At 38.6% G+C, this 288358-nt stretch overlaps 9 protein-coding genes across 17 annotated transcripts; 5 read left to right on the plus strand and 4 right to left on the minus strand.

Moving 5' to 3' along the window:
• Nucleotides 1–2767: 2767 nt before the first annotated feature.
• On the plus strand, nucleotides 2768–39121 carry plekhh3 (pleckstrin homology, MyTH4 and FERM domain containing H3). Its single transcript, XM_079625721.1, has 13 exons — nucleotides 2768–3266; nucleotides 12804–12859; nucleotides 21271–21359; nucleotides 22552–22734; nucleotides 26126–26283; nucleotides 27518–27641; nucleotides 29365–29671; nucleotides 30550–30757; nucleotides 31421–31557; nucleotides 32768–32888; nucleotides 33340–33771; nucleotides 34370–34561; nucleotides 36354–39121. The coding sequence occupies exons 1-13, from the start codon at nucleotides 3132–3134 to the stop codon at nucleotides 36489–36491; spliced, it is 2280 nt and encodes a 759-aa protein (XP_079481847.1). The 5' UTR covers nucleotides 2768–3131; the 3' UTR covers nucleotides 36492–39121.
• A 590-nt stretch (nucleotides 39122–39711) lies between these two features.
• On the minus strand, nucleotides 39712–61457 carry tubg1 (tubulin, gamma 1). Its single transcript, XM_079625733.1, has 11 exons — nucleotides 61024–61457; nucleotides 60260–60372; nucleotides 57209–57376; nucleotides 49675–49743; nucleotides 48042–48121; nucleotides 46476–46602; nucleotides 43918–44004; nucleotides 42025–42174; nucleotides 41368–41520; nucleotides 41130–41291; nucleotides 39712–40994 (listed from the first exon to the last, which is right to left on the minus strand). Exons 1-11 carry the CDS (start codon nucleotides 61070–61072, stop codon nucleotides 40797–40799), a joined length of 1356 nt encoding a protein of 451 aa, XP_079481859.1. The 5' UTR covers nucleotides 61073–61457; the 3' UTR covers nucleotides 39712–40796.
• Nucleotides 61458–61950: 493 nt separating this feature from the next.
• On the plus strand, nucleotides 61951–73397 carry retreg3 (reticulophagy regulator family member 3). 2 transcript variants are annotated; one of them, XM_079635588.1, is made up of 9 exons: nucleotides 61951–62707; nucleotides 65017–65123; nucleotides 65603–65633; nucleotides 65734–65860; nucleotides 67845–67929; nucleotides 68033–68170; nucleotides 68872–68951; nucleotides 69110–69242; nucleotides 70100–73397. In XM_079635588.1, the coding sequence occupies exons 1-9, from the start codon at nucleotides 62445–62447 to the stop codon at nucleotides 70663–70665; spliced, it is 1530 nt and encodes a 509-aa protein (XP_079491714.1). In that variant the 5' UTR covers nucleotides 61951–62444; the 3' UTR covers nucleotides 70666–73397. The 2 variants fall into 2 exon arrangements, with proteins under 2 accessions (XP_079491714.1, XP_079491715.1); XM_079635589.1 differs by having other exon boundaries at nucleotides 62009–62707; nucleotides 69134–69242.
• A 589-nt stretch (nucleotides 73398–73986) lies between these two features.
• On the plus strand, nucleotides 73987–77840 carry psmc3ip (PSMC3 interacting protein). The gene is made up of 8 exons (XM_079611433.1): nucleotides 73987–74166; nucleotides 74339–74439; nucleotides 74676–74765; nucleotides 74867–74978; nucleotides 75076–75221; nucleotides 77051–77104; nucleotides 77435–77494; nucleotides 77704–77840. The coding sequence occupies exons 1-8, from the start codon at nucleotides 74145–74147 to the stop codon at nucleotides 77758–77760; spliced, it is 642 nt and encodes a 213-aa protein (XP_079467559.1). The 5' UTR covers nucleotides 73987–74144; the 3' UTR covers nucleotides 77761–77840.
• Nucleotides 77841–77925: 85 nt separating this feature from the next.
• On the minus strand, nucleotides 77926–88704 carry mlx (MAX dimerization protein MLX). 2 transcript variants are annotated; one of them, XM_079611410.1, is made up of 8 exons: nucleotides 88563–88704; nucleotides 87703–87742; nucleotides 87383–87472; nucleotides 86814–86923; nucleotides 84422–84524; nucleotides 83937–84036; nucleotides 82642–82843; nucleotides 77926–79344 (listed from the first exon to the last, which is right to left on the minus strand). In XM_079611410.1, exons 1-8 carry the CDS (start codon nucleotides 88602–88604, stop codon nucleotides 79288–79290), a joined length of 744 nt encoding a protein of 247 aa, XP_079467536.1. In that variant the 5' UTR covers nucleotides 88605–88704; the 3' UTR covers nucleotides 77926–79287. The 2 variants fall into 2 exon arrangements, with proteins under 2 accessions (XP_079467536.1, XP_079467537.1); XM_079611411.1 differs by having other exon boundaries at nucleotides 87703–87739; nucleotides 88563–88682.
• A 1150-nt stretch (nucleotides 88705–89854) lies between these two features.
• Nucleotides 89855–107968, plus strand: fmnl1a (formin-like 1a). Of its 4 annotated transcripts, none has more exons than XM_079611371.1 (26): nucleotides 89855–90748; nucleotides 93757–93840; nucleotides 95720–95806; nucleotides 95951–96024; nucleotides 96919–97002; nucleotides 97193–97336; nucleotides 97450–97561; nucleotides 97662–97738; nucleotides 97820–97913; nucleotides 98913–98987; nucleotides 99091–99201; nucleotides 99347–99496; nucleotides 99626–99724; nucleotides 99873–100143; nucleotides 100256–100510; nucleotides 100608–100732; nucleotides 101016–101218; nucleotides 101295–101529; nucleotides 101622–101690; nucleotides 101771–101851; nucleotides 102111–102240; nucleotides 102372–102535; nucleotides 102632–102733; nucleotides 102948–103049; nucleotides 104567–104672; nucleotides 104899–107968. In XM_079611371.1, the coding sequence occupies exons 1-26, from the start codon at nucleotides 90584–90586 to the stop codon at nucleotides 104961–104963; spliced, it is 3264 nt and encodes a 1087-aa protein (XP_079467497.1). In that variant the 5' UTR covers nucleotides 89855–90583; the 3' UTR covers nucleotides 104964–107968. The 4 variants fall into 4 exon arrangements, with proteins under 4 accessions (XP_079467497.1, XP_079467496.1, XP_079467498.1 ...); XM_079611370.1 differs by having other exon boundaries at nucleotides 89910–90748; nucleotides 99344–99496; XM_079611372.1 differs by having other exon boundaries at nucleotides 89910–90748; nucleotides 99344–99496; nucleotides 100256–100504.
• A 1340-nt stretch (nucleotides 107969–109308) lies between these two features.
• srcin1a (SRC kinase signaling inhibitor 1a) lies at nucleotides 109309–169359 on the minus strand. Of its 3 annotated transcripts, none has more exons than XM_079611344.1 (18): nucleotides 169048–169351; nucleotides 158717–158743; nucleotides 148242–148437; nucleotides 145098–145390; nucleotides 139948–140759; nucleotides 138451–138543; nucleotides 136427–136467; nucleotides 133949–134109; nucleotides 122928–123103; nucleotides 122042–122172; nucleotides 121780–121927; nucleotides 121355–121664; nucleotides 120215–120628; nucleotides 119298–119453; nucleotides 116244–116303; nucleotides 115367–116128; nucleotides 114021–114134; nucleotides 109309–110719 (listed from the first exon to the last, which is right to left on the minus strand). In XM_079611344.1, the coding sequence occupies exons 1-18, from the start codon at nucleotides 169339–169341 to the stop codon at nucleotides 110717–110719; spliced, it is 4191 nt and encodes a 1396-aa protein (XP_079467470.1). In that variant the 5' UTR covers nucleotides 169342–169351; the 3' UTR covers nucleotides 109309–110716. The 3 variants fall into 3 exon arrangements, with proteins under 3 accessions (XP_079467470.1, XP_079467472.1, XP_079467471.1); XM_079611345.1 differs by having other exon boundaries at nucleotides 109392–110353; nucleotides 169048–169359; XM_079611346.1 differs by lacking the exons at nucleotides 115367–116128; nucleotides 116244–116303.
• Nucleotides 169360–240644: 71285 nt separating this feature from the next.
• Nucleotides 240645–259529, minus strand: arf2a (ARF GTPase 2a). Of its 2 annotated transcripts, none has more exons than XM_079627659.1 (5): nucleotides 259272–259529; nucleotides 248457–248614; nucleotides 244584–244694; nucleotides 243076–243200; nucleotides 240645–241350 (listed from the first exon to the last, which is right to left on the minus strand). In XM_079627659.1, the coding sequence occupies exons 2-5, from the start codon at nucleotides 248602–248604 to the stop codon at nucleotides 241189–241191; spliced, it is 546 nt and encodes a 181-aa protein (XP_079483785.1). In that variant the 5' UTR covers nucleotides 248605–248614; nucleotides 259272–259529; the 3' UTR covers nucleotides 240645–241188. The 2 variants fall into 2 exon arrangements, with proteins under 2 accessions (XP_079483785.1, XP_079483786.1); XM_079627660.1 differs by having other exon boundaries at nucleotides 259229–259351.
• Nucleotides 259530–261660: 2131 nt separating this feature from the next.
• On the plus strand, nucleotides 261661–269903 carry wnt9b (wingless-type MMTV integration site family, member 9B). The gene is made up of 4 exons (XM_079629799.1): nucleotides 261661–261814; nucleotides 262918–263171; nucleotides 264597–264862; nucleotides 266626–269903. Exons 1-4 carry the CDS (start codon nucleotides 261729–261731, stop codon nucleotides 267094–267096), a joined length of 1077 nt encoding a protein of 358 aa, XP_079485925.1. The 5' UTR covers nucleotides 261661–261728; the 3' UTR covers nucleotides 267097–269903.
• The last annotated feature ends 18455 nt before the right edge of the window (nucleotides 269904–288358 follow it).

A 288358-nucleotide genomic window follows, 5' to 3' on the forward strand; every position in this document is an offset into this window, starting at 1 on the left:
AAGGAAGATGAGAAGAGAGTAAAGAAATTATAAGCCGTGAGGAAAATGATACGGTGATCTGTTAGAGAGAGAGAGAAAGGACAGGGGAGAGACTGAAAGAGAGAGATGCCAAGAAGGGGGTTTTCACTGAACAGCTCGCTCTACCCCTGCGCGAGTGTGTGCGTGTGCGTGTGTGTTTGGTAAAGCCACAGGCAGACTTAAAGACAAACACCAGGGCCAGCTTGTGGAATGATGAATGTGTGGAGAGAGTCAGCAGAGAGCAGAGCAAACGAGAGGAAATGAAGGCATAGAGAGAGAGAGAGAGAGAGAGAGAGCGAAGGGAGCACAGAGGGGCCCTGAAAAATATCATGTGTCATCGGCGTGCTTGTGCTCGAGCAAAAGTTTGTTTGGTGTGCTTTTTGAAAGCCTGATTTATGGGTGTAGATGAGTGAGTGAGTGAGTGAGCCGGGTTCTGTGCGAGACTTCAGGAAAGAAAGATTAAGGTGGAAAGACGGACAATGTGTGTGATGGAAAAATGAAGCTTTAAGACACAATTGGTAAAAAATGATGAGCACATTGAGGAAATGATCAAATTTCAAAAAGTTTGCCAACTGGATTTTTATGGATAAATTAAGCAATGTTTCAATGTTAATACACTTAGACAACTATGCAAGCCATTCACACTCTACCGTTTTAAAGTTTAGGGTCAGGGATTTTTATGGATATAAATTAATTTCATTCAGCAAAGTTATATTGATCTAAAGTGAAGATAATTTGTCACAAAAAAAATCTATTTCAAATAAATGCTGTTCTTTTGCATTTTTTAAATTTATTTAAAGGATAATGTAAAATATTAATTAGCACAACTGTTTTCAACACTGATAATAATAATAAATGTTTCTTGAGCTGCAAATCAGCATATTAGAAAGATTTCTGGAGGATCATGTGACACTGAAGACCGGAGTATGCTGAAAATTCAACTTTGCATCACAGGAATAAACTACATTTAGAAAATAAACAGATATTTTGAACAAATAAATGCAGCCTTAGTGAGCAGAAGAGACCCCGAATATTTTAAATAGGTTGATTTCCTCAAAAGTTTTTTGAGCATTTCCAATTAGGGTTGCACCGATATGAACATAACCGATACATATTTATATTTGAAAGCCGATAACCGATATATTAGCCGATAAATCTAAATCCAAATTTTTATATAATTTTGAGAGTCTGATTACAAAAACAAACGTCTCACCATTCAAGCACACAATTATAATGTTCTCATTACAATTTTATGTATGACAGCCTTAAGACTGCACTTGAGATTCCAATCATATTCAACCAATTCAAAGGCATCATGGCGAACAGTGCACATCTCAAGCATCTCAGCTGAAGGAAATAATCCATTATTTATCGGCTTTAATATATCAGCCAAATTTTCTTACCGGGCCGATAACGATAAGATGAAAAATGGACATATATCGGCCGATCCTGATATCTGATATCGTGCATCCCTAATTCCCAATAAACACACCAACAATGGTACAACCATTATGAATTTAGGGCAGGACTATCTATTTGTTTGACAAATGGCTGACTGGGAGACCACCTTAAAGTGTGTATGTCAGGTTAAATTTGTTACAGTAATAATTTTAATGATAATTACATTTTCACTTAGACATCTAAATCTTATTTAATATATCTAAAAAAAAAAATTAACCTGACATACACACTTTAAATCAGCTAAGACCAGCAAATCAGTGTTTAGCAGGGTAAGGAACCATTTTATGAACCAAAACATAACTCATGGTCACTTTTATTTATAATATTTCAGCTATTTGAATTCAGTTTTAAGATTGATTAATTTGAGTAATGCTATTTGACCAGTTATTTCCTGGAAGGTGGGTAGACAATAAAACTAAATGAAAATGAGTGTTGTTTGTTTGCTGGCCACATAGAATAATTTACTTTGCAAGCCTATAAAAATGTAATTAATGACAGGAAAAATGTAGAAAACAGACAATAAAGGGGAAGGGGGCAAATCAGACCTTTTGGAAGTCTCACAAAAAAAAAAGTATTTCTGGTGCTCTTACCCTCTCCCTTCTTTCTCTGCCTGTCTCCCTCTCTTCAGAGCCTCTCGTGACAGGAGTTTCCTGGAATAAAGGAGTCCATCTGCTTTTCATTCAGGCACATAATGTGTTTCAGGAGGCTACATTACCCCCCCCCCCCCCCCCCCCACCAACACACACACACACGCGCACACACACACACGCACACACACACACACACACACACACACACAAACACAGAGTGCTCATTCACCCCTTTACCCAGAACTTCACACTTACTTGTTAATGCAGCAGTCTCCACGTCCCACTGCCAGCACTATCCAAATAACAGAAGCTGAATTTCACTTTGCCAGTAGATAACCCTAATATAGATAACCCTTCTGTTATTAGGCCTACACCATAGTTTGGACAAGAACAGATTGGGGTAAAACCTAGAAAAAAAACCTTTTTTAATAATTAATTGGTAAACCGAGCACAGAGTGAAGCTATAGTAAAAAGGTACCATTTCCTTGTGTAGTGTCTAAATTTGAGGGTAGATTTGACATGCGTTGCTTTACAATGAGAGTTAAATATTTCTGATCCCATCATTTCTACTTTGAAATGCTTCCATTTCCTGAAATGCCAGCGAGCCAGACAGGGGGCGGGGCGTTTTCTGGGCGTGTGGAGGATAGGCCAATCATCTTGCGAATGCGAACGCATGGGGTGACTCGCCCCGCCCCCTCACTCAAGCTGCTGAACTGAAAGATTGCAGTCTGCATGCTCATGTCCCGCGGAATCAGAGACGCGATAGAACATAGAAGCCGATAAGACGCGCAGTTTATCTACTCTCCTTTTGAAAGTACCCCCTGAGATCAAAGTCTTTTATCAGCCTTTTTCTGAAGTTGGACACGTATTTGGATATATCCCGTTTGATATAACGCGACATTTCTGAGTTGTCCCAGCCGAAATAAAGGAGTTTATTCTCTTGTATCAGCCCGTTTCATGTGACTAGACGTCCTCCATCTGTCCCATCTGCACGACAGCACAGGGACGGTGGACATCACTGGACATTTACGGATAGAGACTGGACGACACGCCGTGATTTGAATGCCTTTGCAGGGACTTTGGTGGCTTGTGTGCTGCAGACAAGGCTTCAGTTTGCTGGCTCGGGATCATGGAGAGAAAGAGGAGGAAGAGTCTTTCGAGTTACGCAATCAGGACGAACACACACACACGGGACGGGTATGTAGACAAAACTAAGCTGTGTCACAAAACATAGTAAGCTGACTACCTATACAGCAATTTTAGCCATCACAGTATGCCATCGTGGTATATTGTTACTTATTGTTCCTTTTCAAATGGTCTAGTAGCCAATTTAATACTATTCCACTAGTCATTACCTCAAAAGTAACTATTTATTTTTTTCAAAATAAATTGAGAAAGTTATTGCTGTTTTTCGCCATTGAATTCTGTGGATGATTCCTAAATTCACAACTTTCAACTAGTAGGCTAGTCTACTTTTTATTTGGTACTAGGCCTACTTTGTTAGGTATAGAACTCTAACAACAGTTACTAGTATTTAGTTATTCTTTACTAGTAGACTACTTATTTACTAGACACTTGTAGCTTACCTATTCCTGAGACCCTAGTATCTGTCCTAAATGTCATTAGTTAAATTTCTTGTCTCACTAGTCACAATTTCTTTTATTTTACGTTGATATGTAATGATTAAGTATTAGGGTCTTTTTTAATAAGTAGCCTATAGTAAAACTAATGACTAGTAGTATAATAAATAAGTGCTTATGTAAAGAATAAGTGCCAATGGTTAATGGAATGGCTACTAGTCACTATTTGTATAAGTACTAACTAAGAATAAGTACTAACATGTAATGAATAGTTACTACTGAAATTGGAAAGGATGTTAGAATAAAAGTACTTTTAACATTTAAATGATTATTATCATGATTTATTGCCATAAACAGGCATTCTCAAACATTCTATTGGCCTATGGGTATGATGCTGGAAAGATCATTGCTTTTTTTATATTGATTCATATATGTGAGAATTATTTATTATATAGACAAAATGTTTAAATATTTTTGAAGCAGTACTGACAGGACAAGTGTATTGATTTCTCAGTTTTAAGTGGTGGAAATGGAGTGTGATGAAAAAAACACCTATTCTTGCTAAACAAATTTTACTGGTCATATTTTGAGATTTAAAATGAAGCGCTCAAGCTTTACTTGCTAGATACCAATGCTTCCCATATATAATTTGTGTGACTTTCATTCATATGTTCACTATGTGGTTTTGAGGGCTTTTTAATCCTTGCACCCCGATTACAGTGAGAAAATTAATGACACGCATTATAGTTGATCTTTTGCCTGTAAGACAACTGTACTTCCGATGTATTATTTTCACTGTTTTCACACACAAGAGCTTATTGTTGAGGTGTTTCATGATTGGCCCATAAAAAGGTACAAATCATTGTGAAGAACAGAGATGAAGGGTTCCTGTGAAATGTAATGAACAGTGAAGGGCATTCAGCTGAGCCAGCACTCATCTATTTTATGCCTCTGTGCAACTGAACACATCCGCATGATCAAATATTTAATAATGGCTCCTCTGTCAGTAAAATCTCTGGTATTGATCCACGCTTGTGTACACTAAAGGAGTTTTTCAACAGCCAAGGAGTCTTTTTTTACACTCACACAAAGGCTGTTTTGAGCTGTTAAAGCAGAAATATTTCCTGTAAACCCTATGCACTTCTTGGGATGGATAATTGCCTACAACCGAAAGTATTCCACACTGAATTATGACCCAACACCCACATGTAATGCTGACTTACCTCAAGTGTACTGTCTACAGTTAATATCAGTCCTCCGCTAGGCTAGTATGAAGAGATCTCTTGACATGTCTGGACATACACAGACTTTATGAGACTAACATTTCTAATCATCAGGCCCATATTGTGAAACCATGTTACACACAATACAGTGGGCCAATCAATTAGAAACAGCCTAAGGGACCTTTTGCACCAATCTCTTATGGACTGACCTCTTATCTCTGCCTACTCCCTTTATCCCCACTCCATCCATCCTCTATGGACTAATCACCCTAAAATCAATAATCTCCATATTTCCTTGGTGAAGTCTTATGCCATTAACCCATTTATGGCTCTGTGAAACATTTCTGCGTGTGTGTGCATGTGTCAGGGTAATGGGGGTAGAATATAGGAGGTTAGGTCAGTGCATCCACCCTTTTCCCCAGGGTCATCATGCACCTATTTTTTTTCTTTCTAAGGAGGCACCAATGGCAGTCCTTGGTGTCTATAGAAAAGGCATGGCCAAAGGGGGGAAAAAAAGAGAAAAGGCATGGCCAAAGGAAACAAAAAACATTTTAAAGTGTGATGGGATAAAAGATAAGGACCAAATTTAGACATCTGATTGGGTGATTTCTGGATTTTTTGACTCAACTCATTTTGAATTTGATTGCATGATTAAATTTGATGAATTTAATCCATTGAACACAGCCAGACACCGGTGTGTGATGTAAAACATTAGATAATGTTACATAGTCAACTGAGTGGCTGCCACATCTTTGGGTATCACAGCTTTAAAGACTTGATAATCAGCTCTAACTGTTTGAATGGCTATTGTAATACGAGAGACCATTTGCTGAGTCATTGTTTAAGGGCACACATAGCCTGAACTTTTATCATGATTTATCAACCTTTTCTTGCTGTTGCACCACCACAATTCACTCTTGCTATTTTCATTGTTGCCACAGTGCCATTATTGATTATTGCTAAAAGATATTGATATCTAGAGTGCATCTGCAAGGCCTGGCTTCCTCTTCATGCCAGGCAGGATCAATAGACTGAGCAACAACCTTCAGTTGTCCTTCCTAGGAGAAACTGGTATGGTTGCTGCTCAGGTCTTGGTGGATGACATCTATTTTTCTGATGTTTATAATTAGCACTGCCCTTTGGGGGTTTGGACTTACAAAACTGATTCTTTAAGGACTTTGTAACATGTTGGAAAATCAAGCTAAACTAGCTGTGTTTTGTCACATGGTAGCTGGTTTATAACTGGACTAATCTGATTACTAAACTTGTTCAAGCTAGACATTCACTGCTTGACCAGCCACCCATGTGCCACCAAAAAAACAGGTTGACCATCTTAAACTGGTGCGAGTCCAAAATGGCCTACCAGCCCATGATCAGTTTGGACCAGCTAACGACATGCTTTTATGTTGTTGGGCAAATTTCCGTGTGAGAAATCCGGTAATTTCAATAAGAATCCACACAAACGGGAATTTCCCCATGCAGATTTCGCAGAGAGTTCAAGTTGGTCATGCGAATTCACCACGTTGACCAACAGAACACTACTTGGTTTGAAAGTGACCTCTGTATAAGCTGTGTTTCATACATCGCTATGCTACTGACAATACACAACGGATCTTTATGCCCACTAAATTTCACTAATGTGACCACAACTTTAGATTTGCTAGCTACCTTATTCCAAAACATAGCTAACGGCTAACTGGATGTTGCAGGCTAAATCAGCTTAGCATAATTTATATAAGTTTAATAGTTTCCCATTTTGGATTTTTTTTTTTTTTTGCTCTCTTTGATGAAATATTAGCAATATTCCCCCCCTAGTCAGACTTAAAACCAGGTACTTAAGGAAGTTGGGCTTTCACTGTCAACTATTATTGCCAAAGAGGAAATGCATGCTTGGAAGATGTGGATGGTACGGAGAGGACTGGTTTGGCTGAAGTCTAGGAAAGCCCGCTCCGGAAACATCCATTGACGTGTTTACACAAAGACCTCCTCCATTGCACCCAACCCTCTGTAGGCCACACACTCAAGCAGGTGGTCAGACCCCACAGACGTGTGTGTTTGGATACTTCCTCTCTGCAGTGACTGTTAACGGTCCTTTTTTTTGTGCCACAGGAGACCGCAGCTGAATGTATCATCTCGACAGATCCACCTTTAACTCAAATGTACTTCTGTACTATATTTATGCTGAAACAAACCCTACATTTCATCCTACAGTATGTAAAGTTAATACTTTGGCTCATAACTTATAATGCTAAATTAAAGGGTAATAGTTGAACCAAACATTACAACAAAAACATCAAATGACTTTATTTCTTCTGTGGAAGATAATAGAACATATTTTGAGAAATGTTGCAACTGTTTTTTTTTTTTTGTCCATACAATGAAAGTCAATGGGGTGCAAGAAACAGTTGAAACATTCTTCAAAATATATTTCTTCCACAGAAGAAAGCAGGGTTGGGATGACATTAAGGTGACAAACTTTCTCTTTAAGGCCATTATTGGTTATTGGCTATTAAGGCCATTGGTGGTGGTTGAGGAGATTCCCCCCTTCTATATAAAGCGCTTTGAGTGTCCAGAAAAGCGCTATATAAATGTGATGAATTATTATTATTATTATTATTATTATTATTATAGTTTGTTGGAGGTGTAGTGCTGGTTCAGGGATCTGCTCCTCCATGTGTGAGACTCTGACGTCAGCAGCCGTCCCCTAATCAAGCTGGCCAAACAGACAGCGGGCGAACTGAAAGAGCGCCTCTGTTTGTCCTGCATGCTCTGCGCTTCCCCCTCTTTCCTATTTTAGAGTGACGCACTACCCTCGCTTCACTCTTCTGTGTTTCTCTTAGGAGACGCAAAACTTTCTTTCTTTTTGTTTTTGACATTCACGCTGTGCCTTGAAGATGTTATGACACAAGGACACCCGCCCACTGCAGCTGTTGTGGTGAGGAGCAGGGCATCCTGGGAAAGAAACACAAACTGGCAGGAGTTTCTGGCACAGACCTGGTGCTGTTAATGTACAACTGTAGAATCGTATTTGGTATTTCCCCCACACCCTCTACAACGAGCCAAAATCTTGCGTTATGCAGGTTAAAATTGAGGTTTAATGTTTTGTTGTTGTTTTTGTTGGAGAGATATGCGCAAAATAAACTGATTTTCCATAATGCTACATTTGTTTTCCCCTTATGTTTTCACTTTTTATTCTTAAAGTTTGCCAGCAACACATAGTAACTTAGATAAATTGTATAAACGAGAGAGAGAGAGACCCTTAAAGTCCATATAGAGTAGAACCAAAAAAAATAAAAATAACCCACACAGGCGAACATCTGCTCCAGAGGCCCATGGTTGGCAGAGCAGTGGCATTTCCGCCCTCTTACTCAACCCTGTCTCGTGGGACACAGGAACGGAAGTGAGCCACGGAATAAACCCATCCCGGCATCTCCTGCCCCGGATGATTCATCCCGGTCCTCATCCCAGAATGCTCTTGCCAGAGGTCCCGCTCACACGCCATACCTTTCTCAGCCTTCCTAACTTCGTCCTGAAGTCAATGGTTTTTTGAATGGGTTATTTGTTAAATACCTGAAATAGAGTCTGTGGTTTTGAACACAATATATTTTCACGTTTTATTCTATGGCATAAAATACATCCGTAACACACCCTAGTGATTTTTAAAAATGCTTTTTCTTGTCTTGAAAAAGGCGGTTGCTAACAAGTGGCTAAATGGACTACAGAGGTTATCTGGGACATTAACTGTCATCACCGAACAGGAAACCTAATCTACTCACTAGTCCACTTTTTACAATCTCATTGTGTTTATAATTGCGCTCTTTCAAACTTGCAGGGAAAATGTTTTTTAATTAAAGACTGAAAAAGCTTAGTGATTGTGACGCTGAAGTAATTGGACCATGGTCTTTTTATAGCCTATTTATAGCAATTTACATCTGGTGATTATATTTAGGCTTCAAAATTCATCATTTGTGAAGATTGAACCAAATGGTCACAGAGCTTTTTCTGCAATAACCCAAAAGCCAATGGAAACATTCTATTAGGTTTTTGTCGTGTGAACCAGGGAGCCAGTTTGGCCAACAAAATGATTTCATAACTCTATTGTGTGAAAAAGAACTAACCTTGAGCATTGTAAACTTTTAAAATATGTATTGGGAAGTGGCTTGCTGTGGATGGTATGCTACCAAAAAAGAATTAAGATGTGTCCTTTTCTTAAATTCACCTGAATTTGAATTCTGGTCTGTCTGTGCTTTTGTGCCTAAAGCACTACGGGTTAAAAGAAGCATGCACCATTCAGAGGAAGAGAGAGTGTGTGTGTGTGAGAGAGAAAGAGAGGTTTATCTTGCATGCTGAGCCTGTCCAACATTTATGGTGCCTCTCCACCCTGATTAAACATTAAGCAAGTCTCATTATACACACCCCTTTTTGTCTGTGACACACTTCTACCTTCTTTCTCACCTCCATCCTCCTGCTCTTTATTTCCACTCTTTCTCTGGCAGAGACCTCAGCCGTCCATCTTACTAGGCCATCATTGTGAATGCAAGTGTGTACTAAACTTAGTACAAACTTTTAGTTGTAAATTGTGGCATGCTAATTGTGACGCATCTTGCCGCTGACCTGGATGGCGTTTCATAGATTTAGCTCCAAACTTGTCAGAATGTGATAATATTTCAATGTTTTTCTTGCAGCAGTGATTGTTACATTCAGATAGTTTTCAGTGATAGATTGTTTTGCATATGCACACACACATATATATATATAAGATCGGTGATGGTTTGGCTGTTTAGCCTCATGACCCTCAGGAGCCCCCGGTCCGGCACGGAACGTTCCTCCGAGGCTGTGCCAAAGCCCAGAAACATGATACCACAATGCGGCACAGACTTAGACACACACACACACACACACACACACACACACACACACACACACACACACACACACACACACACACACACACACACACACAGACAGAGGTGCGTGTCTGTGAAAAAGGTCAAGGTGGGGGGAGCTACAGTTACAGCTGATGTGGAGTGTCAGACTGAGTCAGTTTACAGCTAGGATTGATTTTGATAAACCTCACCAGGTCACTGGACCAAAGGGCAGAATCAGAGCCAAAGCATACCAGCCGTTAATGGGAACCCGCAGCTGAGCGTGGCACCGCAGTCCGGGGCTGCCAGTGGGTGGGTGGTTGACAGGGGTCAGATGGTCATCTCAGTGGGTAGAAATACATGGTTGTATAAATGAGTCTCCTTGTAATTTTCCTGGAAATCAACTTTAACTAGAATCCGCTCATAAACAGTATTTATTGCAAATTGCGGGCTGCTCGCTGTCTGTATGGCGAAACACTACAGCACTATTCACAAGAAAATTGTTGGCAAAATGGTAAGAGCAAACTAATCCTTCAGGACACTTTTGTACGTTTATTTGTAGCCATCACCTCCCAGAAGGTATCGAAGGCTTTGCTCTGTGTGTGTTTTAGTTTAATAGTGTTGACAGAGGCAACATAGTTCAAAGTAAGAAATGTTTCTCTCTATATATTTTTCTATTCGTCCCCTCCTCTCGTATGCCATTAAAGGAATAGTTCACCCAGAAATGTAAATTCTGTCATTTATTTATTCATCCTTACTTCGCTCCAAACCTGTATAACATTTTTTTCATCTGTGGAACAAAATATGTTTAGAAAAAAGATTTTTGTCAATACAATGAAAGTCAGTGGAAAGTCAGTCTTTCTTTAAAATATATTCTCTGTGTTCCGCAGAAGAAAGAAAGTCATACAGTTTTGGAACAACATGAAAGTGACTAAATAATGACAGATTTTTAATTTTAGGGTGAACTCTCCATTTTTTCAGATTTACATGCTTGTCAATTAGCACAGAGATGAAACTACAGCTGACATCAGATCCGTTTGCAGGGAAGGACAGTGTGTATTTACTGACCGCTGGGTGTGAAGGCTCTGAGGGCTGGCTGCGGGACAGAGTTGGTCCAGAGGGGCTGGGTGGAGCTGGGTTGGTATTTCATGTAGACGGATTGAGCACAAAAGCACTCTGTGTCTTTGTCAGTTCTGAGAACGGCCCTCGTTTTAAATGTTATGATCTGTGTGTGTGTGTGTGTGTGTGTGTGTGTGTGTGTGTGTGTGTGTGTGTGTGAATCCACTCCCAATCACTACAGAAAATGTGCTGTTTCTAAGTGCACTTGTTCAAAGAGGTATGCGTGTGTGTGCGCTCATGACCTAGTGACTAAATAACTGAAGAATGTTAGCCAAATCGGAAAAGCTCAAACGCAAAAAGGTTTGTAAAGAAACTAACAATGTTACATTTTACCGGAATGAATGAATGAACATCTGCACATCATTCATTAATTTTACCGGAATATCCAGTTATAAACTTTTGTTGAAGAGGTCAAAAGTAAATAAAAAAATTAAACCTGCTTATATGATTTGTTCACAATAAGATCAATAACATACATTTAGAAAATAGTTAAAGGGAATTTTAATTTCATCCATTATGCAAACCGCTTATCCTCTGTATGGTCTCGGGTTTTCATTTCATGGCGACTTTGCCTTATATATAAAAGTTTAATGTCAGGGTTCAGGAATTGGTTAGAAAAAAGTAACTAGATTTTAACTCTACATTTTAAAGAGTTCTGGGCAATTTTAGCACATTGCAATACAGTTGCTAGAGTGTGTTTGTAGCAAAATTGTGTGCAGTTGCAGTTCTGGGTGTGTTTTTTCCTCATAGGATGTTTCGTATTCAGTTGTTAGGGTGTTATGAGTGTGTTTTTAGTGCATTGTTGTGCAGTCACTAGAGTGTTTTGGGTAGTTTCGGTATGTGTCTTTGCAGTTGCTATAGGGTGCTCCGACTCTTCTGATGGCAATTTTACCAGGTGAAAGTTGTAAATCCACTTGGAATGGAAATGGCATACGTCTCCTCGAAAAGCTGCATAATTTGACATATAGTATCATATGCTAGTGTATAAGGGTTTGTTCAAATACCTAACCTTAAGCGTGAGTAGTGATGCTTCCCTTGTCTAACATAATTTAAGAACAATAGTGGTCAATGGGAAGTCCAAATTTAGACTGCTAGGTGATTGTGTGTGTATGTGTGGTAGTTTCAGAACATTACACTACAGTATATCATGTAGCAAAGAGGAAGTGTGGTCAGTTTTGCTGTGCACCACTCAGCTTTATATCCGCAGAGCCCGTGAGGTTTTCTCCAACCAAGGGAGACTTTGAGTCCAGGAAATGACCTTATGACTCACAGCACTAGACTAGCATTTATACAGTTGTTTGACAATTACCAAACAAATTGCATGACTAAATATATCATTAATTCATAATTCAATTTCAGACTGACGAAACCCCATACAGTCAACTGACTGCCAATATGACCAATTGATACATTTTCTTTTGGTTGGCTGCGTTGAGCCACATCAAAGGGTTTCCAGGTCATTCAGGTTGACCTTTCCTGGACCCCTGCTGCAGTCCAGAGCTCTTTTCTGGTTCCGTCTTCCCCTCTTTAATATGAGCTTTGAGATTGAGAAGGGGAAGCCAGACCTGAGGAATGCACAAAAGAATCCGGACGTCCCGTCTAACCCTAGCCCACCACGCTGTCAATCATCTGCGCAGACGTCAACAGAGTTTGAGTCCACTGCTCTTTTTAGCACATTGTGAATGGTTTGTGCAACCAGTTTGGACAACAATGAATGTTTTGGTATAATACTACACACTTTTGGTACCATGGCAACCCAAAACTGAAGTATCAAATCAAACCTTATGATGTTTTTTTTTAGCATATCGAAACAGAGGAAGTGAAAGAGACTGAATGTTCTCTACGTACTGCACATTCTTCGAGAATATGTAGCAGAGTTTACTGGAAAGGAAGTGTGAGATCAATACCTGCCAGATGCCCATGTTTTCTGTCCTTTCTCCTTTACAGGGGCAACTAGAGGTCACTCTGTCTCAGCCCACTCGCACAGCCAACGGCACACCCTGGTGAGTTCAGACATTAAGGATGTTTAATAGGAGTGTGTGTGTGTGCGTGAGTGTTTGTGTGTGTGCGTGTGCGGCTGTCTTACATCTCCTTCACGAACCTGGACTGAGAGAGATGTGAATACAAATACAGCACATACCCTTACAAAAACCTGTGACAGTGGAATCAGATTATAATACCATGGTATTTGGATATAAAAGTGTATAGAATATCTCTTATGCTCACCATGGCTGCATTTATTTGATCTTAAATAAAGCAAGACAGTATATTGTGAAATATTATTAGTTTCAAATAAATAGTTTTTGAATTTATTTTAAAGTGTAATTTATTCCTGTGATGTCAAAGCTGAATTTTCAGCATCATTCCTCCAGTCTTCAGTGTCACATGATCATTCAGAAATCCTTCTAATATGATGATTTGCTGCTCAAGAAACATTTCTTAATATTATCTGTTTTTTTTTTTTGTGTTTTTTTTTTATGAAGAGAAGGTTGAAAAGAAAAGCATTTTTAAAATATACACAGCAGGTTATACAGCTACTTGTAAGATAATGGTATGTGGACCAGCCTGACTGTGTCATAGATTTTGGGTGTGTCTCAGCGCAAAGAATCAAACACAGAAAATGCTTTACTGTGTATTTAATCACTACAAATGAGCAGTTATTTATTGTATCATCGTATGTGTGTGTGTGTGTGTGTGTGTGTGTGTGTGGATTTGCGTGTGTGTGTGTGTGTGTGTGTGTGTGTGTGTGTGGATTTGCATGAAACCTTCAGCCAGACGGTGACTCAGTCGTCTTTTTTTTTTTTTTTTTTTTCTCGCGTGTAGAGGTCGCTCAGTCTCATCACAGATTAGACACATACGTCCTGTCATGAGTGCTTTCTGTCTCGCTCAGCTGGCTGGATGTGGAATGTCTTGGATGTCTTGGCAGTATTCTTGAGAAAACCGTATTATTTTTAGCAGAGATCAGAAAGACTCACTCCATCATACTGTCCTCAATCATCATATCTGAAAGAATGTATTGCCTTTGTATCTGTCTCTTGGTTTATTTCCTTTTTTAAAACTCAACAAAAGAACATTTTGTTCATGTTTGGCTGTAGGTTTCAGGTCTTTCTCCTCTTGGCCAGCTGTTCTGTACTGTCAGTCCATTTAAGGGGTCAACCTGACAGGTCACAGCTTGGTGCTAATGTGTTTCCCACGCTTCTAAAGCTGAGGGCCTGGACTTTCATGGTTTCTGAAATCTGAGTTTTTTGTTGTTGCTTTTGACTAAAATTGATATATTTTTTTTTTTGCTTGTTGTTGTGTACACACACACACACACACACACACACACACACACACACACACACACACACACACACACACACACGTACTGTATATAAATGTGGTCAAATGTGTGTGCAAGCCTTCCAGCAAGGGCATAGCTTACTTAGTTACTAAATAAGCAGCACTGCATTTTAATTGGATTAAAATCAATCATCTATTGACCACAGTTCAACACGCCACATAAATGCACTATAGAGAATAGTGTGTTATAGAGATTAAACAACACTAAACAAACTTGAATCAAATAAAACTGTAAACAAGGAGAGAAGAACCTACGGAGTTCTTTGTGTCAGCAATGACAGTGGGGAGATAGCAGTTATAACGGTGACAAACCAATGTTTTATTTAAACTCAGTGTGTACGTGTGAGTATAATGGGTAATTATGATAAAACTTAATATTAGCTTTTATCATTATTGTGTTAACCATTGATTAATCAAGCTATTGATGTCTGTTACTGTAAGTCATTTGGAGTGGCAGTAAAAGTTTTACCACACACACACACACACACACTCTCAAAAAAATCCCCTTGATTCAGTGGACGTTTATGGAGGGGAGCATAAAATATGTTTCACTTCTTTTCTACCTTTCCTCCATCCCTCCATTTCTTTTATCAGTTTCCTGTCAGTGTGGGCCACACAGATGGTTTAGGTTAGTACGCCTATAGGCCACAGAGAGCTTCAGAGAGGGAGGGATACACACACAGTGCTACGTTGCCTTCATATTAACCGTTTTGCCTGGCAGTATTACCAACCCCAGAGTTTCCAGTTCCATGACGCTATTCCACTGAAAACTTACAAAACATTTGAGTTCAAGTCTTAAACCATAAGATAGGTTCATACGGCCCCCTTCACGCATAAAAATAAAAACACGTTATCTTTGAACACATCTTTTTTATTTTTAGATTATTCACAATTTTTTATTTATTTTTATTATGATCAGACAGTTGAAGCAGAGGTCATATAGGAGAGGGAAACAGGATTGTGAAAAAAAACTCTGATTGTCTGAAGCACAAAGCATGTTTCTGACATAAAATTATATAAAAAAAAAATTAAATCAGCATTAATGATTTATTTTTAGTCTTTAGACAGTACAGTTTGGGGTTGGTAATATTTTTTTAAAGTCTCTTCTGCCCACAAGGCTGCATTTATTTGATAAAAAAAATACAGTAAAAACAGTAATATTGTGAAATATTATTACACATTAAAGGTTGTATCAGCGATTTCAGGCCCAAAAATAAATGATCACATTCATCTAATCTTTCCTAACGATCGGCTAGCTGCCCGCCCCATAAGCAAGCCGTCAAAAAAACGCGTCTCTGTAGGCAGCCTAGGCTCTGAGATCTACACACAAAAACAATTGGTTTCACCAACCACTCAAAACCAAAATTAATAGTGTTCAACCAATCACCGACAGAGGCTGGGTGTTGTGAGGGCTGAGTGCACGAGCGCAAAACCTCACTGTACGTTCACACCGCCGCCGGCGAGAGCGGCAAAATTCGCTCTCGCCGCCCTGCCATCGACGGCGTGAGATTCGGGGACTCTCTGGCGCTCTGACGTAGATTTTAGAATGCGTGATTTTTTTTTAAACTTTATTTTAAGGAGCCGCAAAGCAAATAAGAACTGAACATAAATCAGTATCATATTTTGTGCATACTGGCCACATGTAGGGTATAAGTTAACCTATTAAAATATTTTAAATGTGAAAGTAACAAAACACCAACAATTTCAGACACCTTTTTCCATGCGTCGTTCTTTTTATTAATGTCCCTGTATGTAAACAGGGACACGTCGTACAATAACGGGAAACCCGCAACAGAAATAATTAACTTTTCCTCCATTTTGCTTAGGAACTAATGTGGTCGGAACCAAAGTTTACAGGATTGTGTTCTCTGGTATCCTCTCAGGCGGAGGACTTCTACATTCCGATTGGTTGCCGCTGGTTGCCGCCGAACCGCGTCATATTTTATTACTATAAAGTTGACAAATTTCAACTCTTCTCGCCGTCCAAGACGCGCCGCGCTGGTGTGAACGTAGTTACAACACCCACTCAACTACTCAACTTGCCCCCAGGTCATTTGAGTTCAAGATGTGCAGGCACAGAGAGTAGTTTTTTGGGGGTGAATTTGCTGTCACTTCCGTAAAGAAGCACTACAGTATTCACTTATTTTCCTTTCTCCCCTCATTAAATCAGTCATTTGACATCTTTTAGCAAAAAACAGCTAGATTCTTAACAGTACTTTTCCCTTCCAAATAATCCTTCCTGTTCTCTCTCGCTCTCTCTCAATTTCTTTAACCCATCTTATAATGAGTTGAATTGAAGTCTATGACTCTATCCCTTATCCATGTGTCAGTAAAGTCAACACCCCACTTGATTGATAGTTCGGTTTGATATTTTGTCTAGGCCCCTTTATCTTATATTTCCATTTATTTGAATTTCTCTCTTGCTGTTTCTCCCTCAAGTCTTCCATGCCTAGATTTGGAGAAAGGCCTAGATTTGCCTTGATTTCATTTTCCTCTCCTCCTTCTATTATTCCTGCCGTTTAATCCTGTGTGACAAATTGTTTCCTGCTCTGCTCTCCCTCTTACAGGAAGTCGACTCGTAGGCCCCTCTTGGGGGCCACTGTTGTGGACTCTGGGAAAAGAGTGGGCCGCGGTGGGTTTGGTTTGGGATGGGTTTGATTGGACAGCTGTGGAGACCCCCCCCCCCCCCCCCCCCACACACACACACCCCTACAGATCCTCTACATCAGGCCAAACCTGCGTTCCAGCTGTGACTATTCAATAAACCTCTACTTTACAGTTTCCAGACTTAAACTTCAAACACCTCCAACATCTAACACATACTCACTCACACAATCACAGCACAAATCTGCCAATGAATTTCAGTCTCCCATAGGAAAGAAAATGACAAATGAGACCTTTAAATGTCCACGTTAATTCTTCTTCACAGCAACAAGATTACATAGAGAGCAAATGGGAAAGAGAGAATTGTTTTGCCCCCTCCAAATAATAGATCTCAGGAATAGCTATATTTTGGTGGCATTCACTGGAATAGCCTCTGTGGCTCTTATGTTAAATGTAATAAATTAGTTACGATTTACATTAAAAGTTTTATCTGTGATCATTGGTAAATGCCTTACGTTAAGGAGCTGTACGGGCCAATTATTTTGATAGGAAAATTTAAGACGTGTATTTGAGACAAAGTCACAGAAGTATTTCCATCGTACGTGAACACGTCTTCTTACCAAATAAAAAATGGATCCACCTCAAGTGAGCATATCCTTTTTCCCCCTGTGCATTATGTATTTTATTCACATCACATCTTCATAATTTCAAAATAAATTTCAATTCTTTCCATACTGAATTATCTAAACTATGCTATTCACGTTCATTTTATAGTTCCATGAAATTACATTTTTATTTCTCCAAATGAATTTAAGGAGAAACATCTGGGGTAAAGTTAATATGAAACTCCATTAGTCTCTTGAGCTATCAAAGGTCAGTGTCTAAACAATAAAATATGAATTTAGGCAAACATATCCACACAACCTGTAAACATACAGATACATCATGATACATATTAATCGTTTTAAAATGATCATGTCGTAATTTAAAAACATATTTTCTTCAGTCAGAATGGCAGCGGCTCATTCAGAGGAAATATTACTTTCTTCTTCCTCATTCAGCTGAAAGGATGGCCGAGTCAGAGCAAATAGGTTTGGCCTAGTGCCATGCTGATGTCACTGTTTGATCCATTATATAGGATAAGAGTGGCGCACAGTCACACCACGCCAAACCCTGTGCTTTTATCAGTGCCTTCGCGTGTAGGTGTGGCATTTCAAGTTCAGACACACAGTTACTGCACAGACACGTGTGTGTGTGTGTGTGTGTGCGCGCACTTCTGCTATATAGCTATACTTCGAGAGGTTTGAATGAGACGTGACCCGCCTCGAGTCGATCGGGAGCTGGTATTGTTAGGTAATCAACAACATAATTGTGTTGTGTGTCATCTGGCTCCGAGGGTCCAAGGTGCTCAGATTGATCTAGAGTGGCTCATTCACTCAAAAGGGCATCACTGTTTAGACAGCCAAAGCCCAACTGTAACCTTTACTTCCTGCCTTTCTTGCTTTCTTTACTCGCTAACTATATTTTCCTTGAGAAAAGGGCAGATAGGTTAACATGATTCAAATAATCATGCCTGCACTTTAAACAAAAAAGGTTCTTCAGCCACTTAGAAACCATTCTGTTATCAAGAGCCATTCTTCACTATAGAGGTGTCCGTCCATCCAAACGTCCATCCATCCATTCGTCCATCCATCCATTCGTCCATCCATCCATCCGTCAGTCCGTCCATCCGTCAGTCCATCCGTCCGTCCGTCCATCCGTCAGTCCATCCATCCGTCAGTCCATCCATCCGTCAGTCCGTCCATCCGTCAGTCCATCCGTCAGTCCATCCGTCAGTCCATCCGTCAGTCCATCCGTCAGTCCATCCGTCAGTCCATCCATCCGTCAGTCCGTCCATCCGTCAGTCCATCCGTCAGTCCGTCCATCCGTCAGTCCATCCGTCCGTCCATCCATTCGTCAGTTCGTCCACCCGTACGTCCATCCGTCAGTCCATCCATCCGTCAGTCCGTCCATCCGTCAGTCCATCCGTCCGTCCGTCCATCCGTCAGTCCATCCATCCGTCAGTCCATCCGTCAGTCCGTCCATCCGTCAGTCCATCCGTCCGTCCATCCATTCGTCAGTTCGTCCATCCGTCAGTCCATCCGTCAGTCCATCCATCCATCCATTCGTCCGTCCTGAAATCACTTTATTTTCTACAGTTTATGGAGCCATGGCTCTGTCTGTGCATATTGTGAGTCAGCTGTTGCAGTCACGCTACTGTGCAGCGTGTGCATGCTTTTGGAAACAGGCCTTAGATTATGAGTTCCTATTTTGTAGTGCACGCTGTATGTTAAGTATTACGGTCTCCTGTACTGTCATGTCCTGTACAGAGCTAAGAGATAATCCGATGAGTCAGTGTTTCATATCTCTCTATAACTTTTAAGTGAAATGCGGCATGCGCCGACTCCAATCTGGATATGTCATCGCCTGCTCCGGTTTTTCAGTTTAGCACCAAAATATCTGTCTTTTTAGGTCACCATCACAGACTTCTCTGAACCCCATATTTATAAAAACTTTTTTAGTTTTACTGATAGTCTAGACAGATAGTAAAACAGATCTAGCCCCCGAGACATGAGTCATAAAGCTCATTTCCACTTTTACACCTCATATCCATACGATATCTTACTGCCCTCTAAAGTCTCTATATAGCAGAGCATGTTTATCTGTATCTGTGTGCTGGTCTCATGCCAGAGCTCGGCTCATTTTATCTGTTTATGTGTGTATTAATGCTGTCTAGATTAGGATGAGGGTTATTCTCATGCCTGAGGGACAGAATGTTTTTTGTTAAAACTGGATTGTTGATCTTGATTCTGCTCTGATCCATAAACCGGTTCTGGCAGGTTCTGACCGGCTGATTCCAGCACTCACAGCTCCTGCGAATGGAGGCTTCCTCTTTTTGTGCCTCTCTCTCTCTCTCTCGTTCTCTCTCTCGTTCTCTCTTTCGGATGGATGTCTGTAAACTCTTGACTCTGTCTGAGCTTTAACTTAAATTAGAGAGTGATGCAAATCCACAGGGATCTACCACTGCATCTCCATTACACACATACACTTGTAAACAGACCTGTAAATAAATGTACAGAACATCGACATGATTCAAGATATTCAAAGATCACAAAAATACTCTGATGCACAGCTATCGTCTGTTATCTGTCATATCATGATATTATCTGTCATATCAAACTATTTCATCAGCTTCTTGGTATCGGCGTATTGATATAATCAATATTTTGATTCCATTATGTTATTAAAGAAGACAGAATGACAGATTTTAACTTTTTGGTGATGTATGCATAAAGTATGATTGTGTGTGAGATCGATCAGATCATTTGCTCTCCCATCAGATCCTATATGTGCACCGGTCCACCCGATCATATGATCTCTGGTTACAGACCATGTTTTTCCAGGGCATGAGCAAGAGGAAATGAGTTTTCAGGACTCTCAATTTCATTGACTTAACAAATGGCTAATTTGGGTGAGAAACTAGCAAGTCCAAATAATTAGTGTCAATTGAAGCTCTCTCCTCAGATAACAGGATGTTCAGGAATGTCTCGTTTGATTAACCGACTCACTGCCACATTCAATTCCTCCAATACAGCCGTGTGTGTGTGTGTGTGTGTGTGTGTGTGTGTGTGTTTTAGTCTGTCTGAGTGCCAGTTATCAGAGTGATTATCTATCCGTCACCGCCACTGTCTGCTTCAAGGTGCTTTTGCTCCCAGCATTCCTCAAATCATCTATCAGTTGTTAGCTACTGACGTCCTCTGACTAATCTTTTACCTGCTCATTACAAGTTGTTATTCTGCACGTTATTCTGTAGTGGCCTTGTGGCCTTGATTTTTATCCAAATTTCTATCCTTTAACCACTACACATGATACTGAATCAATTCATGGTACCACATCCAAAAAAAAAAAAATTCCAAAAACAGTGTCCATGGCCCAGTGATGAGGAATGTCCCACTAAGGTCCTTTATAGTATAGCATATTTATTGGAACCACCGCCAATAATATTTTTTTGTCCTAAGCCCTGTGAATTTTACAACTATTTTCTTGCCCCTAGACCTCTCTTGTTCTCCTCGTCTCTTCCTAGTTCTCTTAGCGTGCGAGTGTCCTTGGCGTCTCTTAGTCACGTTTATTTTCAGTCTTTTCCCTGGCTGCCAGACCGATAAAGCTCTGCTTGCCTGGCCATGGTGGTGGAGGGTGGAGGGATGTGCGTGTGTGAGTGTTGTGTTTGTGAGATGTGAAATGTCTGCATATGCGAAGTGGTTTCATTCTATGTTGGGGTCTGTTTTAGCAGCAGAATTATGATGTTGACCCCAACTTCCCTCAAGGGATGGTGTGCATATATATGTGTGTGTGTGTGTGTTTTGGGGGCCAGGGGAGGGGTTACAGTAGGCACATTGCTGACGTCTATGTTGTGTTCCATGTTGTTCAGTCTGTCAGTAGTTCCTGAGGAGAAGAGAAGTCTCATCATGCAGAAGGGGAAGATGACGATGGACGAAGACCCAGAGGTGCTTGTAAAGGGTGAGACAGAAATTCTGCTAATTAATAATTCTCTTGCACCATAGTTGTCATTATGGCTCTTCTAAGACCAAATTTATTTTTGCATGCATTGGTGCATTTGTGGGTATTATATCAACATCCATTATTAACAACAATTATGGAATCAGATTGATCTGAAGCGTGAAGATTGCAATTTCGAAGATAATCTAATATTTGAAGATAACGTGAAGAGCAATTTCTAAGGTTGTACATCCCAAATTATGTTTTTGTCATCTTTAGCTCACTTTTGTGTACAGTTTTGTCCCCAATCTATAGGTAAGTCCACACACGCATGCATCAGTTATAGCTTGCAGTATTATCAGTGACACAGATTGGCAGACACACTATGGCACACCAATTTAGACAGTTAGACATTGTTAACCAACACCTAAGTTGCTGTTAGGTGTGTGTGTGTGTGTGTGTGTGTGTGTGTGTGTGTGTGTGTGTGTGTGTGTGTTATTCAGAGTTGTCTGTGATCTCAGAGTGTGTAAATGTGAGCACTGTGCAGTATTTGCTGCACTAGAGTGGTAATAATACTCAATCACATGTAATGAGTAATAATAAGCAGGGCAGAGTAATATTAGTGTAGAGGGGTCCAAATACTCCGCCAGCCTGTCTCATGGTGGCCCGTGGAGCTGCTAAATAAGACAGTCTTCCCCCAGTCTGTCTGGCTGACACACACACACACACACACACGCACACGTACACACACACATGGGAAAGGTAGCAGGTGCAGTACATCTGCAAGCACCAGCGGAAAAAGGCAACATGGTCCGGGTGTCATGAGGGTTTCCCCCCACCTCCCAAAAAGCAGTTTTTCCCATGAAATGTGTCTTGATTATTGGCTCTGATACACATTTGTGCATAGCTGACAAACTTGGTTTGAAGGTCTGGAGGGAGATTTTATCCCCAGTGTGACCTTAACACAACCCTCTATTAAGATGGGTGAGCGATGGTTTGGTACGCTGCTCTGGATGTGGACGGGCTGGTTTGTGCTGTTTTTCCATGACTGACTCTGCATGAGCGCTGTGATGCTCTGGATCTCAAGAAATAATATTTCAAATTAAACTATTTTATTTCTGTCAGGTTTTGAAATGGAGCCTTCATATTCTCGGATTGATCTGTTGCAATATTTATTATGTATAATATGGGTATTTTTCTCTTTCTTTTTCAGGCTGGCTCCTGCGAGAGGTGCAGGGAGGCTGGCTCCGGCAGAGGAGGTTCTGGTTCGTGTTAACAACCGACTCTCTCGATTACTACAGCGGCTCGGGCAGAGATGCTCGCAGACTCGGCACGCTTGTTCTCACGTCCCTCTGCTCAGTGCTGTGGCCCGATAAACACACCTACAAACAGACAGGTAACGCACCTGCAAATAACCTGGGACAGTCACAGTCACCATTATCTTTCACTCTCTAAAAATGAGTGGCACAATAACTTGTCACTGGAACAGTGCCCTTGAAGGGACAACTGTGTGCCTTTCCCTAAATGATTCATAGTCGTACCTTAAGGGTACAAAATACTTTTCTAAGGTACAAAGGCACTTTTAAAGGGTTTCCCCAAAAATGAAAATCATCCCTTAATTTATTCACCCTCAGGCCATCCTAGGTGTATATGACTTTGTTCTTTCAGCCAAACACAATTGGAGTTATATTAAAAAAATCCTGTCTCTTCCAAGCTTTATAATGAGAGTGAATGTTACCTTAGATTTTGAAGCCCAAAAAAGCACATCCATCCATCATAAAAGTAATCCATATTCAGGCTGGTTAATAGGGGGGTTAATAAAGGTTAATAAATAATATAAGAAAAATATCCATATTTATAACTTCATAAACTATAATCACTGGCTTATCGTAACGGCAGAAGAATGACCTCTGACCCGACTCATGGCGCATTGACGAACGCGGAAGCACGGAGGAAAGAGCAGAACAAAACACGGATGACGAATTTGAAGTCTAAAAAAAAAATATTTAAAGAGAAATGTCAGAGGATTTCAATATAAGAGAAGAGGAGCTTGAATTTTTTGCACAGCCCAATTTGTTTAAACCGCGAAAGGCGTCTACTCTCACCTACTGTAAGCTAACGCTATACTCCTACATCCTACGTCAAGGATAGGCAACTCCGGTACTAGATAGATACAGGCAGGTGAGTTGTTATCAGGGCTGAAGCTAAACTCTGCAGGACAGTGGCCCTCCAGGACCGGAGTTGCCTATCCCTGTCCTACGTCATACATCGCGTCAGGGATTACTCTTCAGCCGGAACTAGACTCGCATACGGCCATTACGAGAAGTCAGTGATTGTAGTTTATAAAGTTATAAATATGGATTTTTTTTCATACACACCGCTTAAAACACACCGCTTGGCTCCAGAAGGCCTTTATTAACACACTGAAGCCAGAGATTACTTTTATGATGGATGGATGTGCTTTTCTGGTCTTCAAAATCCGATGTACCATTCACTCCCATAATAAAGCTGGGAAGAACCAGGATAGTTTTTAATATAACTTTGATTGTGTTTGGCTAGAAGAAGAAAGTCATATACACATAGGATGGCTTGAGAGTGAGTTTTTGGATGAACTACCCCTTTAAGTGTTTAAGTACAAAGTGTTCTGCCCTAGTGATAAGTGATTAGTGATAAGCATAATCTCCTCCTGAATTTTTGGAAAAATATTTTTGGGTGAACTCTTTTGCATTTTCTGGTTTATAAATGGATTTTTTTTTAAACTTTATTTATGCATAATTTTTACCTTTTGAGTATGTCTTTAAAAGAAGGTTAAAAACAACCAATCAGGGCAGTTCTTTCTGTTTGCACTGAAAGAGTGTAAAATTTGAAATACATTCCCTGTATTCACACCTTCTGAAATTCTGTCATCATTTGGAACAGCATTTATCATGTTATTCGAAACCCAAAAGACCTTTGTTCATCTTCAAAACACAAATACAAATATTATAAGTGAAACCTGAAACGTTTCTGTCCCTCCATTCAGAGTCAAGGTAACAGAATCATAGAAGATCCAAAAGGTCATAAAGGCGTAGTAAAACTAATCTATATGAATTGAGCAGTTTCATTCGCTTTCAATCTTGTAAAGAGTTATGATCGCTTTATATGATAACATTTGTGTTTTATTTACATCTAAGCAATCATGACACGCATACATAGAGCATATTACATATAGTAAACATGGAAGCTCATTGGTTGTGTGAGAACCAATGAGGGTTTTTTAAGTATGTTACGCACATAAGAGTTTCCATAGTTATCATATGTGATGTGCTCTATGTATGCATGTTCATATGTGAATTAAAGCATGTTCATATGTAAACAAAGCCTAAAATGATGACAGAATTGGAATTTTTGGGTAATCTCTCCGTTTAATCCCTTTAAGGTTGTCCTTGTGATTTACTGTACGATATTCAACATTTTTCAATCTCTCCTCATCCATGTTTGACATTGCAGAGATATATTTGCAAAATCGCTTGCCACTTTTTTTTGTATCACGGTTAGTAAATGGTGTGAACTTGCCTTGTAAAGTCCAGTGGAAGATAAACAGTATTTCACTCACTATTTTAGGATTTGCGCTCACGATGACATGCATTTTTTCAGAGAGAGCAGATCTTTTGGTCAGATCACAGGCACAGCGCAGCCGTGAGACTGCTGATCTCTTTTCGACATTGGCGTGAAATCTTTCTTGTGGGAAGACTTTGATCACAGAAATGAAATGCAGGATTGTTTGAGAGCAAAAGCGAAATGAAGGCAGACAAATGGCATGCATTGTTGTCTGGGGAGTTGGTAGGCAATGACCAGACAGACTCAAAGACTTAGTCATACTGTACAGTGTGTGAGTGTGTGTGTTTGTGCATATTCACATGGCTCATGTTCAGCTGGATTTCTGAATATCACACACACACACACACACACGCAAACTTTCAACCAGCACAGTCCACAAAACTCTAAACTTTTCCCAGATTAACTTTAGGGACTTTCCTAGATAAAAGTGTGTGTATACTGTATGTCTGAAAGTGTGTGTACAAGGGCAGCAGTTGGTCAAGAGTCATTCATTATCCAGCACAGCGGACACTATGGAAACGGTTTCTTCTTTTAACAAACAATAATATCATGTCTAATGGCTCATCCATAGAGTAAAACAGATATTTTAATGAACAAGTTAATGAGGTACAATTTCGTGGCCAAGAAATAAGAGTTGTTTACAGTGGACACCGAATATTTTGGCCTGCAAATCTTATAAACACAGTGGTCCCGAAAAAACCTTGAAATATCAAGGAATTTACCCAAAATGAATAACAGGAAAATTTCCACTGTGTGAATACACATTGTTCTGCTCTAAAATGTTTAATTGGCTAGATATTTTGTAGAGCGAAATCTTGCCTAGTCTAGAGAGATTGGTGGGCTTTATGGAGATTGTAAAGAATTGGTGTGTCTTAATAAGCCAAAGCTTCATTCTTTTAACAACAAGGGAGAAATGATATATTAGTAAGATCCTCATAAAAGTTCCAGATCCGGCTTTAGGAACATCTGAACACATTTACTGCAGGCCAGGCACGTGAAATATGAGGTTGTCAGAATACTGAAGCTCTAGTACATTTGTCTTTAATCCAAAATCCCTTTTTTTTTCTTTATTTTTTTTATGTACATACTCTCTTTATTTGTTAGGAGATGCTATTTTTGTATTGCACAGCTTTGGTGAATTTTCTTTTTGAAGAGCAGCAGTAAAATATTTGAAATGTGTGTGACAGGTTACTGGAGTCTGACAGTGTATGGCCGCAAGCATTGCTACAGACTATTCACAAAGCACTACAATGAGGCGGTGCACTGGGCGTGTGCCGTGCAGAAAGTCATCGACAGCAAAGCGCCGGTGGAGACGCCAACACAGCTCCTCATACGAGACATTGAGGTAAGAGAATACACCTACTGTACATGAAGCGATTCTAAATGTCAGCTTGGTGTATATATATATATATACGGTAAATAAACTAATAAAAAGTCATATTTTTTTTTCACTGAATGTATACACATAAAAATGGCAGCTTAGCTCCTAAACAGTCCATTGTCAGGATGGCACACATACACAGACACTGTGTGTAAACCGTCCAAACCCCACCCACTGTCATCTCTCTGCCCCAGTTTATTATTATTAGTTTGTTGGCTAGTGATTTTACACTTATAGATTTGCTGCTCGGTATCTTGTGTCCATGGAAATAGTTTTGAAGGCAGCGTGTAGCTCTTCAGAATAACCCTGTTGTTATGATGTAATGCCGGCACTCTCGGAGATATCTGTATTAATAGGATGTTAGTTGCTAGCCCACAGAACTCCCTGGAATCCCATTGAGGTCGAACTTAGACAGACAGGCAGACAGACAGGCGTGAAAACCGCAATGGTTGAAATGTTAAGTGGCCAGACCTCCAAAATGATCTTGCTGATTGCTATATTACTCTTAAAGATAAGTTATGAATGGATATTAAATATTGAAGCAATAAGACACTGGAGGTTGTGCTATATTCTCAATATTTATGACTAAAAGACACTATATTCTTGCCTTTATTTATTTTTAATTTTTTTAATGGTTACCATGTATTAGAAAATGTAGTTTTGATGAAGATATAGTTCCTGACATGGATACTATAAACTTAAGTTAACTATACTATTTATACTATTATTTTATGATACTATTTACGTATACTATTTATTTGACCTCTCACAAACTCAAACGCAAAGTACATAGTGGTAATGGCAGGATATCTTGTCATGTTTAACTGCTCTTGGGTTGGTTTATCAGGTCTGTTATAAGCAAACATCCCACAACCAACATAAACAGGCCTTATTCACCCTTGAAATGTACACAGAAGCTTTCATTATACACACATACACAGAGCAGACCTTGACCAGGGTCTGTAAGCTGAAATTCATTTCCCTTTCCTTCATTTCTCTCATCCGTTTCCCCAAACACAGCATTTATGTTTGATGCATCATTTCATCATTTCATGATCGACCCCATAACAAAGAGATCATCTGTTTATGGGGACATAATGGTACACAGAAGATATATCTGTCTTGAGTTTATTTATTTCAAGGTGTTTAATTGTCCTTGCATTACTGTATGTGTGTTTATGTGCAATGTTTTGTATAGGAGAATAAATTCAATCCAGAGGTTGTGGAGCACATCTATCAGCATAATCCCATCCTGAGGTACACGCAGAGCCCCCTCTACGCCCCACTGCTGCCTTTCCCCTACGGCAGTCTCCAGTACACACGTGAGTCAAACGCACACACACTTACATTGCCTATGTCACATATACACACCTCTGCTCACCCCTGGTCCTGGAAGAACATTTCAATCAGATAAGACACTCTTTCTACAACTCTAGCGTTTGGGTGTAACTAATATATTTACATGTCAAGCATAAGCAAAGCAAACTCAGCATCTGATTTTAAGCACTTTGAAGCTCTCAGCCTTCTTTAGTGATGAGCCTTAGTCTTTAGTCTTGCTTCTGTTTTGGTCTCTTTATTTAACTCTGTCTTCCTATTTCTTTCAATTCATCATAAATTAAAAATGGACAATTCTTGTTTTTTTATGGAAAAACATAAACGTCCTCTTCCCCTCGCAACGGCATCTCCAGCACCTGTCAATCACATAAGATTGCAGCGATTAGCAAACAACAAAGATCTACTGAATGAATGTCAAACCCTTAGTCTCTGTAAACAGTGCAGGTCACAGTCAGATTCTTTTTTTAACCAATCAGAACGCCTTTGAGGTGATTTCTGCCAGCCAATCATTTTGCACATTCAGAGCAGCAGTCTATATATGTTAAGCCAGATGCTGAAAACTTCTAGAAAACTTCTAGATAAACTTCATGAGTTTGGAGGATACAAAATGTGTCAAGAACAGCTTACAAAGCCAAACGTCCTTAAAGTTGGAATTAAACTGACATTGTGATTGTCTTTCTCTATTGTGACACTGATGAGCCAAAACATTATGACCAGTCACAGATGAAGCGAATATCATTGATCATCTCCTAACAGGACCACATATTAAAGTCCACATGATATCAAAATTGACCATATTTACTTAGTTTGCGTAAATTGATCGTTTTGTGGTGAACAATTCATCCATGCAAGTCAATCAACACAAATTTTTTCGTAATCTTTAATCAAAATCTGAAAATGCCCCTCCCCTCTGCATTGGAGGACCTTCCCTGATGACGTAGGTTTGACGGTTTTGGTGTCTGCTTAACATCCGTAACCACGCCCCTCCAACTGACAGTAGACAGGCTGAATTAAACACCTACTTTTCTAGATCCAATCAGGTGTTAGTTGGAAAAAAAGACACGCCCACTATTTTTCCTCATTTAGTATTCCGTTTCTCTCGGAAATACGTCACAACACTGAGATAAAGTCGGTTGCAAATTCCGGTTCACGCGGACTTTAAGGTCTGGGTAGATTAGATAATAACCAACAATTCATTTTCATAGTCAACGTGTTGGATGCAGGAGAAATAGGCAATAATAAAGATCTGAGCAACTTTGAAAAGGGCCAAATTGTTATGGCAAGGTGACTGGGTCAGAGTTTAGGTTTATTTATTGAAGGATAGCTTCTTGAGATGCAACATCTCATTTTCAAGAGGGTCCTATACACACAAATACAGAATACATATATTCTGCTGCTCTGAATGTGCAAAATGATTGGCTGGCAGAAATCACCTCAAAGGCGTTCTGATTGGTTAAAAAAAAGAATCTGACTGTGACCTGCACTGTTTACAGAGACTAAGGTTTGACACTCCAGGACAGTTATTGCAGTTTTGAGGTAGTTCTGCCTTACATAACATTTTTACTTAGAACTTTTTTAAATAAATTGATCACATCTGATTTTAAATCTATTGACATTTTTGAAAGTTGACACACCAAACATTTTACGGAAAACCGTAGAGAGTCCTTAAAAAGCGGGTTTATATTGTCCTACTTTTGTCTCTCTTCTTAGATATGGCTGGTAAAGGCTACACATCCGTCCGCGAGGAGGCGGTGCGGCTGTTTAACTGCCTCCAGCAGTTAGAGTCGGCCCGCGAGCCCATTCCTCTCATACAGGGAATCCTCCAGACCTGCCTCGACCTCCGGCCGCTCCGAGATGAACTCTACTGCCAGCTCATCAAACAGACCAGCGTCACCAAATCATGTGTGCAGACGCAGCCAAACCCGCAGCTCAGATACTGGCAGCTGCTCACCTGCATGAGCTGCACCTTCCTGCCCAGCTGCAGCATTCTCAAATACCTGCGCTTTCACCTGAAGAGGTCAGTTACACACCAATAATACAGATCTCTCAGGCAGCAGGGCTATTCTGAATAGTTACATCATGAATATATACACTCCTCTGGATGTGTATGCTCACACACCCACCACAAAGTTGTGAATACATAAAAGATCATTCAAGTTTTATAAGTAAATACAATTTAATTTTTTTTACTTTAAAATTTCACTTTTAATTCAATGTGTTTCTTGCCGTTTCTTTGTAATTGTGAAATTTTCTGGCAATTTCTAAATGAAAATTCCTTCTACACCAATTTTTTTTCCCAATGCACCTGGATCTCAACATACACATATAAACATTCCCTAGAAGGCCTTGAGTATAAAGACGCACAACTGCAGTTATATATGGGCTGCCTGAGGTTGACTGGATTTGAAAGTTCACTTCCTGTTCACTTATTCTTTTCCTATCCTTGAGGGGTTGGGAAACGGCACAATGCTTTCTGCATCCCATGGCTAATTGACTCTTAAAGTACTGCCAGGCCAGAGGATAGACAGGGGAGAAGGGCAGAAAATAAGAGAATGGCTAAATAAACGAGTGTGCCTTGAGGAAATGGTGCGTTGACCACAGGGCTTTGATTACAGAGGCGGCTGGTGTAATGGAGACGGAGGAGACTCTGTTCTCCTGAGGCCTCCGGACGCTTCCCGCATGTGTTTACTTAACACAATTAGGGCCTACGCCATGCATGTGATTACCAAGTGGCTGACATTTCATATCGCAAATAGACAAACTAAACAGAGAGGCCACACAACTTCCCCCTGATTTTTTTTGGAGGGAAATTCTGTGGTTTGTATGTGAAATTCTGTAAATGGTCCCTATAAAATTTTAAATCTCTTTCTTTTATTATCTTCCCCCATGTATCAGGGTTCAAAGTTTGAGTGCAGACTCAGAGGTGGAGAGCTACGCGTCCTTTATAGCCCAGGCTCTCGAGAAGACGCGCGGCCGTGAGTGTGTGCCCTCTTGGGAGGAGATCCAGGGGCTGATGGGAAGGCAGGAGATACTGTGTACTGTGCACTACCCTGGACCGGGCTGCTGCCAGATACCGATCACTTCGCACACTACGGCTAATGAGGTATTGCATCAAACGGTTCCTCTACAGCTGGGCTTGGGAACCTTGTGCCGCTCCTGTGTCACTATTGGCACACAAAGAAGTAATCATTAGCGCACAAACATAAGAACGAGACGCATTCATTTACCGGTAGTAGCATTTTTTTTTTTTGTAATTTTGAATTCTCTTTTAGCAGTTATCCTTCCACAAAAATGTATTGATTTATTCATTAATAGAAATAAATACATTTTTTGTTGCGTATATTTATTTAAGGAAATATTCGAGAATCTTTCTTCAATTGTTTTTTATGGTCTTAAATTGTTTTTGTCAAAAGTGTTACCACCCTGCTCCATACCAGGCATCTATACTACCACAAGTAGAAGTGATGTGCTTACTGTACACACATTATTGCATTTTCAAATAGAAACAAAGCTTTTTGAACTCTTTGACTCTGTGTTATTTTAACATGGATTTTTCTTTCCTTCTCGCCAGTGTTATTAAAATAATGAAATACTAATAAAAAAATGTTTTTACTAATTGAAATAATATATATATATATATATATATATATATATATATATATATATATATATATATATATATATATATATATATATATATATATGACCAGAACTTAAATAAAACATTTAATTAAAAACTAAAATAACTCTCATTTTCTTTGTCCAGGTTGTGAGGAAGATGGCGGAACGCCTCGGACTGCAGGACAGCCGAAACACATTTGCTCTTTTTGAGCAGAACACATGCTGGGAGAAAGCTATCGGAGGCAGCACCATAATAGCTGATGTCATCACCAGATTTGAAAAGTAACTCAGTCTAAATTTCTTCAATCAGTTGTGTTATGTGGAATACAACAAATAGCTGAATGTACCAAACCTAAAGTACCACGTCAATACCATAATTTGTTGGACATTGTACCAGGGCATTACTATTTTACTATTATATGTTTTTTTAAACATGTACCATGGTAATACTAGGTTTTTTTTAAAGTTCTGTGTAAAGACCATGTTACATGAATATGGTAATCATTCAATACCATAATATACATCAAGGTACCATGATATTACCATCCACGATTGCGCCACAGTACAGTACAGTGCAGGTCTGTTTTTTCTTTATCTTTGATTTACTCACTTTCCCAAAACTTTATCACACTTTACCCCCCCCCCCCCCCCCCCCCCCCCACACACACACACACACACACTGTGAGAATAGACAATCAGCTCTTTATTAGTATTCAGTAAGCCAGTAGGGATCTCAAGGTGAGACTGATGTCATTGCGTTAACTGATGTGTAAAGCAAACTGAAGGAGAGATAAGCTCAGCCAGCCAGAATTCAAGGCATCCGCTTTATTCTGGGAAGTGTGTTTGTATTTGTCTGTGTGTTTTTGCACGTCTCCGTGCCAACTCTTCCCAGAAGTGGGTTCATGGACACACGCCTAGGCTTTCTCTTATACTCATACATGTGTGCAGACACAAACACAAACCCGCACGTGCAAAACTGCACATGCAGCAGAAAAAGCTGAGTGAATCAGGGTGTCATGTGATTGAGAATGATGACTTCACTCTGTTACGGTGATTTTTAGTTGTGTGTTCAGGGAGCATTGGCGGATTTCATTTTCCTAAGACTTGTGGACTTGTGTAAACAGTTGAAACAGTTTTAGGGTGCTTGAGAAGGGTGACAGTGACAGTTCACCCAAAAAATTTACTCATTTACTCACTCCATATTTTGAAGAATGTCAGTATCCAAACAGTTGATTGAACCCACTGACTTGCATAGTATGGAAAAAAATACTACAGAAGTCAATGGGGCCCATCAACTGTTTGGTCATTTTTCTTAGTATTGTTAAATTAAGCCATTCTGTGTGATGCACGTTGGACCCCTATAGTGTGGTGTGCATTTTTGTAGCGTACAGAGTTGTATCTATAGTGCAAAGTGTATTTGCTTTATGCTTCACATGTATATCTGATCCTTGTGCATGTTCCATTAACAAATCTCTGTCTTTCTGTCTTACAGTTTGTCAGCTAAAGATCCAGACTCTGACTGCCAGTGCCGACTCTCCTTCAAACTCTATTGTCTGTTGGACACCGATAACATCAGTACCGACAGCATTGAGTACCTCTTCTTCTATGAGCAGGTAAAACAACACGAGACAGGCAGGGACGAGCAGAAATGAGATAGTCGAATAGATTATTAAGTAAAACTATAGGCCAAAAGAGAAATTACTTTCTGTGGAATGTGTTTTATAAAGACCTAATATGGATGCCTTCCTCAGAACATTTATATTACAAGCCATTAATTCCTGCAACACGACTGCTGCCAACCTAGTTTGGATCTGTCTGCAAACGTCCATTTAAGACATTTTATATGTGCATGAAACAGCAGAGAGCGGCTTGGGGGCATAGAAAGAAAGAGGGATTTTCCAGTTCTTCCTCTCTGTTTGTTTAATGTGGACTAGTTTCACACTTGTGTGGACAGATGTGTGCATATCGTCTTTATCAGTCGGTTTTGAAAAGCAAACATGCAAACACAACACACTAGTGAACTTTCCCATCTTGACTTCCTCCCTCCCTCTCTCTCTGTATCAGTGTCATGAGATGGTAGTGCGTGGGCAGCTGCCAGCCTGTGAGGATGACCTTCTTTCTCTGGCGGCACTGAGACTGCAGTGTCTGCTGGGAGATTTCAGCGCCCTCTCTCCGTACCCGCCGTTGGAGCAGCTCTTTCCAGCTGAAGTGGTGGAGGCCCGGGCCCTGCTGGCCCCCGTCGATCCCCCTGGCTGCCCTTCCTTCCCCGGGGGTCTGCTGGCCGGGACATTGTGGGGGCACAAGCGGCGTCAGGAACAGGACCAAAGACTGCGAGCCAGGCTGAGAGAGGAGGGAGCCGTGGTGATGTCGACCATCTTAGAGCACTGGAAAGCCCTGGTGGGATACAGTCGCAGAGACAGCATGGCCGCCTATCTCACCATCGCCCGGCAGTGGTCAGGGTTTGGCTGCACGCTCTATGAAGTGGACTTCTACATTGTGAGTGAATGATTGTTACTGGTGAAAAGTTTGGTATCATTAACTCTTTCCCCACCAACGTAAAGAAAAAAAAAAGTTCTCAGCCACCGTCAGCATTTTTGATCATTTTCACAAAATTTGCATGGCCCCAGAATATTTTGTTGTATGAATATCTGAATAAAAGTAAGAACAGACCCTCTTCTTAAAAAAAAACATGTTTTATTCTAGTTTAATACATTATTTTTTATCAACACTTAAATGTGGGTATAAGTTACATTAAAAAAATTCAACATTTTTAGCAAAAGCTGAGAAAGTGTTTGTCAAAGACTGGATTGGATTCAGAAAGATGATCAAAACATACGGAAATTTCTGTCAATGTCGGGGAAAGAGTAAAAAATACAATAAAAACAGTAATATTGTAAAATTCCACAAAAATATTTAGCTGCACATCGGTTTTCAACACTGATAATAATCAGAAATGTTTCTTGAGCACCAAATCAGCATGATAGAATGATTTCTGAAGGATCATGTGACATTTCGACTGGTAGTGTACTGTGTACCACTGAATAGTTTTTCCAGAGAATCACAGCTGTGCCTAACATCCTTGTGTTTCTTGTAGAGCTCGACAGGAAGCTTCTCTCAGAAGTTGTGGCTGGGTGTGGCGGCTTCCTGCGTCTCTCTGTATCGTCAGGGTGAAGCTGAAGCGCTGGAGTCTCTACCGATAGGTCAGATCTGCTCCTATGGCGTCTCTGATAGCAACACATTCAGGATCACTGCCGGAGATCGAGACCTGCTCTTTGAGACCACAAAGGTAAGCGGGCTCTCTAACTGGTATCGCAATGTTTGTGCTATGGACATGAAATATTCTTCAAACCATGCAACTTGTTGAAAATACATTTTTTTGAAGTGGCTGGCGTTTCAATATTAGTCTGTTAAGCAATTAAAACACAACATAACTATGAGCCAGGAATTATGAGCCATACAAGCCAGATCGTCCTGCCATAGATTTACTCTAGCAATAATGTGCAGATGCAACTTGGCCTTCATGTTATCACCATGCATGATACTGTTAGACCAAAATACAAGATATTACAGGGAAGGCATATAGCCCTAGTCGAGGCAAGAGTGTTAACATGAATTGTGATGCTTTTAGACCTAAAATACATTGACGTTGATGTCAAAGGGTTTTTATCATGTATACTTTCCAGTACTCACACAATACAGGTCAGACCAGCTGTGGCTTTCAGTGCGCACACATGTGGAAACACTGAGACAACCAGTTTATTTTCCCCTGATATCAGCTGCAGGCTCACACCCATCCCGTGCCCTCAGTCCTATACGTTTTAACCTGAAGAGTCTCTTGAGTTTTCATGCCAACCTACATCTGCCTGCCTCCTGAGTGATGCATGAATGTCTCTGCTAGCTCACACATACACTATTAATAACTACTCTAGTCATCAACCGTCGCCCAGAGTTGTTCTGAACCCGAATAACTCTTATAGAAATCAATGTGACAAATTATTATATTAAATATGACCAATTAAAAGTGAGGACATCTGTCAGTTGCTGTTTGATTTCATTGATATAGCACTTTTCACTATATTTACCAAAAATATTACCCTTATAAACTTTTTTAAAATAATTTTATATATGTTAAATAATTTTTTAAGATTGATATTTATTTTGTTAGATTTTATTTTTATTTTGTTTTATTTAATGTAGCAATTATGTTTAAATCAGTATTTATGTTTATTTAATATTTATATGTAATTATGCAAAATGAGTAAAGAATTTAGTCTATGATTGGTTGCCTCTTGCTAAAAAAAAAATAGCTAAAACATTCGACCGCATTGTTTCACACTACATACAATACCGAATTTAATTAGAAATGTATACTTTTATTCATCAATGATGCATTGTGGTTTCCACAAAACATATTAAGCAGCACAACTGATTTCAACACTGACAATAATCAGAAGTGTTTCTTGAGCAGCAAATCATCATATAAGAATGATTTATGAAGGATCACGTGACACTGAAGACTGGAGTAATGATGCATCACAGGAATAAATATATTTTAAAATATATTAAAACAGAAAACGGCTATCTTAAAGTGCAATAATATGTGCGTTTTTAAAAACTAATAAATAGTAAAATAAATGCAGCTTTGTGAGCATAAGAAACTTTTTTCAAAATAGTCATACTAACCTAAAAACCATGTTAACCCAGGGTTAAGTTTAGTGAATAATGCCTTCTAGAGCATAACAGAGTCATTGTACTAGTGTAAAGTGCTGACAAAAATGTCTGTAACAAATTTTACAGTGGAAATTTACTAAAGTCATCTCTCTCTGTCTCTCTCTCTCTCTCTCTGTCTCTCTCTATCTCTGTCTCTCTCTATCTCTGTCTGTCTGTCTCTCTCTCTCTCTCTCTCTCTCTCTCTCTCTCTCTCTCTCTCTCTCTCTCTCTCTCTCTATCTCTGTCTCTCTCTCTCTCTCTCTCTCTCTCTGTCTCTCTCTCTCTCTCTATCTCTGTCTGTCTCTCTCTCTCTCTCTCTCTCTCTCTCTCTCTCTCTCTCTCTCTCTCTCTCTCTCTCTCTCTCTCAGCTGACTGAGATCATGCAGCTGATGAATGCTTACTTCAGTGCCACCCGTCGCCAGCTAGGCAAAGATGACTGCATCTCCATAGAAACAAACCCTAAGCTCCACCCCTCCCTACTTGAGCTCCCCTCTCACCCGGTGTGAAGAGAGAACGATTTGCTTGCTTGCGCACACACACGCACACACACTGACACTGACTCTGACTGATGTACACGTGCATATGCAGTCCTGGCTGATTGCTTCCCTGTGAGGAGCTTTGCAATGAGGCCGAACTCCGATGAGACTGAAAGGAACAGATGCTATGGAAATGGAAGAGGAGTGGAAAGTGTCCAGGGAGCCACAAACAGGAGAGCAGGTTCAGGAACTCACTTGCTACGCCACCAGCCAAATCCAGAAAGGACACGGGGCCCTCAACGGCCCCTGCCACCTGGAGCCCGCCAAATATTACAGAGAGGAAAATAGTGTGACTTTAGAGATCAACAGTGCAAAAAAATCATTTTCTTAAGAATTTTGGTCTTGCTTTTTAGTATTTAAATGTTTAAACATCCTTAAAACAACATGGATATACTTTTACTTAATTTGACAAATTAAATCAATTTAGTTTTACTTTTTTCAGGAATTTACATAAAATTAAGTTCCATTTCTTATCTTGTTTTAGGGATGTTCATTTATTTTTTTAATTGGAAAACAAGACAAAACTTATTTTAATTTTTTGTATTTTTTTTGCAGCAATGTCTTTGTATTGCACTACAAGAAGACTACACAACCATGCTGCTGTTGCACTCACACATACGCAGTTGCTGCGCTTTATACGTTCCTTTCGAGACTCCTGCCTGGCTCGCTGTTAAACTCATTCATCAAACCGTACATGACCTTGAAATGAAAGCAGGTGGAAGTCACTTTCACACCGACCTTTATAACTGTCCATTACCGAACTGACGGTGGTGCATGTGTGCGTGAGAGACAGATTCTAATATTTTAAGCTGTAGAAACCAAAGGATCCTTAGCTCACCTGAATGATGCAAGTGTATATGTGAAAAGCTTTGAGCCCGACCTGGTGCTGCTTGACTGTGCTGTTAGCTTACGGTAACTCTGCACTGTTTGTCCTGTAGCCACAACAGCCTCAGATCTTTAGATCCGGTTAAGGTTAAGATCCCTAACCCCACTGCATCCTCGTACCTGTGAGGGTAAAGTACATTTTGACATTAAAAAAAGACAATTTTGGTTCAAACCAAGCTTCCCAGACCTCTCGAACACTGAAGATAGACAAAAAATCAACACTATTGATATGCTAAATTATCATCGCATATCCTAAAGAAATTACATTGCCATTAAAAGGGAGAGTTCATCCAAAAATGACAATATTGTCATCATTTACTCATGCGCATGTCGTTCCAAAGCTGTATGACGCTCTTTTATCTGGCTGAACACAAAAGAAGATATTATAATTCATTATTTTAGTTTTTTTCATTTAATGGAAGTGAACGGGTTCCCAACCGACATTGTTTGGACCCCATTGACCTTCATTGTATGGACACAAAAAACACTGAGACATTTTTCAGAATGTCTTCTCTGTGTTTCACAGAAGAAAGAAAGTCATACAGGTTTGAAATGACACAAAAGTCAGTAAATGATAACATAATTGACATTTTTGGGTCAACTATCTTCTTAAGCCTAACCTGTAGCGCCTGTCTGTTGTGCTATGTTATGAAGCCTTATGTCGGCTTTATGACGGCTCGTTGTCTCCTTTAATGTGTGTTAGTTTCTACTAGTTTTATTTATGACTGTCTGTTGAATACATTGTGTGAAAGTGAGTTTTTTATTGTCCTTTTTACTTTTGTTTTATATATCTTTTATAAAGACCTGTATTTGTATTTTAGTGCTTGCATTGAAATTATTACAAAAGAGCTGATGACGTCATAGGTAAATTATGATGTCATAATGTTTATTTACTTTTTTGGTTATTTGTTGTTAATTTTTTTCCCCCGTCACGTGAGGTCTACGAATGACAAATAACTTGTAATAATAATGAGTTTATTTTGTAGATCTAAGGATTTTTGAGATTTTGACATAACCAAAAAATGAAGAGTCCTTCGCCCTTTTAAAGTCACATGGACCAAATTTCTTGGGGTTGGGGTCTTTTTTTCCCTTCGAATGACTGCCAAACTATCACTGTAGCAATAAAACCTGCCCAGTTGTCCTGAGCATGAGCCCATTTTCAGTATGAGGCTTCAGGTTGCCTTTGGAGGAGCCACTAGTGCCTTTCAAACAGTCTGTACAATCTTTAATTCACTCGTACTCCATAATCAGGCTCAGTGTTTCTGTATTCAGTATTTTGGTTCTGCACTATCTTTGCTCTACAGCAGTGTGTCTGCCTGAATAGAAAATTTGAAAGAAAAAAAAAAGGTTGCCAGCTACTTGAAGTTCAAAGGTGGAGGGCAATCACGTCTTCAATGTTGTTTATATTGTTTAAAGAAGTTTATTTTGCCCAAACCATGTTCCTCCTACAGCCCCTGTGACGGCAGTAGTGGTTGGTTGTCACATATGCGTGTCTTCTTTTCATGTCACTCCTTAGCTGCAGGCAGCTCTGACCCAATGTCATACATGTAACAAAACTCGACAAACTCTGATGCTTTGGTCTGTATGCTGCATGGTACCTTTATTATGTTACACGTGTAATAGTCAATTGCACTATTTTTTGTACAGCTAACTTAAATGTGCAATAATGCAAAATGATGAATACTGTATGTAATAAAAAGCAGCACCATTACATCACTTGTCTGTTATAATATTGGTGGGAATACAAAAAACATACACCAGGTTCCAGCCAAACATAAAGGGATAGTTCACCTAAAATTTTTAATTCTTATTATAATTTACTCAAATAGTTCCAAACCTGAAAGAATATCTTTCTTATGCTAAACACAAAATATATTTAGAAGAATGTCAGAAACCAAACTGTTATTGGGGTCCATTGACTTCCATCGTTTTTTCTCTCTCCAAACTATGGAAGTCCATGGGGCCCATCAACTGGTTGATGACATTCTTCAAAATAACCTTTTGTGTTCAGCAGAAGAAAGAAATTCATACAGGTTTGGAACAACTTGTGAGTAAACTGACAATTTTCAGTTTTGGGTGAACTATCGCTTTAAGGAGCAAGATTGGATTCAGTATGTCCTTGATTCAGTTTATTAGTATCCATCAGCTGGTTGGTAAAGAGATGAAGACCAGTGATCAGAGGTAATAGCTTCCATTTCTGAGCCATTTCATGTGTGTTAAGGCCAAATGACCCATGCCATCTGTTGTGAGTGAATCTGACCTGATTGGAAATGGTCTGTGAGAGTAATCAATACCAATGGAAATGTTCTTGTACAAAAACATTTATTCAAACTTCAAGTAAATCCATCAAGTCTGACAGCAAACTATATACACAGTATAATATTAATAAAAAGAACATGTGGTAACTGAGGAAAAGAAAGCACTGAGAAAATAATCTGGCATTTCATGTGAGTTTCATGTGAAGATTTTATCACTTCCCAATACAATACAAAAAATAAAGAGACCAGAGCAGAAGATGAAGTTATTCAAAAAAAGAAATGTGATATTTGTTGGGATTTTGGTGTATGATTGAATCTGCCAGACTTTGAGGTAACATCACTGATTTAACTGACTAGAAAAAGAACCCGATGAGGGTTCACTGATTGGATGGGATTGAGGTACAGCACAACACTTGACTTACTGATCATCTCTCAAAACTCTGAGATAATCACCTAGAGTAATCCATGACAATAAGACTGAGGAAAATTGATTCAATCACACAATCATAGTCTATCCCCTGAAAGCAAGCGCCTTTTGTCTAAAAGCATGCATGCGTGAACGTGAGGGAGTTAGATGGTGTGTTCATAAGCTGCTTCTAGTCTGATCTTTTCTAAGAGGCTTAATCTTTCACACTCCCTCCTACGGTTACATTCATCTGAGACCACCCAGTCTTATCGGTGTAGACGTCCAACATGTGTGTGGTCAGGGAAGTTTGTGTGCAGGCCACCTTGACATAGATTGATGTAGATTGTGTGCAGAAGAGTGCCGAGTGCAATACAAAAATAGATTAAGACGGAGCCATAAATTCTCTGATCAAAGACAGGAAATTGGGGAGAAAGAAAACCTACAGCTCAGGATAGAGGCACCAAATTATGAAGAACTTTTGATAGGCTTCTAAACATGAGAAATCGCATGTATTAACATAAATGAGTGTCTCTTACCATAGCAGTAATGTGGAAATAGGCTCTGGAGGAACAGTAAGACGAGCCATGAAAGATTTATTGACACGAGTCTTAAGAAGTGCATTCACTTCTGAAATTCTGTTATTTGCTCCTGGAGCCATTGCGTATTTTATAGGATGAGTTTAGAGGCTTTCTTTCTCTGCTCTTTAGGGAGTGGGCGGAGGGGTTTTCACTGCTCTTGTGTGCCCCAGGAGATGTAGTCGGGACGCGTGGCGGCGCTGTACTCATCCACAAGCTGTTGAACCACCTCGCGAGAGTTATCCAGCTCGTCAAAGTTGTCCTTGAATATGTCCTCCTTCCTGAACTGCTCGAGGAAGGCCTCCCTCTTCCTCAGCTTATCATACTGACGACATGTTCGCTCAAACAACTAGGAGTGAGGGAGAGGAGAACATAGATTAAAATAGTACTGATCCCAAACTTGTAAACGGTAGTGTACATCCAATACAGATTCATCCTGATAAACCATTTTTTGAGCAGTACATAAATGAAGTTCAGGGCTTACTGAAGAGATGCTGGTGTGATTAGCCATCATAAGTCCACTGACACGGTGAGCTGAGGGCAGGTAGGGAGATCTGCGGGACAGTGCCACCTGAATACTAGCTGGACCCCATGGGATGAAATTAGCTAACTTCCTCTCCCTGATTCTCTGCAGACTCTTATGGACCTGCAAGGACACATACACATGAGGGCATGCACACCTAAGGCTCAGAATGTGCTGTGTTTATCTAGCAAGCTCACACCTGTGTGGGGTCCACCTCTCCCTGGATGATGTTGAGAATGGCAATGTAGCAATGAGTGGTCTGCCGGTCTCGGCCTGTGGACACCATGACATTCTTAGGCTGCAGGAGTCTCCTCATCACATCAAGAACTGTAGTCTTCCTCACACTTGCCACCTAAAAAGAAGAGACAAAAATTACAGTATGATTTAAAGAGCATTCATTTTGAAAAAAAAAATATTAAAACCAAGACAGTGGACACAAAGTAAAAAGAATTCAATATTTCATCCTTTATTAATAATTAAAAGGACAGATGGACAAACATAAAGAACAACAGATATAGATGGATAAACAACCGATACAGACAGACAGACAGACAGACAGACATAGATAGATGTATAAAATGACAGACAGACAGATTAGATACATAGTTCCATGTAATTAAAAATGGCTTAGCAACATGCTGACATAAGACTATTGGAACAGAGAGCTGCCAATGAAGAGAGTTTCAAATCAGTCACTTATGAGGCTCCATTTTGGTTTGATGTTGCCTAAGGAGGTAGTTGCATATATAAACTGCAGACAGAAGCTTACAGTACTAGACTTTAGAACAGAGCTACAAAGCTTATTTGCATTTCTGCAAAGGATCTTTATGCATAGTCTCATGTTTGAACAACTTACGGACTGATCGGTGGTCAGTGGCGTGTATCCAGTCATGAGAAAGTGGAGGCGGGGAGTGGGGATGAGTGACGCAATGAGACCAATCAGATCGTTGTTCATATATCCAGGGTAACGGAGGGTTGTTGTGCTTGCTGACATTATGGTGGACACCTGTTAGAGAAGAGGAACACTTGTCTTTTGACAGTCTAGGTGGATGGGTGACAACAAGAATGTGAAAAAAAATCAGTCAAGTTGTCTTAATTATTTGGGCGTGCTAATGGTACATCTGAAACCTGTTGTGTATGTAAACGCAGCCGGTGTTTAAGAACACAATAGCCTGGGCTGGTGAAACAGGTTTTCTTATAGCACCCTTCACATAAATCTATGCACTGTACTGTGAAAGTTGAAGTTCACCATATGACACATTTCTATTAGAGGCGATAAAGACAGTGATGGATGAGTCGACAAAGTGAACTATTCACCATGGAGCAGGGTGCTGTAAAAATGGGCGTGTAAGAGCAAAGCATAGATGAGGTCTGAACGCGATGTCACTGGTTATTTATTACCTCATTAAAATGTGACATGACAGCATGTCATCTGCTGAGTACCGGTACAACTTCCAGGACAGAAAACTCCCCATGTTGCTTCCTTCTGAAACTGTGCCATTTCAAATGTTGTGGTTTAGCTTATTCACTTTCTTGACAGCTGCGAATATTTTTTTTCATTTGTCTCGTTACCTAATAAACCCTTGGCGGCTTCACAGTTAGGTTGGTTTTCTGAGGTTTCTGTTGTCTGAAATTTGAAAATGCATGTCTTATTGTAGGAGAGCTGCCAGCGCCCAACTGTGATTAATATATGAGGAGTGACTCTACTGTCCCAAATTGAACCACACCAGGCCAGTCCCTCTCTGCTGCAGGGAAGGGCTTTAAAATGAAAAGGACACTAATATTTAATTGACAGAATGGCATCATGTTGGGGACGGTTTCAAAATGTTTAGGATCAATGTCAGTGAGTGAGTTCATCAATGATGCTTAAAGGGGTCATATGATGCTTTTTAAAGAAGGGCTTTGCCGTTTCAGGAATTTCTTCTCTGTATTCTCGCTTTTTGCTCGCAGGTTTCTCTATAGAGCTCCACCTACAGCTTCGGAATAGATATTTGACAACAGTCGAAAAACTCGTTGGCGACTCTCAGGTACCAGAGGCTAGTATATCAACGACATCAAAGCAGACGGGACATTCTTTAAAACCGCGTCTTCATTCGGGTTCGAACAGCGTGAGGGAGCGCAATAATGACAGAATTTTAGCAGATTTTTTTTACCGTAAAGCAATTCGTTACATCGCGAGACCTGATTTCACGCGATACTTCCTGAAGCCCAAAAGTTGCAAGGGTGTTTTTTTTCCGCTCACAGGCGATAGGAGGGGTGCGAGACCCGAAAAAAGTAATATAACCATTCCAATGACACCGAAGCTGTTCAGTTAAGGTAAAAAACCTGCATAGTTCACCTTTAATGTTTTCCTTTTCCCTTAGTGTGTAACGCATCTGTTTGTGCATGTATACGATCTAGAAAGTTACAAAGCTCATCCAATCTGGGAAGATACAAGTTATCCTCTAGTTTTCCCCTAACGTTATATTCTAAGAGGGTTTGACAAAGAACAGAGGAGGAGGATAATAGCGTTGTCATGAAATTATTTAATATGTATTTGTTTTAAATAATAAAATATTGTTAAATGCTCGAAATGAATAATGGAAAGTGGCATGTTTAAAACATTCACGTCTTCTCAGGTCCATGCGATAAAGATCCATAATCGGCTACTTCAGAAGGCAAAACTGTTCAGAGATTTACTGTACAAGTTTATCAGTGGTTGTGTCCTCCTAAAAGAGAGATCAGATGCAGGATGCCTTTTAAAACTCACCAGTTGGTTGATCTGAGAGAACGAGGGGTTCTGAATGTGAAGCCGGTCTGTGGCGATTCTGTTCAAAGCCGTGTTGTCCAGCACTACCTGAAAGAGACATGGGGAGAGATTGAAATGGAAAGAGATTTTTAACTATGTCAGGCCTGTGTGTTAGAGGTGTTCTCGGCTCCATAACGTTGGTATGGAATTATTTAGTATGTATTCGTTTTAAACAATATTGTTAAACGCTAAAAACAAATAATGGAAACTGAGTTGGCATTTGTTAAAAATTTAGATCTTCTTGGGTACATTTTTTTATTTTAAATTACCCAAGACCCGAGACTCAAGTGGAGGCGGGAGGACCTACTATTGTGCTATTACTGGAGTTGAATCGCAAACAGGATGCAAAATTGTAATTCAAACTCAACACTTAACTGGAAGAGCATGACATTAACAACAGTGTATTGCCAGAAAACACAGAAACAAACATAAGGTATACCTTAAAAACACTGCAAGTCTCTTTAAATTAAGGAAGTGAAATCAAAATGAAAGAAATTCATATAACTGCTGTAAGAGTTTGATCTAGAATTGCCATCACTTGCAGTCAGTGTAGAACAATGTCAATGTTATTTATTTATATATATATATATATATACACACACCGGTAATTCATATTTTTATGTAAAGTCATCTGAAAACAATGTGGTGAATATGTTATGCTGTATGATCAAAACCCGTAAGACTTTTGTTGATCTTCAGAAAACAAATGATAATATTTTTATCAAATTTGAGAGCTTTCTCCATTGACAAATACACAACTACCACTTTCAAGCCCCAGAAAGGTACAACTGAAGACATCAAAAAAGTAATCCATGTGACAGTTTTGTTTGCGCAATTGTTTTTATTTTTTATTTCACCACTTTATGTACAAAATATGAATCTCTTAATCTTTAAGAATCTCTGGTTCTTAAAATAAAAATTGTCCCTAGTTTGTTTTCTATTTACACAATATCAGTACTTACAAAATATTTTTTGTACAGAAAGGATCTGAATGTTTTAGTGAAATGGACTTCCAAAAAAAGGAACAGAAATCTCCCCAGGTGAGTAAAAATGTCTTAAATTGCATTTTAAAGGTGACCAAAAGTCTTATGGGTTTGGCGGTGAATAAATGACATTTTTGTCATCAAAATGATTTCATTTTGGGGTGAACTATCCTTTTAATTAAAAGTGAAGCTGGCATTATTAGCGTATCAGACTGAGTTAAGTCTATCTAGGAGTTAAAGGGATAGTTCACTTTAAAATTAAAATTCTGTCATCATTTACTCACCCTCAAGTTGTTTCAAACCTGTATTAATTTATTTCTTCTGCTGAACACAAAGAAAGATATTTTGAAGAATGTCAGTAACCAAACAGTAGTCTGTACCCATTGACTTCCATAGTATTTTTTTTCCTACTATGGAAGTCAATGGGTTTAAGGCCTTTAAGGCCATTGCACATTGAGTCCGAAATTCGCATCCGAAATTTTCGCACGTTAAAAAATAAATACGACCTCACGTTATGTCAATCACGCTTGCACACTGCCTCCAAAACTTTCGTCCGTCATAAAAAAAAATCGAAACGGGTTCGATTTTCTGCGTTTTTCGCATCCGTAACAAGCAGTTTGAATGGTGTTTGAATGGTGCTTTGACAATTCAGAGCCACCGAATCACGAATACGAAAATTTCGGACTCAGTGTGCAATGGCCTTTAAGTCTAGATCTGTATTCTCATCAAAGAAAGTCATCTACTTCTATTAACCTTCTCATCTTTTGTGCTGACTCTCTGATCTGACATTATTATATAAGCCAGAGAAGAGAATGAAGCTAGCAAACAGCTGCAAGAAATACAATATGCATAAAACAGATCTTACCCTTTACTAATGACATTTGCTCCACTAAAGCTCATCTATTCTGAACCGCAGCCCTTACACATGAATATTTGCTGGTGATATGAATAATGATGTATTTTGCTGGGCTGATAAAACCTATCAATTCCTATAAAACTCAAATAAGGATATACGTAATCTATTATTGGCCCCTCAGAGAGTCAACAGGATTGTCGAATAAATATCTGCTTAACCATGTGCTGATGGTTGTCAGTCAGAAACCAGCAATTGTTGACATCTATAAACATCCACGTGTACAGATATGACAGCACTCTGCGTGGTTTATGGAATGAACTCAAAAGCTTGGTCCATGTTAATAAGGAGGAAATGGAAGGAGAGATGTGGATAATCACATAAGACTATTCTCCTTCTCTCCACCTGCTGGTGTTTGGGGAATGAAAGCAGGAGAGAAAGAAAGAAGGTCTGTTTGGGGAGGTGGATTGTGTAACTGAGGAAATGTGCAGTTAGAGTAGCAGACTGTATATGAGAAGGGCTCTGTTTCAAATAGAAACACATTAATTTAAGATCTACAAACTAGGAGTGAGTGTGTGTGTGTGTGTGTGTGTGTGTGTGTAACACCTTTTCCCGAATTCTAGGCCAGCTGAAAAGGTTAGCAGCCAGTGTAAGTGTGTGTGTGTGCGTGTTTATTCACTCACCACACAATCTGCATTCTGGGTCAGTCTCTTTAGTGTCAGAAGAGAATTATACGGCTGTACGACAACATCACTCATCTCATCCTGGTTAGGAAAGACGGAGTAGGTCTGAACTAGTTTTTTAGGATACCTAAAAAAAATAAAAAAACAGAAAATGGCTGAAAGTTTGAGGCACAAGAACACGTGCCCTTGAGGTTGCACACGCAATGGTATTAAACCAAGCGGCAACCTCCCTGTCTCTCTCTTGAAACCAACACAGAAATTAATTAAACAGCAATTCATCGACTGGCCGCTTGAGGCTGGCTGCAGAAGTGAGTCAAATCTGTATCTCCCCCATGTTAAAATGCCCAACTTTATACAACATAAAAAAACATGTTTACAGCCTGGTTCTCTATGTGGCTTTGGTCTATACAGCTAATTTTGCCCTTCATAACAACTGTGAGGGGGGTGAATTTTTTTATTACCCGTCCGTTTAGTTGATTAATATTTAAAGTTCTGCATAATTAAGGGTGTGTCCACTTTTAAGTGACAGGTGGATTACCGCTGATTCAGTTGTTTTCCTCTGTGAACACGCACTACTGGATGTCTGACAATTTCGTTGCTTTTTGGAGTTTTCAGATTTAAAAACGTCTATAGATATAAAGGCTACACTCGTTCTGCGGTGCCGTTGCTCTGGAACAGATTATAACATGTTATGTACCGTCAGATGAAATCCTGCAGGTGTCGGTGCTTTCTCCGTCCTTGCACATCCTTGAATGAGCGCGGATTTCTAGCGCATTTACTTGAACTTCATAGGTAATATATCTATCAGTTTGACCCATTTGAGATGCGGCCAAAATCAGAATTTAAAATGGACTGAATAATAAAGCTCTCTACGAACTTGACGAGCGATGCTGCGCTGACGGACCGTAGACTGTAATAAAAGAGTGACTGACATGTATGCACATAAATCACGGTCACACACACTCTCAGAGTAATATTGTAAGTTACTGCATAATACATTTTCAACTAGAATAGCTGTACAGAATCACTTTTAATTGGGATTCTGATTTTAATAATCAACTGTCACTTTAGCGCGAGGCCCTGTGGAGTCACAGCCTTGGTACTGTCAGTAGCATATAGCATTAGCTCCCAAGCCAACTCCAAAAACCGTCGTGCTAGGTGGGCAGCTCAGCTCCGCCTCTTTGCCCATATTCTGTTATCCGGGAGTGACGAGCGGTGACGCGAGGCCAAGATGGCGATGGCCGGCTCCGCCCACTTTAGGCTTCAAAAATGCTCTTCAGAAACCTACGGGTGACGTCACTTACACTACGTCCATATTTTTTTACAGTCAATGTATTAAACGCATCCCTAAAGAGAGGTAATTACACCCGGTGATGCCTGCTGCCTGCATCTCCCTCTAATTACACTGACTGCCACCCAAACGCTTCAGGACTGCAAGTCTAGACGAACAATGCGAAGGGTGTGGATTTACACTTCAGGACAGGGAGTGTAGCCTGCAAAAATCAGTCAGGGCAGCGGGATACTAAGTCCTCTTGAGACCTATATCAATGAATTGTGTTTTCTCACCTGTCGTTCAGTCGTTCCAGTAGGTAAGATCCCAGACCAGATCCTGTTCCCCCGGCAATAGAGTGGCAAAGCACAAACCCCTAAAAAATAAATAAAAAGAACAAAAACAGAATGCTAAGAATGTACACAAAATGCATGTATATGACTAAGGAGCTTTAGGTGCCATCTAAACTCAGAAAGAATAGTTAGTGCTGCCCACTATCTAGTGTCAGTTTATCAAGCAGGAATATTTACCGTACAAGAACTTTTGTACCATACTAGAATTAGAACCATACTAGGGGCATTTTAGCCTTTACGAGGACATTTTCTTTTACACCATATTAAAACACATAATTTACAGTACTGGTCAAAAGTTCGGGCCAGTAATTTTTTTTTAAATGAAGTACTGCAAAAAAATAAATGAAGCATTAAATTGATAAATGGTGAAAGTAAAGACATTTTCTAATGTTACAAAACATTTCAATAAATGCTGATCATTTGACTTTTTTATTCATTAAATAACCCTAAAAAAGCAGCATGGTTACCACCAAAATAACTTTTTTTTTTACATTGATAATAACAAGAAATGTTTCTTGAGCAGCAAATCATCGTATTTGATTGATTTCTGAAGGATTATGTGACACTTAAGACTGGAGTAATGATGCTGAAAATTTAGCTTTGACATCTATGGAATAAATGATAGAAAAAATACGTTTTTAAACTATTTTAAATTGCAATAGTATTACACACTATTACTGTTTTTAAATTATTGCATTTAAAAAGATGAACACGGTGAGCGTCTTTAAAGAAAAAAAGAAAGAATAACAAACTTTTGAACAGTAGTAAGTCAAATAATTTAACAGAACTTTAAATTAATTTAAATTAGTTAAGCTATAGTGCACACACGTGCATGCAACTAACTGACTTTTTACATCATTCTCCAAACCACTCCCTAACCTCCACTTACATTCAAGTTACACACACGAACACCAGTAATTGTGGGTAATAAAGTGAACGACACAGATTACGCAGGGAGGCCCGAGTCTGTTGTTTTAATGGGAGGAACATCTGTACCTTGTATATTAAGAGTACAAAATAAGGCATAACAATAGCACTTTTGTTTAACCCTCTATGACTTTCACATATTATATATATATATATATATATATATATATATATATATATATATATATATATATATATATACACACACACATGTAGATTTATTTATACATAGTTCTATGTAATACAGCAATCTAAACGAGAGTAGACAGCGCACTGTAAAAAGGGGTAGAGGAGAGAAAAAAAAGGTATGAAAAAAAATGAAAGTACGTCAAATGGTACGTCACTATACCATCTGGAGATCATCAGAAAGCGTTTTACTTCGTTTAAAAATATAATCTGTTTAAAAGCCCAAATATTCCCAAAGTCAGAGAAAACAGTATTAATGAATGACAGAATAAAAGGGTAAAAACAAACCCATTCATCCTAATACATAATTACTTTCAACATTTACTTTAAGCTACTTTTTCAGCATTTATTTCTACACTAACTGCATTTGAAATTGTAAGTTAAATCACTCAATCACCAAAAAACAAACAAAAAACCCCCTCCAGAATCAGATAGTGAAGTGTACAGTAAATGAGAGTCATACCTCAAGACTGTCACTGCCATCTGCCTCTCTGTCAATGATGTCAAAGATGTCCTCGTGGATTTTTTCTCCCTGAAATGAACAAATATGTTGAAAACATTTTAATTATAAGACAAAACCTAAAAAGTTGTCAAGCATGACAGTTTTACTGTTATAGTTTGTCCAGTATTTAAGGGTAGTTGGTATAATTTTGCCAAACAGTGACAGCTGTGCAATAATGTTCTTCTTCTTCTTCAAAAAAGGTATAATTATTGTACAGTTATACTGTATATGCAGTTTTTATGACCTCATTGTCTGTTTGATTTGAGACATAAGTGTTCATTGAATCGATTGTAAAATCGATTTTCCATGTCTAAAGACGTTTCCCTTTTCAATGCCAAAGATAGGCAAATCCACGGACAACTAACAGGCATTTGGACGAACGTAAAGAGGGTGCTTGAGACGCACAAGCCAGCAATATTTCTGATGATTTATTGTTGTGAATTGTGTAATCAATTTTCGAACGTAAAGTGACAGCCCTAGCCAGTATTAGTATCCGTTTAAAAATGTAATGGTCACACTATGTCAAGGGTGTCCAAACTCGGTCCTGGAAGTATTAGCTGCTTCAGGCGTGTTTATTTGGGGTTGGAGCTTAACTTTGCAGGACAGTGGCCCTCCAGGAGCAGGACTGGACACCCTTACACAATGTGAACAGCAAATAAAGTGGTTAAACGGTGAAAAATAAATGATAACCATTTATAGAACCTAAAATACATAACATAAGGTTAATCTAAAATCTTGATAAAGAAAAAAACATTAGGCCACCCTAAAAAATATTCTTGTTTGCCGGCACCATAATACATTTCTACATTGACATTTCTAATCGTAAACACAGCCATGTTGAAGCATGCAGTAATGTTTTTCACTGATGTTATGGCAGTCCACTCTGCTTGTTCAAGAATGTTGCACTCCTGTTTGTCATTGTGCATGAAACTTCACACCAATAAATCATCAGAAATATTACTGACTTAAGCGCCCTCTTTACGTTCGTCCTAATGCCTGTTAGTTTTCCATGGATGTGCCTATGTTTGCCGTTGAAAATGGAAACGTCTTTAGACATGGAAAATCGATTTTACAATCGATTCAATGAACACTCAAAAATCAAACAGGATTTTTTCACAAAAGTGACAGAACTAGAAAGCAACGTAACCGGTCTCTGATTTGTAGGTTGCATTGACACCTAACAGTGGATGCAAGTAAAACAGTATAACCAGTAACACCATTGAAATTAACTATATATTTTCATAATATATTTTCATAATTATGATATATATATTTTTTAGGGCAGTCAAAAGATTAATCGTGATTAATCACATCCAAAATAAAAGTTTGTGTTTACATAATATATGTGTGTATACTGTGTGTGTAGAATTATTATGTATAAATACACACACATTCATGTATATATTTAAGGAATAATTGCATTTATATACTGTATATACATTTATATAATTTATATTATAAATATTTTATATATAAATATAACCAATTTTTCTTAAATATATACATGATTGTGTGTGTTTTTATATATATAAATAATTATACATTTACATTTACATTTATTCATTTAGCTGACGCTTTTATCCAAAGCGACTTACAATTGCTATATATCAGAGGTCGCACGCCTCTGGAGCAAGTAGGGGTTAAGTGTCTTGCTCAGGGACACATTGGTGTCTCACAGTGGATTCGAACCCGGGTCTCTCACACCAAAGGCATGTGTCTTATCCATTGCGCCATCACCACCCCATATTATACACAGAACACACACATATATTATGTAAACACAATCTTTTGACAGCCCAAATTTTTTTGTTTACTTTTCTGACAGTACAGCATATTTAAAGCTATACATTTTAAGACAAGAATGTTGTGCTTTGTTACATATAAAGATCGGCTTTTTAATGATGTGGTCTTTTTTTTTTTTTTTTCAAATGAACGCAGCTGGAATTAATGCAATAAACATGTTTTTTGACAAAGATTTCAAATGGTTTGTGGTCTATATGACCTGCATCAGAATGAGGTTTGCAATGGTGCGCCCGAAGGCACGGGTTGAAGACCCAGTCAGTGACGTCATGATAGGCAAATAGGGCTGTCACTTTTGTGAAAAAATCCTTTTCGAGACATAAGTGTTCATTGAATCGATTGTAAAATCGATTTTCCATGTCTAAAGACGTTTCCATTTTCAACGCCAAATATATGCCAATCCACGGACAACTAACAGGCATTAGGACGAACGTAAAGAGGGCGCTTGAGACGCACAATATTTCTGATGATTTATTGGCATGAAAATTTCGTGTACAATTACAAACAGGAATGTAACATTCTCGAAAAGCAGAGTGGACTGCCATAACATCAATGAAAAACATTACTGCAGGCTTTAACATGGCTGTTTTCACGATTAGAAATGTCAAACAAATTTCACCTACGTAGCCTGTAGCCCGAGTCTGTACGCTATCTGTAGCCTATGCTTGAAATTTTCTAAATACTGGCGACACCTTATGCAGAAGTAGGCTATAATTTGCTGTTATGCGTGTTTATCAGAACCTGCAGTTGCTGTGTGATGCGCGTTCGCTGCGGGCGTATCGTGACGAGCTGGACGCGCTCTGAGAGAAAGCGCCTTTCAGACAGGGCACGGCATTCGCGGCGCTATGAGACCCATTCATTTCAATGGCTTGCGAGACATTCTGTTTTGTGCAAGCAGCTCTTTTGTTTTTACCTTCAAAACACACCAACAATTGGTCAGATCTATGCCATTGGACTGTGCGGTTCAATGGCTGAGCCATTCAATAGGCTACAGATAGCGCGAGACGTTTTGTTGCTGGGTCGACCAAGCGGTGCGCATGCCGCGGTCAAAGTTCAATCGCGCAAATCACGTTTTTATCTGAAGCGCAACGCTGAACCCAGCGGCCAGCGCCGTGGTGCATTCTGCGTCCTGAAAGCCGTTAAAATCGATTCCCTATTTTCATTTTCGAAACTTGTGTTGGTTGGTCCGATCGATTGTGCAATCGATTTTCGAACAAAAAGTGACAGCCCTATAGGCAAATTTGTTTAAATTCATACCTACGTAACAGGGGTGGGCGATATGGCAAAAATATCATATTACGATTTTTTTTTAGGAAAATCACGATTCACGATTTTATCATGATTCCTTTTCATGTTGGTTTTACTATTTTTCAAGTGACTGAGCATTACAGCCAAACAAATGTCCCTATTTTAAAAACAAAGCCTTGGTTAACAAAATATTAAATAAAAAATAATGGCAGACATTTAGGCCAAAGTGGCGAAGATAAAAAATCTTTGTCATTATTTTCTTTGTTATTAAAAATTAAGAACAAAGACACACATACACAACTTAATATACAAATTAAATAAACAGTGCTTTGTTATTTCAGCAACAGGTGTATTTAACATCATTGGAGCAAAGTAATTAAATGAACAAATATGAAAATAAAACACAACATAGACTTCACTGTATAAATTGTACATTGATTCTTATTAAATCTACTATTAAAGTTCTCAGTCAAGGGCAGTGAGTGATTTGCTCTTTGTATTTTGTCGTTTTATTAACAGGGATAGTTCTCCCAAAAATTTAAATTCTCTCAAGCCATTTCAAACCCTAATAAGTCTCCCTCTTCTGTTGAAAATAAAAGTTATTTGGAGGAATGTGGGTAACCAAACAGTTGATATACCCCAGAGACTTCCATAATAGTTTTTTCCTACTATAGTCAATGGGGACCAGCAACCGCCCGGTTAGCCACACTCCTCAAAATATCTTCTTTTGTTCAGCACAAGAAAGAAATTAATACAGGTATGGAACAACATTAGAGTGAGTGAGTAAATAATGACAGAATTTGTATTTTTGGGTAACTGTCTCTTTAAGGACAAGCGGCTGCATGTTTACTATTAGGGCTACTGTCACTTTAAGATCTGCACGCATGGAGTCTACACGCATTTGACAAGCAGATGTTTTTTCTTAATTTTTTCTACTGTTCAGGCATGAAAACAGGTCAGGGGTAAAAAAGGTGAGAAGGATGCGGCATATATACCCCCCCCCCCCCCCCCCCCCCCAAAAAAAAAAAGAACAACAAAAAACAACTTGTAATCTGCATTGGCATTGTAGTAGGCTACCAGTGTTTCTCACAGGATTTTTGGATCACTGTGATGAGTGGTCCTCTGCCACTCTAGGGGGGTTCGGGGGCATGCTCCCCCGTAAGAAAATGTTGTGCTTTTTAATGTGAAATTCATCAATCTGGTGCAAATTAAACAAAGAAAATTTCAAAACTCTTTTAGTTACAGTGTCTGTCTACATTACTACTACAATAATAGTTATAATATTAATCCCATGATAGTAATAGCCATATAGCCTATTGTAAAACAAATGCACTGAAAAATAAAGGAAACTTTCATAATTAGTTTTGTACTAATTTCTATACTTGAAAGAGTATATTTCTATACTTCATATTAAAGATGTGATTGGGCTAGCCCAGTGTCAATCAAGAAAAGAACCAATGGGCCGCTGATCTACGTATTTCATCGGGTCTCAGAGAAAAAAAAACTTTTTACTACTACTATTTATCCCAAAAATGCCCCAAACCAGTCGTCTGTATGATAATCTGAAACAAGCACTGGTGAGCCGTTGTCCTGCTTCACTTCACAGATGCTGAGTGAAAGGAGAATTATAGAATGAAAGGATATTCATTTATATGACACTTTATTAATCAGGAGAACAGCTTGTTCAGCGCGTCATACGTCGTCCTTTCAGTTTCGGTTTTCAATCGATCAAGTTTTTTCACGTTCTCTCGATAAACCACCCCTTTCAATCCGATCGAAATAATTTGTAATAGAGCTGACACTTTGAGTTTTTAACAGGTTATGTTAAAGCCCTACTTGTTATGTTTTTATAAAATATCTATAGTGAATGCATTATCATATCACCGTATTATTTACCGCCATGCAACTGCGAGCCACGAATTAAAGCTTGGCGAGCCGCATGAGGCTCGCGAGCCGCGCAATGAATACTTGTTCCTGCTCGCTCAGCGCTCACGGCGCCCGCGCCCACTCGCGATATTATCTCGCCCACTTCTATGTCAAAATAAAAAATAATGACATTGGCAACATCGCTGTCTGTATCTGACAGGACAGTTAACATTGTAAGCTAACTTACCTCAGGCTTGCTTTCCGACGTGCGGTTCTTTGTTCGGCAGTGTGTCCAGTTCTCAGACTCGCGGTGTAAAAGACTTTGAAAACATTTCTGCCCTAACGTTACTCTGACTCGTATTGGCTGTCATGTTTCGGCATTCGGAATGATGATTGTTTTTTAAAGCTTATAGTTTTGTAAAGTTTATGGTAACTTTATAGGGGATAAATGCTGGCCTCGACATCGAACACCCCCCCCTCCTCCTCTCTAAAATATTTTCTCATCGGATCTGCACAAATCACGTAGGTGACCCTTTTAGGTTTTAAAACGGCGAATTTCGCCGAAAGGTGAGGAGTTTTCATGCCTGACTGTTCTTTCACTTTTCTACATTATATTTCACTTTAGACATAACTAACTTTGTTTATGTAAACCTTGTGTGTATTTGACAGTTTTAGCGCAATAAGACTTGAAAGATAACTTAGTCCAGGGGTTTTCAACCTGTGGGGCCCGCCCCCCTAAGGGGGGCGCCAACACCTGTTAAGGGGGCGCGAGAAACTGTGAATTCAGAGGCAGAATTCAGAGTGAAACGTGAATGTAAGATAGCAAATCTTTAGTCATCCACTAGAGGGGGCAATCTGATTAGTCCCGCAGCTAAGTCCTCTGCGCCGTGAAGCGGTTTTATATTGTATATAATTTCAATTATTGGCAAATTGGCGCCCCTGCTTGCTGAGAAGGTGCCGTCTGCCGTGCACAGAAGATGTTAAGGCCAAGGGGGTCTCCAACGCGTTGCTCGCGAGCCACCAGCTGATTGGGGGTAGCTCGCAAATAAAGCTTGCTTTATATTCACGTCTTTTGCGCGCTCGAGTTCGGGAAGCGCGCTCACTATTGAATAATAGCTTTACATTTTACCCTATTCTTCTCCCAGTTCACCAGCCACTTACTTTAATGTATTTCGGGAGAAGTGGATGAATTGACGTTGTAAATCCATCCGATTCTCTCAAACTAACATGGCGCTGCCCATCGCGCATACAGCTCAGCTCAACTAACGCGATCGTTATAAAGGTGTTTAAACAACCAAACACATCCACATGCACATATTTGACAATCGGAATATCAGTGTTGCATGCTATATCTAACACATTTGTGAATATTTTTAATCAAAAAGGAAAAATGACATAAGAGCAGATCATCATTCATTCAGCGCTGTGTTGTGGTTGTGCTGTGTCACGTGACAAGCAATGACGCGTCACCATGGAAACGATAAAGTGACAGGTTCTGAATAACGGTCACCTTGAAAAACTCACGCTGGGGGGTCAGTTAGAATATTTTAAACTTATGTGTGAAAGGGTTAACAGTTTTGAGTTAAAGAGTTACTGACGAGTGGAAAGAGTTAACGACGAGTGGAAAGAGTTACTTACGAGTGGAAAGAGTTACTGACGAGTGGAAAGAGTTAACGACGAGTGGAAAGAGTTAACGTTACTGATGAGTGGAAAGAGTTTTATTGTGAGTTTTTGTATTCTACCTAAATTGCATATTGTACTTGCACTCTCATCTACCTACTGTTGTTTTGTCTACTGTCTTAATGTAAATTGCCTTTATCGTTGATTGTTTATTGAAAAGCGTCCTTGAGCCCGAAAGGCACTATATAAATAAAAAAGTATTATTATTATGCTGTAGCAAGGCTACGATGAATGCGCTGTTGGCGCAACTTTTTTTGTTGATTTGAGTTTTGTAAATAAAATGTGCGAATCCCAGTCACGCAGAGCCTGTCTTCCTTCTAAACACTGAACCTATTCAAAACTTGTATAGCAATGATGTTCGTTAGCACGCACTTTGGGAGGGGGGAGGGGGGGAGGGGCGCGAATGAAATTAGTCAAACTTGGGGGACGCATATCCTAAAAGGTTGAAAACCCCTGACTTAGTCCACAGTAACCAGGCGCTGTTTTAGTGCATGTGTGCGTCGGGTGTATTGCGCTCAGAAAAGCGCTCGTTAGAACAGCGCATCAGCAGCGAATGACATGTTTAACCAGCAAGGCTTTAAAGCACATGCAAATAATTAATTTTTATGAACTACAGTGTCCCGTTCCTCTGCATTTCATGTGAATATACATCGCGTTGTACAGTATGTTGATACGGAGGCGCCAGAACTGCAAACTGATAGAATGCACGATCCTACGATATTTCTTCAAAAGCAGATCGTGGAGACATTTTAATCGTCCACGATCAAAAATCGTGATATCGCACACCCCTACAACGTAATTACCATGACCAAAATTTTACTTTTTTTTTTTTTTTTTTGCTTTTACTGCAAACCAAAATATTTTTAAGGATGGCCTTATCTGATGTCTAACATGACCGTACCTGAGAGAAGCCACTGGCCCAGTTGTTACCAGCTCCACCGCCATGCTCCGACAGGTAGATGTTCTCCGGGTTGTACAGGTTGGCGTAGGGGGAGTTCAGGATGGTGTGGATGACACGAGGCTCCAGGTCCAACAGCACAGCACGAGGAATGTAGTGCTCATCATCCGCCTGAAGGGGATGAAACAATAGAAAAAAAAGGATCAATGGAAATTGCATTTTCCATAAGTGCTTCTCAATACTCATTACAAGGAAAAGACGATGCACAATTTACGAAATGAGAAGCCACTCAGTTTAGGCCTGCAAAATAACTTCACAATGTGTGATATCAGTAGTAAACTGACTACTGCTGCTTTATATGAGTGGGCGACCAACATGGCCGATATTTGACATCTTTTTATTATCAGCATCAACCAATAATTTATCTAGCTGATAAATGTCATAAGAGGAACTTTTATTTTGACCTCGCTGAGAAAGTGAGCTAATTATTCATAGGAACGGTGAACTCTTTCTTATTGGAACACTTTATTAAATGGTTAAGTGATTTGATGGCATAAAGTGTGGTTGTTACCATAGAGGTTTTACATTACAAATAAGGCTAAAGAAATATCTTTTAAACAGATTTTACCCAGATAAACATTATTTACAAAAATATTAACATAGATATAAATTTAAACTGTTTGTTTATTTGGGCATTGTACTTGTTGTGTTATTGTGGTGCAAGGCACAGAAATGAATTAATCAAAATATTCAGTGTTCAAGACCTGTCTCTCTCTTACAGGAAAATTTTCTCTTTGGTTTCACGGATTATCCTGAAGATGATGAAAAATCCTTTTGCTTAATTAATTAATACTTTTTAACAAATTTGATAAATATAATTACATAAATATAATTTTACTAATCAGAAATCTGTGCCATTTATTTCAAATTAGTTGTTCATCAGATGGTGAAAAGGCCTCCACATAATGACTGCAAAGAAACAATGTTGACTTATGAAAACGTTGGAACATGGCTCCATCTGGTGGTAAATTATGTGAACTCCTCACTAACAATGTTGAAGGGATATTTCGCCCAAAAATTTAAATTCTGTCATCGTTTACATACTCATCCTCAAGTTGTTCCAAACCTGTATGAGTTTCTTACTTCTGCTGAACACAAAAGAAGATATGTTGAAGATTGTCGGTAACCAAACAGTTGCTGGGCCCCATTGACTTCCACAGTGTGGGGGAAAAAATACTATAGAAGTCATTGGGGCACATCAACTGTCTGGTTACTGACAATCTTCAAAATATCTTATTTTGTGTTCAGCAGAAGAAAAAGAAAAAAATTCATACAGGTTAGGAAAACCTTGAGGGGGAGTAAATAATAACAGAATTTTCCTTTTTGGATGAAATATCCCTTCAAGTTATTAAAGGAGTGGTAAAATGCCATTTTCACAAGATGTAAAATAAATCTCTCTGATGTCCCCAGAGTGTGTGTGTGAAGTTTTAGCACAAAATACCCCACAGATATTTTTATATAGCATGTTAAAGTTGTCACATTTTGAGGGTTTGCAAAAACGCACCGTTTTGTGCCTGGCCCTTTAAATTCAAATGAGCTGCTGCAGAGGGGCGGGGTTTCAAAAGCTTGTGTGTGTTAGCAGCTGCGATTACCTCACGCAGACACACTAAAATGACAGAGACTGTTCTGCCTTTAAAGTTAAAACGGAGTCAGACAAAGATGGAGAGACTCAAGAAGAAGTGACAACATGTAGAATGCAACAGGACGTCTCTGAATGGTTAGTTGATGAATGTATGTTGCTGATGTGGAGTTCACTATCTTCAATTAGGATATTCTGTCATGGTAATCTATAAATCGCTCGTATAGGAACTGTTGTGAGATGCACACAGAGTGACTTTCTAATATTGCATGTGAAAAGATGGATGCTAAAGTTTGAGCTGACTCACAAATGTACTCAACAACTTTTCCTCTTCTAACATGGACTGTGTTCCCGGGGGCGGGGTTTATGTATATTTTAGACTTGCTGATGTCACTAAACCCCGGGGGAATGTCGTGTAGTCCAAACCAGCCGTTTGTTGTAGTCCTTTTCTTTAAAAGCAAATATCTTCCTTTGCTTTGAACTTTGAGCGTTGTAACTTTGCAGATGTTGTTTATGCTCAAACAGCAACATTTCACACTAACTAAAGTTAGAAAAGTGAAATCATACTTTACCACCCCTTTAAGATACATATGTGACCCTGGACCACAAAAACAGTCATATGGGTTAATTTTTTTTAAATTGTGATTTATACACCATCTGAAAGCTGAATAAATAAGCTTTCCATTGGTGTATGGTTTGTATATGACAACATTTGACCGAGATACAACTACGGTATTTGAAAATCTGGAATCTGAGGGTGCAAAAAAAAAAATCTAAACATTGAGAAAATCGCCTTTAAAATTGTCCATCTATGTTCGCGATGGTGCTGCATTCACTCACAAAAGGAAATGTTTTATATATTTACGGTAGGAAATTTACAAAATATCTTCATGGAACATGATTTTTGGCATAAAAGAAAAATCGATAATTGTGACCCATACAATATATTGTTGGCTTGGCCACAAATATACCTGTGCGACTTGTGACTGGTTTTATGATCCAGGGTCACATATATTTTATTATTTTTATATTATTTTAGTCATTACTTAGCACATTATTTTAATACTATTTTATTGTTATTTATTATTAAATAAATATATGTATATTTGTTTTTTATTGTGTTATTGTTTTTTATTATTTTTGTGTATAATGCTTCTGCAATGTAAAACACAATCATGCCAATAATATAAAATTCGTCCACACTGGCCATAATGGCCCAGCCAGAAGCCAATGTTAAGGTCACATCAGCATGTTGGGTTGATGCCATGATGTTACTGAAAGTGTCTAAATAGCAACTCAATGATTTATATATAATGATAAATAAAATGTAGACTTTAAAGTAGCATTCTTGATGTGGTTGTGGCTGATGATTGGCACGCTCTGATACATCATCAGCCTGTATTTGTGTAACTTACCTGATAGAAAAAGACATCTTTCCGGTCAGTGCCCTCAGTGGCGAACTCCTCTACGATGCCCTCTGGGCTGATGCCATGCTCAGCACAAAGCTGCTTCCAAAACTCAAAACCAACTGCACAGAGAGACAATAAAGACACGATTCAATTCAGTCCATTAATGCAGGATGCTTCTTGTAAAACAGGATGCAAACTTTATCATATGCCATTGTATATTGCTGATTGAATATTAATAATGTAATGGCTATTGTATCACAACTTTGTTAGAAGTTACAGCAAAACTTGCAAAAAGCAATGATCATTTGCTGACCAAGTCTGACTCCTATGATTGCATGAACCCCATCTTTCTCAGCGTAAAATGATAAACACAATGTAAATATCTCCAGCTAAACCTATCAAACGTGACGGTAAATAATACAAAGCAACGTTTAGAATTATGTGCATACGAAAACACAGTAGCTGTCCAGGTTAGTTAACGTTACACTAAAATGTAATGTTATCTCCAACTGACAGCATTAAATATGTATCATTATTGATAAGCAAACAAAAACAAAGAGAAGTCATTAATTTAAGAGTTCTCGGTTTCTTGCAACAAAAAAAAGGGATATATCCTATAACGCCCCTGGTCATATTAAATGTATTTATTAATTATGTCATTTTAAAGATGCCCAGACTGATAGCTAACGTTAGCTAGCTAACGTAACTGTTTATGTAGAGAAGATGGCAATCTTGTTAGCAAACAGAACGTAATAAAGCGAATGTCTCACTCTGATTCCCGCACTGCCCGAGCTGCAGGGTGATGATTTCTCGAGGCATGCTATCCTGTTATTTCAGCTGTTTAATCACTAAAGGAGAGAGATGTGGTGCTGTCAGTCAATCACAAGCCCTGTGTGCGTGTTCCCGCTCCAACAGCAACGGCCTAACGGGGCAGCAGTGCGCATGCGCAGACTCCGGCCACGCTAGTGACGCTACACTTTCACAGTCTGTGAAGGTGAAGGCTCTAAACGTGAACGGATCGATATTTGTTCAAATGTACCAAAATAACTCTTTACCGAAAAGAGCGAAAAATAGACATGCGTTATAGACAGAAAACAGAAAGAACAGACGTAGAGAGCATAACTAACGTAACGCATGACGTGGTACGCGTTTACATTAAACAACATCAAGGCTGCGCGTCAGTTGCGCAAACAGATGGAAATGTGGCTATCCCCTATCCAGGGCAGGTTTAAATTTTACTTTCCCTATTGCCTAGAAACAAATATTAACAAAGTAGAACTACTTTATTTATTTCCCTAATTTACTAGCAAAATGATTGTGCACTAAAAGGTTTTACTTTTTGATGCCAATGACTCCCAAATATTACTTTATTTTATAATATTATTTCGCTTTCTATTATTTATTTATTTATTAAAACACACACACACACACACACACACACACACACACACACACACACACACACAGGTGTGAATGAAACCTTTTCTCTAATATAAGATGAATAAACATTCTAAAAAAAAAATAATTATCCAATATATGGTGGGTTTTATTTTTTATTACTGTTTCATACTTTATATGACCACAAACTTTGCCTATAAGTTATACACTATGACAATAATTCAAATGACAACTGATTTATTAGTAGAAGTTGCGTCATCAAACTGCCCTTATGACCGCCTTTTTATAGCATAATAAAAACATTGGAGCTGGGACATTTGGAAAGTAATTTATTATGAATGATCTGTGAAGGCAGTTGAAGAGAGATTTCGCTGATGCTAGGTGTTGTTTGTTGTTCACCAGCTCTGACTGTAATAATCCTGATGCCATTGGCCAGATCAAGCCCGTCCTCCATAGCTCTCTCTCTCTGTTGCTCCCGCGACAAAAACAACGACTGGACATGACAGTTGCACGGTGACAACATTAAAGAAGACCGGTGCGGACACATACAAGTATTAATATAGCAAATTGGACCCACTAATGGGGTTTATTTCACGTTTGTTCTGTATGAACGGCGGCAGCCTCATGAAAACACGAGGTCTGCCTACACTAGCTCAGTCCTGAGCGGCTTCAGGCTAAGCTAGCTCGCGATCTCCAAATCATTGCTAAAGCTCGGGTTTTATTTCTTAGCATTGAGTTAAAGTAGATTTTGTTGACCAGTGTTCTTGCCGTCACGTGTTTAAAACACGCGAGTATGGCTCATACGGGTGGAGCAGCGGAAGACACGACTGAAGGCAGCGGTTGCTCGATGAGGCTGCGCTCCGCCAGCAGCAGCGTCGGCCCGAGGAGCGGCTCGTGCTCCGGCGAGAGGCTCGAGCAGCTCCGCGCGGTGAAATCAACGCTGCTTGAGCGGCTGGGACCGCACGAGCGCCTGCTCACCTATCTGCAGTCTGTATTGTTGTGGGAGAGACCCTTTCACGGCGTCCTATTGTACACGGTCGCCAACGTCATGTTCTGGTGAGTGGATGAGCTTTATCTCCATGGATTTACCTCTACTCGGGCTCTGTTTACAACCCGGTGCTTTCAGTTGAAACGTTTACATTATTCATGAACATTTTGATGATCTTGTATAAGCCTTTCTCGTTTTTATCTGGATGCATACGTGTCTTGCTTGTTCCAGACGTTTTCCCCTTTATTTAAGTTAAGTAACAGATGGTCAGAGTCAGACTGGGTGTCATTCTCTCTGGATGCCTATATTTAGACAGTGGTGCTACAATGCTGTGTGTGCAACACTTTGTAAATTTTGTGAATTACTGAGTTGTGATTCACAGAACCTTGTATTGGGTACCAAGTTTGACTGCTTTTACTAATGCATGTTGAGCAGAGAGAGATATGTTTGCACTGTTTTTTATTTTTTTTTATTTTTTTAAGTAGTACTGTGTCCTATATATGTTGCCTGTTGAATAGCTTGTCTTCCACCTCCCACTTTCAGTTATCATTACAGGTAGTAGATAACTACATAGCACCATGACAGAGATGCTGCATATATATATATATATATATATATATATATATATATATATATATATATATATATATATATATACAGCCTACATATAGCACTATGTTCGCAAACCGATTGTTTGGGCCTGGTCTTACAGTGGTGTGATCTTGTTGGTCACCGGGATTTTGCCAAGTAAGACGTTCCTGGATCCACAACCACATGTTTTGTTGAAATTGGTCTTAACACTACCCCTAAACTTAACTATACCCTAACATCAGAAGGAAAGGATAAGTGAATAACCCTAATATAGAAGCATCTAACCCTGGTTGTAATCCTAAACTTATCATAAACCGTAAACTTGCCCATCAAATCTGATTGGTTGATTGTAATGTTGTTCCACTGGGATCAGCAAAGATGTTGATTAGGAACATGTTGTACTTCGTGAAAGCACTATTCATGCCTTAAGTCTTTTCATAGGCCAGCCTAACATAGGAAGCCATGTGCTGTGTGTACACACTATGACATCTGTGCTTCTAAAATCAATATCAATTCAAAATGGACCCTATTTACTTTCTTAATACATATCCTGGTCTTATGATGATTCATCTGTGATTCATCTGTGCATTTTATTACAGGAAAAAGTTTGTCTTTGTATTGTAATCTTTAATCAAAATGTAATAACATGCTTTTCCTCACAAATTACTACTACCCTTTTCTGCTGATAATAATAATAATGTTAATCAATAGCTTAAGCTATTTAAGTATTTGTTATGCAAACTTGCATTCAGTCTCCATTCTGACAGTGATCTCCGGTTTTCACAGATCCAGATCAATCTTTGATGGACAAAGTCCTGATTATATTTCCTTTTTTTGGAAATATGTGATAGTAAAGAAGTAAAATTGTGGCTGTGAACGAGATTTCGTGTTGACTAAATGCTATAAAGCACGCCCAATAAATCTGAAAAGCTTTAGTTGAAATACTTCAGGAAAGAAAGCTGTGCAGGCAGGCAAGACACAATTGTTATAGGTTGGATGTCCCTCCTCTCTTTTTCTTCACTGTTCAGGCATGCAGTCTTCATTCACTTAGTCCAGTCACCCTCTACATCAGAGGAATATTCCCCCCGCCCTGATCTTATTATCTCCTTTTATTTGCCTCAGTGAGCAGCAGAGGAACGCTGCTTGTGGCATTTCTGTGCCTGTAGAGGCATTTATTTATCTTGGAGAATGGATACTACTGAATGCACTGACTGATTATTATCTGGGGATAAATGGTGTACTCATTAGTTTGTGTAACATTCGTTTTTCTTTCATTCACTAAATGATCAAACCTTATTTCTCTTTTAATATTAGGCTTTGCCGCCTTGGTTAGATCGTGCCATTTAAAAATCATATTCCACCCAGAGTCCAGTCCATTCAGAAATAAAGTTTCACCACCATCTCAGAACATTTTCAACTGCTCTTGGTTGTAATGCTTTTGACAGGTCTTGTTTGATATAGTCATCAAACGGCATTAGCTGTCTTATTTCACATTCACACCGAGAGATCAGTAGAGTTGAGCCTGGTCTCATCTTTTGGTCAAGTAATGTTGCACATACATAGCTGTAATTATCACATCACAACTGCTCATGCAGCACATGCCGTCTCTGAGATTTACACAGGAAAGACACTGGGGCCGGAAACACCTGTGGAACAAAGGTTTCCTCATACATTCAGTATGATAAATGCATGACAGATGTCATCACAAGGTTTTGGTCAGAGAGTCCACAACAGAGGTAATGTTTCAGAATAAAGTGTACTTTTTTGTGATTGTTTTCTTTCCTAGGTTTTTTGCTCTGAGCTCTTTGAGGTCGCTCTTTCTGCTGGCATCAGGTCTGGCCCTGGGAGTGTGTGTCGACACATGGAGGAATAAGATCTGGCCTAAGATCAGAGGTAAAATTGACCAGTCTCTTGCTTGTGTACAACTATTACCCATAAGACTTTGTAGTCTCATATTTCTTCCATCTGTCTATCTTAATATTAATACTGGCTGTAATTAAAACCTCTCTATTCCCTGTGCTGTGACCCACTCAAGTTTCATTTTCTCTCTTCCCATTCGCTCAGCTCCTAGAGAGTTATGAAACTAGTGACATTTCCTAGCAGTGCATTTCCAGGAGGTGCACAGTATCGACCTGAATCAATATTTTGCATGCAGCCAAAGCCAGTGGCTTATTAGCATTTGATCTACACTCTGGGACAACTTTAATAGAACCAAATCCTAAATTACAAGTCAATGTTATTCTCTGAGAACTTGCTAATACACTCATATTTTTAAAGGAAGTGTAAATGTAATTAAGAAAATGTTTAAAAACCAATAACCGAGTCTTCTAACACTCACAAATGTGTCTGAAATTGTTTTTGATCTCTTGCAGTTAAAAGACAAGATGAGAGTGAGAATGAAAGGTAATGTCTGGTGTATTTGTTTACTCTGAGGTTTTTCTGGTGTTTGATACAAAATTGTTTAATTGTTCATTCTCTTTGCTCTTTTCTGATTGGCTCACAGCTGGGGTCTGGTGCAACCTGGGACTTTGAGTGTGCCTGAATTATGCCACCACCTGGCTGAGATTTGGGTTACAGGGTCTTCCTGTGCAACATATATTGTGCAGTTCAAACGGCAAAATCCAGGGAAGGTGAGATTACTCCCAAACTAGCCACACTGTTAAGTAGGGGTGTAATGATAGAGTAGGGATGGGCGATATGGCCTAAAATCCATATTGCGATATACATTGCAGCCTCTTGCGATAACGATATATATCACGATATATAAATGATAATAAAACCATTTCAGAACAGGTTACACAGACCCTAAGAAAAGCCAAACAACTGCTAAATGTTTTTTTTTTAAAGAAAGAAAGAAACAGTGTATGTAGTTTTGAGAACATTTATTGTGCAAAGCTGTAATTATACAACATAATGTTGCAGATAAATAAAATTCAAGTACACTAGACTTTAAGTAGCCCTAATGTTTATATTATGGTTAGAAGCTTATGAAACCCCAAATTCAAAATTAGAATATTGTGAAAAGGTTTTCATAAAGCTGTAAGCCATAATCATCAAAATTATAAAAAATAAAGGCTTGTAATATCTCACTTTGCATGTAAGGAGTCTATATAATATATTCGTTTCACCTTTTACTTTTGCATAATATTCAAATTTTTCGAGTTTCTCCTGTTATACGTCAACTAAAGAAAATGCTTCAAGTATAAAAGTTTATTTACAGTAGTGCCATGCCATAGACAGTAAAAAGTGCAGAACAGTGCAGAAGGCACTCGAAATCAAATGTAGTTTTAGTTTGGCTATTTTTTTAAAGGATACAAAAGATGCAAAGAGCAGAAAAACTGATGTCTTCTCAGTTGAAAAGAAACACAACAACGAATCTTAAAATTTTGTTTACACCACTATTTTGTGAATACGCGCTGGTATTCAGTGACATGTTTCGTTTTGAGGTGGTAGAACAGATTAGTCGTGTGTTACCGAACTGTTGCCCCACACACTCTGTATAGTTTGCTGCAGCTCGTCGGAAGGCTTAAATCCGAACCAAGTCCAAATAATGGATGTTGCACGGTTCACCAGCTCCTCTGTTTCGCGTTCAGCCATGTTTACTCAAGATGACGACGAATATGATGCGTTTCAGCCGGTTGCAGCTCGTGGCTCTAAATTTCGTGGGTAGATTGCATCATCAACATGCATTATTAAAATCTCTATCGTAGGCCAATTTTGTATCGTTTATATCGCATATCGTTTATATCGCCCATTACTACGATAGAGTCACGATTCGATACTAAAATCACAATACAATATTATTGCAAAAATCCAAGACATATGCTAAAAGGTTAACAAAAAATGCACTGTTGATTAAAATGCTAAATTAGGTACGACATTGGGGGTGGAAATTATTAGGTTTGGATTTAGTGCAGGTAACCCAATGCACAGGACAACGGTGACACCAGATTAAAAATATTCAGGATTCTGAAGCTGAAACTACAGAACTATTTTAGACGAATATGCTTGCACTCTGTCACTGGCTAGATATAAGAATAATGTAGGCCACTTTTTACTGGTTACATAAGACATTTGGCATTATCAGGACACCCACATATTCCCCCATTGAATTATTTTACATAATATTCAACATTATATATAGTAGTTTAATGTAGTACTAACACTAAAAGTTTTCTCTCACACAGAAATTACAATATACTATACACAATACAGATTGTCACTATCCACAATATATATTGATGTATGTTTGTATTGCGATATGTTGTGACACGAAATATTGTTACACCCCTACTGTTAAGATCAACTGTTAAAATGGTTTAGTCATATTATCAAGTCTATAGTCTTGTGTAGCCAGACATAGGACGTCTGGTCCAGTTTGCAGCTTACTCTGGACAAGAACTGCCCGCTTAGACAGGAAGAGACTTTCTGAGCATGTAAACATGTAAAGTGACCAACCACAATGTATTTTGTTTTTACATGCCAGATAAGGCCAATAATTATTATTACTGTATATGACTTGTATATTATTATATTGTTAATTTATAATAAATTGTTAATACAAAGGCTTTTGTTTTAATTCTAAATGTTTATCAAATCCTAAAACTCTTGCAGTTTTGTATGCTGTTTTGTGGCCTGTTCACCTTAGTGGCCATGGTGGGGCGCTACATCCCTGGACTGGTGCTCTCATATGTGGCTTGTGAGTAGAAATCATTCAGGGCAGGGGTTACTTATCTTCTCCAGTGCCATAACAACTGCAAAATATTAACTTAAATATATTATATTTTCTCTGTCTCTCTCAGTGCTGGGTGTGTTGCTGTGCCCTCTGGCATTGTATTATCGGCTATGGCAGCGTGGATGTGTGAAGCTGGAGCCAGCTCTGCAGTGGCTGGACTTCAGCGCCAAAGGATACATGATGTTAAAGCCTATGGAAAACCCGTGTAAGTACATGGCAGATCTAACTAGGTGCGGACTGATGGTCATGCTGAGAACAGTTCTTGCCTTTTTAGAGTTGTATTTTAAGGACTGGATTGTTCTTGTGTCATAGGGCCTGTTTACACTTAATGCGCTTCTACTGATTGGATAGCTGTCAGTTTTGTTAAAACTCTTCCATTTACACATGGCCACATAAATGTGTCTCCGCAAAAAGGATATAAATCCTATCTTCAATTCCCGCACTATATGCAAATTCAAGTTCAAGTCAACAAAAGCAACCGATGTGAGCTGCAATTTATTTACAGCTTATTTCAAGGACAAAGACTGCAACAGGAGTCTAATTTAGTCTCACTGTCTTTAATGAAGATGGTTTCATTTGCGGCAGTTTGCACGTCGGCTTGCTGAAGACATCTTGCATTTCATATTTGGCTACCGGGAGTGAGTAGCCTATATGCCCTCTCACACATTTAGTTTTTAACATTTTGGGAGTACGATCTGATAGATATCCGGTCAGAGAAAAAGCATGAAGTGACCAGGCGTAAACATGCCATTCCAAAATTTTGCCATTTTGCCAAATTTGCATGAAATCAAATTTTTCTACAAATCAATGCAAAAAACGTTACTTTTTTTGTTGACATGAAGTGATCCGTCTTTAACAGCATATTACAGCTTTCAGAAGTTTTGATAAACCCTTCTGTGCTTGCAGTTCTTCGTAAGGCCATCAGGAGGGGGAACTCATATGATGCTAGTGACAGCGAAGAGGAACTGGCTGCGTTCTGCCCAACGGTGAGGCCAGATACAGGGGTTATTTATTACATGGGGATTTAAAGCAGCTGCATGGTCATGAGGTTAGAATATCTATAGAGGTCCGTGATAATAAAAAGCAAGTTTTTTTAATGTTTTTTTAATAAGCTCACACTTCTCTAAATATTCCACACCTGTAGTTTGACGATGCATTGGTTGCTAAGGAACTGGCACTGACTGACTCTGAGCACTCGGATGCAGAGATGTCGTACATGGATAACGGCACCTTTAACCTCTCCAGGGGTCAAACGCCCCTCACAGAGGGCTCGGAGGGTAAGACACTTTGAGCTCTTCTACTCTTTAACTCTCTTCTCATTCTTTCTATATGGATCAATGACATATAAGAGTGTCTAGAATAAAGAAAGTTCTAAGAAATCTTCTCTTTGTATTCATAATGGGTTTGAAAAACCTTTTACCATTTTATAGAAAAGTTTTAGTTTAATGATTCTCGTGGTGCAACCATCAAGTAAAAATAACACATGTGAGTTTACACATCTAATCATAATCATTATTTTTGAAGTGTAAATATATTTGTACAATTAATTTTTCTAGATCTTTAATTTAATATTAAAGTTATTGTATGTATAAATTCCATTTGTAATATAATACTGTTTTTTTAAATAAATCTATTACTTTTATTGAGCAAGGACACATTAAATTAATCAAAAGTGACAGTAAAGACATTTTAAAATGAAAAAACATTTAATATCACATATATATATTAAGCAGCACAACTGTTTTCAATATAAGAAATGTTTCTTGAGCAGCAAATCTTCATATTAGAATGATTTCTGACGGATCATGTGACAGAGTAATGATGACGGGAGTAATGATGCTGAAAATTCATTTTTGCATCACAGGAATAAATTACATTTTAAAATATCTTCAAATAGAAAACAGTTATTTTGAATTGTAATAATATTTCACAATATTACTGTTTTACTGTATTTTTTGATAAATGTAATGTCTCCTTGATGAGCAGAAGATACTTCTTTCAGAAACATTTAAATCTCTTACCAGCACCAAACTTTTAAATGGTAGTGTATATTTTTGAGTTAATTAGTAAATGTGGATAAAAATTAGTGTCACGTCATTGACACATGTATAATCTTTATTTATTCACTGAATAGATTTAGACAGGCACAGTGATCCAGAGGAATCATTTGCCTGTGGGCTTCCAGACTTTCCCTCCATCAACCCAGATGCCACCCTGATGGATGACGATGATGATGCCAGCTTCGGGCTGCCCAGTCTCAACTCAGCCGCGTTCTCCGGCCCTCGCGGCTCTACTACCTCCGCCCTGCTGGATCTGGACACCCAGATGGACTCTGATCAGGAAGACCTCGACCCCGAGATCTCCCTAGGCTCCCTAAATACTACCTCTGACCTCGCTAGTAACCTGGCAGGGGTCATCGCCAGCAACATGATCCAGGCAGCCATCGCAGGAGCCATGCAGCCCCGGCCACCACAACGTCCTCGAAGAGAGAGCGTCCCACGTCCAGGAGCACCTCCGAGGGGATTCAGGAAGCAGTCGAGCTCGGAGCTGGACACAGACCTGGACTTTGATGGAGAGGACTTTGAGATGTTGGATCAGTCCGAGCTGAACCAGTTGGATCCTTTGGGAGGTGGGCAGGGAGGTCAGAACAGAAACCAGGGGTCGAGTTTCCTGTCCAACTTGCTGGGGAAGCCACAGTGAGCCCATCTTACAGATGCTACCTCCGTCTGTCTGCTCCTCATGTCCTTGCACCTTGATCCAAGTAGAAGTGGTTTGCAGTGTTGGTTTGAATGTCTACTGAGATGCTTTCAATTTTTCTGAGCGAGTGAGACACAGAGAGAGAGAGAGTGTTTGTTTGTTTGTTTTGCACTGTTAATGTAATATTAGATTCTCTTGCCAGGTTTCCTCCACTGGCTGCAGTCGAAGTCACTGTGAAGTAATCTAGTCTGAATCTTCTCCTTTTATGCTCCGTGAGCTTCCTTCCTTGTCTTCTCATTTATGTGAGTGTGTGTGAGACTTGTGTGTAAAAGACTCAGATTTACTTGGTAGGCTAAGCAATAGGACAACAATCAGAAACATTTAAAATGATCCGAAATTTCTTTAAGTTCTTATAAACCAGCAAACTGCATACAAGTCTTCGATCTTTCACATTTTTCATACAGACTGTATTGTTGTTGTCTTCAATAACACATGGGACCAAATCAGACATTCCACCATCAATGCGGAGTCAAGACGATTAATGTATACAAAATAGTAAGTTGCCTGTAAGAAAGATTGTGAAAACTACAGTCAAGACGTCGTTGAGCAGAGGAGTCTAAAGAAGTAGCAGTGACATCTTATCTCATGATGTTATTATAGGTCATAGTTCACCCAAAAATTAACTTTCATTTACTCATACTCATGTTGTTCCAACCCTGTATGACTTTAGAATTTTTTTTTTTTTTCACAGAAAAAAGTAAGTCATACAGGTTTGAAATGACATGAGAAAAAGCAAATGATGACTGTTAATTTTTGGGTGGACTATACCTTTAAGAGTCTGAGACATGAGTAATAAACAGCAGTCAGGTCATCTCACTTTGCCATGCATTTGCTCCTGAGGTTTTTTTCCATCCTTCATTTATTTATATTTTTATGTTTATACATACTAACCGCACATTATTTTCATCAATGAAAATGCACATTTCTTAAAGCAGGAATAGCATGAACAAAAAAAAAAATTATATAGTCATTCATTGCCTGGTAATTTTAACCTTGACATGCTTTTAAAAATGTAGTAGTTAAGACATTTTTCTATGTCATTTGGCTCACCACAGTGACATTTACATGTAAGTTCATGTGGGCTGGATTTTCTTTCTGCATTTCTTGAAAAACAAGGAATAGGGTTAATAAATGACAGTAACTATTTCCTAATGAAATAAAAAAAAGAAGAAGAAAAAAACAACAACTAACAGCCCAGCAATGCTGTCCATGGATAGTACGGCAGTGCATTGATTTTGTTTGTAATGACTCTACCTCAAACAATACATAGGGCTGTAACTGCCACCTGTTCGTACACAGCCTCCTCTCTTCACAAACACCTTTAACCGTTCTGACTTTATACAGGAACTTTTATACAGGTAGCAGCAGGACAACTGTAGATCTCCTCTGAACCCTCGTCCGGTCTGGTCTGATATGAGATTAACATTCAGTACATTACTGAAGCACAAAAGGATTTGAGAAACCAGCTTTCTTACTTCCTTTCGTGTGTTATGATGGAGCTGGTGGAAGAAAATGAGTTGAATTTGCTGTTTATTTTTTTAGTAGATGCTGACCCTTTTCCCAAGTTCAGTTTCTGTTTTTGACCCAATGCTAAAAAAGACTTGTCATTGCTGGCTTTGATCATTGAGTACACTGGAAAGTAGGAAACACACTGGGAAACTGCTGTACCAATAAAAAGGCATAAAGTTACCAGGGGTCAGTGAAGTGTTTTCTATTTTCCAAGCGTACCATTTTTTTTTCTTCTCGTTTTAATTTAAAGTAGTGGAGCGTTGAAATATAATATATCTTTCTCACGGTCTGTCACTTTCTGCTATTTCCAGTTTGTTTATTACATTTCAAACAAGTCTTAATCCAGCCAACTTGAGTTGAAGAGTTAGAAGTTAGAACTGTTTATAGGAATGTTTCATCTTTTGCAACTTTTCTTTTTTTCTGTCTTGGTTTTGCTTGGTTGTGAGCCCTAAGATTTTGAATTGCTGATATGGTTTGATTGCTGTGTTAAAAAGGTTTGATTCTAAAAAAAGTTTTTGTTGAAGTAATTCATGTGTAATTTGTGGGATACTTATTTTTTGAAAATGGATGAAGTAAAATGCATATTCCCCCCCTTTTAACTTTTAAGTTTATTTATCATTATAATGAATGATTTACTATTTATATGGACACACTTTTCTGTTGATGTTTTTTATTTTTGGATTGAAAACATTGATTTGATAAATTCTCCATATTTATTTTGAAAAAGCATCAAAATAAAAAATATTTTGTAAGTGTGTCACGTGTCAGTGTGACCACCATTTACTGGGAACAATCTCGGGACATTTTACCGTCTGTTCACCTCTTTGTGGTCAATTTAAACAAACATCACCAGCAATTCAAATGGGACAATGAAGTGGTGGTTTAAACATAGAAACAAAATTATGCCAGTGTCATCTATTGATGTTGTATTGATGTTAGTGATTTAAAAATAAATCCGTTAGCAGTCTGCCATGTTGAGGAAAATGTAAAATACAGAATCACTCATCTTTTCTTTCTTTGTGTGAGCGTTTTTACAGGAGTCTTTCTGTAGCTGGACTCTGCAATGTCAGTGACTTTTATTTCTGTACAGTAGTATTTCCCTCTTCAATTCTCTGTAATTGATTTTGATAACTTTTGATGTGCAGGACAATAAACGAATGAATATATTATAAGTATTTTTTTTTAGTTATTGATGACTTTAACAGATATTTTGTGACCTACTGAGCTAATCAAAATGATGATTATGACTATATGATTATAGTCTATAATTTGTCCTGGTATAATAATGAGGACTATTATTATTATAATAGAAAAACACATTTTGATAATATTTATATATATATATATATATATATATATATATATATATATATATATTTCATTATACAATATTACAGGACAATATACAACCAATCTGTAGTGAAAGGCAATACAATTCAAATAAAGTATGAAAGCCCTGCCTTTACAGCAACAATTCTTTTTTTTACAAATTATAATCAAATAACTTACATTTGTTACAACTTTTTAATGTCATTCTGACCAAATGTTTTGTTGTCACAATAATTTTTAAATATAAACAGCAGACTTAATTTGAAAAACTTGCATTAATAGATCCAATGTTTTACCAATATGGTAATATTAATAGCATTCTTATAGCCTGATTATCAAATCAATGTTTTAAATGTTTTCTTCAAGGGAGTAGGACACATGGTAGACAGCATATAAAAGGTAGGACATAGGGATGCTCACTGCTCACTCCCACAATTTGTTTTACTGGATAACTGGCGTCTTCGAGATGACGTACGTGTCGTCATCATCGGTAGACCCACAATTCAACTCGGCGCGCGAAAGCTGACTGAAGTAAACAACATAAGAGTGCAGCAGATCGTCGACAGATCTAGACTGAATAAACAATGAGCAAAAAAGACAGTTCAGGTATGCGATGGTTTTTTTCTAACTTACACGAGTGAACGTGTTATGTCTTTATTTGGTTGTAATGTTATGTTATTAATGATATAGCACTAACGTTACGCAGCTAGAAAAAAATCATCTAACTTCTAACTTAATAACGTTACATTCGGTTTGAATCTCTCTCTGACACACACAGGTGTCGCACAGATCCTCGCTTACATCAATGAGAAAAACAGACCCTATAGTGCTCAGGATGTTTTTACCAACCTACAGAAGCAGTGTGGTCTGGGTAAAACGGTAAAAAAAAAAAAAAAAAAAAAAAGCAACATTTCGGAATAAACACTTTTGTCCGGTTTTGTTTTGATGACATCTATCCAGCAGTTAAGAGTCTGTGATATCTCAAGAGCTCTTAGTGGTAACGTTATTCATTCACTGTATGCGTTAAATGTGGTCATTTGTGCTGTTGTTTGATTGTGTGTACTGTATGATCACTATTGGTCACTATTTTTTTGACTGCACTTAACGTTACACAGGCTGTGGTCAAAGCAATGGATCAGCTTGCCCAGGAGGGAAAGATTAAAGAGAAAGTCTATGGAAAGCAGAAGATCTACTTTGCAGATCAGGTCGGTGTGATTCCGCATATAAAATAATTGGATGGAGTTTTATAAGAGAACCAGTGTTTGTGAATCAATCAGCCTGACAGATGTCCCTTCTGTCCCTTCAGTCTCAGTTTGCAGATGTGAGTGATGCTGAACTTAAGAAGATGGACAGTCGTATTGCGGAGATCAGCACTGAAGTACAGACCATCTCACAGAGCTGCAGGCAGCTTGATACAGGTGTGCACTTAAATTGTGCTGCTGGGAAAAGATGAATGGTTTGAACTTGTGCACAGACTGCCAGTGTTTGATAAAAAGTTCCTATTTTTGCCCATAGAGCTGAAGGAGCTGAACGGCTCATTAACCACAGCAGAGATGAAGGCACAGATCCAGGAGCTGCAGGCAGAGTGTTCTGGGTACAGCGAGAGGCTGGATAAAATCAAGTCAGCTACAAACCATGTGACCCCTAAGGAGAGGGAGAAGGTTCGAAATCACAGTGTTCTTTAATATCTGCTGATCTTTTGGCCTTGGCTTGTCAAATGCACGATGCAGGATCTAGTCTGGCATAGGGCTGCACGATTAATCACAATTAACATGAAATCACGCTTAAACAGATTTGGTTTATTGCGATTATGAAATCATAAAGGCTGCGATTAGCAACACACGCCAGACATCTTTCCAAACATGAGAAGCATTTATGAACCTTTTGTCCAACAAAAGACAACATTTAAAAAATCACTCAAAGCTTTTCAATCTTCTGTTTATTCACCTACAGCAATAGTATGATGCCCATAGGGATTTCCTGGAATGACGTGTTTGTTTGTTTGTTTTTTTGCAAATGAAAGGATACATGCGTTAACAGTGAGAAGAGAAAAAAACATTTCATAATAAAACAAGGGGGGTATATGGACATCGAAAGAGATTAAATTGCTACACAAATCAATACAATATTAAATTTTGTCAATATAAAAAATGAAAGGTTCTTCACAACAGACTCTGGGATATTATTTGTTGTAGAAACCTTTGAGTGTAAAGGTTTTGGCATATTCTTAAATGAATAAAGAAGGGACTTTATATCTGAGGAGAATATTCTAAAATCAGGATTACATTGAATGGTTCTGGCTTTATGAAGATTGCCCAGAGGACAAAGTAATAGTACCGTATAATCAAGATTAACATTGTTAAAAATTATAGATTCTGTCATTTGTACCAATTTGTTACAACAGCACAAAACTAACAAGGTAGCTTTTGACCTGAAAGATTTAGAGAATGGGCACTGATAATATAAATGTAGGATAGATTCTTCTTCAATATTGCAAAAGGCACATAAAGAAGAAACATTCTCAGAAAACCTGCTCAAAAATAAATGACAAGGGTAAGATCTATGAACAATTTTGAAATGGAGTTCTTTAATTTTATTAGGGCTTTTTATTAGGGTTAAAAAGTTGATGAGGAAATGTCCAGAAGTTCTTCAAATCAGGGGTCGGATAACAGACACTTCATTTAGATTGTGCTTTAGGGAGGGTTCTTGGAGTTGAAGAAAGGGCATTTCTAATAAAGAAGTTGTTGCATTTTTTTTTTTATCTAATACATTAACACCATTGATTGCAAGTGTAGGAATATAGTTGTTTAAACAGTCAGATCTTAAATGCGCTTTAATCAAGGTTCTTAAACTGACAGTGAAAACTTTGTCACCTTATTAAAATCTCTTACTGAAATCGCAGCGCCTTTCAGGGACATACAATCAGAAAAAGAAAGAAGGTCCCCCTGAGCACTGAACAAATCAGAAACAAAAAATATTTTGATCCACCCGAATGATGTGTGTTGTCTACTTCTCTGGCGGGCCTATTTGGAGTGTCTGCGTGAGAGCGCCCTCTGGCGTTCAGATGGAGCAGCATTTAGCAAAGTCAGTTTCGACATCTTTAAGCAGTTACATGTCATTACCGTAGTGACATTTGAATTGGCTGATTCTACAACAATATTCAATACATGACAGAAAACTAAGTGTTAACATTTGGCAGCCTTATATATGATTAATGACCTCAAAATGTAGTGCCGAATCAGTGCAAATAACTGTTCCATCCACCGACCTGAATCTCTCCCACACTGGCCCCAAGCCAACCTTATTATTGAGGATTGCCCATTAAATCGTTTTTTGCAAGTAATTCAAAAAGACCAAACTACAGCCTTCTAGCATCTCTGGAATATGTTTGATTCATTAGTTGAAGTTTATGAAGATAAAGTTTCTGTCTTGAGGCAGTCAACAATATATTATGCTTATGTTGCTGACAAATGTATTTCTTGGCCCCCAGGTTTCCAAGGAGAGAGAGACTTATGTGAAAGAGTGGAGGAAGAGAAAGAGAATGGTAATGATCCATAAACGCATCTATTTACAATTTCAAATTCTGCCCAAGAGACAAAATGGTAGCTAATTTTTAATGATACCACTGTGAGGCGTGCCTGTATTAAAGTGCATTCATTTCAAACTTATTTTTATCAACACCATTGTTCATTAATGTACAATGGAAACTGCACACTGGTCTCAACTGAACTGTCCTAGCAAACAATACCAGATAGGGCTATATAACCTCCTACACTATACAGACATTTAGCTTGAAAGGCTCTTGTACCCTGGAATGAAACTCCAAGCACACCTTTCGAGTAATTTTTTTTGTCTTTGTCTCTTTACCTACCAGGTTTCTGATATGGTTGGAGCTATTTTGGAGGGGTATCCAAAAAGCAAGAAACAGTTTCTGGTGAGTCATTCACTTTGAGTATTGTTTTATTGGCAAATGAGAAATATTGGACCTCTCTCAGCATTAAACTCACAGCTTTGTTGTTAATAAAGAGAGAGATGATGCTGAAGAGACGCAGGTACACATCTCTCTCTCAATAATTCATTTTTATTGTTATTGTTGCCTACCTGAGTCTTCCCTTTTCATCTTGTGTATGTGTTTGCAATCAGGAGGAGGCTGGGATTGAAACAGATGAGGACCATAAAGTGACAATGCCCAACATCTGATGGAGGACTCGCTGTTTAAATTCAGATGCCGTTGCTGGGACATCAGACTTTTGGAAAGGTTGGAAAGTAACGCAGCGAATTCTGTTACACCAAGATAACTGTTTGGTTAAAAACCAATTCTATTTATTAAAGTTATGTTGAAAAAGAAAGAACAAAAGCTGTACATAAGTTTGAATATTGTTTATTTCTCAATTAAAAGTATACTGATACAAAAATATTTCAACCAGATTCTCTCGCTGGAGTCAGAAATGCAGAAGCACAGAGTCTAGTTTAGCATGACGTAGCCTCGTTTCTGTGAGCTAGCATTTCGCTTCACTGTATGGCTTAACTTGTAAAGACATTCCTTATTCCAGCACAGGTCAAACAGTTGATTTGTACAATCATCTGTTATTTAAAAAAAGATCTCGATACATAAAAATAATCCGTGTCCTGAGTAGACTTCGATTAACTTTTATCATGCCTAAATTAACATTCAATAAAACACAAACAGAATTGGGCGGTCACACCATGTGAAGTTTATCACACATGGAAGCGACTGTGTCTTCAATGATAGCTTATGCAGCACAAAATATACTGATCACAAGAGCTCAAACCATTAACATAAATGTAGAATAAAACACTGGACATTATTGCGCTACACACAGCTGAATAAAAATGTACATAAAATTATGAGGTTTATCTTCCATTATTTGTGTTTTGACACTGCAATCTTTGGTCACAGCATCCCTAAAGACAGTGGCTTAAAAGATGAACAAAGATGGCTCAGCCTTGCCTAACTTTAAATATATTAAAGCATGCAGGACAGCTGTTTTAGGATGTAAAAAACAACTGACAGTGATGCAACAGAGTGTAACTAGACCTCTCAGCTCCCCTTTCTAGCACTAAGCTATTCGCAGTGGTGAAAATGTAGTTGTGCTTTGGAAAACGACTTAAACATGAGGTAAAGATAACTGAATGCAACACACCAAGCATAATCATTCAAAGACAGCTGCATGGTTTACAATGCAGCAAACTGAGACATATTTCACACCTCGGTCCTTGGGGTGTGATGTCGCCGGACAGCTGGGTGTTCCTCATATTTGTGGTTGTTAGGATACTAACTTATCTCAGCATCACGACTGCAGACTTGTGAAAATATGAATACTGATGAAACTGTTTTTGTTTTAGATGAAACAAATGCATATAATTCAACTTTAGGACTGAGGTGTGTTTGACAACAACTAAACAGAAATTGCATGGTAGGTGAATAAAGGTGTATGAGGAAACAGAACATGCACTATGCAATAAAAACATGTTTTCCCCTCTTATTAGAGGAAAACCTCTTACTCTTATTAAATGATTGCATTTCCACACTTATTGATTGGAATCACTGCTATAAACACTTCACAAAATCAGTCAATACTTGAGCAAGCGCTACTTCATCTCCTCAGAGTTCTTGAACGCACCCCAGTCCAGTAGTGTGTGTGAGAAAGAGAGACTGTATTCTTGAATGAGAGGTTAGCCTGAGGGACAGACAAATTGCCAACTTCAGTACAGCTGACTATTCACCTGCTGCAGCACAGTCACCACATACTCTCTCAGCGTCTGTCAACGATACAGAAAAACATGGTCAGTCAGGAAGTTTTCAATGTTTATCTAAGCCTGAGCCAAAAAAACAAAGCTATCTGTTAAAAATAAAAATAAATAGCAGGTGTAAATGTCCTTTAAGACAGTGGTTCTTCAATTGGGGGGCCTCAGCAAACCTCTATGGCAGGGGTGGGGAACGTCGGTCCTGGAGAGCCACATCCCTGCAGAGTTTAGTTCCAACCCTAATCAAAAACACCTGAACCAGCTAATCAATGTCTTTAGGATCATTAAGGCCCCGTTTACACGATGGGAAAACGCAGATATTTCTCTGCGTTTTGGCCTGTCATTTACACGAAAACGCAGTTTTTATCCCAGAAAACGATTATTTCTAAAAACTCCGGCCAAAGTGGAGATTAATGAAAACGCCGGTTATATGTTGTCGTGTCAACTGGGAGAAACGGGGTTTTAGGTTCTCTCTTGTTGATTCTGAGGATTCTGATAGGCTTGCATGGCTTTATCCTTCTCCCTACACTGCCGCCCATAGGTTTGGCATAGTTATGATGGCGCTCGACGGCGTATTTATGCGGGTTGTGTGCACGATGTTATTATTGAAAACGGAGGGGGGGAAATATTTGTTTCTCGAAATACCCGGCTATGTGTAAATGTGGGCTAAGGCTACAATCAGGTGAGTTTTTTTCAGGGTTGGAGATAAACTCTGCAGGGCTGTGGCTCTCCAGGACCGACGTTCCGCACCTCTGCTCTATGGGAACCTCAAGATGACTGATTTAAAATGAGACCGAGCTAAAACAACACCAAAACATGGTATTTCTCATTTAATTTACCCACTCAAACAACGTTTTTTTCTTCATCAAGGTTCCCACTGTCTTGGAAAACCTGGATATATGAGGAAGCCTAATTTTAAAAAGTCATGTAATATAATACAATTATATATCATTATATATCAATAAAATGTATTATGTAATAACACTCATACCATGGTCAATTGCCATCATTGACAACATACATCTGTTATTGGTGTTAGCAGTGCAATATTTGACCGGAAGGGTAAAATTGATGGTTATTTTCATCAGTTACGACTCTTTAGATCTAGCATTCTTCCCACTTTGAATCAGACTTGGAGATAAATAGTGTGTAAGATTACATTTACTTGGGTGAATTATAGCATTTATTTGAATGAATTATTGAGAGAGAGATGTGTACCTGCGTCTCTTCAGCATCATCTCTCTCTTTATTAACAACAAAGCTGTGAGTTTAATTATTCAAAATAGCGAAGTTACCCACTTGTTGCTGCGATGCCGGCTAAACATTGTGATGTCTGTCTATCGGCACAACCCTAATGGTATATTTTTTAAAATATTTCTTCTGTCATGACCGCGATGGTGCTGTCGGTTTACCTTGTTGTTGCATCTTCAAAAGTGCAAAATAAAATGTGACACTGAATTTGAAACAGCACATTGTAATTTCTGCATCTTATCAAAGTATTTAATACAGTGGAAATTAGTAGAAATGTGAATATTTGGTTAGCATGTTGATTTACGGTGTGTGCCTCTACATTTGTGCCCCTAAAATTTTCAGTTGGGGGCCACTGTGCTCCTAGTGAAAAAAGTTAGTCTGGAGCCCTGTGCTGAGAGTATAATGTAGCAATTCAATAACAAAGCTTTTTTAATCAGGCCCGGATTGGCTAATCGGGAGCACCGGGATAATTCCCGGTGGGCCGGTCTGTTTTATTGGCCAGAAGGGCCGGTGTTGTCATGGCACTGGGTTGAATGCTTTCCCTATATAGGCTCCAGTCACAGTGCAGCCCCACTATTTTATTATTATTTTCTCGCAGCCCCACAAAAAATAAAGTCAGTTGTTAGAGATAAAAATAAGAGATACAAAACATGGATAATAGGCGCAAAGGCGGTGCTGAAAAGGCCAGAATAATAAATCTCTAGAAACTCAAGCGGCCAAATAGCCTACGAGTCAGAGCCGTACCCACCATTGAGGTCTCCGATTTTCTGAGTGCATAACGTTGTGAAATAATTGCCTAATATTAACTCTAATTTGGTGCTGCAATGATTCGCATATCGCGACGATAACCAACCTCATCATCTGAGCTGCTTCAGCACTCAAACACCGCTCGTCGGCAATGGCAAAATGTTTGAGATGACCGATCAAAGCAAGCGGGATTTATGTTCACAGAAGCGCGAGCCGCAGCCGCGCGAATCCCAACGCGACGCTTCACGAGATAAGATGCAAGTGGCTAAACTAAACAGCTGTTTTACGATAGAAGTTTTAAACAACCGACATAAATAATCAGTTTGCAAAGACTGTGTCAATCAAAGCTCAGCTTTGGGAAGGGGAGATTTACAGGTAAAGATAGAGACTGAGAGAAGAAGAACGAGAGAAGGAGATGAGAGAGGAGAGCAGGTAGAGGAAGAGCCTATTGCATACTGTGCCCAGAATGAGAATAACTTTATTACAATGGATTCCTATTTAACACCGATATACGTAGCCTATGTTCTTTGACAATGCCAGTGGAAAAATAATATGCCCCTGAACCCCCTAGCCAGATCACTTTTGGGACCTTTGTATTTATAAAACCCTGTGTACGGCTATTGCACTGAATAGAAAAATTATATTTTTGAAAAATACAATGAATTACAAGGCTGTACAGAACAGTGCTATTGCAGACTTATAAACTGAGGGTTTAACTACATTATTTTATTATAGTCAGTCGGAAACTAAAGTGGGCCGGTCTAAGGCATGAAACTCCAGGGCTGAAAATGAGTCCCACTCCGGCCCTGTTTTTAATACTAAAAGTCACGGGGCAGTGTTGACAAGTTTATGTGTGTGTGCAGCGTGAACTGTGGGTGCAGCGTGAACTCTGTGTGCGAGTGACGCATGTGTGTGCGCTTCAATGAAAACAGCACATGAATACAGAATAGTGATTCAACTGACTTGAAACTACATGTGCATTAAACGGTCTTATTGCACACCTTCCAGCCAGTCAGAATCGAGTATTCAGACAGATCATGGTATATATTATATTTTATGAATATACTTATACTATTATAAACTTATACAAAAAATTTTTTTATACCAAGCTCTAAAATATTTGATCAAGTATTTTTATTATTATTTTAAAAATATCAGTAAATCAAATCACTGGAAAAGTCATGGGGCCTTTGAATATTGTTGTGGACAACGGCGAAAATGTCGAGAGCGGCCCCTGCTCTAAGACACATTCAAGACAAAATGGTGTTGTGCATGTCATAATTCAGTTGTGAATAGGCCTTAAATGTGTACTACCTGTGGCTTGCAGTGTTCCTCGATCCAGCTGAAAACGCAGGCAGAGAGATCCTGAAAGTTGCTGACTGACACTGCAGCATTGAAGGACTGGAATAGAGAATCCATGATGCTCTGAAACACACTGAACTTCAACTGATCTGAAACCTGCTCGCTGCCCTGCTGAGGGTTATTCTGATGGGCCTTCACAATGTGCTCATAGTTCCTGAAACAAACACCACAGAGTGTCGATTAGGCCACATTTTACATGGTTCAAGTGACCCAATTCAGATTTTTTCCCCCCTCCCATTAGGCATAGATCAGATATGACCCACGAATGTGTAAGCAGGAAAAAAGCACATGGATTCCGACAGAGATTCTCAGATCGGTTTCAGGCCTCATTCATATGTGGAAATAAACCTGATCAGATATTCCCGTCAATGCAAGTTATATGTCATTGAAAAAGCGTTGGTGGCGAATGACGTCAACTCTGGTGGACACCAACCGCAATCACATGACTCTTTTCAATGGTGCAATGGAGGACGAAGGCTCAACCCAGTGGAGTCATGCTGAAGTTTGTCTTTTGAGCCTTTGGAGCAACTTTTAAAGATGGTGCAGAAAGCAAAAGCTTGCATTATCATTTCGTCTTCATCCATTCCAAATCACGCCATTTTAATTTCCTTTTCAACCTAAGCTTTTCTGGCCCAAGTGTGTAGTGTAAATGCAGATATCAGAAATGAGTCACTTTTAAAAGATTTAAGTTACAAAAAAACTATAGTTTTGTCAACAAATTGGAATTGGCCATCAAGACCTGCAGTATAATTGCAGCGTTAGTGTTCACATTAGTTTGTTTTGTTGTTCATTAAGTTTTTAATGCCATGTCAGTATCAGGGCTGTTTGCATAGGAACCACAATGTCAATATCACAACAATCCATACAATTTTAATTTCATTATTATATAAAACATTTCAACTTGACAATTTAGAAATTCTAAAATACATTCGAGTGATACATTCTGAAATAATCCATGTTTTCTAGCAGTTTCATAAAAATTACAATCCAACAGAATATGTTTAACAGTCAACGCTTAACAGTCAACTCAAGAGACATAAAGGCGGAAGTTCCACATTAGCATGTGAAGACTTCTCCCTCTCTCAAGGTCTTAAAGGGTGTTATCTTTCTTGGCAGAAGAGTGACAGTGTCAGATAAAGCCCTATGTCACCCATTAACAGCCCTGCAGGAGAATAGGTGGAACTATATTTGTCAACTTAAGCAGCTAAATATGTTTCCGGCCCCCCTCTGAATAAACAACCACTCACGTTTTCATAATTTTCAGCGCCATCACCTCCTTCCTAAGTGTGGAAACATCCTCTTCCTGCTTCTTCTTTTCTTTGTGGAGAAACTGAATGTAGTCGATTGCTGTAAAGACACACAGACACACACATTTGTTTTGCTATACTTGGACTCTCCATAGGCGTAATGGTTTTTATACTGTACAAAACTGTATATTCTATCCCCTTACACTGCCCCATCCCTAAACCTACCCATCACAGGAAACATTCTGCATTTTTACATTTTTAATAAAACATTGTTTTTTAAGCTGTTTGAATTATGAGGACTCATGAAATGTCCTCATAAACCACGTTTAAGTTGTAATACCAGTGTAATACGCATGTCATTATACACATTGGTGTCCTCATAAATCACATAAACAAGAACACACACACAGTTGCTGAGCTTTTCCATTCCGGACTACAAGACATGTTACAAGGAAATATTCATAAGCAACAATGAAGGTCCTCACTCTTCTGCAGAACTGTAGCTTTGCTGATCTTCTGTGTGGCCATGGTGAAGTCAGACTGCTGCTGGCACGTAGGCACTATAGACTGCAGGTCATCATAGCCTTTCTGTGGGATAGAGACACTTAGAGTGATGAGCTGAACGTGTGAAGCATGGCACTGAGTACTTTTACACATGGGGAGCTCATGATGCACTGTTTTTAGTGGCTCGGTTCACAGTATCTCTGCATCTGCTCTAAGTTTGGGTCGCTTATAACGGGTATGTGAGAAAACAACATGTGCCTACCACCTTCCCAAATTTGCATCGAGAAGCACTTGTGAACTGGCTGTTGAAAACAAAATAGAAGGGCTCCCTGTGGTTTTTCATCAATATATATTATCTTGGCGATTTAATGTTAGAAAATTAAGAAACGAAGACCATAAAAATTTGTATTGTAATTTTAATTGTTTTCTTAAATACAAATTACAAAAGTAATACTTCTTATTTTATATTGGTGTTATGATTAATTATTATTCTTATTATTAACAAAGCCCACAAAATGTTGTTTGCATTCGCAATTTTCATCAGTAATATTGCGATGTGATATTTTCTCCACTGAGAGCTGAGAATAAATTCATTATTTAGTCAATGCAAAGACAGACATCATTGCAGTTACATCATGTCTTGTGCCATGTTTTAAGACATGTCAAGTTAAACATAGCGTACTTCAATTTTTAAAAACACATCTCAATGCACTGATCCTTTTCATTGCATCAGGCTTGCTTTCTCCCATTTTTTAAACACAACGTGTCCCATGTTTGCCCTCTCATAAACAGATTTATGAGCACCGTTGCTGCCCTGAACTGAGAGTCACCGTGTACAGCTGCTGTGAGGCAAGCAAATCGAAACAAGACCACTATCGCAATGTTAAAAATTATATGTTTTGAAGTAGGGCTGAACGATTAATTGCATTTGCGATAATATCGCGATATGATGAAACGCGATTTTGTAATCGCAAAAGCTGCGATTACTCTCTGGTCACGTGACACGCGATAGTAAAGCAATCTGCACTGCAGATGAAGCATCAACTTGTTACGCTACGCATATAGGCCTGGCATAGGCTACAGGAAAGAACAGTTTGTTTAATTTATGTGATTGTGTTATAGATTCTCTTCAACGATTCTGTATGGATTCAGATAATTTCAGAATCGAGTCTGAGCTTAGTTTTAAACACAGATGCGTGATGACGCTGCGTGTGCTTTAAAAACAACCGTGCTTGCTTCTAATTCCTCTGTCACACACACATTCGAACCTTCCGAAAAATAGTCTTTCATACAGTTCGGAAAAGTTGAAGCAAATTGGACATTCGCGGGCTTCATTGCACTAGACTAGATCATATGGCACTATATGCGCTGTGAAATACGCGCGCTTTGCTTGATGTTACTCTAGTAGTGCACGGCCTCGCCCGCCGGTATTTTCCCTTACAAATGCTCTATAAAGGCATCATATGTCTTTTGGAATGCAGTTGGCTTATATATTAAAAATAAAAACCATCGACAGAAGCTGCTTTCAATTTCAAATACTCACGCCCGCTTTGTGAAGGGACTCTGTCTACGTGGTTAAATATAGCCTATACTTGCATCTCAAAATGCGTTTACGACGCGAAATTAATGTAAACAGTCAGTTATGTCTCAAGTTATTAAACAGACAGGACAAACCACATCTTATATTTCAAAAGAGATCTGTGCATTAGTGTGAAGCAGCTTATCGTATCTAAACTGAGAAAGAAAAATCACTTAATCACAGCTCTTGAATGGAAAACATTCAGACTACTCTTAAATACTGAAAGCACTCTTTGTTTATTGCTTGTAATGATTTCCCCCCTCTTTGTTATTGATAACTTTTATGTTTTTGAAGCTATTCGTTTATATAGCCTATTTAAAATTATTAACTGTATTAATTTAGTTTTTTTATGTGTAATTATTTTTAAAAGTAGCCTACTTGTAATTACATATGTAATTAAATAAATATTTAAAGTTTTATTAATAAGATTAATTAATAAATCAAAAAAGTTGATCGGCTCATGAGGTGCCTAAAGATTCCCATCCATATTTTACAATGATTTATTGCTTGTGTTTGTTGAATAATATAATAGATAAAGAGCTTAAAAAATAATCGCATATTAAATCGCAATCGCAATATTGGTCAAAATAATCGCAATTAGATTATTTTCCAAAATCGTTCAGCCCTATTTTGAAGTTATTGTGCTTTTATGATTGATCATTGCCGTCACTTCCAAGTACTTGGGTTCCCGTGGCATCCGTAATATAAAATCAGAAAAGATTGTGCTTATGTCAGCTACTATGTTCCATGTCTTGTCTGTTAGCCTGAAAACAATCTGCTCTTCTCAGTCTTACCTTGATGGCATCCCTGCGTTTCTGCTCTGCCTGTGTGTGTGCCTGTCTCCTCCGGTCTTTATACGACTCCTTATAGGGCGTCTCATGTCTGTTGTCACTGTCTTCGTCATCTAGACCAAAGGGAAGACCAACCAAATGTTAGCAACTAGTGGTCTATAGTAGTGGATAACTAGTGGATTTATTGTCTGTCTTTAAAGTATTTTTTCGTATTATGACGTACATCCAAGTGTAGCAGATTATTGAAAAAGAAAAAATATAGAACGGAGACTTGGCTGATTGGATTTTGAGATGTCGGCGTTGAATAAAAAAAGAGGCAAAAAAAATGCTTGAATGATTAGAGAAGTCCTGGAGATACAGTTATAACATTTATTAAAAATTACAAGGTCAAAAACAAGAATGAAATGTATAGATGAATCGTTCACAATAACGATTGACATGCATTTATAAAATAGATGAATTTTGATTTCTTATCAACCGTAACAGTGGAAAACCATCCAGAAAAGGGGAGCAATTTTAGAGCAAAGGGTATTTATCAATGTTAAAAATGGCCACATTTGTAGTCTCATCACCTGTGTTTGGTACTGAAGAGGCACTTGTGGATCCAATGCTGTTGGCTCTTGACACCAAACTTCCTTTGCAAGCATTTTCAGCAAAGAAACCTAAAGATATGGAAATTTAAATATGTGTAAATGTATAACCTAGTCTTACTCTTTGGTTACTTACTTACTACAATATTTGACTGACAACTCAAACCAAGTAGTTTCAGTTTGTCAAATCCGCCTTTGAGGTACTAAGTTTTTAAAACTGTCTTCATCTAACCTATTCTGAAGTCTCACCTTCATCTTAAAAAAACACAATGTAGTCTGTAACTGTGTAGTTGAGTACTCACTGTGATCGAAGCCGTTGTCGCTGAAGGTGCCATCTGTCTGCTGAGACATGGTGACAGAAAGACAAACAGAAGATCAGTCAAAGCCAGCCAGACTAAACATTCAGAGACAAGCCAACTAATGATCACAATTGCAAACAGAGTCTGACCTGTCCTACCTTGCCTTTTACTAGGACACATCTAACTCCCCACTGTGAGGTGTCCCAAATAAACCCATTTGAAAGGTAATATTTAATCTACATGCATAATGTCTCTCCAAACTCACAGATTGAGCAATCATTGTCATATTGTCAAGCTGTCATTACAGCTTGTGAAAAAGAGGGCATATTTTATTCGTTGCTTATGGATATGCGGCAGGAACTCAAGAGAATAAATATTGTGAGGAACAAAAGAGAACTGAATCGAACCGTGTCCCTCTGTAGAGTCGATTCGATGCTCAAAAATGATCTTTCTAATGTATGCGTTTTGAAACAGTCAGAATAACAGTCAATTGATCCAACAAGCAAGTTTAGTTAGCTTAGCGGATTCAACTCTTAAACGTCTGTTAACTTACACAGTTTCCACTCGATTATTTACAACATACATTATTATTTTAAGCACAGAACCGTTTTGGCCGCGTTTTAGCAGTGATTTGTTGTCTAAATCACCGCTAAATATACTACATTTAAAGATCACGGACATGTGGGAAGCTGTAATTCTTCTTTTGACTTGCTGAACTTTAAGGCTAGCAAGCTGAGCTAGAAAGTGAAACCAACCGTAGCAGACCTACACAGATGAACAGAAACACGGGTTACGAAGTCGATTTAGAAGGAAACGGCTGTTAAAAATCAACAGTCGGTCTTTATCTGAATAGCTTTTCTTACTTTTAGCCAGGGATCCTCCGGCGACGCGCTGTTTTCCGTCATTTTGGAATAAACAATGACGGGATATCACGAACTGTGCCCCCTAGTGGCCATTACCTGATCCTCATTCGAGACTCATCCTTCACTCTGTCCATCTCTCTTTAAACACTTTTCCTTGGGACTTTTGATAAACTTGATAAATTAATAATTATTTTCGTTAAAGTAACCATTAACTTATCTATTCGTTAATTGTTTTTTTTTATATCGCATTTTTTATGTAGCCATAACTTACATTAATCCATCTCCTAAACGAGTACGTTAAAGATGAACACAAGTGTGTTTAATCATTCCACACGGTGGTGCTATAAGATCTGAGTGTTAAAAAAATATATAGGCAATATGACATGATAACGGGATGGATTGATGCATGGATCGTGGGCTAAATCCGAAATTGCCCCCTATAGGGCGTTATTTGCACTTATTCGATCCCACAATGCACCGCAATAACGAGTGTACAGTAGCAACCCAGAGCCGTTAAATTCGGCTGTCCGAATTCGTTCACTCCTTTTCATTTAACTTACTGGTAGGCTACTCCTTCAAGTGAACAGTATTAGTGGACTAACGAATTGTGAATGAGGGCTTGGGGGCGATTTCGCATTATTCAGCCATGGTTTTCTTTGTACTGTTTTGTCTGTTTTTAACATTAGTTGTCATGGTTTCTGATAAGTCCTCACCTGTTCCCTGTTTTTGTTAATGCTCATTCCTTGTGTATTTAAGCCCTCAGATTTCCTCAGTACATTTTCTTATGTTAATGTTGTGGGAGTTTGTGTAGTGTTCTCGCTCGCTAATAAATATTGAGTTTATTCGTTCCTTCTGTCGTGCATCATCTTTCTTGTATTATTGTAAAGCTGGAAGCTTACACTGCTTTTTGGAAACAAAAATCAGAACAAAAGGCAGTTGAATTATTAGTAACAAATAATTCACTGTTGTGCAAACGAGGCCGTAAAAGCCTTTCTCATATGAGGTTACTCACGGGTGTGCGGGAGTGGCAGGGTTAAAGCCTTTCTCCCAGATCAACATTTACCTTTCCTTCTTATACCCTGAGCAAAGCATTGTTAAACATGAGTGGAACTCCAACACTGAAACCGACCAACTGGAAACCAAAAGATGAGGCGGTGATAAGAGGGGGAGAAGAACATTAACACATTCCCCTCAATGTGATGCGTTTCAGGACATCTTATTTTTCAAATACAAACAGAATCTAAACTGACACACCCATGCAGTTTCTCTCTCTCTCTCTCTCTCTCTCTCTCAGTGCGAGGTGTTCAGGAAGCGTGATGCTTCTGCTTTTTTCTGTGGTTTCCTCCTGCTCTCAGACTGCTTCTTTCTCATTTATGTAACACGGCAGTGTGCTCGGACAGGTGCCTTCGTTTAAATTTACCAACATCTGTATTTCCTTTTGAAAGAAACTTCTGTTGGCTTGATCAGAGGGAGTGGAGTTGTGAGAAAGATGCTCCAACATCTGAAGCACTCAAACGAGAGGCAGACTCGTGGAGAAAAGGCCTGTTACACCGGTAATCAACACACTCAGCCGTACTGAGAGGCTAAAGGAGCTGAGCTTTTAAAGGACTGGATTGTCTTTATTGTGAAAGTATTAGCAGAGGCCTTTCTTGTTCCTTTTTTTTCCGACTAAGCAAGACTGAGAATATCACTGAGTGTTTTTAGCAATTTTCTGATTGAGAGTTTGATTTTTTTGTGTGGATTTTCGTCTTTTTCGAAAGCTTCTTCACAATCACTTGCACCATCCTGGAATCAGTTTTTGTTTAAAAGATGTCCGTATTTTTGGACATGTCCTAAAGGAGTCTGTGTGCTTCCACCTACACTGGATCTAACTGACTAGAAAACTTTAAACACTTCAGTGGATTTTGACCCGTGGATTGCAGAGAGATTCGTCTGGGTTCCTCCAGAGTTCGGCCTTTTGGAATTGTCAGTGGTTGATCCAGAAGCAGTTCAGTATCCTGGAATTTCTAAGGAAAGTTGTGATGGGTAACGCAGCTGGCGGGTTGGAGCAGATGGAGGGGCAGGAGGCCAAAGGCTCAACAGGAGGGTCAAACCCTATACCCTCCCCGCCTAAAAAGAAATGTGCCCCTCCTAAACTACCCATGCCCCCCGAAGAAGAGCTAGAAGAACGGTTCAGTGTGGTTTTGGTGAGCTCTTTCATACACAGACATGTAAACATTATATAGCAACACAACTAAAGCAGATTATCTTGACACTTCCTGTCAACCACTATGTTAGGACGTTAACATTGGTTTGTCAGTATTAAATTATCTGTCTTTTTTTTTTTTTGTGTGTGCTACAGCTACTATTATGTTTCCAAAATGCAGTGTGTTCTTGTTGTGTAGACAATGGGCACAACAGACAATCAAAAAGATCATTAGATATAATATGAGCATTTCAAAGCAAATGCAATCTTCGGTTACACTTTAAGGTGTCTTTGTTAATAATTAACTTATAGGATTAGTTGCATGTAATTATGCACAATTTACAGTAACTAGTGCAGTGCCCGTGCAAAATCAGTTTTTGTGTGTGTTTTTAATAATTGTTAGTTTGGTGTGTTTGAGTGCTCATTGTTACAGTTACACAGCAAAAGTTCAGTGACATTTTTATTTGTGCATGGTTGAAAGCAAATACTGACACTGACATATTGACATAAAATAAATATGGAGAATTGAACTACATGGTTGCATAACAATTTATAATGGTGATATTAGGTGGCATGTATTTGGGTATCTGTGTACAGGTAGCAGGAGTTTAGATTAGATTTACATTAGTTTCAACTTTGTTGTCATTGTGCAGATTACAATTATAGAGACAAAGGCAGTTAGCGCCTAACCAGAAGTGCAAAAATAGGCTACTATTACACAGCAGCTAATAACGTTAAGTGTACCAGAATAAAATATAAAATTCAGAATTAAACAGCGTAGCTGATTTACAGATTCAGTTAACATCCACAAATGAATAAGATCGACGATTCAGGGAGCAGGCTACACAGTGAACTCCGAAAGAAACAAAAACCGCTACGCTTGAGCAATCAGTTTGTGAATAGGCTACTACAAATGATGGCTGTGAATAAAATATAATATTCAGAAGTAAACAGTGTAGCTGACTAAATGTTTAGCTGACAGAGTGTTTATGTCAGAATGTTTTTTAAACCACAAACCCTCTTATGTCAGAATGTTTATTTTTAAACCACAACTTCAATGTGTGCTTCTTTTACCGATATACTTAACGATATCTTTTGCATTTCTAATCCAAACAACGTCAAATTTGGCACCGCACTTGCTCGTGCCCATAGCAAGATACCTGTCAAGTTTGAAATCCGTCGGACTAACGGTTCGAGAGATATGCAAATAACAGACACACAGACAGACAGACAGACACACAGACGTTCCTGTAATTAATATAGATAGCTTATAGTAATTGCATTTAACATGTGTAACAAGGACACTAAAATAAAGTGTTGCCAAATCTTCCACCTGAATTGCACAATTAAGTCACATTTGGAAAAACACTTTTTACTTAATGCAATCCAATTAGTCACATTAGTTCCACGTGGGATTTTGGTACAGGAACTGCCAGTGGTGGGATGACAAATTAGGCAACTTCTTAAGAGAAGTCATAAGACAAAAAGAGGCCCTATATTCTTGGTGATGACTGACCTTTGATTTGACTTTCATTTCAGTTTAAGACACCAGTGTCAGTTGGCTATCCTCTTAGAAATGTCATCGCGTTTGTTGGGCATGGGCAATTGATTGTATCAATTAATTGATGCTGAATGGAAGCTCAGTTATCTTCCATGTGGTCCCACTCACTTCAATTACAAAAAATTAAGCCTGTTTCCATCTCAGAGTAAATAATTGTGACTTTTCATAAATGCAACTATGTCCCAACTGTGACTTTATATCTCACAGTATGACTTTATTTCTTGTATTGAACAACTTAATCTCAAAGTTTCTCTGAGCTAGATATGGGCTATCAAATGACCATTTGATCCTTCTGAAAAGACACAATCCATGGACACGCTCACACTAAACCTGGTATGGGGAGAGCGAGGGACATCCTACAGTTTTGTCCTGGACCTTTTAAATTCAAGCGACAGCTTTTGTTAGAATATGACGTAATATGTAAAACCATTGCATGCCAATGGATATCACATTTTGCAGTCATTTCCTCATCACAGAACTTTATATTTGGTGCATAATTATCAACTTAATCTAGTCTCCACTTTATTCACTCTCTTGTGAAGTACCAGTAGACCACAGTCAGTCCCCCACCCTACCCCACCCTTCTCTCTCTGTTCCTCCATCAACCGCTCAATGCTTTTCACTCTTTGTGCACACGACTTTAAAAAAAGTAACCCTACTCAGAGCGGAAACGTCTTACTGCTTTAAGAGGAAACACCCAAGAACACAGTGTTTATACATTGACCACCCTTTCTTTTTTGACAAACCACACCCTCTTTAATTTAGTTGACAGATGCAATTTTCAGGTGCAAAAAAATCGGGTGTAAAACCTGTAAAATAAAACGTAGGACTAATGATGGATGTTTCTTGCTGATAATGTGTTTAAGTGCAAGACATGAAGCAACCGTGCCATCTTTTCAGGAAGTCACATTGCGTCAGACTGAAGACTGACAGCATATGATCTTAAAGAGAAAAACTTAAACTTAAGGGTGATAACATGATAATTCGCTAAAATATATATTTTTATTATTATTATTTACTTACCGTCATGTTGTTCCAAACCTGTTTGACATGCATTTATCTCTTCTGTGAAACAACACAGAAGACTATTGACTTACATTGAGACATTTTTCAAATTTCCACAAAAGTCATACAGGTTTGAAATAAAATGAGGGTAAATAGTAACCTAAATGATGACAGGATTTAAATTTTTGGTTGAACTGTCCCTTTAATATCGGAAGTAGGCTAAAGAAGGAACAATAATTGCATCATAACACATTTTGTAATGTAGACGGTCACATTTCCTTCTCATGCATCAGATATAAACACCGATCATCATTGTTACATATGACGTAAATGGCAATTCAGATGGTCTTCGAAACTGTGTAATGAGCTAATCAGCTGCAATGTACTTGTTAATATTTGACCTGATGTTCAGGCTGCTGTGAACCTCTCATTTCTTTTCTCAGAGCTCCATGAATCTGCCTCCTGATAAGATGAAGCTTCTGAGTCAGTATGACAATGAAAAGAAATGGGAGCTGGTTTGTGATCAGGTGAGATACTACTATTGTCATCTGTCGATCAACGTTGTTTTTCATTTTATTTTTAATGACAGAAAAGTTGAACTGAGAGTATGCCTACATCTTGATCGTTTCTCTCATTTACTTCTCATTTACGGAGTGAGATTATTCATTCTGAAATACGTAATGAATGACTCATACTGAAATACGTAAGTCACTTTATTTTTGAGCAGTTTTTCTCTTTGCATTTCTATAGTACCTCATGTCTGCAGTGTAGATGTGACCTTTGAGAGGAAGTTGTCTGGTAGACTATATTGAGATACATACCAGAAGCCTATATGAGAGCTGTACTCTGTAATACAAATATCAAGTTATATGACTATTATAGTGCTAACTAGGGCCCCAGTGCTAACTAGGGATCATTTAAACAATTTTTAATTGTTGTTGTTGTAATTTTTATTTTTTATTTTTGGGGGTATATTGCATGATATTTAGCTATGACCAGTTTATATAAGCGCCTGGAATGCAATGAGTAAAACAGCATTTAAAGGAATAAATCACCCACAAATGAAAATTCTGTCATCATTTACTCACCCTCAAGTTGATTCAAACCTGTGTGAATTTCTTCCTTAAGTTAAACACAAAAGAAGATATTTTGATGAATATGGGTAAACAGGCCCAGGGCCCCATTGACTTTCATAGTATGGAAAAAAATGGAAGTCGATGGGGTCCACCAAATGTTTGGTTACCGACATTCTTCAAAATATCTTCTTTTGTGTTCAATATAAGAAAGAAACTAATACAATTTTGGAACAAGTTGAAGGTGAGTAAATGATTACAGAATTTTCATTTTTGGGTGAACTGTCCCTTTAATTTATCACTCTAATCATATCAGAGAAAATGTTACAGACCCAGACAGTGTATTTATATATATATATATATATATATATATATATATATATATATAAATATATATATATATATTTATTTATATATATATATATATTAGTTTAACCTTTCAATGACAGTAAAACATGATGCCAGTGTGTGGTTAAAGCAGATGATGTAAAGGGTTGATTGTGAGGCTGATCAAGAGAATTAGAGGGGGAAATATGAGCAGCGGTGGTGAAACCATGTCTACGCACTTCCTGTGTTAATATTTGTGTCTCTATGACAACTGTGGGATGCAAGCTTTAGCTATGTGTGCAGAGAGTTGTTATGGCAGCGTGTGCACACAGCTAAATGTATTTCTTACCGTGGGCATAATGTAGGCTATATTTCAACTTCAGGTAAAAAAACAAATGAATACATCTGTCATACTTATACAGTATCTTAGATGGATATACACTACTGTTCAAGTGGGGTCACTAAGAAGTTAATACTTTTATTTAGCAAGAATGCATTAATCAAAAGTGACAGTAAAGACATTTATAATCTTACAAAAGATTTCCAACTCAAATAAATGCTGTTTGATTATGATTATATGCTTTTGAACTTTCATTTTATCTAAGAATCCTTAAAAAATGGATCATGTTTTTCACAAAAATGTAAGCAGCACAACTGTTTTCAACAGTTCATCATATTTGACTGATTTCTGAAGGATCATGTGACACTGAAGACTGGCTTAATGATGCTGAAAATTCGGTTTTTACATCACAGGAATACATTCAAATATTACTGTTTTATTTGATCAAATAAACAGAGCCTTGATGAGCAGAAGAGACTTCTTTCGAGGACATTAAAAAATATCTTACAGACCGCAAAATTTTCAATAGTCGTGTATATAACTGGAATAAATAAAAACGTGCTATTATTGGATGGTACTAAAGAGCATTTAAATATCTTCTAGTCCCCATCAACATGGCTGGAAATTTGTCCATTCATAGTTTGTCTTTCTCCCAATGTCTATTAGGAGCGTTTTCAGGTGAAAAACCCTCCCTCAGCTTACCTGACTAAAATCAAGAGCTTCTACCAGGACCAAGGTGGAGTGGCGCGCCGGGTCAGTACTGTTCTTTCCCTCAGCACCTCCGTACACTGTCATTTCTCTTTTACCCCATGTCAGTGCTGACACCCACCTGTCAAAAAGTCCAGATGAAAACTCGTGAATGATTGTGTGTGTCTCTCTGTGATTCCTTCTCCACAGTTTAAGAAGCGTGTGCAGGAGTCAACTCAAGTCCTGAGAGAGCTGGAGATCTCTCTCAGAACCAATCACATTGGGTTAGTGGCAGCTTTGTTTTCTGCGCAGTGATAGACTTCACTGCTACTCCTGAATAAAAAATGAAAGATAATTTTGAACCTGAATAATAGAATACTTCCATAGCGACATTTTGAGATAGGGCTTCGTGATAATGGTTCAATTATGAATCATGGTTATTTTGCTTTTAGGTTAATTTTGCCTTATTTGGTAAAACCTTAAAGGGATAGTTCACCCAAAAATGGAAAGTCTGTCATCATTTACTCATCCTCAAGTTGTTCCAAACCTGTATGAGTTTCTTTCTTCTGTTGAACTAAGAAGAAGATATTTTGAAGAATGTCGGTAACCAGACAGTTGACGTAGGGATTGTTTTTCATAGCATTGAAAAAAAAAAAAACTGCCATCAACTGTTCGATGACCGACATTCTTCAAAATATCTTCTTTGGTGTTTAGCAAAAGAAAGAATCTCATACAGGTTTAGAACAACTTGAGGGTGAGTAAATGACGACAGCATTTTCTTTTTTTTGGTGAACTGGAGCCTTTTAAGAATTACAATGATTCTAAATTATGTTAATGTTTTTCGGTCACACTTTAGATTAGGGTCCAATTCTCACTATTAACTACGTCTTTTGTCTCAGTAAACTTATAATTATTGCTTATTAATAGTTAGTGAGTAGTTGTTAAGATTAGGTATTGGGTTGGATTAAGGGATGAAGAATATGGTCATGCAGAAAAAGGCATTAATATGTGCTTTATAAGTTAAAATAAATAGCCAATATCCTAGTAATATACATGCTAATAAGCAACTTAATAGTGAGAATTAAACCCTATACTAAAGTGTTGCCTGTTTTTCTATTAAAAACAAAAAAGACTTTGTATTAGCACTTTTTTCATGATATTCCTTTTATCCTTTATAGGTGGGCTCAGGAATTTCTGAATGAGGAAAACCAAGGCTTAGATGTCCTGGTGGACTTCTTGGCATATGCTCAAAGTGATGCACCGTATGTTTCTTCTGTATTACATTTCCCATGAACACCATTATTGTCATCTAATGAGTTTGCAGTAATTGTCTAAGAAGATTTTATAACTAAATCTTAGATTTTGAATTATGTTATTGACTCGCCACATTAATCGCATAGTCTCTCCGCAACAAAAAAATGACCTCAGATCCTGTGCTGGCGTGTTTCTCAGGTTTGAGGTGGAATCTCTGGAAAATGGCAGCTCTGTATTAGACAACAGGAGGTTGTCAGAAAGATCAGTGGAGGATCTGGCCAAAAATGTCAGCCATTCTCCCACACATGGGATGACCAGAGCAGCACGTGCACTCACTGTCCGGTGAGTACGAACACAACCTAAATTACACGGATTACATGTTTAGATGTTCTTCTCATGCAGATAAGTGTATTTGTTCATGTGCTCATCTTTTGTTCATTTTTTTTCCACGTCAGAATAACTTCTTTGGCCCATAGCAGAAAAACTATGCGAAATGCCCGATTGGCCAGTCAAAGAGACGATGTTCACCTCTGTATTATGTGTCTGCGTGCGATCATGAATTATCAGGTACGTAGAAGTGAGGAGCACATAAACACAAGACACAGCTACTCGGAAGATCATTTTAGAAGAACCTAACGTGACTCGTCTGTTTTTTCTTTTTTAACAGTCTGGGTTCAATTTAGTGATGACGCACCCCAGATGTGTCAATGAAATCACACTTAGTCTCAACAACAAAAACCCCAGGTAAGGGTGTCTTTATATGGTATATGGTTTTTGTGTGTTTGCTGTCTGAGTTGGCAATAAACTTCAATACACTGTCCATAGGACTAAAGCTCTTGTGCTAGAGCTGTTGGCGGCAGTGTGTCTGGTTAGAGGAGGACATGACATCATTATCTCAGCCTTTGACAACTTTAAAGAAGTAAGATGACTAGCCTTTCACACTTTTACATACACAATTTTTTATAGTGGGATTTTGCAATTGTTCAAGATACATTTCACATCAAAATCATAACTCTAATCTTTTACTTCGACTTAATGTATTTATGTAATATGCTATAAACTATCATTCAAAAGTTCGGTTCGGACTATAAGATTTTGTAATGTTCACAAAGGCTGCATTTATTTGATCAGAAATACAGTGAACATTGTAATATTGTAAAATATTATTACAATTCAAAATAACTGATTCTATTCAAATATATTTTAGAAATGTACTTTATTCCTGTGATGCAAAGCTGAATTTTCAGCATCATTACTCCAGTCTTCCGGGTCACATGATCCTTCAGAAATCTTTATCATATGTTTATTTACTGCTCAATAAGCATTTATTTTTATTGTCAATGTTTAAAAAAAAGTTATGATGCTTGATATTTTGTGAAAACTGTGACCCATTCTTTAATAAAGAGAAAATTCAAAAGAACAGCATTTATTTGACAGAAATATTTTGTAACATTATAAGGCCTGGTTTAAAGCCAGAATTAAGCCTTATAGTTCAATTAGGACATTTTAGTGTTTTTTATACACATGCCAGTAAAAAAACATTACTGCTGTGCATCTTGAGACAAAACAATGGCACTGACATATTTTAAGATATCTCAGTGCAATTTTTTTTTAGTTAAAACAATGGCATTTTAGTCTGGGACTAACTTAAACCTTGTCTGTGAAACAGGGGGTAAATGTAAATGTACTGTCACTTGATCATTTTAAACAAACCTTGCTGAATAAAAGTTTAAATTGATTTAAAAAAGAAAATTTTTACTGACCCCAAATTTTTGCAGTTACATAAATATCACAAATTATGCTATCAATACTACACAAATGCCTCCCACACACAAACAAGTCTATACATTTTGTAGCATAGGATAATGTGGGTCTCTTGTTATGCACTTACCTCTATGTGTGGCCCACCTTCTCACAGGTGAGTGGAGAGAAGAACCGCTTTGAGAAGCTCATGGAGTACTTCATGAATGACGACAGCAACATAGACTTCATGGTAAAGCTTTGTTGTGAATCACTTTCATTTTCAGTTAAGATGACAACAATTGATGATATACGAATGATTTTGTACTATATCTATTTGATCTTTTTCTTCACAGGTGGCTTGCATGCAGTTCATAAACATTGTGGTCCACTCAGTGGAGAACATGAACTTCCGTGTGCATCTTCAATATGAGTTCACCCAGCTGGGTCTTGACCAGTACTTAGAGGTCAGTCTAGTGTTACATACATCTTACACATACTTAGCACAGTATTTTAGATGTTTTCTATGCAGTGTGTATTTATGAAGCTGTGCATGATCAGTTTGACGTAACACACAACTGTTTGTTTGTTTGTATGTTTGTGTGTCAGCAGTCCCTAAAGGAAATGGAAAGTGAGAAGTTGCAGGTTCAGATTCAGGCGTACTTGGATAATGTGTTTGATGTTGGAGCTCTTCTGGAGGATGCTGAGAGTAAAGGGGACATAATGGAGCATGTAACAGATCTGCAGGAGACCAATACACAGGTTAAATATACACTATAGTATCCACACAAACACATTTTCACATAATCAACTACCGCATGGCACACATGCCTCATAATGTAGGTAGGCTGAACTTTTACTCAAAAGTGTGTGTATATTCTTGTGCTGTAGCTGAATGCCAGATTGCAGGAATATGAGAATGGAGCTCTGGAAAAAGTAGAACTGGAGAAACAACTAATGCAGGCCACTAAAGAATCAGCACTGTTGAAGGTATTAAACTGCATTTCTCTATGCTTTACAGTGTATATATTTAGCATGCCAAGTGTAGTACATACATGTAATGTACTTAGAAATATAAAAATTGGGAAACAGTCACCGACTCACTCTAAATCTTTACCTGTGTGTGTGTGTGTAACAGGAGAGCTTGCGAGAGTCCTGTACCCAGGTGAGCACTTTGCAGCAGAGAGAACGAGAACGAGAGATTCAGAGAGAGAGAGAGCGAGAGCAGGAGCGTCTGTCGCAGCCCTCACAAGGTCAGAGAGCTTCTGTGAGTGAGAAGGAGTCCAAACTGGAGGTGAAGCTGAGGGAACTGCAGGAGAAAGGCTTAGTCCGACTGGACCGCACAGCCTCTGGAAGCCTGGATATTGAAGTCACTCCAGTCACCATAGAGAAGATTGTCACTCAAACAGGTTGGAGCACTTCTGCAAAAGTTATCCTAGTGGTTGGCATCTAGTGAACTGAAAATGTTTACTTTTAGCTGGCTACATTGATGATAACATAACATCTGTTTAATGTTCACAGTGACTGTGTCAGATCCTGCTTCTCAAGCCACGCCCCCTCCAGCTGGAGCACCACCTCCACCTCCTCCCCTACCTGGCACTGCAGCGCCTCCTCCTCCACCACCACCACCTCCTCCTCCTGGAAGTGGAGGTATTCCACCTCCCCCTCCTCCTCCCCCTCCGGGCGGAGGTCCCCCACCTCCCCCGCCCCCACCTGGCTTTGGGCCGCCACCCCCTCCAGGAGCTCCTCCTGCCCCTGGGGCTGAGACAGGTGAAGGTACAACACTTTTTACAATTACAGAAATAAGCATACAGATAGGCAGCTTGAGCTGGGTGGCCGTATACATATCCATCTTTTCAATTGTTTTACACAGGACCCAAGGCACGCAAACCAATTCAAACAAAGTTCAGGATGCCTCTGTTGAACTGGCAGGCTTTGAAGCCCAATCAAGTGACGGGAACGGTGTTTAACGAGCTAAATGACGAGCAAGTGTTAGGGGTAACAGCAAAGAAATCCTGCACACAAAAATGAACACTGTCATATTTTATTCACCCTCATGTCATTCCTATATCACTTTCTTCAGCTGGACAAACAATGATTTTTTTAAAGAACTGTTTTTGTTCATGCAATGAAAGTCAATTAGATACAAAATGGCACCGGACCACATTCACTTTCATTGTTTGATAAAATATTATTTCAAAATATATTTGCCCAGATGAAAGAATGTCATACAAGTTTTTGAACGACTATCAATTAATCTGTTACACTTTCGCTTTCTAAGGAGATAAATATGGATCTGTTTGCGGAGCAGTTTAAGACCAAGGCTCAAGGTCCTGCACCAGATCTTTCTAAGCTCAAGGTTAAGGTGGCTGAGAAGGCCCCCAGTAAGGTGTCCCTGCTGGAGCCTAACAAATCCAAGAACCTTGCCATCACCCTCCGCAAGGGAGGCATGAGCCCCAATGACATCTGCACAGCCATTGAAAGGTATGTATTAGCTCAGGTTTTGCACCAAAAAAGCTGGACTAGCATGGAAACTCAATTCTCTCTGTCTTTCTCTCAGATATGATCAACAATCTCTGAGTCTAGACTTTCTGGAGCTTCTGGAACGTTTCATCCCATCGGAGTATGAGATGAAGTTACTCCAGAACTACGAGAAGGAAGGGCGGCCACTAGAGGACCTGAGCGTTGAGGACCGTTTCATCAGCAGCTTTGGTAAAATCCCACGCCTTACTCAGCGAATCAATACCCTCACCTTCATGGGCAACTTCCCTGAGAGCATGAAACGTCTGCAGCCGGTCAGTTCGCATCACAATTTGGCTATTGTACCTGATGTAATGCATTAAACAAATTAGACAAAATCATCCTTTTGTCCCACCTGTTTCTGTAGCAATTGGATGCCATCATTGCGGCTTCGGTGTCCCTCAAGTCTTCATCAAAGCTAAAAAAGATTTTAGAGGTGAGTAGACCCAATTTGTGCTCAGATGATTTAATGAGGCGCTCCTTCAGTGCGACTAACTTGTCAATCTCCTGCTTCAGATCATCCTGGCCTTTGGGAACTACATGAACAGCAGTAAAAGAGGAGCAGCGTGTGGGTTCCGTCTGCAGAGCCTTGACCTGGTGAGTGAGCTTGTAGATTGTAATTTCAAGGGTCATGTTTCTGTAAAGGCCTAGGTGAGAGTTTTGGGAAGCTCTTTTTGTGTAAGTTATGATTGATGGCTAAACTTGCACATAGAGACCTTTGATGTAGAGGCATCTGAAGCAGAAACAAAGAGACTAATGGATTCTAAAGAAAACTTAATCTATCGCTGCATCTGTCTTTGGTGGCGACAGTAAAACTCACAGTGTCCTCACTGTCTCACTCTCTTGTGTCTTTCAGCTGTTAGATACTAAGTCAACAGACCGCACACAGACTTTGTTACACTTCATAGCGAATATGGTGCATGAGAAATACCCTGAGCTCGCCTCCTTCCACAGTGAACTCCGCTTTGTAGACAAGGCTGCACTGGGTAAGACATACAGTATTAATGGTACAACATAGTTACATCGCATGATACACTTTACATACAAAATGTACAATCACTGCGTATCAATAATTAATGTAGTGTCTCTTTTCTCTTTAAACTTTGCTCTCTCTTAGTGTCTTTGGATAGTGTGCTACAGGATGTGAGATCTCTGGAGAGAGGGATGGAAGGGACCAAGAAGGAGTTCCTAGTGCAGGATGACATCCCAGCGCTGAAAGAGTTTGTCAAGGCCAACAGTGACATATTAGACTCACTTGTTAAAGATGGCAAGACAGCACAGGTGAGACCACAGGATCATGCATGCACACATGCACATGAACACAAACTATTTGATAAACTAATTCTTGCTGACTTTTTTTTCTTTTCTGCCGACAAGGAGGCATACATGTCTGTAGTGGAGTACTACGGAGAGAACCCAAAGACGACGCAGCCTTCCATGTTCTTCCCACTCTTTGTCAGGTTCATCAAAGCTTATAAGGTGAGATACAGTAACATTTACCCACAGCTTTTGAACAAGTTCATGTCAAAACATACCCTTATTTAAAGCCGTTTACATGCTTAGAGGAATTCTTTGAAGTACGTAAAGGAATAAAAAGTTAAACAAACATGTTAAATGAGCTGAGATCTATACAAAGATCTGCAGCATTTGATTATTCATTACCATGATGGTGTATTATTTTTTCACACAACAGAAAGCAGAACATGACAATGAACAGAAGAAAAAACAGGAGATTGCCGCAGAAGAACAGGCAGCAGCCCCTTCCCCAAAGAAAACAGATGGCACACCTCAAAAGGTTTATTTACAAAAGACATATATATATTTCAACCCCCATTTCAAATCAGGTTTATTGGCAAAATGTACAGACTTTCAGCTGTTTGCAATAAACAAATCAACAAAAGTAATTGAAATAGCTCAACACAACAAATGTTTCAAGTGGTTCCCAAATGTTTCAAGTCTCAAAATTATTCAACTCCTTAATGGCAAGCATCTTTAGTACTTACTAGAACACCCCTTTGCTGTTATGACCTGCTGCAAACGAGATGTATAACCAGACACCAGTTTCTGGCAGCGTTTCTGAGGAATCTTAGCCTTGGCCTCCAGTTCAGTAATATTCTTGGGGTTTGCGTGCTGCAACCGCCTTCTTCAAATCCCACCAGAGATTTTCTATGGGGTTCAAGTCAGGTGACTGTGATGGCCACTGTAGGATCTTCCAGGACTTCTTCTGCAACCAAGCCTTGGTGGAATTTGAGGTATGCTTGGGATCATTGTCCTGTTGGAAGCTCCAATGACGCCCAAGCTTCAGCTTCCTCACTGGCGACGAGATGTTTTCTTATAGGACTTCCATGATTTACTTCAATGAATCCATCTTGCCTTTCACACGCTGAAGGTTTCCAGTGCCAGAGGCTGCAAAGCATCCCCAGAGCATCACCGAGCACCACCATGCTGAACTGTAGACAGTGCTCTTTTCAGCGTATGCTTCATTCTTCTTCCTCCAGACATACCGCTGATCCATAGGGCCAAAATGTTACAGTTTTGTTTCAACGCTCCACAGAACACAATCTCAAAACATCTGTGGCGTATTTAGATGATTTTGAGCCCTTTTCAAGTGGTGTACGTCTTAGTTCTGTCATGGAAACCGCATGCGTTTAGTACACATCTTACTGTGCAAGCTGAGACCTGTTGCCTGTTTCCACCAAGTCTTGCTTCAGGCCTTTTGTAGTCACTCGAGGGTTTTTCTGAACCTGCCTTCTGAGGAATCTGGTTGCAGCCGTTGATAGCTTCCTTTTTCTGCCCCGTCCAGGTAGTGTAACCAGTGTTCCTTTAACTTTGAACTTGCGAACTAAGCTTCCAACGGTGTCTCTAGGAACATTTAGTGCCTTCACTATATTTTTGTATCCTCTTCCTTGTTTGTAAAGGGCGACGATATCTTCTCTTAACTTTTTGAACCATTCTTTTGACTTTCTTTGCCATATTTCTAGAATGTAGTCAAACGTGAAACTCAACAAACCTAGCCAGTTCAGGTGTTTCATGGGTTTTATCTCAAGCACACTTGGTGTGACTAATGAAGCCCTTGAACACCTGTTTTGCAGATTTGTGCTGTTTTGAGGGACTCTATTTAGGGGTGTTGAATAATTTTGAGACTGTGGAAATCATTAAAAGTAGGATGAAAAATGTATCATCCGATTTTTTGAGACACTGCCTCACACACTATATATAAACTATAGCATTTGATATTATTTAAATAAAGCAATGACTATGACTGCACAACTGAAGTTATTCCCCTGAAAAACTTTCTCCTACTCTGATCAGGGTCCCATGATGCCCAAAATGCCTCAGATGGACCTGATTGCTGAGCTAAAGAAAAGACAGGTGAAGCCCCAAGTAACAGACGGGGCCATTGAGGGCATTATCACAGGTAAAAATGTGTTACAAACTTAGAGCAAAAGTTGTGTGTTACAAACCACAAGCACTTTCCTTAAGATATACTTTTTTTATGGTGTAACTGTAAACTGTCAAGGGCGATTTGCCACCTACTTCAACTATTCTATATTGTAGGTCAGGTAGATTGAATAACTAATATATAATGTGTAATAACCTGAATGGTAAGACTATATTTCCCCCCCATGTTTCTGTGTTATTAGATTTACGAAATTCACCCTACAGAAGAGGTGATGGTCGGAGAGCAGCTCCACGGCAAGACAACTGAGGGTTACCTTAATATACTTCTCTCCTTCCCGCTGGACACTTCTGTACATAAAAACCTGGTCTTATTCTTATCTGTGCAGTTAGAAAATAACTCTGGCAAACACATACATACAAACATACATTGGTAGAAAATGCAGACAAACACACTAACAAACACATTACATGCTCTTAAAATGAGAATCTGTTAAAAGCCATCATAATATAATTGTACATAAGGCGTAAAAAGAATTTTGTACCATCACCTTTTTTTGTGAATGTGTGCAATTACTTGAGCTTAAATTTTCATTATTTTGGTAATGAAATTGTGCTCAAAGATGACAACAATACTTTTATACAGCCTATGTATGAAATACATTTTTTTTAAAACAATTCTTAAATAAAGTCAAAGGTTAAAAAATTGTACAGTAGTTAAACATGTTTTATATATATTGTGTGCTCTTAAAGAAAAAAAAGACTCAAGTGTAAATGTTGTCGTAGAAGAGAGCTGAACTTTATTAGACACACAACCACAGCAAGTATGTACAAAAGGTCTCAGCTCTCAACATTTTCTCACAGGAAAAAATAAAATAAAGTCACGTTTCTCACAAAGTTATCATGGCATCCACACTGACAAATTAATTTCATTTTCTTCTGTATCTATAGGTGTTTATATATCTTTGTATATAGAGCGATTCTCAGTTGATACATTACTCTAGTCTATATGGGAGGGTCACAGCGTGGGTAAAGGGCTCGCACCATTACTGGAGCGTTGATGGTTAGAGCTGAGTTTAAGTCATTGACCTCAGTCATTCAGTAAAACACACTCAGAGCTTGCCAATCAAGTCTGGTTACCACATCACCACAGGTTACAGTAAGACTGGACATGCCTGAGCCACAAAGATTTCAGACATATATATAATTTTTTCCTACTTCGACTCTACAGCTGTGAACCTCATATCAGTGCACTTGATCTCACTATTCTCTCCGTTGACTCTTTAAAAAAAAAAACATGTAGATAACTTTGTTTTTTAAAATCATCTGCACCGTGCGATTGCTTTTAGTATGTACATGCATTGCTATAATTATTGTTTTTAGTATTTTTAAACTTTTAATATATAGCTTATAACTCCATCTTTTAAATAAAACTTTTTTTTTCTGGACATAATTTTGTAGGACTCTAATAATTACGATTTTATTTACATGTTATAGTCTTATTATCTTTCTTTTTTTCTTTTACTGTTTTGTAGTATTTTAGTAATATGTCAGAATTTAGTAACATCCACACATCCATGTAGAAAAATCTCACTTAAGGGACTAAAGAGCTCAGGTAAAATATTCTACATAAAGTCGTTCCATCATAGAGCATTTAACAAAGAATGTGCTTTCTCCAAATTACTCTTGTGTTATTTTTAGCCAAGTAAACCAGACATACATACTATAACTAGCAGAAGCATCCAGCTCCTAATTCCTGCTGTCTTTCCAAAGGGGGAAAACTCCAACCTCCAAGTCAAACTTTGCAGATTGTGTCAGAAACACTTAAGCACTGAAGTTTCACTGACCAAGGCATTTGAACATTGACTTAAATTAAAATGCTGTTTGTCAGTAGTGTCTCACTGAGGAACTACACTATAAGCAATGGAGTTGCAGACTTCCTCCCTTCCACTAGAGGGCAAACGAGTGCTATGCCATTTCATTTACATGTGCCATTATTTCCAATTTGTTAATTTCCCCCAAAGCAACAAATTAACGGTTAGAAAACAACATTCTCTGGTCATAATACAGATTCATAGGTATCAGCAATAAACCAGATTCCACCCAATTACATTACTTCAATTCTTTTGACTGGCGGCTGGATTATTATTATTTGTTTTCAGATTCACCCAACACTTAAAACAACTCATAAAATTATAATTAACAAAACTATAAACCTGTGTTTAAAATGCAGCTATACATTGTACATGAACTGGGCTGTACAGAGTAATATTTTCAACTCAATATACAAAACACTTCTCTTGTGAATAAATCATTTTCTAGTGTGCTATATATTTCCTCAGGATTACAAAAACAAAAATATGTACAAATAAATCTCAGTTAATATAAAACCAATGAACAAAAAATATACAAACGCAAATCTTGCATCATACATTTTTACTAACCGTGTTGAGTGAAAAATAAATGACTAACTTTTAAGATGTACATTTAATGTGTGAGCTGAGGTCTTCCAATGTTTTGAGAGAGAAAGATCCTATTTAAAAAAAGGGGAGATTTCACCACCTTCCTACATGTGTTCATCACAGTCTCTGAGGGGGTCAAGAAAGTCTTTTCTTAGCTCACATACTACGAGGAAGTACTGTAGATTCTTAGCCTCTCCATTCAAGCATGAAACTCACTTCTCGTTTCTGAGAAATCGTAGCCACAAGGGTAACATTTTGATCGTTTGAGTGTGCTCACTGCAGCATGAATCGCTAAATTCATCTCATTTGCTATTTTGTACTATAGTAGTTTGGTCTGGGTCTTTAAATAGGCCCTTAGCAGAAGAGCTGTGAATATGTTACTTACTGGGAACTTTCCAGACAGAACTTAGAAAATCTAGAGTCTGAAAGATCTGGAGCAAAAATCAAGAAAAGTTTAAATCTTTTTGGACAAGTGTGATTTAAAGAGTTAGCAAACCACTGAGCCACCTGGTTGTTCAACTTGTTATGTGACTAGCAAATCCAGACATGAATTACAAATATAGCATTGCTTTTCTCTTTCATTCACAGACGTTAAATTCAAACAACACTGTGGTCAAGCCATGCCTTTAATGAAGATGTTTCCATGCATGTAACAGCCTGCGCTTGACCTTTTTGCCTCTCACAGCACCTCCCATGTGAATCATTGTGAACTTCGGACATGAATTACTGGCCAATTTGGCTGCGAGACACGGAGTAACACCACTAATCTCTCTCTCTCTGGCCATTTACTCTTTAACTAAGCCATTATTTTAAACCCTGCACCACGAGCTATCAATTTCACACATTCATTTTGTCAGAAAGCTGGAAAAATCTCCCATTTTCCTCTATTCAAACTCCTTCTATTCCGCTCTCACTCACCTTTTCACATTTAAATTCTCTGAGCTCATGAGGAAACCGGCAGGTTGTGGCACTGACAAATTCACAACATAGGAATACCCTCACGAGAAGGAAAAAAAGCTTTAACATTGTGTGTGTCTGTCATAAGAACTGGAATAATAAAAAAAGATGAGTGGGCATAACAAGAGCCTTAATGAAAAAACAACAACAACAACCACTCAGAATGCAACATAACCAGATACATAACGTATGTGAATTTTTTGTTTCCCCATAGCTAATCATAAACTGCCACACAATTGGCTTTCTTAAAATGATCTTTGTCTGTGTCTGTGGTTTTGATAGAAAAGTAATCAAGGGTTGGAAAAAGGATTTCTCTGTTGGAATGCTCTAGCGCACAGAAGTCTTCCACTCGATGGTTCACTTCCACTGGCATACAAGACATACATGGCATATAGTCTTCTTGCTTGTGCAACCCCTACACGGTGAACCTAACCATCTGTTTGTTCATTTTATATTGGAGTTAAATTTCGCAATCTGGGAGGCCAAAAGGTTAAGACAGCTTGTGCCGAACGTTTGATGATTGTCAGATCATTGTACTTTAGCCTCTAAAACCTGTTGTGCTTCTTTAATGACAACTAGGGTTGTATCCTAAATATATCCTTACATAGGGAAACTGTGACTGTTAAGAACGTGAAAAAACAGCACCAAAACCATCCCATAATATACTATAGAAAGTAAGCAGGCTTCCAGTTTCCAATAATTCCGCTTTTGCCATGACAACTTGTTAAAGCAAACATGTAGAATTGCTGTATGAAGACCTATTTGAGAATACAATTTGACTCTTAGGCAGTGCATGTGCATTAAAAGGATATTTTACACAAAAATGAAAATTCTGTCATTTACTCACCTCGATGTTTTTCCAAACCTGTATGACTTTCTTCTGTGGAACACAAAAGAAGATATTTTGAAGACTGTTTTTTGACCACGCAATGAAAGTCAATGGGGTCCAAAACAACACCCATTGATTTCCACTGTACGGACAAAAAAATTAAAATTAAAATTCGGAAAGTATGTTTGGAACAATGTAAGAGTAAATCATGACAGAATGTTCATTATTGGGTGAGCTATCCCTTTAAGGATCATATATAAGTGTATAATCAGCTAAATGTTAATCATAGCACCAATTTCAGTTATTTTCCTTTAGCAGTACGACTGATAGCCAAAATCTACAATTAGAACGAGTGACGTTGCCTTCACATTAAGTTTTTGCTGTATTTTTTTAACATTCCTTTTGTTGATATAGATATGAGCAATAAAACGTCTCAACAAACACCAACTACTACAGTACTCACTTTCGATTATTGCAACTCTACTTGGTTTTACATAGTCTTACAGTCTTGATTTTACACTTGATGGACATCAACGGAACTCAGCTAGATCTCCAACATGTGAGATTTGGCAAATGAATAAGGTTTTGGGTAAAGAGTCCTTCCCCAGGCCTCCCGTGGGTGGTGTGATGCTGGCTGCGCGGTGGAGCTGGAAACAGGCTGGTGGTGAGTGTCCAAGCCCATCTGTTGGTACTCTACAGGGGAACTGGCAGAAATGCATGGTAGGTAGGGTTTACAGTTCGGATCTGCTCACAAACTGAAGAAAAGGGAACCCACGAGGCAGAACGATAATCTGTCTCAGTGCACCACATCTCTGTTATCCACAAGTTGTCTTGGTAAGAATAGCCAAGGAACAGGGAGTCAGAAACAAAAGCTACAGAATCTAAGCCCTACAAAACTTTATTTTAGGTCAGTTGCATTTCATTTCATCTACTTGTGCTGTCTGCATCCTATATATGAAACAATTCCAGCACCGTCCTTCCTTATTCCATGTAATCCCGAGTCACCGTCTTGGATTCAGTCTTGTTCCGTTCCTTGTCAAACTCCAGGCTGTGGATGGCGGAGGGTTTTAGGGTCAGTGAGGACAGACTCAGAGAGGTGAGAGCAGAGGGTGATGAGGGCGAGGAAGAAGATGTGGGTGAGGTCGGAGAGGAAGGGGAGCGGCCATTGGAGATAGGAAGAGGAAGGCTTGAGGAGTCGAAGTTCTTCTCTCTCAGTAACCGATGGTGTCTGAAGGTGGACGAGAGGAGGAGGGCCTCGGCTGAGAGGCTGGACGCGGAAAGACCAGCCAGAAGTGCTTTGGCCTGGTTGGAGGAGGCAGTCAAGGAGGACAGCGCCACCTCCTGAGGGTACTTCCGTAATCTGGAAGGCAGGTGGCCAGAGAAGCTAGCGGCTCTGGTGCTTGTGAGGAGCGACTCTGTTGCTCTGGCTCTGCTGATGTTCAGACTTAGAGCCTGAGGGAACGGATGGTGAAGGCAAAGTGAGGGGATAAAGGACAAAAGAGTGGGTAGAGAAGAAACAGAGCGTAAAAACTAAGAATAAAGACATTTTGCGAGATGTTTAAGGTTTGGTTTAGCTGTAATTCATTAATCTCTCCCACAAGACAGTTTCTCTAAGGAATGAATGAGGCTCTGGAGAATATTGACAACTGCATGATGGTTTAGGCCATTTAAACCTATATATGATCGAATAGGAGGAACTGGGTAAAGGATTGTAGGCTTCAGTCAGGAGATGCTGATGAAGAAGTGGTGGTGGAGACGGCAGAGGAGGAGGAGGACAAGCCTTGGTCAGGTCAGGTTGGTTTGGGTCGCTTCTGCTCACTGGGTCGAGGGGTTGGACGTGAATGGTTGCCATGAGGGCCGACGAAACGATGGCAGGTGACACGCAGGCAGGTAGCGGTGACAGAGGACAATGCAGGAAGAAGGGGAGGATGGGAGGAAGACAAACACAGGACAACGTTATTCAGGTTAGGATCATTCATGCATGATGCTAGCCTGGTACACAATTCTACGTGTGGATTTCATCACATAAGGGCGAATCCACATACATTTAAAACACAATGCACTATGCTAGAAGAAACTGACCATTCACAAAATCTTGGTGGGTTTATTGAACATGAGCGTTTACACATCTCTATTTCCATCAGTCACTCACAAACCCTCTTTCGCTTCCTGTGTGACAGGAATCTGAAAGTGTTCGGCTGAGATCTGCTCAAACTCTAAGCAGTTGTGAAGGAGATGGATGGACAGGACGGATAAAAGGAGTGAAGAGGAGAGTGATGGGGGTGAAGAGAGAGCCCAGAGAGCCTGGGTCTTTCCACATGAAGTGCCAATTATTCCACCCTGATAGAGCAGAAAAAGACTCTCCATCTCTTTCTCGCCTGTATCTCTCTTCCCCTTTAACCTTCTCCCTCTCTTTCATATCTCTCACTCTTTTCCTTTTCACCCAGCCTTCTCAAAAAGTCCCCGGGGGAACACAACTATGGTTGGGGATTAAAATTTGCAATCTGAATACAAAATTGAGATATAGATTAAAAAAACATATATGTGTAACATAAGGATTTTTTTTCACTACATTTGAGAAAATTCCTTTTATTTTGCTGTAATGTATTACAGTTTCTACAAAAATATTAAGCAGCCCAACTGTTTTCACTATTGACAATAATAAGATGAAGGATCATATGATACTGAAGAGTATAATGGCTGCTAAAAATATTAAATATATTAAAAAAGAAAACAGTGATGTTGTTATACATTGTACACAATATTACTGTTTTACAATATTTACTGTCTATGTATTACAGAACAATAATACTATAGTGCTGATCAACTAAATGCAGACTTTTTTGAAAAATCTTACTGAGCCAAAACTTTTAGTGTACATTTAATTTTCACTTAGTTCACAATTCACAATTAGTCTAATAAAGACAAGGTCAGAAACAGCAAGTGAATTAGACCAATAAAGACTGTATGAAGTATTTGTGGAGCAATCGTGTGTTGATTCACTTTTCATCTATGTGAGCAGCCAGGGACAGCAATCGTTTGAAAGATAAAGTCTTTTCAGAGAAGGCTAAAGTAGAAAACTGAATTAAATGTGGATCAAAAAGGCGCAGCATGCAGAAAAAAAGGAATAAATGAAATGAGTCTGGGTGAAAAGATGCGACAATGTAGATAAATGTTTGTATCCATTTGCAGCTAGGAAAGTTAAGACAAAAAGGAGATATGCGCAGTCCACTTCAAAGGGAATAATTAGCTGTTACCCTGACAAGTCTAAACCCTGATCATATCCAGCTTAGCAGGAGTGCCTATAACAGCAAATATGTTCTCCTGTAATTATAGTAGCACTGAACCCTCTGATCTCACTCGTTCTCTTGCCAATATCTGTTTCTCTCTTCCTTCCCCATAAAAGATTAGATTCTTTTCTAATATTCATGGCCTGTTGAACAGGGGCCAGATTTATTAAACTGAGTAAGGAGATTTACAGCGCACCAGCATATCTATCTTCTCCTTACCTACAGCACACAGGCCCTCAGCTGTCTGTGTATGTGTGTGTCTTTTTCTCCCTCTAATCCATCTTTCAAACCTCCCCTGTTTTCTCCACCTGTCTCATTTACTTGGCTTATGTTGTAGAGCTCACATTTCCCAATTCTCTGGCTTCATGCTTCCATTCTCCCCGTTCTCCTGAGACCCACCTGTCTCTGGTTTCTTTGTTCTGTTAGGGGGTTTTAAGTGCACTTTAGAGTCCCAAATGTTCTGTGATTGACGCACCAATTCAGCTTTTTCAAAGCGCCACTCCCGTCACTGCTACAAAAGTTCCCTCCCAGCCTCACTTCACTTGTGACTGGCACACATGTACACACACACCTCTCCTAAAAGCTCTCAGCAGTAGTCTGAGATGGACTGTTACTGAAATACCCTCAGACAGACTAACAGCATTAAGTCTAAGAAGAATTAAGTTAAGACAAAACTAGGACTAAGACTTAAAACAAGACTTAAACTTAAAGTTCAATATTTTAACTTAGATAACTAGGCCTAAATAGATAGAATGATAGAATGTTAGGGTGCTTTCACATCTGTAGTTCGGTTCATTTGGTCCGGACCAAGGGCGAAAAATTATACTTTGTATAATCTGGTTCCTTTTCACACCACACTGATTGATCTGGTCTGAATCAGTTGATGAAATGAACCAAAATGCAGTCACGTGACGACATCCACATCACTCGTTGGCCAGATGTGTCTTGAACGTATTTCCATAACTGCACTTCGATTGGTCAGAATTAACGTGCGGGAAAATTCCAAACGAACTCCCAGAAGTAAATCTGGCAGATTGTAGAGACGACTGCGTAGGCTGATTGTATCCCTGGTCATAGTTTATTATATAGTTTGTCTACACCACTTTAGCCAAACAATAACATTTGAGAATGAAACGAGGGTACGGCTTGAAAATAATGTTTTAATGCACTGCACTGCAGGCGGCGAAGTCGCATCACAAGTCACTTCAGGAGGAGGCGTGCATTAATGTTGCTAAACAGTGACATAATGCACAGCTGACTACGGCAGCTGGTTTAGTCCATAAACGCGCAGTTCTTTGGCAGTTGGGTCTGTTCGAGGTCGGATCACGTTCTAACCACAAAAGAACCGCTCCAGAGTTCGTTTGAAAGCATACCGAGACCACTTCTCCGAGGAGGTCTCGGTACGCTTGTTTGGTCCGCTTTTGGTGCGCACCCGAGGGCGTTTGCTGCATACACACCTTCCCAAACGAACCGCACCAAGGGGGACAACGAACTCTAGTGTGATTCAACTGAAACTATATGAGGCAGGTGTGAAAGCACCCTAAGACTGCAGAATGATAGATAGAGTGTTAGATAGATAGACTGTATAGAATAATAGAACATTAGAGGGAACAATAGAATGTTAGATAGAACAACACAGACAAACAGATATGAAAGACGGATGGATGGAACCATAGATGCAACCATATAATAATAGACAGAACCATAGAACAATAGACAGAACCACAGAACAATAGATAGAATGACAAAATGATATAGAATGATACAATGATAGAACAGTAGACACAATTATAGAAAGAACTATAGACAGATAAACGGATAGATCATACCTGTTGTTGACCCTGGTTCTTAAGGAAATCATCTCTCTGTTTGCTTGTTTTGACCTTTTCTGATCCGCTTTGCTGCAGATGCTTGAGACGAGACAGCGCTCTAGCACCACCAGTCTGAGATGGACAAGAGAGAAGAACAGATGTTCTGTGCACTATATTTGGTAATAATTTCCATCAAATTTCCAACAGTGTTTTTGCAATCACTGGCAGTCAGAGGAAGTGCAGGAGGAGAACAGTGCAAGAGGGTGATGTGTTTTTAATAGAACACATGCAAGTATCTCAGCGCAGTCCTCTCTGTCTTTCATATGCACACATACACATATTATTACCTGTGATTTCTTGTATTAAATTCAGAAATGATCAATCCTATTGCTTCTGCACAAAGTTGACAAAAGCTCTCTATAATCACTAATGACTACTTTCTCTAGTCCTTCCTTGCACTTCATATATTACATACACAAGATCATACACTAGACCAGAGTCACAACCCGCCAACAATCCTTTTAAAGCTTCGAGGAGGTCCATTAGCTTTGTGTTTTATGCAAATGAGCGCATCACTGAACGAGGGGCTCTGTAAGAGGATCTAATGCCTGCAATCATGTGGACCTACGGTTGCCAGGCTCCATCTGTCCTACGAAAGCAGAGTGCATCGACCTAGAGCTAGGGGCTCGAACACCATGGTTAGGAGGGATGATGCAATGCTGGCTTGTGTACAAATGCGTGGGCTGAGAGCAACGCAGTGGAAAACACAAGTGACATCGTCCAAATCCTTTCCTTCTGTCACTCACAGAGATCAGCTGTGTTCTCAGCGGAGCTGAGTAATACACATGACGTCTGGTGGATTGCTGCTTCGTATCACGCTCACTCAAAGTTGGTTTACCCTGACAACTACTTTCCGAAGACAAATGTGAGAGAAGACAATAGCACATAAATTCTGTAACAATATCACTTGAGTAGTTTCGAAGAGCTACCCTGGACTTCATCTTTTTATTTTAAGAGAAAACCACATAAAAATGTCAGAAAAAAAAATACCAGAGGAAAATAAGACAAGGGGGAAGTAATCAAATTGCAAACTCATTTTAAGGGGAAAAAAGAATAGGCTAATGAAGAAGAGGAGGAAACAAGAGAATTTATTGTGTGAAAGATACAATACGTTTTTCTACAGAGGCTGGAGGCAAACAATTTATCAAAGCATTTGCAAAAACAGCACAAACTGATCTAGTCGAGCAACCCAGCAGAAGATACCAAAACCTTTCCACCAGAGAGGAAGAAAGATAGCTGAGAAAATTGAAAAAAATGAAAGAAAGACCCCAGGGATAAAGGAGATACTTAAGGCTAGGTTGAACCTTGGCTGTGGATGAACTGATGCAGGATGGTTTAGGTGGGACAATGGGTCTGTTTGTTTCTCCTCCGTCTCTATGGTTTTGTTCTGTATGTCGAGTGCTGCCAGATCTCTGCGTAGAGGAACTCTGCGTCTGGGCAGACGTGGGCAAGATGTCTCCTGTGTGAGGATCAGTGCTGAACTCCATCAGGCTGAGCTCCAGCTCACGGATGGTTTCCTCCAGACTGTCCAGTCGACGGTACGTGCTGTGGCAGATGTCTTCCTTTTCCACTCCAACGCCTTGAGTGCGGATCAAACCGACTTGAGATGTCTCTACGGGCCCATTTTGCTGCAAGACAGACAATGTAGTGTCCGACTTTCTCTTTCGCTCGTCTTTCGTCCCTGTCGCCGCCTCGAGAGACTCCTGAACCCGTGGCTCCCTCCTCAGGGGCTGTTTAATTGCTCTCTCCCTTGTTAAAGGCGGGCACGACTTGGTCACATCCTGGACAGGACTCTGGAGTTCCCTCTGGGCAGCATCCAAGTCTTGTATCCGAGGGACTTTTTGGCTGGTTGTCAAGTCTTGTTTCCACAGCGACAGACGGGGAGTCCTCACAATGTGGCTGAAGTAGCTTACTCTGATGTCGTTTCCAGTGTTATTGTCTTTTATTGTCTGAGCACTGTCAGACGGTCTGGTCTGTGCTGAGTCCTCAGAAGGAGACGTGGGGAGGGAGTTACATTCAGTCAAGACTATCTGGGGAACTGGACTGGAGGTCATCTCATGCTGCATCTGAAATATAGCAGGTGTTATTTGTGTAATTAACCCTAAAACGTGATTCATAAAAGTTTGAGATTGTAAGGTTAATGTAAATGTGTTAATGTTAAAGGTTAATGTAACCTCTTACCAGAGGTTTCTCTGTAAAATCACTGGAGTTTTCATGTAAACCGGACTGAGATGCAATCAGCTGCTGGTACATATATAGCATAGCACACATAGAGATGATATAAAAAATACATAAATATGCAAACACATTAGGGAATAGTTCACTCAGAAATAAAAACGGTGTCATCATTTACTTGCGTTCATGACGGTCAAAATCAGTGGCACACATTCTGAAGACTGTTCTAGTCACCATGTCTTCAAGCTTCGAAAAATGTAAAAGAACCATAAAGTAGTCCAAAAATAGTCCATTTGACATGCTATAGTCTTGTTTTGTGAGGAAATTACTAAAATCTACACTGTTATTCACTGATAATCTTTCCCTTCATTGAGCTGTTAACCATTGTGATTGTATCATTGAGTCAGGGAGTTGAGAGCGTGATTTGTGAACAAATCATTCAGGCTAGTTTTGCGAATCGGATTAGCTGATTTATTGGCATATCTAACTCAGCTATATTTACTTAAATGGTGGTTTGTTCACCACACAAATAATTATAACTTTTAGTATTAAAAGTATAATGGATTTAGAAGACTTGAAATATAGTGCTTGAGTCTTTGGACTACTTTTATGATATACAGTATTTGATGCTTTTGCATAGCCTACTTTTTTTACTTTTTATTTTTTACTTTCAGTCCCCAATCATTTTAGCTGTATAGAAAAGAGCATAGTAAAACAAAATGTCTTCTTTTTTTCCTCAGAAGTCATACGGGTCTAGAACGCCATGAGAGTGAGTTAATGACAAAACATTCATTTTTAGATGAACTATCCCTTTAAATATCACAGAGTTTTGCCTCTGTGCTCACAAACAAATTTAAAAACAGCAAAATTCAGAAATCTGGGTGAATGCCACCACAACAAAATATCAAACAACCTTTAGCTTCAGTGGAGGAAATTGGCCATTTCAACACACAAAGAAGACATGCACTGGCAAGGCCACACGCACACTTTATAGGTGGTGAATGTTAAATTGTGATTGTGCTCACTGTGATGTGGGAATATCTTTCTGGTTTGTTTGTGTGTGTGTGAGTGTGTGCCTGAGAGCATCTCTCTATATTTGAGCATGACTAACATATCAGAGGGTAAACTATAGATGCATGTGTGAGTGTGCATGAGTGTACAACAGCAGTCCACAATAGCTTGCAGTAGTGGCTGTTACCTGTCCAGCCGAGGGCAGATGGGGCAACAGCTGTAAACTAGAGGGAGGAGGGTGTTTCCTGGGAGAGGGCAGGGGGGGAATCAGATATCGCTCAAAGAGCTGAGCGTTCAGGGAGATTGAAGAGAATGAATGAAAAAATATGGGATGCACAATATCAGTTCAAACAGGATTCCTCATGAAAAGCTCTAGAGACTTTCAATAATTGAAAGTCAATCATTAAGGACATACACATTTACATACAGGGTTGTAAGTCCCATAATTCAATATCCCTTTAAATGGGTGGAACATGTCCTACCATCAGAAATTACACACTGTACCTTGTAGCTAAACTATTTATTCATCAACGCTTACTGTAGAGTATGGGTGAGTATTGTGTTATTGAGTTATGGGTTTGTTTTGAGACGCAGCTTGCGAGGCTCATTAGGTTTGAGACGGAGGTCGGCATGGTGTCACTGCAGCAGTGCTCAGATCTCCACAGGTCTCCACAGGGTTTCCAACAGAGACATGCAGTGGGGATGGAGGACAAGAGACATCTGCTCGCTTAACCTGTCATCCACTCAACCAAGATAACAAAATCTGTCTACTTGGTGTTAATGAGCCTTGCCGTTTGTGTGTCAGTGTTTGTTTGTGTTTCTGCCCTGAAGCAGGTCAAGGAAGCTTAAAATCAACACCAACACAGCTCAAGTGGTGTCAGTCAGGAGAAATGCACTGCAGTGAACTCCAGGCAAAATGATAATATGTAAATAGAGACGGCTGGAGAGAAAGTTTAATTGTGCATCAATTAAAAAGAATATATTAAAAGATTTGCATGTTCTGAAGCAGAATTGGGCAAAAGTTGGAATTTGAATTGGTATATAGGATGCTAAATTGGAATGATAGTTTTGGAATTGCAGTTCGAAGAAATTTAGCACAGTCCTTTAAAAGTTTTGTGATGAATAACTGCATCATTACATATGAGTAATTTCTCTTAAGTTCAATACCGTCAAAACTTTGAAAAATATTTAAAAAACAAATGTATTTATTTAAAATTTTCCATACAGTTGAGTTTATTATATAAATACTTTTGCCGTTCAAAAGTTTGGGGTCTGTAAGATTTTTGTTTGTTTGTTTTGAAAGACTACTTCAATAGAGTCAGCCGGAGTGACTTCGGTTACGCCCAATGAGTGGCAAAAAGACTATAAATTTTAGCCGTACACAATATTAATAATTATTTATGAAAATTATATATATATAAATAATATTAAAACTATTAGAGCAGGTGTATACATTTCTTTTTATTTCATTCCATTTCTATTCAACTTCCATAAATTCTAATTCAAATTACAACTCTGCATCCTTCAAATTCTGAAATAGAATTGATACGTAGAAGGGATTCAACTGGAGTGGTGCATAATCTTGCTCTGAAGCTACTAATTAATCTAGAAATTAAGTATATGGGTAAGTGATGCGGCATATTTTAGGTGTCATGGTTTTTGGTTCTATGTACAGTTAAATTAGACACAAGCGGTATCCCACAATACACTCACTAGTGCTTAACTAACAGCACTTTACATCAGTACAGCACAACAAGACATTGTCAAACCACTCATTTGAGCTTAATAGGTCATGAGCCAAAGAGCACAGACAGAAATTCAGATCTCCTGCCTGCTAATGTGTGCTTAATGAATGAGCAAACCATCCAAACGGTAGAACCCACCTATGTGTGTATGAGTGTGTGTGTGAACGTAATTGCATTGCTCTGTGGGTGTAGAGCAGACACATCTGGTGCTTGTGGCATAAGGACATTAATCACCAACATTAACACTTCAGCCGTTAGGGCACAGACGGTCTGATGTGATTCCTCAGGTAAAACATGTGCTCACCTCCAGCTCAGCTGCTAACTTGTCATCGTCGCCCTCTTCTCGCTCTCCACCAGCGATGGTCGGAGGGGTGGAGGCCGATCGGGGGGCTTCAGATATACTCCTCCGCAGCTTAACATGTGGCTTCAGAGACTCGCTCTCCTCTGATTCGGACTTCTGCTTACATACACAAATATGAAAAGGACAAATCTGAAAATACAATATGCACTTTAAAATGTAAAACACAATTTTTTCTTTTGAAATAAGTTTGAGAAGACATACTTTGTATATACATAAACAGTGACCCCAAACATTATTTTATATGGACTATAAGTCTCAATAAAAAACATCCGAACAAAAAAATATTGAACTTAATAACTAATCAATTACATTTTAAACAATTAATAAATTAATTGATCAATATTGTGAAATATAAATATTTATGGATTTATGTATAAATGAATGCATGTATGAATCTTGTTAAACTAAATTACGTCTGTTTTGACTAACATTATGAAATAATAACAAAACGCCTGCAAATGTCCATAATATGTCCCAATGTAATGTAATGATTAAATCTTAATTAATAGTAAACACAAGGGAAATTAACACACAGAACCAACTAAATCTTTCTCAATCTTTTTCAAATTCACCTGCTACCATCAGGTGATTTATCACCATAGGAACAGCTAGGGTGATAAAGAAAATATCAACCATAACTAACACACCCGCAAACACAGGTGGCTTTTATGAGATGCCTGACATTTTTGAGACCCTGCACTCAAATAAAAGTGATTTAGTGTGCTCCCCTGATTCCTCTCTGTGTGTTTCTCTTTCAGGAATAGCTCGCATATAAATGTTTGAGCAAGTTTGCATGCATAAATGCACACATGCAACATAATCTGTGTGTGTGTCATGCATTTCTGTATGTTGCCAGTCACCTTCATACTCTTTCCAGGAATGATCATCTCTCCGCTGCGTGTAGTAAGCCCAGGTGAGGAGGGGAAACTCCGGCGGGGAGGTGGAGGAGGGGGGGATTTTGAGGGCTTCTCTGTACGATACCTTGCCACTGTCAGTTCATCCGAGCCTCTTCTGGATCCGCCATCTTTACTGGAGAGTTTATGCTGAGGTTTATTAGGCCTGTGTTCAGGTGTGGCATTGGTGCTAGATGGACTCTGGCTCTGGTTTGGGTTTTGATTCTGGTTCTGAGCAGGTTTGATCTGCTTGGCGGCAAAGTCCAAGTCAGGAATGGCCTTCATGAGCTCAGCCTGAGTCTCCTCCAATAGTCGATTAATGTCTTGAGCACTGTACTGCGTTAGACTGGCCCTCTTCTCTTCCCAATCCCGCTCTGCTGCCTAAGGAGACACACAGATTACATTTTACGAGATCATTAGTGTTTTTTAAATGGCTAGTAAACAAGCTTCACCGTTAAAGCCTTTAAAGCCTAAACACCAAGAGTGAATTTTCAGCTCTAAAAACATTCAAAAGATTTTAAAGGAAAACTATATACACTACTGTTCTAAAGTTTGGGGATTGTTTTAATGTTTTTGAAAGGAGTCTCTTATATTCACATCAAGGCTGCATTTATTTAATCAAAAATACAGTAAAAACAGTATTAGGGTGAAATATTATTACAATTAAAAATAACTGATTCTATTCAAATATATTATAAAATGTAAATTAGTTCTGTGATGTCAAAGATGAATTTTCAGCATCATTACTCCTAATACATAATACTCAATAAAAGTATTAATTTCTTTTAAAAGAAAAAAAAAATCGTTTGAATTGTAGTGTATCTCTATGAACCCCATTACTAAACGCAAGTTCTGTCACTTTTGCACAATGAGAATTTTAAATCATAAATTAAATCGTTGTCATTCTTTTCAGCGTGCCGCTGTGCCAAAGGTTCATTTTTACTTTTCTGAAAACTTTATTCAGAGTGATAAAAATTTGACATTGGAATAAATTACATGTTAAAAGTATACCTTCAATCAAATCAGACTCGGACTTTACATACTGTATTAAAACAACATTACTGAATTAAAAAAGGTATTGATATTCCCATAAATCGAATTCCTCACCAGTCTCACTTCCATAGACGAGGCCTTTTCAGACCCGCCTCGCCCCCCCAGCTCCTCCAGGCCCCGGCCCTTCAATGAGCCCACCACCCCATGAGAATCTTTCTCCCGCTGAGCATGAGACGGGTTAGAGTGGGCGTGGCATTGACCCGAGTGAGGGCTCCAGTTAGCCAGGCTGGTCTCATTGAGGTTTAGCGGTGGGCTGGTTGGAATGTCAAAGTCTGAGTTCTTCCTGTAATCGTCCCCTCCTCCGAGTTTAGGAGAGGGGCTGGAATACTCATCCTGGGCTTTCCATACCCCCTCATTCACCTGCCTGATTAAACCATATTACAGCACTCAAAATGATGAAGAGCAAATTGAGACAGAGTCAGACCATGTGGCTAGACTAGGAATGATTCAATCATTGCAGTCAGTAAGTGATTGTCTACCTCCTCAGTGTGGTGAGAGTTTCTGTGATAGATTTGCAGCGTTTAAGTAGGGCGTCCAGTCTGTGTGGCTCCTCTTTCAGGAATTTCACGGCTTCCACTTCCACTCGTAACACCACCCGCATTTTACTCTGGAGCCCTGGGAACTGATCTGAACGAGAGAGACGAAGAGAAAAACAGTGAACGAGCATCGCCGACTCTCTTCTGTAACTAAACAGAGCTGAGGTTCAAGTGTCTGGATGTGAAGGACAGAAATGAGTCTCACTCTTCAGCTCCGTAAGAGTCTCTCCCAGTTTCCGCAGGAGCGAGCTTTTCTCCTCCAGCTCCTGCACTGTCACATGTCGGTGACTGACAGACATCTCCTTTTGTATTTCCTCCACTGACTTTTCCAGATCACTGTCAACACAAACATCCTCTCATTAGTTTTATGACATATTGATCGTTTCAGAAAAAGCATAAACCCGCATGGTTTGTTAAATGCCACTAAATGAATGACTTATTACTGGAAGTTATTATAAAGGATCTCCGTTTTATTACACAGAAGGGAGTCTTGCACTTTTTGATGTTTATGACATTTAAAAAATTCAAAAATGTAGAACGAGATGAGTGAAAATCCCAAGCCCGCTACAGCGTCGGCACACATTTGAATAAGTGTCAGTGCAGCAGTGTGTATTAGCACTAAACGACAGAGACACAGTCGGAGTGTTTACACTCAAAATCCAATTTAACCACGTCAAATAAATCCACCCCCCACAAAACGGTTTGTTACAAACAGCGTCCCGTTAATAATTGAATCACATCAACTGGCAGTTAGCTATACTTAATAACCGCTATCAATTAAAAGCAACACGACTGATCTGGCAGTGAGTTGAAGAGGCGGATTTAGTCACCCCGCTGCTTTTAATTGGAACAAAATAAATCAATGAAATGCTGTCCGTTGTTGTGGGTCTGCAGGTCTTTAACTGAGACTGTTTATACCTCAATGTTATGCATCTTTTCACTTTCAGGTATGAGTTGATTAGAACCTGTGCAATAAAAATAACTGGGACATTTTTTTTTTTTTTTGCCCATTATGCAGCAATGGCACTATGCTAGCACCCCAGAACGGCATTATCAGCACATTATGAGCACACAAAGTGTGTGGGACGCACTGCAGTTGCTGTATGATGAGTTCTTCCTCGTTCAGGTACTTGAGTCTCTCCTCTTCCACTAGGAGGCGCTGTCTCTGGAGAGGGTCTTCCTGTTTCCTCAGCGCGTCAGACAGACGCAGACTCAGCTCTGTCTCTGTCCTCTTCAGCATACTGCGTATGGAGTCCTGGTTCTGCAACTACACGCAAACACAGACATTTTAAGAATGACCGACAGCATCATAACATTTGCTTAAAGGGATAGTTCATCCAAAAATGACAAGATGCAAACAAACACAGTTTTTGTCCATACAGTTGAAGTCAAAGAGGGGCTGAACAACTTTGAAGCCCACTTTCATTCTACAGACAAAAAACTGTGGAAACATTCTTAAGAATATCTTCTTTTGTGTTCCAGAGAAAATAGAGGTCATCAAATATTTTGGAGACTATCACTTTAAAGCTGTGGATTCCAACCAGGGGGCCTCGGCAAATTTTATAATGGGGCTGCAGGATGACTTTAAAATAAAAAAATGTAATTAATCAAAATTGAAATGCTTAAAAACAAACCTGTCATAATTCTGCCCTCTTTGTCATTATCTGTGTGCTTGTGTTGTCTCTCACCTATACCCCGACCCCTTGTTCTCCTCATTAGTCATTATTATTTAATCTGTGTCACCTGCTGTCATTATCTGTTTCTCCCTATTTAATCCCCTTGTGTTTGCTGTCCTGTGCCGGTTCATTTTCATCCATTGTGTCTTGTATCATCCTGTGAGTAGGCTAAGTCTTGCCTTGTTGTGCATGCTCTGTGAAGATTTATCTTGTGTTTGCTGTCTGTTAGATGTCTAGTGATAGTCTAGTTTTGTTACTCTTATATTTTCCCCAGTCTATGTTTTGCCCCCTCGTGGGTTTTGTTTTCCCTTTTTTTTCTGTCTGTAAATAAACTGTCTAGCATCCTGTCTGCGCTTGGGTTCATCCTCAAAATCAAAACAAAATCAATAACTATACATCTATTTATTCTAATAACTAAAAATGAATAACTATTATTTTACTGAAGAAGATACAGTTATTGAAACTTCTGTAATCACAAAATGAATCATAGTTAATTCATTAAAGGACAATTTCGGTATTTTACACTTAAAGCTCTGTTTTCAGATCGTTTCTGATGAAATAGAACGGTTAAGATTGAAATTTGGACAGATGCTGCTGTCCCGAGAATTTTCGTTTTCTTTCGCTTTCCCCCCCACCTCCACAATGGCTGCATAGGTGCACTGGAACAATCCTTCCTAAAACGCATTAAACTTTCGTTTACAAAGACGTGAAACTCACCGAGTGGTCAGGGGTGTTCACTGATATGCTCACACAAACAACGCTGCAAAAGATGCTTTCCAACAGGTGTTTTACCATTAGTTGTAAAACTGTGGACCTATTTTTCCAAACGCCTCACACCCGTAAATTCTTCCGTTGAGAGCTTGAATAATAAAGCGAAAGAAAGCGAAAATTCTCGGGACAGCAGCATCTGTCCAAATTTCAATCTTAACCGTTCTATTTCATCAGAAACGATCTGAAAACAGGGCTTTAAGTGTAAAATACCGAACTTGTCCTTTAAATACATCAATATTCTTGGTTTCTGATAATAAAGTTTGAAAAGAAGCAGCTTTGTCATAATTACAGCAGGAATAGTGTAAATATTTAGCTTATGTGTGGATTGGACAGTGGAGGCTTTCAAGTCAAAATAGTTTGAGAACCACTGCTTTAAAGTGTGTTTTTTTTACAATGCAAGACATGTTCCTGGATTAACTTCCTATGTTGTTCCAGGAGAAACATTCGTTTCAAACCAATCTCGTCCCGCCTAGGGTAAGTACAGTATAAGGCTATTGATGGTTCTTTAGTATTACAGTCTTCAGATGTTTCAGGTGTATCAGTGTGAGAGCTTTCATTGGTGGCTAAGCTGCTTGGGAGTTCAGCATTTAACAGAAGGTCAGCTGTCACAATCTTTCACAACACAGCCATCAGATGACTCCTATATGAGCACACACGTAACATTGACCTGTCTTTGACCATATGCAGCAGTCACATTGAATGTGAAGGTATATCATCATAGAATTGACCTTGCAAGAGCGTGTGTTTGTGTGTATATGCAGTAAAGTCTGTACGCACAGCATGCCCTTGATAGTGTTAATGATGGATATTATTCGTTTAAGGTCTCTTGAATGCCGTTTTTTTGTAAATGCGCATCCATTTTCCTTGAGTTTATTTTCTAGTATTTTAGTGTATGTTGAAGTAGTGGTAGTTGGAATGCCAGACGTCACCATAATTTTGTGATTCGTAAGCATTCTGCACACAGTGTTTGTTTGCCCTGAGAGGAAAACCGGCTGGACTTTGTCACTTGCATAGTGTCGATAATGAGAAAAGTGTGTGAAACTGTGTTTTTGTACACTGTGCGCGCGTGTGTGTGTGTGTGTGTGCGATCCGATTTTAGTGCCATTTGGTGGTAGTTCCTCCTCGAGCTGAATTATTTATGAGTCTCATGCATTATTCAACATATCCATGTCTCCTAGGTAACGAGATGAGGGCAGGGGCCGTGTCTCGAGCTCTGGCATTCAGGCAGGTAATTGTCTAACTCAGCAATCTGCTGTTGTCATGACACCAGTGGCGCTTGGCTCTCGACACCAAAGCAATTGACACCAATCTCGCCATCCCCACGTGGCGCACTCCCGCACTGTCACAACATCTCCTCTACTCTTCCATCCATTTGCCTCTTTGTCTTCCATCTCACATCCACCCTAAAATTGGGGTAGATTATTATACATTCCTGAACTGCAAAAAATTATCTTAATGAGTTTATTCAGTCTTTTTGACTTATTTTCCCATATAAAAATCTAATAGCAAGTAGCATTACATAAGATATTAAGGCTTTTCATAGATTGTATCTTTAATGCAAGTTACACTATAAACTTCTTTATACTTAAAACAAGTGAAAAATCTGCCAGTGCAGTAAGACTTTTTATACACTGTAAAAAAAGTTGCTGCCATTAAAAAATGTATTTTAACTGAAAAAAAAAAAAAAAAAAAAAAAGTGCAGTTTTTGCAGTGTAGGATTGTTTCTTTTGCAAATGCAGATTCTGAATGGCTACATGGCCTGACGGATTTGAAATTACAAAGACCTATTTTTTTTTCTGCATTCCATGAACTGAAATCATGCAATCAAAAACGTTTAGAAATACAGTAGGGTCCAAAAGTCTAACACCACAAATAAGAATCTCAGGGTTGAAAATTCCATATAAACCTGGAAATAAATTATTTTAGGCTTTTGGAAAAAATTAACATGGAAACAATAAGGAATATTTAAGATTCTGCACTCTTTCTATATCACTAATCGAATAAGCAAATTAGGGGCATTAATAGGGGATTATCACGCTTCTGGTGTTCTGACGGAACACCATACCCATCAGAATGGGATACTTTCGGTTAATGCGCATGCGCAGCAGTGGAATTAGTGGAATTGCGCATGCGTTAAATTTAAACCATCATTTCAGCATACCAGATTACAAGCGGTAAGTGTTGGTGTATTATATCGCATATTATATACACATTACCTAATTACATTTGTATTAAACCAGGGGCCATCAAAAATGGCATACCCCTTTATAAACTGTATTTTTTATTAATATACCCCTTTATAAACTGTATTTGTATTAAACCAGGAGCCATCAAAACAGCATACCCCTTTATAAACTGTATTTTTTATTAATATACCCCTTTATAAACTGTATTTGTATTAAACCAGGAGCCATCAAAACAGCATACCCCTTTATAAACTGTATTTTTTATTAATATACCCCTTTATAAACTGTATTTGTATTAAACCAGGAGCCATCAAAACAGCATACCCCTTTATAAACTGTATTTTTATTAATATACCCCTTAATAAACTGTATTTTTATTAAACCAGGGGCCATCAAAACAGCATAGCCTACCCCTTTATAAACTGTATTTTTTATTAATATACCCCTTTATAAACTGTATTTGTATTAAACCAGGAGCCATCAAAACAGCATACCCCTTTATAAACTGTAATTTTATTAATATACCCCTTTATAAACTGTATTTTTATTAAACCAGGGGCCATCAAAGAAGCATACCCTTCACAAACACTGGTATGCAGTTTTGACAAAGTAGGCTAAATTGACAGACCCCGCTATAAAACTGAACTTCCGGTATGCTATTCTGACAAAGTATGCTACATCGACAGAACACCGGTTTAATGGGCGGGATTTTTCAACTTTGTGCATGTCCACTTCCGGCGCAGTTAAACAATGGCTGAAACGAAGGCTAGATGTCACTGCTCTGTTCCACTTTGTCAATCAAACAAACAACGCCAACCTCATTCAAGTTTCCATGGATTTCCGACTGAACTGAGTCTAAGGAAGAAGTGGATTAAAGCTCTCGAAAAAGAAACCGTATCCCTTGTCCACTTTGGAGCGGGCTGTGATGGAGTGTTGTTCAGTTATGTACGTCAGAAAAAGCTATTTTGGGTAAATTTACCAGGGATGCAGTCAGGGTGCTATTTGTGAAAAAAACAGAGGGGGGGATTTTTTGAAACATTTTTATTCAAACAAATAAATCATGAGAACATGAACTTCATCACTGTGCAGGAATTGTAAAATATTTTTCCTTATAGCCTAAACTCATGAAGTAACGTTAGGCTACGTTAGCCTAATGCAATATTTTTCTCTAATTTCTCTAATTTATTTTACACAAATAAAAGTAGTTGCGAATAATGTATTATTATTTTCTGTATGACCAGAAATGATAGAGTAGCCTATTTTAAATTGTTTCACTGTTGATAGGAAAATGCGCCCGCGCGTCCGTGCCATGCAGTGCGCGCTCACACTCCGCTCCACAAACTCTTGGATATGCGTCAAAATCTTGTGTTTATTTGTGATAATCTTAGCCCTGTATTATTATGGTCTAACCCGCGCGGCTACTGACAGTAATGCAGCGCAATATGAAAGACTTCGTCTTAGGTTTAACAACCTATGAAAATAATAATGAACAATATGAAACTAAAACGACATAGCCTAAGCTTAATTTAAAATGGCTTAGGAATATACTATTTAGAGGTGGATAAACATAATTTAGAGGTGGATAAACGCTATTTCAGAATTTTGGGAGGTGCGCAAACGGCGTTTACGTGCGTTTAGCCTCCACTACTATGGAGCTTATATTATGACAAAATGATTTGAATTTGAATTGTGTAAATCTGAATTATTTGCAAGTGTAATCTAACACAATTGAATTTTAGGTGGTAGTTTAAATAGTTCTGAATTTGAATTTTTTTAAACGAATATTGAACATTTGAAATTTAACAAATTGAAATGTTTTTATGGCTGAATTTTATAGACATGTATTTTCAAACAGTAATATTCAGTTTAAAAAAATTCAGATTCAAGTTTTCAAGATGAAGAAATTCAGAACTTCAAATTCAGTTTTCTAAAATTCAATGTCAAAAATTCAAGTTCAAAAATTCAGATCTGACAGAAAGTAGGTCACAGGTCATCCACAGGGAAGAGTAGATGATCTCAGAAAAGTCGAACAGAGCATTTTGGCCAATTGGGGACTGCGGAAGTTTTCCAGCGCGAACGTGGTGGTGGTTCAAGAGGTTGCCACTCTCTGATCTTGTCATGAATCGCCCGGAGGTCTATTACATGTACGACGCAGTCTAGACCGGACGCGAACGGTGCGACGCGACCCGTGAAATCCCCAACAGCACACGGATTCCCCATCCTATTTCTGACCTAGTCCCAGCTCTTTGCAACAGTCGCTTCAAGCTGTGTTGCGTCGCGCCGCTCGCGTCCTGTCTGTGTAACTGAGGTCTAGTAGACAAGCTGGCGTTCTAATCAATTTTACACAAAATGTAGGCTACTTTAAAACAAACACCAGAGACCGCTTAGACAAATGTCCCATGTGCTGAGAACGCTAACCTAACATATAAACACAAAATCATTCATGTTTAAGAATCACTTATTACCTCCGGGCGATTCATGACAAGAGTGGACATTAAAACGCTTACGTGAAAACCGCTTAACGTGGCTCACTGTACGAAGACAGTGATATTAAAGGACCAAACTCAGTACAAATCATATTAATAAACCATACTTTGTATAAAAAATCAGATGAGCCCAGAATACCTACGCAACGCGTTTAATTGTGCGTTAAGCATTTCCTTACCATAGAAAACCGTTATAAGAAAACGCTTAACGTGGCTCACTGTACGAAGATAGTATTCTGGGCTCATCTGATTTTTTATACAAAGTATATGGTTTATTAATATGATTTGTACTGAGTTTGGTCCTTTAATATCACTATCTTCGTACATTGAGCCACGTTAAGCGGTTTTCACGTAAGCGTTTTAATGTCCACTCTTGTCATGAATCGCCCGGAGGTAACGTTAAGATTCTTAAACATGAATGATTTTGTGTTTATATGTTAGGTTAGCGTTCTCAGCACGTGGGACATTTGTCTAAGCGGTCTCTGGTGTTTGTTTTAAAGTAGCCTACATTTTGTGTAAAATTGATTAGAACGCCAGCTTGTCTACTAGACCTCAGTTACACAGACAGGACGCGAGCGGCGCGACGCAACACAGCTTGAAGCGACTGTTGCAAAGAGCTGGGACTAGGTCAGAAATAGGATGGGGAATCCGTGTGCTGTTGGGGATTTCACGGGTCGCGTCGCACCGTTCGCGTCCGGTCTAGACTGCGTCGTACATGTAATAGACCTCCGGGCGATTCATGACAAGAGTCAGAGAGTGGCAACCTCTTGAACCACCACCACGTTCGCGCTGGAAAACTTCCGCAGTCCCCAATTGGCCAAAATGCTCTGTTCGACTTTTCTGAGATCATCTACTCTTCCCTGTGGATGACCTGTGACCTACTTTCTGTCAGATCTGAATTTTTGAACTTGAATTTTTGACATTGAATTTTAGAAAACTGAATTTGAAGTTCTGAATTTCTTCATCTTGAAAACTTGAATCTGAATTTTTTTAAACTGAATATTACTGTTTGAAAATACATGTCTATAAAATTCAGCCATAAAAACATTTCAATTTGTTAAATTTCAAATGTTCAATATTCGTTTGAAAAAATTCAAATTCAGAACTATTTAAACTACCACCTAAAATTCAATTTTGTTAGATTACACTTGCAAATAATTCAGATTTACACAATTCAAATTCAAATCATTTTGTCATAATATAAGCTCCATACACTACATCCCTGCCACCGGGGATAAAAATAATTAAACAGAGGCAGGGATACATTTAATTGACCAGAAAGGGGTAAATCCCACGGTAAATCGCACCCTGGATGCAGTATAAATAAACTTAAGGTCGTCCATCATGGGTACGCCAGAGTGATGAGTGATTCACCGGAAGTGGCAGTGCACAAATATCACTGAATGCGGAAGTACTACGTATCAGCGTGATAATCCCCTATCATGTGAACTCTGTTGTACAAAGCCAAAGCCTCTGTTGTGCTCCAGACAGTCTCAGTAGAACCTTGTTTTCCAGTTTTTCTACTCTGTTTATTTAGAGAGTTCACGGGTGAGATGCAGGTGTTCACTCATGAATCACACCGGTTGCTATCATTCCACAGTCAGTTTTCATTAAAGCACTGCTGACTGAATAGCTGACTTGATTTGAGGCCCGCTCTCTCTCTCTCTCTCTCTCCATCTTTGCATCCCTGCTGGCCCATATCATTTCATCATTGAGTATGATTTTAAGAGTTATTGCCTGCGCCGCTATAGGAGTGAATCACACACAGCAGCAGCCGGGAAATTAATGACTAGTTGAACACATGCTCGCTTAGACATAAACACAGACACACACACTTATACAGTAGTGTAATAAATACAGGGTTCCCACACGTTTTTGATCAATGAACTTCTATGACTTGAAGATTTTTACAATCATGGTTCTAAAATATGCATGTGTATACCCTAATGCAGAGAGAGAGAGAGAGAGAGAGAGAGAGGCTTATAAATATTTAATGATCCAACATTGCTGTGTGTGAGTGGAACCCTGATTCTTAAAAATGTAACCAGTAATCATAAGTTACTGGAAAAGCCATGCAGCTTCACTGGTGTGAGAGCCCTGTTTAGGGACACTGTGCTCACAAAGAGAAATATCTAGCTGAGACAATTTTATAGCTGAGAATTACTAGCAAATTATTTTTCGGCAGTACAAATTTCCATGACTTTTTGAGGCCTTGAAATACTTAAAAGTTCCTTCACAATTTCAGGTGTTGCATGACTGTGGGAACTCTGTAAATACAGAAAGGAAAGAGTATGACAGGCACACAACCCAATAGGATCTGTCAGACTGTTAGTGTGCCGTCGCTTTCAGTCCTCCCTAAAGCTCCCTGCGCATCCTCCCTTTCTCTCCTTCACACATTTACTAACACAAACATTTCCCTTAATCATACTCCTGTTCAACATGTCACCACGGTAATCTGACAGCTGTCTGTACAAGGAATTTCAACAGTTTACAACAGTATACATATATATAGCATATTTCGTCCCAGTCGGACATCAGATTCTATATTCATCCTTCTCGTCTGAGACGACTGCTGTCTTGGGCTAGTTGATCTATATCTGAAAAATCTGACATTTTGACAGATACATTTCTAACTGATATATGAATGTTCTTATGTTTGCAAAGGCCTTCCCTGTTCCCCATGCAAGTTTCTCTCAATTTCTGGCCTGCACCTGGAACCCAACCTGTATACACACTGGTATAAAACACTAGCATATAATACAAAGAAAGTAATTAAAAGTGGTAATTTACAGATGGTAAAATGGGGTTTTAATAAAATCTGTCTGTCTATGCAGTAGAAATGCTGACAAAAGTTCAATTAGAGCTATAGGAGCTATATGACTAGAAAACATTTGCCAAAAAAACAACAACATGTGTTGATCTGATTGTCCATGGGCAGGAATACAACAATGCAGAAGTCTGATCTGTGGATTTAACAAAAGCCATAGCTGTCAAAAGTCCACTGGATGATGCAAAATAACTGGCTTTTTTTATTATTATTATTTTGCTGACAAGTAACACAAAAAAGTACACATTGTTCATTTAAATACAGGTGAAACTCGAAAGTATCGTGCAAAAGTTCATTTATTTCAGTAATTCCACTTAAAAGTTGAAACTAATATTATATGGTCTCATTACATGCAAAGTGAGATATTTCAAGCCTTTATTTGTTATAATTATGCTGATTATGGCTTACAGCTATGAAAACCTTTTCACCATATTCTAATTTTTAATTTGGGGTTTTCATAAGCTGTAAGCCATAATCATCAAAAGTATAACAAAGGCTTGAAATATATTACTTTGCATGTAATGAGTCTATATAATATATTAGTTTCACCTTTTAAGTTGAATTACTGAAATAAATGTAATATATTGAAAAACTGAAAAAAAAAATTTTAGTTCGAGTTTCACCTGTATACTGGAGACATTGTAAAAATGCAAAGCTGTTTAATAAATCAGCAAACTTAATCTTTTAGTCATCTTGTGTTATTTTGGATCCAATATTTTCAATGTGATCTCAGACTTTTAGACCCTACTGAATCTTTTGCAAATTTGTATTAAAAACATCAGAAACACAATTAAAAATGCTCAAAAACATCTAAAAAGGTTTGATTTTATCATCCAGTCCTTTGGTTTTGAATGTAGAAGTGCGCAGTGCACACCAACTTTCCATACTGAACTCTAAACATGACCGAGATCAATGAATTTCGTCCTCCATACCACACACACACACACTGAGCTCCAACAGGACATAAAGCAACAAATCTGCCGTAAAAACCAGGTGAGGCCATTCAGCACCGTCCTCTTTGTTTTTGGCGCTGTGTGTAAATAAATTACACCGTGAGATATCGTGAAGACTACAAATCAGTGCTGCTGTTCCTGCTGTCTGTACCTTCTGTACCATCTTCTGCATCACCTCCTTAAATCGCCCTCCGTGTCAGCAGGCAAACATCGACATGGTTTGCAGTGTGACGTGCAGGCTAGTACAATCCTTCATACCACAGCATTGCTCAGTTCTTGATTCTGATTGATTACCACACATTTCAAGGTGCTGATTAATATGGCTACCGAGTATTTCCAGATTTGCTGACCACATTACAGATAACTTCGAAGAACGTTTTAGGGATGGAAACCAATGTCTAGAGATAAGCACATGTACAAGTGATTTCCGTGGAATAATTGACTCTGAACTGCTTGAGTGTTGAAATTGTAATGCACACCCGAGGTGTAACAGGCAATTGGATTTGCATCATGCCACTATACGACCTCAGGTATGCATTAAGTTTTCAATATTTCAGCGGTACATCATCAATGACTCCAATTTTGAGAGGTCTTGTGATAATAAAGGTCAATGGCTGCCTTCCAACTGTGATTGAGCAGTTCAAAAATACAACTATCATAATTTATAGCTATCAAAATAAAGTGATTTGGGGCAGGATTTTGTGCAATGTGTGACCATTTGCATTGATTCTGTGAGCGTTGTGGTCAATAGACAGGAGTGAAATTACAAAGTTTTGAGCATCAGGAAATGTTTGTGTCCTCAACACTGAGCTGAATAATGACACTATTGTCTTCTGTAGAGCTGCTTAAAGCTGAATTAAATTTGTTTCATACTTTATGAACTATGCAACATTAACACTGTTATTTTTCTTGTTTATTACTGTGATATAAATAAATGTGACTTGACTTGTTTTGACTCCCTGCAAGCTAAATGCCACAATAAGCCATACAACGACAGCCAATCAGCAGACCTTTGAGGTTTGATGAAATGTTTTAATATCCAGCTATGCGGAGCAGGATTTGGACGGTCGCCCGCAGTGAAGACAAAAACTCAGATTAACATGAAAGAGATGTAATTTATCGCATGCCGCTTTATCTGGTCATGCCTGTGTTTAGTGCACGACATTGCCTGCTGTGTGTAGAGATGCATGTGTGTTTGCGTGTGAAGTGTTACCTGCATTTTACGGAGCTGTGAAAGCTGTTTGCGCAGATCGGTGGCGTTCTGTTGTAAGTCGTGCAGGTGAAGCTGCATCTGTAGCCTGGAGACGGTGGAGGCCTGAGAGCCCCCAGATGAAGGCGGAGGCATCAGTGCCAGCGGGCCAGATGGAGTCAGTGCTAATAAGCACAACACAGGACAAAAAGATACATAAATCAACACTGTGAGCTCGAAAGACACACTCAATTAAATATGAATTAGTTCGCACTTACCCATCTACACCTTCTAAACCAGCATTGTTTAGTCCTGCTTCTGGAGTTCGACCTTCCAACAGAGTTTCTGCTGCGTTCATGTTGCAATGAATGTGTTTAAAAGTTGAGCGTACATGAATGCAACCATAAAGTCATATTTAATAGATTTTAGTAAATAATGCCCTCAAGTGCACCTGGGAAGCTCCTACAGCCAAGTTAGACAATTGCTATTGCGATGTGACACATTCAAGGTAAAAAAAAAAAAGAAACATGGAAGATAGAACAACAGCAAAAAGCTTTTTTTTTCTGATGAATCAGTGGATAATCATGTAAATATTTCTTTTTTACTTTTACACAACTTGTATGATGTAAGCAGGAATCTAACAAACAAATAATTAATATGCAAAAAGCAAACAGTTAAAAGTGATAAGATTTTAGTTTTTGGAAGAACTACATTTATTTGATCAAAATACAATAAATGTTATCTATTTTTTTATCACATGATCCTTCAAAATTTATTCTAATATGATGATTTGCTGCTCAAGAAACATTTATTATTATTATCAATGGTGAAAACAGTTGTGCTGATTCATATTTTTGTGGAAACTGTGATATTTCTCACTTTAAGGTCACAAAAGCCCAGACATTTCAAGTTGAGGGCAGGTCAATTAAATAATTACAGCAGATATTTATTATTCATAGTAAGCTTTGGAATGTTGATGGTGCAATATAGTTGACATACTCTGCGTACAAAAGTTGAATAATTATGAAGCTTGCCAGAAAAAACTGGTTTACAAGGAGACCAATGTTCATTTCCCATCATTCTCCATGAAAGCATGGAATGATAAAATACAAAGATAAATACACAATTACACACCTAATGTGCATCCTTTGCTCTTTATTTTCTTTCATTATCTCTAAAAAAGCTTTCTGTCTAAGTTGGTAAGTGAAAATAAAGAGAAAGAAATAAAATTGCCCAGCGAGTTTATTTGACCAAAATCACTTCATGTCATAATTACGATTTCCGAACTTGTAAGGAGGAGCTTCCCAGGAGAAATGAACACATCATTATTTCCAGCCCTGTTCTAACACAGCTGGCTTTAATTTCAATCAAGTGAACCCCATGACCTTGACTACTGTAGCTGGATTGTGTGCGTTTGATTAGGATTGAAGCTAAACTCTGCGGGACGGAAGATCTCCAGAAACCGGATTTAGCGCTTTTGCTCTACACCCATCCTTCCTTGTGTTTTCAGACAGAAATACACTAACCCGCACACACACAAAGCATGTCGTCACCTCCAGGGTCCACTGAGGAACATGCTGTTAGTGAGGAATACCAGCACTCTCCAGTCAGTCGTTTTTTAACAAAAGGGCACATGTACTGATTCCCTAAGATTAAGGCAATCTTTCATTGTGTGAATGTGTCAAGTTTAGGAGTGAAAACAGACTGAGGGAGAGAAATATCTAGTGCAGGCAGGCCGTAGAGGATAGATACAGTAAAAAGCTACAGTGGGAACAGGCATTAAATAAGCAGAAGGATCACATTTTCGTAAAAACAGACACACACACTACATACACCGGGAAAGACACGCCAATGCACATTAAACATGAGAGAGCAGAGACAAGGCTACCTTTCTTCTTCAGCCGGCCAGCTGTAACATACAGTAGAAGCTGTCAGCTTGTTCCAGTTAACTAAATAGGCATAATGAAGTAAAGAAACAGAGTGCTGAATGGGACCTGTTGTAGATCAGATTCAAAGGGGGAGACTCATGGGAAACCCTTTCGATGGCCCTTTAACTGAGGCGCGAGTCGATTTAGACTCACCTCTCAAACCGTGGAGAATCTTCAAAGACAAATCTAGCAAATCAAAACTCTAGCTGCAGCCTTTGAAGGGCTGACCACTCAGAAGACGTTCTCTGAGGACGCCCGTTACAGATTTGAGAGGGAGAACGAGAGAGAGAAAAAAAAGTACCGAAGTCTACTCTATCCGTGAAAACATGAAGGTTATTCTGACAAAGAAGAACAAAGGAGAGAACACAAAGTAGGGTACTTCATTCAAGTGAACTCTGATAAAGAATGTCATGTGTGGTTGTTTTAATACATCCAAGCCAAAGGCCTGTTTGAGATCATCAGTGTTTCAAACTTGGGCCAGCCTGATCTACTGAGAACACAGTATTAGAGATATCAGACTTTCGTTTTGCCTCACGACTGCTCTGGACAACCATAGAGAAGTAGCTGGACTCACTTCCTGTGGCGGAGCCGTCGCTGGTGGATTCGGTCTTCTCGCTGGAAGAGAAAGGGAAGGGCCGTGAAAAGTCCGCCCCCTGGTCCGGAGGGCAGCCCGCCATCATGCAGAGACGCAGCAGGCCGCATCTGAGGATCATACAGCCATGATACTACCACTGTACTACAGCACCTAACACTACGCTGACGCTACACTACTCTAGCATGCACTAGCCTCCTCTGTGCCTAATAATGGGTTACGCTACACTATATCTTGTTTTACGCCACTACCAAAGCACTGCTACTGTGCCACACTTTACAATTCCTCTGAGTAACACATCTTTATTTAATCTATAAAACTGTTCTAACACGTTCACTACCATTCCAAAATTTGTGGTCAGTAAGATTTTTTTTGATGCATTAAATTGATCAAGAGTCAGTAAAGACATTTAGAATGTTGCAAAAGACTTCAATTTCCAATTAATTAAATTGACGTTTCAATTAATGAAAGAATCCTGAAAAAGCACCACAACTGTTTTCAACATAATAATAATAATGTTTCTTGAGCAGAAAATCATCAAATTAGAATGATTTCTTAAGGATCATGTGACATTGAAGACTGGATTAATGATGCTGATATTTCAGCTTTGACATGACAGGGATACATTACATTTCAAATATATTCAAATATATTTTTGATCAAATAAAGGCAGAATTGATGAGCATAAGATACTTATTTCTAACACATCAAACAGATCCTTAAACTTTTGGATGGTAGTGTATTAGAACTGAGGTATTCAACCCAATAAACTACTGAGATTCATATTGAAATAGCTACCTTTATAATTGAAAACACTTCAAATGCTATTCTCCACCACAACTGGCTTTGATGATGTAAAATAATAAGCAATGGACTCTCACTTAACACTATCTTTAAGACTTACTGTATTCACACCAAGTCTCAATTATGAGCACAAAATTGAAACCAAGATTTGAAACAAAATCTTTCTAAACAACAAGTGAACAGGTTTGCACTGTGATTGTCTGATTTATTCCTATTAAAAAAATAAAACAACTTCACTAAGCAACAATATTTGCATCAGGCGTCAACAGTAGTAGTGTCAACAGCTTCTATCCTAACTCTACCTACTATTAATCAACAACCCTATTTACTGAATTTTCTCTTTGTACAATGCATTTGTTTCTTTACTCTTTACTCGACACTTTGACCTCAACACTCTCTTTTGGAGGTAATTATCTAAATCATATTAATTTCCTTACATACTGTAAAATATTCCATAGTCAGCGTGAATGACTTGTCACAACGAATATGAATGACAATAAATGTCCAGCAACATCAAAGCACCAGTACAAAGAGACTTATGGCGACCGCAGGACAACACATAAAATACCACCAGCACACACAATTTCAATACAAGCACTTAACATTCAGCAAGTGAAGACATATTTGCAAGCTTTTGAAACATAGGAAAAGCCAATGGCTACATAGCAAACATGATAGCTTAGGATATTACTGCATGAAAGCAAAATGGTTCCATTCTAACAACACTGAGTATGTGTGAAATGTTTCAATGCATGGTATTTTGCAAACTGGTATTTTGGTTAAGTGCATTTCACAAGGTACGCAGGTACACATGAGAGATAGTGTGGAACGTGTTAGCATAACAGTACTCGCTACTGCTTTAGAAACCACTGCATCTCTGATTTATTTACTGTAAATACTGTTTTTCATGTTGCATGACAAAAACTTACTTAAATGCCATTTATTAGTGCCATCAATCTCCATAAAAGTGATATTTCCCCATAAAACAGGTTGACCTGGGAAATCGCAGTTACTGCGTACCATGTTCAATGGCCTTTATGTGTCAAATGTTTAATGAGATGGGCACATCAGAAGCCTGTCATGGCTGATGGTCTGTATGAGTGAGATGACTTTTATAAGGTTGGTTTGGTCAATGTAAATGAGCATCTGATTGGCTCTGGTTTCATGTAAATGAATCATAGATGGGTGTAGTGAAGTCTTACGTGCTGTCGCTGTCTGGTGCTCGGGTTAGGACGCTCTGAACCAGTCCAGTCAGACTGGCTATCTGCTTCTCCATTGCCTCCATACGATCCCTACTAACAAGACAGACAAAAAATTGATAAGTGTACATTAATTATACATTTTCTAGGGGTTTTCACTTAAACGTTCTCCTAAATAGTATGTCCTGTAGGCGCAGGTTAGTAGATGATCCATTACCTATCGGTTCAGAGACAGCAACATTTCTCCAACATTTCAAGACAACCATGGATTGTCTTGGGGCAACACTCAATATGTCTCAATACACAAGTGCAGGTTTTGTTTTTTAAGTGAAGAACGATAACCCTGTCTCATTTTAAAATGTGCCACACAATCCCAGGATTTCCCAATAAAAGAAAACACCACAAATAAGGCATATGGGTTAAGAAGTAAATAAAAAAAATAGTTTTCAATGTACTCTGTGTGTATTGATGTTGGTTTCATAATAATGGTGAAAAAAATTGTAAATTAAAGACTCTAAAAATGTAATGTGGTGTAAACAGCAATATTTTTTTCCAAAAGTTTTTAAAAATACTGTATATTTTCAAGGTTTACAGTTCACAGTCACGCCATGTGACATTTTATAACCTAATAAACCTAAACTAACCTTGTAATAAAAAGACTGAATTATCTTATAATTTAAGAGACTTCCTGGCTTTGACACACACAGTCATGAGGGTCCCCTCTATGATATAATTTTCCTGTTTTTTGGTTGCACCAACTTTTTGACGTTTTTTCACAACGTTTTTTTTCAAATATTAATAGGCAGTGAATCGGTTTTGTAAAAAACAATTTAGTAATGTAAATGCAATACGACACCACAGTTCAAAAGTTTGGTGTCCGTAATTTTTTTTAAAGAAATGTATATTTTGATTAATAAAGGGATGCATTCAATTGATTAACAGTAACAATAAAAGGCATTTATAATGCTGCAAACGATTTTTATCATCTTATTTAAATGATTTATGAAAGGTCATGTGGCACTGAAGACTGGAATAATGATGCTGAAAATGTAGCTTTGTCATCTCAGAAATAAATGACATTTGAAACCAAAGTACATTTGGCCAAAAGTGATGTCGGAAGGGATATTTGTTTTAATGGCCCTACAATTCTGATTAAACCATCAAAATATGAGGAAAATACTTTAAATATGAGGGAAGAACAAGGTATTTATATGACAAAATTCTTATTTTATATGAAAATTCTTTCAAAGCCATTTAAAAAATGTTGTACATACACCAAACGTTTGAACAGTTGTGTGCTCAAGGATCTTTCTATCTGATATTTGCAATGATAAATTCTGCTTATTAATTTGTTTCTTTAGAGTCTTTAGAGTAATGTACACTTCTTGTCAATGAAAATTAGCACTTGTCAAAAGAAAAAGTGCATCAATGTCCTCACATCCACAAACTCACATGTGCCTGTACCACATCCATGCAAATCCATACATTTCCAGTGCTTACCGTGCGTCCGTCTCGCCCCCAGACAATTGCGACCCAAATCCAGGCCCCTTACTCCCATCTCCTAGAGGTTCAGAACTGGAGCTGGGTCTGGACTTCGGACTCTCTACGAACACAGAAGAGGAAGCGGAGTCCTTGCGGAAGGTCGTTCTCACAGGTGACCCTCGGCTTGGAGATCCGGTGAACGAATCCCTGTCACGCAGCTGCACGTCGGGAATCTTCTGCGGGGAGGAGGGCGGCAAACGAAAGCCCATGCCGAGCGTGGAGCTTCCATATGTATCAGAGTACAGAGAACCTCCAGGTTTATACAGGCTGTCCTCTAGGTCGCTTTGCAGCGCTGCGGCTGAGTACGTACTGAGAGACCGAACTGAACCTCTGCGGTACAGCCCTCCTGACACAGGGAAGCCGAAGGGGTCAGCGATGGTGGCCAGGGACTGAGTAGAAGCGATACTAAGTCGACCCTCGTGCATCAAGCTGTAGGGATCAGCATAAAGTCCTTCATTCTTCAGGAGGACCATGTTTTTGCCAGACATCTCCTCGTCAGGTTTGACATCACGGCGCTCCAGGATGGCCGAGGAGGAGGTGGTTAGGCCTTGAGCCTGTCCGTGAGAGGGAGAGGGGTGGTGGGAGTGGGACGGATGCTGGGAGCCCTGGGGGTGAGGGTGACCCGGGCCAGCGAAAGACGGGGGGCGACCTCCGCTGTAGGAGAGACGGGATCGGGAAGGGGAGCCGGAGGAGGGTGAGGCAGTGGAGGAAGGAAGAGTGTTGAGGCGACGGGTAGGCGACGAGTCCCTGGATGTGTAAACCATCTCTCTCTAAAACAAGACAGAGAAAAAACATAATAGCATTTTATGAATACATCACTCTGAGTAACTTAATATGAATTCAAGTTCCAGGAGAGGTAAAAGACTGAATACATGAACATAGAAATGACGTAGGGAAGTCATTCCATTTGTGTTCATAACATTTTAAATGACATTATGACGAGGAAGTGACATCATTTGTGTTTTCAGGGCAGCCAAGTTCATAAATTGTCCAGTTCTACTCTAATTTAACATTTAGAATGTGTTTGTCATACTTGACAAGATCTGTCAAGCATAACATGTTTATTCAACTTTTTCTAAAAGTGTTTGTTTTCTACTATTTATAAGAGCAGAATGATCTAACATATTAATTTGTATTCATTTACATTCAGATTGCAGAATAAAATCTATTGGCACTTATACAGTAGATATTATTTGTCTGATAGAATGGTTAAAATCCTACAGACGTTTACAGTAAAGGCAACCTTTCAAATGAAGGTGGTATCAGTTGTTACACTCATAGTTAGACGTTTTAAAGAGAAGTGGATATGTGCCAAAAATCATTTAAACGTGAAAATGTGGTGCTGACAAATTAAAGGTCTCAAAGCAAAGCAATCCTCTGAGGTTTAGCACAAAAACAAGAGCGGGGCTCTAGACTCATTGCCCCATTCTCTAGTTCTCTCTCACTCTTTCTTTTCATCGTCTGTAATTCAACTCCGGGGAGCTCTATTCACCCTATTCACTCCTTTCACCCAGCCTAGCTAAAGCTACCGGCATAACATTGGATTACATGACACTGTATTCAGATTTCACCACCACTTCTGAGTGAGCGCATATATTTGACTAAGCTACAATGAGCAGAAAAAGAGCTTTTAAACTCTCCATTCACAAACACCAGGAAAACCGCACTCATCTATTAGATCCCTTTTTTCTGCCAGGCTGCATCTCCCTACTTTTTCTTTTCACCTCTCATTTCCAATCCTGCATATCATTTCATAACTTCTATATCTGCTTGTTACTTTACTTGCATTTACGCCACAACTTGTTTTGTTTTATCTTAAGGCACTCATCCATCTTTTCTTTATCTACCGGTACTTTGCTTCTTTTCCCCTCTTCCCATCTCTGTTCCCATTTGTTCTCCTACTCTGAGAGTAGTCAAACGTATTGAAGCATTACAGGGATATAGCTTGTTAGCCTGCAGACACATTGATGTAAATGCAACTACTGTCCACACTCCAGGGAGCAGTTGACATGTTCTGTCCAGAGTTCTGCTGTATTTTATCCCCCTACACTAACTCGATCCCTAAATCTAGGGGTATGTGCCATTATACACATTGTGTCCTCATAAACCATAAGAACACACGCACACAAAAACAGCGAAGGGCTGTAGGGTTTCAACTCGAATGGTCATTTTAAAGGGACACTAAGTAGGAATTAATCCCATCTAGTGGTGAATTAGTATTTTGCATTCAAACTAATTTTGCTCTCCAGCGCCTCGCTTTTTCAAATGCGCATTGCATCTACGGTAGGCGATATTTACCAAAAAGCTTTGACAGGATGCCTTCTAATAGCACTTCGTCGAGTTTTCCTTCAGGTGAACAGGTGTGTTATTTCAAACAAACTGCAACATGACAACAAACAAATGAATGTTACAGTATGAATTACTGACTGTGAAAAACATGAAATATTGTAGTTATGCCCAGGGTGCGATTTGTGAAAAAAACAGAGGGGAGGGGGGGATGTTTTGAAACATTGTTATTCATAAAAATAAATCATGAGAACATGAACTTCATCACTGCATTTGCAAGAATTGTAAAATCTTTTTTCTTATTAACTGAAGTAGCCTAACGCAATATTTTTACTCCCCACACATATGAACTGTGATCATGCAATAACGTTAACTTTACATCGCGATGCTGAGCTACAGTGAAATTATAGAAAAGACATTATCTGTGAGACGCTCAAGAGAGAGTGAGTGATCATCACCACGGATCCGTGATACGTTTTGTGATCCGTCTCGCCACTATGTAGTAGCATGATCACTTTGAGGGGAGGATACATTTATCCCCACCGGGGATAAAAATAATTAAGCAGAAACAGGGATACATTGACCAGAAAGGGGGAAATCCCACGCATTTTACGTTCTATTTTCGACTTTTTTGGCGACGATGTTTTCTTCTCCTGTGGCTTGGCATATGTATGGTCCATAATAACAATGCAATTCAGACTTATAAACTTGCCGGTGCAGTTTCAAGCGCCTCTCACTGCTCTGCACCTGCGTTTCTGCTGGTTTCGGCTGGCTCTGAACAAAAACGCGCTGTGGAAATGCGTTGGCTTAGTACTTTTTGTCCCTCTCTGCTATTATAGTTTTGCAAGATGGCGGAACTACATGGAATCCACCGTGGACCTACCCGTCCCATGTATATAAAGATAATAAATTCTTCATTTATAAGGATAAGTCAGATAATTGGCCGAGGTATTTGTGCACCATTGAGGACATATTTATGAATAAAAATATTGATTTTAGATAATAAAATACCTAAAAAGATACTTAGTGTCCCTTTAAGCAATTATAAGTACGGTAGTCAAAAGGCAAGCAAGAAGGTGGCTGGCCGCACACTGGATTCAGGACAGACTACAGAAGTCTAAAGTCTATCAAAACATTTTTTTTTCTGCATTGCATACAGCAAAAAGTGCAAAGTGAATTAAAAACAAATAAACAGGAGCAAACGTTTCAGCACATTGCTATCTTCAGTGCTCGTAGTAGTCAAAAGGCACAATGAACTTGTCACTGCAGTTTGCCAATTTGAAATCACTTTTACAGGTGAAACTCGAAAAATTTGAATATCGTTCAAAAGTTCATTTATTTCAGTAATTCAACTTAAAAGGTGAAACTAATATATTATGTAGACTCATTAGTTACATGCAAAGTGAGCTATTTCAAGCCTTTATTTGTTATAATTATGCTGATTATGGCTTACAGCTATGAAAACCTTTTCACAATATTCTAATTTTGAATTTGGGGTTTTCATAAGCTGTAAGCCATAATCAGCAAAACGATAACAAATAAAGGCTTGAAATATCTCACTTTGCATGTAATGAGTCTATATAATATATTAGTTTCACCTTTTAAGTTGAATTACTGAAATAAATGAACTTTTGCACGATATTCAAATTTTTCGAGTTTCACCTGTATTTCATTTAAAAAATAAAAGCAGCAAATGAACCTAAAAAACGAGGGGTTTTCAAACTGGGGTCAGTTATTTTATTAAGTTGTTTACTTAATATATTAATTACATGTTGCATTATTTTTAACACACTCAAACTGATATTATTACTTTTTAATCAGAATTAATTTATACTTAGACACACTCTAAAAACTGCTGGGTTGTTTCAACCCAATTTTGGGTCAAATATGGACAAACCCAGCCGTTGGGTTACATTTTTAAATTACATTTTTAACCCAACGTTTGGGTTTGTCCATATTTGACCCAAAATTGGGTTGAAACAACCCAGCATTTTTTAGAGTGCAGACAACTTAGATTAAATATTGTCAATTTAGCAGAAAGTAATTAATTTCCAGATAATATTTTCATTATTACATTTTTCAAAATTTAAACTTGAGGGGAAAAAAACCCATTTAATTTGAGAAACATGTTGTCTTTATTATTCTACTTTCCAAACCCCTCATAAATAAAAAACAGAATAAGAAAGAAAAAACAAAGAACAGAATAAACACACTCAGACATGATTGTGCACTCATACACCCCCAGAAACAGACAATAAGCAGAAATATTTGCATATATTAACAGACTCATGTCTAATGTTAGCTGAGAGTGAGCTTGACACTCTCAGAGAGTATGAAATGGTAAAGGCGACTCGCACCAGAGAAGAAAAAATGAACATTTGATCAACAGAGTGACGCAACATGATTGCATTTCAAAGTCAACCCACATCAAACTCCTGTGGTAGCACAGCGAGCTCACAAAGTGAAACCAACTCCCAAGTGATATGCCAAAAACTGTGCATAATTCAAAAACCTCTGAGTTCAAGAACATCCAAATCTGAAAGACGTCGCTCAATGGATCAAACACCGGGTACCTCCCTTTAAAATATTTAACACGCAAAGAGGACCGCGACGTCAATTTGAAGGTTAGGTTTGCCTCTGATTTTGACGCATACAGGGATCTACATCCATAACCTTGTAATGTCTTATTTTGAATTGGAAAAGAAAACATTCTTTAGAAAAGGACCATGCTCTGTGCCTTATTTTACCCAAAAGCCCATGCTGGGACAACAATGTAAGATGTTAAACAAACTTAATCATTGAGTACGGTAGAAATATCTCACCCTGAGGTCTCCGTTGGCCAGATGTGCCGCAGGATAGGAGGCATAGATGGGCTCTTTGCGATAGATTTTAATGATACTGCGGTCCTGTATGTCTCTCACGTCCTCCAGCTCGTAGAAGACGTTCCTGGCTTCATCTTTGATCAAGATGGCCGTGTTCGGGGACTTCAGCATTCCTGCTGTCAGCTTCTGAGGGAACATGTGCACGATGAGCGCGTGCAATGTCTCTAAACTGTTGAGCTCATGAGTGATATGAACACGCCTGGTCTCATCTCCGAACTGCAGGAAGAGGACACCTTAGGAGAGAGAAGGACAGCGGTAAGAAGAAAGTCAAGAAAGAACACCATGATTAAGATTATGTATTTGAATTGCATTTAAAATCTCCATCCATTTGTATTACACAGTTTTGACATAAACTAATAAACTGGATGTGATGCATATTTGTAAGTCATACATAAATGAAAAGGGTAAGATTTCTTGAACAGCAGTACTAATAAACTGAAAATCTAATTTGTCAATCTCATACATATTCGAATGTGGCTTGTTGCACAACTAACCACATTTCAACCATGTTCATACTGAATAAATGTAATTGTTATGCTGATTCTATGCAATTTGAAAGAATGCATTTTGATCATTTCAAATCCATGCAAATAGTTAATAATAAACTATGCCACGATTTTTTTGAGTGAAGTTGTGTGACTTGACATATATCAAGTGTGACAAGCATCACATTAAGTTTATTCGTTTATGTTAAAACATCCTAATGGATGGACAATTTATATAGGCTAGTTTTAAATGTACGCTTCAATATTTTTTGAGTGCACTCTAAACCACTGTGAGAGAGAGTGGCAGAGTCTCATGTTTACGGCTGCTGAACTTCTCCTGCAGACATTTTGTCATCAGTTTCTGTCAGTTTATCTCGGCACACTTCACCTAACGGGGCAGCAGGCGATTCTAAACTTCCTGCTGATGGGACAATAATCTCTCTGTGGGGAACAGTTTCAAACCGAATCACTTTCAGCAAATATTGTGCGCTTGCTGCTAACACACACACACACACACACACACACACACACACACACACACACACACACACACACACACACACACACACACACGCACACACACACACACACACACACACACACACACACACACACACACACACACACACACACACACACACACACACACACACACACACACACACACACACAGAGTGAAAGTTCAAGACCAAGAGATATTTCACACCATGGAAACCAAAGCTAAAAAAAACAAACTGTTGAAGGTCAGTTTATGTGAATGCATTGTACTGCTGTAATTAACACTGCTATTAACGATCAAAAAGTAGAAAACATTTCACACTATCTAATTGCAGAACAGCGAAATGTCATCTTCAGCCGAAAGCAAGTCAGTACTGTGGGGCTGATTTACATGAATCATCCAAACAAAGTGATTCAACAGAATGAATCAGACTTTCCATCGCAATTCATGTAAAACACGAGAATGTGTTTAATATTGTGTCATCTCACTTGACTGTAAAGCTGCATTCGCAATACAATGTGACAAGTGATGTAGCACTTTGCCGCGTTAAAATAAAAAAAATAGCTTGTCATTTAAAAAGCTACAGTATTTTATAGCTGAACTGAAAACACTTCTGAAAAAATGCATTACTTTTAGCTACCGGTAGTTTCTCCCCAACAGGGATAATGAGTGAGATACAACCAATGGTCTACAAACTTTCATTTATCCCACATATATTTCCTGAGGCTAATGTGCGGATGTTTGATTCATTGCAACATGAAAAAAAAAAATGTTCTGTGAAAATGGTTTTCTGTGATTTATATTTGTTATACTGTACAGTAACAGTTTAGAAAAGTCTGATAAACACTCATTTAGTGACAGCAAGTTGTACAGTGGATTGGATGAATAAGGGGCAGTTTATCATTTATGGGCTTTGTGTGTCATTACATGACAGGACAGAGAGGAAATTATGTAGCCAAGTATAAAACTCTAGTTCAGCCACTGCTTATACTCGCCAAGGCTGCATTTATTTGATTAAAATAAAGTAAAACCGTCATATCGTGAAATATTTATACAATTTAAAAGAACTGATTTATATTTGAATATATATTAAAAATGTAATTTATCCCTATGATTCAAAGCTAAATTTTCAGCATCATTAATCCAGTCTTCAGTGTAATATATGATCCTTCAGAAATCCTAATTCTGAATATTCTAATATGATGATCTGGTGCTCAAGATTTTTTTATTTATTAATATCAATGTTGAAAACAGTTGTGCTGATTAATAGTTTTATAGATTCTGTGATAGATTTTCTTACATTATATACACATCTTTAATGTCACTTTTGATCAATTTAGCATCCTTGCCAAATAAAAGTATGAATTTCTTAAAGAAAAAGAAAAAGCTTGCTGAACTGAAACCAGGATGCATTTCTTCAGTATTCTTTGATAAATAGAAAATTCAAAAGAACAGCATTTACTTCAAATAGAAATCGTTTGTAACATTATAATATCTTTACTGTCACTTTTGATCAGTTTAATTCAACTTCCCCGCCCCGAAACATCCAGCATTAACCAGCATGAACTCCACGCCGTACCAGGCTGGTTTATGCTGGTTGGTGCTGGTTTAGAGCTGGTTTAGCTGGCGGACCAACATAGCCATGCTGTTCTCAAGCAAAACTGAGCCGGTGAAGCTGTCTGTATACAAGCAGTGTTTTGGGGACAATTATTGTTTTTGCTTGCATATTTCTATATGTAACATAAATAATGTAAATGAATAACAATATAATATTAGAGCATATTATTTATTGTAATATATCATTATAATTGTAATTAAATTGCTGTCTATGGAGGGGGTCATTTTTCAACAGGGTTTGCTTAATAATAGTATTAATTTCTTTCAAACAAACACATCTTACTTTTGAACGATAGTATAGGTCGGACTTAAATGTGCATAACCATTGGAGAACATGCTAGCCGTGACAACACCACAGCACTGCCACTAGTAAAGTTACTTATTCTTGTGTGGATAAGCGATTCAGACTTTTGAGTGGCAGGTAAAAGGGGTAATTTACTGTAAACGGTTGATTGATACTCAGATAAAGTGTGTGTATGTTACCTGGAGAACGGAGTTTATTCTGGCTTGCAGAGCGGGAAAGGGGGAGGCTCTGACGGAAACGGTTCATGCGGTTGAAGCCCAGCGGCATGTCGGCCTCTGACATGGTCTCCAGAGACTCAGCAGATGCGAAGGACAGTTTAGACGCCTGGTCTGCCAAACCAGACTGAGTGGACTGGGAGTGTCGTGGACTACGACTCTAAATGACACACACAGAGAGAGAGATTTTCAGCATTTTAAACGGCATGATGTAAAAGACAAACATTACTTACTCACAACAAGGAGAAACCAAGAGCAATGTCCTCCAACCAGAGTAAATTGTACCTAAACGTGTCAAGTTTCTACAAAACAAGTCTCACAGAACGTAACATCACTGCTCCAATGTGAGAAAGCAAAGCAGATAATGTGTACCTGATTCTCTGTGTGTGTAATGACGGGGAAAACAGAAATGCATTGATAGGAAAAATCACTCACAGGACAAACAAGTCTCTGTGGATATATCTCAACAAACAGACTGAGACGCTAACAATTACACAAAACAAACCTGTCTGTCTCGCTATAGCATATACAGTAACTGTAACTCGCACACCTGTGGACTTCTTGTCAAATGTTTCAGTATTGCTTGTTTTGTAGTATTTAATGAAGAGGGTTCACACAACCGCATCGTGGTGTGTTTCACAAGCTCAGAGACACCTGTAATGAGCTCCCAGGGTGCACTGGGGAAAGACTGGCAAGCTGGTTTGCAGAGCAGGACATCCACAGAACAACATCACCATACATCAGATCAATTCTCCTCTGTGCTGAGAAAAATCACTCTCTTAATTGGTATTTTTGTCTTGTTTTTCAGTCAAAACAGCCTAACATCTTTAAAACAAGATACATTTACTTGATAAACACATTTGTGTAGCATATATTGTTTTCAGAGAATAAACAGAACCATTAAAAAGTATGGGTTGGTAAGATTTTTTATGTTTTTGGAAAGGGGGCTCAGTAGAGGAGCTATAGGGGTGTCCATGGTGGCACTGTGACTGGACACATTTTAATTTCATTCGTCATACTGGCAGTTTGATGCTGATTAAAATTGATTTCATCTTTTGTTGAACGAGGCATTTATTTTGACATGCGACGGCATGACACATTGTCAATGTACATTAATTGTGAATATTAAGAGAACACTCGTGGTTATCATTTCTACCTCTTATCAGCCATTCATGCTATTTTTGATGCTAGGTTAGGTTTACACGCTAATTTTCTTTCATGGTCTATGGACCGCCTCGGCCACCCCATGTTTAAAGCTCTAATACTGCCACTGCTTATACTCGCCAAGGCTGCATTTATTTGATCAAAATACTGTAAACCAGTCATATTGTGAAACATTATTACAATTTAAATAACCAATTTCTATTTCAATATAATGTCAAATGTAATTTATTCCTGTGATGTCAAAGCTGAATTTTCAGCATCATTACTCTTCAGTGTCACATGATCCTTCAGAAATCATTATTATATGATGATTTAATGCAAGAAACATTTCTGATTATCAATGTTGAAAAGTTGTGCTGTATAATATTTTTGTGAAAACCATGATACATTTTTCAGGATTGTCCGGTATAAGAACAGCGTTTATTTGAGAATTGATGTAAAGGTTTTTACTGTCAGTTTTGATCCTTTTAATTCATCCTTGCTGAATAAAATTAATTAAAAATAAATAAATAAATCTTACTGACCCCAAACACTTGAACAGTACACTTTGAATTCTTATTGGCAAGTATTTTCTTGTTTTAAGCATAAATCAAACAACATTTAGAAAGGTTTAAGTTTAAAACAAATAACAGAGTGTGTTTATTACACACACACACACACACACACACACAAAGGTGAGGCACAGCGGCCGTGGCATAGTTGTCCTCTTGCAAACGGTGTCTGAGCACAAAGGGCCAGAACTGAGCTGATGGATGACCCCCCAGTGTGACTATAATGGGGTCATTTGTCCACAACAGTGAGCAGTCCAGGTGCTACACATACACAAACACACCAACATACATCTACACAATAAGAGGATGTTTATTTACACAAAGAGACACACTGTCAAATTTGCCATAGCTATTCTTTGCTAAGCTAAATGCTATAAATATAATTAACCTGCACCTGCTATCAGGTTTGACTGCACAGTATATGAGGAATTTTGTAAAGAGAATCACTGTAAGATCAAAATAAAATAAATACATTTTAGGGCAAAGACGGGTAAATATAGAGCAGAGGCAAAGGAATGAAGGGGTAGATAGCTGCAGGTAAAAGCACAAACAGACCTAAATGTGTAAACTGCTGATAATTACAATACAGATTAAATAGATTTCAGCTTTTCTACGTACTTTGATTAATTCTGACTCTTGGAAAACAAAATGCAAATCCATTGTTTTGGTGTGGTTACAAACCCAGACTGCAGGGATAAAACACACCATGTTGCTCTAAACAAACTATGAGTGAAAAGAAAACACCCTTAAGACCATCCATGTAATCAAGATCTCCCTCGCTCTCTTGCGCTAATGTGCTTTCAAATGGCTTTTTGTCAAATGTAATAAACACACAAGCTCTCGCTTTCGTTTCAAATTTGTATTTGCGTCAATAAACGTGTCAGCTTGTGTGTCATATTACCTTCCTAAAGTGCTGTATTTTCTGAATTAAACAGAATCAGGGATCCCTGTAGGATTCTCAGCAATAAATCTCCACCTTCATCGCAGACACGCGCACTTCTGTTCTGTTCCAACAGCAGGAAGGAGGACAACCTCGTGCCAAAATTCATCTGACTACAACATGAAATGAAGGTAACAGAATCTGGCAGGACTGTAGTGTGTGAACTGCATACGTTTATGGTAGATACACACAAACCTATAGGAAATCCACTGCAACAAAAAAAGCAGTGTTACTAAATGCAACATGAGAATGAATAGCTTACATGTGTATGAAATCACTTAGTTATTTGCGCATTCAGTATATGTGAGAACCACACACTCTTTATTTGTTCAGAGAGATAATACACAAATATTAATCATAGATAGTTCAGGGGACATGATCAAATTCTCAGTTTGTGTTTAATTCACCGGTTCACTTGTTTTATAATCTTAACTTGAGATAGTGGTAAACAGATGTGGCTTAGTTGCTGGATTTATTATTTTATTACTATTCTTATTATTATTTGGCTATATTATATTATATTATATTATACTATATATTAAAATAAATGTGTAATAGGAAGGGATGTTGGATTAATGAGGTAAGCAGACAGTTAATATTGAAATATGACTAACAGGATTAGATTAACAAAATTAACTTCCAAAAATGTAGTATAAGTACTATAACTTAAGATGTGTATCCTAAAATTCCTTAGGAGAAATTAAAATACACAAATAGGGCAATTGCTGAAATACAGTAGAAGCATAGTGCAGTAAAATTAACATGGCTATTATAGTCCACATGAAGTATTTGATGCTAAAATTAGCTCATTTTAAAATCTGTATTCTAACACAGATATTACTAATATCTATTTTTCACGAGAAAAATACAAAACAATTGAAATCTGAGAAGTATGGACACTTCAGCAAAAGTCTCCATTAGTTCTCCATTTAATTTCATTGCCATCTAGGAGTAACAATTACGATATTACAGAAATCTCTTTTATGTGTGTGAAAAAAGAAAGAGAAAGAGAGAGGCATATTTTCTTTTCCATACTTGAAAGAAGTGTGTCAATTGCAGATAAGTTGATGGGAGACATAGTATATAATATAATGCATTATGTGCACAATTTTATTAAAATAACGCAATTAACTATTACAAAGAGAGAGAGTGAGAAAGAAAGAAAATAATTGCTCTTGAGAATAATCTTCCTCTCTCTCTCTCTCTCTCTCTCTCTCTCTCTCTCCTGCTATTGTTAGACGCAGGCTGAAGGCATAGCAGAAATTGCTCCGGCAAATTGCAGTAGATTGCTGGCCTATTCTGTCCTATGCTGAGAGAAGCAGAGAAAGCAGGGAAATGGTAAGCTGGTAGGTGGTCATAAAATGGCGGCATTCTCCGCAGTTATCGTTGGGGACTAATAGCGATGATGGTAACTGAAATGATAAGAGGAAGAGACGGGAAGAGGAGGAGGAAAATGGATTAGTTCAGCACACCTTTACTGTCTGTTGGAAGACAAGCTGTGAGATGTCTCCCAAAACAAGAGATAATGTGCGACACTGTTTAACAAAAACATTTAAAAAATAATGTTAAATAACGTGTGTCCGGTGAGTTTTCCCGTTTGTGTGGCACATGAGTTTTATGATTACTTGAACACACTCAACAGGGCAATCTAGTAATGACTATTTGCGGAGAGGCTATTTTAAATTGAAACTAGGTTGTAGTTCGCCATGTCACATTACTTTAGTTACCCTTTGGAAAATAAATAAGCTAATTACATTGAATAAACATTATTATTTCTTCAAATTCACTGCAGTTTCCAGTTGAAATGACCACTAGTGGCCGTAAGACACCAACTACTTTTATTCCTTTTCACACTAATTATGATTACAGGGGAATATTGTCGATTATTAAATACTTATTTTCCTTGCAAAATACTAAGTTATAACCCTTAAAACATTTTAACTACAGAGCATGATTTGTCAACTACATATATTTTACATTTTCGCAATTGCATCACACCACCAGCTCGATAAGTAAGGCTTTTCTGATATAGTAAACTTGAGATACGAGTTCCGTGGTTCCATGAAACACGAGTCACAAAAAAGAGCTCAAAGACTTGTATAAAAGCAAGCTGAAATTGGTTGCAATTATCGATTAGGTTTATGGTAGGGTTTAGGGTACGTGGTACGCTATTTTCAAACATGATAGAGCATTAACCTTTTTATGCCACTCACCAGACATTTGATTTCTGAACTGCCATGGTACGTACAAGAACAAACATAAGAAAATGTTTCATTCACGTTTAAAACATTCACGTTCATCTGTTTCAGATAAAACTAAATGTGCTTTTTGCACCACTCACTAGACATTTCACTTCAAAAATTTAGCGAAACGTGCAAGAAGCAACATAATACCACCACTTTGCAGAAATGTTGTCACACGTACAGGTTTTCCAATGAGCCTGGGTTGTATCTGAGAAATATTTAACCTAATGACAAAAATCACTGTGATAAGCAGCAGAATCTAGCTAAACATTTTACACACAAAAAAAGAAAACATTATGTTGGAATCCGGTGAATCGATTGTGAAACCTCACAAATTGATTCACTAATGAATCAGACTTCCAACAGCTACCTGAAAAATGATAAATACTTGAAAAGCTAGACTATTTGGAATACAACTGAAGTATTGTCAAGCTACTGAATGTTTATCTTAGTAGCACCGCAGCTTGAATTTACTAGCTACTCCCCAACACTGTCAACGACAAGCTTTGGGCCCTCTCTGTCAACATATCACTAGCTCCAACGATTTAAACCTATCATAGTAAAGAACAAGGCAACAAGAATGAGAGAGGAACCAAATCGACAAACCACGACTGACAGTAATTTGCAGAGAGGCTAATTTTATATGGCGTAACCAGCCAGGGGAGATGCTTGCTTTTAACAGGCATCTGTTTAGGGCTCAGCATCAGCACCTAAAGGAAAAATTTTTCTGAAAACATCTGACAATCCATCTTACCATGAAAAAAAACAAGCAAATGAGACCTATAATAGAACGAGAGGAGAGGAGAGGAGAGGAGAGGAGAGGAGAGGAGAGGAGAGGAGAGGAGATTATAGGATAGGAGAGGAGAGGACAGAATAGGATAGGAGAGGTTGGAGAGGAGATGATAGGAGAGGAGAGGACAGGACAGGAGAGGAGAGGAGAGGAGAGGAGAGGAGATGATAGGAGAGGAGATGATAGGAGAGGAGATGATAGGAGAGGAGATGATAGGAGAGGAGAGGACAGGAGAGGAGAGGAGAGGAGATGATAGGAGAGGAGAGGAGAGGAGAGGAGAGGAGATTATATGATAGGACAGAATAGGATAGGAGAGGTTGGAGAGGAGATGATAGGATAGGAGAGGACAGGAGAGGAGAGGATAGGAGATGATAGGAGAGGAGATGAGATGAGATGAGATGAGATGAGATGAGATGAGATGAGAGGAGAGGAGAGGAGAGGAGAGGAGAGGAGATTATAGGATAGGAGAGGAGATGATAGGAGAGGAGAGGAGAGGAGAGGAGATGATAGGAGAGGAGATGATAGGAGAGGAGATGATAGGAGAGGAGAGGAGAGGAGAGGAGATTATAGGATAGGAGATGAAATTATAGGATAGGAGAGGAGAGGAGATGAGATTATAGGATAGGAGAGGAGAGGAGAGGAGATTATAGGATAGGAGAGGAGATGATAGGAGAGGAGAGGAGATGATAGGAGAGGAGAGGAGAGGAGAGGAGAGGAGAGGAGATTATATGATAGGACAGAATAGGATAGGAGAGGTTGGAGAGGAGATGATAGGATAGGAGAGGACAGGAGAGGAGATGATAGGAGAGGAGAGGAGAGGAGATGATAGGAGAGGAGAGGATAGGAGAGGAGAGGAGATGAGATGAGATGAGATGAGATGAGATGAGATGAGATAAGATGAGATGAGAGGAGATGAGAGGAGATGAGAGGAGAGGAGATGAGATTATAGGATAGGAGAGGAGATGATAGGAGAGGAGATGATAGGAGAGGAGATGATAGGAGAGGAGATGATAGGAGAGGAGATGATAGGAGAGGAGATGATAGGATAGGAGAGGAGAGGAGAGGAGAGGAGATGATAGGAGAGGAGAGGAGTGGAGAGGAGATTATATGATAGGACAGAATAGGATAGGAGAGGTTGGAGAGGAGAGGACAGGAGAGGAGATGATAGGAGAGGAGAGGAGAGGAGATGATAGGAGAGGAGAGGAGAGGATAGGAGAGGAGAGGAGATGAGATGAGATGAGATGAGATGAGATGAGATGAGAGGAGATGAGATTATAGGATAGGAGAGGAGATGATAGGAGAGGAGAGGAGAGGAGAGGAGAGGAGAGGAGAGGATAGGAGAGGACAGAATAGGATAGGAGAGGTTGGAGAGGAGATGATAGGAGAGGAGAGGATAGGATGGGATGGGATGGGATATGATAGGAGAGGAGAGGAGAGGAGAGGAGAGGAGAGGAGAGGAGATGAGATGAGATGAGATGAGATGAGATGAGATAAGATGAGATGAGAGGAGATGAGAGGAGATGAGAGGAGAGGAGATGAGATTATAGGATAGGAGAGGAGATGATAGGAGAGGAGATGATAGGAGAGGAGATGATAGGAGAGGAGATGATAGGAGAGGAGATGATAGGAGAGGAGATGATAGGAGAGGAGATTATAGGATAGGAGAGGAGAGGAGAGGAGATGATAGGAGAGGAGAGGAGTGGAGAGGAGATTATATGATAGGACAGAATAGGATAGGAGAGGTTGGAGAGGAGAGGACAGGAGAGGAGATGATAGGAGAGGAGAGGAGAGGAGATGATAGGAGAGGAGAGGAGAGGATAGGGGAGGAGAGGAGAGGAGATGAGATGAGATGAGATGAGATGAGATGAGATGAGATGAGAGGAGATGAGATTATAGGATAGGAGAGGAGATGATAGGAGAGGAGAGGAGAGGAGAGGAGAGGAGAGGATAGGAGAGGACAGAATAGGATAGGAGAGGTTGGAGAGGAGATGATAGGAGAGGAGAGGATAGGATGGGATGGGATGGGATATGATAGGAGAGGAGAGGAGAGGAGAGGAGAGGAGAGGAGAGGAGAGGAGAGGAGAGGAGAGGAGAGGAGAGGAGATGATAGGAGAGGAGATGATAGGAGAGGAGTGGAGAGGAGAGGAGAGGAGAGGAGAGGAGAGGATAGGAGAGGACAGAATAGGATAGGAGAGGTTGGAGAGGAGATGATAGGAGAGGAGAGGATAGGATGGGATGGGATGGGATATGATAGGAGAGGAGAGGAGAGGAGAGGAGAGGAGAGGAGAGGAGAGGAGAGGAGAGGAGAGGAGAGGAGAGGAGAGGAGAGGAGAGGAGAGGAGAGGAGAGGAGAATGTCCTCTCAAGTATATAGGTATCCCATAGGCCACAACCAAAGTTTCCACCTGACTTTCACACAGAAAGCCCATAATTCCTAAGGGCACTAATACAACAGTAAATGTTAAAGGACAAGTTCGGTATTTTACACTTAAAGCCCTGTTTACAGATCGTATCTGATGAAATAGAACGGTTAAGATAAAAATTTGGACACATGCTCCTGTCCTGAGAATTTTAGGTTTATTTAGCTTTTGTGGACCTATTTTGCCAAACGCGTCACACCCAGATTCTTCCGTTGAGAGCTTGAATAATAGAGCCCAGCCCAGTTGGTGGCGATAATGCACCTTTGCCAATTGCAAGCAAACCACGGGCATATACACAGAAGAAGCAGAAGATCGCTGTCTTCATTGAAACCATTACAAACAGACAGCTAATAATGTGGCGAATTTGTGCAGTTCCGAATTGCGGGAAGATTCGTGGCAAAAGGAACACCACCAAGTGCCTGTAAGCCTTGAGACAGCAGCAGCTTCGGCAACAGGCGTAACACTGGACTCCGTTGTCAACTGCCGTTCAAACTCTGCCTTTCTTTGCAGAAATTCCTCCTCTGAATATTCAGGCTCAAACCTATAACCCTGTCCATCAAAATCGATCTCAAAACCGTCATCCTCCCATATAAATGTCTCGGAATCCATTTCTAAGTTGACACAGATAGCTTCGATCTTGTAAAAATGTTTAGATAGCTTAGCCTACGATACCGCGTCCGCGACTGCATAAGACTACAAAAAGCATACAAACAACCCCATTTCCGTTTCCCGCGGCGGAGTAATACCGTAACGTTACCTCACACAGCGAATCCAATACAACTTAATGGAGTTGGACAAAAACTACGATAAAACCTGTTGGAATGCATCTTTTTCAGCGATTTTTGAGTGCACATACCAGTGAACACCCCTGACCACTCGGTGAGTTTCACGTCTTTGTAAACGAAAGTTTAATGTGTTTTTAGGAAGGAATCTTCCAGTGCACATAGACAACCATTGTGGGGGTGTGGGGGGGAAGCAAACTAAACCTAAAATTCTCGGGACAGGAGCATGTGTCCAAATTTTAATCTTAACCGTTCTATTTCATCAGATACGATCTGTAAACAGGGCTTTAAGTGTAAAATACCGAACTTACCCTTTAAGATAAAGCATTGTATAAACGAGAGTTTGAGGTGTATAATATTGCTGAGGGTCAGATCAGATGGAGTCTATTAGTCTAGAATGAGAGAAACAAATAATATGATTCCCAAACCCTGACTGAGACACACAACACGCAGACAGACTCTTGCATGACAACACGGCTAGACCTGATTAGTCCCAAATCAATGTTGATATGCACTCAAACATGCTGTTTGCATGTTATATTCGCTGGATTTTTCATGATATCAGTCAAATTCTAAAAAAAACATGAATGCTAGACATAGAGAATGAGTGTCTGTCTATTGACAGGAGGAGTGTAACATAAGTAATTAAGTGTGAGAGTGAATAAGAATGAACGGAATCAGGAGGATCCGATTACTGAGTCTCACTCTAATGACACGTTTATCACAGCCTGAGGCCATTTCCTGTATCCTTGTACGATTACACACACCCATCTCTAATCACAAAACATATAATAGAAAGTTCATCCCTGTTAGAATAAATATCTTTCACAATATAATACAGGTTTAACGACAAGGGATTTGATGGAGTGAGTAAGTATATGTCTGTTTCTGAACCAACATCAGCGTACTCACTGTTGTGGCTTCCTGATGATTTTTTCCTAGAGTCTTGTGCCATGGGTTTTTAAGATGCTGTGACAACAAAGAAGTTCAGTTTTTAAAAACATCTATAGAGACCCATGTGTTTGTTCTATTAAGTTGACTTCAGCTGTAAGGCTTAATAGTTTGATGGGCAGGGTATGTAAGAAAATGGAAGCAAGTAAAAGAAAGATAGATGGAGATAGAAAGAAAGAACAGGGCAATGAGATTTAGAAGATAAAAGCCAGTGAAGCAGATCATCACAAATCAGCCTCAGACCCGCATGACCCACAGATCAATGACCTTGATTTATCTCACTTTTGGCTACAATTTTGTCCTTATTGTACAGCTAAATAAGCTCACACACACACACACGCACACGCACACGCACACACACACACAAACTGATACAAGAAAGCCCAAGAAAGTAGCCAATTGGATACTCGTCCAAATTAGCTAACATATTTAATAAATAAACACTCAAAGTGAGATGTATAGAACTTGGTGCAGATTCAGTGTGGCCTACAACAGACGTCAAATCACATGTACATACAAGAACATATAAGAACACATAAACACATATTACAAGAACAGAGCTTTTGTGACAGGAACACAGAAGTAGTCAAAGCACTGACCTTAAAGCTCCAATAGTTTGGCTGTTGCTATGGAAAGGAGAAACGAGAGAGCGTTACTTAGACATGAATCTCTGTGTGTGGTGACACCTTATACACAGTCACAATCTCCAACCATGTGACATCTTTTGTAATAAAAGCATGTGAAGGAAGATATGAAAAAAGAGAGGGTAAGTATCCCAGTAAGGATATCTTGTGAGAATTTGGACAAACATTCACTTCAACTCACTCTAAATAATATTATTTTATATTTAATTTTACTCTTTTATTTATGCCCAATTTATATTTCATATTTCATATGTTTTTGAATGAAGTCTTTTATGCTCATCACGGCTGCATTTATTTGATCAGAAATGCAGTAAAAACAGTAATATTGTGAAACATCATAACAATTTCAAATAATTGTTTTCTATATGAAAATATAAAAAACAAATCTGGGATAATATGATGATTTGATGCTCAAGAAACAAAAATTATTTGATGAATAGAAATATCAAAGAAACTTTAAATAGAAACTTTTTGTAATTTTACATGTCTTTTCTGTCACCTTTGATTAATTTCATGTCTCCTTGCTGAATAAAAGTACTAATTTCTTTAAAACAAAAACTTTTGAATGGTAGTATACTGTATATGTAGTATTAACCAGACTTTTCACAGCACATATGCAGCTTCAAATGCAGCTCTGCAGATTAAAGATGCCATTAAAGCACATGGTGACACAGTGACACATAATTCCTCTAGTCTGGTCGTCGTATGGAGCTGCTCTGAATGGGCTGGACTCTATAAATGAGCCTGCGTGAAGGTATTTTGAGCTTTTCTCTTATTTCTTTCCATCAGCTGTCCTGCCTGAATGACAAACTGACTGGATTTCCGCAAATGAAAAAAATAAATAATTAAAAAGATCTCCTCTGTGTCTATGCTTGGCCTGCTGCCCAGACCTATCCATCATACAGAAATTAGTCAGCTGTCTGCAGCTTTCACCTATCTCTCCCATCATTTCATCTGTGAACTTCACTTTTACAGAAAGTCAGAGATGTCTCCAGCTAAATCCGTTGTAGTCTTTTTTTTTCTTGGTCACTTTCTTAACTTTCTCTGTAACTCGTTTGGTTTCATTGTTAGAAGACAAATTAAATAAACTAGTGAGAATGTGAGTTAATTTTCTTAATTCAGTTTATTAAAGCCACATCAAGACCTTTCAATATTTCATGTGCAAGTATAGACTACATTGTCAGCTGATTAAAAGGGTGTGTGTGTGTGCAAACATACATTTGGGGAAGACAACATAATTGAAAAGAGTGAAGCTTATGAACATCAGCTAAATATTTCCTTCTACACAAGGCTAAAAATATGTTGAACAAACTCCCTTGAAGCAGGATGTTGATATACGGTGTATAATAGCACACTGCTCATATACTGTAGCAGTAGTTCAGCATTATATTTCTAGTAAAAATAATATTCTGTGTATTCATTCACCTGCTTTCAACTTTGTGCAGTTCATCCTGGTTCTGAGCACTGCCCTAGGGATCAGCAATATGAAAAATATATGCAGCACGAAGCACTACAGCAAACCTGTTTTCATAGATTGACAAATACACAAACACCCACAAACTGAGATTAAGGCACCAGCATACACACATTGCATATGAGTCTCTTCAAAAAGGAAATACCCGACGCACACGCACATACACGCGCACGCACGCACGCACACACACACTGCATCAGAGTCTCTTCAAAAAGGAAATACCCGACACACACACACGCACGCACGCACGCAGCGCACGCACACACACACACACACACACACACACACACACACACACACACACACACACACACACACACACACACACACACACACACACACACACACACACACACACACACACACACTGCATCAGAGTCTCTTCAAAGAGGAAATACCTGACACACACACACGCACACACAGTTTTATGGGGACTTTCCATAGACATAATGATTTTTATATTGTACAAACTGTATATTCTATCCTCTTACACTACCCATCACAGAAAACTTTATGCATTTTTACTTTTTTTTTTTTAAACATCCCCAGAAGGTCTGTATATATATATAAATAAATATATATATATATATATATATATTTCAGTGTTGGTCAGTGTATCTGTGCTGCTGATCTCTGGGAAACTAACCAACCCTTCTCAGATGATCCTGTGTTTTTTCTGTTATGGAGCAGGTTTAACTGGTTTCTTTGTCTGGGCTGCTTTAATGATTGATTCAGAATGCTCCAGACAGAATAGGGCAGTTAGAAGGGCAGGGCCTCGCCTGCGGGGCCTGATTCTGGGTTACCTGATGTCAGGTACTACTGAGCGGCAGATGGACCAGACGGCTGCCAGAAGGTGTTCTGGTACTGAACTTCAGCCTAAGCCTTTTGTGCAGTTGATGGTCAATCCAGGGGGATAAACTGTACTTTGAAACAGCTTGAGATTTAAGAGCCTCCCCATTGATGTAATATTAAATGTTCCCCAGCAGCATTTTCGAACCAAAACACTCTTAAGATTGCGTGGGACATGATTGTCTCAAGCATAAAATGAACAACGGTGTAGCTGGTCTATACAACACTTTCAACACACACTCACAAACATTTTAAATCTTTAAATAAATTAAATGCACATTAAGTAATTTCGTGTTCAAGATTTATTGGACGATAAAACAGTGGACCTTAAAATGACACCTACTGTATGTATATCAGCAAAGATACAACGCAAAAGCTTTTGGGTATCAAAAGTAAGTAATATTTCTTTATCTTTAAACCATACTCATAAACTGCAACTGTACTTCAATGCTTTAAAAGTTAATAATGATACCTTTCTTTTCCTTATTGAAGGGGGGTGGGGGATATTTTTTTTAGAAACTTTCTTCAAAAAGTGAATCTACAGTAACACACACACACACACACACACACACACACACACACACACACACACACACACACACACACACACACACACACACACACACACACACACACACACACACACACACACACACACACACACACACACACACACACGCCTCCATGGCCATTTCAATTTGTGCTGCGGTCTCTGGCCAAACCACAGAGGAAGTGAAAAATTCACAGCAATGAAAAATCTCCTAAATCATTTCAATGTGACAGCGCTAAATTTCTCTCTTTGACATAGCTTTTGATAAATAACTGAAATAACACAACTATCAACACCATCATATTGGATCATAATTGAGGGGCGCTTCAGCGTCTTATGGATTTATGCACTACCGGTGAGCTGTGGTTTGGTCATGTTATTTTCCCCTAACAAGCAGAATTCCATGGAGCAGTTTGAGGCCCGCGTCCTCAGTTGCTAAGAAACAACTCTAAATGGGGCATAATTGGCTGTCTAAGATGCGGCTGCTTTTGCCAGCGGAAAATCAACAGCATACTTAAGGGTTAATAGATAATACAGGTGCAGCTGAAAGGAAACATTTAAAAACGGGATGAATCATGTACAACAGATTTTTTTTCCAGAACGTAAAGCTCCTTCCCTACATTACACAGACTGGTACTAGCATTAGTTTCAGATGGACAACACTAACTACAGCAATAAAAGAGGGTTAAAAAAATTCAAAAATGCTAATCTGCTTTGGCACTTACGTAAACTAATGGTCTAACTTTCTCCAAATTTGCCTGGCATCAACATGCAGAGACATAGATCACATAGGCACAATCCAAGGTACATTAATTCAGTTATTCAACTAACATAACTGAAAATTATGCTTGTTTATTATGAGATTTAAATTTGGAAGTAAATTTTATAACAATATTGTACCTTTTTATCAACATATGCACTGAAGCACTAGCTTAAAGAGTAATTTATGAAGTCACAAATTCAGAGACCCTCAATACAAATGGTCACAAGAAACACATCAGCACTGAACTGCTTTGGTACATGGAAGTTAACCTATCAAAGGTTATTTACATAACCCAACCCTACATTCTTAAAGGTACAGTAACAAGAAAAGCTAAACTGTTTGATGTTAAATGCTAAGAGGGTTAAATGTTATTGAAATACAAATTATTACTGTTTTCTGTGCAACAATCCTTGACTAGCATTATTCAGAAGGAAAAATAAAATGCTTCAAAAGTGCATTATGTCCCCTTTAAATCCACCTCCTTCATGCATCTGTTTCCAAGTCAAATACCCCCATGTGCACATATACACTAGCAGTACAACCCAATGCATTTTTATTAAAGCAAAAGCACATCCTCATGTGCACTAAACACGACAATCAGGCCTGAATACTAGTTGCATCTGATCCTGTGACCAGCATTAGTCTCCATCTCTCAGAAACATGTGTCAGCCCAGCAAGACTACCGGAGCTGTACACCACCTGACCTGCATGCAAAACAGCTTTTACCTTCCCTCTCACATGAACACACATGCACGCACGCATACAAATACATCCATTCACACATGTTCCCTCTCCCTGACATGCACATTCACACACGTGAAAAATCAAACCCAGTTAGTGTCCATTTGCATGCAGTCACCACGTCAACCAATCTTGCAATAACCAAACAAATGAAGTCGTCAGGTCGAATCTCACCTGCACCTGCATGCATGTGCGCTAGTGAGTGTGCGTCATCCCTACACACACACATGCACACTATCTAGATGCCTTCAGTCTTAGCAGCTGGCTGTCAGGTGTGCAGAAAACTCATTCTCTTATTCCTGCCCTCTCTCTCTCTCTGTCTCCAGCACATGCGACGGCAGGTTCTTTATTTAATTCATTACAGCATCGACTGGCTACTGGCTGCTGCTTTAACTCTTCCGTGCTGGAGTCTCGGGAAAAGGCTGGCAGAGGGTAATTAACTCTCCTCCTGCCGGTTTACACACCGTTGCACTCATCTGTCGGCTCTTTCCCTCTCTTCTTCCCCTCCTCTTCCCCTCCCCCTTTCCATAATTCCACACAGGCTGCAGATAGGCAAATAAATAAGGAGGAATTCCTGTGATGCGTCTTCCTTCAAGGTTGAGGATATTCCAAAACCCTTCCCCTTTTTCTTCTCTTTTTTGTTTGTTTTGCTCTCTCTCTCTCTCTCTCTCTCTCTCTCTCTCTCTCTCTCTCTCTCTCTCTCTCTCTCTCTCTTCATTCCTTGTTCTCTCGCTTTCTCATTCTCTCCAGCCTGACCTTTGCAATATGATATCACCAGTTTCCATATAAGGACGGTGTTGCCTTGGCAACTATGGACTCCACCTGTCTCTCACCCAACCTCCCTGTCTGTCTCTCTCTCTCTCTCTCTCTCTCTCTCTGTTTATGCTGGTTTGGTGCTAGTTTAGATAGAGGACTACCATAGCCATGTTGTTTGCCAACAAAGCATGCTGGTCAACCAGCTGATCAAGCTATATGGATAGTTCACCCTAAAATTGTTTCAAACCTTCATGAATTGCAGTGTAACAGAAGGATTGTGCTGTTCGCTATAGTCAATAAGGGTGGCTTTCAAGGGTCAAGTATCAAGTATTTAAATTTCAGTCATGTAGTAGTTTCAGTTTCATGTAGTAGATACGTAACCCCTTACAGTTGTAAAATATATATATGAAATATAGATGCCTTTGCATCTTCTTTGATGCGAGTCATTGTAACTGCATGGAGGAGAGCAACAAACTAGTGGTCAACCGAAATATTAAGTGTTCAGAGACAGACTTTTATTTTGGCAACATCTGGACTTTCATTTTGAAAGAACTTTCTCATGCTTCATCTTCATTAGTTTAAAGGGTTAGTTCACCCAAAAATAACAATTCTGTCAGTAATTACTCACCCTCATGTTGTTCCAACCCCGTAAGACATTCGTTCATATTCGGCTACTCATATTCATAACTCTGAGTGAGTTCACATAGTGTAACAGCGCAACGCTTCTGGGTTGTACGTCACACGCATCACACACATGACCAGTGTCGGCCAATAGTGAGCCTACGTGCTGACGTACAACACAGAAGTGCTGCGCTGTTACACTACGTGAACTCATTCAGAGTTATGAATATGAATAGCCGAATATGAACTAAAGTCTTACAGGGTTGGAACAACATGAGGGTGAGTAATTACTGACTATTTTTGGGTGAACTAACCCTTTAATGTCTTTGTTTAACTGTTCTGTATTAATAATGAGATAGACATATAAAAAAGAAATTAAACCGCATGTGAAAAAGTATTATAGGGTTTGCCTTTCTATTTTTAGTAATAATACTTTCTAATTTATCGTCGACATTCAGCAAATACACTTTTATATAATTTCAACAAGCCTTATAAATATTAATTCCATGAACATTGTTGGTTACAGTGTTTACTTTCTAAATTAAAAAGTTAGAATTTTAAAAAAAAATCATATAAATATGAAAGTTTATTCAATCTCAAATTATTTCAAATAATAAATTGTAAATAATAAAATGAATTGTAGCATGGCTTTGTATGGCTTTTGTATGGCTTTACAAAGACCAGTCTGCTCTCTGAATGACAAGAAAATAATGGTAGAATTTTCATTTTTGGGCTAACTATCCCTTACAACTAGGTTAAGAAACCTGGTAGGGACACCGTTATACAAGCAACCACAACACACACAGTATATACTGGTGACCAGAACTGCAGGTCAAAGAAAAAAAAAAGAACAAGAAGAAAAAAGGCTTGCACAGTAAATCATTTTCTGTATAGAAGATATATAGATTTAATTTAATTTCATTATTTATTCATAAAGCACAATTAAAAACAACCCATGGTTGACCAAAGTGCTGAACAGGAAAATATAATCAAAAACAAGAGTTGCAATCGATACAATTACAGACAAAGAATAAATAAATAATACATTAAATATATTACGATTCAAAATTGAAGAATGCATTAAAAATCCACATTAAGAAAATATTTTTTAAGCTTCGATTTAAAAGTGGCAAATGATGACACCGTTCTGATCGACAATGGGAGGCTATTCCATAGTTTGGGGCCTGCAATTGCAAAAGCTCGGTCTCCTCGATGTTTCAATCTTGATCTTCGCACAGAGAGCAATCCAAGGTTGCTAGACCTAAGTCAGTGACCTGGAAGGGTTGTGACAGTGTATTAAATCAGATAAGTAACCCGGTGCTAGCTCGTGTAACGATTTAAAACTAAAACTAAAATTTTGAACTCAATTCTCTGTTTGACCAGGATCCAATGTAAAGAAGTTAAAAAGAAGTTAAAAAAAGTTATGTGATTGAATTTTCGACTACCAGTCAACAGCCTGGCAGCAGCATTTTGAACTGATTGAAGACGCCCGATAGATGATTGGTTTGCACCGAAATAAAGTGAATTACAATAGTCAAGTCGTGAGGTGATAAACGCATGAATGACTATTGCGAAGTTCTCTCTGGAGAGAGAAAAGATTTGACTTTTGCAAGACGTCGTAAGTGAAAGAAACAGGATTTTACCACAGAATTCATTTGCTTATCAAACTTGAGGCTTGAATCAAACAAAACACCTCAATTTTTTTCAGATGAGGTAACATGAGAATTTAACTCGCCAAGGTCCGGAATACCAGAGTCATAAAAATTACTTGGTCCGAACAATAATACTTCAGTTTTATTCTCATTTAAAGCTAAACAATTTTGTGTAAGCCATAGTTTCACTTCTGTGAAAACATGCGAGCAGGAATTGTTTTGGTTAAATGGGAAGTACAATTGGGCGTCATCAGCCTATAAATGAAAGGATACTCCGTATTTGCAAAAGATGGAACCCAGTGGCAGCAAATATAAAGAAAATAGTATCGGAGCTAGAATAGATCCCTGTGGTACACCACAGGAAAGGTGTGCTGCTGAGGAATTGTGATTTCCAATGCGTGAGTTTCTATTCGTTAAAAAAGACTGAAGCCAATTTAAGACTGTATCCTGAATGCCTACGTAATTATTCAGTCGAGAAATAAGAATTGTATGATCAACCATATCGAAAGCAGAGCTGAGATCTAAAAGGACCAAAGCAAACAGCACTCCCATTATCTGTAGCCAGCATACTGTCATTAGTAACTTTCAGTAAAGTGGATTTGGTGCTGTGAAGTTTCCTAAATCCTCCTGACTGGAAAGTATCATTATAGTGAATTTGTACTCAGAAAAGATTGTAATTGAGTGAAAACAACCTTTTTCAAGATTTTTGAGATAAATGAAGATAAGAAATTGGTCTGTAATTACCTAAATCAGATGTATCAAGGATAGATTTTTTCAGAAGGGGAGTAACTGAAGCATGTTTTAGGTAGTCAGGGACCGCACCAGTACTCAAACAAATGTGAATAAAAAACAGGAGATCAGGCCCTATGATATCGACAATTTGCTTAAAAAAGTGTGACGGAATAATATCATATGGACAAGAGGAAGGTTTTAGATGTTCAAGTGTATGTATGCAAGTATGTAGAGAAATTGGATTGAACATGCTCCAGGTAGATGAGCACCTAGGCACTTCAGAAAAAACATGAGAAGTCAACAGTGTTTGTGGTCTTGACCTTGTTGTCTTCGTGGCAAAAAAAGAGAAAAAGTTTTCACATAAAAAAATCAGACACATCAGAAAACCATCAGCCACAGGGTTTACACCAGAGTCTATAGTGGAAAATAAAATTTTTGAGACAATCTCTGAAAGAAATTTGGATTTGGCAGACTTGACGGCTTTCTGAAAAACATAGAGAGACTCCCTTAAAATATCATAAGACACCTGTAGCCGGTCCTTGAGCCATTTGCGTTCTGCCCTTCTACTGTTTCGTCGAAGTAAACGAATAGAATCATTATGGAGATTATCAGATGGAGAGATAAAGGGCTGAGTATAATTAGAAGACTGAAGCAATAAAGCCTCTTTTTCAACACTCATCCCTCTAAAAATATCAGCGCAGGCAGATTTTGACAGACTTGAGCATAAATGTGTCTGTTGCCTGATTCTCTCTCTCTCTCCTTCTCTCTCTCTCTCTCTCTCTCATGCACACAGATGATTGGCTGATACTGGTTTGATGCAGTGACATCATCCATATTTGAATTCAACATTACGTCACCCTCCTCCATAAGAACCAGTTGTTCCACTCACAGAGTGACTGCTGTTTTGCTGGCATACAACTGCCTATTTTCTATGGAGAGTACAAAATGTTTCAATGACAAGCTGTGTGAAAGCTGGGAAGATAGGGGCATATATTAAGGTCTATGTCACTACTACTGACTGAAGTGTTTATATGTACACGTCCATGTCTCCTTTACCTCTTAGGTAGAATTTCAAAACCCTGTGTTGTGCATCTTGTGTGTGTGAAAGTGTATCCATGCATGCTTAATGTAATTTACACAAGCAGCATATGTCCCTGAATCAACATCCTGGAAAAATATTCCTATTAACCATTCAGAGACTTAATCTTAAATAAAAAGGCAATAATCAACTCATCACAGCCCTCACCCTTACATCACCTAAAACCAGACGCTAACGCTTGCTTGATTACAGTGGTATTTTAGGAACAAGCAAGGATGTGGAGCCAAAAACATGTCCGACGTGTGTACAAATTTTATCCGATCGCACGTACACGCACTATATCAACACTGATAATAATCAGAAATATTTATTGAGCATCAAATCATCATATTAGAATGATTTCTGAAGGATCATGTGACACTGAAGACTGGAGTAATGATGCTGAAAATTCAGCTTTGACATCACAGGAGTAAATTACATTATAAAATATATTCAAATTGAAAACCATTCTTTGAAATTGTAGTGAAATTTCACAATATTTCTGTTTTTATTGTATTTTGTAATCAAATAAGCCGAGCATAAGAGACTTCTTTCAAAAGAATTAAAAAAATAAAATAAAACTTTTGAACAGTAGTGTACAATATCACCTCTAATATGCAATCCAATTAAATAAAATCCAATGAAAATGTGTATAAAAATACAAACAAAGCACAATTAAATAAATATATATATTTTTTAAATTAGAACTACATGAATAGAACATACTGAATATCCAAATTATTATTATTATTAAATAATCAACTAAAATAAAAAACTTGATTCAACAAAAATAGTCATAATAACAATAATAACAGTGATTAGTAGTAAGAAAAATAAATAAATAATAATAATACAAAACTACCAGTAAATAATTAAATATAAAATAAATATTGAATACAAATCTGTATCCCCGACCATTAACTACCTCTAAAACCATGGGGGTTTGTTATGATTTATGTTCAAGCCCCAGCCCTAAATTTGACCCTGGAATATGATTGGTGAATCAGGATGTTGTTCCATCACAACAATGTTTATCCAGCAACATTATACAAGGTAAGCCTTGTACATACCTGTTCACGTGCGCTTCTCTCTGAGCTGCCCCTCATGCTGCCGTGTGAGGGGGATGGAGAGGGCGGTAGGGAGTGCTGGGGTGGGTACTTGTTCTTCAGGTGGTCCATGAAAGCGTCCCGCTTGCGTTCCATGTCGGCCTTGTGTAGGTTGGTGAGAGCCTCCAGGCTCTGGGCGGCGATGACCGTGTGCCGGTGCTCAGAGGTGTGGACCAATCCCACGTTGGAGAAGCGGCGCGTGCTGTTTCCCAGCGTGCGATATTCACGCGGGTACTCCAGGTCATCGGTGGAGATCATGTGACCTCCGCCACGCTCCGGGTCTGGTTTGAGAGAGGGGTGAAAGGGGGACGAGGAGTTGAGGAATGTGAGAAGTGTGGCACCAGCACACACGCATTCATACGGTCATGCACGACCACACGCACGCATGCAACAGCGCAAATGCATTCAGAGACAGACGGTGGAGGAGAATGGGATGAAGGGGAGGAAGAGAGAGAAATGGGATGAGATGTTAGACTTATTACAACAGAAAAGAGCACAAGAGCGAGTGTCTGCTCCCTGCAGAGCTATTGATCTCAGGTTTAGTCGAAAAGAGGGAACTAAGGAAAAGGAAAAGCACTGAGCTATAGATCAGAGAAAAGAATTGAGACAAAATTTCTCTGCAGGAGATTACGTTTTGCTTTGCCTGTCGGTTCGCCTTTGTCATCTGAAGTGGCGTTTCTTGCCTTCTGAGGACACATGCTGGATCACAACCCTCCGCATGCACAATCATGTATACACACACATGAAAAAATATGTTTATATAAGCTGGGAGAGAAAGGCATTGAAAAACGTAACTACACAGGGAGTCATGTACAATTTTTTGAGGGGGCACCGGTGGTAGTTCTGGCTCACTTTTGTGGCCTAGACCAGATGAGACATGGCCAAAGGAGAAAAAAAAAACTTTTAAACAATTTTTAGCAACTTTAATGGAGAGTTCCTCATTTACTCACCTTCATGTCCTTTCAAACCAATATGACTTTTGTTCATCTTTGAAACTGTGAAGATAGTTTTAATAAACCCTGAGGGATTTCTGTCCCTCCATTGAAAGTCCATGCAAAGAAAACTTTCACGCTTAAAATGAATACATTGCAAAAGTAATCAAACTGATTGCATGTGTTTACCATATTTGATGTGCTCCATGTATACAGTATGTGAGTTGATTAATGTTTATATGAGAAATTAAATCTGATCATCATATAAGGCGATCCTGTCTTCTCCAGCGACTTAGATTAAACCGCATTCACATGGATTACTTTTACAATGTCTTTTTGTACTTTTTATGTGTAAACATTTTGGTCACGTGGACTTTCAATGGATGGACAATTTTTTTTTGTGAATATTGAAAATAACTTAATTTGTGATCTAAAGATAAAAGTCTTACTGGTTTTGAACAACATGAGGGCGAGTTAATGATGACAGAATTAACATTTTTGTGGGAATTATTCATGTAATAATTCACTCAAGAAGTGTAAGAAGGGGCGGGAGGAACATACATGTGACATAAGACGAAAGCTGTCTGTTAGAAAACGGTTACAGGTCAAAAACTACGATGACACTGTATATAGTAAAATATTTGTGACTTATTCTATCAGAATCCACAGATACTTCCAAATGGCCATCAGTGAAGAAAGATGAAGTTAGACTGTAGTTCCAGCATACCAGCTAAACCATGCTAACCAGCCAAAACTTGACACATTGGTTTACGTGCCCCCTCAGTTTGAATGTGCACGATGCTTCTGACAGAGCAGCACATTCTTCCGTTCTTTCCCCCTCTCTCGCTCATAAAGACGGCCCAGAACAGCAGCTAACGCACATGGCACGCAGACAACACCCATTCGTTGTGGTCGGGCAGTATGTGGAGACAAAACTTTGACATACAATTGACAAAACCAGAGGAACAAAATGACAGGCCAACCTGATTGGCCAGAGGCAGGCCGACATGAGGAGATATGGGAGTGGCTGGTGTGGTTACCTTGCTTCGGAAAGCAGGCCCCAACATTAGCTGGAAAAAAAAAAGAACATCGACCATGGTTAAGCTCCTCATTCTCTCTATCTTTGGCGCTCTCTTTCACTCCCTTTATCTCTCTTTCATACACATACATAATTGCCTTTGGTGCTGTTGGACAGAATTGATTCCCAAATCATCTCTCTCTTTTGTATTATGCAAAAGGAATAAGAAACATTGTTCAGTCAGTAATACAAAAAAGGAAATCTTACACCGAGGCACGATTCCCCAACAGAAAAAAAAACATTGCTGGTGTCGTTTTGTGTGTGTGTGTGTGTGTGTGTGTAAACAGAAGCTTTCGGTAAACATCCTCAATGTGATAGGGGTTCCAAGCGAAAACCTTCCCAAGAATTCTGTCAAGAATTTAGGAGTCTCACTGTCAGAATCCTGAACGCCTGAAAAAACAACTACACACACCCACACAAAAACTACATTAAAATGTATTAACCATTCCTCTGGCCACTGCCCTTTACTTGTTTTCTCTTTGTTAACAGATTCAAACATAACCTCTCATGAGCAAAACATCAGTATATACATACCTTAAAATAATTGAGTATATGTTTTTGATGATGTGTGGTGTTTGTGTGTGTGTTGGAAAGTCAGAAAAGTTTCCAGCAGGGAGTGAGGTCAGAAAAGTAGGTATTGGTCCTGATTGCTTGTGTGGAGTAATTTTGCTAATAAAATGTTCATGAAGTACCTGAATATTTTAGTGGGCTCTAGTGATGTATAATTACTCTAGTGATGTATAATTACTACATAAAAACCCTGCATACACCGAGTATAACAAAACTGCTGCTGCAAGCGCCTTGATTTGATGCGCTATATCTTCATTGATTTGTCTGTTCGTATTTTCATTCATTTATTCACCTTGACTTTATAGATTCATTAATTCACTTATTAATACATTCCACAGTTCCTTAATAATAAATGACTGTTGGTTTTCCAGCTTTTCTGCAATTTGCCACCATTGCTAAATCTTTTCCAAATATACATTAAATGTCCGCCAGGCAAACTATTAGCAAATATACACACTACTGTTCAAAAGTTTAGGGTCGGAACGATTTTTAACGTTTTTAAAGGTATGTATTTGATCAAAAACAGTGAAAACAGTAAGATTGTGAAAACATTTTTACAATATAACATTTTCTATTTGAACATATATAAAAAAAATTGCCTTGTGATGTCAAAGCTGAATGTGTTGAAGTTGCATTACTCCAGTTTTCAGTGTCACATGATCCTTCAGAAATCATTATAATATGATGATTTGATGCTGAAGAAACATTTCTTATGATTATCCATGTTGAAAACAGTTATGCTGCTTAATTTTTTTTTGGAAACAAAACATTTTTTTCAGGATTCTTTGATAAACAACAAGTTTAAAAGAACAGCATTTATTTGAAATATAAATCTTGTGTTGTTTTAACTGTCACTTTTAGTAAATTTAATGCATTTTCAGACTTTTGATTGGCAGTTTAAATATCTGCCACAAGTAGCAAATGGCGCAAATAGGTTGCAACAACTAATTATTCATCAGTTTGTTAAATTGAAGTGTGATAATTCGAATTCTTTTAATTTTGTGAATGTAATTTAGGTCAAAGCGAGAAACGTTTGAGAGCTTGCCATTAAAAGTAACCCTTGTAAAATATTTATTTGTGATGAAATGGCACTTAAACACTTAATATGTTAACTTAATACTTAAAAATGTGCCACTCAAAACTGGAGAAATTAGAATGAAGAAAATGAAGACATAAAGTCACTCTCTCTCATATCATCATATCATGTACTTTCAACTCAATGGGATGTGAATCACTCTTTCACCATCTCAACTGTCTCCATGGTCTCCCTATTGCCCCTTCACCCCTTTTCAGGAAGCTTGGGGCTAAAAACACTATTACCATCCAATGAATTATTTACATATTATTTAAAGCATTGAATCTGAAAGCAGCTGGTATGTTATTAAGCAGAGCCTGGTGCTTTAAACAAACTGGAGTAATAGACAGCAGCAGTGCTCCTGAGAAATGGTTAAATTGAACGACCTTGTGGTTAATGTTGTTACCATTGAATTCTTTAATAGCACTTATACTCTCCCGAGAAGGAGCATTAGCCTATCTTTCAGACAGCAGCCTGTTGAAGGACAGACGGAACTGATACCGACTTACCATGATACTTGCTCTAGGGAGTTTTAACCACTAATACACCCTGACAATGTGACTAAACTGTGTTAGCTTAAGCAATAAGATCTTTGAATGGAAGCAAGAAGGACATGTTCAATTCACTTGAACAGGCTGCATAATTGAGTGATATCACTGTGTTGAAGTTGTTTACTGGTATTTTGTTCAAAGAAAATTTGCATATCGGTGACTGCACTAATACAACATTTTATTAGTGCTGATTTAAACGGCCTAGATAGATAGATAGATAGATAGATAGATAGATAGATAGATAGATAGATAGATAGATAGATAGATACTAATAAACTACTATAGTTGAAGTATGATTACTATGCAATAAATACAGTACATTTACAAGTATTATGTATGATAAATAATACAATCATCACATAATGCTCTGCTCTCAGCTGTATTAAATTTAAGTACGGCAGTTGCAAAGGGGACAGCTTTGGCTGAATTTAAGATCACAACGGACCAGATTAATGCAATAAAACCAAAAGCCTTGAAGCATTGATTCCAAGAAAACTACACCCTGTTGTCTCATTCTCTCATCTCAGATCATATAATGTCTGCTAACTCTTCCTCCTAATAAAGACAAAATGCTGTAGCAAAAATAACCGTCCTGAGGTTAAAGAAAGGAGAGGGCATTGATTTGACCTGTGCATGGAAGCAGATATCATCAGCAAAGAAAGTCAGCCCATCTGAGTGACGTGCTAAAGCAGGTAACTGCCGCAGGCACAGAGAGAGAGAGAGAGAGAGAGAGAGAGAGAGAGAGAGAGAGAGAGAGAGAGAGAGAGAGAGAGAGAGAGAGAGAGAGAGAGAGAGAGAGAGAGAGAGAGAGAGAGAGAGAGAGAGAGAGAGAGAGAGAGAGAGAGAGAGAGAGAGAGAGAGAGAGAGAGAGAGCACACAATGCCGGAATTGGAGACAAGTTGTTTGCCTCCATCCATCACAGAAGCCAAGCTAGAATTACCCTGACAGGCTAAATCAATGCAAAATAACAGCCTGAGAATGTGTTAGCAAGACCTTTTCAAAAAGTACAAGAGAACAATGATGTTTAGCGAGCAAGAGGGAGTGAGGGAGAGAAGAGCGAACAAACACTAAACACTAAAGCCATCTTTATCCCACTGTTATCCTCTGCAGCAGCAATAATCAACAGCAGCAGCGTAGCAGATCTACAGTAGTCCGCCAAGACCAAATACATTAACATTGCCATGTTCAATAACATGCTAAAACTATTTAACAGAACTTACCATGAACCAATTAACAGGTTTTTTACGATATAGCATATTTTATAGATTGTAATTAAAATTACAATAATTTTGCAACTGAAAAATAAGAGAAGTGATTTTTCTTTTATGATCTGCATCGTAGTAGCCACACTAGCGTGTTAAAGGGATAGTTCACTTTAAAATTAAAATTCTGTCATCATTTACTCGCCCTCAAGTTGTTTCAAACCTGTATTAATTTATTTCTTCTGCTGAACACAAAGAAAGATATTTTGAAGAATGTCAGTAACCAAACAGTAGTCTGTACCCATTGACTTCCATAGTATTTTTTTTTCCTACTATGGAAGTCAATGGGTACAGACTACTGTTTGGTTACTGACATTCTTCAAAATATCTTTCTGATGACTGTGCATGACTTCTAACTAGTGGAACTGTGTGGCAGCAGCTCCTTGCATTCATTCAAAATACACCTGTGAAACGGGTGACCAATGAGGGAAGAGATAACTCCTGGCACATTCTAGGACACCTAGACAGTGAAGAACCAGCAATAACAACTAAGGCTACATACTTTGCATTGAAGCACACAAACAGTACTTTAATTTGAGCAACGTACATTCTTTAATGCCTCCCTTCTCATCTTCCCCTGGCTGTTCTTTAAACCGCAGTGAAATGCACTCATGCTGCCATTAGGGAGACAAGCTGCCTTCTGCTCACCTGGGAGCCAATCAGGAGCATATGGAGAGGAGAGAGGAGGAGGTAGAGCTTATGAATGATGGGGAGGCAGAGGAGAAACAGGAAGGAAACAGGCAGAGGCGTCATGCACCGATTGGTTATGATGGGACACCAGTGGTAGCCCTGACATACTTGGACTTTGGCTAGATTGAACATATATTATTGTTTAGGCTTAGTCATTTTTTTAAGGAATACTTTTATTAAAGCAAGAATGCATTACATTGATAAAAAGTGACAGTAAAGACATTTGTAATGTTACAAAAGATTTATGTTTCATATAAATGCTTTTTTTAACTTTCTATTCATCAAAGAATAATGAAAAAAATGTAACCTGGTTTTCACAAAAACATTAGGCCAAGCAGCACAACTGTTTTCAACTTTGAGAATAATGAGAAATATTTGAGCATCAAATCATCATATTAGAATGATTTCTGAAGGATCGTGTGACACTGAAGACTGAAAATTAAGCTTTTAGATCAGGAATAAATTACATTTTAATCATATTATAGTAATCATATTTTATAATATTCACTGATTTTACTGTATATTTGATCATATAAATTCAGCCATAATGAGCATAAGAAACTTCTTTCAAAAGTATTAAAAAAATCTTACTGCTCCCAAACTTTTGAATGGTAGTGTCTGTGTGTATATATGATTGTTTAGGACAAACAGGAAGTGCTTTTCCTAAACAATCATACATACATTAACTCAATTAATGGAATTAGCCTAAAGTTTGTTTAGCTGAAAATTATTTATTGTTGAAAAACCTTATATCACACAAAGCCAGTACTAAACATTGGAGGCTGTTGTTTATCTGTTTTAGTGCACACACAAAAGCAACAACCTGTTTTACAATGGCCTCTAGAGTTTGGCTGCTCAACAACAGCACTGGCTTTTCACCAAGAACCTTTTCAAAGGTGAAATGTGTCATTTCTATCTCACTAGTGCCACCCAAGGTGCCAACGTTTTGTTGGTTATCCTGACCCCATTAACCCCTGCTGGCAGCAAAAATATATTTCTCCATTGACAGCCATTCAAAAACAAATGCCGGCAGTTTTCACCCTGCAGCCCAAGACTGGTTGCCCACTGAAGCCAAGCAGCATTGAGTCTGGTTAGTACCTGGATGGGAGATCTCCTGAGAAAACCAGGTTGCTGTTGCAGGTGTTAGTGAGGCCAGCAGGGGGCGCTCACCCTGTGGTCTGTGTGGGTCCTAACGTCCCAGTATAGTGACGGGGACACTATACTGTCAAAAGCAGGGTCCTGACTCTCTGTGGTCATAAAAAATCCCAGGATGTCCTTTGAACAAAGATTAGGGGTGTAACCCAAGCATCCTGGCCAAATTTGCCCAATGGCCTCTGTCCATCATGGCCTCCTAATCATCCTTATATACTGATTGAGATCATCACTCTGTCTCTTCTCCACCAATAAGCTGGTGTGTGGTGGGATTTCTGGCACAATATGGCTGCCATCACATCATGTGGATGCCCGATGTGTTACCCGAATGTTGTGGGTTCGAGTCTCAGTCCCGGCAGGAAATGTAGGTGGGGGAAGTGAATGAACAGCGCTCTCTTCCACTCTCATTACCCACAACTGAGGTGCCCTTGAGCAAGGCACATAACACCAATTCTCCCAGGGTGCCACAGCAAAAATGGCTGCCCACTGCTCCGGGTGTGTGTTCACGGTGTGTGTGTGCACTTGGATGGGTGAAATGCAGAGCATAGAGAATATGGGACACCATTCTTGGCTATACGTCACTTTCACTTTTCATATGCTTATTAACTCTCATTGAAGTATAGAGTATATAGTAGAATAAGGATAGTAGAATAGGGGTTAGGGTTAGTAGAATAATTTGGCATGTTACTTGTAGTCAACATTATGACTAGGGGACCATCAAAATAAAAGGTCACCATTTTATTTGATTGTTTTTATTTGAAATTATATGTTTATTTTATATTTCTATGATTTAATTATCTTTTCATGATATCATGAACACACTATTTGACAAAATGGAAAAAATAAATCCCATAAATTCCCTTTTCGCTTTAGCCATCACAACCAGAAATAACAGTAAGTTAACTAATTGAATTAAACAAATTAAATCCAATGGTATTGTAAATGCTGCACATTTCACATTCAAAACATTATTTTTTAAAAGCAAAAGGCATACTCTAAATGGAGCCCTATCAAGTGTAATAACTTATTTAGGGTGAATTAGTCTGGTGGACACAGAGAATAACCAATTGAAACAAAAACAACAACAATAACAACAACAACAACAAAAAGCAACAAATCATCTAATTCCAAGAGATATGTAAAATCCATCCAGTGGGAGGAGATGCCATTGGTCAGATGTTGTAAAACAAAACTGAACCACTGCAACTGTTCAATCACTCATCACTCTCTGTTTGTCTCTCTTACTGTGGTTGCAGACAGAGCAAAGAGACCTTTCTTCGCTGTTGTATAATTGCTATTACCGCCTAGGGGCCATCAAACTGACTGAGAAACAACTCTTTCTCGAACAAGTCCATTATGGATGAGTCACACAATAAGAAACACATTCACAGGCATACGCGGACTGAGAAAAGCAAACAAAAGTAGCAACACACGGTGATAACTCAACCTGCTGCATGCAATCCTGGTCTCCCTGTTTTAAACATCAGATGTTTGAGAAGAGTTCATTATTTAGATCTGCCCTTGAAGATTTGATCAGACTCAAACAGTGAGATTGAGAATCAATCTGGTTTTGCCCTTGATGTTCCCAAAACCGTTACACAAACATTCACTCACCATGGTTGGGGCGGATTACAAGCTTGTTTGCTTCCCCTAGTGTTAATAGCAGCCTTTTTAATTAACTAAACAAGAGATCGCCATCCCCCGTCTCTCTTTCTCAGTTACAGCGGAGACCCATCCCATGAGTTACACGTAATTACAATAACAAGACTGCTAACTATATGTCAATGTTTGATGAGACAAAGGCAGTTTTTAAACCTAAAAATTAATATTTTAATACACATTAACGTGTGTGTGTGTGTGTGTGCGTGTGTGTGTGTGTGTGTGTCTATGTGGGTTTTTATCTTTAATGTGCTTCTGTAAACCATCAGAGACACCATTAAAGGAGCTGTGAAAGAGAAACATTTAATCTTCTGGCAGATTTGCTCCACAGATCTTCAGACTAGCAGAACACTGTTGCTGCACAGTGGTTTCAGACAGCATAGCAGTCAATCAGAGATGTAAATGAATGTAAAATCAAAGTAAATGTGAAATATAATGAATGAAATATATAAGTAGGCTGTACCTGTGACCCAGGGCCGTGCACAGACCTTTTGAGGGGCATGTGTTGAAACTGAAAAAGGGCACCCCCTCCCTTTTTTTTCTTTTTTTTTTTTTTTTTAGATATATTAAGATTATTTAGTAAGCCTACATAAAAGCAAGAAATGGTCACATATTTAAATTCAATAACACAAAATAATAGTCTCAAAAGCTTTAGATTCATTCACTATTAATAACAACCATAATAATGCAAATTTAGATAATATAGATATACAGGGTTTAATGGCTTCTTTAGCCCTAAAGCCCTAATAAACATGTTGTACTACACTTATACGATGTGAAGATGATCGGAGAGTAGCCTATAATAGGCAACTATAGATTCAAAAATTAGCTAGATAGCGAAAACTTGCATTTTAACAGCCTTGAATTAACCATAATGTAATATTATTACCATAACATGATTAAATGTTAATAAATTAAGTGTATCAGCAATCATAAATCAAAGAAGAAATTTCTTAGAAATGTGTTACCTAGGTGACGAGGATCACTCAGTCACTTTGTGTAGTTCCAGTGCGAAACAGCGCGGGGGCGCTCCGCTTATGATTTTCCGATGGTAAAAAATTTGATGTTGTTGTATTACTTATCAATATATTGTTAACATTTTACAAAAGTCAAACTCAAATGCAGTTACGGGATTTTTTGACCAGCGAATGTGTGCAAATTTGCATTTTCTCCGTCATTAAAACGGCGCGGGCGGCATCAAATTACATTTTCATCAACAGGTTACAAACTAGTTTGTTGTTGGCGCTCAGTTTTTCCAGTTGTAAAATACATTTGGCCAAAATCTCATTTTATAAAAGATGAAATGCTACTGTATGCACAGGCTATTTAAGTGTAGGCAATGTATTGGCTATGACTAGATGGCAAATTACCTCTCTCTCTCTCAGGTCCCACATGTCTCAGTCAGACATCAAATAAATAAAATATGAACCTTTATAGAATAAGTGTGTAGTTCTTATTCAAACAACAAGAGATCTTTGTTTACCCTTGCCAATGCCAAACTGTGTTCATCTGCTGTGCGGCTGCTGCGGAGTTTCAGTTCATTCAGTCACGATAGAGGGGGCGGAGTTATCAGGTTTACTGACAGTTTGAGGATCGATAAGATTTACACGTCGATAGATTTAAACTCTTTTTAAGAACTATCATATATTTGTATAAACAGACAGACAGACTTAAATAGATAAAAAATAAAATAAAATAAAAAACACCACCAAAAAAAATGGCAGTTCAGAGTGTAAGGGCAAAAAGGGCGTGCCCTGCACAGGTTGAGCCCTACCTGTGCATGTGCCTGCTGTGACCTAATCAGTGGAGATTATATGCTCAGACCTAGAGTGCAATCGCCAGTGTGATATTTATACAACGGTTTAATGAACAAGAAGTTAATAGGCTATTGAGTACCATCTTAAGACACATTATTACAGTTATTCTGTACCTTTTTGCACTGACGAATGGTTTCAAACAAGAATAAAGTGCAAACTGCTCCATGTCTCTGATCAACACAGCTGTAGTGGTTCGTTTGTGAATAAATTAGTGTTTTAGAACAAATTGGTTGAGTGAATGATTCAGTGACTCACTTATGAGGGCAGTAACTGGTTTCGTTCTTAAATGAATCATTGTTTGAATGGACCGATTGAGTGAATGATTCAATGACTCGCTTATGAAAGCAGCCACTTGATTTGTCAATTAAATGATTCACTAATTCAACAAACCTGTTAACTGTTGTACATTGCATACTTTTTATGGGATCTGACTGGCTTCGCTAGCATTCTTGCAAAGTGCTTTCAGAACATATCTTAATGTTTATTTGACTCTTACAACTACTGTCAGTGAAGCTGCATAAACCAGAAAGCAAGAAAACATCCGCACAATAGAATGTGTTCCTGTTTCTATCAATTTACAATTATAAAGGTCTGCTACCAGACTCGAGCCAAAGGGTACCCTGAAACTGTACCAATATATAACTTCGGGTTTGTAATTAAAGAAAAACTAAATTGATATTGTAAATATTTTATGTTTTAATTTGAACGTGTTCTATGGGCATGCACTCACACCTTCATTTATTGTTGCGTTTAGAGAGCTATTAGCTCACTAAATCATGTGTCTGGGTCTATTAAAGAGGGAATCAAATATTGATTTATTCTGGTCTGCAAATGTGACTCCCAGTCAGGTCAAATCAATGAGTTTAGGCTTCAGATAATGCCAGCACAGAATAATCTCTCAAATCAGAAGGAAATGAGTGCATTCTCACACACTGACATCAACCTTTTCCCACCCTTAAATTCAGATAATCACTTTCTACATGACACGTTATAAGCTTAAACCTTCCATATAAAAAAATAATAATTTCCGGAAACAGATCTGCACAGATAACTTTCAAAGATAAGTTCTCAAACTTCTTGAAAGCAAGCACAGAACAGGAACAGGCAGGAGAGAGACACATGAGCATGTTTCATGCAAGTTGAGTCACACGAGCTTCTGCATCTTATTTAACTGTTATATAATACAAGCAAAGAGAAGGAAGGTCTAGCATTAAAACAGGTTTATTTTGGACAGGATTGTTACCAGCAGCAAAGTTTCTCTCTGCTTCTTTTCCTCTCACTCCCTCTCTCTTTGTAACATGCTGAAATAACAGGGTCTGCTGGGTCAGACGTGTGCGAGTGCTGCGCGTGCTTCTTCGCTCATCTCTTTACCTCACAGCGAAGAAGCAGGCAGAAGAATCGACCCACTTTCAAGTTCTCTCAAAAAAAGACAAGTGGTCCCGCTCCATGCTGCCCACTTCAGACGCACACACAAAAAGAGCACTGAATTTTTATTTTAGGCCTTCATAATTCATTTAAAAATCCTTGAGATTTCTCAATACCATTTAGACATGCATCGTTTTCCCATCCAATAAGTGATGGATTTAATTTAAAACAACTGAAATGAATAAATCAAAGTGGATGATTAGTTTATTCCTTTATTGGATGTGAGGCGGCAGATGTTAAGCTTGCTACAGAAGGCTGAATCTTCATAATAATTATGTAATAATGATGTATAACTTGAGGATAAAACCTTATTAAGCTTTTGACTGTGAAATTAAATTAGTCCTGTGAATCTATACAAATGAATGATTATAGTATGCTATACTATAATTATCATCTCACACACAAAATCCATTTCACACGTTTCATCACTAATATAATGTAAACATAAACATGTAAGACGATGTTTAATAATTAGAGCTGAACATATCTCACATAAATTTGCATCATAAATCACCCTGCAGTTTTTCTGGTTGACCTCTGAAGGAGAAAGTTCGCAGTGAATTAGAATAAAACTACATTTTACCTTTCTATTGATGCACATGGTTATGACAGTAAACAGTAAACACTGTCTAAATATACAAACCAGTGTAATTTGTATTATTATTTGTATGCTATTATGCACTGTAAAAAAAAAAAAAAAATCGAAGTTGTAAATTATAACAACACTGCTACAATCTTTAAAAACAAGCACAACAGCTCAGATTGGACTGACTCACTGTGAACTTAGAAAAAGTATAGGGAGAGTAGATGAAATGAAAAAGCTGGCGGAATTATAAATAGGAAAAAGCTGAGGCAAATATTGCATAAAGTGTGTGTGCAGAATGCTTGTGACCTCAGATAACATCTGATATCAGATTTGCACAATGCTCTAGTAAACCTGTATGCACAAAAGAACACCTTAAATGAACATAATGAAGGCATGAGGAGTCATATATTCTGGGAAAAACTAATATTAAAGTTGTTTGCTGTATAAGAAATGCACCCGGACCACCCACAGATTCAGAAATACTTTTCTATGCCACCTTTCGTGCTTACACACAAACAAGCCTGGATAACTATTTTGAGTCAGCACAATAAGACTCAGGTAGACATATACAGTAGGTCAGGTGAACAAAGTTCTTAAAGGAACAATTCATCCAAAAATGAAAAATCTGTCATCATTAAAGGGCACCTATTATGGAATTTTGAAATGTACCTTTCATGTAGTGTGTAACATAGATCTAAGTGAACAAAAACATCCTGCAAAGTTTGAAATATGAAAGTGCACCGTATATAAAGTTATTGTCTTTCAAAAGTAAGAGTCGACTCTGAGTCATTTTTATGAATCGTTAGAAGACCGAAGCTTTTTCTCTGACTAGATGACGTCAACTTGTCAAGTTATTTGAATACGATACGTCGCGCAAAGGAGGGGTTTGGAAAAATGAGTCGTTGAACGAATCATTTGGGAGTCGGTGAGCAAATCAGGTAAAAATAAATGCATATTATACGACAACAAAAGTGTTTTTTGTCATTGCATGCATGTAAAACTGTTGTTGGGGACTCCCAAAACAACATAAGGAACATTTTAAATGTCATAATAGGTGCCCTTTAACTTAAAAAAAAAATGTCAAGTTGTGAACTGTCCCTTGGATTTGATCCCAGGTAGAGGTGACCTGTGACCTGAGAGACTCCCCTTCTTCCCTATGACCACTGTACCCTTCATCTTACTTTATCCAGCTGTTCCTGCTATTAAAAAAATCTCTTATTAATAAACATTATGCTGTACATCATCAACTAAACTGACCAGAAGGGACGGTGATGGCGCAATGGATAAGACACATGCCTTTGGTGTGAGAGACCCGGGTTCGAATCCACTGTGAGACACCAATGTGTCCCTGAGCAAGACACTTAACCCCTAGTTGCTCCAGAGGCGTGCGACCTCTGACATATATAGCAATTGTAAGTCGCTTTGGATAAAAGCGTCAGCTAAATGAATAAATGTAAATGTAAAATGTAAACAAAAATAGTTTAGAAACAGAGTAATTTTCCAAGAAAAGTAACTAAGTACTAAGGGACCCTTTGACAACTGACAGTTTGATAACTGACAACTTTGAAAATTACAGTTTTAGAAATTGCCATGAGCGTCAGCAATTCACGTCACACATTTGCAGTGGAAACGATGAGTCATTGGTGGCTGATGTTGTTTAATCCAGGATGAGGGCATTGTGTTTTACTGTGTGTGTTTGCTCATTTGTTTCTGGACAGAGAATGCTTCCTCCATTGATCCAGTTCTATTGACTTTGGCTCTGAGACTCCAAAATGCTATACATGAATGCCTCATGTGAATATATTGAAGTTGAACAGATGGCATTTTTAGACAGACAGCAAAAGCGACTTAAATATATTATGCTTTTTTTAATTAAAAAAAGCATAAAAAGTTATCTATTTTCTGTTATGTTGTGTAAAAGGCCATAACAGGGAGGTCTTAATGTAAGCTTATGTAACCCTTAAAGTAAACATTTCAAAATGTGCCATCATTTACTCAGTTCTGGACAAAACTGTTAATTGATTCTTGGGCACTGATTAAATAAAATAAAAATTTATATTATAAAACATTATAAAATATGCTATTTATAAAATAAAACAATACAAAAAATAAAATAAAATAACATAAAATGGCTGTCACTGGACAAAAGGGTTTTGTTTTTCCCTTCAAAAATGTCCCTTCTGGGATCATAGAAGTGTCTGTCAATCTATGTGGAAAGATTTAACAGAGCCCGAGCAGGAGGCCACTTTAAATTCTTGTTCTCACTCCCTCCGGCTCTCGGTGTCTCTCGGTCCCTCATGGTTGCCCATAGGGAGTAGAGCACGGAAGGAGGAACGGGTGGGGCAGCCTCACAGATGGGCTGGTGGGAAGCTTTCTGTGGTTACAGGCGAGGAAGAAGAGGAAGACGAGCCATCTGGCAGTGGTTTGGTGAGATGACGTGTCTTGCCCCTCACCCACAACACCCACAATTCATGGCAATATGCCTCCCGGTCCACCAACTGTTATACAAACTACAGGTAGCAGAACTACAAGTACAGCTACAGTTAATGACAACACCTGCTCTGGCAACTGGAAGGAATCAAACCAACTCGCTTTGTAATCCCAGGCTTTTAAATAAACCTCTGAAAATATCTATCTAATACTGGACTACCCACAGGTGATCACAGATACAGCGGCACGAGGAGTTAACCAGCATGCACTGCAACAGTGAAATACTTCCATCAGCAGACATCAGTTGTTTTTGTCACAATCAAAAATGGGTCACACCTCCATTCTGATAAGATCACAAAAAGGCAGTGTGGCGAGCACGACGAGGTCGAGGGCCGTGGCGTGATTGATAATGAACGAGACGTGCGCGACGCACCGGTCTCGTATCTCTCATGGAGGAGCGGAAGCATAAAAGGAGGAGCGACGACAGTGGTGATCGAGAGAGGAACAGGCCTGGACTTATGTTATGTTTTGTTTCGGTTTCGTGTGGACGCGGACGACTGCTGGCTTATACTTTAATTTTTGTAGTTGTTTATTTATTTATTAAAATCTGTGAATGTGTGCCGGTTCCCGCCTCCTTCCTCACGGGTTTCGGCACCAGTGTAACGAGGTATGTTGTTATGGGAAGGAGGAGGCGGGAACCGGCACACATTCACAGATTTTAATAAATAAATAAACAACTACAAAAATGTAAAAAAAAAGAATGATTCATTCTGGAAGAAAGCAAGAAATTATTTTAACTTTGAACAACAAGGTGCAACCAACAAGAAAAGCGGCTACAGGGTAAATCTGAATCTGACATTTCACTTCAAAGAGATCAATTCATTAACCAGTGCTGTCAGTCATGGAAAATGCACTTAATCAGTGAAAGGATACTATGACAAAGATATCACTTTCCTCATTCAAACTGATTTTTCCCCCCATGAATATATGATTAACCTGAAGAATGAAAACTGTATCATTTTCTTGGAAATATATGAGCAATATTATGCTCATAGACATGTGAAAGGATTCTTTATCTATATTAGACTGGCTGCAGCGTTAACTGTATTTGTGGTTTCCAGGACATTTCAAAAAGTCAAATTCAAATATAATAGAAAAAAAAAGTTCTATCCTTGTATGCAACTCCACACACATCAACATGTCCAAACCCATGATCAAATACGAGAGCACATTGTGTTACATAAGGTCAGAGTGTCTGTCCAGAAGAATGCCTATCCTCTTCATCCATGACATCCCTTTCAGCATGTTCACAAATGGACGGGACAGAATTGCCCCCCAGAAAGCTGGGAAATGTCAAATGGCCTGTTTGTGCATGTATGTGTGTGTTTGTTTGGGAATTTAACCGCTGCGTTTGTGGCTAGGGCAGTGAGTACACTTCTATACGATTCCCCAAACAAAATCCCAGCCTTATTTCAAAAGAGATCATGATCTGTGCTTGAGATTCTTCAACTAACGGCAATAAAAATGTCAAAATGTCAGATCTGAATACACACGATTCAGGATTACTGGAGAAAGTGTGGAGTAAAGAGAGAGAGAGAACAAGGAAGGCAATAAAAATGAAAGAACATGCAAAACTGGGACAAGAGGTGGTCAGAAGAGAAAAGTAAGGAAATGGGAAGCAAAAAAGAGAAGAATGACTTATGGGCGGCCCGAGCTGGAGGAATAGGGTGTGACAGAGAGAGGCATGAGGGATTTGGTGGAGCACTTGATGTCTTGTTAGTCTCAACCTGCCGTACACTGTGATTGGCTAAAAATATCACATAGCTCATGTCGAACATGGTGCACTCCGGTTTGTGGCACTGGGGCATTTATCATCACATGGCCCCTAAGTGCCAAACGCAACCGAACTCTCTTTCGCTCTCTTCATCTCTGTCTCTCTCGCTCCCCTAAATCAAACACACAGCCACATGCCTCCTCTGTTTATTCCTCCTGAAATCTAGCACAAACCCAGTGCTAATTGCCTGTATTGTTCTAGGCTCTATCATTTAATAAAGCCCCATTCCTTCAGTTTCCCTCTTTTTCTTTTAGCATAACCATGTACCACACCCTTTCTTTCTAGATAATTCATCAGGTCATAATCTGCTTAAAACATCCTTGATCCTTTTAGATCTACACATTACCTCTATAACAGTGTTGTCTACATACACACCATATATCCTTACCATCTCCTCTTACTCTCAATTCCCCCCTTCCCTCTTTCTATATTTTGTCTTTCTTTTGCCCTAGATTGCCTATAATCTACTCTTTTTTTATTATGTTGCTTCCATCTGGTCCTTTTTACTTTCCTTCTCACATCCTCCCTCCAGCATCAATGCTACTTAGCTTCTGTCTTTTCTCTAAACACTCTGATTGGTGGGAGGGGAAATGGTTTCATTTCTTTCCAGATACACACAAAACCCTCAGAGGCAATTTGAGTCTTTCCTCGACCCCTCTATAGTGGACAACAAGGCAACAAGCAAATATAAAATGGGCTTCATAAAAAATAAACAAAATAAACAAACAAATAAATAAATACAATCCTTCAAAAAACTGTATGAGTTTCTTTCTTTTGTTGAACACAAAAGAAGATATATTTTAAAGAATGTTGGTAACCAGACTGTTGGCGTAGTGATTGTTTTTCATAGTTTTTCGTAGCCATTGAGTTCCATAAAAATGCTATGGAAGTCAATGGATTCTGTCAACCAAAATTTACCGAAATTCTTCAAAACATCTTCTTTTGTGTTCAACGACGTTTTCATGACATCAATCATGTGACTCTTTGTTTGTACAGACGGGTTAGATATTCTTCCATTGAAGCTTAAAATGCTTTTTGGATCATCTCAAATCATAAACACCAGTTTCATCAGGTTTGACAAAAACTTTAGCTGTCAAAAAAGCTCTAGTGCTGCTGTTATTAAAAACAATATTCTTTTAATTCTACTTCTGTTACACTTTATTTAAAGGGGACATTGTTACATTACTGCTTTGAAACAATCTGTATTGTAAAAATATACATTGTACTTACTCAAATAAGTAGATTAATATTAGTTAATTACATGTACTTACTAAAAAGTTACAGTTAGGGTTTGGTTTAGGGTTAGTTACTTGAAATTATGCATCATTTACTGTTATTACTATATTAACATGTAGTAACATGTAACTACATCACCTTAAAATAAAGCGTTACCCAACTTTTCACTTTAACATGCTGTAATCAAAAATGTTGTATTAAATTATAAAATGAATACAAAATAATAATTTTCATTAGTGATCTCAGATTTTGGACCCCAAATGAACACAAATAATTTTCACAAATAGCCTAATAAATAGGTGAATAAGGAAGAGAACAACTTGCAATCCAACCTGGCTCTTCTTGTTCTTCATTGCTCATCACTTTTCCTATCTCTTCTGTCCAGCTTTATTCCACCATCATTCCAATCCATTCTCAAAACAGTCAACCATATGACTGAAAATTTCTAAGGCATTGACAGAGAAAGAGAGAGAAAGAGGGAGGGAGGACGCATTGGCTCTAGTTGGTTGGGTTGGTTACAGAAATCTCTCTCTCTCTCCCTCTCTCTCTCTCTCTCTCTCTCTCTCTCTCTCTCTCTCTCTCTCTCTCTCTCTCTCTCCATGAAGAACAGAAAAGAGGAAGAAAAGAGCTTTTCCCCTCCCAAAACTCCAATGTATATGTGTTTATGAGCATGTGTGCGGGAGAAAGATTTAATGTGTGTGCGTTTGTGTCTGTGCGTGTGAGAAAATGAGCAGACGGTGGTGTTGTTCAGTCAGTGGGTGATGGATAAGGTGGGATGTGTCACTGAGGCATCAGTAATATCTAACCTGGCTACCTGGCAGTCTTACTGAGAAAACACATACACACACACACATTTTCCATCATAGTGGTGACTTTCCATTGACATCTACTGTGGTAAATCCTGACCCACACACAATAACTAAGGCATACTGACAAACTGCATTATTATTCCCAAACTTTCAGAAAAAAAGTGAAAAGAATTGCATCTTTAGGGGTACAACAGCTTGTCACTGGGGCATTGCCCTCAAAGGGACTAATTTGTACCTTATCAACCCCTAAAAGGTGCATATTAGTACCTCATAGTAGTATAGTGATCATGACCACAATGCAGACATCCACTTTAAAGGGACAGTTCACCCCAAAAATGAAAATGCTGTCATAATTTACTCACCTTCGTGTCGATCCAAACCTGTATGACTTTCTATCTTCTGCAGAAGATAGAAAAAAAATGAGAAAATGAAAATGAGAGATGTTGTATACTACTATGAGGAACTAATATGCATCTTTAGGGGTACAACAGCTTGTCACTGGGGCATTGCCCTCAAAGGGACAAATTTGTACCTTATCAACCCCTAAAAGGTGCATATTAGTACCTCATAGTAGTATACAACATCTCTCATTTTCATTTTCTCATTTTGTTTCTATCTTCTGCAGAAGATAGAAAGTCATACAGGTTTGGATCGACACGAAGGTGAGTAAATTATGACAGCATTTTCATTTTGGGGGTGAACTGTCCCTTTAAAGTGGATGTCTGCATTGTGGTCATGATCACTAGGCACAGTGATTTGTAAAGCACTTTGGTCAACAGTTGTTTTTAAACGTGCTATATAAATAAAATTATATTGTATCCCAGGTAAATCTCCACAGTCATCTGTCATTCTTTGTGAAACACTGAATGCACATATGAGATTTATTTTTTTCTCGAGGGAACTATTTCCAAGAATCAGAGGATTCCCTTGATACCAGCAGCCTTTATTAACAGAAGACAAGTACAGGCCTATAAAATGTGATCTTTCAGCGCAACATAACAAAAGCTGATCAAAGAAGAAAAGTTTCTCTGAATTTCACTTTTCTTCAGACGGCAGCTCTACTGAGGAACTGACGTCCATAATTAACAAGCCTCAGACACATTGTTGCCCTGATTTACCTGTCTGCTTACTAACTGTTCCATCACCAAAACAATCTTTTTCAGATCTTCTTTAAAAGAAGCAAACCTTCTGTTGGGTGTGTACACGCAGGGCATCTTTATTGATGAACGTCTAGAGCGTGGGAGGCTGCAGCAGCAGCGTTTGGATGTCACTAACAGTGGCAGATTTTTTCCTCCTCTGCTTAAAGCAATTCTCTTTCCATCACCACCGAACTCACTTTATTCTGCGGGAAACATTGCTCAGCATGGAGCAGAGCAAACAAACTCAAACAAGCACACACCAGACCCCCAATGTAAACATATAATATGTGAAAAGTATGAAAACTGCTTTAGCTAAAAGGCCAGAACACGCATACAGCGATGAGTGACTGATACTTCCTGAAACTTTTCAGCAGCATGACCTTGAAAATTAATATTCTAATTGTTTTTTTTTTGCCCACACTTGACTGCTCTGAAAAGATTACCACTTTGAAATATTTATGAAAGAAATGTAATAAAAAAAAAACTGAATAGAAATCGGGTTGGTTAGGGAACCCTCTTTGCAGCTAAAGAGGTTTCAGTAAATTAATGATTTTTTTTTGTGTGGTTAATTTACTCTAGGACTATCACACAAATGAGTATGGCATATATTAAATGAATATTAGGTGGCTAAATAAAAAAATGTGGCACTTTTAAGCATGAGTGCAGGTGTCAGCCGATGTCAGGACCTATATATATGTAAACATTATACATGTATATATTACACCAAATGTTTAGAATAATTGAGATTAAAATCAGCACATTAAAATTATTTCTGACGGATCATGTGACACTAAAGGCTGGAGTAATGATGCTGAAAATGAATTGCCCTCACTGGATCTTAAAATATTAAAATAGAAAACAGATATTTTAAATTGAAATAATATTTTGACCAGTGTGTGTATTAAATATGTAAAATAAATGCTAATAAATATATATATATATATATATATATATATATATATATATATATAAAATAACTATTGTTCTTAAGTGCATTGTACATAAGATATTGTATATCTGTTTGTGTAAATGAGAGGGTTTTTTTGTCTGTATAGAGACAGAAAATAGAAAGAGACAGACTTCAAAAGTTGTGCTTTGAGAAACTAATTATTTAGTGTTTATTTTTAATTGGGTTGGAGCCAGCGAGAACAAGAGCAATGCTTTTCAAACGTTGAACTTGAAGAAAGCCTTGTATGTTTGTGTTGTGGAGACAAACCATCTTTGGTAAGCACCACTCATATTCTTTCCTCATAGTTCCACAAGAGAATATTGCTTTAGGGAACTAACACTCACACAGAGAGTTTCTAAGGGTCGTTAGATACAGAATCTTGTGATTTTCATCAAAAAATTGTTTTCTGTTTGCATATTCATCAAGTGATATATGGAACAGCCCGGAGGTGGCAAGAGTTAATGTAATTTTCTGTCATTTATATGCATCCTGCCAGTGTGCTCTTTGAGCACTGAGGTCTGCAGTCTTTCAGCAGAATTAACAGATGATTCTTTAATTAGTGCATGGCTAAACAGTGTGAGACCAAACTAACAGCCATTTAATTACCACTCACAAACACACAGCACTCATGCACTGACTGAACTTTAAAAGAGTGAGTGTGGGCATACTGCGTATCTCTGGAAATCTGACGAGACATTGGGTTACATCAACTAAGGCACTTTTATGTCCAAGAGCTTGATTTATATATTCAGACTAACAGAGACTTCAATGCATTGGGTGACCCGAGTTCCATTGCGATTCCGTTCCAACCAATAAAATAATTAATACAAATTGATTTGACTAACGTCTAATCTAAAGTGAGATCATATCTAAAATTGATAAGAAAAAGTTAATTTATTATACTATTATATATTCTCTAAATTTGGCATAATGTCTACAACAATCAACAAATTTGCCACAAATACATTGGTATCAAATGTGTATTTGTTCACTCTAAAGCTGCTTTGAAATGATCTATATTGTTAAAAGCGCTATATAAATGAAGGACAACGGTGTGAAGATCATGCTTGAAATTAATAAAATATGACACGCGGTGCGAATAATTGTCATATTGTATGTATGTTTGTGTATGGACAGGTTGATGGCTAATTTCACTGGTACTTGTGACTAGCGACAATAAAGGCTACTACTACTAATAACATTATTACTTATGAACAGATACATAAAATGCTAGCTATGAAATTACCTTAGCAAGATAAATGAATCAACCATTTTATGCAACAACAAAAAAAAACACAATTTCCACAATACATAATTTTATTTGTGATGGAAATAACATTATGGAAAAATGTTTTTTTTTTTTTAAAATTAGAAAAAATTCAAACATTTACTTTTAAAAAGTGCCCATAGTTGAAGAAACATGTGAAAAAGGAACGTTTCCATGTGAGAGCAAGAAATAGGGAGATAGAAAGAGGGAGATATACAGAGTATCTAAAATCTAATGTGTTTTCATGGTTGTTTTCCTTCCTTGGCAAGCTCTCAGAGACCGACAACAAACTCAGAGATACACACACTCACACCTCACCAGACAACACTGTGAGACCACGAAGACTCCCAGTCAGCCCAGACGTCTAGATCCAAAACAGTGATGAATAATTTAGGGCTACACATGGCAAGGCTAAGGCTTTTCTGTGGACAACAGTGGAGATTTTCAGAAATGTTACCAGCACATGAGGAAAAGATAAGAAAACACGGCTGTGGCAGTGACTAAAATAAATATTCCATAACACTGCAAAGTTACTGACAACCGATAAACAGATGACTGTCCAGCAGTCTTTCTATGTGTGTGTGGGAGGGTTTAACGTCTAAACACGTCTACTTACGCTGGCTGATATATAAATATATAATGGTGTGTGTGAGCATATCTCTGTATGCATATCAGTAAGTTATAGGCCTACACACCATAGATAAACACCTATGAGACTATTAAGGGTAAAATGGCTTTCGGCAGACAGCCAGTATAGCTCTGCATTTCATGCCAGAGCAAATGGGAATTGTATTTTGGAAAAAAAATGCAGCATAAAAACAGCATGTAATTATCTACAGCTGCCAGGCGCTATTATCATCACATACAACAATTACGAATTAAATCAGCAAACGTAAAATGACACTTTGTGAGCGCATCTGCATGGCAGTGCATTATGGGTAAGTGTCTTGGCTGATACAGATAGGCCGAATGTGTTCTGTAATGTCTCATCCTTTTTCAAACGTTTTTCCAAGAATTTTGTTGTATTATCATTAAACATTTATGGCGGGTTGCGCATACACAAAAACAAGCACAAAGTGTCTCTGAATGCTAAGAATAACAAATTCAGCACAGAAAAAGAATGTCACACATGGAAATCTGTCATGTAATGCATCAGACACACATCAAAACACAAGTTTCCCAAGCATGCACTCTTACACACACATCCAGACAGCACGATGAACAGGACTGGAGATTTTTTAAGGTTAAGGTTGGAAATGTCAGCTCTCTATTTAAGAATATGTGTGTGGGCGGTGTGTGTTTGTGTACAAAACCATGTATGCATTACATGCGTCTATGTGTTCTCTGAAATATAAGGCCATCTGGTGATCACAAGACGCATCCTCTTTAATCTGAAGCCTACAGACTCGAGCCACACAACAATGTGACAAGAAATCATAATTTCTCACGCCACCGGTATTGAAAAAAATACTAGTGGCAGTTTGGCACGAACAATAAATTGTCATTGTCGGAGAGCTGCACTTGACACACATCAAAATAGTTGAGCTGAATTACCAAAGGACCAAAAGCTCACACACACACTAGAGCTTGTTCATAGTGTCAGATAGACAAGCTTATACAAACACCACAAAACATTATATTGCAGCAAAATAATTAGCAGTTGAAAATATACTGTAACACGTCTTGCACATTGCCAAAGACACTGACTGTGCTCATTTAAAAGTTACGTTGGTTTCTTAGCAACAAAAAATGGCTTTGCAGAAAAGTTCAGGCAGTTATAATGTGATATATATATATAATTAATATTAATCATATTTACACAGAGTAATAAAACATTAAAGAAATAATATACATGTTATTTTACAGTGTCATTGATATACGTTGCATGTACTTACTATAGTAATAACAGTAAATTATGCATAATTACAAGCAAGTAACCCTAAAACAAATGCTAATCCTAACCCAATATATTATAAATGTTAATTATATTTATACAGAAAAATTAAAAATCATAGAAATAATAATGATTAAAAAGTGAGAGTCAGACAAGAAATGAATAAATAGATAACAATATTAGTTGAGAAATGATTGCTAGCCAAACCGAGAGTCAGAAACTATTGAGAACAAGTGACACTGATAGATAAGCAATTGATGGAAAGAAGAGAGTATGAAAAAACTCATAAATACATATACAAGCTTATATGCAAATGCATAAGGGCTTGACTACATGCTTGTAAGTTTGACAAAACAGAAAGCATCATACACACACACGCACACACACACACACACACACACACAAAAGCGTGTAAGAAACAGGCATCTTTGAGGAAGACTGAGCGCTTTCACTTACTCATTTGAACCGACAAGGATGATAGTTAGTCCATTAGCTTTGGAAGAGGACATGCTGAAGGAATCCAGTGTAAAGAATCCATTATTCCAGCGGTGTCCGGCAGCACTCATGAGTCTGTGTGTGTGTGTGTGTGTGTGTGTGTGTGTGTGTGTGTGTGTGTGTGTGTGTGTGTGCATGAGCGTGCATTAGAGTGTTACACTCATGTGATGATGCTGCCGGTGCGTGAACATGTGAAGAGGGCAGAATGTGACACCTCAGAATGAGCAGCCAATCAGAGCGTGCGTTCAGACAAACAGGGCACTCTGTGACTTTCTCTCATCCCTTACCCTTCTTTCACCTGCTTTCCCTCTCTTATTTCCCTCTCTTGCTTTAGGGGAGAAGTGAAGAGGGTGATAACGGGAGACTGTCCGTCATGCTAGTGGATGACCCAGATTCAGAACAAGAGAGGGAGAATGGAAGGAGGGGCTGGACGGAGTAAAAGAAAGAGAGCGTGAAGAGTGGAGAAAGAGACGAAGAAGTGAGGATAGTAGCGTGGCCATGATGATTCGATTAGACCCGCTGATCATGGAGTGGAAGAGATGAGAGATCCTCATCAGAGGAAAGAGGGAGGAGAGGGAAAGAGGAGAAAGGGACAGGGAGAGAAAGAGTGTGTGGAAAGGAGGAGGAGTTCTGTGGAAACACACAGCGCCTCACTGTGGCAAGCACACACACACACAAACACCTCCTGCTAAATGAAGGCGTACTATAGTCTTCTGCTGTTTTCGTATTTTTACAGCTATTTATAATGGCTACAGACTAACTTGACCCTTATCTGAAAACAGTATTATTTTAATTATTGTTTTTATTTACTTTATTTACAAATAATTAGTACTTTTTATTGACCTCATATGTAGAATAATAATTTGTACTTTTAAAAACTCACACAGGACATTCATAATGAATAAGCAGATTTAAAAAATCTCTGAAATTAATAAGTGAAATTATGGCTTTGTACAGTATAAACAATTTAAATGATTATAAATTATACATAATTAATTATATTTAGTATATTTTTTATTTAGTATATTTTTACTAAATATTTTTTATTTAGTATATTTCATATAACAATGATAATACTTGTCATCTATTTATTGAATACATTAAACTGTCATTTAATGTTATATATATATATATATATATATATAAAATGTATATAATGTAATGTGTGTATATATATATATATATATATATATATATATATATATGTTTACAGGAAAATAAATCTAATAAAACTTGAACGAATACATTTAATTTACTATTTTATTAATTCTATTGTATTACAAAATTTGGTTGATTAAAACATTTTTGGAAATTCTACGCATCAACAACAAATTTACACAAACCCACAAGAGAAGTGACTCATTCTGAATGCTTTTGGCAGTAAAGGAACAGAAGCATTAAAATGGACATTTGCCTCAACAGTCAATTATTAGAAAACCTCAGTCATCTGAGACCAACACTGACCTCTTCCAATAACTGAAGCTTTAACTTTGATGCAAAATGTAAATGTCTAAAAGAGATGAAGGGAATGAGGCAGCAGTGAGACCGCATGACTGCACAATGTTAAGCAGAAGCAATGCAGCGCTCATCATCAACACCTATACTGTAAGACTTAAATTAAACATGCTCTCAGACTGGCATCACTGCATCCAACACAATCTGTGGCATTTTAGACAGCAACAAAGCGTAATATGCAGTAAACGCAAGCCTTTATGGTAACAGAGGAGTCAGCATTATTTTCAGCAGGTTAGTCTAGTTTATCAGCACCTTGGACAGTGCCAGTTTACCTCTCAATGTAAATAGCAGTTCTTTCAACAGCATTTAGGATCTGTATTCTGCACAAGCTCAAAAGATCTTGAAGATCAACAAAAGTTAGAGGCATTTTGTATACACAATGCAAACATCAAAATCCTCTTACGCAAGGGGTTAATAACACACAAATATGGTGATGACAAGCATTCTGTCATGGCATGCACTAGGATCAGGTGAAATTGGGAATGTATATGTATAATATGTATAATAAAAGCACTGGGGATTCAGAGAGAGTCACAGTACGCATGTGTGATCATGTAAAGATCCAAATGATTGCACTCTCTGTGGGACAGGAAGAGAGCAATCTTTCTCAAGCGCCGTCCTTCACTTGCCCTTCAACTCGTAGCATCTTTTGTTCTCTTTCCTTAAGCGCTTTAAAGTACTGTTTTAAGGGAGGAAAAATCTGGATTTTACTGGCTCTTTTGAAATAAAACAGATTGAAGTACTAGCCCAAAAAAGAACCTAAAGCTTCCCCACCGTTTATCAAAATTAAGCTGCAAAAAGGATTGTTCAATGGCATCACTGTGAAAACTCCCTGTAGAACCTTTGTTTTATGAGTCTATAGTTACAAACACAGCATGTTGGAGAGAGTTGAAAAATGAGTCATTTGAAAGTAAATTATGATTCCCTTGGAGACTTGAAATGTAAAATTATGAGTGAACATTAAAAAAAAGTGTTAAAAAATGGATTAGGCTTTATAACTCAAAGACATGTCTGAGTGAATTCAATATCAGATGTTTTCATGTTCACTGTAAGAGACAAAAGATCAGTGTTCACAGCAGTGGAAGTGATTTAATGTTGGGATTTGTTAAAATAAAATAGAGCATGTATCCGATCGATTGTTTCTTTTCCAGGTTGTAGTCTTCCACTCACTTTTTCTCCCTCTCTATCTCTCTTCTAGTAGGTATCTTTATATTGAGAAAGACTCCATCACCCTCTCTGTCTCTATTGTGCTTATCTCTATCTCACATACTTCTGCCTTCTTCTCCCTCCTCCCCACTCTCTCCTCATCTAAACCAAATATCGCTCCTTTCATTTTCCCTCTCCTCCTTTGCTTTGTTTTTTGTTCACTTTGGGGACAAAGAATAAGTAATCTCTGCATCTTTTCAATCTGTCACTCAGCCGGAGAATGGCAGAGGAGCGGAAAAGAGGAAGGGAAAAAACATGACTGAGGAGAAAAGATGGATGGGGTCTTTTGATTTTCGAGTGCTTGGTAATTTTCCCCAGCTGTCGTTCACACAGAACGGCGCACGAACTGCTATAGATAGATGCCGAAGAGTTTAGTTAGCGTCGTGAGTCATTATGTTAAAAAGAGCCAAAGAGTTCATAGAAAGTTGATGAATCTTTTGTGACCTTGAAACCCTTGATCTGACATTAGCAATTTATCGCTTCAGTTTGATGTGATGAAAAAGACTAGTTTTGTTTTCTGATATATTTAAGATAATCAATCAACAGCAATAGCAATAGGCAATCGTAACACAGTATACACACACAAATCACATAAGGAATGAGTTAGAGATAGAAGGAAAAAAAAAATCAGATTGGCAGATGATCTGGTCTAACTTATTCTGGCCAAGAACCACCCCCACTTCGACAAGAGGCCGTCAGACTGACAGACTAAAGCAACAAGCCACAGCGAAAAAAAAAAAAAAAAAATTGGATTTGGATTTAGGTGCTGAAATACATTATAATGAAACATTTTAAACATAATAAAATGACTACATAAAATGTATTTAAATAATGATGCACGAGTCTCTGTTCTGCAGGAAACAATTTGCACAGAATGCTACTATTAAATTATAATATTATATTATAATAAAACAATATTATTTACACTACCATTCAAAGGTTTGTGGACGGTAAGATTTAGAATGAACTTTTATGCTCACCAAGGCTGCATTTATTTGATCAAAATACAATAAAAACAGTAACATTGTGAAATATTATTACAATTTAAAATAACTGCATTAAGCAGCCACAACTTCAGTCTTCACTGTCACATGATACTTCAGATACTTCAAATTTGCTGATTTGGTGCATTTCTTATTATGATTCATGTTGAAAACATTGTGCTGCATATTATCTTTTTGTGGAAAATATTAATTTTTGTTCAGTATTCTTTATTTAATATAAAGTTCAAAGTAGCAATTATTTGAAACAAATCTTTTCTAACATTACAAATGTTTTTATAATATATAGATTAGCTCACGACAATCCTTATTAGTTTCTCTCCATTCATACATGAAGTCCCCAGGAAGGGACATTAGCTAAATCTTCCTGTGGTCACTAATGCTCTCTGAAAGTCATGACCAGTCTGTTTCCTGTCACCGAATGCTGCGTGTGACTCATTCCTCACAGTCTGGATAGACCGCAGAGCACATGAAAGGCATATAACACCATTCAGATTCAGAAGTTAGCTTAAAACACTTCAAATCATGGGATCCGACAGGGCCTCCAACAATGCTTGCTTATTTTTAAAGCAATAATGAATGCATTTACAATATGCCACTGGTGTCAAGACTACAGCCTGCTTCACAACACCTAGCACCATACAGTTCAGAAAAAACATGCATTTTATTTTAAAGCTTTCAGTGTTTGCTCCGCCGGCTATATAATATAGATCTCATTGCAAGCAGATCTATGAAATAAACCCCTTTTACCTATGCAAAGACTGCAGCTCTATGAATGATCTAACTCAATAAGAAGCAGTGGATTGCTATGGTTTCCCATGGTAGTTTGGCTCTGGCATGCTCTTCTGATGTGCTGCTCTAATTGGCCTGTGCTGTCAAAGGCCACAGAGCATAATATGAAAGAGGAAAGGGCCGGCTTCAAAAGACATCAGCCAGAGCGCATGTAGTGCGAAAGCTACTCCATCTCTCCTCACCGTCACGTTCATTCCATCGTTCTTTTCTGAGCACTGTTGCACAGATTTCATTTCCTCCTAAAGTTCTCATTCATATAATAGATGGATTTCAATGCTTTTGAAGCACATCAGATTCAACAAATAATCATTTGTGCCATTTACAGTGGAGTTAATAACTGTAGTTTTTTTTGGTTATGCTATTATTATGCTATTATAGCTTCTTCTTCAGATTGATTTTATTAATAAATCAATAGCACATATACAGTTGAGTTCAAAAGACTGAGACCACACTGAAAATGTGAAGATCTTTTTGTGTTTTAAAACCAGGATTTAAAAAGAACAGAAACATTTAAAACAATGAAACATTGTGACATAAAATGAGTAAGAAATATTTTAGATTCTGCACTATTTCTAGGTCCCTAACCCCAAAAAGTAAATTAGTGGTAAATGAGAGACATTGATCATATGACTCTTTGTACAGTTGTTCAGATGCTTTTCTTCCTCCGCGTTAGTTTTTCGGATACCCAAGTATTCCCGCAATGCAGAATTTTACTTCTTTTTCGGCGGGGGATAGAGATTAGAATTTGCAGCCTCTGTCTCAGACAATTTTTTCCACTGTACATGTATGGGTGAAGTCTAAGCAGTCAAGTGGTCAGTCAAAAAGTTACATATGCGCAGGTATCTTTTTTTTTCCTTTTTTTTTTCAAAACTGGATAAGCAAATGTTCACGATATGATAATCGTACATGTCAATTTCGTGATAAACCGCCATACCGGTATACAATTACAATACCGTACCACACACACACACTCACAAAACACACACAACACACACACATTGCGTTTTCATGTTTTTTTGGAGACTTTCCATAGACATAATGGTTTTTTTATACTGTACAAACTGTTTATTCTATCCCCTACCCAACACAGAAAACGTTCTGCATTTTTACATTTTCAAAAAGCATCACTTAATTTTCCATGAGGACCAAAAATATTCCCCACCAGGGATAGCACCAGCCAAATGCTGGTGATTTTGTGTTGTGGCTGGTAAACTCGCTTCACAGTGGCAGGTGGACAAAAAAAGTTAAAAAACAAAAAAAAATTCCATCCCTGTTCCCCACAAGGACAAGGATTTTCGAAATATGCCATCTTTGTGGGGACAATTTGACACACACACGCGCATACGATGCATACACGCACACACACGCGCATGCATCCACACGGACACACACACACAAATAAGGAAAATGCCATAGAGCACAACATTTAGCTCAGGCTTGCTAATGATGTGTGCAAACAATTAAGAAAGACAAAAGCTTTTCTATTCTTTGTCTCGCAATCCAAACACAGCACAATCTAATCTGCACAGCAGACACAGAGAATAAAGCCGCTGTCTGCATTAAAGTTCCTCTATGAATTAAAATCAAATTTCACATTCCAGCACAAACCAATAAGTAAAGCCTCCAGCCACCTGGACCTGATCCAGAAACGCCCTGGTCAAAACTTACTGCATGGAGACGAGTCCGGTGAGTAAAAGCCCTCCCCGTCAAGCCCAAACAGCAGGTGGTCCTCCTGCAGCATGACTATCAGTCCAAGAAGAGTAGGATGTGATGTTATGCTACAGCTCACTGTTCAAATGAACACATTTAATCCACCATCCTCCCATGTGTGTGTGTCCATGTTGTGGCCACATGTATTAGGAAGGGGAAGTGCTATACATAATGGTGTGGACACGCATATAATTTAAGCACTTACATCTGCACCGTACAGCACGGCTATTCTGAATTGAAAAATGCACCAGAGGGCACAAAAGCACTCAGGTTAAACCCGTTCGTTTCTTTCAAGAGGACGAGGAAAGGATGACAATTGAAAAGAATGAAAAAGGTTATGCTAAATACATCATATTTTAAATGCTGTATTTAGGTTCACATTTAAATTCAATAAATTGCAGCAAGATGCACATTTTAGGGACAGTATACTGAAAAAGAAATCTGTGCATGTCAAACCACCTGCAGGAAAATGGCAGTTCATACACACACACACACACACAAACAGCACATGTGTGCTAAAGGTTGATCCTTGCTTTTAAATGACAGAATTAACCTCTATTCAACCCCAGAGACAATACTGAAACACATCAACAAAACACAGCAGCCAAAAGCCAGTCATCAGTCGCTCAGTAAACACAGCTCTTCAATCCTGTTCTTTTTATGTTTTTCTCTCCTCTTCCGCTCGCTGCCAAATTACCTCCTTTCTGCTGCCTCCAATTAAAGTGATTATGAGACTGTGGTGTGCTGTGTGTGTGTGTGTGCAGAGAAAAGAGGAATAACATGCTGATTATAGCTAATAGAAAATTTCCATGTGGCTGCGGTTGTCAGTGTCTTGAAATGGTGTATCAGAATTTGCCCATCTATCATTTCTATGCATTTATGTGCATGCATGAACTTCTGCGTGTGTGTATGTGTGTGTTTTAAAAGTGTGTATCTGTGTGTTTTAAAGGCAACATAATGGCATCTTCAGCACATCCATAATGTGATACGAATCTGAAGGAAAATAATACTGGCAAAGGACTTCATTTCATCTACTGGGATTTGATTGGATCGTGAAAACATTAGGCAGTCCATTAGGTTATGAAATTATTAGTTCATATTTTTTGTGCAGCCTTGGTTATATCATTTCAGAGGCAGAGAAGATTATTTATTAGTTAAGAAGTGGTAAATTTACTGTAACATGCACTGATGAACATCATGGTAAATATGGTTTTTAAAGATCTACGCGAGTGCTAGATGACAGCAAAGACAATCTAAATGGAAAATAGGGAAAATAAGCATGCACATTTAAACATCTAATACCAATAATCTATTTTATAAATCGCTATTCACCTTATTTTCCATGACAACAAGGGTGACGCCACTGGGTTCGTTTTGGCATCTTACTTCTGGCTGAGAGGGTCTTCAACTTCCGGCTGAGAGGGACCTACGCTAGTTGCTAGACGTAATTCTATAACGTTAGCTGTAAAATATGTAAAGTATTATATCTATGCTCAGTAAAGGGCTGCCATAACAATTACGGTAGATTAAGAGGAGAGAACATTTGAACCTACTGTGTAACGAACACAATGTGAAGCTGTCAGATTGTTGTGGTGCGCTTTACGATTTACACACAACACCTAAAGACGAGCACCTGAGGCAATGGCGGAAGGCGCTAAACTTGAAGTGCCCAGTCAAGCACCCTTATGTGTGTTCGTACCGGTTCATGGACGGGAAGCCAACTGACGAACACCCTTACCCCGAGATGTTCAGGTGTTGTGCCGAATTTCGATCCCCGCCAAATTATTACCCCCCTAGCATTGGTAGGTTAAGGATTAGTTGTGGGGGAGGGGTTAGGATTAGGGGAGGGGTTAGGATTAGGCAGTCAGGTACTGACTTCAACGAGGGGGTAATAATTTGGCAGGGGGTTGAAATTCGGCACAACACCGGTAAAGAAGTCACTCCGGGGGCTGAACAGGTTGTCAGATTCAGGTAAGCTAACTTAAGTTACCTTACTGTTAGCTATATGCTTGTTAGCCTAACGTTAGATTTGTGAAGTCCGTTCTATGAAGACATTTCAGATCAGTAACGAGCCGTTAACAAAATACAACGAATCTTGCATGATTACCATTGCCCACCTATATATATATATATATCATATTTCTTATATTTATTTTACTTTGTGATATGGACCTAAGGGTCTGAAATAAAGAATGAATTAAGGAATATTCATTTATTATATTAACATTTCCATGAGAACAATTCAGTCTGTGTAACTATGTGGGCAGTGCAGATATAACATTACATTTCATGCAATTGCCATCATTGTGTGGTATTCTGATGAATACACTTATCGTAAAAATGAAGGGGGAAAAACTGGGTGTATTTTACTCATGAAAAATTAAAACCATTATCCGAATTATTGAGACTGTTCACTCATGCCAAGTCTATGATTAATTATATAAAGGAATATTCACAATAGTACAAGATATTATGGTACATTACAGTCTTACAATAGCTCACATTATTCCTGTAAATTACAGAGATTGCCAATGCTAGCAGGCCAGCTAGCTACATCTCTCATCCCACGTAGAGTAGGAGATTGTGTGTATACTGTCGCGTTTTTAATGCATCTCTCTCTCACACACTGTTCTGTGTAAGTATGGGTGCCATCATAAATTAATTCTCATGATATATTTTAAGTACTAATGTAAAAATGTTTATGGTTATATTATTTCCATAGATGCATCAATGAGCGTCAGGGATGCAGTGGACAACTGTGAGGATGATCACGTCCACATGCCCCAGACCTGTGATGCAGAAACACAATGGGAGGATCCATCTGTCTCTGACCACAACTACGTTTCAAAATCTCACCTCAACCTGAAGCCACCTACATCTGAAATGGGAACACAATGCATTGAGCTGGCGCCAAACGACCACCTTTGTCAGCTTTACACAGGGTTGACATTGGATGCATTCCATTCAGTTGCCGAGCACCTTACCAATTCATACACTGACAGCTGTGACCAGATGTTACCTGTTGTGATCAGTTATTTTTTATAAACCTTTACAGATTGACCTGTTGTGATCATTTATTTTTTATAAACCTTTACAGATTGACCTGTTGTGATCAGTTATTTTTTATAAACCTTTACAATGTGACCAGATGTTACCTATCAGTAATTTATTATAAAACCATGATATCAAGAATTAAATTTCAGCAGGTAAAAACTATATTTCTTGATATGTAATTGTATTTTCATTAATTAAATGTCACCATAGGCTGCCATTCAAATTCAATTGTTAATATCAAGAATTGATTTCTTACTTGTTTCCAATTTCACTAATTAGAAATAAAATTCTTACTATATGGATATTTTGTACCATTATTTTTTATATCAGTAATTGCAAGTGTAAATGTATATTCTTGATATCAACAATTGAATTGCTACTAGTAAAAATTTTAATTTTTGATATTGATCAAACTTCATATCGTCTACCCACGTTAACAATGACGATCTATGGGACAATATGAGACCACCTGATCGTCGTATGAAGTTTTCTATGTGCTCCCAATTTAAAACATGAACGGCATTAACATTATTTGTCATTTCGTTAAAGTTAAAGCTAGCTTTAAACAATCGTCTAACTACTGAACTAGCAACTGGATGTGCCGTGTCAGTTTAGCGGAAGTCGGATGACAAAATGCGGAAGAGCGAATTATTAAAAGTGGGCGGGGTGGAATAAGGTGAATAATATCATATTTCTTGGTATAGCACAGATTTATATGTGCATCCCCCAAATAATTTCTTTGTGACAAAGTCACTAAAATATTGTCATTATAATTACACATTCATTTGGTGATGCTAGTGGCGAATAAATTAAATACGCCACTCCCAGAAGCTTCACAGGTATAAAACATGTAAAGCAATAATAACTTTAGAGAACACATTTTCAGCATATAAATGACAGGCCTCTTTCACTGGAGCACTGTGCATGCTGAAGGTCGAGTTGACAGAGCACAGCTCACAGCCATGTAGAGAACAGCAGGATCTGTGGCTCAAGGCTCTATGTTGAAGAGTGGGCGGACATTGGCTGTCAATAGTCTTTATGCACACTGAACAAAAGACGGAAGGAATAATCCAGAGGGTGAGAGGGAAGAGAGATGGCAATATCACAGCGATTCTTGTGTAAAATAGAGAGAAGAACAGGAAGAAAGGAGCAGAGAAAGAGAGCTAAATCAATACTGTTTTATATGCCCTGCATGTAAAAGTCAGTTCATGCAGGACGGGTGGGGGGGTGGAGAGGAAATTGTGGACACAAATAGGTACAGTGGTATTGGTGTCCTTGTTTGTTACGAGGAATTCATTCTCACTTACACATTCACAGTGCGTATGTGTACAGTATATCACTGCCTCAATTAGATCTTGAATTATTCACAAAATCCCAACTGCAAATGCAATTGTTTAGTATTACTACTGTTATTTTTAAAAAGAGATAAATGCAAGTTGTTACCAATGGTTTTGAGGAAAGATTTTGACAGTGAAAATGTGCTTGATATTATTAAAAGGTCAAGTGTTCAGTTTCTAAACAGCGAATGAAATTAGGTTTAGGTTTGAGCTTGCTTACTGCAGTGCTGGTTAGGTTAGCACTCAGACAGTGTTTAAGTGTTTTAACCGTTTAAGTTAACTGCAGTGACATTAACATAAACATCACTGATAGCATAGCCTAAACATCATCTGAACAATAATGTAAATGTCACTGCATAGTCACTAAACTTTCTGAATGCTAGAGTTCAGGGGCCTCATTTATAAAACTGTGCGTAGGAACCTTACTAAAAGTGTACGTACGCACAAAAGCCAAAAATGGCGTACGCAAAAAAAAAAAATCAGATTTATAAAACCATGCGTACGCACACCTGCACGCAATTTTCACTTTATAAATCACAGCCTACCTGATAATTTGCGCACGCAAAAAAAAATAATTTACCGCCCTTTCTCCGCCCACATTTAACCATATATAGACAATGCAAATGACCTCATTAGCCATGCATATATTAAAGGAGCAAGGAAATTTGTGTTTTCAGCGATCAGATTTAATAATTTACACCTTATCAAAGGTTTAATCATTTACACCTTATCATATTAATCACATAATGAGTGATAGGCCTAATCCATTTAAGAATGGAAGTGAAAGAAATTAAATTTACGTACTTTCAGCATATAGTTCCTTTTATGTCTTTAAACTAAACATGCATGCATGTATCTTTAGGACCCATAATGGTGATTTAATGTTATTAAGTTGGCTTGAGAAAGCCAACTTACTGAAATCCTATGTAAACTTATTATTATTATTCTTATTCTTCTACAAACTCCAAACTCGGGTCAGACCTTCAGACTGTTCTGACTTGGTGTGCTATATCTTTTCAAACTGATTTGACTTTCAGTTTTCTTAAAAATTAATATTAAAAATCATAAAAATCCCATAGACTTACATTGCAGAGTGCTCAAATTGAGCCAAGACTATGGTGGGCCATTAGTGTACAAGCCAAAAACTCAAATCTAAACTCCCTGAAGCCCTAGACTCAATTAAACTACCATTCTAAATCTATCTATCTATCTATCTATCTATCTATCTATCTATCTATCTATCTATCTATCTATCTATCTATCTATCTATCTATCTATCTATCTATCTATCTATCTCCCTAATTATCTATCTATCTTTCTATCTAATTGCATCTATATCTGCTCCGCCAGACGGACATATTGACGAGAATATCAGTTTTGTACATTATTTCGTTCTGTTTACCATATTATTTATGAGGATGAATTGCATAACATGCCAATATTATCGCAGAACATATTTCACTTTTCTTTTTGCAAATACAGTATGTGTTCATTTGCATTTCTGTTGTAATTTTCGTTTGATTTTGTTTGTTTTACACTGCAGATCGATCGAACGGGTTCGTGTAGGCTGTTAATTGTAAGACTTGTTTTGTGAAGTCTTCATGTTATTTATGAGAGGCAGTATTGCCATTTCTTTTACACAACGGTCTACAGTTTCACACACTTTCACGTGCTTCTTCCATCTGCCGACGGTGTCGCCATTTCCCATTTCACCCGTTTTTGTGCGCACGCCTGGGTCAGAGCTTGCGTGAAGGACCGCACATTTTCCCGTGAAGTTTGCTTTTTATAAATTCCAATTATTGCGTAGAGAGCGGCGTACGCCTTCTTTTGTGCGTACGCAACGTTTATAAATGAGGCCCCAGGTGATGTTTAGGCTATGCAGTGATGTTTATGTTAGTTCAGATGATGTTTTGGTTCAGTGCAGTGACATTTACGTTATTGTTCATAGGATGTTTAGGCTAATTACAGTGATGTTTATGTTAAAGTCCCCCTGTGGTGAAATTTAAGGTTTTAATATTGTTTATATTGCTATGTGGTGTTTTCAACATGCTTTAAGACAAACCATGTGTATATTCATAAGTCACCACCATTGCTGAGTATTTTCTCCTTAACACGGCAGTGAACCAAAGAAAGTCTCAAAAACGCGGTTTGAAATCAACAAACTACCTTGTAACCAATTACGTCAATGTGTGATTGTCAACGAGCAGATCTCTGAGCTGGTGTGAGTGAGGCGGGGCTAATTTCCACATTCATAGAACCGCGTATACTAAATGAGGCAAGGGTGTAGATTTACATTCAAGCAATTTTAAGGCATGAAGAAATGTTGGTCATTTTGGTGATCAAAGATGAGTTTTAAGGGATAAAATGATTGACTACAGGGGGACTTTAATATTCAGATGATGTTTAGGTTCAGTGCACTGTGCAGTGATGTTTATGTTAGCATTCAGAATGTGTTAGATCCAGTACAGTGGCAATTATATTAGCATTCAGATGATGTTTAGGTTCAGTAGTGATGTTTATGTTAACGCACAAAATGTGTTAGATTCAGTACAGTGGCATTTATGTTAGCATTCAGAATGAATTTATGTTCAGCACAGTGATGTTTATGTTAGCAGTCTGTGTTTAGGTTTAATACAGTTAGTCACTGCGGTCATTGCATACAGGAACTAATCAGGAGCTATTAGCATTATGAGGGAACTTATGGCGCTTTTCCACTGCATGGTACGGTTCGGTATGGCTCGGTTCGGCTCACTTTTTGGCGCTTTTCCACTGCATGGTACAGCTTGGTATGGCTCGCTTAAATAGAACCACCTCGGTTGAGGTTCCAAGCATGCCGTACCGATACTAAAATGTGACGTGTAAACACTGCAGATCACTGATTGGTCAGAGAGAATCGTCACTACCAGCGTCATTGGATTTGTGAAACGAGACACCAAACCCTCTAGCAGCAACAACCACCGCAGTATCATTTGTTCACACAACTTTTTTTAAACGACTTGCTTTAAATTACTTGAAACTTGAAAAAAGCAATGGTTGAATCGTGGTCAGTAAACGAGGTGCAGACTTTCCTCTCGTTGGTAGCCGAAGAGGGTATGATAACGAGCAGTCTATAATCCCACCCACTTTGACACGGTACTAACTGCAGTGGAAAAGCAAACCGAGCCAAACATCAAAACGCCATTACATGAACCTATGTTAGTTTAGTTTTCAAACAGTGTTCAGGTTCAGCACAGTGACATTTGAGTTTGTTTATACAGTGTTTTGGTTTAGTGCAGTGAGATATGAATTATGAATGGCTCTTATTCAGTGTTGTGTTGATTAATAATCATATGCTCATGTAAGTTGACTCCATAAATCAAAAACTCCTGATCAGCTCCTGTATGCATGACTTTCCATTCTGTCTCTTCTCCATTTCTCTTTACTCTCATTGGTTGAGACACCCTAAGCAACAGTGGACATGGGTTTTCCTTTAGTTGCCTGTTCGTAGTGGTTTAATTCTTCTGAAATGACTGCAGATGGAATCTCATAAACTGTGTCTGGCAAGCACTTGTGAGACCTAGTTTCTCAGTGGACAAACACACACATACTTAGTCTAATGCACATACTTTCACACTCTCTGGCATTTCATATCGACCAGAAAAACAGGCTGTTTAAATGAAACCCGTAAAACACAAAAGCCCTCCCACGGGAAACACTCACGCTCTGCATCAATAATTCTAGAAGTTCATGAATATTTGAAGATTCCATACCTGAGATGTGGCAGGAACAAAGAATGTACGAGAGAAATGCAACTGAGTGCACAAGAGAGATTTAGAGCCTGAGTGTGTCTGTGTGTGACAGAGAGAAAAAGAGAGATGGAAAATGCCACTGCTTTTGTCATTTAAGTGGATCTCTAAGTGACAAGAGTTTTGAACAGTTATTGATGGTGTTCCAGGATGGCCAAAAAAGAAAAAAAAGGAAGAGGCAACTCTTTGCAAAGTTCCAGAAAGTTCACAGAAACTCACCCAGAGCATCTTGCCCAGGCAGATGCCGGGCAGTTGAAAAGACACCACTTTGATACCAGTCCAACTACGATGACATCACATCCAGTCCACACAGGAGGGGGCAACAGATGGTTTGTGTCATCTGCTATCTACATCGGGTGCTTTCTAAAACATCTTCCGCCCAGCAAAAGATGTTATGATGGAAGATGAATAGATGAACACATGAGGAGCAGAAATAAAAGTGAAAGAGGACGACATGATGACAGCATCTGCCTGTCTGAATGTGACGATTTTATTTATGGTTACACATCTATGCGTGTATGAACAAGCATGAACAAGCATGCTTTGTTTTCTAGATGACATTTGAGACAGTTATTAGACCATCTGTGATTTTATGCTATAAAACAGATTAGGATCTCAGCAGTTTTTACTAAAATTGGAGTGTTTGTTGTCCGGATGTGAACATTATGCAAGGTCATATGATCAGGATGTATCACAAAACAGACTTTAATAAAACTTGAGATATGTAGATTGTCCCAAAGCGGCTTTACAGTGATAAACGGATAATTTAAGGTAACAGAGATTGTTTTGGCTTTATAGCGGTTCTTGAATAAAGAAATTTTCCAGCTAAAGTAGTATTATGCATATACGTGTATTTAAGGGAAGGCATTAATAGATACCTGAGACTGCTACTACAGTGAGCGTGTTGAACAAAATATGATCAACCACAGATGACACTTGAGTCGAGCATATTAGAGGAATTTATTGTATTATGGCAGAATATACTTCCGTAAATAAACATAATATAAATTATCATGCGTTTACGTAATATGCATGATGCGTATATAATACATTGATGTGCATTTATATATTCAGTTCTTTTTTTTATCCATATAAATTGTCATTTGAAAATGCTAAACTGAATAATAAATGTCTGTTGTTGCTTAATAAGAAAATAACATAATTTGCTTATATTAGATGTGCATTTTATCTTATTTAACCGTAATCATAATAGTTGCATTGTAACAGTCACATCTCTCGCACCTTATACCTGTGAACAACTTTGTGCAAACCACACTTGGGACAAATTAAGCTCAATACAAACACTGACTGAAGCCTCAAAAAAATATCACTACCTTTATTTTTGTCAAACTTCTTGCAGTACTGGAGTGATACACAATGACAAGTGAGTAAATTTTCCTCTTCACTTACTCTGAAGGGATGTTAACTTATTCCCTTCGAACTGAACATGTTCGCACCTTTTGGATTGGAATATCACTTAAGATGGTGGAATACCCCGTGAAGTTCACTTTGCAGGGTACTTACGATCAAGTCTCAGGTCTCAGCGTGGATTTAGTCTTGAATGATTTGGTACCACTGCTTTTTCCTTTTACATCAGATGGTATACAGTTAGTCCACAAAAAGTTGGCAGAAAGAACTAAATCCATAATGGAACTACACCAGGAACTGAAACAAGAAATATGACTTTACTACGGCAGGTAATTTGCTGTGTAATTTTTTTTTTTCCACGGTTGTATGAGAGAAACACGTGTTTGATGTGGACAGGACTACAATAGATGTAACGTATATTTCTGAAACATGAATTTACCTGACCTCTGCAGGGAAAACTAGTTAAGTCCTAATAGGGCACTACTCCTGCATGCATACACACAAATACACACCACAGAGAAGGAAATACAATGAAACTGGAGAAGTAAATGGATGGAGAATGCATTAACTATTTTCATCAGGCCATCTGATGTAGCTTAATTTAATTGTTTTGCGTCTGTGTGCATGTGTGTGTGTGTGTGTGTGTGTGTGTGTGTGTGTGTGTGTGTGTGTGTGTTTCTTGCATCTGTGTGTGCAGGGTCCTGGACAACCCTACATTTTACAATGTTTTTTGAAAATGTAAAAATTTGCTAGGTTTAGTGGTTAGGGGATAGAACATACAGTTTGTACAGTATAAAAAACAACATGTCTATAGAAATTCCACATAAAACATGGAAACCCAACGTACGTGTGTGTGTGTGTGTGTTTGTGTGTGCGTGTGCGTGTGCGTGTGCGTGTGCGTGTGTGTGTGTGTGTGTGTGTGTGTGTGTGTGTGTGTGTGTGTGTGTGTGTGTGTGTGTGTGTGTGTGTGCACGTTCTGGCATCAATCTGTGTTGCACTCCTTATGATTTCGATTAGGGATGGGCAATGATTAATCGCATCCAAAATAAAAGTTTGTGTTTAAATAAAATATGTATGTGTATGATGTATAATTATTTTGTATATATAAATACACACATATGCATTTATATATTTAAGAACTATTCGCATGTATATATTTATACATAATTTATATTATATATCAATATTTTATATATAAATAACACATTTTTCTTAAATATATACATGCATGTGTGTGTATTTATATATACAAAATAATTACCGGTATACACAGTACACACACATATATTATTTCAACACAAACTTTTATTTTGGATGCGATTAATCGTTGCCCATCCCTAATTTCGATATTGACGAAGGTAAAACGGTTTAACTCACTCACAGGCATGAATGCAACTTTTTCTCACTCTCTTTCCATCATTTCACATCAGAGCTCCCTGCTGCCAGCTTTTCCTTTTTTGTTCCTACCTTTCTCCATTCTAATGTCACAAATCCAGAGAGCATAAGCAATTTAACGGCACATTACCATAATGCATTGGATGCTAAAGCAAAACATTAGCTGACTACCAGTTGACACAAATTTACATGTAACATTAGGCCACTATAAATATGCATCACATTTTTTTTCCAGTCATTCACTGCACCCCTATAGCTTTGCATGTAAACAAAACCCTGGTGTCCTTCCTTATCACTGAGCTTAAAGACCAGCAATTACAGACGACAATCTGATCTCACAAACAAACAGATTCTCCACACACATGCTTCACTAAATGATTGAGCATGTCACAGTGAGATATGACTGTGAGCAGACAGACAGGGTGGGTGGCAGAGGCGAAAAGTTGACAAAACAGTATTTAAATATCTACATATGAAGCTCTTAATCATTTCAATTAACTTAAAAAAAACAACAATAACATCTCAAAGTGCAATTCAGTACCTGGGTTGCACATTGTTGGGATAATAATAAAAAAACGAGGATTTTCTTATGGAGGAAGATTTAAAGTGCTGTTTTAAAGGTTACTATTTTTATTTTGTGTGGTCTCAGAATAGGTTCAAGGTAAAAAAAAAACACACGTAATTTTCTCATAACAACCTTACCTCACCTCTTTTCTCACAGTGCCTGAAAAAGCTTGATAAAGGATTCGGTCTCTCCAAACCCCTCCTTATCGAGAGCCTACTCTGCTTTGATTGGTCAGATGGCCCAGTCTGTTCTGATTGGTCTAGCGCTTATAGCGCGGATCGGAAACAAAACGCCTATTACCATATCTGAATTTTCACTATGGAGGCTTCCTCAGCACTTCACCAAACACAGTGATACAAACAGTAACAATGGTGTCGTTTTTTTACCGTAAAAATTTGAGCACGAGTCCTCATCCTTTGGATGCGCTCTAAAGTAGATTTACTTTTGCATCACAGAAAAAAGCGCCTTCTCGACAATATGAGCCAAACTCTTCCAGGCCTAAGCTTCAACTGCAGTGTTTGATAGTGGGGATACCGATGAAGACCATAGGCTGGCAATTTTGCTAATTTATTACAAACCTATATAGGTTCAACTTCTGTCTTTTGGGAGACAATAACTAAAGATAAACATATTTGAAACTTTGACCTTTTAAATTCACAAACAGCTATATAACACGCTACATGAACGGTAATATCTGAAAAAAAACAGTAGTAGGGGCACCTTAAGTATTGCTAGCAAGGTGTCATGAGTGCATCACCACAGCCCTACCCATAAACCTCTCCGTCCCACACGCCTCCCACATCATCTCCACCTGCTTTGTATTCTGGAGCGGCTGCCGTGTACACACTCTCTCTCTCTCTCTAGCAGTGATGGCTGAAGAACAGAGGGAGGGAGACGAGTGTCAGAGGGAGGACAGTCGATTACCATTTCAGTGCAAACACATTTTCACAGTGCACATATTCACGTCTATGACGTTTCTGTGCCAGGAATACCCATGGATCCATAACCTTGTGCTGAAGGCCACTATTTAAACATTTACAGATTTGATTCAGCTGTGTGTGTGTGTGTGTGTGTGTGTGTGTGTGTGTGTGTGTGTGTGTGTGTGTGTGTGTGTGTGTGTGTGTGTGTGTGTGTGTGTGTGTGTGTGTGTTTAAATATACAGCTGGGGCTGGAAGTTCCCCTCCCTCTGTCACTCAATATTAAACGTCATCCTGCAAAACACACAGACTAGTTAATTTTGATCTCGTCCTAAGGTGAATTAACTTGTTACTGAGCCTTCATTATTTCCAACTTATTTTATCGTTTTACTCTTGTCCCAGATGTAAACTTTCGATCTTACAATAAAATAAAAATATATAATTTCGAAAAAATTATAATAATCTAAAAAAGATCAATAAAAATGTTGATAATGATAATGCGATTTATGTAAACTTAAACACAAATATAAACACACATCGCTATTTGTGAGATGTGTTAAATAACCATTTAACAGTGATAACAATGTATCTTTACTGATTAGCTAAAACATGGAAAATTCAGCATTTAAAGCATGCCATAAGGTAGGGTTGGGCAATATGGCCATACAAATCTGTATTTTTTGGCTGAATGGCGATGTATGGAAATGTTTTATTATTTAAAAAAAATTATATTTGAATAATAAAAAAAACTCTCGTTTTCACATCCTGACCAATATTGTCCTACAACAATGTTCATATTGAAGGCTATGAAAACCAACACAGTGAATAACCTTGAAGTCTATCTATTATGTGCTAAAAAAGGGTCAAATCACATTACACTCTAACATTGTAACATTACAATCTAAAAACAAAATAATGCTTTTTATAGAAGTAGTTAAATTCACTAAACTTAAAAGGAAAATAAATAAAAACAAAACTGCTATCATAAAAATACACTTGTAGGTTTGAAATTCTACATCAATCACATGTATGTTTTAGCAAATGTATTTCAGTGTTAAAGGAACACTCCACTTTTTTTGGAAATAGGCTCACTTTCAAACTCCCCTAGAGTTAAACAGTTGAGTTTTACCATAGCTTAGCATAGATCATTGAATCTGATTAGACCGTTAACATCTCTCTCAAAAAATTACCAAAGAGTTTCTATATTTTTCCTATTTAAAACTTGACTCTTCTGTAGTTACATAGTGTACTAAGACCGATGGAAAATGAAAAATTGCGATTTTTTTTTAGGCCAATATGACTAGGAACTATACTCTCATTCCTGAGTAATAATCAAGGAACTGTGCTGCCATACCAGCAGGCGCAATGATATTATCTTAGTGCCGGTCACGTTGGAAGTTACCGAGCTGGGGACTATTTTCAGGCGCTGCGTAATATCACAGTGCCTGCTGGTATGGCAGCACAGTTCCTTGATTATAACGGAGGAATGAGAGTATAGTTCCTAGTCAAATTGGCCTAGAAAATCGCAACTTTTCATTTTCTGCCGGTCTTAGTACACAATGTAACTACAGAAGAGTCAAGTTTTAAATAGGAAAAATATCTAAACTCTTTGGTAATTTTTTTTTGAGAGATGCTAACGGTCTAATGAGATTCAATGATCTGTGCTAAGCTATGTTAAAAGTGCTACCGCCACTTGGAGATCGGCTGAATGGATTTGAAAACGGTAAAACTCAACTGTTTATAATTAGCTGTTTATAAAAAAAATTAGCCTATTTCCCAAAAAAGTGGACTGTTCCTTTAAGGTTACGTATGATGATGAAAGCAAGTTAGTGCTAGCCCTCCCGGAAACCCATAGAGAATGCATTGCAGAGCCAGCAGTTGGGAAAAAAAATTATTTGTATGAATTTGTATGAATGTGAAATTGCCCAAAAAGTGGCGGTGCTCTACAGAACCTGACTTGGCGCTGATTGGACTATATCAGGCAGAACAACAGTGACAGCTAGCATAACTCTGCGGTTTAATGTGACTGGGATTGAAAAAATCTGGTGCGTTACCCAATTGCCCCAATGAAGAAACCACCCCAGCTGGAGAAGATTAAGAGTGTTGTCGCTGTTTCTTCCATCCAGGAAAAAGTTTTTCCAAAGGCTGACAAACTTAGAGAGGTTAAAGTTTATTTTAACACTATTCCTGAAGATTAGAACCTCTACATTTATTTATCTGTGTGCTGCACATTTTACGGAGAACAGCTTCCAGAAGAGAGTAGTACAATGCAGGCCTCACACTGTGATGCATAAAAGCTTCTCCTGAAAGACGGAGCCATTTCCATTTTGTCGGGAGTATCTGTTTACAATCACAACTTGTAAGTATGTCGTATTATTTGTAGTTGTGTTTTCTATAAAGAGTTTCTAATTATACGTTTTATGTAGTTGCTATGATGTAAACGAAGGGCAAAGCTTTTCCTCTTGTTACATGCGATCCTCTTGTTCGTTAACATTGTCAGGGTCTGAATCGGGCTCGAATTGGTTTGAAATTGCTGCCATCTTCCTTTATATTAATTTTTTACACTAGCTCGCAGTTATGAAGGGGCGGGACATTTCCCAAACATGCGCTAAACACTGCCAATCACAAAACATTGGGCCAGCTAACCAATCACAGCACATTTTGTATTTTGGAAGGAGGGGCTTCATCGAAACAACACGTTCAACCAGACTGAGGAGAGAGGAACTACAATAATGTAAAATATGTGAAAAAGAATGAGTTTTTTTTAACAGTCAATCAAGCATGAAAACATATTCTAGTACACCCTAAAAACTAAATCAAGACTTCGTAAAAGGGCATAATAGGACCCCTTTAATATTTTTGTGGAAACTGTGATATGCAGTATGTTTTAAACATGTCTTCACTGTCCCTTTTGATCAATTTAATGCATCCTTGCTGAATAAAAACTTACTGACCCCAAACATATGAACGGTAGAGTATAATTTGAGATATACTGGAAATAAAAAAAAGGGGGGGGGGGATGACAAAACAACCCTGTTGGAATTGTTAATGGACTATTTAAACAAACGTGCGAGGCTTAAGAGTGAGAGCAGGGATTGGTGAGACCTCTCATGGGCTGCTTTTAAAAGCAGATATTTGTCTGCATGGGATGCTCCGCTGAATATGTTCATTGAATTGAGTGATGGAGCGCAGTGCCAGTGGAGCCTCATTGTCTGGTACTAATGGCTAACAGCAAACAACTGTGGGCTCCTCGGACCAGACAAAGTGGTGATTGCTCGTTTCTGTCTGCAGGCTCAGACACAGGCTCCAGTCTGACCTAGTTCTGCTGCTGACAGGAAGAGAATTAAGACCAGTCCAGCCACAAATCGCAGCACTACATCCAGTCCCGACAGCTGAACAGTCAATCACAGATGAATGACATGGAGAGGGAGAGAGAGAGAGAGAGATGCTTAAATACATGCATAGCACGGAATATAATAAAATATGTACCAAATGTGTCTAGCCTGAGCAATATGAGTGAGATCAAGGTGAACATAGAAGCTCATGTGAACATATTATTTAAGATAAATACATGACAATGATGTAAGGGTACATGTTTTTTCTACTGAGATCAACAAACGAACAAAAGAGAGAAACAGTGAGAGAGATGGTGCTACATACGTTTATATTTATGTTTAAATAGCACAGTGGTCCTGCGAGGCAAGTCATTTTGTTCCACTGCATGTCTCCACGTATAGCAGAATGACAATAAAGCTCACTTGGCTTGACTTGAATATTCAGGTTGCTGCCAAAGTGGCAGTGAGTCTGAAAAAGCCAGTGAGCGCAGTGACCGCAGGAGAGGAAGAAGAGGCTCAGGCACCTGTGTGGCGTCTGTGGTGCTGTGTGATTGCCTCACTGTTTGAATTATATCAGGTAATGATAAGAATCACTGAAGAATGACATGAAGCGAATATTATCAAGAAGTAACAGCTTCTGAAAGCCTGCTTTCGTATTCAGCCGAATATCAGAGACCATTTTAAATCAGAGCAATAAAGGTTTGCACATAATTTAATTTCATATATGGGTGATTCTTCAATTAGAGGAACTTTTCTGTCCTCTAGGATGATTTTAAAGCAAAAAAAAGAAGAGAAAATAATAATTCTAGGTTTAAAGAAGAGCTTTTTATTGGATCTATTTCCTTACTTTTGGAGCCGGTTTCACAGAAAGGGTTTAGATTAAGCCAGGATTAGGCCTTAGTTAAATAAGGTAATTTAAGTATAGCTTATAAGCGTGTCAGAAAAAAAACATTACTACTGTGTATCTTGAGACAAAACAGATAATGCATTGCAATTTAAATAACTTCTATGTGAAAATATTTTCGGTGTCACATGATCCTTCAGAAATCTGTCTGATACGATGATTTGCTGCTCAAGAAACATTTCTTATTATTATCAATATTTAAAACAGTTGTGCTGCTTAATAATTTTTATTTATTTAAATGGGAATCTATATCATTATAAATGTCTTTACTCTTACTGATCCCAAACTTTTGGACAGTAGTGTATATATACTGTATTTACTGTAAAATGTGCTAATGTGCAATTTTAATCAAACAGTGGTGTAGTGCAGGTGAATTCAATCAAATGAAATAACATTTTTGACTTTTTTTGCATTATTTTCCTGTTATAAAGCTGCTTTGAAACAATCTGTATTGTAAAAAGCCCTATATAAATAAATGTGACTTGACTTGAATGAACTTCAGTTACAGATAAATTGAAGAATCACCCATAGCTAAATATAGGTCCTGTGTATGCCTGGTATTAACCTCTGTTTAAAGTAATCCGATCACTGTTTACCAGTATTAACATGCATCTCCTGTCACTGCTTGTGATTGTATTTCTAAACTTTGCAAAAGAGACTTTAAGCTGATTGTTCACTCTTTTTATAGTGTATTAAAAGTTTCAGTAATCGGATCCAAAAAAATATTGGACCCCATTTGGACCAGTACTTAGCGCTGTCTATTTGTGTTCGGATCACCTGAGACGACTGTTAATACTAAGTACTAAATGGGGCTATGATTGAATCCAGACCAGTTGAACAAAACAGTCAACAGAGCATCTGAAGGAGCAGTGTTCTGTTCTGACAAAAGCAATATGATTGAATTATCATTTGGAGGTTCCAGTCAACGTGTACAAATAGAGACAGATGAAGAGAGGGAAAGATGCACAGAATGGCAGGAGGGGATACAGAGGACAGGCGGGATGTCAAAGGAGATCTGGCTGCTCATTCATATACTAATCGATTCACAGGAGGAAAGTGCTAAGAAAGCATCTGCAGGCTTTCTCTGCTCCCCAGCAAATTACACACTGATTGATATGGATCCTATAGCCACCTAGATTCGGATTTATGAAGTAAATGTAGACACACACACACACACATTGAAAAGCACTGCACATACACAGCTCTGTTCAGGGATGTAATTTTCTGATTTATTTTATGGTTTATCTTGTGAGCCAAGACCTAAAGGCTCATAGTAAATCCTCTTTTATACACAAAAACAAACACATATACTCAAATAGACTGACTCTGACAACTTAGTAAGATATTTTAGGGCCTAAATTAGCCATTACTGCAGTAACACTGAAAAGAAAGAGAGAGAAAGAAATCTACCCTTTGCAGAAACAGACAGCGCTCCAATTAATTCAGATTGAGCCTGGAAAGAAATAACTGTCATTTAAGCACCCCTGCTGTTATTAAGCCCAATTCAATACCAGCATGCACCTGTTTGTGTGTGTGACAGAGAAAATAGAAGAGAACGAGTGAAAGGATAGATGGACACCCCTCAAGGTTACCTGTCACAGCAATGTCATTGCTGGAGGCTGGCGTATCCCATGTTGCCATATACTGCGGATTAGATCTCTGGCTGATGTTTACACTCTACGATTCCTTCTTAAATAAAACCCTCCGTCCAATCATCAACACACCGTCACAGAACCATTGTCGTCGTCAGCCAATCACAGGACAGTTCACATTAAAACATTTATACAGTATGATGGCAGAACTCTCCTGAGGTTAAATGCACTCAGAGTAACAAGCAAAAAATTAATTTCAAATAGGAAATATTTAGGTAGTAGCACACGGCAATCAAAAATTCATAAGCTGCAGTTATAATGGAAATATGTCCCTGATGATTTTACTGTTACAGCTATAAATTTTACATTTTAATAAGCTTGGTGTTTTTTTAATACAGCCCGAATTAAAGTGCTCTCTAGACCATAAACTTTTTGTTTTGGTTACACTACTGCTCAAAATTTTTGGGGTCAGGGAAAGTTTGTGTTTTTGTGAGAAAATGGTGCTTTTATACAGCATTAAATTAATCAAACGTGACAGTAAAGACATTTATAACAAAATCTTTATTTTTCAAATAAATGCTGTTCTTTCAAAATTTATATGTATCATGGTTTCCACATAATTGATTTCAACACTGAAGATAATAATAAATATTTCTTGAGCATCAAATCATCATATAATAATGATTTCTGAAGGATCAGTGACACTGAAGACTGGAGGAGTGATGCTGAAAATTCAGCTTTGCCATCACAGTAATAAATTACATTTCAAAATATATTAAAATAGAAAACAGTTATTTTAAAGTGTAACTTTACTGTATTTTTAATATGCAGCCTTGGTGAGCATAAGAGACTTCTTGCAAAAACACATCTTTCTGACCTCAAACTTTTGAAGAGTTGCATAGGCCAACACTTAATATTTTTACAATAAATAACACACAAGTTGGTTTTGCACAGCAGTACACTGACTGACCTGTTAACCTTCGTGTACTTTAGTCACAGCTTATGAAAACCCCAAATTCAAAATAATATTGTGAAAAGGTTTACACAGCTGTAAGCCATAATCATCAAAATTATAACCAATAAAGGCTTGTAATATCTCCCTTTGCATGTAATGAGTCTTTTTAAGTTCACCTTTTAAGTTGAATTACTGAAATAAATGAACTTTTGCACGATATTCGATTTTTTTTAGTTTCACCTGTATATAATAGGGGCACTTTAAGGAAAATCTTTTTCCTGTCAGTGATTAGTTCATTGCTTCTTTTCCCATTCTGACCTTTAATGAAGAAAAATGTGGACTTGCTGATTAACATGTGATATTATGAAGAGTCTTAAAAGAGTCTCCCCGCAATATGATGAGGTTCAAAAACTCCAAATAACAAGATGGTTTCCTGGTTAATGATACAGAGGGTAGGAATTTAATTATCATGGATCAGAAAAAGAGCTAATTTGAGCCGGGTCTGATTCACATGTTTTTTACACTTTTACTCCACTGCCAAACTTTGGTCTTTCAACTGGTATGCGAAACAGATGCAGATGGTTTCTGACCTCATACAGGTGAGGATGAGCTGTTTAGAGTTTAAAATAAATATCGAACTGTTAAAGAATATTTATAACCGTTATTTGACACTAAGGTTACAGGTATTGCACGCGAGTTAGAATTTCTCCTCCACGGAAGTTTGAGAGTTTGTCAATCCCAAACACTGACTGTATGAACACATTCATTGTGAAAAGCAACCGACATGTTTTACAATGCTGCACACAAACAGTCTAAAAGGGCTAATCCTTTGAGAAGTAAATCACTGTATTTTGAATAACTAGCCTCTTGAATATAATGATACATCCCTCTGAATATCTGTTTGGTGGAACTGTAAAAGGTCATTTGGAACCATTCCACTACCTGCCATTCACCCCAAAACATTTTCTGCACAGACACACCTCAACAGCACCTAAACAATGAGAAGGGAGGCAAAATTGGTCTGGTGTCAGGACGGCTATTTTAACCTACACTACACTTCACATGGGTAAGTGAAGGCACTTGTGACGGTGCATTCAGTCAGGTTAAAAATAATTCAGGTACTGTATGTTTTAAGTGTATTCATGTTTCAAAAGTAAAAATTGTGGAGTTATTAGAGCTGCAAATTGTAGGCATATATCCTTAGATCCTTTGTACAGATTGTACAGAATTTATGATACTTTGGACTTGTATAGAGATTCTGTATTCTAGATACTTCAATATTTGCTTTCAGGAAACATTATACAACAAGCACATTCTACACAAAGTATCACACACACTCATCATCATGCATACTCAAACACTCTTACCATGAGAATGAAACTAGATCACACAAGATATCCTAAAGTCTTCAAGTTTCATCCAGGAACTCTATCTCCTTCATCTCTATCCCTTCCTTTCATGCTAGTAGTGCTTTCATCCCCCTCTTTTCTTTCATCTCCACTTTATGTTTTCGTTACACCCACCTGTCTTCCTTGACACCTATTTCTCCTTTTCATTCCTAGGAGCACTGCTCTTACTCTTTCCATCCTCCACACCATCTACACCTCCAATTTCTGCACTCTTTGCTCTCTATTTAGCTTTCTTCACGTTGCTTCTGCCATATTTTCCTGTGAAATGGGAGGTTAAGAAAAAAAGAACCAACTTTGGAACATGGTAGCTGGTTTCTAGCTGGTCCATGCTCCTGGTCCTTCGCTAATTGTTTACTTATCCAAGCTGGCAATTAGCTTGTCCAAACTAGTGACTATCTGATCACTAACTGGTCCAAGTTGGTCAATAACAGGTCAAAGCTGGTCATTATCGAATTAATAGCTGGTCCAAACTGAGCGACCAGATGACATCTTTCAAAAACAGCTTGACCACATTAAATAGATAAAGTATCTGCTTGTAACTGGTTTGTTACTGATATAAAAGTCAAGTAAAGAAATAAAACTCAATATTGTATGGAGTATAAATTGTGTGTAAAATCTACTTTTAAAAGTTTTTTTTTTTCATTCGAATGAGTGGAAAAGTCATGGGCCCTTCAAAAATTGTTGTTGACAATGGGGGTCACAGCTACATTTAGGGGATTTAGGAAAAGAAGGAATTGAAGGACTGAAATTGCGAAATGTTCTCAGACTCTTGTTCTCCCGTTCTTCGGATTATCTGTTGTGTAGTTCATGCAATGAAGCATCAGTGTTCTCCATCCTCCGCAATTACTTCTTTTTTAGGCATATCGGCCCTCCCTTTCGTGCTTACCAAAGCTGGTCTGTCCCAAGAGAGTGTGGGTATGCCTTCAGGAGCCAGTCTCCTTCTTTCTTACTCTCTGCCTGCCTTCCTCAGTCTCACTTCAAGCAAGCATTTCCCCGGTTTCAATCCATCTCTCATCTGCTCTGTATACGCGTTTTTCTCTGCTGAAGATTTTTCTTATGTTCTCGTGTAGTATTTCTGTCTCAGGCCTCATACGAAATATTCCTATCATTCTTGTGATGCCTTATTTCTTCTCCCAGCACACTTCAGGGACAAATGCCTCTAAGCTCCTCTTTGTCCATCTCTATCTTTTTTTTTTGCATCTATTTTGCAGCCTCCTCTCCGCAGAAGTGACTTTGAAATATGACAAAAGATACAAGACAAAAGAGGAATCTAAAACTAGATTTTTATATTTTCTCAAGAAAATGCAAGTGCTTTAATCCAGGCAAAACTCACCACCACAATGCTACACTGATGTGGGTGGTTGCCAGGGTGTTGCTATATGGTTGATAGGGTGTTCTGGGTGGCTGCTTAGTGACCCATTTCATAAGAGGCCTTTAAGGGACAGTTCACACAAAAATGCAAATACTATCGTAAACACAATAAAAAATATTTTGAAGAAAGCTATAAAGACTATGACAATCAATGGGGTTCCAATGTTGATTTGGACTTTCAAAATATATTTTTTGTGTTCCACCGAAGAAAGCCAGTCATACAGGCATGGAACAGCATAATGGCAAATTTTCGATTATGGTAAAACATCTTGCATGTGAATATGTTTTTGATTGTTTTTATAGTCCAACAGGTAAGTACAAATGCTTGTAGTAATAGCAACTTCTAATCAACAAGCCACATTATTTGAGGTTAGTACCGCAAACAATCTAAGGCAAGTTGCTCAGCTAAGTTTATTCATCAGGGTTCATATAGTAATTATATTCACAAGCACCACAAAATTCTCTCTCACCACTTGCTCACACACTCACCCCAGGTTTAATGGGTGTGATGCTTCCAACTGTTATTCTTACATGGCCACTGAAAGCTAAAATGCAAAACCCACAAAAATACACACTCATACACACACTCACACACACACACACTCACACACGTCCACGCAAAAGCCTCATTAGAAGACGGTTGTTTTCCCCCTCTCCCTCTTTCCCATCCTTCGGTTTCTCCAGGCATGGATCCCTAAATTCATATCTGAGCTTCCACACCCACTGAGCCAGCATTATCACTCCCATCCCTGGATACCCTGCTCACCAGCAGAGCCTTTAGATCCCACAGATACTGAGCAATCGGCATGAAACACCAAAAGGATCACTATGCACACAAACACACACACACACACACACACACACACACACCCTCCAACCCCACCTTGCCCCACCCCCTCACCAAAAGGGGGAAAAAAGCAGCGAATGAGGAAAACAACAAACACGGCAAATAACAAAATACCTGCAACATAAGAACAGATAAATACAAGGTTGACATACCTTGGGATGGTGCATTTCCCATAATGCCTTCACCGCGCTCCGCTGCCTACAAGAGAGAGCCACCAGCCTGCTTCCTGATCCACCCTCCTGGTCCTCCTCCTCTCTCTTGTCTTCACTCCGCGTCGTTAACCTCTCCCGGAGCCGGCCGCGCTTCTATTCGCTCCTTTTCTCCTTCCGTCCCTGCCTTCCTTTGTCTTGCTCTCTCGCTCTTGTCCTCTGTTCCTCTCCCTCTCTCTCGGCGCGCGAGATGGGCTCGTTCTCTCCAGCTGGTTCTTGCAGGCAGCAGCGCCGTACGCGTGTGTGTGTGTGTGTGCGCGCGTGCGTGCGAGTCAGGGAGAACGAGCGTGCGGTCGTGTGTGCATGTGTGTACGTCCTTGCTCGCTCCGTGCAATTGAGCTGGCTTACAAGTGTTGGAGAAGCTGCAAAGAGCTTTTACTAAACACACAGCTTATACTAAGCAAAAAGAAAAAAACAGTCAGTGATATGATAGATTAACATGGTTTTGTTGTTCTCCTCTTGCTCTCTCGCTCTCTCTCTTAAAGGTACAGTCTCTTATCTGCAGTGATTGTGCTAATCTCTTTTCTCTTTGCCCTTTTCTCTTTCTCTGTCTCTGCAGACTCCTTTGTGGAGGAATATTGGGAGCTCTAGGGATCGGAGCTCTCCATGGTGCTGAAAGTCACGGGAAGGGCCCTGGAGAGTGATGCTGAGGCTGAGGCTAGGCAGGCAGGCTGGGGGAGGGAGGGAGGGAGGGGGAGCCACGGAGGTCCCTCTACATACTCAGAGAAACCACCAGGAGGGAAAGGTGGCCAAATTTAACATGGTCACAAATACATGTGGGAAGAACTTAAAGGGATAGTATCCCTTTAAATTATTTAAGATAATGACAGTAATTAAAGTATGAGTGAAAAGCACAAGGAAACACATTGTGCTAATGATCCTGTTTGCATGAGGGTTTGGCGGGAGCCCGTTGTGGAAGTGTCAAGGAAGTGTTGCATGATTGCGATGAAACATGGTGAGGTTGCCATGACAGCAGAATGTCCTTCTGCATGGGAAGGGGAGGGTTTTTTTGCCCAAGTTAGCACATGAAGCTGATGAAGGACAGGACTCTGTGTCCATTAGGTGCAACTGTCCATTAGGTGCAACACACACACAAATCCTTCTCTCACATGCACAAAAAAATAGACATACAATAATGATGTCAATAAACACTCACACTCTTCAAAATCAGTTGTTTACCTCTGCCACATTCTCTAACATAATGACCATTAAAATCATCAAGGTCTTCCAAAGGTCACATAAAAAAAATGTGTCCTAAGGGTACAATTCAAGAAGTTTGAATATAAAATAGCCACACAGTGACACTGCAGGTGTGTGACAGACACTGCAGGTGTGTGACAGCCGGTCAGAAGATATTGTGTTGTTTTTTGTACAGCAATGCCAAGCGAAACTTTTGGACTAATGAGATTTCACTGCGGATCGGGCAACCCAACGCTGCAAAAAATAGAAACCAAGTGATCAACAAAATGTTCTGTCACAGTTGCAGGTAGTTAGGACAAAAGCTCAGAGCTTTCATTGCCTGTCACATGGCACATGTAGACGACATGGTGTAAATGTGACATCATGCACTACGGGAGTAAAGACATGGAACAGATGGTGGAAATACATGAAGGATCATGCAGAGAACACATAAGCAAGCACATGCTAAGACAGCACATCATGGTACATTGACAAACCAGGGACAACAACACTGGGTTAACATGCATAATATTAGGGTTGCATAACATTATATTGAAGGCCATACATAAGTTCTGTTCATACCAAGTCATACTTTGTCAAACTAAGGAGTAAGGACATGATATGAATCTGAGATCACATTAATGATACACCACTGATAGGGGTGTAACAATACATCGATATGGATCCATACATCGATCAAATCACAAACGATACGATCAGAGGCATCATGCTCATTCAAACAGGATTTTAAAGCCAAATAGATTTTAAATGCAGCTTCCATATTTTGTTACATTTGATACGATCACACCGGTGTGATTCAAATATTCAGTGCGGCACGTTATCAACTGCTAAATTCAAATCTGTATTCTTCGCAGAACCATAGACGGACGCACTCACCTGTCATAAATCACAACCATAGATCACAACTGTTTTCAACCATATAATGTTTTATTTTAGGTTTCTGGTATTTAAAAACACAGTACTAGAAAAAAGGTTTGTAAAATACACACTGATTATGTCTATGAAAGTGCCAATATTAAATCCTTTCAAATGGCTGTAATTTGACAACATGTTTTAATAATATTAGAAATAAAGTTTACTCTATTCTTTTCCCAGTTAACCGCCCACTTGCTTTCATGTCTTTTGGGAGAAGTGAATAAATGTAGCCTACGTGTTGTAAATCCGACAATTCTGAATTGCAGAGGCACCCATCGCCAGTTATCATCTAACATTTCATTAGTCTATAAACTGGTGTTTTAAAGGCCAAAATATATTTACTTACACGTAGCCTAGGCCTATTTAAGAATGGGTATATTAGATCTTTCATGATATAGTTAACAAACTTTTCGAATAAAAAAAAAGGAAAATTAACTAAAAACCAATAGTCGAAGTTATAATAGGACAAAGTTAAAATATGCTACTTAATTATGTATATATATATATATATATATAAAACATAACTTTTACATTGCTTAATTACTTTTTATGGAAAGTAATGTGTTACGTTAATTTTACGTTACTCTTTCTCAACTGGGCTGGGCTTGCTTGTTTGAAAAAAAAGAGAAAAAACTAAAGTTCTGTTTTTGGCAAAAGTGAAATGAATAAGCCTCAGGCTAAAGGAAGTGCAAATTCATCTTCACGGCTGTACAGTTGAGAACGCAGCTCAGACTAAACTTTCAGTTGTGCTGCCAATTCTGGATCACAGAAGAATAGGTCGCAGGAGAATAAAGTCCAACACTCCAACTTCAGAAATAAACAAATAAATTAAAAAGTGAAACACAAATGTGATGTTTAGCTTAAGTCATTTTTGCTTAGCATTGTTAAATCATCGAAGGTCAGCAGATCAAAAGACATTTGTTAATAAAGTGAGATTAAATACATAAAGGCCTGGTTTCACCGACAGGGCTTAGATTAAGCCAGGATTAGGCCTTAGTTAAATTAGGACATTGTAGTGGCTTTTTTAAACTTTAAAAACATTTTTAAGCTTAAGCCTTGTCTGTGAAACCGGGGGAAAGTATATTTGTGTTATTTAACATATTCAATTATAGGAGGTTTGTATAAACTGTATTTGCATTTCATTTTCAATCTGTTTGTGTGCAAGTAAGAAGATGATACATGCTCACATTTAGTCTAGATCTACGATAACCATCAAGTTCACACGACCCACACAATGCCACTGCACCTTTACTCCCGATTTCTTTCAACATGAGTACAGGAGAGCTATCAGTCAATAAATGGGAGACCAAAGTAACTTCCGTTACTTATTTGAAAAAATAACTACGATTTTTTTTTTGTAAATTTAAAAGTAAAATGGTAAATGGACTGCATTTATATAGCGCTTTAACAGACCCATGGCCACCAAAGCGCTTTACATATTGCCTTACACTCACCCATTCATTCACTCATTCATACACTGACGCGTTACTTTACTAGTTACATGAAAAAAGTAATCTGATTATGTAACTTGTGTGTATAAATATATATTATAAATAAATAAAAACAATAACAAAGATAATAACAACAACAATACAATCTTGTATATGTAATTATTTTTTAAATAATAATAGTACCGGTAACAATCATATAATAATAAAAAATACATTATTATTCGTTTTTATTATTATTGTTATGTTTAAATCAAAAAACACACATGGATAAGGAACTGGCTCAAAAATCAATGGCCAAGGGCTTTTTAGTCATACTTCAATCCGGCTAAGGAACGAGCTATGAATATATGAGAGCACATTAATGATACACTGTTGACTCATGGGTCAGAAATCCTTCTGATCATAACAAAAGGCAGAAGAAGAAACCATGGCATGTATGTGTGGGTGAGTTGAGCATGTGTTTTTAAGGATGCTTCACAGAAAGGGCTTGTAAGATTGACAGAGATGGCAAGGGAGAGAGAGAGAGTTCTTAATGATTTGTATCATTAATAATGTATGTATGGCCAGGCAGGCTCAGGGAACACGGCGGCCTTCCTGCAGTCCATCTGGTAAATGACAGGAAAAAAGAAAGGAGGACAGGATCCAACCTGCTGCTCTACCTCTATTAAAAAAAGAGGGAGATCATAGGAGATCTCAGGCAATGTGCCAGGTAGTTATGCATAGTTCAATATATCACTTGCAGGTCCGAGATTAGTTTATCCAACAAACTCGTCGCTGTGTTATAATGAGATGGGTCAGATCTGATTGCAAATCAACCTCAGTGCGGTTTCTGTTCGTGGTTCTTACAGAGCAAAAGGAAGGATGAGTCAGATGAGAAATGCACACTCATTAATATGCAGCACTGCACGCGATACAGTTGGACCACAGGAGTCCATCACACTCAAACACAAGCGCATGATTAAATACACTCAAATACACACATCTTTCACCGTCTCTCTAATCTAGCACATATATAGGCATCATGACGACGATGATGATGGGGATGATTATAACAGCCAAGTAATTCTCAAGGTCATCATTATCATGAGGGAGAAAAGCGAGGGAGGAGAAAGAGGAACTAAATTGGGGAAAGGGGAACAGACAGTGAGTGTGAGAAAGGGAGAAAACAATATGGATTTATCGGAAACGCTGTGAAAGGGTCAGTTTAGTCCTTGAACCCCTACCAAGTTTGGAACAAACAGGCAAAACCAGCCGAGAACAATGCAAAACAAGGGAGATATTGATGGGCTGGAAACAGCGCTCATTATTTGCTATATAAGGACAAAGCATCAGACTCAGCAAAAACAGAGCAACTTTTTAGGGTGTTTGTTACTGCTTGTACTTGTGTTTTTTACATTGCAATTCAACTTCTGAATTTCAATAAAGGAGCATCTGAACTTGATGCTCGGCCAAAAAAGCAGATAAAGCAGTGTGCCGTGCTTTTATTATTATTATTATTTCTTTAAAATTAACCGATGAGGAAGTAAATCTGATAATTTACAAGATGAGATTAAAAAAATAATAATTAAAGTGTGAAATAAGAATCATCCTGCCAGCATCTGACAAACCTACAGTGCCCTTTTCAAAATGTATAAATGATCAATGACTCAAAACAACACTAAGGCGGCATTAAAAATGTCAAATGGAATGTCAGCCCAAGCAGCTTTTCCCTTTGAAAGCAACCGAAACATCACAAAGCAAATCTTACAGTGACTTTTGACTCGACGCTAAAGGCATTCATCTATAAAGAGATGTTTAAAGGCCTTTTCTTTGTTGCTTATTCAATCAATGTCATCTGAAGAATACTCTTTCCTAAAGGCAGCTTTGATGACATTATGAGAAAATTACTCAGAACTTCCTCTCTCTAATTCTTTGTGAGATTTTTTGCTTGAAAACACCCTGTAATTGCCAGGGAAGCAGTGTTCAGTTTAAGGCTATACTAAATAACTCAATTTGCAGTGTGGTTCACTGTGGTTTAACATCATCACCACTGATATAAAGTTGCCATTTGAAAGCAAAATGTAGACTAGATGTTTATGATTGTTGTTTTGAAAAAAATCTCTCCAAAAATGAATGTTTTGAATTAGTCCCGGTTTAAAGTATCAGTATTAGGCCTGTAACTATCATTAGGTCTTGATATTAAAGCTACTTGTGTGAGAACACAGAACTAAACTAACACAGCTGTCCAAACTTTTATGAGATATTTTATGATTTATTCCAGGGAAACAAATTACCATGCAAAAACTCAGCATATTTCAGCCTATTTGATTTTGGACAGTAATTTGTACCCTTAAAAAGCATCTGTGAGCGGTAATCAGTGGAGGCATGCTGAGACCAACTGAGGGATTTGATTACTGCAATTTAGATATCGCCAGGGCTTTTGAGCTCTACCAGCAAGCACCGAAATTATTTTCTCTGAGAATTTTAGCCCAGAAGACTGAGTGGTTATGACATTGCTTTTCTGAGGCAGAATGTGTAGTTTCACAGTGTTTAATCCCTTCCTTCCAGAGCAGCACAAATTATATGGACGACGTGCAAAGCCGACAGCGCTTGGCTGGCAGAGACTGACCACCGCTGATCATGTTTATTTCCCATGATGCTCTTTAACTATTCATGTATTCTCAGTGCATCTCACTGAGCTAAAGGAGGAGGTTCCTGGGGTGTTTTAATCCAAATAATACCTTTTGTTTTCTTATGGGTGCAAGATATATCTGGTTTTCTTTCTTTTTTTATGTTTTTACATATATAAACACACATACATACACACACTAGTAGATTTCAGTTTGGGCTCAATATGTTTTGTTTTTTGAAAAAAGAAGTATCTTATGCTCACCAAGGCTACATTTATTTTTATCAAAAATACAGTAAAAACAATTAAATGTCATTACAATTTAAAATAACTGTTTTCTATTTTAATATATTTTTTAATCTATTTATTCCTGTCATTGCAAAGCTGAATTTTCAGCATCACTACTCCAGTTTTCAGTGTCACATGATCCTTCAGAAATTATTCTAATATGATGATCAAGAATAACTTCTTATTACCAATTTTGAAACCAATTGCGCTGCTAAATATTTTTGAGGAAAGTAATTTATATATTTGAAATCAAAATATTTTGTTGCATTATAAATGTCTTTGTCACTTTTGATAAATTGAATGCACTAATACTAAATAAATATATATATATTATACGTTTGTCTTCTTAATTCAATGCTTGTTTGTTTGTGCAATAAATATACAAAAAGTAAAATAAAAAATCATATTGATATGTACTTTTTTATGTTTGTCTCATCCATTGCTTCAGCATAAATGCCCCTGCTCATGTGGTCTGGGTTTAACAACAATCAATACAAGAGCAATTGATGTGCACCATTACATGATTTCTCTCGTTTCTGTCACCAAACCTCCATCTTTCCTTTGCCTTTCACTCCTATACTAGTTTCCCTGACCCGTGTGTGTGTGTGTGTGTGTGTGTGTCTCATTAGTGAGGTGGTTGTGTTCAATAAAGCACAGAGCGGGTTCCTCCGCTGCTCTCCTCTCTTCCCTCAGGCACTGTGCTTCACTCTCTCTTTCCCTCCTGCCTTCTAATAACAAGTCATCCCTCCTTCACTGCTCTGACAGCACAGTGAAGCTGATGAGGACAGATCCGAGTGCCTGTGTTTCTTTAACCTTCCTCATCTCTGCTCTCCTTTCCTGTTCTACACTTGCCATTTCCCTCAGAAAGGCCACGATCAGCTCAACACGGATGCTCTCTGTGAACGTGTGTGTGTGTGAGAGCAACTGTTTTACTAGTCCTCTGTTTCCAGTACTGCCCCTCTGAAGAGCGCTGCACACTAACACAGAAACCTTTGCTGCAGACAGCAGCTCAACTAAAATACTTTCTCCTTCGCTCCAGTGACAGCATTGCTATGGCAATCGTTGGCCCTCAGGAGGTGGAGACGCTAATGTGAAATGCTGGGCTAGTGGCTTGAGAAGACTGGATCAGACAGGGCAGTTGCATGGAACAGAAATCACTCACTCACACACTCACACACACACACGGTTTCCATGTTTAAGGGGGGATTTCCATAAACAAAATGTTAACAGAAAACTTTCAGAATTTTTACATTTTCAAAAAACATTATTCAGTATGATTTATAAGCTGCTTTCCTCATGGGGACCAAATAAAATGTCCCCACAAGCTCAAAGATTTATGGTATTACCATCCTTGTGGAGACATTTTGTCCCCATAACATAGGGAATACCTGAACCGCGCACACACACACACACACTTCTCATAATATGAATAATGATAATACAAACGGCCCAAAACTATTTTTAACCAATATCAAGTGTCAATATCGCCAATATTATTGATACTAATACAGAAGAGTCTATTAAACAGAAAGTTGCTTTCTGATAAAAGGGGTTAATAATCCCTTTTAATCAACATTTAAAAAACATTGTTAACATTAATTTATGCTAACAAACCTGTGTTTTCCTTTCATCAACAACAATTTTAGAAATCAGAAATTTAGAAAATCAACTTACTTAGAGGACAACTATTGCTTATCCTACACAACTATTTGCTAACTGTCATAATATAGAGCCAACTAGCCATACTAGACTCATAATTGATTAAGAAGTTTGACCTTCTGAATATTCAAGTTCACTTTTATTCATTTAGAAATTGTATTATATATATATATATAGACTTAATCATAAAATTATATTATTATTAAATATGTTGTACGTGTTTAAATTATGCATATTGCATGCATGAATATTTATTTTTCAAATAGCCTATTGAAAAAGAAGTGATTCAACTTCTAAATAATCTGGAGCATGAAAACATGTTCATTTTAATGCTTGTAAATAGGTTTAATATTTTTATTTATAGATTTTTTTTTTTTTTTTTTTAAACAAATGAGTAAAAACTGTTACACTCAAATTAGTGGCTTCATGTGTCTAATTATAATGGCATTCCCTACAGATACGGCAGAGTTATTAAAAACAGATTACTGTCATTACACTGTGCATCAATAGATTTAAAATCATTAGTATTAAACACACACAGAATGTTATCTGTCCAACAGTATATCAGTATGCCATCAGTGTCAAAAGAAATGATACATCAAGATCAATCACTAGTGCATCAGAGAGAGAAAACGAAGAATATTGTGCATCTATCACAGCTTTACGCTGGACATCTTTTGTGTACCAACACACCTACACAGACAACATGCCATGCATGGCACAACAACATACATTTGTTTTCACACATCCCTGGGCCACTGCAACAGGCTTTCAATCTTTGCACTTCATTCACAGGCACAAACTAGTGAACATCTCTGGTTTAGCCTTCACATTTTTGCTTATACTATTAAGGCCTTATTGCTTTGTGTCATGGTACAGTGATGAAGAGCCAGGTTGATTGATAACTGTAGAAAAGCACAGTGAGGCACAGAGGATTCAATAACCTCAACTCTTCATCACACATTGACATCCCATCTTCTCACCGTCTGGATTTTTACTGAAATAAGCTTCTCCTTTGCCAATAATACTCCCTTGTTTAAAAACCTCTTCCAAAAATGATGTGCCATTACTATAGCTAACTCCTGCTTTTCACTGGCTTCAAAATCCGTGTTAAGGAATGCGTTTTTGTTTTGTGCTGTAATTGATGAGAATGAGAGCTGTCTGTCTTTTCATGTGGACCAATAAAGCAAATTATGATCATTATGACGTGCATATTATATGCAATTAGTCTCAGGTCTTCCCTAAATGATAATTATCAACCCACCTCTGTTCAAGACTCATTTATATGCAGTCACTTCAGTTCCCAGCACTGCATTACAATTATTATTACCTTGGAAAACGTATCTCTATAGATTCAATGGAACAATTATTCCGACGTCTTATACTCTTGCTATATAAAGAATGAATTTTCCCCTCAAATCATAACCCTAAAGCACAGCACACATCATCACCCACCAACCCAGACCTTTGGGTTTCCATGGTGACGGTGATGATGGTGGAAAGAAGGGGTTTGCTGTATTTTTTATTGGTGCGTGAGACGAAGAAAGTAAAGAAACTGTGGGGAGCTGTGTTTACAGGGCACTGATGAGGTCTAAATGTGACAGGCCATTACAGCATCCACTGGAAGTATTAGGAGAGGACAGGGGGGAACAGACAGAGCAGAATCAGATTTAAAGACACGGAGTCTTGTTTTCTGTACTTGCGTATATATCTGCATGTAAAACCTGTTCACTATTTTGAAGCAAAAAATCCAAAAGTATTCCATATAGGCAATTTAGGGGCCTTAGAAACATGGAATCTGTTCAAAATGTTCATTTTCCCTACTTTGACATTGAGAATACTTTTCCGTCGTCACACACTTGAACTCTCGTACAGTTATTCTTTGAATACACTAATACATTAACAACTGTAGCAAATGTCAAAAATATACATTTTCATAATACATATTGTAATGCTGTGATATCAAAAAACACTTGCAGCATTTACATTTTCAGCTATTATTTATGTGCGCAATATATACACACAAATTATAAATTAAATATAGATGAATTCTTCCTAAAGCTACAAACGTTATTCAGTCAAGAGCAGTAAGTAATTTTCTCTGTCTTTTGTTCTTTGATTAACATTAAATGTCATCACAGCAGCGGGTTTTAATAGGCTGTTGTCACTTTAAGAGTTGACGCACATTCTATTTTTTTCACAACTCTTTCTTTTTGTACATTTAAGACTTCATTTAACTCAGTTAACTGTGCTCGCGAGGATAGACGACAAAATATCATACATATATATATATATATATATACACACAGGTTGTGCACAAGCATAAAATAACCATCACTCAATGTCCCTAGTACAGCTTGCGTGCAAGTGATTGCGTGTGAAGCTGGATGTGAGCTGTCGTTTTGATGCAGAAGAAAAAATGATTCGATACTCAGGCTCAGAGAGGTCAAATGACAGATGAAATGTTCACAGATGCACACAAATACTCAAACTGACCAAAGAGCAAAAGCATGTTCCTATAATGTCTATTATAACACTTCATGCAGGCGAGATCACACATGCCCATTTACACCTGCATAAACACAATAAATAACTAAAGGGGCACTCATGATAAAATAGGCTTTTCTCTACTCTTCCACAAGACTGAATATCTTCTTAATTATTAAAAAAACCTGACTGCCCCATATAGAAAAAAATAGGATGGATGGACGAATGAATGAATGGATGGATGGATGTGCACCGATGATAGTCAAGAAACTATTTAATCTTCTAAAAACTAAATTGATAGGCCTACTTTATGGTTTTACTAAACATTTTTAAACAGCAATTAAATAAACTGTTTTAAATATGTAGCCCATTTTATTTTACACATGTTTTTTAATATTTTAAATCTGAAAAAACAAATATTAGTTTATTGTTTTGTTATTTTATTTAACTTCATTTTATGCTTTAAAAAATTGTCTCATTTCCATTTTTATGTTTTAATTATTAGATTGATATATTATCCCTTCATTGTAGTTGCAAGTGTTACTTCTAGTCCTCCATAAAATGAAGGCATTAAAAATTATGAACTGAAGATGTGACAACATGGCCTTTAACATATTTCGATCAGCTATAACAAAACGCTAACTTCGCAAAGAAATATGAAGAAAAATGTCTTCTCAATTATAATTTGTTCCTTTATGGCAGTGTGGGGAATAAAAGAGAAATAAACTCTCATCAATCCATCGTTCCTCAATTGACGATGGCCTTCAAACAGTCCTTTGGGATTTAGAGGGGCGTTAAGGGAGGAGGAGAGATGCTCTATGTGAAGTTGTCGAGCATGTCAAATGAATAACTGCCCTCAAATTTCAGGACCCATAGGTTCAGTGATCAATGCGATTAATGCTGGGTGAATGCATTTGTGATGCGTGCGCCTGTTTTCTCTCCTGGGAAACATGGAGGGAATATTTTAAGGCTGTTGGGTGGGGTTACGGCATTGAACTAGAGGTGTGTGATGCTGAATTCGATATGAATATGTAGGAGACGTAGCTCACCGATCAAACACCACCCAGATGTGGAGGAAAAAGAAAGACAGGAGCTTTCTCCTTTTTTTTTATCTCTTCCGGCTCTCTTCTCTCCGACTCTATAAATAAGTAAGGTTCCGTTTCCAAGGTAACATGTCCCCTGAGACTTGGTCCCTTCTACTATTAGGGGGGAAAGGTGTGCAATGAACCAACAATATCACACAACAGGTCTCACAGTCCTCGCAACTTCCACACACGTTATCTACTATAGCACAAATAAGCTAGAGTCATAAATCTGTATACATGCCCCGTGTTTCCCATAATTCCCACCTGCTGTGTTTGTGTTGCCACCAAAGCATCGTTCCCCATCAGCAGCCCCCGGTAAATCACAGCATATGGGGACGGCTTTGTGCTGATATGCATGAATAAGTGCTCATAAACTGGGTGGGAAATTTACAAGTACACTGCTAGTGCTACAGCATGTCAGAAACAAATGAGAGCAGATACCAAGAGATTTGAATAGCTCCAGTTAAATGTTCATTGCGGTTCATATCTAACGTTAACTGCTGACTTTGCTCAAATCAGCATTGTAAAGTAAAGCAGGGAAGCTTGAAATAATGTAGGAATTAACACGAATCCTAGTTGTATTATTTATCTAGCTAGTTAGGCCTCTTACCTGCAGGTGTTGTGAACGGCTCCCTCTTGTGGTGGTTTTGGATTTTGGAAGCCGAGCTGTCTGTCTCTGGCCTACAACAACAATGCCATTTGGAAATGGACAACCAGGAACAATCCGTCCATGATTTGACTTCATTGGCGATTTGAAAGTCATCGTTACTTGGCCGAGGCCCTGTAAAACACTATAGTGTAGTAGACAGTCCAGGACCAGGGCAATGTGCAGATAAGGCATTATCTGACGAGGGATGTTTTCGAATAGCGAGCGTGTCGTGTGCGTTGATGGTTTGAATCAGAGCTACTGATTCGCGAATGAATCACTCTTTGATTTATTTCAGCACAACGACAACGGGCAAAAACCTCTTATATACTGTCTATGGCAAAAACGTTTAGCAAAACTGTGTGGCTCTGGCTCGATTCGCGATTCATTCAGAATCATTCGGACAGCTTACTCACGTGCTGTGTCGTTGGAGAGGTGTTTTAAAATAAAGGTATTGAGGTAAAATAGAGGTAAAATAAAATAAAAACAACGCGCATTTTGAGACAAAACAATGATAACGTTAGGCTACTGACATATTTTAAGATATAGGCTATCAGTTTGCTTTCCGTTAAAAAAGCTCAAAAAGTCTGTGAAACTGGGGTTAGGGTACAACCATAGAATTAAAGATACAGCAGAGTATTTACATATTTCAACTCATTTTGAATCAAGGGTGTATTTACATTCAAGCTATATTTTAAGGCATTCATCTTTTCTTTTTTTCGACAGGAAAACAACTTTTAAATATGTAATTTTGGTAATCAACGAGTTTTAAGGGATCAAATTATTGATTACAGGGAGACTTTAAGAATAGTGCTGAGCTGAATGTTTGTGCCATCTATAGCACAACCTTATAGTTATAGTTATAAGTTATAGTTATTCTTATAGGCCTAGTTTAAAAGAGTCAAATGCGCCTTCAGCCCCGTTGTACCCTTGAACACTGTTTTTAATGTGATCTACATAAGCTGAATATATCATTCCATTGCTGTCAAATTTAAAATAATTTGATTTAATTTGAACAGTTTTTTATTTTATTTTTTATTTTGCCATTCAGGTGAATACTATGTATGTATGACTAGAATATACAGAAGGCATTAAGATGGCCGCTTGAGTGAACTGACTTTGCCTGAACTCAGTAAGCTTATTGAAGCTAAACACTTGCCAGCACTGCACATTAATATGTGCTTCAGTCAAACAGACTATGTTAAGGTGTTAATGGAGCACACTAGGGAGTATTAGAATACAGCATTAACCTTCTGATTACACACACCAAGTCTAGTGGGAAGAGTATCTAGCGTTAAATCCCTCCTTGTCTCTCCTCTTTTCGATAATGCTAATTAACATCTTTTAGCTGAGCAGATCCCAGGAAACATCAAAGCATACGATTAAATTATCACAATTAGTCCACTGAAAGTCATTATCCAGCGATCATCCTAAATATCAGTCATGGGGATTGGGGAAAATGGAGGGAGGAGAGATGGGTGGAGAGCCGTTGGTGTCAAACAATGCAGAGACAAAAAAAATAAAGATGGAGACGAAAGGGAAAATTGGATATTTCACAAAAGCTCATTTGTGAATTTGTGATGATGGTTTTTCACCTTAACTAATGCCTGAGTGACATGGGGAAGCCTTGTACAGGAATGAAACATTCACACTAATTATCTTCAGAGCAACACACACCACTCAGTGTGAGTAATGAGATGAATCCACAGGCTGCATCCGAAATCGCAAAATAGTAGGCGAAAAACAGAAGAAACAGAAAAATAAGTATGTCCGAATTCACAGTACTCATAAAAGAGTAGGCAAAAGGTATCCGGATGACCTACTTCTTCCGAGATTGCGAGATTCTGAAGTGTGCATACAATGGACACTTTACAATCCCATGAGGCCACAGGAGAGGATTTATAAATGGCAGTGAAGTGACATAACTGACACTGGTAGGTCACATGATAGTGACAACAGGCGGATGTAGTACATCCAGATTACATATATAGAACATATGGTGGGGGGAATGCCCCCTTCAAGGACTGTAATTGTTTCTGTCCTCCAACCTGCACCTCATCGTGAGGTGGAAGTGAACACCAAGTAGGGGATTGCTCATTGCATCTATATCACCAGTGAAGCCTGGGTGTAACAGGCCTAACTGCAGAGCAGCAGCTGCGGCTGGTGTATGGAAGGCGGATGAATGAATTGAATTGGTCAAGACTCAACTGCTCGATGACATCATTTCAGATTTATATTTTGTGAGCTCTTATAACTGAAATAGAAACACATCAATCAGTCTGTGGAGTGTTGTGGTGAATTTGTAAGGTGAAAAAATATATATATAGTCAAATCCTTGAAATATCTTGCCTGAAAAGAGAGCTCTATATTAGGTGCAAACCAAATATAGTTCAACCTCCATGAAACAATGTGGTAACAGGATGTATTCATTTGAACTGGAGGAACTGGAAAGCTTATCATTATCAACCTGAATGGAACCACATACAGGTAAATCCTTTTTGAAGAGCTTGTTTCAGTTAGCCAGAGATCTGCAGGATAAAGCCTGGATTGGTTCAGAAGGGATTCTGAAGCGGTTACATTTTGTGAATAACCTTAAATTTGGGTGTTGGCTGGTTAATTCACAATTGTTTGTGAAATGGTTGGACTGCTGTGTAAGGAATATGTTGGATGATGGACACATAATTACGTTTTGTGTAATGTTAATTCTTTACTGGAGAACTGGATATATTAATCACATGTAGTTTTCAGACCAACCACCACTGAACCGGTTTCATGTCCTAACTACGGAATCCCCAAAAGTACAATTGCGATTCAGATATAACTAAGAACATATAGTCAATGTTCTACTACAGAATATAAACGAATATGTAACTATATCTTAACCATACGATGTGATGAACATCAGGCTGTTTCCGCAGCATTAGATCCTTCTATCAAACCTTAAGGTTATATGTAGTTTTCCTCTGGCTTTTTCCTTTGAATTAATGAAGTACTTTTCTCTTAGGATATAATATATGGATGGCTAGGGCTGCTGCACAGGGCAGTGTCATGCTGCACTGTTCCATTTGCTGGGAGCAAAAAGTTTTAATTTCTCACTGCCACATATTCTCTCTTCACACTTATCACAGTTAAATGGCCTTCCTTTAGCTTGAGTATTATTATTAGTATTATTCAAGCTTTTTTTTTATCCAGACTTGCATCCATGGAGCATCCATTTCATTTTTCTTGCATCCATGTTGTGGTCTGCTGCAACGGTGGCCTGGTCCTAGAAATATGTGCAACTGAAATGTTATTCTCCTATTGACATTGTTTCTCTTCATTCAGTTCTTGACTGCCAGTTTCATAGCGGAATGCAACAAATGGCAGTTTTACACCTTATTTTATAATCCCTTTAATACATACGTCTTCTAAACTGCTGGTCCTATGTAAGGTCTCTGGAATGCTGGAGCTTATCCCAGCGTGTCAGGCCATAGAGTATTGTCACTAAATGACTATATATAGGTGTCAAATCAACTTGAATCATGCTATATCTTGTCCTGTCAGCATCAGCTCCACAGCACCACCTTATGATTAACTAGAGCAAGACGGACACATCAGTGCTCCAACAATAACAACCATGCAGATATCTGAATATTGACAACTTTGTAAAATAAAGGCACAACAAAAACTATTGTAATAGAGATCTCTTTATTATAGTGCATTTATCAGATGTTACAAGATGGGTTTTAAAAAAAAGAAGCTACAAACAAACCATTTCAGTAAAAGAAAAAAAAAAAACATCTGCACACATTCCTTCCTCCTATTATTTTACAGATTTTTTTGAAATTAAAGCTTCACATCTGAACATAGGATAGCTAAATGAAATCCGAAAGCTAAATACATTTTCATACTCAAGTCCATACACTTTAATTACTTGTCATAGATGATGCTTATTCAAATAAATCTATCTACTACAGTAGATCTGTATCATAACTAAAAGGCCAAGAAAAACATTATTAGAGTTATGAAACATGAATTTTGGTGACAGACAAAGGGGAAAGAAAACAAATTAATAAAATGCATTCATGTTGCCATCAAGTTTCACACAAGGTGAAACGTCAGCTATTCCCTTGTGAGAGGTCAGCACAGGGGTCGGACCAGTGGGATCTTTACAGCCGAATGCTCAATGCTGTATTCAGCCTTTGGAATATGAAGGGAAGCAAAGCATTTGTCAGTTTTGGATTATTAGGCTGTGTGTACACGTTCTCAAAGCGAACATCTCTCTGCTGGTGCTTGTTTCTATCAGTGACATGTTTCAAAATGGACCGGTGCATCAGGTAGAGCAGCCATCAACAGATGAAGAGAAATGAAGGAAAAAAGAAATGTGAAATATGGAAGAGGGAGGACTATAGCAGGCTGGAGGAGTTTGCATTTTGACCTGCAGCTGTTCTGTATTTCTCTCATACAAAGAGAACCATAGAGACAACCACTGGATCTTGTTGCCTACTCTGGATCAGCTGCAGATTTGCCTGGATGTTAATCAATATATCAGGGATCTCATTTTCAGATTACAATAAGGAAACCAAATGCACCCCAAAAAGCCCTTAGTGGCCTCACCAGAACACTCATGCGATTCTGACTGTACACATGATGCAGGACACCTTGAAAGAGACCGTAATAACAACAAAAATCATCACAATACAAATAAAGAAAAAGAGCTAAAAGAAGAATCACTGGAGTGGGAGCAGCTCGCAAAAGGCCTTGCTGCACCAGCAGAAGGCGCTCACTCCCTCCATACTCCCACAAACACTCATCACTTCTGCAGTCGCCTATTACATGCCAATCAAAACACGCGTAGGACTGTTAGTTAGTGCCTGGGATCTGACTGGATGATCACACTACAGCAAGATCCAAGAAAGCAGACACACAGGGTCACATGATTTATTCCCCACAGGCAATAGTTTAAGACGTTTTACAAGCTGACTTTGTGTAAACAAAAGATTTCACAGGCTTGTGCTTGACTGAGGACAGCAGTAGGGAAAGCGAGCTGGTGTTCACATGGAGAGTGTCATGTGACGTACCTGAAAGCATTAGCATGATTTTCAAATAACGCGAAGAAGAATGGATGAAAAACAAATGTCACTTTATTGTCTGATTTTTTTTCCTTCTTTTTTCCCAACCTGATGCAGGTTACAATGAGTTTTATCAAATGTGGGGTCAAAGGATGGCAACTCACACCTTGTAACATTTTAGTCATGCGTGATTGCTTTAAACATTGGGAAAGGGAAAAATCAGGCCTATAGTCTGGTTTCAGTGTATTAGGTAACATAAATATTTAACATCCTGGGTCATTCTTTGCGTGCAGAAAACCACGGGGAGAGGAGGGAGAAAAGAGAAAGAGAGAACCGTGCTGTACGCTGAGTGTCTATTTTGAAAGGCACAGCAAGGCTACTCCCACCCTCAGTTCACTCACACACACACACACACACACACACACACTTGCATGTGTATTTTAGACAGCACTGGGCTAAGTCTCTGATGTATACAAGACTGGACAAGAGAAAGATATGAATAAACTGGGCAACTGGGCGAGACTGAAACTAGTGCTGTCACCCTTTACACACACTCATACACACACAGCGCTGACAGAAGAGGAGAGGGTGGAATGGATCATTTAGCGTTTTTGAGCTGGTTGGAGAGCCAGTCGAGCCCTTCGTACAGGCCATCCCCGCTTGTGGCGCAGGTGGCCTGAATGTACCAGTTACGATGACGCAGGGAATGAAGGCCCAGCTTATCTGTGATCTCGGCTGCGTTCATCGCATTGGGCAGGTCCTGTAGGAAACAGACGGTAAGAACGATGCAGTCAGTTACTGAGCTTTGTAAAAACACATTTTTTTAATTGAATGATATTGATTCATAAAAGTCAAGATCAAAAATTTGTACAATGCTGACCGTCACTTGTGCAGCTTAATACTTTTTTTTTCTTTAATAGAAAACCCTTTAAAATAAATGCTGTTATTTTTAAGTAAAATCCTTTGTAACAATGTATACATTGTCGCTTGATAAATTTAATGCATCCTTGCTGAATAAAAAGACTTTCGAAGACTCTTTAACTGTGAGAGACGGAATCTAAAACAAAAATTCAGAAAATCACATTTTATGATTTTTCAATAATTAATTTGCATTTTATTGCATGACATAAGTATTTGATCACCTACCAACCAGTAAGAATTCCAGCTCTCACAGACCTGTTAGTTTTTCTTTAAGAAGCCCTCCTGTTCTCCACTCATTACCTGTATTAACTGCACCTGTTTGAACTCGTTACTATAAAAGACACCTGTCCACACACTCAATCAAACAGACTCCAACCTCTCCACAATGGCCAAGACCAGAGAGCTGTGTAAGGACATCAGGAAGGACATTGTAGACCTGCACAAGACTGGGATTGGCTACAGGACAATAGGCAAGCAGCTTGGTGAGAAGGCAACAACTGTTGGCGCAATTATTAGAAAATGGAAGAAGTTCAAGATGGTCAATCTCCCTCGGTCTGGGGCACCATGCAAGATCTCACCTCGTGGGGCATCAATGATCATGAGGAAGGTGAGGAATCAACCCAGAACTACACGGCAGGACCTGGTCAATGACCTGAAGAGAGCTGGGACCACAGTCTCAAAGAAAACCATTAGTTAACACACTACGCCGTCATGGATTAAAATCCTGCAGCGCACGCAAGGTCCCCCCTGTTCAAGCCAGCGCATGTCCGGGCCCATCTGAAGTTTGCCAATGTCCATCTGGATGATCCAGAGGAGGAATGGGAGAAGGTCATGTGGTCTGATGAGACAAAAATAGAGCTTTTTGGTCTAAACTCCACTCGCCGTGTTTGGAGGAAGAAAAAGGATGAGTAAAACCCCAAGAACACCACCCCAACCATGAAGCATGGAGGTGGAAACATCCTTCTTTGGGGATGCTTTTCTGCAAAGGGGACAGGACGACTGCACCGTATTGAGGGGAGGATGGATGGGGCCATGTACATGTATGGCTGGGTCTTCCAGCATGACAACGACCCGAAACACACAGCCAGGGCAACTAAGGAGTGGCTCCGTAAGAAGCATCTCAAGGTCCTGGAGTGGCCTAGCCAGTCTCCAGACCTGAACCCAATAGAAAATCTTTGGAGGGAGCTGAAAGTCCGTATTGCCCAGCGACAGCCCCGAAACCTGAAGGATCTGGAGAAGGTCTGTATGGAGGAGTGGGCCAAAATCCCTGCTGCAGTGTGTGCAAACCTGGTCAAGAACTACAGGAAACGTATGATCTCTGTAATTGCAAACAAAGGTTTCTGTACCAAATATTAAGTTCTGCTTTTCTGATGTATCAAATACTTTTGTCATGCAATAAAATGCAAATTAATTACTTAAAAATCATACAATGTGATTTTCTGGATTTTTGTTTTAGATTCAGTCACTCAGTTGAAGAGACTTCTACATGCTTTGTAAGTGGGAAAACCTGCAAAATTGGCAGTGTATCAAATACTTCCCCACTGTATGTTCTGCTCTCTCTTACCTGTTTGTTGGCAAAGACGAGCAGCACGGCATCCCTCAACTCGTCCTCTGCCAGCATCCTCGTCAACTCCTCCCTGGCCTCGTTCACTCGCTCCCTATCGTTACTGTCCACAACAAATATCAGGCCTGTGAAAGAGACGGTGGGAGACTGAGTATGTGCTTAAAGTGTGTATGTCAGAGTGAAAATTTAATTATTACTGTAACTGCCCTACAATAAGCTTTATAGCCATTTCTGTCAAGATCATATTTTTTAAACACAGCTGAGCTGTGACGTCAGAAGAGGGAGACGTGCCAAAAAAGTTCTATTCAAGTATGGACAGTTTTGAGTCCGAGGAGATCCAAAATCCCCCTCAAACCTACGATGGCCCACAGCCATACAATTGAGCCTCCGAGACGTGAGACAGATGAGGAGCCAAACAGAAATAATTAAAATAATTCCTATCAAAGAAACAAATATCTGGTGTGAAGAGAACCAGTGGAGAGTTGGTCAGGTGTCTGGTAAGTATAGGCATAACTTAGAGGTGGAACAGTACATGTATTCGTATTGAAACGAAACGGTACGGGCGTCACGGTTCGTGCATGTATATACTCGGAGAATACACGGTATAAAAATAAATAAAACTCGTGTGCAAATTAATTAATGCAGAACTACTGTTAGATACGCGGGTTATTTAGGGACACCTAATCTGTAGCTCCGCCTTAGCTCTGAATCTCCAAGTCTATAATGAACACAGGCTGCGATGTCAAGATTGCAATGCTGGAATATGTTGGTTGGTGTGTGTGTGTGTGTGTGTGTGTGTGTGTGTGTGTGTGTGTGTGCGCGTGTGCGAGAGAGAGACAGAGAGAGAGGCACGGGCGCGATTGACTGCTTCTACTACAGTAGCATACACCGTAGGCACCGCATCAGCTACCAGTCTCACTCGGGCTTTAAATCCCATTTTATTGGGATCTCCATGAGATCTCCAACCGCGTAGTCCTTCTCAGTGAAAAGGGCGCTGCAAATGACCGAAGTCTTGGATACCGAAGCAGCACTGAAGTCAGTGCGTTTGGTCCGAACAAAGTTGACCCAGGCACGGAACACAGTGGACTCTGTGACCGGTTTTAACGGTGTTTTTGCACCCAGCACAAACGCAGTAATTCCCCATTGTGAAAATACGCCTGCGTATACTAACTACCTAACTTACATAACTAACTAAATAAATAAATGTCCTAATCACTAATTCTCTCGCTCTATCACTCGTACAATTATCAACACAGCTCACCGCCTCTTATGACGTCAAGCGATTCGTTTGGGGGAGGAGCGGTTTTAAGTGAGTACTGAAAATAACAAACTTTTTCATCTTATATTCTGCCTTTAGGTATCAAAATATACAAAACAATACATCAACTTGTCAAACGTGCATTTCCCCTAACTATTTTGTGTTAATCATAATTACAAATTTAACCTGACATACACACTTTAAGAGTTGCTTGATACCTGGTACCCTGTGTGTATGCATAGACACTGACCTTGTGTGTTCTGGAAATAGTGCCTCCAAAGCGGCCGGATCTTATCCTGACCGCCCACATCCCACACCGTAAAGCTGATGTTCTTATACTCTACTGTCTCAACATTAAAACCTGCACAAAGAGAAGGGAGGCAAGTTAAATAAACATTGGCACAAAGAAACAGGGGCAGGAGGAATGAGGGTGAAAAAAGGCATGAAAAGGTCCTGTCTCACATTGGGGCCCTGCTCTAATAACACTGTAGCCAGAGGAAAAAAACTTTTTGCCAGAGAGCAGAGAAAGAGGGATAATACAATGATGGAATAAGAGGGGAGGGAGACGGCTAAAAGCTGTTAGACGGCTGTTAAAACGGTGTCGTGTTAGCGGCCCCTAAGTTAATAACTAATGAACGTTGCAAAAGGAAAGTGAATCAATCAAATCTAACTTTAGCTGGACAATAACCTTAATCTAGAGCTGCTGTAAAGCCAAAACAATCGCTGTTACTTTAATTTCCTATTATCACTGTAAAGTTGCTTTGATGTCTATATTGTTAAAAGCGCTATATCAATGAAGGTGACTTGACTTAAAGGCTATGTTGCAGGTTAGAGTACCCAGTGAGCCAATGTATAGAAAAATAATGTAGGAACTATATTTAAATATGAACATATACTTATAAAACGCTATTTAGGCTTCTGGAGTCGTTTTTGTGAGAAAATTTTACTTCCGCGTTTGAAAACCGCCAAACCGGAAGTGACGTAACATGAGGCAGAGCGGTCAAAGTAAACAATAGGAAAGCAATGGATCGCAATGACAGATCGGACGCTGAGGAAATTCTAGCCTAAATGTTTACTCGTATGATGGACCTCAGCCATATAATTATGTGCCTAATATGAAGCCAAGAGAGTAGACAGGCCAGGATTAGACTGAACAATGGTCAGAGGAGACACATTGAGCTGTGGTGTGAGGAGAACAGGGCAGGGGTCTCGATGAGAGAACAGTGTTACTAGCTTATAGATTTATTCACGTTAGCCGACGATATGTATAACACTATGCTCAGATCACAATATTGTACAGATTATTATCATGTATCAGGCAAAAGTAAAGCTATTATTTAGACCCTTACCTGCATGTGTTGTGTATGTCAGCCATTAGGAGACAGTTTCCAGAGGAAGAAGGACTTTATAAAGGCTTTGAATGGCCCCATTTGGTGACAATGAATACAAAAATAATCACAATCACAACTGTCTTACTGTATAAAAACTTTATATGTAGAAACAGCCAACACATACATTAAAATTCGGAGTACAGATTGGAAATGAACTTAATATATTATATTTAGGCTATAAGTGTCGGCTGCAGACTAATAACAAACACATAAATGCATTAGGCTACATTACAAGTTTATGTAGGATATGTTAATTAAATTAAGACAAGGCACATTAAGACAGGTAGGCTACATGTAGCCTATGCATTTTGTAAAACAGAAGTACAATAAGTGATCTCTGACTCTGACGGATCCGTGACCGTCATGTTTCCCGCCCGCGGCCGAAACACAATCTGACGGCGGACCGGGCGACCCGATGAAGGAGCCGGGACAGTGTGCACATATCGCCGTCATCATATAACTCCATGTCGCCAAGATTAAATAAACACAAGATTTTGACGCGTATCCGAGAGTGGAGTGTGAGCGCGCACTGCATGGCACGGGCGCGAACACTAATCAACAGTGAAACAATTTAAAATACTCTATAATTTCTGGTCATACAGAAAATAATAATACATTATTCGCAACTACTTTTATTTGTGTAAACTCGGAATAACAAGAAAGCGTTGTGCTTTTGTCAAATAAAATAAAACAATCAGCCGCGCTTTCATGATCTCCGTGAACTGGAGCGCGAGAACTGAAACTAAATATGTAGGCTAAAGCTTGAAATGTCCACTTCAAAACGAACAAATTCGAATCGAAAGCTAATACATTCTGATTATGTAATCCGTATGAAAGGTGCATTTCTCTCTAAAAGCGCACCCGCTTAACAGCGGAGATGGAGATATGTTTTTAACCGACACTGATTTAGAAAACAATAGTTTATTAATGAACAATTAAAATGCCTCGTTATTTTTTCAGACACATTTATTATTAAATCACCTATAAATCACCTTTCTGTAGGCTGTGGTTCCAGAGACATATGGCTCTTCTCATTCAGTACTGCGGGAATAATATCATTTCCAGGTTCTAATTTTGTCTCAGAAAAATAAATCAACAACAACAAAATCTATATTAATTTGTGAATATTTTAAATGTTTAATTAAGGGGCAACAAGTAGCCTAATAAACAAAAATTCGTCAATATTAATTTTTTTGCGCAGCATTTGGTGTAGCCTAGCCTACAGTTCAAATTAAAATTTTGCCTTTTAAAAATACAACAACCGTTTTTGTTTTGTAATTACGGGTTAAAAATATTTTTGTTCTCTCTGTTTTGTAATTTAGTCAACTTTATAGATTTCAACCATATTATTCCTTCTTGAGTCTTTTTAACAAGAATTTAGATTAATGTATGAATTGAATAGTGATTGTGTGACCTATGATGAGGGAACAACCAGTGATACCCTTGGTAGTACCATCAAATGATAGCCGATCAGGATACACATACAGCGGTAGGCAGTGGCCCACCTTACCGGGTGACCACGTCGTGGTTCACCAGAATTTATAGTTTACCCACCTCTTTTTTTTACCACTACACCTCTGACCACGACGATGATTAATTGAAATACAATAACCACCGAAAACACACTGAATCACGACCGCTCCAACTGAATACCAACCTACTCTGCACTGAGCGAACGCACAACGCAGAGCCCGGCGGCAAACGACTGCCTCATGTGACGTAATATGACGCGATGGTGAAAAAAAACGGTTTTTCAATACAGTCAAGGAAACGGTCACGTTTTCTACTAAATTTGTGCCCTTATGTCTTGCAAAACGATTTTAAATCCTGCATTTACTTTTCATATGGTATTTTCATACAAGGTTATATATTAATTTTGAAAAAAAAAAACCCTGCAAGATGGCCTTTAAAAGTAGAATAAAGAGGTATTTTCCTAAATGCAGGAAAACTTGAATTTTTTTTCTGCAAATTAAAGTCTCTAATGTCTGAATTGATTGATCTCGCATCTGTTTGGTTTGATTGATGGCTTACAACTAGTCATTGATCATTTTTTTAATGCCAATGGAAAAAAGGAATATTTATAAAACCGAATCCACTGAAAAAAAGGGGCTGCATTTCATGAGCCGTATACATGTTGCAAAACTAGCATATTTCGGCCGTTTCACACAAGCGTGAGCAATCCACTTTTTTTTTTTTCGACGTGCATGTTAACCAATGAGTGCTTTCACACCGGGAGCAGGAGAGTCAGATGAGTGTTTTTTTTAGATGATTTACCCATTTAAACTTGTTTTTAATTATTCAGTTTGAGTAAAAGGAATGGTGTATTATTAAAAAAAACTAAATTAAACTAGCCAGAAAATATGATGTATAAACTTTCCTTTAGTTTATGTAATACAGACAGGTATATAGGCTAGCACTACCCAAATCAAACCTGAATGTGTGTTTGCTGTCTTGTAAACATATCGAAGTATGACCGAAACGACAAGATTGGAGCTGTTTTCTTGGTTGTGTTTGTTGTTAACCATTTACATGCGAATCTTGTACACCTTCCCATCTTAAACTTTCACGACCATTAAGTTGCTGTACAAACGCTTCCAGTGTGAATACTCTCACGCAGCTGCAGTGACTATGAAGTTACGCTGACGCAAAGCTCAAACTTGCAGTGTGAAACAGCCATTGGTCTGAAATATGACTGAGAAAGAATGAATAGTAAATGTGAAAAAGTCACAAACCGATAGTGGGGATGGTGGTGACTATTTCTCCCAGTTTCAGTTTGTACAGGATGGTGGTCTTTCCAGCAGCATCCAAGCCCACCATCAGAATTCTCATCTCTTTCTTCCCAAAGAGATTCTTAAAGAGGCCTGCAAACATGTTCCCCATGGTGGCGGATCTGCGGGGAACAATAAAGAGGGTAGATAGGGTTATAGAGCAAGCAAAACATATAATTGAGGATGGTGTGACAGTGGTAAAGATTAGAGGTGAAAAAAATAAAAAGGCTTGAACCCTTCAAAGGGGTGATACTTAAGCAAAGCACTTAACCAAGTTACTCTGCAGTTTCAGATACAGGCATCTGATAAACCGTGATGGGAATAACGGCATTTTTCAGTAACGAGTAATCAAATTAATGATTACTGTTTCCCCCATTACAACGCCGTTACCTCTCAGCCATTGGACCAGCAAAGTGTGAGGCGCCGGACCGGACAAAAGCGAAGCAAACGTTCTGGGAATGTTCCCTTTAGGTTATAAAATAAAACTAAAAAATAACCTGCAGGGAACGTTTCCAGAAAAAATCTTTGTTTGACCGGTTGTGAACACACTTTTGCCTTAAATAACCTCTGGTGATGACGTAAAAAAAATAATATATATATATTATATTTTATTATTATTATTTATTTTTGGAACACTGTTCAATATTATATTGAGAGCACTTCTTGTTAAACTGTTTACTTTTGTGAGGAAGAAAATACTTCAAGTAGGCTACAGTATGTCTACAAGTTTTACAAGTTCTAAACCATCTATTGTGTTTTATTGTTCCACTATAGTAATGATAGTATTTTAAATAATATATAATAACAAAAATAATTTATTCTATTCAGTGTCCATTTCATTATATTAACATATTTAATATTGGGGGCTAGGGGTGGGCAATATAGCCCCAAAATTATATCACGATATTTCAAGAATATTTGTGATAATGATATTTCTGACGAATGTGACGATATAGAATTTTTTAAAGAAAATTCTTACGTTTCTCTCACCTAAATGTCTGCTCACTCATTGCATTTTTACAATGGGGTAACTTTGTTGTTAAGAGTTTACACAACACAATGAAGCTTGGTTTCAATCTTTGAATTAAATTGAAAAACGTAGCAAAAATTATACAAAATAATAAAGATACAAAAAATGAAAAAAGTTTTTGGGTAGGTGTAACACTAGTATTCAGAAATACTACAGAAACTGAATAAAGTAATCAAGTGTAAAGTCTTTTAGTTCTGATTACTGACTAAATTAAATACATAGGCTTTTCATTCTCATTCCTTACAATTAAAGCTATCTTTTGTTGTTTTGACGACAACAGTAATGACTGACACATAAGACTGCTGTCACTTTACGGATCCATTGTGATTTTCATTATACTGTCTGTCACATGCGTTTTATACATATTTTTACGAGTATACTTACCAAGACCGAATTTTGACACAATTTTGCGTTTCCCCCCCCCATTAAAATGATATAATCCGCAAGCTGTTTGTTATGGGGCATTACTGTATGCATGTAAGTATGCATGCACGCAGAGAAACTATCTCTCAGAGAGCGCGCGAGTACTGGACAGTTTAAAATCGCTTGAATGTTTAAACTGATAAGACTTAAGAAAACGTGAAAATTATACACTGTAGTTACGATGCACTGATGGCTCGATTGTGCAAGTGACAATCCAGTCATGTCCCAACCCCTGAATGCGAAAGGCTAACAGGCTGCTCTTACCATATATATATATACATATTAAAGGCGGAGTCTCTAACGTCATCACCCGGTGGCCATCTTGTCACAGCGAACGAAGCTTTCTGTAAGGTGTGATCTACACGAACACAAATACTCTTATCTCGCTGAAATCTTGACGGATTTAAAAACGGTTTGGTTTCTTACAAACGTCATTAACGTGGCTATAATTCTGGATGCTTGAACATGAATAATTATAATATTATATATTTCAACATAAGTATGCAGTGTCATAACTACATCTCTGACGTTTATAACAAACCAACCCGTTTGAAAGTCAGTAGACTAAAAAGTACATGCACCATTAAAACTTTGTTACGAGTGAGCGAGCCCCCTGTGGCAAGATGGAAGTGTGTGGACGTCAACCTCCATTGGCCAGCAGTGCAGACGAGACATCTAACCTTTATTATATGATTTTTTTTTAACGCAATAGTTACTTTTTTAATGATGTAACTCAGTTACTGTTTGTGAGAAGTGACAAGTAACTAAATTACTTTTTTAAAGTAACATGCTCAACACTGCTGATAAATAATTACAAATGACACAACCCACCATTATTTACACAGGAGCTGATTAAGTGTTTAATGTGCCATGAATGCAGGTTATGCTTGAACCAGATCTGTCTCTGGGTAAACAAGTCTAGTTCAAGGCTGATTCACATGATGTGAAGAGAAAGGGAGGGAGGAGAGTCACAGAGAAACAAAAGGCTCAGTGATGAGGTGAATGCAAGATTCCACCAGTGGAAAGAAGAGTACAGGAGGTAACCAGACACCTGACAAACCTGTAAGAGGAGACACCTGCCCTCTGAATTAATGAATATGAGAGAGAGAGAGAGAGAGAGATAGGGAGAGAGGGAGAGAGAGAGAGAGAGAGAGAGAGAGAGAGAGAGAGGGAGAGGGAGAGGGAGGCAGAGAGAGAGAGAGGGAGGGAGGTAGAGAGAGAGAGAGAGAGAGGGAGGTAGAGAGAGAGAGAGAGAGAGAGAGGGAGGGAGGCAGAGAGAGAGAGATCCCCATCGATTGAGTTACACTCTAATCCCAACTGCAGCATAAGAGATGAACTAAACTACAAAGTTTTAGACAATGAGGCCACTACATCCCTATACAGACCAAAGACAGCCAATCTTGTAAAACTATGAGACATGTTTGAAGACTCTCAGACATTATAAACAGCCAATCATAATAATGTCACGTTTAACTTGTCAATCTACTTTTAAACCTGTAGTGTTTGAAATGTATAGTATGAGTGTAAATCTGCTAAAGGGTAACAATGACCATGTACACACTGCAGCTAAATTTGGTAGTCTGTTTTTAATCGCTGCATCCCTAATGCGGAGTGTATCCATCAACAGAAACATACATTAGCGGAACCCTTGAAAATTTTCTAAACAATTCCAATGGCATCGTTATTTTTTAAACGGTTCCAAGTTGGAACCGGTTCTCGATGCCCAACACTAATCAGGATGTGTACGGTATTGAGAGGTAGTTAGTGATACCCTACCCTATACAAAATACATGTGTGCAAAAATAATCTAAAAGACTACAGTAGCCAAAATAAAAGCAAGCTTGTTCACAAGTAATTAAAGAGCTGAAGGAATGTACTGTCTACAGAGTCTAAATGTCACAAAAGTTAGGTGCTAAGAATGGTGTGAGAACACACCCACTATGATTGCAGGAGCAGTGTCCTTTGGGTAAACAGAACCAAGGTGAGTCTTTAGAATGCAGAGACACCAGAATTGAAACAAAGTCCCAAAAGAACAAAACTACTACACAATCCTCAAACTATTTGAAAAACACCCTTTTTGTTACAAAAAAAGGTGCTCCACAAGGGGCCACATCACTGGAAGATGTCCCTGCAAATACAAGGAAGTGCTACAAAAAAATGACTCATTCTGTGACTTACACAATTTCCACAGGTTGACTCACTGATCAGTCAGATTTGTGAAAATAATGGAGCAGAAAGGACAAAGATGTAAATTCAAATAGAAAGATTTTTTTAATCTGCCGTAGGGTATGTCAGCAGCTACAAATTAAGCCACATCTATTATTCAAGGAACCAAAGAAGTTGAATTATTGAATAGAAAAGGTAAAACGAGAAGCTCTTGCTAATGTTGTTGTAGTAATCATAACTGCACACTAATCTCTATCTGGTGTAAATAGAACTACAACATTACACTGACCCCTGGTTTCACAGACAAGGCTTAAAGTACTAGCTCACTTCAAAATGAAAATTTTTGTGTCATCATTTACTCACCCCCAAGTTGTTTCAAACCTGTTTGAATTCCTTTCTTCTGCTGAACATAAAAGAAGATATTTTGAAGAATGTTGGTAACCAGACAGTTGTAACCAAATAGTCAAACCCCATTGATTTCCACAGTATTTTTTTCCTACTATAGAAGTCAATGGGGTACATCCACTGTCTGGTTACCAACATACTTCAAAATATTTTCTTTTATGTTCAGCAGAAGAAAGGAATTCAAACAGGTTTGAAACAACTTGAGGGTGAGTAAATGATGACACAAGAATTTTCATTTTGAAGTGAACTATTCCTTTAAGCTAGTCCCAGACTAAAATTAATGTTTGAGCTGTTTTAACTGAAAGCAACTCGAACTGATATATCTTAAAATATGTCAATAATATCAATTGTTGTATCGTAAAATATGACAATATCAATTGTTTTGTTTCAAGATGCACAGCAGTAATGTTTTTTTTCTAAGGCATGTTTATAAAAGCTACTTACAGGGATAGTTCACACAAAAATTAAAATTAGCCCATGATTTACTGGCTCTTCCAAAGCTTTATAATGGGAGTGAATGGCCCATTTTATGTTTTGAAGTCCATCAAAGTGCATTCATTCCATTCATGATAAAAGTGCGGCGCACACAGGGCCCCTTGCGGGTTAATAAAGGCCTTCTGAAGAGAAGCGATGGGTTCGTGTAAGAAAAATATCCATATTTAAAACTTCACCGACTAAAATAACTAGTTTCCGGCAGACGGCCTTCGCAAGTCGCCTTACGCATGCAAGAGATATTCAAAGCAACAATTTCTTCATCCATTTGCAATATAACAAAATTTAAATTTTAATTACAATGGACATGTTTGTGCTTTTTGATTAGGCCTATTTATTATGTGCAACATTTAAATTAATATTCAGAAATGGGTAAAGTTACTTACCATTTGTTTTTCTGATTAACTTTATTAGCCTGCAAACAAACCAAAACAAAATAGGCCTAAGCTACTTGATTATATTATTTTATTAAATTGGATATATCTCTAACTTATATTCTGAATTAACAGGATAGTTTAATTTTTCCTTTGCAGAACAAAATTTTATAAAAACGAGTAGCATACGGGAAAAAAAATCATATACAGATCAAGAAATCCAGAAAAATTTTTTTAACAAAATTACGAAAGTAAGGATATATGATGTTTGACAGGGAACGCATCTCAAGGTCGCATACACAGTCTCATGTTGCCGTTGGAGCAGTCAGCACCCAAAAACAGGCAAATAAAATAGTAAGCTAATTAAAGTTACAAAAGTTCAGTGAGTGATTTTCTTTTTCTTTTGTTCTTTGATCAACATTAATGGTGGCAGCGAGTATAGGCTGCCAATGCACTGATTCAATAGACATAGGCCTACTGTTTTTCTTTCTCAACTGTTTAAGACAAAACCGACTGTGTATGTGGATATTTGAACTTGAAAAAAGGTGTGTACTGATGTCTTTACGTGGTTGAAACAACAATTCTACTGATGTTTATTTGATGCTAGGATAATAAAGGATATTTTTATTAACTAGGATAATTGAATTTAATCTAGATATAATTGTGTATGTGTCCGTGCACTGTATGAGAGGTGGCTCTTTGCACTAGGGGTGCACGATATATAGAATCAATATCGGTATCGCGATATCACGTTGCCTGATATTATATCGAAAGTCTCGCGATAATTTTGCGATATTTTGTTTATTATGCGTCCGACATGCACCTCTCGAAAAATACACAAAGAAGTGGTTTGAGCGATCGGAATTGAAATATCGAAATTAATATCGATATCGCAATATTCATTAGCGATATATCACATTTTGTCAATATCGTGCACCCCTACTTTGCACGCTTTTTGAGTGCGCAGTACAGAAAACAGCACGCATTGTCGATATACGATAATAATATCGTCATATCGCCCTAGTCTGAAAGAAGAATGACACACACCTAGGATGGCTTGAGGGTGAGTAAATCATGGGGTAATTTTCATTTTTGGATGAACTAGGCTATCCTTTTAAATAGCCTAATTGAACTAAGACCTAATCCTGGCTTAATCCAAGCATTTACTGTGAAACCAGGCCTAAAAAACATACCGTATTTTCCGGACTATAAGTCACACTTTTTTTCATAGTTTTGCTGGTCCTGCGACTTATAGTCAGGTGCGACTTATATATCAAAATTAATTAATACTGACTGAGATGAACCAAGAGAAAACATTACCATCTACAGCCGCGAGAGGGCGCTCTAGTTAGCGGAGTTGTTCAGAAGCGACACCGAGGAATAACTCAATGGATTCAGTGTAGTGGAATGAGATCGCGGGAGCTTGGTGAACTTGCTTACCGGTAACTAGTGTTGTCACGGTACCAAAATTTCAGTATTCGGTGCCGATACCTGTGAAAATCCACGGTTCTCGGTACCAATTTCGGTACCAAAGCTAATTTAGATTAAATTTGCATATATTAAAGTGTATATCCATTTGTTAGATAACATTAGATAAAATGACCTAACAATAGTTATACACTGAAGCAATTATTCTCCTTGGGGTAATTAAAAAATGTAGCCTACTAATACATTTTTAAAATCAAAAGTTGTATCTGTTCCTGAACAATCAAGTGTTTGTATTAAATAACATTCACAAACATACATCAATGTTGTAAAAATATATTGTTCACTCAATGTGTTGATGTTAGATAAGGCATTAAGTAATGTTAATGAATGGTATCTTATTGTAGTGTTACCAACTAAACAGGAGATAAAACGTGTTTTATTTGACTGTCCATTTATTTAATCCAAAACTGCGTTCATATTTAAAAGGCCTTTTAAACTAGATACAATAAATTCAGTGAGATGCACTTCAATGCATCTCAACAGGTCATGTGACAAAAACCAGCGGCCTTTCCGTAACAACATGGAAAGCTCGGCCGAACAGCTGATCATAGCTGTACAGGGCGGCTTTTTATTTCTCATCTCAATGAATATATCTAGTAGTAAAGCTAATGCAAGGGCTAGAGATCAATTAATTATTTGATGATACTTCCTCGTCATCATGGAGAGCGCAGTTTGGACCGCTTTCTCCTTTCCACAAGCGCGTGCTCTCCCGTTGCGTCTGCTGTTGCTATGCAACCATGAACAGAGGCGCGCCTGGAAAACGAATTTGCACGCGCAAAAAACGTGCTGTGAACGGCTCTTTCCTCCTTTCTTGTCAACAAGTGGATTCAGAGCCACCGCATTAGTAGCGCCGCCGGTCGCCATGTCTCAGTGTGTTTATGAAGAGAACGCAACTGTGCACCTTTCGGACAGCGCGTCAAGAACCGAATTAACCCGATACTTCGGTACTACCGGTACTTAAGAAAAGCTGGTACCGTAACCATTTAATTTTTTTTGTACCGAAATGGTACCGAAGTACCGGGTCTTTTGACAACACTACCGGTAACTTGTTGGACTCGCTGGCTTATGTTAATTTAGCCTATTCAGCCTCCCAGGCATATGTTCTTTATGCTATTGTGTAGGGTTTCCCGCAGAGAATGTGTTAGTTAAGGTGTAACTTAACTGTGTTAGCCTACGTGTTGCCACCATACACATCAGCATAAATGCTCCTGATAAATTGTTTGTTATTAAAGCATTAACATTCACAAACCACTGTTAATTTAACATAAAAGCAAGCAGGCTGCGTGCATGGTTTGCCATGACTGAATGCACGCAAAGTGCGCTCCCTTAATAATTCCTAAAAAGCTGACATCAGTTCATCGCGAACTCATACATCTCTATTATTATCAATGAAGCTGACTGCATAATGAATCTTTCATAATATATTTTATAATCAGAGGATTTGCCAGCATGCAGAATTCAGCACTGAACAAACAGTCAGTTTTGAGCGGTGAGGGGATTATATCTTAAATGCTTCTGATTGGCCATTGCGTTCAAGAAATCAACATCAACACATATCAACACATATAAACATGTTACAAATAGAAATTCTGGCCTGTAAATCGTTTCTATTTTGTTTTAGTTGTTCATGTTGCTTTTCCGGAACAGATGAATAACAATTTTAGTTTTTATATGTTTTATTCATAGATATTTCTATTTAATCGCTTTATTCTCCCGCAGCCCGCACACACACAGTGAGTACATTACCGCCCGCCCTCGCACTCGGTCATCAAATCTAGTCCCTCGCCGCACGTCTCCAGATCAAGCGCCCGGCCCGAGTATAGCGGCGGGAAATATCAGGCTCGGGCAGAGAATCTAAGCTCTAAACAGGACAGAGTAACACGGCGGATAACGCTCATATACATTTTTTTGACAACGTAGTTAAGGCAGCAGGCGTGTGTTGCTTAGGCGGCCGCCTTCCAAAGTGCTGCGGGAAACCCTGTGTTACGTTAACATGCCAGGCACCTATTCAGCCTGTTGTTCTGTGTGCTATTGTATAGTTGAATAACTTGCCTTTCCAGATTAAATGTCTGTTCTTGGTCTTGGATTTTGTGAAATAAATGTCTAAATAAATGCGACTTATAGTCCAGTGCGACTTATATGTTTTTTCCTCTTCATGACACATTTTTGACTGATGCGACTTATAGTCCGGAAAATACGGTACTTCAATCATCAGTCTACATACAATGTCTTGATATAAATTCTGTTGATTCCAGTAACGGGTTTCAATGAGTCTTAACATTTAAAAACGTCTGTTGCTCTGTTCTGTTAAGTATAAGCTTGCTTTTATTCCCCCCACTGTTATTCACTTTGCCCCCTGTTATTCACTTTGCCCCCTGTTCAGCAACACATTTAAAAATCATGCATCAGATCTGACGAGTATTGCTGACTCTTTTTGTTTCCACTGGTTACAACAGTGAACTAGTCATGCTGAAACTGAAGGCATTTAAGGTTAAGCACTAGCATTATACCATCCACACTTCTAAAGTTTAGGGTCAGTAAGACTGGTCTGTGTTTATATAAATAAGAGTATTATGCTCACTAATTCACCATTTATTTGTTAAAAATATATATAGGCTATATTTTTATAAATTGTAAATTATTCCAGGGGTGTCAAAGCTGAATTTTCAGCATCATTGCTCCAGTCTTCAGTGTCACATGATCCTTCAGAAATCTTTCAAACATGCTAATTTACTGCTCAAGAAACATTTATTATTATCTATGTTGAAATTGAAACCAGTTGCAGCTTCATATTTTTGTGGAAACCAAATTAAAAAATGTTCCTGAATTCTGTTGAATAGAAAGTTCAGAATAAATAACAGTATAAAGTAGAAATATAAGTATTTTGAAACATTATAAAGTAGTTTACTTGTACTAGTACTGTACATTGTGTTGCTCTTTATGTTATGTTGCTCTTTATTTTTCCAGCAGAGTAGCAGCAAACATCATTCCTGACATTTGAATGAATACAAATATTAGTAATAATATATATATATATATATATATATATTATAAATAAAACATTCACATCTCTGATCAACAGAGATTAATCGGTACTCTGAGGTGCGATACTTCCCCTATATGAAATTCAAATTATGCTCAAACGTGCACAAAGAACGTAATGGTTAAGACAATCCATTTATCAGGCAGACTAGGAAGTGAGAGCGTAACAGAGGCTAGAGAAAAATCACATGACAACATACGATCCCATCCACAGTTACAATGTTGCGACAGACTCAGCCAATTATAGCGAGAAATTCTTCCTAACTAGAAATCAACACGCCAATCATTTATGATCTGGGTGACTGGGAGGCTGTGCTTGCTTACAAAACACCTTACGACTCAACAACAGCAGCACTACAACCACAATTTAAAAAACGGCAATCAACCGACAAAAGATATCTAGAACTAGATCTCCTCTGACCAGGAACTGAAGAGGGTTCAAATGAATCATCACTGACAGGGAACTAAGATTACGCTTTCTTTGATTGAATCCATCCATTCATACATTACTGTGGTCACCCTGGGTGTTTGGCACTCGCTAGACAAATGAAATACGTCATCATATCACCGTTTAGCGTTATTACAAACACTTAGTTGTTCTCTAATGCCAATGACGATATCAATACTGTTCGCGCTTTCCAAAATGCAAACCACTTTAGACCTACATATAGAGCATGTTGCCAACCATTTTACAAGCATCACTTCTGGTGAACTAACGTTACCCAAAATACCCGAAATAAAGCGAAAGACAACGTCTGTTGTTTCATACACCAACAGTAGAAACGCGGCCTAGCAATTATTCACAGATTACGCACAGTGACTGTAACCGACTTTGAGTCACTGTGATCTAACGTAACAGTCTGTTTATTTCCTCCATCGAGTTAAGAGACAAACTACATCGCCTAAGTTAGATTATAACCAATGTAGACTGTTAGCGCAGGAGCCGTTCTTTACAGAGGAGCGTTCAGCTTGTGTCGCGAGCGACGCCTTGTCGTCTGCTATATGTGCTAAGGGCGAGGTAACTACATCACTCGACTGTTTACATCACTACTTATTTTATTACGGTCAGGCCTGGGTATCTATATAATTTGTGTAGAGGGTAAAACGCGTTTAGACAAAAAAATGAGCACTGAAAATGTCTGTATATTCGGATAAGTAGGCGCGAACTGGCTATGCAGTTCCACATCAGCTAAGCAAACATCCGTTAGTTAGCTTGTTAGCCTCCCTGACTGAGATGACCATTCATAACCAAATACTCGTTTTCTGTTAGCTACATGTGAACGACAGGTAAATTAAAAGACCATTGTACAACTTACGTCAGAATGACACAGCAAAATGTGTCGTTTCGGCAGTATTTACCTTTTGGTGCAGTTTCGCTACAAATTTTTTCCGGTTCTCCTCCTCACCGCTAAAAACAAAATGGCGTCTTTCTCTACTCTGAGGACGGTGGCGTCATGTTTTCCGCCCTCGCGTAAGTGCTGTCCAATCACATTGTCCAAGGGGTATGCGAAACCCCACCCCTTTACTGTCGTTGTCCAATGACTGCATGATGGGCGTGAGTGCATAGGGACGCGTGTACAGAGGCCGCCTCTTCTCATGCAAAATGAAAGATGAGTCGACCTGAATATGTGCAAATCTATACTTCTAATGACAACCTATTTTTTCGAACCGCGCTAACCAAAGAGTTGAGTAAATATAAAGTAAAAGGATAAAATGGACAGAAGGTTCTGTTGGAGGAGGACTTCATAAATATGACAGATTAGCTGTTTCGAGGATTGAACATTATACATTAACATGTATGAGGTTACCCTCTAGCGGCAGAGATACTATAACGTGTCAGGTGCCAATAAAGATAGTATGTTTTATCTATTGTACCATTTTGTAATATCTTGTTGCTCTCAATAATGCTATGTAACACATGCAAATACATTAAATTATAAATAAATAAAATATTTAAAAAATCCATACTTGAAACAAAAACATAGGCCTACTTATTTTGTGTTACTTCCGTTACATTATATATTCATTGTGCATTTTGTCCTGAATCATGACCTATCTATTTGTCATGAATATGAATAGCCTCAAATAAAAAAATCAATAGTCCACCAGATGGTGTTATACATTCTCATTGATCAACTGAGCTACTACATAATTCTGCAGATAGACAGAGTATGTTCCAGTCAGCAGAGGGTGCTGCTGATAAGACAAACCAAACAATTGCCCATCCGCACAAAGCTACAACTACTGGCAATTCATTGAATATCTTTAGCTACTCTTTCTGTTGTTAATTAATTAATTAATGATTTGAAAGTACTGTGTGCTAAAATAAAAGCTGGATACCAGGAGAGTATGCCCTTAAATTAATAAAACAAATTCTATTCATTTAAAATTTTAATCTTGGCAAAACAAATTCTCCAATTTATAGGCTACCAACAGTAGTGACAAAAAACATGACCAAACAAGGCCTTTTTGAATTCAGACCTGAAAAATCCCTAAAATGTAAAACACAAATGGACGAATTGAGATAATTTCATTTTAGAAACATGTAGTAACAGTCCCAAAAGTTTTTGTTTTGGGGGTATGAAGAATCACATTATTAAGGACTATCCCTGAAATAAGTGAATCTAACTACTTTAATATCAGTGGCAGTCTGGTATGCAAGGTTTTACTGTCAACAAGATAAACCCATTTTAATAAATACAAAAAAAATATTAAAGTACTTTATACCAACTTAAGTGTTATCTACTGTATCATATATTTAACGACCTCAAAACAATTCCGAAATGAACAAATGGATCCCTATTCAAGAATCCAACAGTAATGATAGAAAGATGATTCTCATGTGTATTTGATATATTTTAGGAGCAGAGAATGTCTCCTCCATATTGTTTGGATTGGACACCACAAGCGGAAAGTGCACCTGACACATGCACCTATACGTCATAAAGGTGGGTGTCTTAAACAAAGAAGGTGACATCATAAGGGAAATACGGAGCCCAGTTGGTCAGTCACTGAGACGAGAGGAACTGAGATGAAAGATCAGCCGTGATTAGCTCATTATATCTTGTGCTTGGTGATGACAACAGCATCAAAGACGCCAGTGCGTTAATGATGCTGAGGAAATGAGAATGGAACCACAGTTTGTAAACAAGGTGTTGGAATTAAACAAGAGTAAACAGACACTCATTATTCCTATACTGAACTCAAAAGACTTATGCTGAACCGCTTTAAAAGAATAGTGTAACAAGTGATGATGCCACACAAAGTCTTAATTATTCAATGTTGTATTCATCTGACATCAGAGATAACAAGATAATATGAAACCAATAGAAAAGTCTCTTTCCTATTCACTTCACTTCTGAATTTCCTCTATTTATTTTTATTTGGATTACAAAAGCAGACAAACTATAAAGAAGACTTGATAATTATTGAAAGGGCACATTATTATTTTAATCACCAAATCAATTTGTTTTGGTCTTGGATGATTCATTAATTGTCCATCCATGTTTTCCATAATCAGATGGGGGGGAAAGTTGTCTGAATCAGCCCTAAGTAGCCTAAATGTGAACCATTCCGCAGGGAAACGCACCTGCCAATCTGTAGGGAAATAAGAGTCATTTCCTTGCATGGCACAATAGGCGGAGTAAATGACTGATGATCCAATAAGTTCGGCGCTCATGCCTCACCCCTCTCGGGACCGCGCCTCCCCAAGGTCTGAAATGAGTTTCTGCCCCTTTAAGAAGTTACTCTGTCCAGCACAGCTGGGATTTCAACAAGGACAGATAGCGCAATGAAGAGCAGCGTCGACCCGTCATCATGTGCACCGGGCTTCCAAGGACTGCCTGTCCGCTGCGACTTATTGCCCTCTGCATCCTTCTCTCCCACGCAGCAGCCTATTTCGGGTCAGCAGAGCCTTTTATATCCTCCATCTTCTCTGAAGTCTTGGAAATAGCCTCTGAGTGCATTATTGACATATTTGGCATGGAATAGAGTCATTTGAAGTGGTTTCAACAGGTGGAGATATTTGGTGATGTTGGATATCCCATGCGCAATTACGCATGCCTTATTGTTTTATTATGTTTAACAAACATGTTTTAAACCTAAATTGCAGGCTGTCTGTTACAAATAATCACACTATACAGACTGAAATAATTATTCAAAGAATGTGGTATTTTAAAATGTTCTAAAATGAATTATTTAACTAAAAAAAACTTTTGGCTTGCTCTAAAAAAATTACTACCAGTAACACCATTAGATTTCGTTTTAAGTATTTATTTGTTTTTTAACATTGGTTTATCTAAAATATCGAAATAGTGTGTTGTTCGGGCCGATTATTGCCATAGAAAGCAGCGCAGTGTATGGATCCAGATGTCTTCCGATGGTTTGGCACCACGTCCTGACACTCGCGCTACCTGATCATTAAGGTCTTTCTGGCTTACGCTCACAGGACGTTGCCCCACTGGTGTTTATATTAAGAATCCTATAAACACGTAAAAACACTCTCCAGTGGGTTTTAATTAAGAGTGCTTACTGAAGATTTTTAAGCGCCACAGTAGTGTATCCAAAATCCAAGGGCTCAATCTCAGACTACTGACTGGAAACAGCACATGTAGCCTAGGTTATGTGCGTTCTCTATTCAAACACGACTATTCAAATCAGGTATTTAAACATATATTCAAAGCAGGCGTGCCATCGCTAGTGCATTCTAATTTGTTGATTTGCTGCCTTTAGTTATCAAATAGCCTACAGTAAAAAAATAAAATAAAAATACACTGAACACTCAGTGGAAATTGAAGTGAGAGAAATAACTGTAAAAGAAATAAACAGAAATAACAGTTTAAGCTAAACTAAAACTTTTAAAAGTTATTAAAGGCTATTCATTGTATGGACGGTGTGTGTGTGTGTGTGTGTGAACTAATCAAAATGAACATCCTTAAAAGTAAATCAATGTTTCAACTGTAGCCTACTGTAGTTTTAGTGACTGTATTGTGTATGTTATCGTTAGGCTTACAGGTCGCGAGCCCTTGGTTTTTCTGCCCGGTCCATTTGCCAACGAGGCTCCGAACGGTAAAGCGCACCTGAAGCAATGCGAGCAGATGACTTTAACGCGCCGGCAAAAACGATTGTGCCGGCGGGAACCGGGGCTGGCGGAGACTCTGAGGGAATCTGTCCGCCTCAGCCTCCTCGAGTGCCGCTATCAGTTCCGCAACGAGCGCTGGAACTGCAGTATGGATGGCCGTGGAAGCCTTTTAAAACGAGGTAAGATTTGCCTGGTGTTTTAAAATGTACTCTGAATATGTGATTTTAAAAGATAATGTTTGTGAAATATGAAACAAATTACATTTTTTGATACAACAAAATTCAAGGTCATACAATTACAAGTTGTTCTTTATGGAATTGTTTATCATGTTCCCATCACAGGGAATTTTTTATTTATTTATTCTTAAAACAATTAGATAGATAGATAGATAGATAGATAGATAGATAGATAGATAGATAGATAGATAGATAGATAGATAGATGATAGATAGATAGATAGATAGATAGATAGATAGATAGATAGATAGATAGATAGATAGATAGATAGATAGGAAACTAACACACTGGGATCGGCTTTTTATTTTTAAAGTCGTTTGCACTTTCATAAAGGCACAAAAAAGAAACAGTCAAAAATTGTGTCAAAAATTGAATTAGTCTTAAATTAGTCAGTGCTATTTATATGTCAGAAAAGGAAATGTTTTAGTATTAACAACTACCTCCATGAAACCTCCATGAGGTGCCTGTTGCCAAACGGACATGTGCGTAATGTGCAGGATGTGAATGTTAAAGCCATGCGTAGGTCAGTTCGCTGGTAATTAGGGAGTTGGGAAGCGCGGAATCCCTGTGCGGTGAGGCCTCGCGGGGCCAGTTGAAGTATTTTTATCTCGCGGAAAAGCGCCCAGTTCTCAGAGGAAAAGGGCGGCGTGATCGCGCGCTTTAATCTGACAGAAAACCTAGTCAAAATAATAATTAATTGGATCAAAATACACGCCTTGTCTCAGCTCTGATCTAAGCAAACAATATGTTGCAAGGGGGGATTATGTTTAAAAAGGATCATGACACAACGCTGCACTTAACACTTAATGGGAAAAGATGTAGGTTATGATGGAGGATTTTTATATTAGATTAGAGAGGCACGATGAAGGTTGGCTTTTATTTTCAAATTGCTTAAACTAGATGAAGTGAGTTTTAAATAATGAACGTGGTCCTAGAAATGTACAAAAAAAAAAACAAAGATCCATAGCCTATCTTATTGTGGATTAATTATGCTCATATATGGACATTTGGCCTATTTATTTTTAGGCTACTCATTTCCACTTTATATAGTCAGTTACCAATGCTGTTATATAAATGTTATAGAAATGCTTTATTTGCAATCAAACATGATTGATTTATTAATTTGTTAATATTAAATAATTCCAATAAAGTGCTTAGTATTGTGTTTTAGCTAAGCTCATCATGTCACCCCCATGATATAACCCACTTCATGTAAAATCAAACAGCTTTTATTATGCTCCTAATATTGCTTCTCCTTTGAATGCACGTCATTTAAATTTTTTTAATGTGGAAAAAGTACAATACTCATTTAAAGCAGTTTTGCTTTGAATAAAACAGTGCTCATTAATAAATGCATAATTTCATCAGGTTTTAAAGAGACAGCCTTCCTGCTTGCGGTGTCCTCAGCAGCCTTGTCTCATGCGCTGGCCAAAGCATGCAGTTCTGGACGCATGGAGCGCTGCACCTGCGACGATTCTCCTGGTCTGCAGCACCGTGAGGCCTGGCAGTGGGGCGTATGCGGGGACAATCTGAAATACAGCACCAAGTTTCTCAAGAAGTTCTTGGGGCAAAAACGAGTCAGCAAGGATCTGCGTGCCCAGATAGACTCTCACAACATTAATGTCGGCATCCGGGTAAGATGCAAGATATTAAAAATATTGTCATGGTACATTGTACATGGTCCAAAAAACTGGTATGGTCGAAAAACAATTGAGTATTTTCATTCTTTTTGATAGTGATATATTATGTAATAAGGGAACCTTTCAATCTCCTCCAAAGCTGGTAGAAGAGAACATCTGTAAGGGTTAATTTCTCTCACACCTTCACGTTCTCTCTTGGCTGGCGGGTTGCGATCTCCTAGTTCATTGTAGCCCAAAGGAGAGTTCAGCGAGTGGGGTGAGGCAGGTAGGTGAGCAGGTATTGGCCAGCTCTCTGGAGCCAGGTGTTCCTTCCACTGGTCCAGGCATGACAGCGCTTGCTGTGGGGGCCCTTTTCAAAATTAGAGGTCTCCCCATGAGGGCGATTATACAGAGAGGAGGCCTCTGTAATATACGAGCATTTTTTCCACCTACTGTATGCCTCCCGTTCTACCAGTCTCACTGCTGCCGCCGTCGCCGCTGCTCTCCCAGACTTTCATAAATTCTCATAACATCCCTCAAAACAATCCTGTTACCAGGAGACTGGTAGCCTCAGGGAAAGACAGAGGGAACGAAAAAGGGGGAGGGTTTACGAGGTTCACAGAAAGAGTTAGAAAAGAACGGCTGGACAAACTCGGATCTTATCTTATCAGTCTCCGGTTTAGTTGTTTCCCACAATTGACACCTCAGGCCACAGATGGCGGTTAACAAAAACAAGCAAAGGTGGCTGAGGTCTTGTTATCCCCTCCCCTTTCAGATTCTCTCCATTTCCTCGCTTCTCCTTCTCTGTATTTCTCAGGTAGCCCTGGGGTGGGAGCTCATACCTATGTAGGGTGGAACACCCCCATCGACCATTTGACCTCCCCATCTCCCCCTGGGCCCTTTTTGATAGACTGATCTGTTCTGCAGCCTCCTCCCCAATATGTGAAATGAAGAGAGGTGCCTGAATAGGAGAAATAGATAAACAGTAAACAATATGATTTGGCTCTCAAACTCAGAGATACAATACATTTGAAATATTGAAAAAGAGAGAGAATGAGAGAAAGCAATAGAATAAAAATGGAAATGTGTTGATAGGAGCATAGATCAGGGATGGTGGTCTTCAAGAGGTGCAGGTCAGAGTTGAAAGACGGCCAGCTCAGACATTCCCTCTGCATCCATCATCTACACCATGTCAACCTGATTTTTTTTTAGCTCAGGGCTATGAAGTCCTTGAGCATTCACTCAATTTCTTGTAAACAACTTATAATTTAAGATAGCATGCCGTACCACTTTTAGAAAAGTGGTATCTCCCTTTCCACTTTTGGGGAGATAATCAATACCAATATATTAATGTGACCCCCTAAGTGGTCCTCAACCTTTTGGACTCCATTGTCCACAACAACATTCCCAATAGGCCCCATTACTTTTTCAGTTTTCTTGATTTCTGGATTAAGGAAAAATATGTTTTTTAATCTTGTCTAATAAAGCAACAACAACAACAACCAATGTTTATATCTTATTAGATGGCACGTTTCATCATTGTACAAAAAAATTACCCAATCACAGAAGTGTTAATAGTTCTATAGGAATAAATTGTTTAAAATCTTCTTTACCTCCAAATATTCTGAATAGGGAAAGGGTCTCAGCCAATCAAAAAGTGGGACCAACTTTCAGCATCCCATAATCTTTATCAATCCTCTCTTTCGTCTCATTTTCACTGGATCGTAGTGTTGTATTTGGCATTCATGTCTCCACCTCTGTCTTTCTTTACATCTCAGGCGGTGAAGAGTGGACTTAAGACTACTTGTAAGTGTCATGGCGTCTCCGGTTCGTGTGCTGTGAGGACATGCTGGAAGCAGCTCTCCCCGTTTCAAGACACAGGCCATCTGCTGAAGTACCGCTATGACACGGCCATTCGAGTGCACAGCGTCACTAACTCCGCCACGGGGGAGACGGAGCTGGCGAGCCCTCGTCGCCACAGCAACACGGTTCCCCGTCCGCGGCCCACTGAGCTGGTATTTCTGGAGGAGTCGCCGAGCTTCTGCAGGCCATCACGCTACTCGCCCGGGACGGCTGGCAGACCGTGCTCCAAGGACACCAGCTGCAGCAGCCTGTGCTGTGGACGAGGCTACAACACGGCCCTCCACCTCACCACCCTCTCCTGCCACTGCCAGGTCCGCTGGTGCTGTCACGTCGAGTGTCAAACCTGTCTCAGAGAGGAGGAGGTCTACACCTGCAAGAAACATTGACAGACCATGCAAGAAGGAGACTGAGAGGAAGAAGCGGAAAGTGAGGAAGGTTGAGGGGGCATACTAGTCAACTAATACTAGTCAACTAATGAGAGATTTGGAAGATTTGGAAGGGTTTGGATGTTGTGATCCAGGTTGTGCTAAGGGGAAATTTTAAGGATGATGTGTCAGTTGTTCCTGAATCAGAATGGCTTAGATGAGATGGCTAAATGGACGAGCGTCTGGGCTCCCACATGGAGAACCTAACTGAAGTTCGGGAGGAACATTTTCATTTAATCTGACCAATCAGCACCTGAACAAGAGTATACAAGCAGCTGCTTACCTCTGTCCTACAACAGTTCTTTTACAAAATAGGACATTCCATATGTTTCCCAGCATCTCGTAAAAAGTGGTTTGAATTGAACCAGTCCACTCTTTTCTTCTGCAGTGATAAACCAGCCTCTCCGGGAAAGCTGCATTTTGAACAGTCTGTGTTGCACACACGCTTATGGCAATGGACTAGTGATCTGCTACATTTAGTTATACTCAAACTAATAAGTGAGATGGCGGTCTGCTCACTTAGAATTCTGACTGCTTGTCTCTACTGCCTATACTGTATATCTCTCTATTGCTCTGAGAGTCCACATATGGCTTCAAAATATACTGAAAGTATGAAGCACTTATGAATGCATTTATTTGTGAATATTACTGTAGTCTTTTATTTGTGAGGAAGAAAGTGCTATGTGTCTGTTATGGTAGTTGTGTTGTCATGCTTCACAGATATATTACAAATGGGTGGGGTGGGGGGTGGGGTTATGTTGATAAACTGGAAATTTACTTGGACACAGTCTGCTTTTTATAGACTTTTAATGAATGTTAGAGCAAGTTATATAATCAGAAATGTTATGTTTTAAATCTTGAATGGCCATTAAATGGCTGTATCTGGTATAGATAGGAATGTATTTATTGCAATTAGACAAAACCGATCAACTGCTGTACCAATTTCAAGTACACTTTCTGCATTGCATTCATGCAATTACACTTTTTTAGTTGAATTTTTACACATTGCTGCATGATATCCTGCTTTTCTATGCAGAAGTATGTCAAAAAACACAAGCATTAGGGTGTCATTATGCATGACCCAAACATAACCTCTCCCTACAGCTGCATACAGTATGCAAACATCTGGGCTTCTGAGTGTGTAGTCTTTGCTATCCCATCAAGGGCAATGATAGTGAGTATGTCCCATCCAGAACAAAGGAAAACATATCCTTGCCTAAGCAAAGCTCTCTGCCGTATAAAGTCTGCAAGCCCTTTAATGTGTGTGAAGCCTTTGATAAAGTCCATTCCAGCCCCGTATTAGCCCATTACCAATCAGAGAAAATAACAGTGCTTTTTCTCCAGGATGTGCCTGAGTCAAAATTTTGCTGGATTCCCAATAGAGAGGCCTTTGTTACAGAGATTTTTTCATTCCTAGTAGGCAACAACAACCTTTTTTTAGGTACAACAAAACATGTTTTCACACAAATTCCAAATTATATTGTGAAAGAGACCAAACAAGAATGAAAATGTTAAAAAACAGTTGTATTGGTGCACATTTTAACCTTGATGCAAAGTATTACTCAAAAATATTTTCTGTTAAAACATCACATGCTTTTCTTCACTTAACAATAGAAATCTGAATAGAAAGTATGAGAATGTGAGCTTGTACGTGCCTACTTGTATGTACGCGTGTGTGTGTGCATGGTTTTTCTGGGAAGGGAGAGAACTGTAGTAAAATTGGCCACATCAATCAAGTGCAAGAAAGTCCAAGCATTCAGTGACATGCCATTCGGCTGAAGCGTTTGTAATGTGTAAAACATTTGCTGTAAAAGGGTTTCACTTGGACTACTTGAAATTCATATGCATGAAAGTTTTGACCAGTAATCAACCCATTTTCTATGAAAGAGACTAAAGAAAGAGAGTGTTCACACTGAGTCAGCATATGCAAATTCCTGAAACCCCAACGGTGGCTGTGAAAATCCAAATGAGATTGTTCCCTTCTGAGTGTGTGTGCTTGCAAGTGTCTTGTGCCTGTGTTTCTCTGCTGCAATTGCTGAAATGACAACATTTATAGCATAGACATCCATAATGAAACCTCTGTCAACCTGGACTCTATGGTTTTTGTGTGTGTTGTCATAGCTTTAACCGTGTACTGTTTCACGCCAGGGATTTTTTCTACTACCTCACCTGTCTATGGGGGAAATTAAATAAGATGTTTTTTTTCTTACTAGATATTTAAGACAATGCTTCTTTTAAAAGCTTTAGCCTGAAATACAGATGCATTTACTCCTTTTTTATATATTGTGACCTATTATTTACTTATTTAAGAACAAATTTATCATATTCAAATAAAATAATACATTTGTAAAAATGGTGTATGACATTTGTCAACAGATTTATCTCTTCAACTTAAATTTGAAAACACAGATTACCTTTCTGTCTCTTGCTTTCTCTCTTTCTCTTTCTGTGTTTGTGGTCGCACACCTGTCCAGAGCTCTGCACGCAAGCACCTGCTCTCTAGTTAAATCACAGCTAATCATGGAGCTGATGGATCCTGACCTGCAGTATTTTCCTGTCACTACTCTCAACCGGAGCCTCATTCTCATTTCACTCACTCAAAACATATACAAATAGTTGAGTTTGCACATGATGATTTACCACACTACATGCACACCCACACAAAACACGGGGAATCTGGCATGAGCCAAGTGAGAGTCTTGACATCCTAGTTTATTTGCTTTCATAATAGTGTAGCTTTTTCCAGTAATAAACTACTTTATGAAACCATCGCTGTTTTTAATGTCTGAGCTGAAAGAAAAATCAAACTGGCTCACCTCGACGGTCCTCGATCCCTCTCATATGTAGGCTACAGTAGTTAAAGGGGTAGTTTACCCCAAAATTAAAAAAATGGTCATCAATCACTCACACGATTGTCGCTCCAAACCCGTAAGGCTTTCGTTCATCTTTGAAACAACAAATTAAGATATTTTAAATTAAATCTGAGAGATTTCTGTCACTCTATTTACAGCTACACAACTACCACTTTGACGCTTTAAAAAGTTCATAAAGAGATCACAAAAACAAATTCATATGATTAAAGGTTTAATCCAAATTACCTCCGAATATTCGATCGCTTTATATGAACAGATTGAATTTGGGCTTTTATTCGCATATAAACATTGATCAACAAACATAAACAGAAGCTCAACAGTACATGCTTGATTGCGGAAGCTCAAACGTGCTGCGTAACACACGAGAATAACCTCATTGTTTTTTCACACCTCAAGCAAACATGCTTGAGCTTCCATTTACCATATCTGATGTGTGCTGTCTCTCACATGAGATCACAGCAATAGCAAACCACAACCATCCAATCAATTCCCGATAGACAAATCAATTCCTACATTTTTTCTTGTTTGAAAAGCCGTTTCACTCAGATATACCTCACAATAGGAAAAAAAAAAACTATTGCAACTTCCGTTTTGTGCATCCTTCAATGGTCCTTAACTCTCATATGCAGTATTAAGCATGCAATTCATAGTGAATCAGTTCATATCGGTCTGCTCTCATATGTAGCGTGGGAAGTCTGACTCATTCTTGGTTCATGCTAAATGGTGCTTATATTTTGGGAAGTCCGATTAATTCTAGTGAATTGGTTTATGATCAATGGTCCTTACTCATATAAAGCATTGGTAGGTCCACATTTATTCTAGTAAATTGGTTCATTCTAATCTTAAGGGTCCTTATGTGTGCAAAAAAGAAAACAAATTTCTAATCCCTGTCCTATGTATGTTTTCAACTCAGTTTTGTGAATTATGGTGTTTTGTTGTATTCAGTTTAAATGTCGGTACTGACAGACTAATTGAAATTGTTTATTTATTTGTAATCCTTCATTGATTTTTTTATTGAGACCAAAATTATTCAATTATTTGATTGTTTTATTTATTAATTATAAAAGCATATCTCCCCCTTAAGTCTCTTCATTATAGTTTACTTTTTTTGTAGGTTGTAGAGCAGCTCTTCAAAACAGTAGTTTGACCAGTGAATATCCACAGAGCTGGAATGACCATCATTCATGAATTTCAACACCTTACTTGCCCCTTTAATGTTCATTTATTAAATATAGCTAAATATTCTGGCTAAAATGTCTCCAGATATACCATCTGGGTCTGGTGATATTCATAAACTGACTCATCATAGAACTAATGCACACATACATAGCACTTTATTGTCTGAACATTAAAGAATGCGTGTATTGCTGTGTTTGATGTGTGTAGAGGTAATAGCCCTAATAAGACTCTCTCATTCTCTGTAAAGAAGTAATGAGAATAATAGTTGTGCTCCATCAAACAGATCTGCGCTTTCACTGTCTGCCCAGATCCTCAACCCAGACCTCGTCTAATGACTGTTTATCAGTACTTACCTTTATTAAAGACACACAGACAAAGGTTGGAGGTGAAGCAGGCCAGAGAATTCATGTTTACAAGACAACAGCCACGTCATGTGGCGGCTTTGTGAATAAAAGCTGATTTGGTACTAAACCAAAGTAAAACAGTTAACTTAAGCCTCGTTGACTACATTTAAGCACACACACACACACAGATGCACGCATGCTTCAACAAAGGAATTTCTATCCCTTGGGGCATGTCAAGGAGAGAACGGTAAAGTTCAGACAGAAGGGAGGGATAAAGAGTGAGTGAGTGAGCATATGGATGAATAAGTGAAAAATGTGCAGCAGAGAGATGGCTAATGTGAATAAGTTACTGTTTGACATTGGTTTCACACAGAAGCATGCAAACTGCAGATGAATATGCTGCTGGTGAACCACAGGGGGTCTGTGAGGGATGATACAGCACTAGTTTAATAATGAATCCTAAAGCCTTCATTTCCCCAAAGCCTAGCATCCACTGCCTTCTTCTCACGCACACATCCCCTAGGGGCTGCGACGGGGGAGCGAGTGTGTGTGTTCCTCAATGACTGGCTTTGATGTGTCTATTTTTTATCCTTATCATTTTTTTTTTTCATTTGCATGCAAGTGTGTTTGTCTTTGTGTTGCTGTATATTCAAATATTCAATATTCCAGAGTGTTTTAATTTAATCAGAATGTGTGAGTGAGGTGTGTTTGGTCAGGGAGGTCAAGCAGGTAGGTCTGTTACCCTCTGGGGACAGGACACTTTATCTGCCATCTTCAGTCTGGACAGAAAACAGACACACTTAGCATAAAAATACCAGTTGGCTCTTTGATAAATTGGAAGTAAATTAAATCTCATTTTCAGGCTCATGACAAGATGAAACCCTGCAGGTCAGCCTGGGACAGTAATATGTTCATGATCAACTATTTCTATTTAGGAACAAATCAACAATAACATTCATTGTACGGACACAATCTTAAAATGTTGTGTTCCACAGACTAAAGAAAGTCATATAGGTTTTGGATGACATGAGGGTGAGTAAAGGATGACCGAATTTTTTGGGTGAACTATCCAAGTAGGCCATGCATAGTAAAATATTTCATAAATATTATTTTCTGTTGCTTAGCAAATGTCCATTATCCATAATGGCTTACATAGTTTTGCATTGATTACTGGTTTATGCGTTACCTATTGGAACACACAATGATGCTTGGCTCCTTTGCCTTGAGCAAGAACACATTTCTATGAATTTGCTACCTTATGTTTAGCTATGCACATATGAAATATCAAAGGAAAGAAAAAAAGATAATTGCAGAAGTTCAGAGGAGTGTTTTCATTTGAAAAGATAGGGAGCAATGTAATAAAAGAGTATTGTCTTAAAAAAATTGTGAGTGAGCGAGTGAGTGAGTGAGAGGGAGTTATAGAGAGAGAGGTGGACGATGGCACAGGGTAAGAATTTGGAATGTGAAATGAGTAATGTTATTGCTCAACCCACATCACAAAGCCACAGTGCCTGGAGCTATGACAAGCTGTGTATCTCCATTACTCCATCCATCCCTTCATTCCACCATCTCTCTGTACTTTTTACATTCTTTATCCCTTCATTTTTCCAACTTTCTATACTGTATCTGTTTTAAGTTAAATACTTAATCTCTTATATCTGTCAATATAATAAGGCAGGTAAGGGAATCAGTCCATAGCACGTTACTGGGTGAAACAAAGCAGCGACGTATACAGTCCAACAGCAGCCCTGGAACTTTTCACTGTTTGTATCCACTTGTCCATGTTTGAATGTTCAAGACAGACTATTAGTTTTTGTATTTTAGTGGTGTAGACTTGATTCTTTCTGTTGGTTACATAGTTATGCCAGTAGGTGATGGCAAATGACTGTCTTTATGTGATTCATTTAAATCATTCACTCATTCTCTTGAAATTATTTTCATTGGTGGCAAAAAAAAAAAAAAAAAAAAAAAAATTAGTCAGAGTAACAATAAAACAATAAAATGCAAGTTACAAAATGGTGACTTCTTGTTTTTTTATTGTTATTTATGAGCAATATATTGCAACATCATACAGCAGTTGTGCTGTCAGTGATTTAAAGTCAGCATGAAACTGAAGTTTCATCTTCTTTCCTTTCCTTTTGTGATGTATATCTGAGAACAAATGTAGGGTGGCACTTGATTTTGTGCATCGGGAATTGATTGGATCTTTGGGTGGTTGTGGTTTGCTATTGCTATGATGTCATGATGTGAGTGACAGGTTGTCCCGCCCTCACGCCTGTAAACATGTAATCTGAGAATAGAGGAAATGCTGCTGCAAGAGGGAGGGGAAGTTATATTGATTATAGATTATGAGGGTACATGAATTAGTAAAAGTGAAAGTGACGGGGTAACCCCTACATGGAATTTGTCCTCTGCATTTAACCCATCCAAGTTAGTGCACAAAGATTAGAAGCAGAGTAGTGAGTAGTGAACACACACACACACACAACCACACACACAACCACACACACACACACACACACACACACACACACACACACACACACACACACACACACACACACACACACACACACACACACGTAATAGTGGGCTGTGGTTTACAAACATTTGTGAAAAAAATGGGTCGTTCTGAAGAGCTCAGTGAATTCAATAATGGTACTGTGATAGGATGCCACCTTTGCAAAAAGTCAGATTGTAAAATTTCATCCCTGCTATATATTTTTTTAGGGTTAGGCGAAGACTTGTACTGTTCAAACTATTCAAAATATGAATTTTGCCCATTGCCACCACTGCATTAATACAAAGGCCCCTATTTTAACGATCTAAGCACATATAGGCCTACGTCTAATGCTGCGTTCACACCAAACGCGAATAGAGCGTCAAATTCTGGTCTATGATCGCGTCTAGTTTGAAGCTTGAACATTTTGAACGCATTTCGCTTCGGACGCGCGTAAAAAGCAAGCGTTTGAAGCGAAATTGACGCGCGTCCGAGGCTGGCTGCGCTGAAACCACGCCCACTCGCGGGAAAGCTGCAGTCGCCACCATAGATATACATAAGGATAGGCTAATAAAGGCTAGATGTTACGGCGGAGTCTCTAACGTCATCACCCGGTGGCCATCTTGTCACAGGGAAGCTTTCTGTAAGGTGAGTGATCTGCACAAACACAAAATACTCTTATCTCGCTGAAATCTTGACGGATTTACAAACGGTTTGGTTTCTTACAAACGTTATTAACGTGGCTATAATTCTGGATGCTTGAACATGTTGAAATATATAATATTATAATTATTCATAAGTAGGCTACGCAGTGTCATAACTACATCTCTGACGTTTATAACAAACCAACCCGTTTGAAAATCGGTAGAAAATTGAGCAAGTTATGGTTATTTAAAAAGTACATGCACCATTAAAACAATGTTACGAGTGAGCGAGCCTCCTGTGGCAAGATGGCCGCCGTGTGCGAACGTCGACCTCCATTGGCCAGCAGCGTGGACGAGACTTCTAGCCTTTATTAGGCTATATGATATCTATGGTCGCCACACTCAACTGTGGAGTGACTGTGTGGACTACCTAGCCTACTATAATTATAACATAAGCACACAAGGCAACTTACACTCATTGCACTGCCGATAATGGCACCAGTTGTCGGTGCGACGGGAGGATGAAGGCCGAGGCGGGAGTATTTGGCCCCATTCACCAGTAAGAGCGGATTATCAGTGAATCCCAGTTGTCTCCGACGAAAGTTTATAAATCTATCCCGTGTAAAATTATCACTACAGAGGCGGGTGTAGTTTTTTAGAGCTCAAATCTGTGGTTTATTCATAAAGATAGCGCCTATTTAAGAAAATGAATCTGACGTTTCGGAGTTTTGAGATCCAGGCGATCACCAGGCGTTCACCAGGCGTTCAGCGCTCATGTGACCCGCCTGGAACAGCCTTTCCTCGGCTAGTCCTCCTGACGTTTGCCGCTGGTAAACGAGAAATGTTTAAATTCACAATCTATAGCTTCGGTTCTATTATATTAAACATATTAGTTAAAATACATTAATGACTCCGTAACGACTCCAAACGACTTTAATTATGTGAGTTTTTCTTCATCTCATTCAAAATGTATGACTGCAAGTGTTTAGTGTCACATTTATAGTTAACATATAGCTGAACAATGTCATTCCTGCCACCGTTTATCACTTCACCACGTGACAGCAGTAGGCTCCTGGTTGGTTAACGCGGCACGAATTAAGTTACAATTTTTCAACTCGGGCGTCAGACGCGAATTTGCGTCAAATGAGTGAATGCACAAAGCACCACTCGCGCGTATCGTGCCAGACGCTCAATTCGTGTCTACCGCGCCGCGCTAAATGCCTAATTCGCGCCGCAGGACCTCCAGACACGCGTAAACGCGTCTTTACATTGACTTAACATTGAAATCACTCGTGCCAGACGCTCTATTCGCGTTTGATGTGAACGCAGCATAAAGCGCACGGCGCAAGTGCAGTTCGGACGTGTCCGAATCCTTCTCTAGCAAGGAAATCTAGTCTTCTAACACTTCTCTAGCAAGGAAATCTGCTCGTGCGCAAAGGTTAAAGACCCACCTATAGACACATATTACTAACGCACTTTACTTATTTAAATAAATAAAATGCGCCATTGACTTTAGACCAGGTTTTTGTTGGTCACTGGTGTGGTCTATTTCAGTTGCCTCAAAATAGCAACGCACAAACAATGCGCCTGAACACACCTCGTTTTCAGACCAGCAGGTATAGGGGGGCACAAATGTGCGCAAATGTTTTTGCTATTTAAACAAAGGGGCGTGAAAATGATAATTCCATGAAGCTTTGATATTAACCAGCATCAGATTAAAGATGAATTTTTTGGTGTTTTTGCGTTTTATTATGATAGAATAGTATAGGACAGTAAGCAAAGAGGAAAAGGGCTACAGGATCAGGGAAAGTTCACAAGCAAGCAAATATTAGAACCTCATTGTGTAACCAGGAAACCAGGTGTGAGGGAGACATGATCAGGAAAAGTCACTCACAGTGCAACAGTGCTATATCAATGTGCTAACCACAAGGCTTACGGCGACAACCAGCCAGGATTGGTTTTGTTGATATTAGAACCTCACTGTGTAAGAAACATGGGGGGAACAGAATCCGACTGCAAAAAATCCAGCTGTCGGGATCCGTTCCCCCACCCCTATAATGAGAGATGTGTATGTAGTTACTTAAAAGATGCTGATTCTATTTAACGTGAATGGATCTTAACCAGCATCAGATTAAAGATTTATGTTTTGCCTTTTTATGATAGGTTCACAAGCCTGGACTCGGGTCACCTGAAGTATAATAGTGTTATATGTCAACGTGCTAACCACAAAGCATCAGCACCAGCTTGAAGGTATTGGTTTTTGTAAATATTAGACCTTCATTGTGTAAGAAACATGGGGGGAACAGTGGCTTAAAAGATGCTGATTCTATTCTGCATGGGAATGGAGCTTAACCAGCATCAGATTAAATATGTATTTTTTTGCCGTATTTGCCTTTTATTATGATAGGGCAGTATGTAGACAATAACTAAAAAGGGAAAGCGAAAGAGGGGTACAGGATCAGGAAAAGTTCACAAGCCTGGACTCAGGTCACCTGAAGTATAACAGCGCTTTATGTCAACTTGCTAACCACGAGGCTATCACCACCAGCTAGAAGGGGTTGGTTTTGTAAATATCAGAACCTCATTGTGTAAGAAACATGGTGGGAACGGAATCCAACAGCAAACAATCCAGCTGTCGGAATCCGTTCCCCCACCCCCATAATGAGAGATGTTGATGTTGCTTAAAAAATGCTGATTCTATTCTGCATATTCCAGATTTGGTTTTGTTCATATTAGAACCTCATTGTGTAAGAAACATGGGGGGGGGACAGATTCCGACTGCATCCGATACAGATCCACGCTCATGTTGTCTAGAGTTTTTTGTCTATTTCATGGAAAGATATTTTTGTTAAATATTTCGTCAGCACAACATTAGAAAACACATTAAATAATACAATGTCTGTCCCTCTTAGCCTCGCTTTCATTCCTGTTAAAAATCAAAGATGGCTCTGCTGTGAATAATGTGTATAGGGTTGTTTTTCAGGGATTAGGCAAGGGAAATCTTAATGCTTCACCATACCAAGACATTTTGGATTCAACCCCGTTGAACACCTTTGCGATGAACTGAAACAGATATTGCAGATTCTCGTCTAACATCAGTGGCTGGTCTCACAAATGATCTATTGGATGAATGGGCAAAAATTCCCACGGAAACACTTCAAAATATTTTGGAAAGCCTTCCCAGAAGAGTGAAAGCTGTTATAACTGCAAAGGGGGGACCAACTCCATATTAATATGTATTTAGAATGTGATGTCCCTGTTGGTGTAATGGCCTGGTGCCCCAATACTTTTGTCCATAAGAAATACTAAAATAGTCCACACAAAAAAGTATAATCCATTTTGATTTCAGCATGACTTTTCAGGGTGACTGCATGAAATGAAAATTCAACCCAACTATTTTCTAAATGCATGTTAATGATATTATTGTGAATGTTTCTTTTTTTGAGCTCGTCATTTTTAATCAAAAATGTATGTCAGACTTCTCCAGTCATTTAATCCACTTAAACCCCGCCACTTTCTAACAATCGGCCTCAAACTCACCTTTAATATCTCTCAATCTCAGTAGCCATTTTCAATTGGATGTATATCGCAATTAGCCTGGTTCAACCTGACTCTCGTACATTTCATTTGTACAGAGAATCTGGTCTCTCTCCATTGACAAGCGTTAACTTCCTTGTAGGCGGGTACTCTGTTGAAGTTTAAAACTATTGGATCTGCCCAGAGCCACTCAGGATCTGCCATAACCAATCGCTAACGTTTGGTCGTGACGTATGTCACGTGCCGGAACCGGCCGTAAACACGTATCCGAATGATCAGGATTGTGTTTAGAATAAGATGTCTGTCAACGAGAGCTGCAGGTTTTGTTCTTCGAATTTAAGAATTCACGGAACAATGACAAATTCTAAATGTATATTTGACACTGAGGACAGTGATAATGTATTCAGTCAACTGTCGAAGCTGGGTCTAATCATTAACAATACGCCGCTGCGCTCGGTTCGGATCTGCCGCAAATGCTGTGTAGTGATCAGTGATCGCTCGCATCTTTCTCCGCTGCCATTACTGAACTACAACTCAAACTAATTTCATATGGATCCAAACCGTTAATAGTACCGATTTTGTCCACATACCGGTCCCTGGCTTCCTTATTTAGTGTATCACGGTAAATTCCGCATCCTTTTTGGGATTTTAACATCTTTTTTCTTTCTTCCAACTCTGCTTCTTCTACTCGTTCCACTTGCTGTAACGTTACGTTTACATTCGCGAGGCCATCAACATGGCCGCCACGCCAAGTATGACGTCACGACGCCCAAGCCCTATACACCACAATCCCAGACCTAGGCCCTGTCCCAAATGGCACACTCCGGACTTGTGGACTTCCTCAGAGTCCACACTTTGGTGACGTCATGTAGTGCAGACCTATAGGGCCCTTGGTGCGAGTCCACGAGGGCGCATTGAGAGGTATTTTTGGGACAGACTCGATCGCCACGCCGGAAATAGGAAGACGGTCCGGTTGTTGTTTAAATATTATATTTCTACATTTACATATGACTCAGTAAAGCCCTGACATTCGGTTATATTTATTTAATTAAGCATAATGCGATCGTAGCCTATTATTCAGTGCGCTATTTATGTTTATATTAAATATAAATATATATTTATATTTATGTTTGAGACATCAACCACTGGTTGATGACCATAATGTTTGTATAAACTGTAGGTAATAACTGGCAAAATGTACACATAGGTTATAAAAATAATGATATTTACACTTAAATATTTTCTTCTCATCCATGTTAACATGAGTCAAAGCTCCTCCCATTCGTTGTCTGATTGGCCTTTCGCAAATTCGCAAGGATTCCTGGGTAGTTAAAGTGCGTGAAGCCTGCATCCATGCGGGCTTCGCGGAAGACCGCTTCAAGGGTACAAAGGGGGCGCTGCTGAGCACACTTCAGAGCGTTAAAATGATGAATGGGACGGCCTACGGACTCGTAGACTCAGCGAGCACGCGCAATTTAAGTCCACGAGACCGAAAGTCCACATCAAGTGCGCCATTTGGGACAGGGCCCTAGTACCAGAGAATGTCTAATAAGGGGAGAAGGTTCACTCTCGCTACACTTCCGGCTTCTGACTGGTTGCAGTTCCACTCTGATTCCATATGAGGGCGCTCACAGGACGAGTGCAGAATGAATGGAGGTCTATGGAGCTATACCCCTCAAAATCCACTTTTCTCAAGATATAATTTTTTGTCTAGTAATTTGAATGTTGTATTCGAAAGGAGATGCAAAGAAATTGCACATTGCTGGGTGTTAGATTTTTTAGAGTCACTTATTTGCTTTAAAAAGTCTTTCAAAATGTCAATGACGTCATACACATCGTACGACCAGAGATACTGCTTTACGGCAATCCTTCAGTCACTGTGGTGCTTTCGCGCTCTGCACTTTATTTTCTCTCGAGGCATCGCCAGCACAGCTGACACAGGTAAACACACGTGCTAGAAGAGTTTCTGCTAGAATACATTCTGTTCCCGCTTCGGATGCCATGATGCCATCAAGCGGTATCTCTGGTCGTAACCAGTCATTCACTGACCAATCAGCGTTCGTTAGCAGAATGCTAGCGTGTTATGGGCAACAACAACTCAACCTGTAAGAAATCGAAAGGACATAAGTACTCGTTCATTCAATTTTAGACCTATAACCCATGTTGAACTTGCCAAACCTACAATCAAATCTGAGATTTCTCAACGGCAATCGGCTGAAAGGGACAAATTTAGCCGTCTAGCCCCATAGACTCCCATTCATTTTGCACTCGGGGGTGATCGCCCCCAGTGGAACTCTGGTGGAACTACAACCAAAATTCGGTACAATAGGACTTAATAGGGAGTGAACAGGCTCTCCGTAGACGGGCTCTGCTAGTACTGAAGGAAAATTAAAATTGAGCGGAAGTACGTAGGAGGGCGGAGCCAGGCTATATCGCAATACGAGTCGCATGTACACTTTACACAAGAAGCTGTATGTGATTACTTCTACAAAAACCATAAGTGTAAACGAAAAAATTAAACACCTTTTCAACTGCCGTTCTTCTGCCTTGCAACACACACACGCACGCACACGCACACACACGCACACACACACACACACACACACACACACACACACACAAAACCACTTTCATCCCCTCATGGGTGGCTGAGGGGTGGGAAATCTGTGAGGGAGGATTTCCCATGAGCCTTGGCATGGTGTTAAAGAAACACCTGTAGGGTTAAAAAGCCACCCAGGATAACCTTCATTCCATAATATCACACACTGCACTGCTTGACAAGCACATAAATATCCTGTTCAAACAAAGATATAAATAAAGATCACAAAACATCATATTCAGTACATGTGTGATCAGATCCAGTCTTGGACCTGACCTCCATTAGTGAAAAACAAGAGTTTCCCAGACTGATCAACAAGTGCACTGAAGATAACAACAGATTGGAGGCAGGGGCAGCCTTCACTCCTCTTCTCTTCACATCAACATTCTCTCTGTTTCATACACATACAAGACATGTGTTCACCTAAACATCTCATGTGATTAGAGGTTTTTGTGTGCTCCCTTTCTTTCCCAAGCCTATCTGTAAAACACACATCTGTACTCTTTCTGTGGACGGTCAGCCATCTGCACACTATGCAGATTTATTACACGACCAAGGATATGAAACATTCTTATTGTTTATGTGTAAAATTTTTCTATGTTCAAGACTTCACACAAGGTGCTTATTGCAAAGTTAGGGGTGATTTATTAGGAATGCGTTTTAAAATGTGAAAAAGGGTAGTGGAACAATAAAACTTTGACAACCAATCAGGATGCATCCTGCTTTAAAGAGTTTGAGCTTTCAAAACAGCAGCTATGACATAAGTGCAGCCGCATGTGTTATACAGAACGTTATTGTGCATTAGTTTAGATGCTAATATACAGTTATTTTTCTCTGTGTGAATGGGCCTTTAATCTTTTAGAGTTAAAGAAGTAAAGTTCTTCATTTCCAGCATAAAGCTGTATAGGGATCATCTTAGATCTCTGTTATTGTTATTATGTTCAATGAGATCTAGATGTTTAACGAGATGTGGAGGCAGAGTTCAGGGGGAGGTGAAGTATAGGATTTCAATATAGGATGCATGTATTCTGTATTGTGGTGAATTCACATATTTAAACAAACAAATGAATAAATGTAATGCAATGTAATGCTTATTTCATAAATTAACCAAATAAAGATTCAGAAACTCATGACATAGTTTATTATTAATTGTTTGCATTTTTGTTTATTTTTTAAATAATCATTTTCAAAATGTATTTTCTCTAAAAGTTTAGAAACAGCAAAAATCATTGCACATTTTTTTTTGTATTTCTTCAGTTAAAAATTATGAACATGGCTAAAATATGGCTAGCTGTGGAACAAGCAACATTCAATTTGTTATAAATGGGATTGAAAATATTAAATTTTTCAAGATGCAGATGAAATTCAGAACTTCAATGTTTTCTAAAATTCAAACCGCAGAAAATTCAGATCTTACAGAAAGTAGGTCACAGGTCATCCACATGGAAGAGTAGAGGATCTCAGAAAAGAATTTTGGCTGCACTGCAGTAGTTTTCTGCCGCAAACGTGGTGGTGGTCCAAGAGAATCCGTGTATCTTTCGTTCAGTCACTTTTTATTTAATATTAAGAGTAGAAAAAAGGGAAAACCGATTGTATCACCATCAGAGGAAGTGGATAGCTGCATTTGACTGTCTGGGAGTTGAGATGTTGGTAGTTGATCCGTACGGCCTCAAGCCTCCGTCCTTCTTGGCCATAAAGAAAAAGCTGGAAGCGGCAGGGGATGTTCTGCTCCGGGATGGACAGATACACTCTGCACTTAGGCAGCAGGTCGATGGCACAGTCCCATGGCCAGTGTGGTGGAAGTTAGGTTGCCAACCGCTTACTAAAGACATCCTGGAACGCCCGGTATCCTGGAGGGATCTCCACCTTGTGATACACCTCCGGACTCTCAACGGTGGTGGAGTTGACGGAGAGTGTAGATGGGACATGACAAGGCTTGGAAGATTTCTGGACAGAAGAAAGGCAGGATTGGAAATAGACATCACTCCATTGTAACACCCCCCCAGTATCCCAGTTGACGTGCGGTTGGTGTTGTGACATCCACGGGCATCCCAGGATGAGGTCAGCGGTGGATCCTTCCAGCACCATGAACATTATTTCTTCGGAATGCAGGCATCCGATGCGGAGCGTCAGTGTGGGAGAGAAATGTCGGATTCTTGGATGGTATGGTATTCTCAGATCCTGAGAGCAGCGTTTCTTGTGGACATTCAGTTTCTGAAGGAGTTGGACTGAGATGAAGTTCCCCGCGGAGCCAGAGTCGCTGAGACACAGATACGGGGGGTTAGGACATGCACAGTGGTACGAGACAAGGAAGTTATTTTAGGCGGAAGTTTGATTGTACTCATCTCGGGTCGGGCGTGGTGGTCGAACTGGACAGGCGGCGATAGCAGGACCTTCTCTCCCACAATACAAACACAGTTGATTTAGGATTCTTCGCTGACGCTCCGCATGTGTGAGGTCATAAGAGTCCACCTGCATAGGTTCAGGTGCTGGAAGGGCGACTGATGGTGTCGAGGGCGGAGGATATGCAGCGGGATTTAGGAGAGAGCAAGCGGTGAGATGTTGAGAAACACGGATGGTCTTTTGAATGAAGTTCTCTATCCCCATAGCATCATCATACACGACCATGAGTTGGCGGATGTCGGCATTGAGTCCCTGGCGGAAGGCGGTGAGAAGTGCGGTCTCGTTCCAGCAGCTGGCGGCAGCTAGTGTGCAAAACTGGAGAGCGAATGCACTGACAGTGTTATTGGCTTGTCGCAGGTTGAACAACTGGTTGGAGGCTGTTTGACCAAACACTTCTTTAAAGTGACTGAGGAAGGCAGATAGTGAAGTAGCGATGTTGGAAGGTGGATAGTGAAGTAGTTATGTTAGACTGCCATAGAGACTGAGCCCACTGTAGTGCACGTCCAGACAGCAGGGAAATGACAAAGGCTACTCTGGCGTGATCGTTGGTGAACTGGTGAGACTGTATCTCGACTGCATCCTCTGCCTCTCCGGTGAATGTTGCTGGTCAGGTCATGGGACTGGAAGAGTGCAATGACAATATCTATGTTTCCGTCACCCTGTTTTTATGCACATTTGGAAGTATCACATCAAACAACTGATATAAACGGCAAATTAAAAAAAAAAACATTTGTGAAAAAAAAGTTTCGCGAATTAAGAAACGCATTTTTCGAATAAACGCTGATGCAGCGAACATTAAACCATGTGACTAATCGTCTGTGTCCGCTGATGGTGTTTTAATTTCTGTTGGTTACTACTACAAGCTTACCAATACCACCGTCATTCACTCGAACAACTTGATGGAAACGCCTAATTCACATTTGTGTCTTTTTTATTTCCTTTTTTTTTGCGAACTTTGAAAAGATTTGCTTCACGTTTGGATGGAAACCCAGCTAATGAGCAAACTGAACTGAGGGCAAATATACAGTGTCAACTCAATGAAAAAAAACAAGGATCAGGTGTGTCAAATCAGTCAAACAATGAATAACCTTGACAACTAATGAAAACATAAGCAACCATGATGACCAAGGAAACACAGGAAACAATGAGAAGCAAACTAAAAGTCCATGAAAGTGAAACTAAAACAATAACAGAATGTAACAGCGTCACATTAATAATTTTTTTATACATTGTTTTGTTTATGTGAACATGTGTAAATGGATAGAACTTTTTATATACAGAAATCTCAGGCATACATATTTATTTGAGTGTGCCCAACGCTGAAGAACTCTCTTACAAATTACAAATACAGAGGCAAAAGCACAAAGCCTTATAGGTTTTTATTAGATCTCACTAGGCCTAACCTCTCATCAGCTTACACAAGTGCGTTATTCTTCTCCTCAAAATAAAAACAAGAATGAATGAGAAGACCGACGTCTGGCATCCAAAAATGTCTGCCCCTGGAGCAATTTCAGCACCATTCATGATATTTCTCGTGACATCATAGATTGCCACCTTTACCTGCTGTCAAGATAAAAGACACCGACTGGAGTTCTTTCCACCAAACATTAAACTTAAGTGGCTTAATAACATATTATTTTCTCTTTATGCATGAAAAAGGCACAAGAACACCTCGTGATGTTAATCACAGAACAGCAGTGTTGTTGCTATGGTGTCTGATGTAACGCTGAAAAAATAGACAATTAACCCAATGTATATTTTGTAGTACTTCTATTAATTTCTTAGCAAAACAGGTCATCGGGGGCATTTACAAATCACCAGCACCTGACAAAACCCCCTGCCTCTGGTTCTCAGGTGTGTGAGTTTGTGTGATGGCAGAAGGTTGAATGATGCTCTGTCGCTGGAGGACAGATTGCTTTTGACACGTGTAACCTCTGAAAATATGATTGAAAACATCAACCAGCCTTATTGCTCTCTATCTACTTCCTCTTCCCAGAATAATCATTCCTGTTTCTCTCCACCTCCATTTCTCATGACTCCTGTCTGCTTATTCCTGTTAAAATCTCTCTCTCTTTCCCTGAATATCCCTCTTGGCCTCAGGAGGTGTTATGACAGTAAGGATGGAGTGTGTGGAGAGCAAGAAGGAGCATGAAGAGAGATAGTGCTGGGGGCAGGCTGGATGGAGGGTAGACGAGAGTTAAAAAAGGGGCACTGTTTCAGAAATGTAGCCTGGAGAGACAGACATCAACCGCCTTTCGGCTTCCATTCAGACCTGCTCGTCTCACCCACCACACTAATGTTTTGGAGGGGGGGCTAAACATCAACACCAGTCAAAACAGGTAGCTGCCCTGATCTTGAGTCACACACACACACACACACACACACGCACACGCACACACACACACACACACACACACACACACACACACACACACACACACACACACACACACACACGAATACATACCGACAGCGACATCCATAATTACACACACCTCACCACAATACACCTCTGAGAGTGAATGACTGGAATCATATTGACAGTGTCATTATATGCAGCACAGATAGTAATGCATTATTTTATATACAAATATATATATATACATTTCAAAAGCATTTTAAAACATTTACAAAAGTTAGATAAAAGCCTGAGTGTGCTAAATAGACACTCATAATCATAAGGTGCATTCACTGGAGGAAGTAACCATAGCCAAAAATATTTTTTGAGCGCTTTCAATATAGGATGTATGTTAAAAAAGTCAAGTCAAGTCAAGTCACCTTTATTTATATAGTGCTTTTTACAATACAGATTGTATCAAAGCAGCTTCACAGTGATAACATGAAAATAATACAAAAAACAATTTCATCATCGTCCACCTTTAAGGCAGATCTATAATATTGTTGAATATTAAATGTCCCCAACTAAGCAAGCCAGAAGGTAAGGCAACAGCGGCAAGGAACCAAAACTCCATCAGTGACAGAATGGAGAAAAAACCTTGGGAGAACCCAGGCTCAGTCGGGGGCCAGTTCTCCTCTGGCCAATGAGTGAACAGTGTATGATTATGATTCAAGAGCATTACAGGTCAGAAGTTCAGAATGAAGGATATGAATGATGATGAATGAAAAAACATATGCACTGGCATTTTTTTCTCTTCTGTGTAGATTATTACACTTTATTACAGTTTTTCTCAATTGTATACACACAAACACTGGTACTTGAGACACAATGACCACAACATGTAACTCATTCACCAACCCCCCGAACCAATTCTGCTAAACTACAAGCACAATTCCTGCTTTACACTCAAATTTGCAGTTCTAAAACACATTGGATTGTTTTTTTTAGTTTTTTTTTTTACTGTAACTGTATACAGTAAATTCTTCTGTTGTTTTGTATAGACCACAGTATGTACAACTTTGTGTTGGGAAAAATAAAATATATTTGTTACCGTGTGTGTGTTCTGAATATAGAAACAATATTCTCAAATATTTTACAACACATACTGTCTGTAATACAGTCACACTGAACAAAAAAAGACCTAAGACATTATTATGAATGGAGAAGAAGTGTTTTCCATTCATTGAGCACATCAGTGTTCAACTGGTTCTTATTCATATGATGGTTTGTGTGTGTCATTTGAAAACAAAATACCATTTTGAGAATAAATAACATTGTTTTGAATGTAAAGTTTAATTTTGCAGGAGAATTGAGGGGTTTTGCCCATTGTGTGTGTGTTTTTTGATTTGTGTGTAGAGTTCTGAGAATATGAGGCATGCTTTTAGAAAATGTGTCAATAATCGAGAAAAACTGTAAATTACAACACACAGTATGTCTAGAAAAGGTATAAACTGTAGGAATAATCCGACTGTAATTTTGTATGAAAAGATCTTTACACACACTCACACACACACAGACCTGTCTCTAGAGAATTCAGTGATGACATTGCTGAGGTTTTACCACAGGGCAAAAAAACCCCCAATGTAGCCAAATCAATGTCACTTTCATCCACTCACTCGCTTCAAACTATGAACAGGTCAACAAACAACCACAGACGAGTCTGTCTCTCTTGTGGAAATTTTGATATCATTATTCTTGTGTCTGTCTCCAGGCATGGGAGGCACCAGATCTGACAAGTGTTTTCTGATACAGGGCTGCGGAAACCAACATAATTAGACCAAACTGGGATGAGCGAAAGGAGTTGACAAAATCTAGCCCCAAGAAGTTTTGTCATTATGTTCTTCCTGTCACTGACGCTCCATCAAGGGATGAAAGTCGACACACCTTCCCCCAGGCCTCAAGCTGTAACCATACAATAAGAGTGATGGAATTTGCTTTCATAAAACTACAATTGCTGTGTGATTCATGTTTTACATTAATGATAAATGGGATTGAGGTTTACATTAATAGCTGTCATTTAAAGGGCTTTACGGAGCAGATTTGAACGCAGAGATCATAGGGGGAAAATACCTTAATTCACATGATTTAAGCTGCTTGCTACTAATTGCTGTTCACATTCTAATATAAACTTTCAGATCTTCCTTACAAAAACTTAACACTGTGTTAGTTTCCACCAAAACACAGCCCTGTATTTTTGTACGGGGACAACATTTTATGAGCCTCAGTCAGCCACACAATTTTAAAACGCTGTTTGTCTTCCAGTTTATTGAATGAATGTCTCGTCTTCATTAATTACAATCACTTTCGGCATTTTATAATATCTTCTATTTTTAACGTCTGTTTTGTTCTGTTATTAGAGATTAACGTTTTTTACAGACACATTTCTCAATACTTAGGTCACTTTTAAAACTCTTCACACAGTTCTCCTAACCAACTTTCAGCTCGGCACAGCAGTTAATTTCACATTCAAAATGCACTAAAACTACCAAATCACTTCATACATGTCTCAAATCAACATATTCTTCCATAACATTAGCAAAGGTTGACAGCCAACAAACACACTTTATCACCCACAAAACAATGACCTAAAAAACACTAATAACAAACACTAAATGCTTTCCTTCTTCTACCTCTCTACTGTTTAGAATTCACTGCAATATATGTTATGAATAAGACATGATGCAGTATGAGTCAATACTTTATAAATGTTATGTCTTTTTTTGTTGTTGCACTGAGTAATTCCAAA

The sequence above is a fragment of the Phoxinus phoxinus genome (assembly GCF_949152265.1).
Source record: "Phoxinus phoxinus genome assembly, chromosome: 1".
NCBI lineage: Eukaryota > Metazoa > Chordata > Actinopteri > Cypriniformes > Leuciscidae > Phoxinus > Phoxinus phoxinus.

Excerpts from the sequence above, each read along its gene's own strand:
- plekhh3 (XM_079625721.1), top strand. The coding sequence starts at position 3,132 with ATGCCTTTGCAGGGACTTTGGTGGCTTGTGTGCTGCAGACAAGGCTTC. Across the intron at positions 21,360-22,551 it reads CCCAGAGGTGCTTGTAAAGG|GCTGGCTCCTGCGAGAGGTG; the intron begins GTGAGACAGAAA and ends TTTCTTTTTCAG. Across the intron at positions 26,284-27,517 it reads TCCTCATACGAGACATTGAG|GAGAATAAATTCAATCCAGA; the intron begins GTAAGAGAATAC and ends TGTTTTGTATAG.
- tubg1 (XM_079625733.1), bottom strand. The coding sequence starts at position 61,072 with ATGCCTCGAGAAATCATCACCCTGCAGCTCGGGCAGTGCGGGAATCAG. Across the intron at positions 49,744-57,208 it reads GGGCCAGTGGCTTCTCTCAG|GGAGAAAAAATCCACGAGGA; the intron begins GTACGGTCATGT and ends TGTTCATTTCAG. Across the intron at positions 41,521-42,024 it reads CACTGACCACCGATCAGTCC|GTGGCAAGTGTGAGGAAGAC; the intron begins GTAAGTTGTTCA and ends TCTTCTTTTTAG.
- retreg3 (XM_079635588.1), top strand. The coding sequence starts at position 62,445 with ATGGCTCATACGGGTGGAGCAGCGGAAGACACGACTGAAGGCAGCGGT. Across the intron at positions 62,708-65,016 it reads GTCGCCAACGTCATGTTCTG|GTTTTTTGCTCTGAGCTCTT; the intron begins GTGAGTGGATGA and ends TTTCTTTCCTAG. Across the intron at positions 65,861-67,844 it reads AACGGCAAAATCCAGGGAAG|TTTTGTATGCTGTTTTGTGG; the intron begins GTGAGATTACTC and ends AAACTCTTGCAG.
- psmc3ip (XM_079611433.1), top strand. The coding sequence starts at position 74,145 with ATGAGCAAAAAAGACAGTTCAG. Across the intron at positions 74,766-74,866 it reads AGATCTACTTTGCAGATCAG|TCTCAGTTTGCAGATGTGAG; the intron begins GTCGGTGTGATT and ends CTGTCCCTTCAG. Across the intron at positions 77,105-77,434 it reads GGAGGAAGAGAAAGAGAATG|GTTTCTGATATGGTTGGAGC; the intron begins GTAATGATCCAT and ends TTTACCTACCAG.
- mlx (XM_079611410.1), bottom strand. The coding sequence starts at position 88,604 with ATGACGGAAAACAGCGCGTCGCCGGAGGATCCCTGGCTAAAA. Across the intron at positions 87,473-87,702 it reads CGACAACGGCTTCGATCACA|GTTTCTTTGCTGAAAATGCT; the intron begins GTGAGTACTCAA and ends CCATATCTTTAG. Across the intron at positions 84,525-86,813 it reads AACGCAGGGATGCCATCAAG|AAAGGCTATGATGACCTGCA; the intron begins GTAAGACTGAGA and ends TCTATCCCACAG.
- fmnl1a (XM_079611370.1), top strand. The coding sequence starts at position 90,584 with ATGGGTAACGCAGCTGGCGGGTTGGAGCAGATGGAGGGGCAGGAGGCC. Across the intron at positions 96,025-96,918 it reads CTCAGAACCAATCACATTGG|GTGGGCTCAGGAATTTCTGA; the intron begins GTTAGTGGCAGC and ends TATCCTTTATAG. Across the intron at positions 103,050-104,566 it reads CAGATGGCACACCTCAAAAG|GGTCCCATGATGCCCAAAAT; the intron begins GTTTATTTACAA and ends TACTCTGATCAG.
- srcin1a (XM_079611345.1), bottom strand. The coding sequence starts at position 169,341 with ATGATCTCCACCGATGACCTGGAGTACCCGCGTGAATATCGCACGCTG. Across the intron at positions 136,468-138,450 it reads GCACCAGACAGCGACAGCAC|CGAGAAGACCGAATCCACCA; the intron begins GTAAGACTTCAC and ends TTTCTCTTCCAG. Across the intron at positions 116,304-119,297 it reads AGTTAGCAGCTGAGCTGGAG|CTGATTGCATCTCAGTCCGG; the intron begins GTGAGCACATGT and ends ATGTACCAGCAG.
- arf2a (XM_079627659.1), bottom strand. The coding sequence starts at position 248,604 with ATGGGGAACATGTTTGCAGGCCTCTTTAAGAATCTCTTTGGGAAGAAA. Across the intron at positions 243,201-244,583 it reads CTATTTCCAGAACACACAAG|GCCTGATATTTGTTGTGGAC; the intron begins GTCAGTGTCTAT and ends TCTCTTTCACAG. Across the intron at positions 241,351-243,075 it reads TCGTCTTTGCCAACAAACAG|GACCTGCCCAATGCGATGAA; the intron begins GTAAGAGAGAGC and ends TGTTTCCTACAG.
- wnt9b (XM_079629799.1), top strand. The coding sequence starts at position 261,729 with ATGTGCACCGGGCTTCCAAGGACTGCCTGTCCGCTGCGACTTATTGCC. Across the intron at positions 261,815-262,917 it reads CACGCAGCAGCCTATTTCGG|GCTTACAGGTCGCGAGCCCT; the intron begins GTCAGCAGAGCC and ends TGTTATCGTTAG. Across the intron at positions 264,863-266,625 it reads ACATTAATGTCGGCATCCGG|GCGGTGAAGAGTGGACTTAA; the intron begins GTAAGATGCAAG and ends TTTACATCTCAG.